The sequence below is a fragment of the Aethalodelphis obliquidens genome, unplaced genomic scaffold (genome assembly GCF_003676395.1).
Source record: "Aethalodelphis obliquidens isolate GAN/ISIS:26980383/991018 unplaced genomic scaffold, ASM367639v1 scaffold21, whole genome shotgun sequence".
Lineage (NCBI taxonomy): Eukaryota > Metazoa > Chordata > Mammalia > Artiodactyla > Delphinidae > Aethalodelphis > Aethalodelphis obliquidens.
Genome location: NW_020837965.1, coordinates 831698 through 1101171, shown reverse-complemented (window position 1 = coordinate 1101171; position 269474 = coordinate 831698). Strand labels below are relative to the sequence as shown.

The window sequence follows — 269474 nt, the reverse complement described above, 5'->3', positions numbered from 1 at the left end:
TCCACTGAGGGCCTGAATAGAACAAAACAGTGAAGGAGGGGAAAATCCACTCTCTCTGCCTGACTGAGCTGGGACGCTGATCGGAGACTTATGCCCAGTGTTCCTGGTTCTCAGGCCTTCAGACTCAGACTGGAGCTAGGCCAGGCTTTTCTAGGTCTACAGCTTGCAGACATCAGATCAGCAGCTCATGGGACGTCTCAGCCTCCATAATTGCACGAGTCATTTTCTTACGGTAAGCAACCTATCACCTATCTATCTATCTATCTATCTATCTGTTTATCCAACCTATTGGTTCTGTTTTTCTGGAGAGTCCTAATACTCTATAATATATAGATCGTATACAGTATTTGTGTGTGTGTGTAGTTTAAAAATATAAATATAGGGACTTCCCTGGTGGTTAAGAGTCCACCTTCCAATGCAGGGGACCCAGGTTCGATTCCTGGTTGGGGAACTAAGATCCCACATGCTGTGGGGCGACTAAGCCCGCGTGCCACAGCTACTGAGCCCACACACTCTGGAGCCCACATGCTGCAACGAAGAGCCCTCAAGCTCTGGAGCCTGCACGCCACAACTAGAGAGAAGCCCGTGCGCCACAAAGAAGAGCCTGCATGCCGCGACTAAGACCCCACGTAACCAAAAAATAAAATAAATAAATAAAAAATAAATATTAAAAATATAGGACTTTCCTGGTGGCGCAGTGGTTAAGAACCCGCCCGCCAATGCTGGGGACATGGATTCAATCCCTGTTCCAGGAGGATCCCACATGCCGCGGAGCAACTAAGCCCATGCGCCACAACTACCGAGCCTGCGCTCTAGAGCCCGTGAGCCACAACTACTGAGCCCGTGCGCCACAGCTACTGAAGCCTGTGCACCTACAGCCCATGCTCCGCAACAAGAGAAGCCACCGCAATGAGAAGCCCGCGCACTACCACAAAGAGTAGCCCCCGCTTGCCGCAACTAGAGAAAGCCCATGTGCAGCAACGAAGACGCAACGCAGCCAAAAATTTTTTTAAAAATTACAAAAAATAAATACATAAATCAAAAATATATATAAATATAAATGGCATCATATGGCAGGTAGCTCTTAGGAACTGACTGTTTTTACTCAACAATATGTTTTTCAGATCTTGCATGTTCGTACACAGAGATTTAGTTCTGTTTCATTCCTTTAAAATGCTGAATAATAATAATAACTCAATATATGAATATACCACATTTTATTAATTCATTTCTACATTGATATTTCACAAGATACTAAATTTGGAATTTTTTCCAATTTTTTAATATTGCAGGCAATGCTGCAGTGAATATCCATGTATATCCTTACGTATCTTAGCAAGTGTTTTTTTTTTTTTTAGATTAAATGTCTAGAAGTGGAATTGATAGGTCATAGATTATGTGTATTTCCATTTTAAATGGAAATATAAATCACCCTCCAAATATACTAATTCCCATATCCCTCCCCACCAGGAATATTTAAAAGGTGATTTCTACCTGAAGATCGTGCTGATATTCTTCGATACTTTCTTCTAAAATTTTGAGGTTGTTCTCTTTTTTTTAATTTAGAATTTTAAACTTGAATTTAATTTTGTATAAGGTATGAGGAAGAGATCAATTTTTTTTCCTTAAGTCAATTGTCCCGACACCTCTCATGAAGAATTCATCCTTAGCCCACTGGTTCGAAATGCCTTCTTTATCCTAAGTCAAATCCCCTAGATACATGAATTTTTTTTTTGGACTCCAGTCTATTCTTATCTATTTATGTGTACCCACGTCACCTCTTTTAAAAATTGCAGCTTTATAATAACTCTTTAGATCTGGTAAGGCAAGATCCTAACCCCCACCATTTGTTTTTTTCCAAGGGGCTGGGCTATTGTTGCACATTTCCATATACTGTGTAAAATCGTCATGAGATATTATGTATCTGTATGTCTGTGTCTTTACTACTGTTTTTCTCCATTAGAAAAAGAGCTCCAGGAAGGCGTTTTTGTTTTGTTTTATTTACCACCATCTCCTTACTATCTAGAACAGGGTTAGGCCCATAGTAGGCCCTCCATAAGTTTTTGTTAAGGGAATGAATAAACATATGGATTTTAGAAGCATCCCGTCAAGTACTACAGAGTGTTTTTAGTATTTTGATTGAGATTGCATTGAAGTTTTAAATTATTTCGGAGAGAATCAACATCTTTACGACGATAGTCATTCCCTTATTGAACACAGCACGTCTCTCCATTTTTTGTGACTTTCAATTTTATTATTTCCTCCATGAAGGTCTTATATACTTCTGATTAGTTTATTCATAAGCATTTCATAGTTTTTGTTACTGTGATGAATGGGATTTTAAAGTTATTATTACATTTTCAAATTGTTATTGTTGATATATAGAAAAGTTCTCTTGATTTGTAAATATTGAACCGTTCTAACTCACTAATTGTTGCTCTGGGTTTTCTAGGTGAGTAATCACATTATCACAAATAATGGCAATTTGGTCTCTCCCTTTCCAATCTTTAAACCTCTTCTTTTTTTTGTTTTGGCTTGTTTGTTTGTTTACATCTTTATTGGAGTATAATTGCTTTACAATGTTGTGTTAGTTTCTGCTGTACAACAAAGTTAATCAGCTATATGTATACATATATCCCCATATCCCCTCCCTCCCACCCTCCCTATCCCACCCCTCTAGGTGGTCACAAAGGACCAAGCTGATCTCCCTGTGCTATGCAGCAGCTTCCCACTAGCTACTAGCTATTTTACATTTGGTAGTGTATATATGTCATTGCTACTCTCTCACTACCTCCCAGCTTCCCCTTCCCCCCCTCACCCCGTGTCCCCAAGTCAGTTCTCTTCATCTGCGTCTTTATTCTCTTCTTTGTTTTTAATTTCTTATCGTGTTAGTTGTAACTTCCAGTATATTGTTGACGAGTAGAGATCTTGGCTCATTTCTGACTGCACTGGGGTATCATTCAAGATAGGTCAAGGTTTGCTGCAGTAACAAACAGTCCCAAAATCTAGTGGCTCAACACAATCAAAATTTATTTCTCATTTACACCTCATATTCAACACAAGTCATGGGTCAGGGAGGGGTTCCTTATTGTTATTTCTCAGAGACTCAGGCTGATGGAGGCTAAGCACGTGGACGTGTGCTTCCACAATCACTATGGCAGGAGGAATTATGTACTGGCTTTTGAAGCTTCCACCCTGAAGTAACTGCTGTTCGGTCCACTGACATTTCAAAGCAAGTCGCATGGCCAAGCCTAACTTCCAAAGGGGTAGGGAAGTGTGATCCTTCCATATGCCAGAAGAACAGCTGGACCGTGGGAATGCTTCTCATGCTCCACCGTTACACATGGTGTTTGCTCTAAGTTTCTGGTAGATAACCCTTTATCAAGTTAAGAAGTAAGTGCACGAGTTTGTTTAGAACTTGTTAAATAAAGAGTTTGTCCTTATCATGAATGAGTGTTAAATTTTATCAACTGTTTTTATGTCATCTGTTTGATGTGTAAATGTTATTTTTCTCCCTTAATTTGTTAAGGCATTTATATATGCTGTTTCTTTACCCAGAACATTCTCCTCCGCTGTCCTCTTCAAACAGTTTTCCTGGTTAATTCTCATTCTTTAGAGCTCATTCACTCATCCAGCCAATATTGATTGAGCAATGCTATGTGCCAGATGTTGTTCTAGGCACCTGGGATACATCTGGGATACATCTGGGATACAGAGCAGATAAAGGTCTTGCCCATGTGGATCTTACACTGGGGGGAGGAAAGAAAAGAAACGTATAAAATAAATAAGTAAATTAGATAGCATGCCAATAGTCTTGAGTACAACAGAGAAGAAGCAGAGCAGAGCAAGGGAGAAATGGAGATGTTGGGAGGGTATAGTCAGAGTAGGTTTCTCATGATATCAGGGCAACGACTCAAAGCAGGGGCAGAGTTTACTAGGTAGGTATCCAAAAGCAGACTGTTCCAGGCAGAGGGTAGCAGTGGGGCAAAGGCCCTGGGGTGGGAATTGCCATGTGGGTTCTAGAAGCAGTGAGGAAGTTCCGGGATTGAAGCTGAGTGAGTGAGCCTGGCAAGGGATGAAGCTGGAGAAATAGTAGAGGAGGGTGACTGTGAGGGCCTTAGAGGTCATAGCAGAGCCTTTGAGTTTTTCTTGGACTAAGATGGGAGCCCTTGCAGACTTTTGAACAGAAGGACAGAATCTGACTGAGCTTTGAAAGGATCCCCCTGATGCAGTGGTGAGAACCACCTTTAGGGTGGCAAGGGTAGAAACAGGAAGACAGGAGGAATCGCCTACGATAACTCAGGTGTGAGATGAAGATGCTCCTACGAGAGTCATAGCAGTGGAGGTGGTGAGAAGTGCTGAGATTCTGGATACATTCTGAAGGAAAAACCATGATGATATTCTAATGGATTAGATGTGGAGTGTGAGAAAATAAGAGAAACCAGGATGGCTTTATGGCTTTAATGGAGCTGGAAGAGTGGAAGAGGCTTTAGGTGGAGAAGGTTTCAGGTGGGGGAGGATCAAGGGTTCAGGTTTTTTTTTTTCTTTTTCATTATGATAATTATTTTATTGAGATAAAATTCACATATCATAAAATTCACCTCTTTAAAATGTGACTTCGATGGTTCTTAGAATATTCATGAGTTGTGCAACCATCACACTATCTAATTCCAGAACATTTGTTGACCCCCCCAAAAGGAACCCATACCCATTATCCACTCTCCTTCCCCCCCCAGACATCTACTTTCTGTCTCTATGTATCTGCTTATTTTGGAAATGATATATAGATGGAATCATACAGTATGTAGCCTTTTGTGTCTGACTTCTTTCATTCAGCATAATTTTTCCAAGGTTCTGGACTCTTTGAATTTGAGGTGTTTTATTAGACTATTAAATATTTAAGTCTGGTAGAGAGGTGAGGGCTAAAGGATACAGAAAATATAAGATATCTGTAAATATATATACAGAATCATCAATATATGGAAGAATACTACTTAAAATCATGAGACTAGGTGCAATCCCTCATCAAGTGAGTAAGGACAGAGAGAAGGAAGATGCCCAAAACTGGCACACTCGAACATCTGGAAGAGAAGAAGCCATCACAGGGGACAGAGAAGGGGCTGCTGGTGAGAGGGAGGCAATAGAGAGTATGGATCCTGGAAGCCTGGGGAGAAAGTGCATGGACAGAAGGCTGTGATCACCTGGGTCAGATGCTCCTAAGAGGTCAAGTAAGATGAGGACTGAGAAATGACCATTGGGTTTAGCACCCAGGAGGTCATGGAGCTCCTGGTTGACCAAGAGCTATTTCAGAGGGATGTCAGGGAAGAAAACCTCATCAGAGCGGGTTCAAGAATGAGTGGGAGAAGAGAAACTGGAGACAGGAGAGACATCTCTTTTGAGGAGTTTTGCTGCAAACCTGGGGTGGTAGATAGGAGAGAAGTGAGGCCAAGAGTGTTTTTTGTTTTGTTTTCAAGATGGGAGAATCAGCATGATGTTTGTTTCAGACAGGAATGAACGATGCAGTGGGAGCCAAAAATTAATGATGTAGGAGAGAAAGGGGAGAATTGCCGGACAGGGTTCCTTGAGGAGGTGACGGGACAAGATTGATCCCAAGGGGAAGGTTGGCCTTTGATGGGGCTCGGACAGGTCATCTGTCGAAAGAGATGGGGAGACAGTATGTGGGTGCAGACCTGGCCAGAAGGCAGATAGCAGGCAGGGTAGGAGTCTGTGTTCCTAAATTTTCAAGGGATGGAAGAAGCACGGTCTTTGGCTGAGTGAGGGGGTGGAGGTGTTGGGAATTAGAAGGGAATGGCGTGAAAAGGTATCTAGAAGAGAGCAAGTGCACTAGGGAAGAATAGTGTGAGTCCAGGCAGCATTAGGGTGCAGGTGAGGTCTGTGTGCCCAGTTCAGATATCACCCCCTCCCGAAAGTCTTCTCACCCCCAGACTAGGTCACTCCCCTTGCTGCCTCAGGGCCCCTGTGGTGCTTCTCTCTCGCAACTCTGATCACAACTGGAATGAAATATCAACTGTATTCTTTAATTCTTTAATCCCTGTAACCCTCCCTAGACTGTAAACCCCATGAAGACATGAGCAGAGGCTGTCCCCTCCGTCGCGGTATCTTGGCATCTAGCTCCTCCCACACAGTAGTCTCTCAATACATAATATTTAAATAGTTGAATAAATGAATGAAGTAATGGATGAGAAAAGTCCTGGAAGCTGCATGTGTGCTTTTAGTCGGCCTAGATTTCTGAAGCAACTCCTTCCGCATCCCTGTGAGATTCTGGACCTCCTCTCTTCGCAGTTTTTACCCCCACCCCAATCCCTTCCCCGCTCCCCCTCCCCCTCCCCCTCCCCCTCCCCCAGCGCTCCGTTTTGCGGGCGCTTCTGCTTTAAGGGCCCCGCAGAAGTCGAGCCGGGCGCTGATTGGTGGTTTATTCTAACGGATAGAGGATGAGCTCATCTGCAACCAATGACCGAGCTGCATCCGGCCAGACCCCTGCACCTGGGTGGAGGGCTGAAAGCAGCCGCCCACGGTGCAAGGTCCCCCGCGGGGGCGAAGGGGCAGTGGCGGCCGGGCTGGGTCTGGCCACGCGGACCGAGCTCCTGGCTCGGGCAGGTACGGTGTTTGCCCGGCTCCTCCTCCATCCCCCTCCCCTAGGAGAGGATGCCCCCTCTTCTCACTCCCCCAGCCCGCCTTCCTCGGCGACCCCCGAGGGGCGGTGCACCTTGCGTACCGGGGACTCGCGGGTTGGACGCGACGCTTTCTGGGTCCAGGCGCGGCTATGCGGTTCTGCCCGGAGGGACCCGGCCCAGCGGGTGGTCCCGGAAACCGGGCCCTGACACAGAGCAGCCCGCCCTGTCGGCCTTGGTGCCTCTGAGCACGGGACTCAGCGCGGCATGTCCCTGGTGACTAGGCCGAGTGGAGAGGGTGCGGCTTCCCTTCCCCCCTCCCTCCACCTCCTGGCCGCATCCTGGCCAGGGTTCAGCTCCCCGCTGGCTTCACGATGTGGGTTTTCCTCCCCGCCCCACTCCCCATCCTGTTCTCTCCTCCCTCTCTCCACAGAGGCAGAAATGACCTGGAGTTGGCAATTTGGGCCCTGCTCCTTCCCAGTGGGGCCTGAGGGAGCGAAGGTGCAGAGGCTGCAGTGAGGGGCAAAGGCAGCTCTGCTGGCCTCTCTCTGAGCCCTTTCCTTTCCTGAAGACACTGCGCTTATCCCTTTGGCCACTTGTATCGCACACTGCTCAGGGAGGAGCTGCTGTTCGGTCCTTGGAGGCCACGTGGCCTCCTGACCTTCTCAGAGACAGAGCCAGGAGGCCAGAGGCATCCCCTCCCTAGGGCTGCTTGGGCTCTGACCTCATTCCTCTAACTCCACCCAGAGTGGCACTGAATCTGCCACTCAGTCATCTCATTTGCCCACAGACTTTAAGGCCAAGCCCTGTGCCCGGCTCTCTGCCTGGCTTCTTGGGGGTCCTCACTCCCTGGCCACACTGACCTCAGGACCTAGGGAAATGAACTAAAGTAGGGGCAATCCATTCTGTTCGAGGAGGTACCATGGAGCCGAACCTTGAAGGATAAATGAGATTCCCATGGGAGGACCAGGACGGGGAGAACAGGCAGGATGGAGGGAACAGTATAAGGAATGGCCTTTGGGCCCCGCGCCCTGGCTTCAGCCTCAGAGTGTGTGACCTCCATGTTTAATGTGTATAGAGGCCCTTTGCAGGCATATCCTCAGCTCTCTCCAGTGCTCAACACATAGTAAGTGCTCAAGAAATACTTGATGAACTGAAATTGAATTGAAAACAAAAAACCCAGAGCCCAAAGCATGTTATTATTCTGTTATTACCACCACTTAGGAAAGGTCTGGCTCAGTGAGGGATGTTACCCACATTAGCTCTGATCCCTCCAGCCCTTGGACCTGAGCATTAGTCTTCCCAATACTCAGTGGAGGAAACCAGGGTGCAGATGGGGTTTTACTCCCAGCAGGATTCTCCCTAATGCCTCTGCTCATTCCAGGTCCCTGCTCCAGGGCAGCCATGAGCCTGGTGGCCCGTGAGTGTCCCCCTGGCCCTGGCCTGGACCCCGAGCCCTGCTCATGAGTGCGGTCCCAGGCCCTAGTGTACCGGGAGCAGATTTGCAAGCGGGTCACTCCAGGGGCATCTGACATGACCAAGCGCGACTACCTTGTGGATGCAGCCACACAGATCCGGCTGGCCCTGGAGCGTGATGTCAGTGAGGAGTATGAGGCAGCCTTCAGCCACTACCAGAATGGTGTGGACGTTCTGCTCCGAGGCGTAAACGGTGAGGCTGGGGCTGGGCATGGACGGAGGCCGGTGGTGAAGGGCTCATCCCGCCATCTGTCCATCTGAGCTGGGCGAGCAGGGCTCTCTGTGTGGGCCCTGCAGGGCCTCTGCAAAGGACAGTAATAACAGTTCTCATTTATCGAACGGTTCCTATACACCAGGCGCTGGTCTAAGGGCTTTACTTGTATCAACTCATTTCCCATTCACAGTAATACAAACCACTGTATATGTTCTTGCATGTACTTCCAAATATGTAAGAATGATTTTTATTCCTGTTTTCCAGATGAGGAAACTGAGGCACAGGGCAGTTAACTAGCTTGCTTGAGACCCCACAGCTGTCAAGTGGCAAAGCTGGGGTTTGAACAGTGTGGGCTCCAGAGGCTGTGCGCTTAGCTCACTCAGCTTGCCCGCCCCTGGAGCTGGGCTGGGGTCCTGCCCTCGGGAGGCTTGCATTCTAATGGGGGGAGATTGATGAGTTGATGATGGACTATTATAGTCCCAGGTGGCAAGAACAATGAGGAGGAACTGAAGGGAGGGAAGAGGGAAACTGAGGCCAGATTAGGCTGGCATAGGGCGTTTTCTAGAAGTCAGAACCCTAATCTGAGTACTGAAGAATGGTGGGCATGTTGTCCAGCTGAAGGGCTCGGTGGGGCTCCAGAGGGAGAACCGCACAGGCCTGGAGGTGAGAGGGGAGGCCTGTTCAGGGAAAAGGAAGGCATTTCCAAGTAGGGGGAGAGGCTGGCCCTGAGGCCACTTGGAGACCCCTGAGGGCCTTGGTGGCCAGGCTGGGGGTAGGAGTCAGGCCCCAATTCACGCTTCCTACCCTCCCTCCGATGAGACTTCTCAACACCTGGGCTTCGTGCCTGTCCAGTGACTTCCTTTACCCTCCATCCTGATCCCCATTCTGGCCTCTTTCACACTGGGCATCAGAGATAGATAGAACGTGTGCTCTCTGGGGACTTCTGTCTCCTACTCTGTAAAACGGACATGGAAATCCACACTGTGTCCCTTCCCAGGGTGTGATGGTGGCCAGCGAGGTAGTAGGTGCCAACTGTAAAGTGCTGTAGGCTGAGTGGCGACTGTGGTTCCCAACCTCTCCTGCCACCATCCCTCCTCCTCCTCCCCTGCTGGTCTCCCATCCAGAGGAGGACCCAAGGACAGAGGTGGGGTCAGAATCCACTGAGCAGCATCAGAAATAGGCACTACCTCCTCTGGAGGGCAGAGGGCGGGCAGTGGGAGCCCAAACCCCAGCGCCCTCCCAAGGACAGGACCCCTCCTCCCCACAGTCGACCCCAACAAGGAGAGATGTGAGGCTGTAAAGCTGAAAATTACCAAGTACCTGCGGCGGGCGGAGGAGATCTTTAATTGCCACCTGCAGAGGACGCTGGGCAGTGGAGCCAGCCCTGGCACGGTAAGGAGACCCCAAAGGCCTGAGGGCTCTGAGGGGAGAGAGCTGAGGCCCTCACCCCACAGGCCAAGGAGCTGTCGCCCGCCATCGGGGCGGCAGGCAGACGGTGGAGAGCACAGTTCGGCTGGTGTGTGTGCCAGGGCTGCCCTCCTCCCTGCTCCTGGCTTCCTCTCTATCCCACACTCTCCATAATTCATTCATTTGCAAACGCTTAGTGAATCATCTCCAGTCCAGTCTTACACCCCCACAGAGTACACACACACACACACACACCTCCCTACCCTCACGCATGGCCCGTACACGTGCTCACCTGTGCGCACACTCAGGCTCCCAGATCTCTCTGTGTTTGGCTGGGCTGCAGTGAGTATTCGGAGCAGACACAAATACCCACGTGCGTATACACACACTTGAATATGTGCATATATAAATGTGCAGAAGTCCTCTCCCCATACGGCTTTTCTTGACCCAGTGGGCACTCAGACAGGGTTGAAGATGCACGCACACTTCTCAAGCCCACAGGTGTGCACGTACACACCCCTTCTAGGCTTGCTGCACCTTGTAAGCTGCTTCCCCCAGAGCAGGTGCCTGGGCCACATGCCTTGGTTTTCGAGGCGTGTTCCCCGAGATGCACATGTTCCCAGGTTACTTCCCCCCTCCCTGGGCGTATCTGCCTCCTGTGGATGAGGCTTCTGAGAGGGGGTTTCTGAAGCCCTGAGAACTCCCTGTGTCTGGGAGGAGGGCTAGGTGGGGGGACCGAGCTGAGAGGGTGGCCTGGCCACCCTGGACCAAGGCCAGCTTCTCTGCTCAGTCTGTCCCTGTGAGGTGGGCCCTGCCTGTACCCTGGTCCTGCCCTCTGTGGCCACTGCTCTCCTGGCAGCCGGGGCCCTGCCCACTGCCTGCTGAGAAGGCCGTGGCTGAGTAGGACTCACCCTGAGGCCGCTACGTGGCTCTCTCCTGCCTCTGCAGGGTTTCAGCAGCCTGAGGCTGCGGCCCATCCGCACACTGAGCTCTGCCCTAGAGCAGCTGAGGGGCTGCAAGGTGGTTGCCGTCCTCGAGAAGGTGAGTGAGCACCGCCCGAGGTGTGGGAGGAGGTGTTGCGTATAATTGGGAGGGGCAGGTGTTGGAAAGGGGTCAGAGGGTCCAAGGGGAGGAGATGGCTGTGGCGGTCCCGCACCCTTCCTCCACCCCAGCCCACACCAGTCAGCTCTGGAAAGGAAAATGTGAGGAAAAAGCAGAGGCGCGCAGCTCCTCTCCACAGCCCGCCAGCTCAGACGCAGAAAGCCACTCCCTCCGGGACCCCCAGCCAGCCCGCGCTGCCCTGCCTGCCTGCCCCAATTCCACTTCGCCAGGGCTGCAGCCAGGAGTCTCCCCACCTAGCACAGCCCAGAGGTTCCTGTGGTGGGAGTGCGCTTATCTCCAGAAACCCGTTCTGCAGATGGTCGAAGTGGGCTGGTGCCTTGTCCAGGGCCTTGGCAGCTCTGCCCTTTCTCTCCTGGCTCCTCCGGCCACCCCCCCATCCTGACCCCATCTGGGATCTTTTCCCTTAATTCAGGGCAGACAGGAAGATAGGAGCTGACAGCCAAACCTGAACCTGGGACACTCTTCAGAAGGACAGACAAGTTGGGTCAAATGAGATTTGAGCCAATATTGGATCGCTCTCCGCCCCAGCCCAGGGATACCTGAATATTTGCTAAAGCGTTTTTTTTCTCAAACTGGCTGTTTATCAGAATCCCCTCGGGGAGCTTCCTAAAAATACAGATGCCCGGGCCCCATCCCAAACCCACTGAGTCAGAATTTCTAGGGTTGAGCCCAGGCACCTGTAATTTAAAACACTCATGGGGGATTTGGACGGGTCTGGGAGCCCGCAGAGAAAAGGGGACCGGTGTGTGCTCCCCGACATGCCGAGGGTGAAGTGCTGGCCGGGCTGGCACCGCGTGGCCACAGACGAGCTCCTTTCCCTGTCTGGGCGCTGGTTTCCTCATCTGGAAGTGGAGGTAAGGATCCTCCCACCCACCCCCGCCCCACCCAGCGTGATGTGGGAACTAAAGTGAAATGATTCGGGGGAAAGGCCTAGCACACGCTAAAGCATTTGATACAAGTTTGGTGGCCGTGAAGGCGAATGACGAGAGTGTGTGGCGAGCAGACTTCCCATCCCAGCCTTGCTCCAGCTGCTGCTCCCAGGTCCCTGGAACAGGCCCCAGTCTGTCAGCCAAGGCCCAGCAGCTTCCATCTGCCCAGCCCTTCCCTCCCATTGCGCGAGTCCACGTGGCTTGGCCGCTTCCCCGGGCAGGCGGAGGAGGTGACAGCCACCACTGTTTCCCCGTGTGGGATCCCACCGAACCAGTGGTGTTTTGGAGAGAGGGGTTCTGGGTCAAATAAGTTTTGGAAACAGTGAGTTAAAGTTACATTACTTCAGTTTTTTAAGTATAGGAAGTTTCAAGCTTTTAGGATGCAGATGTACACAGTGAATCTCCAAGAGGGAGGTCTGTGACAGTATTCCCCGAATTTGAATTTAACCCCGGACACACATGTGCAAAGCATTTTTGGAATCCCATATACTGAGGCCTGTGCATATGGGCATTAGAAATTCAGGCCAAGCCCAGCCATTCTGTCTTGAGAGTGCCCTCTTTTCTTTCTTTTTATATACTTTCTTGGGCACTCAATTTACTTACTCCACCTCCCTCCTAAAATCCTGCTTCCGTTTTCTGAGTCATTCCCAAGCCAGGAATACCAATCTCCTCAAATTAGGAGAGGTGTTGGGGCCACTGGGCCCAGGTCCCTGCAGCCAGGCCTGGATGAGTATCACCACATTCCATACCACAGCTCTGCCCAGGCAGATCTGGGCAGGCAGGTGGGAGGGCAGTACCAGCCTGCAGCAGCTCGCAGACTCAGGGGGAGCAGAGGGCCTGGCTCAGGAAGCCTTGAGTGCCCCCAGAAACACCCCATTGTGAGGGTTAAAGGGGCTGGGGAGCGGGGGGTCCCTTGGGACCGAAGAGATACTGGCAGGGGTAGGGGGTGGCAGGGAAGAGCAAGGAGGGTGGATCAAGGACTAGGCAGGCAGCAGGCCAGGAGAGCCAGGGTCTGCTCTTGGGGAGCCTGGGGGGCTTGGGACACAATGCTGCCTATTTGCTGAGCTTTGTCCTGGAGCCAGGCCCTGAGTCAGGGAGGGGAAGAAAGAGAAGACCAGCCAAGTCACTTCCGTGTTTTTGGCTCAAACACAGGGGTGTTTTTTGAATTATTGTTAGTTATCAGCATTTAAAAATTGGCAGGTTTCGTAGAGAAGTCCAGATTTCCTACTTATCCTGAGAAATCAGAAGCTCTGGAAATGCTGCCTCACATTCATGTCAGCCGGAGCAGAGGACGGGCTGCCCGATTTAATGGGGCACCTGCCCTCCGTCGGCCCCTTTCTCATCCTGCCCATTGGCTCACATGCCCAGCCCCTGTGGACCTTAGTGCTTGAGAACCTGCTTGAAACTTCTGGATTTGTTTGCTCCAGGAGGAGTCCTCCTGGCCTTGGTACTGTGGACATTTTAAAAGAAAGTGTTAATGTGTTTCACCAAAGCTTTCATTGTCCCTGAATCCCGAGAACTCAGTGGGTTTCATTTTTAAAAAAGAGATTTCCCTTTTTATTTTTTATTATTTATTTATGGCTGCATTTGGTCTTTGTTGCTGTGCACGGGCTTCTCATTGCGGTGGCTTCTCGTGTTGCTGAGCACAGGCTCTAGGTGCGCGGGCTTCAGTAGCTGTGGCTTGAAGGCTCTAGAGCTCAGGCTCAGTAGTTGTGGCTCACAGGCTTAGTTGCTCCGCGGCATGTGGGATCTTCCCGGACCAGGGCTCAAACCCGTGTCCGTTGCGTTGGCAGGCGGATTCTTAACCACTGCGCCACCAGGGAAGCCCGAGATTTCCCATTTTAAAAAGATGAAGGCAGGCACCCTTCACCAGAACTGCCTTCCACCTTCCCGATAGCAATACTCACCTGACATTCGTAAGGCCCATTCTAGTTTGCCAAGCTGTCGCATTAAACCCTCTCGGTCACCCTGGGGAGGAAAAGGGTTATAAACCTGTGCAGTCCGCTACAGTAGTCCCCAGCCACATAAGACTATTTTAATTCATTAAAATTAATCAAAATTAAATATTCTATTTCTCAGTGGCACCAGCCACCTTTCAAGGGCTTGATAGCCACATGTGGCTAATGGCTTCTAATGGACAGTGCAGATATATAATATTTCCATCATGGCAGAAAGTCCTACTGGACAGTGCTGCATTTTTTTAAAGGTATTTATGTATTTATTTATTTTGGCTGTGCCAGGTCTTAGTTGCGGCATGTGGACTTCTTAGTTGTGGCATGTGCGACCTTGTAGTTGTGGCATGCATGCGGGATCTAGTTCCCCAGCCAGGGATCGAACCCAGGCCCCCTGCATTGGGAGTGCCGAGTCTTTCTTACTCACTGGACCACCAGGGAAGTCCCTGGACAGTGCTGCATTTTAATCATTGTCTTACAGAGAATGTAACTGAGGTTCATAGAGGTCAAGGGACAAACTAGTGCTCTATAGCACAGAGCAAAAGAGGAAGGGGATTTTTTTTATTTGCTTGGTTTAATGGGAAAATGCCCCCTTTTGAAATACCATGAAAGAGAAAGGAGTTTAGAACAGAAAAGAAAAAAAAAATTCCCCACCATCCTATCTAATTCCAAGATAATCACTGTTAATGGTTTGGTCTAATTCTTTCTTGATAGATGTGTGTGTATATATACATTTTTTCTTCTCTTTTTTAACACACTTGTTTCAATGTACTGATCAAGTTTTATTTCTGGCCTCCACGACCTTCACTGCTGTTTTTTTGTAAACGAGAAGACTTGCCCAAGACAAGACAAGGTGGAGGGGAATCCCACTTGGCAAGTGGCAGTAGGGAATTATCCGGGGTGTCAGCACTTGTGGGAAACTGTATTATCCTAAATGACCCCAGAGTTCTCTTTCTTTCTTTTTCAAGCTTTGCGTAAATTTGGCCAAAGAGTGGGGACTAGGCTGGACTCCATCTCTGGCTGTTGGAGGAGAGACCTCTAGTGGTCAGAAGGGATGCCTCACGCCTGCTGCCCCTGTGCTCAGAGTCCACCACCTTCATCTCACTGACGATGGGGAAACTGAGGCCCAGAGGGGAAGGCATGCACCAGGTCACCTGGTTGTGCCCCTATTTGCAGTTATGTCTCCAGGGCTCCGGGATCAGCCTGTCTGGAGTCACATCTTGGCTCTACTACTTTTTAGCAGGGGGACCGTAGGCAACGTAACCTCTCTGAACCTCAATTTCTTCATCAGTAAAATGAGTCACTAGTAATGCTCACCTGGTAGGGCTGGCGAATGAAACTAAATGACCTCGATAAAGCCCTTAGCGCAGAGTAAATGCTGATTAGGCAGTGTGGGGTTTCCCTGTGATGATATTAATAATCGTCACTATAGACTATCGAGAGCATGTTATGTGGCAGGCACAGGCTGCTGCTGTACTTGAGTTGCTCGCGTTAATAGAATCCTCCTAATGGCCTTCTGAAGGAGGTACTGCTATGACCCATTTTGCAGTGAAGAAGGCCAAGGTTCACAGAGGCCATGTGACTTGGCAAATGTAACTGACATTCCCACCGCCTTTACATTCTCCAAGGGCCTTCCCATTGGTGGCCTCAACAAACCAGTGATAAGGGAGGGTGGGCATTTGTAATTCCTGTTTGGTAGATGAGAAAATCAATTCACTCACCCAAGATCTGAACCCCAATCCTAGGCTGCAGCCTTCGTCACTGTCCAGTGGCCTGGCCTCAGGGCCTGGTTCCCATGTGCCACTACGGGGAACGTGTGCAGGGCAGGCTGACGGCTAAGAAGTCACAACACCAGGGTGCTGGCCTTGCCCCCCACATGCCCCTCATCTGGGCCGAATCTTCCGCTTTCCTCCCCTGACGTGTCCTCTCCTATGGCTGGGGTCCACCCCTGCCCACCATGGAGATGAGTCTAGGGCCCAACTCCAAACAAGGCTCTGCCCAGCAATTGGCAGGCCACTGCCTCCAAGCAAAACCAACAGGAGAAGGAATGGACTGCCCTCCAAAGATAGCCTCCAGAAAGAAAGACCATTTAAGAGAAGGGGCTAGGGGCAGGGGACGAGACCTGAAGGAGCACGGCAAGACCACAAGGTCTCGGGCACCACTGGGGCCACATTCTCAGAGCCTTGGCTTCTTCACCTGTAACATAAGAGATCAGAGAAGGTGACTGGCTCTGAGGTCCCTTCCAGCCATGACACCCTCGGACCGTACAGGATGGACCACTCAGCATGCATGCGGGAAGCACCGACTACCTCCCTGTCCTATGCAGGTCTCTGGGAGTACAGAGCTGGCCATGTGGTCCCTGCCCTCTCGGAGCTCACAGCCCAGCGGGGAGACAGGAAATTAGGCACAGTGTGATAGGGTGAGCCCAGAGAGCACTGGAGACAGAGTAGGAGCCCCAGCCTAACGTGAGGGTTGGGAAGGCTTCCTGGAGGAGGTGGTACCTGAGCTAAGACCTGCAGATCTAACAAGGGTGGATGAGCAGGACAGGTTCGATGTCAGTTTGGCGGTGGGGGGTACACTCTGCACTACCAAAGCCTGGCCTCCCAGCCCAGCCTTGGTGGAGGACCCTGGGAGGCTGGGGCTGGGGCCATGGAGTCCCAGGAACTAGCATGTGACTTGACTAGTGCCACCTGGACCTCGGCAGGTGCAGCTGGTCCAGGACCCAGCGACTGGAGGGACCTTCGTGGTGAAGGCAGGTGCCGCCCAACCCCCTGCCGTTCTGCATTCCCCTTTGGACTTTCTCAGAGCTCTTGGAAACCCCTACCCCCTGGGGAACCTCTACCCAGAAGCCGTATGGGAAACCCACACTCCCTCCAATTCAACAGCTGTTTGTTCTGCCCCCAGCATGCACCCCGCCTCCCAGAAATGTGCACGTGTGCACACGCACACACACATTGCCTCATCCTTGGACCAGAGATGGGAGGGCCTGCCTTCCAGGGTGTAAAGAGGGTTGAGGGTCAGGTTAGGAACTGGGGGCAGGCAGCTGCTCTCCAGGGTGGCTCCCACCCTTCGTCTGGTTGCCCCTGAAGAGCAGAGCAGCCTCTGGCCAGTCCCCAGCTGATCTGCCTGCTCTGCTCCCTCCCCAGAGCCTGTCCAGGTGCCACGCGGTGAGCCGGGAGCGGCTGACCATCATCCCACACGGCGTCCCCTACATGACCAAGCTGCTGCGGTATTTTGTGAGCGAGGACTCCATCTTCCTGCACCTGGAGCATGTGCAAGGTGAGGGGGCCCTGTCAGCTCCTCAGGCCTTTGGGATGTCGTCCTGTCTCATCCTCTTAAACTGCCGAGCCCAGATGCCCAGCACAGACCAGGGGACCCAGCCTTCCTGGAGGATGATGGCTGCTGGGGGCTTCTGTGTGGTGCCAGGGGGGCAGGGGACGTCCTGGGAGGATGTTCACATCTTGGGCGGGTGAGAGGGCATTTATGCAGATGTCCCCTTTGTCACCCTCTCCTCCAGTCTTGGCTCTTTTCACTTTCCTAGTCTGTGCCCACCCCTCAGAGTGGCCCCGTGGGGTGATGGTGCTGAAGCTGTAAGGACAGGAACTGGGTCACGTAGCAGATATTTATTGATCAGCTATGACTTTTTTTTAAATGAGGTACACCTCTCTGGGTCATGATATACAGTCGTCGCAGGTCCGTGCCTGGCCTTGTTTTTATTTTACTTACTTAAGCTTCATTACACTTTTCTCCCTTAAAAAAAATTATAATACATTGAACACTGGCGAACCCACCACCTAGACCAAGGACATTAAGAATAATTTACATCTCCTTAGGGGTTAAGCACCTATTTTGTGCCAGGTTGTGAGGCTGGGGCCACTTTAGGTGGGTGGAGAGGAGGGGAGAGGGCATCCTAGGCTGAGGGAGGGGAGGGAGCAGAGGTGAGGACCTGGAAGGCAAAGGGTCCGTGCCCAAGACGGGGGGTGGGGGGTGGCGGGAGTGGGAGAGGGACCTGGGCCCCACGCTCTTTTACTCCTGTCCCCATGCTTGCTGCACCCTCTGCACGGCCCAGGAGGCACTCTGTGGTCCCACCTGCTCTCCCAGCCGTGCCTCCAACAGTCTGGGACTAGGTCTGGCTCCAGCCTGGAGAGGATGAAGGCTCAGCTCGACTCCCGACTCAGCCTCCAGACCCCAGCTCGCTTCCCACCTGGCCACACCTGCCTGCAGGACGGAATCCCCCTGGAGCCTCCCCGGACTTCTCAGAGCCTTACCCCGGCCGGGGGGGCTGCAGCCATCAGACCCCAGAGAGAGGCTGAAGGTGAACTCTCAGCCGGGACCGGCCCTTCCTGCTCCTGGGACCTTCCAAAGGCCCCAGGTGGCCACCTGCACCACCAAGCCAGGCGGGGGCCTGGCCAGAGCTCTGATCCGGGGCCCCCTTGCGGGCTCCCTTGGGTTCGTGCAGGGGCCGGCCGGGTGCTGGGGGGCTGTGGCCGAGGCAGAGGTCGGAGCCGCCCCTCAACCGGTGGAGCCGCCTGGAGTGTGAGGGAGGAGCAGGTGAGGCAGTGGGCAGCCGAGATGCTGGTGGCCCTGGAGGCGCTGCACGAGCAGGGGGTGCTGTGCCGGGACCTCAATCCCCGGAACCTGCTCCTGGACCAGGCAGGTAGGAGCCCTGGGCCCAGGGGGAGAAGAGTGGGCCCTCACCCTACCCCACCCCTCCTGCGGGAGGCCCCCGAAGCCTCAAGACAGAGAAGGAAATTTCCCCAAAGTCAAGCGGATGCAGAGGTTATCTGCTTCTTCCCTTGCCTCCCCTCCCCGGCCTTTTCAGGAAGGACTCTGCTGAGCCTGGTTGGTCAGGGTTGAGCTTGGGAAACAAACCCTTTCCCTCGATGAGCTCAGGGCAAGGCTCCTGTGAAGACCAGGTTGTTTCGGGGCCTCGGCGTTGCGGGGGGGCGGGCCCTTAGGGAGCTTCTGCCCAGCGCAGCCGCTGGCCCCTGCCTTGTGGCTGTTGGGAGAAGCGCTGGAGTCCCCTGCGTCACGCCTGCAGCTCCAAGATGACTAATAGCAATTTTTGTCCCCTTTTATTCCTCCCTGCATGCACTGCATGACAAGGCCACATCCGGCTCACGTATTTCGGCCAGTGGTCAGAGGTGGAGCCCCAGTGCTGCAGGGAGGCTTTGGACAAACTCTACAGCGCCCCAGGCAAGAAGGGAAGGGGTAGGGGGTAGCCCTTGGGTGTCTTTATGTGGGTTGAGCCAGGGGACTGAGGATGATGGAGGGACCTGGGGCACCTGGGTAGGGTGAGTGGAGGGGAGACACGCCTCTTTGGGCAGGCGAGACTGAGACACGTATGTTCTTGTTCCCACAGAGGTGGGTGGAATTTCTGAGCTGACCGAAGCCTGCGACTGGTGGAGCTTTGGGTCTCTGCTGTATGAACTGCTGACGGGAACGGTGAGCGGTGTGTGGGCAGGGTGTAGGGCCTCGTGGGTGTCACTGAATGTAGGAGGGGCTGGGGTTAGTCCAGCCAGTCGGTGTTGGGGCAGAGCCTGTCTGGTTCCCGGAGACCTGGCCGTTGGGCCCAGTGTTCTGCCAGCACAGCTCCCGCCTCCACCGCCAAGACCATGAGAGACCGTGGAAGCCACTCCCACCCAGGCCATGGCCACACTTCGCACCGCTGCCAGATGAGTGGCTATAGCTAGGGAGACTGTCAACTCAGTGAGAGTGGAGTCGGGATGATCAGGGAAGGTTTCTGGAAGAGAGCGTCCGGGCCTGGATCTGGAGGGAGGGTGGAGTTTGACACAGCCCTTTTACTTAGAAGGCCACCGGATCATCCCCCAAGCCTCCTCTCCCTGCTGCTCACTCCCCACATCCACACCCTTCAGAGCTATAACCCCCAGACTTTGGCTGGACGACCAGAGAGAGGGCCTCCTTCATCCCAGGCTGGCAGCTGCCCTGTCCGGCCTGGGTCAACCCAGAGCTTAAAGTTCCCCTGGCAAGTACCCTTGCTCAGGATGATGACCTCCGCCCTCCATCCTCCCTCGTGAGCTCAACGCCACACCTGGGGCTGGTTAGGTCGGGCAGCAGGGAGAGGCCAAACTGCATTTGAGAAGGAAATGCCCCAAGTGGATGCAGTGTGACCGGAAGTCCAGATCTGACTGGTCCCTCCTGGCTCCCTCCTGGTTTGGTCCTGTAGCCAGGGCCTTTGAGAGCCCTGGTTGCACACAGCCCCACAGAGTGGCTCTCTCCTCTTGGCCTCCCACCACGTCTCCAGATCAGGGCTTCTGGCCTTCCTCCTGGTCGCTTCTTGCCTCTCTTCCTGACCTCCAGACAGACCTCTCTGCTCCCTGCAGCTGCACCCTTCTGGAGCACAGAGAGGTCCTACCTTCTTCCCTCGCCACAGCCCTGCCTTGGCCCTGGCAGTAGGACGCCATGTCAAATGAGTCGCCCATGGAAATTTTTTTTCTGTAAGGAGACAAGTTTCAGTGCTATTCCTGATAGAGTGCCTGCCCTGACTGCAACCCAAGACCGATGTTTCTAGCAAGCTTGGAGCCAGAGGGACCTGGGTTCAAACCCTGAACTCAGCACAAATCCCTTGGCCTCTCTGAGCCTGCTTCTTGTCTTTAAAATGGGGGTAATAATACTTACTCTGAAGGTTGTTGTGGAAATTACGGATAATGGGTCTCAGGCATCTTCCGCAGCCTGACATGCAGTAGATCCAAAGCAAGATGCAACAAGCAGCAGCATCATCATCCCCATGAGATGTGACACAGGGGGAACAAGATAAAACCTGGCCGCCATTGGAGTGTACAGACCCTCCTGGGGTCGCCCCCGTGTGTCTTCCCAGGCGCTGTCCCAGAGCCACCCCTCAGGAATCCAACCCCACACCCAGCTCCAGCTGCCCGAGTGGCTCAGTCGCCCTGCAGCCTCCCTGCTGACTGAGGTGAGGTGTGGCCGGCCCGGAGCAGGCAGCTTCTTTGGCCTAGGGTGGACAGAAGGGAGGACAGAGCCCTGTGTGTGAACAAGCTGCCCAGCCTATTAGGTGTCTGATGTGGGTGCAGGAGGTTAATGGGGACAACAAATTTCTGTATGTTGGTGGCCAAACACCAATGTCTCCCAGGGTAACACTGGGGGTTCTGTGGGCCGGGCTGGCTGGGAGCAACGGGGCTGGGAAGGCCTGCCCAGTGCTGACTGGGCCTTTCTCCACAGCTGCTGAAGTTTGAGCCCGCCGGGCGCCTGGGCGCTGGAGGAGGCGGTGTCAACAAACTCAAGTCCCACCCCTTTTTCAGCACCATCCAGTGGAGCAAACTGGTGGGGTAACCGGAGGGGGTGGAGTAGGCAGTGGAAGCAGCTGGACTGGTCTGGATCTCCTCTCTTCTCTTTGCCTGCCACCCAGAGCTGGCCATTCTAATCAGCGGCCCTCGGGCAAAGAATGAAAGGCAGCTTGCCTTTCCTGGTCGGGCCCCTCCCTTGGGCCTCAGAAGTCTCTTCACTGACCAGGAAGGGCCTACGGAGTCCCCCAGCCACGTCCTGGAGAAACCCTTCCTAGATGGTGCTGAGCGGGAGGGAGAGAGAGATCTCAGCCTGTTAGGCAGCTTGAACCCCTCCACCCATCAGTCAACAGTCACCTGCTGAGTGCACACCCTGGACTTGAACTTGGACCTACCATGTTAAAAGGTGCCTTCCTTTGCATTAGCTCTGAGCTACTGACCACCTGCTGAGCCGTGAAATTTTGTGACTCATTATCTGCCATGTGCCCCACTCGGGATGTCTCTGGAGACTCACCTCAGGATACTAGTCCACCGGCTTAGTGGTCCCAAACCAGGGCTGCCCTGGCTGGTCATCTTAACCATGCAACTAGTGGGCCTCTTCCACCAGAGGCTACTTTTGCAGGGGGTCGGGAGGCTGGGGAAGCAGGGAAGAAGTCTGTAGTGGGCATGGGGTGGGGTGAGGGAATGGGACAGGACAACTCATTCCCCCCTCCTGACCATGCCCCTTATCTTGTGATTACAGACTTTGGAGAGCAAAAGGAAAGGAGGGGAGGAAAATAAGGATAAAGAGGAATGGGGGGAGAGAGGAAGGCACAGCTCTGCCACTTAGAGAAATTTTGGAAACAAAGAGCTCCCTTCCCCGGCTAGCCCACCCATGTGGAGAGAAAGGAAAACCTGCCCCACGGGTCTGAGGGGAGACCGCCATTCAGTCTCCAGGCTGAAGCCACTTGAAGAAAAGTTGTACCCACTAGGACTCCCTTCTCGGACGTTCGTCCTGTTTACCATTTTGCATTTTAGTCTTGAGGGTCCACTCAATCCACTGCCCACTGTGACTTCATATCCTTTTGAAATGAAACCACAAAACACATGGAATGATTGCCCAAGCTTTTAGCCAGAAGCAAAATGTTTCTGGTCTCGGAAGAACTGGGGTAAGTAGTTATCCCCAAAGACAACTCCCTCCCCAGATTCGGGGGCCTTCTTCCTCTCAGGACTCACCCTGTCACTGGGGTGTGGCATCTAAGACAAACTTCCACAGATCTCCACCAACTCCTCCCCGCCTGCGTCTCCGGCACCACCAGGTGGCGCCTCTGACACCACCCTCCAGTCTGGCTGTGAAGGCCCAGCTCTAAATCTGGGGCTGGGGACCTGTTATGGGCATGGCGCGAAGCTCCTCAGGCCCTCTGGACGCGTCTGGGGGACGTGAGAGGTGCAGCCTTTGGAAGGTCCTGGCTCTCCCTGGGGCTTGCCCACGGCCCTCCACCCCGACTCCAATAAAGCCTGCTGTTGCCTCTGGTGTCCTTGCCTCATTAACGCAATGAGAGGGGATGGGGAGATGGGAGGGTTCCTCCAGAGCAAGCTCCACGATAACCAAGAGTGTGCTTGGATCCTGCTAGGAAGGAGGAGGCAGGGCTGGTAGTGAACAGCACACCAGCCTGTACCCAGCAGAGCAGTCGTGAGCCCCCCAGAAAGTGGCAGCACTGGGCTCCGTGGGAAGTAAAACAGGAAAAGACATCTTTGAAGAGGGTCATGGTGCCTGGGGGTGGTGCAGGGGAGTGGACCTAACCCTCACGGTGACCTCTTCAACAGATGGTGGCTCCTGAGAAAACTGGAATTCAAAGAGGGAATGACAGGACCCGGCCAGAGCCTGGTGGAACCCACTCCAAGTCTGTTCCTTCCGCTACACTCCCTCAGTCAGGTCAGAGCACCTCCAACTACTGTACAAAGTGCAAGTTGCTTCTGGAACTTCTGGGCCTCATTCATGCAATGAACACTGCACATCCGGCACTTTGCTAGGCCCTGAGTTTAGAATACTGTGGTCCCAGCCCTTAAGGGGCATACAGTCTATTTCCATTTGATAAAAATGGGGCTAAATGTACCTCCTTTGTAGGTTTACTAAAGAAATTAAAGCTTCTAGCTCCATGCCCCAAACCTGACCTAAAATTCTTCCTTTCACTGAACCCAAGCTTTTTCTACTAGCTCTAGTTCTACCCTCTAGGAGCCACTCTGTTCCCGTGACAGACCTTCACGTGAAGATGGTATCACCGCAAGCGAGATCAGCAGGCAGGGACTGCGTGTGGAAAAGCCAGGCTGAGTTTAAGCCTGGACACCATCAAGCCTATCACACGTAGTCAGCGCAGATTATCTCTCAACCCCGTCCACTCGCCGTCACACACCACTTGCTCCTAGGAGGTGATCTACCCTCATTTGTTCAAATCAACCTTGAGCATCTGGGTACCCACGTGGCAATCAAGTGCAAAATGCGAAACTATGTTGCTCCACCACTCCCCCATCCATCCCAGAAATAACGCGAGGCAACGCCACCAAAATCTAAATGTCTGTTGGTGTCTGAAGGGGCTTCACGCAGGTGAGAACCAGTTTCTCTTCAACAGTGTGGCTTGCCGGGCTCACCAGGTTCGAGGAAGGAAGTGCCCTGGAAGGAAGCCAGGGCACTTTTCTGGATGAGAGGGACATTACGTGGCTTTCAGTGCTAATGACAGTTACAGTGCTGGAGACTTGCACAACCTCAGTAACCAAAAGAAGTACAGAAGCAGGAACCCTGTCTGCGAACATTTGCCCTTTAATTTGCATTTAAAATCAGTTTCTTTAAATATTTTAGTTACAAGTTCTGAATAGTGAAGACATAGGAGATGCTGCAGGCACTCAGTACTGGCTCCCACCCCTTCCCCCTACCCCAACCCCCAGGCCTTGCTTCTTCACTCAAAATACAAATGGGCACCCTGCACTAAATGAATGGCTCCCTGTGTCAAGTGTCAGCAGCCTCAGGCCTGGATGCAGTTGGATACGAAGCAATGAAGCCCAGTAGCTTTCATGACAAGACATGTGCATTTAACCATCCTCCGAAGAATTCCAATGACTGTGTCCAGACCCAAGGCAGTACCTCGTAGGTGACATCGGCCATTTCCCCACTGTGCACTAGCATCTTGGGCTGGTTTCCACCACAATCCATTCTCTCCCAGACCTGTGTTCTGTGGAGGAAGAGCTAAGGCTCCGCTCCCTAAGGGCCACGATACAGGAAGGAACAGAACTGCCTCTTCAGCCCACAGGCTTAAACCAATGGAATTTAAAAGCTCAAGACAATGTGAGCCAGTCCACAGGAAGCCTCCTCACTCCGATCTCTGCCAGGCGCCATCCAGCCCTTGGCTGTGACACGCTGTCTCCCTGCCGTGCGCTAGAATCTGCTCTAGATGAGAATCATGTGGTAGAATGGTCCCAGTGGTCTGGAAAGGGCAGCACAACCACAGCTGGGCATGCTTGTGCCAAAATGGGTCTTCCTGGTACAAAGCTATGACGGAGAGTGTGAGGGCAGGCCTGGGCTCTGCTCCAGCCTCATTTATAACCTCTGACCTCAGAAGCTGTCCTCCCCCTCAACACTGCCTACCCATACCCTGCCCCTCCAGATCCCCCAGCCTGTGCTTCCTGGAAGAGGTAGAAGAGGCAGCTTGAAGTCAGTGACGGCTGAGAATGAAGATGCCATTTAAGAAGCAAAGCAGCACCTCCTGGCCTGTGGTCAATACCTCCACACGGGTGGAACCGAGTAAGGACGTGCACAGCCAGGACAGAGGTTGCTCCGAGCTTGGGAGGCACAGCACCCTCCTAGGCATCTCTGGAGAACAGACTTTCAAGAGATAGAAACTTAATCACATGGTCCCCGGCAGTTTCCCTATGGTATACTGGACGGGGGAGAAGCAAAATCATCTCAGCGGAGGGCTAATGGAGAAAGGCAGGAATATTAATGAGCATCCATTAAGGCTCTCTCTCTCCCTCAAGCCTAAGGAAATCAGATATTCGAGGGTAAGAGAACGGCGCAGAGAGGGAGAGAGCCTGGCAGGAACACCAAGAGACCTGTGACTGCTGGTTACATGGTGCCCTGGTTTCCTTGCTTGAGAACAACAGCATATGCCTGTCTGTCACCAGGCTAACCCGGGGCCCGTGAGGGGACAGGGAGAAGACTGGTTTTCAGTTCCTGCATGGTTGATGTGTAGGGCGCATGGCTTCCTCCTACAGGTCCAATAGGAGGACTCTGGGATCCTCTACCGCTGCCTTGATTTTCCGGAGGAAAGTCACGGCCTCTCTGCCATCGATCAGCCGGTGATCATATGTCAGGGCCACGTACATCATGGGCCGCACCTCCACCTACAGAGAAGAGAGGTCGACAGGTTTGTCTGTCCTGTTGTCTACAGCGGGGCAGAGAAAGCCCAGATGAAAGGGGAGATGACACAGCACAGCCCATAGTTAAGTTCCCAGTTGCAGAGCCTTTCCTGCTTTGCTTTGCTGCTTCTGGATACGTACAGTATGTTCAAAGACCAAGCCCTACCCTGAGTGCAAAGCTCCCACACTCAAAGCTTAAACCAAGAAAACAGGAGTCTCCTTACAACTGCCTTTAAAAACACAAAACAAAAGAAAACAAAACACCATGCTCTGGCCTCTCACTTGTCTGCTGTCTACAGGGAAGTTCCTCTTCAGTTCTGGCTGCCTGCAGTTGCTTCTTTGGGGTTATAGTAACAACAAAAAAATTTTTTTTTATCCTGGGGTCCACAAATTCTCTGAAACTCTATGCAAAGTTGGGTGTATGAGCATTTTCAGGGAAGATCTATGATTTTTAGATTGAAAAAGGAGTTAGTGACCCAAAAAGGTTCTAAACATAGGAGTCCCAGGAAACATTTTCCTACCAACATATCTTCTAGGGCCAGCTCCAGACCCTTTGCCCTCATTCCGTGAACTCCCAGAAAACCTCTAAGCCTCATCATTACAACTTGGCAGCTTGTAGATGGCTCTGCCCTGCTGTCCTCTGTTCCCCAGGAGCAAGGACCATGTCTTCAACTGTATCCCCACACTCTCTACAGCACCTAGAGAATGAAGCCTGTTGACTAGTCCCAGATGAAGGAGCAAGCTTTCTCAGCTCAAAGGTTCTCAAACTTTAACGTGCATCAGAATCATCTGTACTTTCTGCTTCACTAGGTCTCGGAAGGGGTCCAAGAATTTGCATTTCCAACAAGTTCCCAGGTGCTGCTACTCCACACACAATTTAAGAACCAGTGCCTCAGCTAGTAATTAGAAACTAGGAGATGCAACTTATGCCTGAAATTATAGTAAATCTTTTATAATGAGCATCTAGTTAGACTTACCTCTCCTTATCGCCTAGCTGCTAGGACATTAATGGTGACGTTCCCTACCTTGCCTCCCACGACCACTGGCCTATCAAAGATGGCATGCATGCCCAGGATGGCAGACTGAGGGGGGTTGATGATGGGCGTTCCAAAGAGCGAGCCAAAAACGCCTCCGTTGCTGATGGTGAAAGTACCACCATCCATATCTTCAATGGCAAGTTCATTCTTCCGGGCCTAAAAACAGATTTTATAATTGAAAGGTAAGGTCAACCCAGCTTTCTTCACCTAAAGGAAGTCCAGAAGGCTCATATCTAAGATCAACAATCCAAGGTCTAGCTTTAACGCGAAAGCATTCAGCTAAGATGCCTATGACTAGTGCTCCACCAGGGGAAAGGACTTCAGAATCTTTTCTTTTCTGAGGTTTCCTCTGACGAGCTCTTCAGTCGTAAGAGCACGATAAGCTCCACCAGGAAGCTGTACTTCAGCTCTCTCTTGTGACTGCTGTTCACAGGGGCCACGCACTCCTTTCAGAAGAAAGTGAGGCTCCAGCTCCCTGAGCACCGCTCACTGGCCCAGCCTTCCCCAGGCTCTCTTCCCTGACCTGCCCAGCAGCTCATACCATCCTTTCTCTTTTACCTTCTCTCCCAGTTCACTGATGGTTCGCTCAATATCGGCATAATTCATAGTTTCCACATTCCTGATGACGGGAACCACCAGACCCTGATGAGAGTGAAAAGTTCTTTTCAGTTGCAAATTAATAGTACCCTTTATAGTTATAACTCTCTTGATTCAAGCCTATGGTCTCCCCTCCCCCAGAATATCCCCCAGACTCGTGATTAACAGAGTCTAAAATATTTAGGCTTGCCAGAGATAGAAGAACGTGGTATGGTCAAAAACAGGTTACTCTTCTAGTAACTCCCTTCTAAAAAGACAGAACTACAGGAAAGATCTCTCCCAGGGGTCTGCTTCTTCACACAGGTAAGGAGAGAGTCAAAGATCAGAGCTCCCCACTTCTTGCCCCAACATACCCGAGGCGTGGCCACTGCAACGCTGATGTCAATATAATCCCTATACACCACCTCTTTGGTTGTATCGTCAATCACTATGAGAGAGAAAACACACATTACATACAACTCCCCAGGCCTAGGCTAGTGAGGAAAAATTTGCATTCATAGAGGAAAAATCCACGATGCTTGGTACAGTGTGGGGTGACCAACTAGCACAAAACCCACCGCGTTACAAGTGGCAGCTGACACTCCTCTTACTCCCATGCCAGCCAACTGTAACTTCTCCCAAGTGCCCTGACTAAGCATGAGCACAGGGGCATCCGTTTCCTTGGCAGCCCTCAGAGGGATCAATACACAGGCTAACACAGGATAAGTATGTGCCAAAGTTCTTGTTAGCTAGCTCTACTCCAGCCCTCCCTTAGCTAACGGCAGGTTTAAAAAGTGTTCCCAAAAAGGGCAAATTAGTAAAGGAAGTGGGGGGATGGGGATGCTGCCCATTCTGCTGCCCACTCTCAACAAGGCGGCAAGCCTCTTTCTAGGAGACTCGGTAGGAAGCAGGGTGGTCTGAGAGAGCAAACCAGCAGCTAAAAATTTAGGTCTGGTGCTCATGAGAAAATACAGGCTTGGGAATCTTTTTCATAGAAAGTCTGCATTGTATTACAGATAAGACACCCCGGGAAAAGCATGTAAAGTGAGAAAGAGGTCAGGGGAACTCTGAGAAATGCCTACATGTATGTGTAGGCAGAAGCGATGGAGAGAGTCATCAGGAAGCATAAGAAGAACGGAAGAAATAAAGAGATACACATCGGGGTGAAACAAAGCCCTTCCACCCACCTAAGGGCACACCACTTGGCGGAAGGGACTAGGACTTCTATTTCCAGACCTTTAGGGACCCTGCACTGCTGAGGGTTGCAGAAGTGCCACTGTCCTCTCTAATCTTCCAGGGAACAGAGAATTGTCTAAATGGGAAAGAGAACTGCTTGTTAGGTCAACATTCCAATGATGTAGGTGAGCAAAAAGTAAGGAAAATGGGCACCAAGTCCAGGAAAGAGGGACCAGGCCCAAGGCCTCCCAATGAGGTCCACTGGCCAGAAATCAAAGGTCACCCTGGAGCTATGCCAGGTGTAAGAGTCAGGTCCCAAGATAATAGGGCTTGTGGGAGGGTGGGCATCAGCCAGAACACAAGTCTCCACACTGACACGAGAAGCCTGGATGGCTGACCTGGCTCAGAACTGCCTGTCACCACAGCAGCTGCCAGGCTATGCACTGTGAAGAGAACCTGTTCTGTCCAGCTGGGGGGGAGGAAGTAATCATGACGTCCATTTGGGAAGGTGAGTCAAGAAATCCCCAGGGAAGGTACTCAAGTTTTCACATGTATGAAATAAGAAGTCTTAGTCTGTCGACCGCCATCTTTGTGTCTGTGTGTGGGAGCAGGTGTGTGTTTACACGCACACCTCCCAGGACCTCTGTGATTCTAGCCACCACAAACTCACCTGCATTTACAACAGGCTGCTCCTGCAAGGCAAAGGCTGAGGCCTTCACGAATGCCGACATGAAGCCTAGTTTGAGGTTATGTTTCTTCAGAAAAGCATCTCTGTGCCGAGACCTCATCTCCTGGATGTTACTGCAAAGACACATTAACATTACAAAACAAACTGACCACAAAAGAAGCCTCAATTCTGACTTTCATACTGGTTTCTAACTCTGTGTACACAGCTGCGTAAGCTTTATTCCCTTACTGTGGACCATCTACCTAAGTTCAAGTTTTGAAATAGTCCACCAGAGGTCAACACAATAACTTTATTCCTTTACAAAACCTGGACCCAAAGGAACCGGATCCAATCTGTCTTTAAGGCAGATTGAGCCCTTTACAGGGCTCCTTTGTGTTCCAGAAGTCAAAGATTTCAGTTACAGACAATATGAACAAGAGCTCAGACAGCACAGCAACATCCTCACCCTGGACAAGAAAGTGACTTCCAGCTACACTACAATCATGAGCCATCCACACCGAAAAAAGCTTTTTTTTAAGCATAAACAAAGTCTGCAAAATAAGCACCATTCTTTTTATCTCATTTGATTTATTTTCAAAATACCACCAAACCTGATTATGACTTCCTTGTGACATTCCTCCTGTCTCCTAACTAGTGAAGATGAAATAAACCCCAAAGCCCCACAGGTTCATGGGCTTCATGGGAGCAAAAGCAGTCACGACTATCTGTGGATGGGTATAATCCAGTGTTGTTTTAGGCTCACGAGAAAGTCAGTAGATTCATTCATCTCCCCAGAGTTAGCAGTTCCATCCGCTTGTTCCTTCTACCGTTTTTTTTTTTTTTTTGCGGTACGCGGGCCTCTCACTGCTGTGGCCTCTCCCGTTGCGGAGCACAGGCTCCAGACGCGCAGGCTCAGCGGCCATAGCTCACGGGCCCAGCCGCTCCGCGGCATGTGGGATCTTCCCAGACCGGGGCACGAACCCGTGTCCCCTGCATCGGCAGGTGGACTCTCAACCACTGCGCCACCACGGAAGCCCCCGCTTGTTCCTTCAAACAGGTACTAACACCCACCACACGTGGGGGTCAATGCAGGGCACCAAGATATAAAGATAATAAAAGACACAGTTCCTGCTGTTAAGATTAGTTTGATGGACGTGGTTTCCCTGGTATTTAGAAAAGTGACCATGTGCGGACCTAAGCTTTTTAAAGTACAAGCAGCAAGGCCCCTGAGAAGCCTTTGCAAGGTGACCAGTCTTTGTTCCTTCGGGGCTGGTTTTTCACATACATACAACACATGTGCAACAGAGTTAGTGGGAAATGGCTTTCCCATCATTTTGCTGCAGAAACCTCTGTATTTATGGGAATACAGTTCCGTGATAGAAATCGAATTTAACTTTATCTTAGGCCCAAATGCTCAGTTCTCCCTTTCTCTCTATAATGGCCTAATTTGACATTAGCACGAAAGATAAGATGATATAACTTTAACTCCCCCTTTAGACCTTTTGTTTTTTAAAAGGGAAGTTTTCCTAGGGAGACTGATTGGTTTTAAAATGTTTTGTTTTCCTGAGTCTAACCTCATTTAGTGCTAGGATTACCACCCTAAAGACATTACTGGTTCCCAAGACACAAGAGCTGCAGAAGAGGGAAAGAGGAGTGATAAACATCTCTGCTCTCAAAACTGCCCAAATGCTATTGTCTGGTCATTAAGTAGTTTCTATTTCAGAGCTCTGCCCTTGCAGGCAGAGGCTGGGACAACAGGGGAGAGGAGAAGGTCTCAGAAAGGCCCCTTATGGGTTAGCTGATCAGTGCAAGACCCAAAGGGCACTCAATCTAAACCAGATTACTGACTGCAGTAAGACCCCAGGCCATCATTAAGTGACACTTCGATTAGCTGCTGAAAGGAGATCCAGCTATTGTACTTACCTTCAATCAAAGCTGTTGGGCCAACTGCATCTTTCAAGGCCACAAATATTTACATGTTTTGTCTTAAGGAATTGGGTAGAATTTCAAAGCCCAATTCGATTTGTGTACAATTTGGCCCTAATGCACTGAAACATAAGCTGCAGCCCTTGTGATTCATTAGTCAAGGTCCTTCCCTACATCCTATGGATAGGAGAGAAATCTTTGGCTTGAATGACATCCAGTCTTTTGGGAAGCTTCACAATAGAATGTATGACATCTAGTGAAATGGGCCACAGAGTCCTACTCTGTGAGTGCCATAGCACACTCCCCTCTCTACGCTTCTCAGACTCCTTCCAAAGGAGACCAATTTCCTTAATGAAATGTAGATTCACAGACTAAACACTTGGGACAAAAATAAAAAACAAAGAGATGACCTGAAGACTTGATGATTTTACCTCCTGTATTAACTATGAACTCTTACCCTGGCACTTAAAACATTCTGAAGTATGGACCCAACTTTCTTTACCATTCTTTCTTACACATATTTCTCACAGCGATTGTTTCTCAAATGTGTCATGTACTTTCCTGTCTGTGCCAGGTCCATATTGTTAACATCTTCTGGAATGACCTTCCTCCACTATGTCAAAGTGCTAGTCGTTCTTTAAGGTCTATTAAAAATCTCTTTCCTCCAGGAAGCCTTTCCTGATCCCTACCTCCACCCTGTCACCTCATAAACAAATGATCTCATTCTCTTCTCCACTTCATACGTTTTGTATCCTCCTGATACTGATACTAGAGATTTTACTTTCTATTTATCTAAGCAAGATGGTAGCTCTATGAAGGTAAGGGCTCTTTTTCACTCATCTTTGCATCCCCCTCAAATATAGTGTAATATACTGTGCACAGTAAGCACTCAAAAACTGTTTGTTGACTTTAACTACATTCTCTTCCCTACAGTCCTGACACCTATAAACATCAAAGTCTTGAAGAAGATAAGTGAGTCAACGATTAGCTCACTACAGAAATGGGTATACTGAATTAGCCCCTTTGGTTAATTCTGAAGTTCTTCTTTAAAAGCACAACTTGCTTCCCATTTCATTATCAAAGCTGGGAAAGGTGAAAGATACGACAAGCCTATGCCTTTCCACCCACTCAATTCTGAGTGGCTTAGGAACACACATAAGGAGCAGTCCCAGTGAGAAGGAAGCAGGGTATGGCGCCTGACTCTGGACACGCTGTCAAGTGATTCTGTATCCCTAGGGGAGCCTTGTCAGCCTGGATGCCCTATCTCTCTACTTGTCAGCTCGACAGTAGTCATTAGATTTTAAGACTATTCCCAGCCTCGTTTATCAGAAATCACAAGATTCAGGTATAAAAGTAAAAGGCTAAGTTTTTTAGGTCACAGAGGAGGCAGGCACAGTATTAGGAAAGTCGATTAGAGAGTGAAATCAGTGGGTCACTCTGTATAAGTCAACAAGCACTGCAAAGAAGTACTTCTTTCCTGTTAAGTTAGTTTTAGAATCAGCACTAGGTAGGGACTTGGGCAAGTTCAAGTGTTCTCCAAGAAAATGGGCACAGGGAGGAAGAGGACTAGAGCTCTCACCTCATGTCAATCTCATTGAAAGTGGTAAGCATTGCGCAGGTATTCTGAGCCTCCTTCAGACGCTGAGCAATGCGCTGCCGCATCCTATTCATTTTCTCCTGAAAGGGAAAGTGGGACAAGTATTGACCACCTGGTCTCTCTGGAACTAACCCTTCGCACTTAGTCTGAGGGAGCATTGGGCTTGCTAGGAGTGGATAAGGACAGACTGTAGTATCTAAATACAGGGAGAGATCCAGGCTTCCTCTTTCCTGTGGTGGCCTTGCTCCTCTGTGCAAGAACAAGGAAACACAAACTACCCACTCAGATGTGCCTGAAGTTTGACCAAGAATAGAGGCCTACAACAAACACATGAAAAGATGCTCAACATCACTAATCATTAGAGAAATGCAAATCAAAACTACAATGAGGTTATCACCTCACACTAGTCAGAATGGCCATTATCAAAAAATCTACAAACAATAAATGCTGGAGAGGGTGTGGAGAAAAGGGAACCCTCTTACACTGTTGGTGGGAATGTAAATTGATAAGCCACTATGGAGAACAGTATGGAAGTTCCTTAAAAAACTAAAAATAGAACTACGATATGACCCAGCAATCCCACTACTGGGCATATACCCTGAGAAAACCATAATTCAAAAAGAGTCATGTACCACAATGTTCACTGCAGCACTATTTACAATAGCCAAGACATGGAAGCAACCTAAGAGTCCATCGACAGATGAATGGATAAGGAAGATGTGGCACGTATATACAATGGAATATTATTCAGCTATAAAAAGAAATGAAATTGAGTTATTTGTAGTGAGGTGGATGGACCTAGAGTCTGTCATACAGAGTGGAGTCAGAAAGAGAAAAACAAATACCGTGTGCTAACACATATATATGGAATCTAAAAAAAAAAATGGTTCTGATGACCCTAGGGGCAGGACAGGAATAAAGACACAGACGTAGAGAATGGACTTGAGGACACGGGGAGGGGGAAGGGTAAGCTGGGAAGAAGTGAGAGAGCGGCATGGACATATATACACTTCCAAATGTAAAACAGATAGCTAGTGGGAAGCAGCCGCACAGCACAGGGAGATCAGCTCGGTGCTTTGTGACCACCTAGAGGGGTGGGATGAGGGTGGGAGACGCAAGAGGGAGGGGATATGGGGATATACGTATGCATATAGCTGATTCACTTTGTTATACAGCAGAAACTAACACAACATTGTAAAGCAGTTATACTCCAATAAAGATGTTTCTATTAAAAAAAAAAAAAGAATAGAGGCCTCGGATATGGTTTGATTTAAAAACCAAAACCAATTTATGGAAGAGTGTGGGGTAGGGCTAGCCAGCCCAGGAGTCATTGCACAAAGGGAAATTTCTGGTAATAAAGACTTGCACGAGAATAGCTACTGGTGGAATGGAAACTCAGAGGCAACAAACTTTTGAGGCTATAGTATTTTTAGGAGGTATTCTCAGGCAGAGGAACCCACCCTCTTGACCATACTTCCTTGAGGTCTTATGTCTGCTCCTGACTGCCACTGGGTAGCCCTCAGCTAAGTATCCCGGAAGTATAGGAATAGAGCTCACTAAACCACCTCTCTGAAGTATGCGTTATCGTGGGAAGGAAGGGATGCGTCACTAGGCTACCATCCCCTGCGTATATCTTACTCACCCACAGCATTTCGCTGCTGGCATAACAAAGTGGGAAAAACCAATGGACAAGTGTTCAGAAGACCTCTGGTTCTAGTCCTGTCATTTGACAGTCATGTCACTGAACAAGTCGCATCCTAAACTCAATTTCCTTGTCAAGGCCAAGGGAATCAGCTGCCAGCCATTCAAACGTAGGCAGAGCATACCCACTCCATTAATCTCAGCACTGCCCCTCGGCTTCTTTCTTGGAAGTGGTCCTCAGAGACTTACCCGATGTTCTGAACGCAGACCTGTGCCAGCTCCTGGCTCAGCTACTGGAGGGGCAGCAGTGGGTTTTACGGCAGACACTGAAAATGAAGAAAGGGTACACTGCATCAGAAAATGAGAAACATTTACTTGAGTACATGCCAGTGCTTTCATACTGTACTGTCACTTAATCTTCAAGATATGCTGAGGTGAATTACTATCATTCCTACTTCACGAACGAACAATCTGCTCAGAGAAGTTAAATAACTAGCCTAAAGTCACACAGCTATACACTCAGCTAAAAAGCTGAGATGCAAACCCTTTGTTTCAGGTCTTCTGATACAAAGTCTAGAATTCTTTCTACAAAGCAGACAGTGGAGCCTGTTCAGAGCCGTAATTAGTCTTAGACTGTGAGGGAACATGACATAAGATGAGATGTTGTTCTCCCACATAAAGACACGTGGGAGCCAGAGGCTTACCTGGTTTGCTAGTGAGAGGTTGTGAGGGCGAGGGCACTGGTGGCATCTGAGTGGGTATAGATGCTGCAGGGGGAGGAGGAACTGCCGATGCTGCAGGTTCTGCTTTTGGGGCTGCGGCAGCAGGAGCTTCGGCTGGCCTGGCCTTAGCAGGAACAGCTGAAAAACAGGAAAAATAGATGCCATTGGCACTATCTAGAATGGAAAGCAACCAAATTGCAGATACTAAGTAGAATTTAGCAGCAAAAGCTCTATCTCCAATCAATTAACAAATGCTTCCTGAGTATTTGCTATACATGTAAAGCTTTGAGATACACAGAATGATTTAAGGCACTATGCTTCTATTCCCCAGGGCTCCTAGATGTCCTACATTAGATAACTGACTTAATTCAGCTGCCTTCCTGATTTCACAAATATCTACTGATCATCAAATTCAGCCAGTACTTTCAAAGCACCTACTGAAGTCCATGGTAATGTAAACTTCAAAGCAAAAGAAACCCAGGTAATTTAAGATGTTAAAATACACACATAAGAGCAACACCTTTCTAGTTATGGTAATACTGATCGTCTCCTCTTCTATTTTAACATCCCATGTGGGAGAATACTCTTAACTATTAAAACTTAAAAGTTTAAATAATCAAGGGCACATTTAGACTGAAGACTTCAAAGCATTTTATCTAGGGTAACTTTATAAACCAATGAGGTGGTCAAGCAATATAAATTCACAACTTTAAATATTTTTGATTTTACCAATTTGGACATCACATCTGGGTTTACATTTAAATTAGAAGAACATTCTCTTAAGGAATGATCAGAAGATGAAATTCTCCAACTAGAAGAATCAATCTTATCCCCTAGCCTTCTACTGTATGTTGTTTCCATTCTGGGCTTCTGGTCTTGCCCTGATCAATCATAACGATGCAATCTACCATCTTGCTGCTTAACTATCTTAACAATGAAAAAAATACTTTAGTAGTTACAGCATTTAATTAAGAATCAGAAAGTTCTTTTCTAATCTCTAATACTGGCTGTGAGATCCAGTACAAATTCATTTCCTTATTTCTCATTTCTTCCCAAGAGAAATCCAACTCTCCCTAAAAAATGTTATGAGAGAATAGATATGAAAAAACGACACCAAATTCTCTATAACAGACAGGATGAAATACTACTTCTCGTTTTAGAAGAGTGGCTCCCAGCCCTAGCTGTGTATCAGAATCACTTGGAGAGCATTAAAAACAACAACAACAACAATGAAAACTATGATAAGATAACCAGGATCTGAAAACCCCAGATTTAATATATCAGAATCCCTGGGACTCAGAATCTAGGCATTTGTATTATTTTTAAAGCCTCCATGTGACTCTGACGCCGGGGTTGGGGTGGGGGGAAATCACTGTCTTTAGAATCTTCTTCATTCCTATTTAAGAAAAGGTCCAGCACAATAAAGAACAGAGTATTATGAGCTTTATTTTTTTAATACCCTTTTCTTCTAAAACTTGACATTTAAAGTTCACAATATAAATAGCTCCCCTCTTACTGCCTCAAAAAGGGCAGAGGGAATGCCAAATGGTCTTTGAGGTATCAAGGAATTAGTATATTATGCTCAGCCCCAGTTCCAAGGGGGAACACTGGAGACCTTGACAACCAGGAGAACTTCTTTACCGCCAGTTTTCCTGAGTGTGAAAAGAGGAGTGCCTCCTTCTACTTTTCCCCCATCAGGTACCAAAAGAGCTTCAATCATGCCATTTGCTGGTGATGGAACCTGCACAGATGTCTTGAAAAGAAGACAGATGGAGAAAGAGTCCAAATTTTTACTCAGCATTAGAAAATTAATTGTATAGAATCTCAAATGAGTCACAAGAGTTGCAACACAGATACACAAGACCCTGTATATAGAAACACCAAGGCCACACTTTCAGAGTAAGAGTAATCAATGCTACTGTGAAGATTCACCCTTTCTGTCCTTTCTCAGAACACTAAAGCAAGATTCAGTTAATGTGTTTCCAAGTGATACATAAAAACAACTGGAAACAGCTCATGCACACACACACAAAAGCTATAAAACTAAAGCTATTAAAGTACATAGTACATACACCTAGAACAATCTAAAATTAAACTTTTAATGTTTTCTTTTTAATGAGCTATTCCAACAATTTTACAACTGAGGCAGTTAAAAATTATCTATAACCGACAGTTAAGTCCCTGTTCCTTTCATTAGGTTAAGAAACCAAGGGGAGACCATGAAAAGTTGGTACTAATAGGACAAGCCTACCTTGTCAGTTTCAATCTCACAAACCACTTCATCTTCTGCAACTGTGTCTCCAACAGCTGAAAAGATAGTCAAAGGCTACCTCTTAGGGTGCAGGGGGGAACCCTCCAGTAGCCACAAAATCCCCATTGGCAGGTGTGTTACAAGACCCCTTTCCTAAAGCCAGGGGAAAGTACACTGCAGGTAAAGAAAAGGGTGGAGCCACTGATTATCGTGGGGGTAAAGGGGACTTTTCAAAAGTATTTAAACTTAAAAAGTGAGAAGGCACTAAATCTTACCTTTCTCCCACCTGACATCCCCTTCTGTGACAGATTCTGCAAATGCTGGGGTATTGACTGTAATCACATCATCCTCTAGTAAAAGAGGGGGAAAAAAAATCACATAGTCCACATTTCTCCTTTTTAATTTTTTTCTTTAATTAAATTCAGTCAATTGTTGTTCTTCCCATTAAAACTCCATTCCCAATAAGGTAGGGAGCTGAAGGTACTTACTGCACACAGCTGTAGTTCTGAAAAAGCGAACACTGAAGACACTACCGCTGTTAATGCTAGAAAACAAACATAAAAGTAAACTCCTTTAACAGGTGATTCACTCACATTTTAGTCTAGATAAGGCATCACGGGTCACCTTCCCTTTTTTATTTTCATTTTTTAAATTTTTATTGGAGTATAGTTGATTTACAATGTTGTGTTAGTTTCTGCTGTCAGCAAAGTGAATCAGTTATACATATATCCACTCTTTTTTAGATTCTTTCACCTTCCCTTTATTTTTTATTATTATTATTTTTTTTTTTTTGCGGTACGCGGGCCTCTCACTGTTGTGGCCTCTCCCGTTGCGGAGCACAGTCTCCGGGCACGCAGGCTCAGCGGCCATGGCTCACGGGCCCAGCCGCTCCGCGGCATGTGGGATCCTCCCGGACCGGGGCGCGAACCTGCGTCCCCTGCATCGGCAGGTGGACTCTCAACCACTGCACCACCACGGAAGCCCCACCTTCCCTTTAAATCAGTGATTCTTGACTAGGAGTGCCCATCAGTGTTACCTGGGAGAACTTTTTCAAAGCATACATGTCTAGGCCCCATTCCCAGAGATTCTGACTCAGCATGTCTAGAGCAAAGCCTGGATGACTTGGGTGCCTTAAACAGTGAGTCCCTTGGGTGAGTGAAATGTGCTGCAGTGAAATGCCAGCTCTCCCAGAACAGATCTAGTTTGGGTCTTTGAAGAAAAAGATAGCATCTTGGCCCTTTGCATACCCACCAAAAGGACTCAGCTTCCTGATGACGTTTTTTTCTTAACTAAATGCAAGTAAGATAAATTGTGTGTCCTCAGGGTACATGCCACTGTGCCACATACAACAGAATTTCTGTCCACACGATTATAGATTTATATAGGACAGCAAGATGAGACAGTTAACAAGTAAAACAAGGTGTTATATGCAAAACAAACAAACAAACAAAACACCAAAAAACTGATACAGTATCTCCTAATCTGTTCTCTTGCCAGGAGGCAGCATATCAGTCCATTCTGGACTCATTCAAGAGGAACTTCAAAAGAGCAAGGTAGGGCTTCCCTGGTGGCGCAGTGGTTGAGAATCTGCCTGCCAATGCAGGGGACACGGGTTCGTGCCCTGGTCTGGGAAGATCCCACATGCTGTGAAGCGGCTGGGCCCAGTGAGCCATGGCCGCTGAGCCTGCGCATCCAGAGCCTGTGCTCCACAATGGGAGAGGCCACAACAGTGAGAGGCCCGCGTACCACAAAAAATATATATATATATTACCTTGTATGCACAAAATCATTAATAGTGGTTACCACTGGAGAGTGGGAAACGTAGATATATATGGTATCTATGGTTATCTGTTACATACACACACATTTTGGAAGAGTGATTTGGACTGATGGGGACTTTCACTTTCTACACTTCAGGACTGTTTGAATATTCTACCATAAGCATCTTTATAACAGAAAAGTATAACAGATTTAAGTTGCCTTTTGATATTTTTATTTTTATAATTTCAAAATAACTATAAGGTCTATGTAAAATCAAGGGGAAAATGTATGTTATTAAAAAAATACAGAACACAAAGTGTTCTGCCAACAGTTTACAACCATGTATAGGTACATGTTCGTAGGCAAGAACTAACAGGTAATGTATAAATGCAGAGACTGCTCTCTGAGGACACCCGAGAACATGGAGCACTGGCTGCCTCTGGGAAGAGAAACTTGGTGGCACCGGAGAACAGGAAAAAATCTTCTCATGGACACTCATTTTACTTCTGAACCATGTAAATTTATAAGCTATTAAATAAAAACATAAAACCAAAAATAGTTTTACAATAAAAGATTTTTAAGTAAAATGGGTACCTTATTCATGAAAAAAGACAATATACAACACAAAAACAGTTATTAGAGTAATACCCTAATGTGTGATCCTTATCCCTCAAAGTTTAGGGTATTTTAAAATAATTTACTTTTGAATAGTTATTTATTGCATTTATTGCATAGGACTTGTGGCTGCTCCACTTTTCATTTAAACTGCAGATGAGTAACACATTTTGAATCTCCCTAAATAACTTTTAAATTACAAAAGTATTAGATGTTAACAGTAGAATACTTAGAAACAGCAAAAAGAACATTTACAATGGGATTATGCTTGTAATGCACAGTGAAGAAGGAGCCAATCTGCTCACCCTTCATTTTGAAGATCCTACCTGTAGAGAAAATAGCTTGACAGCTGCTCAACAGGTAACTAAAGAGCATCCTCTTACCACCACCCTGAAAATACTTGGAATGCAAAGTAGCATTAAGCAACATTCATAAGCAGAAGTTAATCTGAAACACACATGGGTGGCCTTTCCCCAAACTTTGCATTATGCAATAATAGCATTCCCTCTGAACTAGGCAAAGTCCCATGACTCAACTGACTAGTCTTCTGCTTTTACTGTTTCTAAAATGAGTAACCATGCAACCAAACAGATGCTCTTAATCTCCACAATAAATGTAACCTCCAGTCCCTCAGCTTCACTTGTATCCAACCAGAATATTTAGGAGCACCTTTCTATATCTATTCCCATAAAAAGAGGATTCCAGCTTCACTTTCATTATAATCTAAACACCTCAGGACAGACACACTCCTGGTCCAGCACTTAACATGGGGCTGAAGCTCAAGCACATGTCATAAATTAACATCAAGATTAGGTAGAGGGACTCAACATAACCAGCTTGATTACTAGGCTTGAAAGACAGTTAAGACAGCAGATGGTTCAACTGGTGTCTTAAATACCCCATGTCCACATATCTGTGCTTCCCAGTGATACTTACACAGTCTTCCTGCTGTCAGGGTAACCTGGTCCCTGACATAAGGAGATCCCTGCAAGAAACAAAACAACTCTTAACCAACAACTCTTTATCTTATACAGGATACCTGCTGGGAATGGAAAAGAAGTCTGTTCACCCCCTAACTCTGAGGTAGAACAGGATCAACAGCAGGCAACAACATAATCTTTATCACACAGAGTCCTGCTTCTTAAACTTTTCCACCATAGCAATAGTAATGGCAGAGAACAACAGGCATGTGGGACTTTGGGTGGGAATGGCTTTGAGGAAGAAAGGGGAGAATTCTATAATCTTATTTATCTTAAAACTCATAAACTTTCATTATCCCTTTATGTTTTCATAATAAAATGCTCTACTCCCCAAGACTTCAAATACAATTGAAGCTTGAAAAAGACACATGATGGCTTATCCTGTGACTACATATAGCCTAATCAGAGAAGCAGTGGGAATGTTTGATCTGAGTTTGTTTCCCTGGTTACTTAAAATGCACTGAGCAGGAAGTCTTGTTGCCTGAACCCCAGTAGCAAAGACTAGGCTACTTCAGGCCTAAGGTCTCCAGCTTGCTCTAGGACCGAGCAAATCATTGTCCCTCCTTTCAGTTTATTGTCTTCCTACACTCTTCCCGAGGCCTTCCACTCTGGTCATACTCAACAAGGTGGGAGCTCCTTTCTGCCCCACCAATTGTCCTTATCACAGATAACTGCACTTCTTCAACTGACAACTAATTACTATATCTGCTTCACCTGACTATATTCTTTCATGTGTCTTATTTTTTCAGATCTATTAACAACTCTTTCTGAACCACGGGCACGGTAAACACCAAATGGGAGACAATTCTCTCTTGTGCCCTCCTCCTTACAAACACCCCCAGGGTTTCAGAGGCAAGTTAAGTCACCTCTATATCCAGTAACCAATGATGCTGCAGTACAAATCCCAAACACAGCATATATTTGAGCTAGAACAGTCAGCAGCCCTTACTGATTTTTGGAACCCTAACTCCAATTTAGAGTTCATCCTATAGCAAGTTTCATTTGTACAGCGTTTAAGAGTTTATAAAAAGCTTTCACGTAATGACCTCATTTTGATTTTTGTGTCTCACAACTCCCTGAAGTGGAACGACCATCTGCCATTACTCCCGTTTCATATATAAGCAGGGCTTCTGGAGGTTAAGTGACTAGCCCAAGGAGAAGCCCTGAACCACAACGCAAACCCCAAATACAAGGCTCTTCCCATTGTCCTGCCAATCTATGAAGTGGAGAAAATGTTTACTGACATTTTTCAAAATTCCAAGTTAAAAAGTTTATTACTGAGAGTCCACTATTAGCGAACACTGTGCTAGGTGCCTATGATCTCATGACTCTAAGGATAAAGTCCAAAAACTTTCCATATTCCTGTCTAGCCCTCCCAGACAGGCTTCCTTTCCATTTCTATGACCGGTCAAGTCTCTTCCTGCCTGAAAACCTATGCACAAGCAATCCCCTTTGTTTAGAATATCGTTCTCCTGGCCAACTCCTATGTATTCTTCAAGACTTAGCTTAAATGTCATTTCTTTGGGGAAGCCTTTACTGACGTTGCCACCACACCCTCCACCCTCCCAAGCCTGGCTACATTATCCCATCCTCTCATTACACTCCACTTCTCCTTTATAGTAATCACAATGTAATTATGTCCTTAAGTATGCATAAATATATATTTGTTTTCTCTCCAAGTAGCCCCTAAGATCCTAGAGGGTAGAGACCACCTCTATCCCTGTCACGTAGCACACTGCCTGGCATGTAGTAAGAATTCAATAATCTGTTGATTATATGAGTAAATGATAACATGGTGGGTTAGGAGTTCGGGCTGAGGAATAGGCAGACCTGGCTTGACCAATAGTTGGCTGCATCACCTTGGTCAAGGCACTTAACCTCTCTTAAGTCTTGAGTTATACATTTGTAAAATAGAGAAAACACCTCTTTTACTCTTTCTTGATGATTAACTGAAAAAATGCACAGAAAGCACTCAGAACAATGCCTGGCACACAGAATGCCCACAATAAGATCAACTCATTCAACAAATACTTATGCCACGCATATAAAGAACTGTTGAGATAAAACCTAAATTCTCGCTAGTCTCTATGCCATCTTCTATCTCATGCCACTCTCTCCCTCAACTAAAATGCTCTGGCCAAACCACCCTTTTTCCAGTTCCAAAATACTGCCAAGCTTTTCCCTCCTCAGGGACTTTGTACATGCTATTCTCTTTCTTTCTCCTGCTTTTCATCCGGCTGGCCTGTCACATCCTCTGGGTCACAGCTTTAGTGTCCAGCTTCGTATGTTTCCTTCTCAGCATTTAACCAAGATTCACAATAGTTCACTTGTTTAGCAATTTACATTTTGTCTTTCCCACTAGACTGTAAGCTCCAGGAGGGCGAGAACCCATCACTGCTGGATCCCTTGTGAGGGCCTAGCATGGTGCCTGACACTCAGCAGATACTGAGTAGCTAAGTGCTAAATGAATAAATGATAGCTGTTATTAAACAACACCTGTTTCACTTCTATCTATCTGAACACAATGCGAAGAAACACAGGCACCCCGATTTCCTCGCATACTGCTCTGCCCAGGAGGAGAGCATTTTAGGTGACGGCAAGGGCAGAACTTACCAGGCAGGGAACGTCTCCCTAGAGGGCAGTTCCCCTGTTGAGAAAGAAGACATTATCGACGTCACCCAAGACGAAAGGGGAGAATAAACAGCTTTCTCTTTCAAGCACAGACTCAAAGCTGCCCAGGTACCGGTGACAGGCGAATCTCATGACTCCAAAAGGTGAAGGCAACAGCCTGGGCGGGCTCTCAGTCCGTCAGCACACGGGGCCTGCCAAACTATCTCAACTTCCCAACCGGATTGATATCCACCAACTTAAACAGAAAGGAAACGGGCCCCCGAATCCCGTCGGGGCTTCCGCGGCACCTCCTCCCGAACTCTGAGTCTCGTGCGGGGGCGGGCTCTAAGGCGGCTCCTCCGCCGGGGCGGAGGGTGGGGTCCAGCAGGGGACGGGGCGCCGGCTGTCTCGGGAAGGCGACGGGCCGGTGAGCTCCGCAAGACGGCCCCGAGGGCAACAGCGGCTCTGGGCCGCCCAGCCCGCGGCCTCCGAGTCCCGGTGCCCTTGGTGCCCGGCCTGGCCGGGGCGCCACGCCCCTGTCCCCAAGCCGCCCGTCCGCCGCCGGCGAGTTTCTCACCCGCCGGGGCCCCGGCCCGGCCGTACCATACCTTCTGGAAGGCGGAGAGCGAACGGCTGAACGCCCGGGACAGGAAGCGGTACCGGGACAGCATCGCGCCGGCGGTGGCGGAGGCGGCGGAGCGGAGGGCAGGCGGCCACCGGATATAGGGCCCGGCAACAACCGGAAGCGGGGCGGGCCGCGGCACCCGCCGCTCGGGGAGGGGTGTTCGGAGCGAACCACTGGCGGGCGGGGGGAACCGACGGGCAGCGCGGAGCTGCCACCGCCTCAAGCCAGCTGTCCGCGCTGGTGAGGCTGCCGCGCTGCCAGCCGGCCGGGGCCGGTGCTCCCGAAGGTGCCCCTCTGTCCTGGCACCCAGGGGCACCGCGCCGTTCCTCCTCTGCACTACCGGAAAAGAGCCGAAGGCGGCATGGGCTTCGGACTCGGACCTTGGCAGACTTGCCTGCCTTATCTTACACTTGTGTGGCCTTGGGCAGGTGACATTGCCTTCCTAAGCCTCAGGTTCCTCAAATATTGAAAAAAGCAATAATCACTTGCCTCGCTCCCTAACACCGGAACAAAGAAACAGAACCCCAAGGAACCTCTAAAGGGCTCCCACTGCCCTTTAACCGAGCTGAAGATCTTCACCAAGTAGGCTTACCTCTGCATCCACATCTCCTGATCTGCCATAGTGCCAACTCAAACTGTCTCCAGCTGAGCTAATTGTTCCCCATACATCCTGTACATTTTGAAGGCCATTCATTTGTCACTCTACCCCCAGAATATAAAATCCATAAGATTAGGGACCTTGTCCGGTTCACTGATGTATCCCCAGCAATTTTTTAAAATTACAGTTTTGTTGCGATATAATTGACATGTAGCACTGTGTAAGTTTAAGATATACAGCATAATGATTTATGTGTATCATGAAGTGATTATAACAGAAAGTTTAATGAACATCCGTTGTCTCATATAGGTACAAAATTAGAGAAATTAAAAAAAAATTTTTCTTGTGATGAGAACTCATGACTTACGCTCTTAAAAACTTTCATATATAACATACAGCAGTGTTAATCTATCATGTTGTGCGTTACCTCCCTAGTACTTATTTATCTTATAACTGGAAGTTTATACCTTCATCCAATTCCCCCACCTCCCTCACCTCTGGTAACCAAAAATAAGATTTCTTTCTCTATGAGTCTGTTTGCTTGTTTTTGAAGTATAATGTATCCCCAGCACTTAGAACAGAGACGGTCACAGTTTAGGTGTGCAATAAATATTTGTGGGCTGAATTTGGGCCTCCCAGCTTTGGGCAGATCATGCTTTAAAGTGAAAGCAGGTAGCACTCCCTCTACTCTTTAGTTTATCCTCCCCTTAAAGCCCCAGGCCCCTGAGTATCCACTTTTATAGTTTGCCTTCCTAATAGAAAAGGTGTTCTATAAGCTTCAGTTTGAATTAAGAATGAATGAGCCGCTTGGTGCCTACTCATGTTGGTTTCTTTAGCTGAGTCTTCTTGCCTGGTCCTTAGGAGCTTTACGATGCCTTCACTCACCCAAACCCTGAAAGCACTTCCACTGCAATTCTGGAGGGATGAGCAGAAGCCCTAACTTTAAATAGAGAAAACACCCTTGTCCTGCAGCTGCCTCTGATCAAGTCCTCAGCATCCTTCACCTGGATTGTTTAAAAAACTTCCTGGGGACTTCCCTGGTGGTGCAGTGGTTAAGAATCCCCCTGCCAATCCAGGGGACATAGGTTCGAGCCCTGGTCCGGGAAGATCCCACATGCCACGGAGCAACTAAGCCCATGCACCACATCTACTGGGCCTGCGCTCTAGAGTCCGCGAGCCACAACTACTAAGGCCACACGCCGCAACTACTGAAGCCCGGGCGCCTAGAGCCCATGCTCCACAACAAGAGAAGCCACCGCAGTGAGAAGCCCGAGCACCGCAACGAAGAGTAGCCCTCACTCACCGCAACTAGAGAAAGCCCACACGCAGCCAAAAATAAATAAATAAATAAATTTATAAAAAATTTAAAAAGCTTCCTGAAAGGATCTGGGCCTCCACTCTCACTTTCTCTAACACATCCTCCACACCTGTGTCAAAGATGTCTTTGAAATGCAAACCTAATCCTGTCACTCCCCTGCTTAAAGTCCTTCGGTTGCTTCTCTGTCAGTAGGGTAAAGTCCAAACTCTTCAACTTGACCAGGCACCTGATAACCTGGCCTCTGGCTATATTGCGATCCTCTCCCTAACCTTCCCCACCCGCATTCTCCCAGGTGCTGAACTTTAGTGCTATTTCACTCCTTCACATCTTTGCCGGGGCTGCTCCCAACTCCTATTTACCTAGGGACTCCTAATCATCCTCTAAAAGTCTTTTGAATCCCTTCCTAATCCCCTTTAGCAGAGTTAACAGATATCTCTTCTGTTTTTCCGAAGCATTGTGTCTGTATCTCTACCTTGATTGTAATGTCATTTTTACCTGTGTGTCTCCTCTATTCGGCACAACAGCAGAAGGAAAGAGATGACTCTATTTTCCTAAATCCCCTGCACAGGACACAATGGCTGGTACTCTGTAGGTACTCAATAAATACAACTGGAATGATTAAATACTGCCATGCTGACAGCACTGCTGGATGCAGCTAAAGAGTCCAGAAACAGTCATCAGGACTTGTGGCAATCCTTTGCAGGGGTTGCTGTTAATATTTCTTAGAAAACTACTTAATTTTTTCAGTTTTAAATAATTAATTTTTGAGATTCTGATTGAGAGTTTAGAAGCTCAGGCCTGGATAATGTGGCAAAGCATTTCTCCTGGAGTTTCAGTGATTGCCCAAGTTAATTAGATGTTATAGTCAGACACTACACACGTAGGAGTGCACACACACACACAGTTGCGTGCAAAATTTCTCTCACAGGATAAAGGTTAAAACTGATTTCCTTGAGAGTCACATATGAGCTTCCTGGAGCCCAGGGTCCAACTCAATAAGCTCACACCTTCTTCTGTATCTAAAGCCTTTCAGGACACAGCATCACCTATTGGGACAGGAGTTGATAAATACAAGTTCATAAACTTGTGTTTATGGCAGGGTTCAAAAGAAGATTTTTATGGCAAAATATATATTCAAAAGGGTGTATAAATATATGTGTATGATTTAAAGAAAAGTAACAAAAAGAATACCCACACTCGCCATGCAGCTTAAGAAATGACAAAGCCCTATGTGACCCTCCTTGCTGGTCGTCCCAGTTAACCACTGCTATACTGAATTATATATTAACCATCCCCAGGCTTTCATTGCAGCTTCAATATGCATGTGTCCTAAACTGTACACATGTTTTTGTTTATTCTTTAAATTGAGGAAAAGATGTATTTAGTTTCAAATTATATAAGAAAAAGAAATGTGTTTCTAGGAAGAATAAATGGCTCAGTTAATTTATAAAAACACCACAGAGAGGGCAGCTCAGCTTCAATAATACACACAGCATTCTTTTTCTTTAACTGAAATTCCCCAGTATTCATAAGTGTGGCCTGAACCATACACTCACATCCTTACTTATATTTTTTCTAATATTATTGACTAGATGATAGATGGAGCTAGAGCCTGGGGTCCATAAAATAGAGACTATACCCTATATTCACTTTAAATTACTCATGATACCTAGATTCCATCTATCTCTTCATTCAGTTTAATTAAAAATAACGGATAGATGAGTACTCAGCGAAAATCTAGACATTTTGGCCTTTTTTTTTTTTTGCGGTACGCAGGCCTCTCACTGTGGTGGCCCCTCCCGCTGCGGAGCACAGGCTCCGGACGCGCAGGCCCAGCGGCCGTGGCTCACGCGCCCAGCCGCTCCGTGGCATGTGGGATCCTCCCGGACCGGGGCACGAACCCGCGTCCCCTGCATCGGCAGGTGGACTCTCAACCACTGCGCCACCAGGGAAGCCCCTTGGCCTATTTTTAAACGTAATATAAATGGAATACCTGTGTCATTCTGTAATATAAATGGAATACCTGTGTCATTCTGTGATTTGCATCTTTCACTCAACATTACATTTTGAGGCTTTATCCATGTTGAATTGAGCTTTAGTGCATCGATTTTCATTGCTGTATTTCACAACATTCACTCCACTTCCCAAAATGAAGGAGGAGAAGTTGCTAAAATTCTAGTGATGTTGGGGGGAAATGATTTGGCCAGTGAGTTCTCCCCAGCTCTGCCAAAGAAGGGGGCTTTTGGCCCAGCAAACAGCCTCCCCAAAAGTGTTCAGACCTCTGCTGGAGGGAGAAGCTGCATAGCCTTCCTGCAGAGCTGAGATGCCATATTTTTGGCGCTGGCCTGGTTTCCATATCCTCAGGATGCGTGAGGGGTAAGGAGAAAGATGTTCACTTTGGAGCTGACTCTCTGGAGAATCTGGAAGCCGAGGTCAGGAGCTCCCTGCTGGAGGCCAGTGTAATGGGCGAAGCTGGGTAACTCAGTCTCAAAATATCAAGGGGCTCCGTGGATCCTTAGGCAAGGACAGAAGAGATGGCATTTCAAGAAGGTCCTCTCTGAGCTGGCTTTTCTGGACATCTGAGATGGGGTGGGAGTGGGAGATGGCAGGGGGGCAGCCAACCAGCTCTGGCCTCTATCTGCATATTCATAACCCCCCCACACTGGTTGGCTGCGATAGGCAGCCCTCACTGTCCCCAGTGCCAGCGGCTGCAGCAGGGCTGGGTCTGTCAGATGGTGCCTTGCACTGAGAAGAGGTGGGAGGCTTCCCTTACCCAGCCACAGGCACCAGGCCTGCCTGGGGAGGAAGCAGGGAAACCAAAATCACTTCATGACTGTGGCTGTGTTGCTGCTCCAGTTCCTGGGGTGGCGAGCCCCACCTGGCTGAAGAGCCCAGGACCGGACCTCCCTGAGGGCATCTTCTCTGTGAGTAACACCATCCCTTCCATTTACCTTTCCAGAGCACTTTTTATGATGATGGAATGTTCATTTTAAAAAATTTCAAGTATGCAGAAAAGTGGAGAGACTAGAGTAACAACACCCATCTATAAACCCATCACCTAGATTTAACCATTGTTCATATGTTGCCATATTTGCTTCATCTATTTTTGTTGGCAGAAATACTTTCAAGTAGATCACAGACAGTGAGACTTTTCACTCCTAATACCTCACTCTCTAATACCCTGGTATGCATCTCCGAGCAGTTTCGAAGCTCATCTTTCATTAGGTTCTCAGACAGTCTTAGTGAGGGGGTGATTATCATCCCCATTTTAGAAAAACAGATAAGGCATAAAGTGTGGCTTGAGGGCAAATGGCTGGGAGTAGAGCCCAGACCTACTAACTCTCAGCTTGGAGCACCTGTCTCAGCCACATGAAAGGAACTCTTTATGTCCAGGGGTGTTGTCCTAGATAACAGTGAGACATGGCAGCCGCTGTGTGACCTTGGGCATGTCACTTCTACCTCTCTGGGCTTCAGCTGCCTCATCCATAAAGCACAGGCATGGTTTGACAATCAGAGGTTCCTGAACACTGGTCTGTGATGTTTTCCTGATTTTCAGAAAAGACAATATAAAGAGGTTTTTTTACAAAGCTAAATTTATTTGGATATTATGCCCTTCCTGTTTTTTTTTTTAAACAGGGTGGTTAAGATTCTTTTTTTATGAAATAAAAATGATAGTAGGTTGCAGTCTTTTATACTTATTTTTGTGCCCTTAACCGCAAATAAAGTGTCAGCAACTCTCAAGCTGATCCTTTTTTTTTTTTCATTTTATTAATGATTGAAATCTAAAAGCCTGGAAACCACCCACTGTACCAGGTGATCCCTAAGCCCATTCCAGTGCTAAAGTTCCATGGCTATGGGGCCTTCCAAATCTGCCCTACGGGGAAAGGAAGCTGCAATTTAAGGAGTACCTATTATCAGTGCTGGAGAGTGCAAGCACTGGACATGTGTTAACACCTGTGATCCTCACCGAACCCCTAGTAAATGGCATTGTTATCAACCCCATTTTACAGACAGAGAAACTGAGGGAGGGAAGAGGCAAAGTTAACTTGTATGAGATCACCTAAGAGCTGGTGAGTCTGACCCAGATCCAACACCAGTAGATGATTCTATAATTCATGGGCACTAGTCACGCAGACCACCAGGGCTTCCGACTTGGTTGTATCTATGTCTGTCGATGGTCAGGGCTGTGCACATTGGGCCGTCAGTCTGACCTCCTCTCACCATTTCCATCATCAGCCAGTGCAGCGGGGAGAGCTACTCAGGGCTGGACCAGAGATGAATGGGTGCCCCCGCTCCCACCCACAGCCATGTGGGGATGGACGATGCAGGGGACCCTCAGAAAATGAAGCAGAGGTGAGGTCGTATATGAAAACACCTTAGTAAAGCACGGAAATGCTGTATGTCCTTGAGATGTGCCACCTTGAACAAGTCTTAGGTGGCAGCTAAAGTTTGCTGAGCCTGCTAAGAACGAGGATGGGAGGCTGTTCAAAAATACTATGGATCAGGCAAAAATGTATTCGTATATAAATGTGTGGTTAAGTGATCGTTATTATGAATCACCCGAGGTGGGCCCTTAGATCCCATGACATCTGTACAGAAGAGGCTGTTTCAGGATGAGGCATTTTCCTCCGTATTTCTCCAACCATATTGGAGTGGTGATCTACTAGGCTGGTCCGATCGGAATCCAGCTGAGTCTAGGAAGTGAATGAACAAAATCCTGCAAAGATAAACACTAAAATTTCCCAACAAAAACCTTGCAGGAACATTATCAAGGAAGTAACAATAAACCTCATATAAATCTGGTCTGAGCATCAGTCATAGGGATGAGAATGACCTAGCATCTCTTGGGCTTCACATGGTGCCTCTTATCTAAGGACTCCTCATAAGCCCACCTTGTTTTATTGATTGGTTCTTAGTGGCCCTGCTGGAGTTTGTCAGAAGTGTTTGCCGTTCCCTAAATGTGGACACACCACAGAAGGGGAAACACGGCCTGTGAGCTGCTAGTCTCACCCCAGCTGGCCCTGTGGGCAGCTCTTCCCCTTTGCCCTCTTGGGCAGAGCTTTTGGGAGATTTCAAGGGAGATCCCATGGAAGGGCACAGACTCGCAGGGAGAAAGGCTCTCATGTCAGGAGGTGATCTGTGCAGTTGAGCTGTCCTTTCAGCTCGTACCCATGGTTTCAAATACTTCAGCTGAAAAGAGATGACACACAGCTTCTTTCTTATGTCTATTATTTACTTGAAATTCAACCTCGCCCTCATTTTACACTTTCTAGCTATAAAATCCTACATACCTTTGGCGTTAACTTATAAGCCCTGTGTTCTGTGCTTGTGTTTGTAGCTGAATTTTCTTCTCCAGTGAGGTTCCTTCTGTCTGGTGCCCAGAAATGTATGTCTGGGAAAGAGTCAATAAGAGAAAAATGCCAGTTTTGTTTGTTTGTTTTAATAGACTTTATTTTTTAGAACAGTTTTCGGTTCATGGCAAAATTAAGCAGAAAGTACAGAGATTTCCCATATATGTTCTGACCCCAAACATGCGTAGGCTACCCTATAAATGCAAGTTTTATTAAATTATCCAAGGCAAGGGATGCCTTTTTTTTTTTTTTAATTACGAGAGTGAGAACATACCCACTATGGGAAATACAGAAAAGTAAAAAGAAGAAATAGAGAAAAAAATTACCTATGGTTCTATCACCCATGAAGAACTATTGCTAACATTTTAATGTATTTCTTTCTCATCCTTTTCTTCTTTGTATTTTTAATATGTGATTTTTCTCTCCCCTCTACTTACTATAAAATAATGTTTGACAAACTCTTCTCAAACATGATTTTTTTAAATGGCTCCATAGTATAGCATCACATAGATGATATCATACTTTATAATTTGTTTAACCACTCTCTAGTCTTATAAATAATATTAAGATAATCATTCTTGATATAAATCTGTGGGTATCAGATCATTTTTAAATTTTTTTAAAATTTTTATTTTTAAAAATTTAAAAATTTATTTTTGGCTGCATTGGGTCTTTGTTGCTGTGCGCAGGCTTTCTCTAGTTGCAGCTAGCGGAGTCTACTCTTCGCTGCGGTGCACAGGCTTCTCATTGCGGTGGCTTCTCCCGTTGCGAAACATGGGTTCCAGGCACACGGGCTTCAGTAGCTGTGTCTCGCGGGCTCTAGAGCACAGGCTCAGCAATTGTGGCGCATGGGCTTAGTTGCTCCGTGGCATATGGGATCTTCCCGGACCAGGGCTCGAAACCGTGTCCCCTGCATTGGCAGGCGGATTCTTAACCACTGCACCACCAGAGAAGCCCTCATTTTCTTTTTTTAATGTTTAAAAATGTATTTTATTTTATTTTATTTATTTATTTTTTTTGCTGTATGCGGGCCTCTCACTGTTGTGGCCTCCCCCACTGTGGAGCACAGGCTCCGGACGCGCAGGCTCAGCGGCCATGGCTCACGGGCCCAGCCGCTCCGCGGCATGTGGGATCCTCCCGGACCGGGGCACGAACCCGTGTCCCCTGCATCGGCAGGCGGACTCTCAACCACTGCGCCACCAGGGAAGCCCAAAAACAATGTATTTTATTTTTTAATAGCATCTTGATTTTACTTCGTAGATGTAGAGTCATTGACTCAAATGATATAAACATGTTTAAGTTTTGTAATATACACAACATAACTATTTCTCCCAAAATATATGAAAAATGAGCAAGAAATACAAATGATGAGATAACATTTTCACCCATCATATTGGCAAAGATTTAGCAGACTGACTCTGACAAAAGACTGACATGCTCAGTGTTGCTGAGGATGAGACGATATGTGTTCTTTTAAAGATATGTTGGTAAGAGAGCAAACTGGCTATTTAAAAGTGTATATACAAGTAATGCATGAGTACTTTCTTATGAAAATTCAATTAATGCAGAAATATACAGTCAAAATTGAAAATTCTCCTTCAGACCCTCATCTTTACTCCTGATCAGTTGGATGTAAACTGGAGGGCAGCTGTGTGACAAGTATGAAAGTTTAACATATGCCTAGTTTTGGACCCAGAATTTCCACTTCTAGAAATGTAACATAAGAAAATAATAGGATAAGTTGCCAAGGATATAGATAGGAGTGTTCAACCCAATACTACTCATAATAACAATAGCTAACACATCAGCAGTTTACTATGTGCCAGGAGCTGCTCTAAAAATGTGACATATGTTAACTCATTGGATCCTCACAACACCCCTATGATAACAGTAGGTACTATGGTTATTCCCATTTTTTTGACGGGAAGGCTCAGTACAGAGAGGTCACAAAGCTAGTAAGTGGCTCTAGGGATTCAAATCTAGGCAGTCAGGGGCTTTCCTCGTGGCGCAGTGGTTAAGAATACACCTGCCAATGCGGGGGACCTGGGTTCAAGCCCTATTTCAGGAAGATCCCACGTGCCGCGGAGCAACTAAGCCCGTGCGCCACAACTACTGAGCCTTTGCTCTAGAGCCCGCAAGCCACAACTACTGAGCCCACGTGCCTAGAGCCCGTGCTCCACGACAAGAGAAGCCACTGCAATGAGAAGCCTGCACACCATAACGAAGAGTAGCCCCTGCTCGACAAACTAGAGAAAAGCTCACGGGCAGCAACGAAGACCCAATGCAGCCAAAAATTAATTAAATAATTTTTTAAAAAAATCTAGGCAGTCAGACTCCAAGGTCCATGCTACGGCTATAATGGTGAAAACATAAGAATGAACTAACTGTCCCTAGAAAGGGAATTTATTAAATAAGTTATGGTACATCCATACAGTGGACTAACTGGCTTTCACAGTGCTGCTGTAGATTAATATTCATCGACACGAAAGAGGCAAAAAAATTGGAAGCTGTAGAACTATGCATTTATGATTCCATTGTTGGTTTTTTAATGAAAATAATTATGGAAATTTATCTGTACACAGAGAAAAACATTGGAAAAAATGATGAACACCAAAATGTTAGCTGTGATTTTTTTTCTAGGAGGAAGTGTCTTTCTTCTCCTATTAATACATTTCTATATTTGGGGTAAAATGATTCTGTATTACTTTCATAATCTAAGAAAGGCAGTAAACCTGTTTTTAAAGGGTTGTGACAATGGCTACTTCGATCAGTGAATGTGAGAGTGCTGCTAGTTAATTTTCAGACAGAAAGCGTTGTTGCTTCAGGCCACGCCCAGATCAAGGGCTCCGGGCAGCAGGCTGGCCCCAGCACAGAGGTTTCCTGTTTCTCAGCTGCCCAGATGCAGAGTTTCCATGATTGTCCTACAGAGACGGGCGTGAACGTCTCTGGGCACCCAACCACAGCAGAGTCTGGCTGGACTTCCAGTTTCTGACCTCAAGGCATTCTTGCTGATTTTTGCTTCACTGAACACACTGAGTCCTGTCTTTTACTCTAGCAGTTGTGCCTTCCGGGGCACAAAGACTACACGGAACACTGGCAACAATACCTTCAATAACCCACAAGGGAGATTTGGCAGTTGGTGGTTCTATGCTCTTCTGTCTATCTGTCTGTCTGTCTGTCTCTCGGTCTGTCTGTGTTGATTTTGTTTCATGCACAAGGCTCTGTGCTAGGGGCTAGAGAGATCTGAAATAATGTGCCTCTAATGAGGAGACAAAAGTCAGTCTAAAGCGCTGAGAGAATAATTTATTTAACTGAGTCACCACAAACCTGGTGACAACTCATGGTCAGGCACTACTTGGGGACACAAGGCGGGAGCTCAGAGTCTGAAGGGGAGATGCACTGATAGCTTCAGAAAGGAGCTCATATTTCAGTTGGATTTTGAAAGAGGAGTAGAGGTTTCTCAGGTGGAAAAGCAGGAGAAGGGCCTTCCAGGTGGAGGGAAGAGTAGGTGCAAAGACCCAGAGGCATGAAGGGGTTTGGTGAGCTCAGGAAACACAACCCAGGACAGTGCAATGCAGGTAACTGTTTTGTGTTTTCTTTTTTTTACACATTAGTATTGTTTGTTTATTTATTTATTTATTTGTGGCTGCATTGGGTCTTCGTTGCTGCGTGCGGGCTTTCTCTAGTTGTGGCGAGCGGGGGCTACTCTTCGTTGCGGCACGTGGGCTTCTCATTGTGGTGGCTTCTCTTGTTGAGGAGCACGGGTTCTAGGCGCCTGGGCTTCAGTAGTTGTGGCATGCGGGCTCCATAGTTGTGGCTCGTGGGCTCTAGAGCGCAGGCTCAGTAGTTGTGGCACACGGGCTTAGTTGCTCCGCGGCATGTGGGTTCTTCCTGGACCAGAGATCAAACCCGCATCCCCTGCATTGGCAGGCAGATTCTTAACCACTCAATGCAGGTAACTGTTGAGGGTAGTGGCTCCAGAGGAGTTAGAATAAGACCATGTTATGAGGAGCTGAAACATCTGAACCTTATGGTTGATAGGAAGTTAGCAAAGGCTTTGATTCCATGGATGGGCATAAGCAGACCTACAGTTCAGAAAATTCATGCCAATGACAATGTTGCTGAGAAAACTGAAATAATCAAAAGGGACTTCCTCCAGCTCCCATCACCGCATCTACCCACATGCCAGCACCTGCCCACATACCTGCCTTTCTACTGCCACCACCGATAAACTGAGGGTTCTCCTCTCTAAAATCAGCCCTCCTCGTGTGCACCACATCACACCCCCTCCTTCCTACCCAAAGACAAGGCTCCAGAAATTCTCCCCCTCTTGCCTATATTAACAAATACTATCTTTCTACAACATCATTGCTATTAGCCTGCAAATATCCTGTTATTCCTCCTGTCTTGAGAAATCCTCTCTCTCTCTTTTTTTTTTTTTTTGCGGTACACAGGCCTCTCACTGCTGTGACCTCTCCCGTTGCGGAGCACAGGCTCCGGACGCGCAGGCTCAGCGGCCACGGCTCACGGGCCCAGCCGCTCCGTGGCACGTGGGATCTTCCTGCACCGGGGCACGAACCCGTGTCCCCTGCATCGGCAGGCGGACTCTCAACCACTGTGCCACCAGGGAAGCCCTCTCTTTTTTTTAAATTTATTTTTTATTGACGTATAGTTGATTTACAATGTTGTATTAGTTTCGGGTGTACAGTTATACATATATACTCTTTTTCAGGTTCTTTTCCATTATAAGATATTGAATATAGTTCCCTGTGCTATACAGGAAGTCCTTTGTTTATCTGTTATCTGTCTCATATATAGTAGTGTGTATATGTTAATTCCAAACTCCTAATTTATCCCTCCCCCCCATCTCCCCTTTGGTAATCATAAATTTGTTTTCCATGTCTGTGGGTCTACTTCTGTTTTGTAAATAAGTTCATTTGTATCACTTTTTTTAGAGTCCGCATATAAGTGATATCATATAATATTCGTCTCTGTCTGACTTACTTCACTTAGTATGATCATCTCTAGGTCCATCCATGTTGCTGAAAATGGCATTATTTCATTTTTTTTATGGCTGATTAGTAGTCCACTGTCTCTATATACCACATCTTCTTTATCCATTCATCTGTTGATGGACATTCGGGTTGCTTCCACGTCTTGGCTATTGTAAATAGTACTGCTATGAACACTGGGGTGCACGTATCTATTTTTTTATTCTTTTCCACCCGGCATGCGGGATCTTAGTTCCCTGACCAGGGATCGAACCCATGCCCCCTGCAGTGGAAACACGGAGGCCTAACCACTAGACGGCCAGGGAATTCCCAACATGTATCTTTTTGAATTAGAGTTTTCTCCTGACATATGTGCAGGAGTGGGATTCCTGGATCATACGGTAGCTCTATTTTTAGTTTTTTAGGAACCTCCATTCTGTTCTCCACATTGGCTGCACTGGTTTGCATTCCCACCAAAAGTGTGGGAGGGTTCCTTTGAGAAACCCTCTCTTGACCCACTTCTCCTTCCAGCTACTGTCCCATTTCTCTCTTCTTTACAAGACACCTTGAAAAAGTTGTCATGGTTAATGTCACCAATTCCCCTTCTTGTCCTCTCCCTAAAATTCAATCCAACCAGGCTTTCCCCCTCTCCACTCCACCGAAACTGCTCTGATCAAGATCCCAAATGACTCTGATTAACATCTGGAATTACTAACTTGAACGGTCAATTCACAATCCTTATGTGACTTGACCTCTCCCGACTCCTAGAAACACTTTCTTCACTTGGCTCCCAGGACCTCACACACTCCTAGACTAGACTAGATTTCTTCCTAGGACTGATTGGTCCTTGTGTTTCCTGTTTGGGTCCCCTCTGGCCCCAGCCTCTTCATGCTGTTAAGTCCTAGGACTCAGACCTCAGCCCCCTCTCTATCTACATTGACTCCTTGATGAGTTCACCCATTTACACACCAGCAACTCTCAATTTTATATTTCTAGCCCAGATCTCCCCACTGAACCTGAGGCTTAGTTATCCGACTGCTTTCTCAACACCCTCATTTAGATGTCTAATAATTACCTCAAATTTATCATGTCCAAAACTGGGTTCCTGGTATTCCTCCCCAAGCCCGCTCCTTCTGCAGCCCTCCCCAGCTCAGTTCATGCAACTCCATCCTTCCAGGCCAGACACTTCAGAGTCATCATCAGTAATACTTCTTTTTCTCTTGAGCCTCACATCTCATCTGCTAGTAAATCCCCTTGGCTCCAACTTCAACATATATCCAAGATCTGACACAAGTTCCCACTTCCATTACTGCCACCCTGGTCCAAGCCATCTCATCGGGGTTATTATCATCTAGATTATCGCAAGAGCCTCCTAAGTAGTCTCCCTGTTTCAACCCTTGCTCCCCACCCCCTAGTTTATTCCCCACCCAGTAGAGAATGAGCCTTTTAAAACTAAGTCAGGTCACATTGCTCATAACCTTCCAATGGGTCTTCGTTTGTCTCAGAGTAAAGCCCAACGTTTTTACAAATGACCAACAAGGCCCTATATAATGGCCTTCCATTACTTAGTATGTTTTTACATCTGCCTCCCTTTGCATGGATGTTAGCTTCACATGGGCAGAGGATTTTGTCTGTTGTCAGCACTCAATCCATGTTTGTTGAATGAATAAATGAATGAATGTAGAAGAAGGACCAGAGTAAGGAGAGGCTAGAGGATGGGGACCAGTCATGAGGTACTGGAATTGTCCAGGTGAAAAGTTATGAGACGTGGAATCGGGAAAACATAATGGGAAAAGCATGGCGGAATGTAGTTCAGAGACATTTTTGCCCAAAAATTTACCAGCCATGGTGACCAAATCAATGTTGAGGATAAGGAGGTGGGCAGGGGTCAAAGAGACTCTCCAGCTTCTGGCTTGAACAATAAGATAGGTAGCAGAGAGGTAAGGCAGAGGGGCAGCTCTAGAGTTTGGGTTTGAAAATGTTGAGTTTAGGAAATATTCACTAAGTAGTTAGAATAACTATAACCAAACCCCTCTTCTTTTTGGAAGCTACTTAACTGAAAATATACATGGTTTATACTATTGTTGTATAGTTCCTCTTGGTTAAAATAGCAATTCTTCCCGTGTAGTGATCATTATTAGTTAGAAAGCAGCTAAGGCATGCTCAATGACCCAGTTATGCTTATTAGATGATATGATTTAAAAATAATTTTTTCATATGATACAAATAATATATATTCATTGCCAAATGGTCACAGGAAGTTAAATGTTTCTCTCTCCAAGAGGTGGTAAACCATCCAAACTGTTGGTAAAACTTGGTGATAACAAATTCTTTAATTTATATTAATTTGGTGAGTCACATTTTTTTTTTAGTAATTTACAAATGTATTCCTTACTCAAAGCCAGAATCTTCTAATTACTCTGAGCTGAGAACCTAGCCTTCTTTCAGTGGCGCTTCCCCCATGACGGCACGGCAGATGCCACCACCTCCCACCCTCTGCCCTGGCACTTGGTATGACGTTGCTCATAGAAAGCTTGTGTTGTGCGGCTGCCAGTCACCTGCCGGCTCCAGGTGGAGGCTGTGGTCAAGTCTACTGACTAGAACCCACTGGATGCAGAAGAGCTGAGATTTCCTGGAGCAGAGAATTCCAAGTAAGCTTCAGGATGAAAGTGGGAAGAAGAAAGCAAGCTCTCTCCCGCCATCATTTGGACTAGAGCAGCAATCGACGGTGAAACTTTGTAGAGAAAAAAGAAATTCACTTACCTTTTCTAGGAAAGGATGAAACTTTTTAACAGGCAGAGAAGTCGGTCTCTTATGCAGGTCTTTTCATCTTCAGGGAGGGAGCTGAAGTGTGGCTGCATCAGAAGACTTGGAATCTCGTAACTGAGAGCCACTCAGCCTCACTGAGCCTCAGTTTCCTCATCTATAAAATGGGAGAATTACACTGACTCTCAAGGTTGGTGTGAGATGCAATGACGTTACATGAACGAATGTTTCGTAAACTCAAAGTGCCTTATACCTGCTACCGGAAGCCTCCTGGTTCAAGTGCAGGGTACTTTGGTACTCATGGGAATAAAACAGCTTTACTCAGTCTTTTCTAACATAGCTCTCTCCTTCTCCCCATACCTTCATCCCAATTTCCAGTCCCTTATTGTGCTTTTTCTTCATAGCAGTTAGCACGACCTGAAAATGTACTTATTTATTCTCTCTTCCCGTTACACGCCCAGCTCTGTGAGAGCAAGACTCTGCTGTCTTGTTCACCACCGACTCTCCAAGTGCCCAGAAGGCCTGATGTATAGTAGATGCTTAAAAAGTAGCTGTGAAACGTGGAAAGGTAGATGCATAACCTGACACTTCCAGGAGCAAGATAGCATAGCGGTCAAACAGCGGCTTCTCAAAATTTAGTTTGCTTGTTTTAAAGGCAGGTGCCCTGCCCCAGCACCAAGAGATTCTGATTAATTAGGACTGGCAGGCCTACTGAATTTGCTTGTTTTAACAAGCGCCCAGGGTGATTCTGTTGCAGATAGTCACTCTGAATCAAGACAAATATTGTTCTGACTCCAGCCTGACACTTACTAGCTGTATGACCTTAGGGAGGTAACTTCTTAACTCCTCTGAGCCTGTTTCCTTATCTGTAAAATAGGACTGACAACATTCCCACAGAGCTGTTATGAGAAATAAATTAGGTAATGGATGTAAAGTTCTTGGCCCAGTGTCAGTTATGCAGTTAGCTGCCATTATCATTATCATTACAGATTACTTTATTGTTATGCCCTGGCAGGAGAAGAACCTTCTTGGAGAATTGCTCTTCAGAATCTCCTCAAAGTGTGGTCTGGACCAACAGCATCACCTGGGAGCTGGTTAGGGATGCAGAATCTCTGCCCCACTCCAGACCTGCAGACTCAGAATCTGCATTTTAACAAGATTCCAAGGTGATTTGTTTGCAAGTACAAGTTTGAAAAGCACCGCTCAAAGTCACACGTACTGTTTTCTCCTGTCTCTAATTTCAGAGTCTGACCAGGAGGTGGGTAAGCCCCGGCATCGTAGAGTCTGAATCCTTCCTCTTAGTGAAGAGAAGCTCCCACCCAGCTCACTGTAGGTGCACCTCCAGCTGAGGACCTGAGGGGGAGGAATTCTCTCACAGAACCCTGACTAACAGCCTCTGTGGAGCCAAGGGATGAATCCAAACTTCAGCTTGCTTTCTCAACCATCCCGGGACTGCTCATACCTGGCAGAACCTCGTACCAAAGATGGAAGAAGCCCGTCCCCCAGAGAACAGGGCAGAGACTCCCCATTTCCCTGGAGCCAGGTCCCCAGCTCCAGCCTCGCTGACCCTGACTGGTTTTGGGATGAGCACATCCAGGCAAAGAGAGCCAGAGTAGAGACCATCGTCCGAGGCATGTGCCTCTCCCCTAACCCTCCGGTGCCAGGCAATGCCCCAGCCAGGGACAGCCCGTGCTGCCCAGAGAAGGCCCGGGAGCGGAAGAGGAAGCAGAATCTTCCCGTGCAGCAAGGCCCCCTGAAGCCAGGCCCTGCCGGGGACCGGGGAAGCAGGAAGGGGGGCCCTCGGGTGAGAGAACAGCTTCACCTGCTGAAGCAACAGCTAAAACACCTGCAGGAGCACATCCTGCAGGCTGCCGAGCCCAAGGCCCCAGCTCAGGGCCCGGGAGGCTCAGAGACAGGGAAGGCCCCTCTGAGTGTAAAGCAGAGGGATGGCTCTGGGTCTAGGTCCTGGGCTGTGCACAGTGACCACCGCCAGGGTTCCAGAGGGGACCTCTCCAGGGTGGAGAAGCACAGAGTGCCTGAGGTCAAACACCAGTCTGAGGAACCCAGGCTCCTTCCTTCTGGAGCGCGAGCTTTGCTGGAGATTCTGAAGAAAGAATTGACGGGGGCCATATCCCAGGCTGTGGACTCAGTATTACAGAAGGTGCTATTGGATCCATCAGGCCACCTGACTCACCTGGGCAGAAACTTCCCGGGACTGGTGCCAGACGGTAGAAGCGAGCCCTCGCCTCCTGAGGGAGGTGGCTGTAAAGATCCCCTTCCTCTGGCTGCCTTGCCCAGGAGGGCCCAGCCACAGACAGGGGCTCCACTGGGAAACTTATCTCTGGCCAAGTCTCTAGATTCTCCCGGGTACCCTGTCTCTCCGAGAATGATCCCCAAACCCTGTCAGGGTCCCCCAGCAAACTGTCCCTTGACTGTGCCTGCCCACATCCAGGAAGATCAGATTCTCAGCCAGCTACTGGGCCATAGGCCCAGTGGCCACTGGAGGGGCAATCTTCCGCAGGACTCTTCTCCCCAGAGCCACCCCTCCTCAGAGGCGGCCCTGCAACCTTGGCAAGCTGCCAAACTGCGACCACTGGCTTTGAGCCAGCAACAGTGCCCCTGGCTCTTCAAGTCCACCTGTTTGGAAAGACTGCCCCTCGTTCCCTCAGTGAAAATGGAGCAAGGTGGCCTGCAGGCCGTCACGGACGCACTTCCTTTCTCTTCAGCCCTTTACATATCCTTTACTAGTAATCGAAGTTCTCGTTGTCACAGCCCAGAGAGACAGGAAGTCTGGACGATGAGGGGAGGGGGGGACAAATAAGTACCCAGCGCAGGGAACGGCTCTTCTTTCCCGGTGGTCTTCTTAACGTTGCTTCTGGGCCTCCCTCCCCTGTGGCTCGTATTTGCTAGGCTCCTGAGAAAGTGGTGACCACAGCCTGGGATTTAAGGATGCTTGGAGGGGTCTGTCACCTTCCTCTGTGACACATCAGATTCTACCACTACTGACTGAGTCCTTTGGGTCTGAAAGGGTTTTGTCTGTTTTTAAACCCAAATTGGCTCCCAAAATACCCTGTGGAAGGAAAAAACCCCATCATTTGGTTGTCAGCTGCCCATAGACCTTGGCACAGCGGGTCAAAGGAATGGCCTCACTTGAGGCATGGCTCCTGGAGCCTCTTGGCTTTACAGGCAAAAGGCGTGCTCTGACCAGATAATTCACGGGGAAGAGACGAGGGACCAGAAACTTCTGGAGCAGATGGGAAAGGGGAAGTTTTCTGCAGGGACTAGACCTGAGGGGTGAGCTGAAAGAGGTAAGAAGATTTCAGTTTAAGGACTAGCTTCTAAGCTGCAGCTGAGGAGAGAGCATAGGGCTGCACACATGTGGAGGAAGAGGAGGCCCCCATGGGGAAGCCTGCGGGGCCCAGGCTGGTCTGAGAGGGTCCGAATCTTTTTTTTTTTTAATTTTTATTTATTTATGTATTTTTGGCTGCGTTGGGTCTTTGTTGCTGTGCGCGGGCTTTCTCTAGTTGCGGTGAGTGAGGGCTACTCTTCGTTGTGGTGCGCGAGCTTCTCATTGCGGTGGCTTCTCTTGTTGCGGAGCACGGGCTCTAGGTGCGTGGGCTTCAGTAGTTGTGGCACTCAGGCTCAGTAGTTGTGGCTCGCAGGCTCTAGAGCGCCGGCTCAGTAGTTGTGGCACACAGGCTTAGTTGCTCCGCAGCATGTGGGATCGTCCCGGACCAGGGCTCGAACCCGTGTCCCCTCATTGGCAGGCGGATTCTCAACCACTGCACCACCAGAGAAATCCCAAGGGTCTGAATCTTATTGCATCATCTTTGCAACCCTTAGGCAGACCCCACTCTTAAACAGTTTTTTCTTCAGAGTAACTCTCCCTCAGGATGTTAACAGTTGTTGAAGTAGGAGAAAAAGTAGCTTGGGTAAATAAACACTGGGTTAGTTCCATTACTGCGGGACTTCTCAGAGCCATGCTTAAGTCCAATGAAAAGCTCTAAGAGGAGAATGCATGCAGCCCCAAACTCATATGACCAAAGGACCCTTTTCCAACAGGCCTCTGTAGGACTCAAGTTCCTGAGAACATATTTTGGATGTTGCTTTTTTAGGGAGCCAAGCTCACGCTGCTGCTTCTCAGGGACAGCCTTACGTCGAATCTCCTTGTGCCTGTGGAGTCACACAAGCAGGTGTGAACAGTCGTGCCCTCTACCTGGCAAGCAGTGGTGAGGACGCAGGATGGGATGGGGCCAGCTCACTACCACGCCAGGCCCGCCCTTGTGTCCTAAATGCTATGAGCACCCCCTGCTGGTCACAGGTGTTAGAAACACTCCCAAAGCTCTGGCCCCGCTGGCTGCTTTCCTGGCAGGCAGTGAGCAGCTACAAAACCAACGCTGAGAGCACCTCACCAGCCACCAGTAGGCATAGAGATATCAACATAGGCAGAATTTCTCGTCAGGTGATAGCCCTCTGTGAGGAAAGCTATCTGTCGGGCCTTTGATAAGAGGCTACTGGTTAAGACTCTCTGTCAAAGTCAGGTGGTGGAAGAACCTCAAGGGCTCAGTCCCCAGAGATTCTCTGCTGTCCTTCCCCTGTGAGGGGCACCTGGCCCTGAGAAATACACACACAGGGGTGTGCCTGGCCCTGCCTCGACGTGAGGATTGGGCTCCAAGAGCTTCAGGAGGTTTCGGGGGGCACCCGGGTCAGGTACTTGGCTACCTTTGGAATGGTTGGGGGCCCCCAGGCAGCATCCTGGCCCCAATTATTCCCTCATTCCAGCATTAGAGATTTATTCCTCTGGGCCATGAAAGCCACCTAAGAGCAAGTTCTTCACGTGGCACGTGGAATACAATGTTGAATGGATAAGGTTCTTGCTCTCAAGGACCTGCACATTCACATGATACCCCTGTGAAACAGGTAGAGCAGGTATGACGATGAGACAATGATGATTTACTGCACACCTTCTCTGCGGCGGGCACTGCGACTCGCAGTTTCCCTGCTCACCCCCTTAGCCACAATTCTGAGACACAAAACGCTCTGAAAATCTCTATTTCTTTCCCCTAAGGTTGATGGGAACTCACTTGGTTGCAGAACCTGACCTGCACTGATAGGAGGCTATTTATAGACTATCTCACTTAGCATAATTAGTCATTGATTTTGCTGTGGGAATATTAAATGGATTAGACTCCTGCCACAGACCCTGCTGTGGGTGTTAACTAACACATCGTACATGCACCGTATTACCTTTATAAAATAACAGGGATTCTGAAGTCTGGCCTCCATTTGGCCCAGAGTTTCAGATAACGGATTGTGGGCCTGTGTTATCTTACCCTCCTCAATCATCCACTCTAGATCAGTATCAGGGAGGCAGAGACAGAGAAGCAAAATAACTTGCCCAAAGTCAAAGACAGACACATGCAGAGACAGGATTCAAACCCAAAATCTGACTGCTAAGCACAAGCTTCAACCACTACACTCCACAGTTTAGAAATGAGGCCCAGAGAACATAAGTGGCTTGCCCAAGGTCACACAGGGTCTTGGTGGCAAAATCTGTATCTGAAACTGGGTCTTTGGACTCAATCCAGGATTCTGTCCACAGCATTTATGAAGGATAAGAAGTAGGGCCAATGAGGCAGGGAGCAGGGGCCTCCTGGACAGCAGCCTGGGTGACTGGCCAGCTATAATTATAATCAGTTGCTTGGTTTCCTTCGGGTAAACTGACATATCCTACTGAGAAGTCTTTATTGTCCTAAGGCTACAGCTCAGGCCTGAGCTCCAGGGTAACTCTGTATGCTTGCACTCAGCCCTAGGATTGTTCCTGGGAATGCTAAGTGTTCTTGTGTAAGAGTCTTTTATTTCCCTCTCACCCTGGTGCTAGTTTTCACACCACAGCCCCCTACTCTTATTAAAGGGGAAGGAATCTGTTCCCAGAGTGAGGAATGAGTTGGAATAGAATTGCCATATTTGTGTATGGATTAAAGTTGACCATTTAATCACTCCCTCATTCCTTCATCCAACAAACATTTATTGAGCACCTACTATGTTCCTAGCACCGGGCTAGGCACGTGGAATACAAAGATGAAAGGATAAGGTCTCTGCTCTCAAGGAGCTAACAGTCTAAATGGGGAGACAAACATGCAATAAAATTCCAATAGTGTCATTGTTACAAAAAAAGGTTTACACAAAGAGTGTTGGTAGCCCAGGGTAAGGAAGGCCTAATTTGGCAAGAAAAGGTTTCACAGCAGAGGGAACATCTGATTTGAGATGGGAAGGATGAGGGAAAATTCTGCCAGGCAAATGGAGAGCAGTTGCAGCCCAGCAATTCAAGCTTCTTGAGCCAAAGTTAACTGAGATCTGGTACTCAGTCTGGTTAGATGCTCGTTGGCGTCAACACTGCAAAGGCAATGATGAGAGCCAGAATGGGGACCATCTAGTCGACTCCTCTCATTTTACAGATGAGGAAACTGAGGCAGAGAGAAGTAAATCTCTACCTGAGGTTTTGAAATGGTTTATCTGGGAGAGAGTTGCCATCTCTTCCCATCGTATTGTGAAAGCACACACACAGTACAACAAACTGTATTTGATATCGCATGTGCCATAGAACTTCTACACATCAAAATGCTTTATAAATTCTGCAACTTTACTGTACATATATGGTATTCAGCATCTGGAAAGAAAAAGCTTATCTGATCATACTTGCTAGAGGCAGAAAAACAGAGCAAATCCATCATTCAACCAGAAAAAAATAAAATAGAAACCATAAGGAACAGGGCAATTTACTATTTGGATAATTTGACAAAATTATTTGATAAACTGGTATTAGTTTTCCTTGACCCTGGGATAAATCCAGGAGGGCCTCAACCCTGGTCACTTGAAGAAGGCCAAACTAATGTTTTTCTTCACCCGCTATCCCAGTTCCAACCTCCTGAAGGCTTATTTTCCTGATGTTCAGGTAAACTCCTTCAACTCAGTTTCAGCCTCTGCAAAACTCCCAAGTGGCAGCGGGTTTTTCCCATGTGCGGCAAGTCCTAGGTCATCATATGTGCACTTTAGCTCCCCTTCATGTTGTGGATGGAACTGGTGGCATTTTTGGTCTGGGCTGAGAAACTGCCTGAATCATCAGGGGTAACTTTGAGGGTAGGAAAGTTGGGTGTCTGAATCTAAGCTTTTGAACTGTAGGTATACCCAGAAACATACGGGGAGAGAGGCAGGGTTAGAAAGAACACTAGGAAATGGCGTCTTTGGCCTAGTGTTCTGTCTTTGCTGGGGACGCTATGAAAAAAAGAGTGAGTGTATCAAGAGTTGGACACTGTCCCTGTCAACTTTACATTCAAACTGCTGTGTTTCAAAATCGACTGAAGGTGCATACAGATCAATGTGACAATAAGAAAAATCAAGGTCTGGTGGTTGGAACCAGGCCTTGCCTGTTTCCATAAAGTCTCTGAGGGCCTCCTTTACCCTGGGTATTGGGTTAGGGGCTGTTAATACTTTGTATCTATATCATCCCTTTGCTGTTTTTGAGCTCTTGCCCTCATATCCAATTGCTCGGTTGATCCCCGCACCAAGCTCTCATTCTGATTCATTCCGCAACTCTGAGTTGCCAGTAAATGGCTCTCTGATCTACACCTTTACCCCTTCCTTGGCTCTTTACCTGGCAGAGGGCTCTGGGGCTGCCATGCAGTCTACCTGGGTGCAGCAGAAGCTGGGACTACACTAGTCTTGACCCTGGACCCTCCCAAAGTCACACTTCAAGAGTGAAAAACCTTTATAAATCTAGGGTATAAAATACATTTTCTAATGGGCATTATGGCCTAATTCAGATTTTTCTGTGTATAACTGTATAGGCTTAGAAAACAGCTGCGGCTTCTTTTTTAAAGAAAGCCCTTTTAAGTGTTGCTTGAAGCCATTCTTGTTAACCCTTGTGTTGAACTGGAAGCTGACAGTTCTGACCGAGCACCTCATGGCAAACGTCTGAGTTCATGGACCCTGTTGTTTGTACAGTTCAACCGCTGCATTACCTCCCAGATGATCAAGTGGTTCAGCAACTTCCGTGAGTTTTATTATATCCAGATGGAGAAATTTGCCCGGCAAGCAATTTCAGATGGTGTCACAAATCCCAAAATGCTGGTGGTTCTCCGCAACTCGGAGCTTTTTCGAGCTCTCAATATGCACTATAACAAGGGAAACGACTTTGAGGTAAGATCATGTGCTTGGGTCCCAGGAGGACTGATGAGTGCCTTCCCTTTGTGATTGGAGTTTTAGAAAAGATCCCCTTCCGTGTCTGTCCTTACATCACTGAGAGCAGGGCAGCCTGGGGCCAATCTCTGTACCATCCACAAAGATTACAGCCTGCACATCTTCTCTTAGGCAACTGATGGATGCTGCAAACTGAATGTACAGCCAGTCTTTATTCATAAACTTGGCCAGAGGTCAGCTGTTATGCCATTTTAGACAATACTCTGTAATGACCGAGTTACACAGCCTGTCGACCTTCTCACCTTAGCGCCAGGAGGCCCAGGACTGAATGCAGGGCTCAGCTGCAGCGCCTAGTCTTGGCCTAGGTTTTCTTTACAACAGTCTCTGTTCTTTCAATCATTTGGTTCTTATCTTCATTCTCCCTTGAACAGTTTTATCTGTGGGTCTCCCATGGCAAGTCACCTCAAATCCTTTCTGGAAATAATAAACAATCCTCAAGCTTCTCAGTCCTTTGGGGATCTCTGTGAAGGCACGCTGGTGGCACCGTAGAGGTAAAGCGTCAGTAAAGGGTGAGCAGGTGGCCTAAGTGTCGCTGGTGAGAACTCGTAATCTTCCTTGTGTGTGGCTGACAGCTCGGTTAGGCTGGCATCTTGTTCTGCAGGTGCTGGGTGTGTCTGGTCACTGACTACACTTCCCTCTTCTCGCATTTCTCACTTGACTGTGATCACAAAGCAGTGTAATGACACCTCCAAAAAAGAGAAGCACTGCTGGCATCCACTGGTTAGATGCTCCATCAGAATATGTTCGGAAACCTAAGCCTACCTGTGGGGAAAATGGACCACGCCTCCTTTGTGAGGCTCGTGGGGGTCAAGGCATGTGGATGGGAGGCGGCGCTGCCACGTCTTTCCACGTGCGGGCGTCATCTGGCACGCAGTGGTGGCAAGCCCCAGGCCAGGCTGGATCTGGAGGCCCTGTAGGATGTCCCATCATTAATGGTGCCAGTCTGGGTGAGGTCCTGGAACATCTTCTTGAGGCCCCCCACACCCCTGCAAGCCTCCTGGTTGGCTTTGGGAGCAGGAATGATTCCAAGTCCTTCGAACCCAGTCCCAAAAGATGGCAGAATGAGGTACGACAGTCGTAAGCTTGGGGGCAGTTCTTTCCACATGAGGCACTAAGGAAAAGAATACGAAAAACCTCTTCTGAACCACAGATTTAACTTCAATCAGAGTCAGTTTCCCACTTACTAAAAACGCCACTCATTAGTGGAATCAGCTACTCCTGCAAAGGAAGTGTCCCTAATACGCTTTCTCCCAGGGCTGTCTCATCAGTACCATCATTTTAAGGTATGTATTTGATGAGGGAGGAAGAGATTCCACAAGTCAGGGGCCAGTAGAGCAGGGATGCTCTGATCAGCCCACAACCCTAGGAACAGGCAGCATCAGGCAGTGAGGTCTGTATGGTGCCAGTGCTTCACAGCCTCACGTCTTTTCTTCCTTGTGGGTCTCTTTGGGAGTGCAGGTCCCAGATTGCTTCTTGGAAATCGCCAGCTTGACATTACAGGAGTTCTTCAGGGCTGTCTCCGCAGGCAAAGACTCAGATCCTTCCTGGAAGAAACCCATTTACAAAATTATTTCGAAACTGGACAGTGACATCCCAGAGATATTCAAATCTTCCAGCTATCCCCAGGAGCTGTTTCGGAATTAAGGTCCCACAAAGTGAGGGGCGACTGGCCTGGGTTTCCTGGGTTTATCTTAAATGGCAGTCAGTACAGCTGTAGTCATATAAAAAGAGCATAAGGAGAAACCCCTCAAATAGGTACCATTACCATTTTTGATCATTTATTTCCTTTTCCAGAATTACCAGAGGTTTAACATTAACTATAAAATATTGTAAAAGGAACACAACAGTTTGGAACCAGAAGTATCTCCACGCCACTGTTTCCAGGTATCATGACCCTGGGAACTTGCAGGTGTCTCTGCATCTGTAACATGAGGTTGTATGGATAAAAAGACATGTCCTAAAGTGCTCTGTGAAATGTTTCTCACTACACAAATGTTATTTTTTTTCTCCTTCATCTTTCAGATAAGGCTATCTTATTTGGGGTTTTTATAAATTGCTGTTTCGAGTTACCTATTTATCAAGCTCCACTTATTTGAAAGACACTTTCAAATACATTACCTTTAAGCTTTTTACCCTGAAACATTTTTAAAACAACCAAACAGAAGTTTTAGAACTGTAAGATAACTCGCCAAAGGCTATGAGGCTAGGGCATTTGGGTTGGTAGGGGCAGTCAGGAGTGTGGAGGAACCCATGGCCTTCTGATGCCAGGCTGCATGTGGACCACCTCATGCTGCCGCCCATGCTCTCACACAGGCCACCATCCCCGGTGAGCATCCAGCACTGATGCGGCACTAGCTTCTGACAACCCCTGCCTGGCACTTAGGAGTGCTTCATCACCCGGATGTCCACCGATCGTTCCAGCAAAGCCGACACAAACTTTCTGCAGGACCTGAGTGTTGCTGTACATTCACATTTATCTGCTGGAAGAGTTTATCAGCTGAATAACCCACACAGTCTCTAGGTGACCAATGCAATTAATGCCCCAACTTCCCATGTGCAGAAGAAACTGAACTTCAGACCACGAAAGCTAGAAGGGCCTTAGGGGCTCATCTGGCCTACCCTGCTTAAAAGAGGAAGGAGGAATGAAGCCCAGATGCGAGGCTTTGCACAGACCGTGGATGGCTTAAGTGGGACAAATACAGCATCACACAGCAATGGAAATTCTCCTGCTCCATAAGGACATTACAGCCCATGGTCAATCTTTCACAGATAAAGGAATTCATGAAATCAACATTCCTTTCACCTACTGCTCCAACACAAATTGTGACTTGCTCTGAGCATATAGGCAAGACATCTGCAAAGCTGAGTAACTGTATCTAGCTTCCCAGCTAGTCAGGGTCAAGTCTTTGAAAGGATGCCAAAGGTGCGCAGGCCAGGATAGGCGTCACAGAGCTTGAGCTCTGTGCTCTGATTAAGGGGTGTCTGTGACTTCGTTAGTTTACTTCTTTTCCCTCTGTGCAAAACAAGTTTCCACATTTAACTACTCCACTTCCTTGACTTTTCAGGTCAGCTGGATCAGATAAGATGAAATCCCTAAATTATTGCTAGATGTATCAACATAAAAAGGTAGGAAAGACGACTTTCTTTTGAATTTTCTCTTACTCCAAATAGCTAAGAGGAAAAACAAAACAAACATACTCAGCCCAAGCCAGTCTTTTTGGGCTGCTTTAAGGCTATTTGTAAGTGTCCTTCATCACATCCAGCTGCACTCAGATGATCTTTGCCCTATTTTCTCCCACAATGTTCTCTTCACAAAAATGAAGGACTCCGCCAAACCTCAGTTTTAAAAGCAAGCAGGCACTGAGTATCCTGAGCAAGGGCAATCAGGCATCTGTGTTTGGGGACAGAAGAACCTGCTGTCCAGAGTGACATTACATAGTTATTTAAGACATTCATGGGAAACAATTCCAAGTTCACATGATTGTCCAATATGAACAGCCACTTTCTGTCCCAAACCTGAAATTCATTAGTTTTAAACACTGAGCCAAGCCACCTCCAGGGCAGTGAACCTTGTCCCAGGGACCAATTAGATGAAATGTACAACTCAAATTGAAAACATTTGGGTACTGCAGTCTTTCCAGGAAGTGTTCTCTAACCACTGAGCTAAACACACAAGAATGCATAAATATATATGCTCTGCCAACAGAAGAATTCTAGTTTACTATATTTTTCTGTCTCTACCAAGTATGGTGGGAACACATTCGAGCATAAGCTGAGATGGTTATTGTGTTCTTTTAGCAGTCATAATATTGCCAAAGGTCTGCTTATTCTTTCCATCAAGGTGTTATGTGGATATACCCAAATTAGACATGCTCAGTGTCTGGTCAAATACTGCATAATTGTCCAATCCTTCTTTGTTGGACAGCAGGGGCTGGACTGTGGTTTAAGATGATGGCACTATTGAGGACTTAATATCCAATGATCAATTGAAAGCAGGCAGTTAACTGGCATTCCATGCAGAAAAATGTTCATTAGGACCCTTTATTTCAAACATGGTTGTATACAGTATACACAGCTCCAGACCGGATTCATACGGTGAAGAGGCGAAAGGCATCTCCTAGGTATATAAGGGGCTACCCTAGCCATTTTCTTTCCATCAGAGGAAGGGCATACCTGGCAGCGATAGCACAGCACTCTTTAATAAAGTTCTGCACCCCAGACCCAGGGAGGTACACAGGTCCACTTTTAAAAATTGTCTTTGTTTTCAATGACGTAATATAGAATCCTCAGAAAGAATAATTTAAAATAAGGCTTCCATAACATAATTTTACATGTGCCTTTAAGAAAATATTTCTTTTAAAATCTTTATAAAATTGGCTGAAATTTTGGTAACCAGTTTCCTGGATGAAGTATATATTCTAAATGTTCATATTTATTTATTTATTTATTTTTTTGGCGGTACACGGACCTCTCACTGTTGTGGCCTCTCCAGTTGCGGAGCACAGGCTCCGGACGCGCAGGCTCAGCGGCCATGGCTCACGGTCCCAGCCGCTCCGCGACATGTGGGATCCTCCCAGACCGGGGCACGAACCCGCGTCCCCTGCATCGGCAGGCAGACCCTCAACCAACTGTGCCACCAGGGAAGCCCTTTTTTTTTTTTTTTAAGTGAAGTACAGTTGATGTTGTGGTAGTTTTTGGTGTACAGCAAAGTGTAAATGTTCGTAATACTGGATTCTATCGTTTTTCTTTTATAGTTTTGAACCTTTGCTCTGTAAAGCAGATCAAACATAGTTTGATGATGCATGCATTCAAAACAAAACAGAACGTTTAAAAATCCATTGATTTTTTACACAAACTCTATTAGGTAATTTGTTATTTCACATAATACATGTGTATTTGTATTTCACACAATGTAAGATCATTTTCTCAGGACTGAGAAAATCAGAAAAGATAATGAGATAAAGTGATGAGGGGGAGAGCTGAAGTTATAGTTCTGTCAGGCTGATGCTTGTGACAATATGGCAAATGCAATACTTCTCATGAAAGTATATTCTTGGTCAGATTTAAGTATATACAACACACACTGTAAAGACTGAGCTCTGGTTACATATTTGAGAGCATTACTAATGCATGCTGTATCTCTGAGGTAGATCATGGTACCTACACTTAAAACTGTGTACTAAGTGCTCACCCATGGAAAAAGATAATTCTTGAAAAGGGTATTTTTCAGGGGTAGACAATTTCTATAGACCAGAAGAAGCTCTTTCAGACTATATAAACCTAAAGAGTATAACCAAGTGTCCAGGAGTTGAATGCTCAATCATATTCTTTTAGAAAACCAGATGCTAGGCCTCAGAGGAAGAAGGGAATGTCTGATGAAACGTTGAGGGCAGGTACAGACAACGAAAACAGTATAGGAACACCCACTCCAAACCCCACCAGTTTCACATGTCCATCTACTCACACTGAGGAGTCTGCCTGCTCTTTCACCAAGGGTCTCTCGGGGTTATTTGTTTCTAACAATCTTACCCTTCACACTGACAAACTCTTGTTTTGCCATTTCCCAATTCTCCAGCATCACCCCTCAAACAAACGTCAGGTCCTAGAGTCTTCCCTTAGAAAACCCTTTTTCTCCCCATATTTACTGATTTCTGTGGCTCAGACTCCTTATCTCCTTGACAACTGCTTCTCCTTAACTAAGTCTGAAAAGTAAGCAAGCACTGAGTACCTCAAGCAAGAATGTCGTCTCTCCCCTTCCCTTTCCCCCACTTTATCCTCAGCTATCTGATCTGCTGCCCACCCCCCACCTTCACTCTCCCCCTCAACCAATACCTTTCCTAAGTAGAGTTCTGTGGTTAGGTGCATGAGTTCTGGAGTGCCTTGTCATTCTGGCTCAAGTACCTACCAGCTCTGATCTCTGCAAGTTACTTATTCCCTTGGCCTCAGCTTTTCCATTTGTAAAACAGAGATAATAAAATAGTACCTACCTCATAGTACTGATGTAAGTTTTAGGTAAAATCATACATGAAATTCTCAGCACACTCCTAGCGTACAGTAGGTGCTCAGTAAATATTATTAGCTACATTATTACTCAGCGGTCATAAACTGTTAGCAAAATCATGAACTTGTACTCCTAACAGTGAAGGAGAATTATTTCTTAAGAACAGCACTGATGTGTGTGACATTACTGATATAAAACATATTCTGAATTTCATTTTTACTATAACCATGTAGTAACATGTACTAGTATCTGTAAAGATAGCAAAAAACTTAGCTTTAAAGTGGTATGTTAACGTTTTCTGAGAGGTAAACAAAACCCAGCCTAAAAAAAAAGCCATGTGCCATAAACTCTATATGCTTCCCTCACTCTTTATAACAATCCTATGTTGATGTGCTGTTTACCTGACACATGACATAGCTATTATTGCTATTTGCTAGTTGGTTGCTAAGACATCAACCTGCTTTTCTGTAGGCCAATACATTGCCTTTTTGACACCCTTTTAATTATAAGCTTTGTGACTGATGTAGTATTTCTAAAATTATTCAACTTGCTGTCTTCAGCAACTGCTTTTTGAGGCTGTAGCAGTATCCATTGGATAGACTGTTTCTGGCTTGAGTATTTTCTGAATTAACTTCTGCCATTTATTCAAAACATCTTTGTAGTTGTTCCACTTGTTAAAGAGGCTGTTTCATTGTTTTCTTGATTGGGTGGGTGGGTGGGTAGGGGGAGCATGTACTGACACAACCCTGATTTTCCTCTCTTAACCTTTAAAATCCATTTACATTTCCACAAAGAAAAGCTTGCTTTCTTATTGAAAATAACCTGACCTCTTCTCTGGTTCTTTTTCATTTAATAGTCATTAAAGTTGATTATTTTCTTCCTCTGTTCTTTCATGAATATGGGTCCGTGATTACCATTTTCAGAATATTTAAGACTCTAAATGTTTTTTTGGCTACTGTTTCTAAATAAACTGACTTTTTCAAATCAAGATTTATGAGACAATAGGATTATCAATTTGATGCTTTGCTGAATTCTCACTCTATGAATCCCTAACAAAAAAATACACAATTACATTTGGTAGAATATATTCTTTATAAATACCCCAAAGCTGCTTTTATTCAAGATTACTATCTTGGTGTTTAGATACTTTATTCCTCATCGTATATCCCCTTACTTCATCAGGGCTGAGCTTACTGACTCTGGACCAACCAGAACAAACTCCAGAACTCCTCTCCTATGGAACTCTTGCCAAAAATAGTGTCAGAAATAAGAGTTTCTAGAGAAGAGAATGGGGTGCAGGTATTAGAACAGAACACACATATGAACAGTTTTTGCTAGACTGTAGATTTGTCAGCAAATCCTGGGAACAGAAAGCTTAAAATCACTGGACTTACATTCCTAAACACCTTAGTTTTGCTATACTAGATGCAAAGATAATTAAAATCCTCATACCATGTGAATGGTAGTTATGATAATGTATCCTTTCTCTCTTGAGTGAGGCAGAGTTTAATATGTTGACAATGCTGAGAATATGCTATTAAGTGACAGTTTTCACTTCTTTACTATAGAATCATGGCTATTCACTTCAAATGTATCAGGGCATTTCTCTGGCAGATGGACAGTCTTCTCACTGTTTCAGGAACTAGAAAGATGCACTATTTATTGAGCAAATCTCAAATGTTCCAAAACTTGGCAGAAAAAGAACTCCCAAGCATTGAGTCCATTGCTGTTGTACCAGAACTGGTGAATTTGCCCCCAAAATGAAGATCAATAACAGATTTTTCAGCTTTGGGGTATATACTTAACAGTTCACTTCCTTTAAATAAAGTGACCACAATTTACCTTTTCAAAGCATAGTTACTGAGAAACACACTTGTATTGATGATCCCATGAAAAAAAGACCAAAAGCCACTTGAGGTTGCAAAAGCTATGTGGCACCTCCCAGCAATACAAAGTCCTGAACTCAAGTTGGGGATGGGACTACGAGCAAAGTGACTCATTCCATATCTTTTAACAGTTCTTCAAAATCCCATGTGAAGTACTGTATCATGATTATGGTAGTGGTTACGCAAAGCCACACATGATAAAACGGCATAGAATTACACACACATACACACTTGAGTGCTTGTAAAACTGGTGAAATCTGAACAAGCTCTGTGGAGTATACCAATGCTAATTTCTTGGTTCTTATGTACGATGCTAACATAGGGGAGGCTGGGAGAAGGATGCATGAGGACTTCCCTGTACATTTTTTTAAAAAACTTCCCATGAATCTATAATTATTTCAAAATAAAAAGTTAAAGAAAAAAACATAACCCACATAGAATCAGAATCTTTAAGAAAGGGTTCTATTGAAGGAGAGATGTACTCTAAGGAAGAAGCATATAAAGGCCCACACCAGCACAGACTGGAGTGCTTCTATAAGGACACAATTTTCATTCTGTTAGGGTCTGTTTGGTCTTGTTCTGTTCTGAGTACACAGATAATCGAACTATCAGCTAGTTCTGCTCTTTGGGATCAGAAAGAAGTCATGGAAAAACAACCTGTCCTGCGTGCTCACCACACTCCTCATCTGTCTACAACCTCCCCACAAATCACATTTCCCCTCTAAACTTCCAAGTTGAAGTAACATTGTACAGCAATTCATTTCTTTGTACTGTTAGGAATCTTCACAACTGTGAATGTCTTGGCTTGTTTTCAGGCCCAGGGGCACATATGTGTTTTAGATTAAAAGACGTTTTAAATCTTGGCTTTATTTGCTCCCAATAAGCCAGATTCTTCCTGTGCCTAAGCTGTTCCTTGGCTATCAAGGACCTTTGGAAACTAACACTAACTCTTTCAGGCTAGGTGGATTTTATTTTTCACTTTAGGAGTTTCCTATTAACAAATAGCCTTCCTACACCTCCAATTTCTTCCACACTTGCGAAGTTACTGACAGACCAGGGCCTTTGGAAAGTGTGATCAATGAACCTACCTTCAGACGGAGATAAAATAAAATTTAAAACCTCCTTTAGCCTCTACCAGTTCTCAAACTTGGCTACACATTGGAACTACCCAGTGGACTTTAAAAATTACCAGTGTCTGAGTCCCACCTCTAGATTCTGATTTAATTGCTATGAGGTGTAGCCTGAACTTTGGGAGTTTTAACAGATCCCTAGATAATTCTTATATGCAAAGTTTGATAACTACTGCTTTCACACACAACTCTTCACATGGAACACTTTTCATATTTCATCACTCTTCCAAACATGCATAAAGAAAAGAGTAATCATATGCTTTAGTGCTCATGAAATACTAAGCAATTATTCAACTTGAAACATATCAATTCTTGGATTAGGGCCTCCACTGTCAATACCCTTCCCTGACCATAAAACTTTGGGAATGCCTTGTAGAGGCCCTACTGACACGCTCAGGTTCATATCTAATGAAAGCGGAAGGCTCATATGAAAAACAGGAGATCCTCTCTTTTCCTCTCTCTCCCCCTCCCTCTCTGTCTCTGTCCTTCTATATATATATTTTTAAAAACACACTTTATTTTTTAGAGCCATTTTGGGTTCACAGCAAAATGGAGCAGAAGGTACAGAGATTTCCCATATATACTCCCTGCCTCCATTTAAGCACAGCCTTCTCCATTATCAACATCCCCACCAGAGTGGTACATTACAAATGATGGATCTACATTGATATATCGGCATCACGCAAAGTCCATAGTCTTCATTAGAGTTCTCTCGGTGTTGTACATCCTATGGGTTTGAACAAGCGTATAATGATATGTATCCACCATTACTGTATCATACAAAATAGTTTCACTGCCCTAAAAGTCCCTCCTTTTCCATTAACCCCTAGCAATCACACTAATCTTTACTGTCTCCATAGTTTTGCCTTTTCCAGAATGTCATATAGTTGGACTCATGTAGCATTTTAGACTGGCTTCTTTCATTTAGTAATATGCATTTAAGTTTCCTCCATGTCTTTGATGGCTTGATAGTTCAATTCTTTTTAGCGCTGAATAATATTCTATTGTCTGGATGTACCACAGTTTATTTATCCCCTCACCTACTGAAGGATATCTTGGTTGCTTCCAAATTTTGACAATTATAGAATAGAGCTGCTGTAAACATCCATGTGCAGGTTATCGTGTGCCCATAGTTTTCAGCTCCTTTGGGTAAACACCAAGGAGTGTGACTGCTAGACTGTATGATAAGAACACGTCTACTTTTGTAAGAAACTGCCAAACTGTCTTCCAAAGTAGCTGCACCATTTTGTGTTACTACCAGCAATGAATGAGAGTTCCTGTTGCTCCACATCCTCAGCAACATTTGACACCGTCCACGTTCTCGATTTTGGCCATTATAACAGGTGTGTAGTTGTACCTCATTGTTTTAATTTGCATTTCCCTAAAGACATATGATGTGAAGCAACTTTTCATATGCTTATCATCTGTATACCTTCTTTGGTGAGGTGTCAAGGTCTATGGCCCATTTTTAAATTGGGTTGTTTTCTTATTGTTGAGCTTTAAGACTTCTTTTTGATTTTGGATAATAGTCCTTTATCAGATATGTGGTTTGCAAATATTTTCTCCCAGCCTGTGGCCTGTATTTTTATTCTCTTGAATGTGTCTTTAGCAGAGCAGAAATTTGAATTTGAATGAAGCCCAACTTATCAATTCTTGCTTTCCTGGGTTATGCCAAGATCATCTAGATTTTCTCCTATGTTCCCTTCTAGGAGTTTTATGGTTTTGTGTTTTACATTTAGGTCTGTGATCCACTTGGAGTTAATTTTTGTGAAGGGTGTAAGTCTGCATCTAGATTCACTTATTTGCATGTCAATGTCCAGTTGTTCCAGCACCATCTGTTGAAAATACTATCTTTGCTCCATTATATTGCCTTTGATCCTTTGTCAAAGATCAGTTGATTATATTCATGTGCATCTATTTTGGGCTCTCAATTCTATTCCATTTAATTATTTTTGTCTGTTCTTTCACAAATACCACACTGTCTTGATTACTATAGTTGTGTAGTAAGTCTTGAAGTCCAAATTCAAGTAAGTAGTACCGGTCCTTCAATCCTGTTCTTCAATATTGTGTTAGCTATTCCAGGTCTTTTGCCTCTCCATATAAACTTTAGAATCAGTTTGTTGACACCCACAAAAAATTTTGCTGAATTTTGATTGGGATTACATTGAATCTATAGATCAATTTGGGAAGAACTGACATCTTGACGATATTGAGTCTTCCTATCCATGAACATGGAATATCTGTATTTAATTTCTTGCATCAGAGTTTTGTACTTTTTCCTCATATAGATCTTATCTTGTACATGCCTTGTTAGATTTATATGTAAGTACTTGATTTTGGGGGGTGATAATGTAAATGGTATTGTTTTAAATTTCAAATTCCACTTGTTTATTGCTGGTACATAGGAAAGCAACTGACTTTTATCAATTAATCTTGTGTATCATGCAACCTTGCTATAATTACTCCTTAGTTCCAGGAGTTTGTTGATTCTTTCAGATTTTCTACATAGACAACCACATCTTCTGCGAACAGCTTTATTTCTTCCTTCCCAATCCATATAATTTTGTTTCCTTTGTCTTACTGCATTAACTAGGACATCTGATACAATGTTGAAAAGCACTGGTCTGAGGGGACATCCTTGCCTTGTTCCTGATCTTAGGGGGAAAGCTTCAAGTCTCTCACCATTAAGTATGATGAAGTATGTTAGCTGTAGGGTTTTCATAGATATTCTATATCAAGTTAAGGAAGTTCCCCTATATCCCTAGTTAACTGAGAGTTTTACCATGAATAGGTTGGATTCTGTTAAACACTTCTTCTACATCTATTGATATGATGTGGTTTTTCTTCTTTGGTCTGCTGATATGATGGATCATATTAACAGATTTTTGAATGTTGAACCAGCCTTGCATACCTGGTATATTTCCCACTTGGTCGTGATATATAATTCTTTTTCTACATAACTGGATTTTTTTTTTTTTTTTGCAGTACACGGGCCTCTCACCGTTGTGGCCTCTCCTGTTGCAGAGCACAGGCTCCGTACGCGCAGGCTCAGCGGCCATGGCTTACGGGCCCAGCCGCGCCACGGTATGTGGGATCCTCCCAGACCGGGGCACGAACCCACATCCCCTGCATCGGCAGGCAGACTCTCAACCACTGCGCCACCAGGGAAGCCCTGATTTGCTAATATTTTGTTGATTTCTGCATTTCATGAGAGAAATCTGTAGTCTGTAGTTTTCTTGTAATGTCGCTGGTTTTGATATTAAGATAATGCTGGCGTCATAGTATGTTAGGAAGTATTTCCTCTGTTTCTATCTTCTGGAAGAGATCATAAGGAGTCGGTATAATTTCTTTCTTAAGTGTTTGATAGACTTCCCAGTGAACCCATCTGGGCCTGGTGTTTCCTGCTTTGAAAGGTTAATAATTATTGATTTATTTAATAGAAATAGGCCTATTTAAATTGTCTATTTCTTCTTGTGTGAGTTTTGGCTGATTGTACCTTTCAAGTAATTGGTCTGTTTCATCTAGGTTATCCAATTCGTGGTCAAAGAGTTGTTCATAGTATTCCTTTGTTATCCTTTTAATTTCCATGGAATCTGTAGTGACATCTTCTTTCATTTTCAACATTAGTCATTTGTGTAAGGAATATTCTTTTTTTTTTTTTTTTTTTTTTTTGCGGTACCCGGTCCTCTAACTGTTGTGGCCTCTCCCGTTGCGGAGCACAGGCTCCGGACGCGCAGGCTCAGCGGCCATGGCTCACGGGCCCAGCCGCTCCGCGGCATGTGGGATCTTCCCGGACCGGGGCACGAACCCGTGTCCCCTGCATCGGCAGGCGGACTCTCAACCACTGCGCCACCAGGGAAGCCCAGGAATATTCTTTTAATAAAAGTTTTAATACCTAAATAAATGAACTAGATTCTCTTAAGAAAACTGACCTTCACTAAAACAATATATATATATACTTTTTCCTGAAAAGGACACAGTATCAAAACCTACACTTTCCAGGATTATTCAAACTAGTATTTTAAAAAATGTGTGATGTGAGAAAATATTTTCATGGTTCCTGTGGATTCAGCTGTTATAATTCCAAAGGGAGCAGAGAAAGACTTGGAAAAAAGAACTTCATGATTAAGGGAGACTATCTTCTCAACTGAAAATTTAATTTCCCCACCACTGTAACACATCATCCAAAAACATTAATTTTGAACCATGGCTAGAACTCAGAACCTATTTTGCTTACCCATATCAATTCCAAATTAACTGAAAAGGCAGAATTCAAATGACAGCAGCATAGAAAACTAGAATTCTAAAATACCAGAAAAAAGCATTTCTTTTGAAACCCTGGACATTAAGTTCGGACTCTCTCTAAAACACATGGATAGGTAATTATTAGGAGGACATAAAAAATTGTTTCCCTGTGGCCCAGTAATTTAGTTCTGTATTTTCCCTGGAAGATTTGAAGATATACCCCAAAAGGGGCATTTACAAGGATGTTCAATGCAACATTGTTATGACAGTGAAAAATTATCACAAATAAGGGAATATAATCTATGTTATATACCTATAATAGAATATACACATACACCTATGTATATGTGTACATGTATATGACACAGTGGGCCTGCAAAACAACGTGTAAAGAATATCACTCATGGAAAAAAACAATAAAACTATATCCTTATAGATACATGTATATGTATACAAACGCGCAGAAAATGGTTTGGAAAGCCACACTCCAAAATGATAACAGTAACTACCTCTAAGACTTTAAGGTGTTTGTTGCTCAATGGGGGGTTTTAGTATTATATGTCATATGTTTTTTTAAATAATGAGTTCATATTTTATGGCTGAAATGAATTTGAAAAAGATAATGCCCCAAAACATACTTTAAGAAATCAAACATATCAAAAGTATACCCACCTTGACACTGATAGGTGCCAACAAAGAAGCCGAATGACACGCATCCTCTTCCCCCAGAGGAAATAGTAGAAAGCAATGGAGAGTTAAGAGAACACTCTGGTCAAATTTGCATCCAGGTATGGCTGCTTAGCTGTTCCACTTAACCAAAGGGAATTCTTGCTGTCTTCTTTCTGTGGGGCAGGTGTGTGCCCACTATTTAATTGTGCACACATAAGGTGCTTACCTGCATCTTGATAAATGGAAGCACTGGAAGGATGTTAGCCAAGGAGGGGGGCAATACACATGCTTCCATGTCAAAGCAAGCAATGGACAAAAATCAACCCACTGCAAATTCAGCATCAGTACATTATGTATGTATTACCATCTGGCTCAATGAAAACAGAATTGCTCACTCCAAGACATCAGTTAAAAGGTGCTGGTCAAAATATTTTTATACCATCTATGTGATATAACCTGATGTTTCCTTTCCTATAGAATCTCTTCTCTGCAGTAACTGTCTTTCAAGATTCACCATCCCTTATGGTATATGTCAGAAGTCCCCAAATGATGGCTGAAATATGTGACTTTCATATGTGATTTGTTTTCTCTCTACTGTATTGTCCCCATGGTATTTCTGAGAAGACTATTTCAAACAAAAATCCAGATTTCTACTTTATCTTCATCTGGTAACACTGGGTCTACCTTGCTTCATGGCAACCACTGGCTGGAGAAGAACTGTCTCACTGAGATAGGGCAAGCACTCTGCAACATCCCAGTCCCCACCATGCCTTACTGCCTCCCCAGTACTGAGGCTGAGAGTCAGTTGCCAATATCATTCTGTTTCCACTGCTGTTTTTCTCACAGGAGAGTTAGGAATAAAATTAATACCTGTACTTACATTTCTACCAAAAGTGGAAAAGCTAAAGATACAGAGTGTCAGATGTTTTAAGAAAAATGGAAAAGAGGATATTTTTCTATGAGAATGAAGAATATTTCTACATGTCCAATTGCAAAAAAGTATGTTTCTGCTGAAATAATATAACTTAACATGCCATTGTGAAACTACTGGCCAATTCTCTCACTTATGATATCTTCCTGTCCATATTAGGCATTTGAATTTCTAATGCCTGATTTATATAACATTTATGGGTATGCCACCAACCAAAAGATACAGAGGCAGTGAAGAAGCAAACAAAAATTGGAGTTCTGTAAATTACATACATTTTTACCTACGTGAATTAACTTCACATTTAAATATACCATGCCATCAATTCTAAATATGCTTGTTGAAAAAAACCACAAAAAAGGAAAGCATAAATAAATAAATAAATATGCTTGCTGAGCGCCAACTATACGTAACAGGTACTGCATATTCAGTATTACAAGGATGAAGATGAACAAAACAGTTCTTACTCTCTAGGAGCTTGCATTTGGGAGTGGGAAGGGATGGGGAAGAAGGAATAGAGAGGTATATAAGTTACTCTCTTAGAAAGGCAAATTAAGATAGTTACAATTTCTAAAGGATAAGATAAAAAGGAGGCAGTAAACCAAGAAATTTTAGGGAGTGTTGCGGGAACAGTAAGTCACACAGCGTACCTGCAGTATCGTGTACATATGGTAAGAAAGGTAGAAGAGAAAGCTGTAGTAGTTGGGATCATGTTATTGACAGACTTCACTGCTAAGTTGATGCGTTTGTCTTTAATAAAGTGGGTATTAGGGAAGTTCCAAGTGAAGTAGGAATAACACTTGTCATTGGAGCCAAAGCAAATAGGCTGGTTACACTGCATAAGAAATAATAAATTACAGAAAACAAAATTACTCCTATAAGCTATCTGAGCTTATAGCTCAGATATAAGCTTCTACATAAGGTAGATAAGCTAGCTACTTCTATAAGCATAGATACATGAGTGGTTTTCTAGAGAAAACCCCACTGCTCTTGTACAATAATCGATTCAATACTCTTGTCATTTTTTTTTTTTTTTTTTGTGATACGCGGGCCTCTCACTGTTTTGGCCTCTCCCATTGCGGAGCACAGGCTCAGTGGCCATGGCTCACGGGCCTAGCCGCTCCGCGGCATGTGGGATCTTCCCGGACCGGGGCACAAACCCCTGTCCCCTGCATCGGCAGGCGGACTCTCAACCACTGTGCCACCAGGGAAGCCCTCTTGTCAAATTTTTAAGCTTCTGTGATTAAACAGAAATGTCAACCAATCTAATTAGTAATAAATGAGAGCCCATGTGTATAGCTACTCTTTGCTTCTTGAGAGGTCAAGATAGTTTCAGAGGTGATCAAATGAGTCACATTGTTCCAGGACCACAGAATTTAGTAAACACACACCTGTGTACATGCACACACAACATACTCAATACCGGAGGATATGCCATCCTAGAACTTATGAGGCCTCATAAAGGGGGTGTTGTAGTTAAGGCAAAAGAAAGTGCCAGGTTACAGACTTGGAAAACCAAGGTTTAGCCTTGTTCTGCCATCAGGTAAGTGAGCAAGTCATTTCTCTTCTTTCAGCCTCAGAAACTTCACCTGTGAAATGAAGGGACTCAACAGGAATGAGCTCTATGGTCTCTTCAACCTCTTGCCTAATATCAAGAATTTCAATTCGCAGCCTTCAAGTGTGAAATGACAGGCAGCCTGTGTGCGCTGACGCATTCACAAAAAGACCAAACAAACCGAACAAAAAAGTTCCTGGTGCTGAAATATTGAAGATCTCACATAAAAATCGAGTTTTCTCACTTCTCTTGAAACCCCAGAAAATCTGGCAACACAAGATCCAAATCCCCAGATGGCCACAGTCTGCTGTGGTTGAGCAGGTGCCACCTCCCCTTTAACAGGACCTACCTTGTTTTCCAGTTTGCCACAGTCTCCACCCTCTGCCTCACACATGTGTCACCTGTCCGACTCTGAGTGACCACTGCCATACACATAGGAGGCATCCCCTCTATTTATTCACTCTACAGATATATGAGCCATGCACTGAGCTAGATGCTGTAAAAGAAAAAAAAAATTAGACATGCCTAGTCAAGAAATAGGAACTCACTATCAGAAACAATAGATCTGAGAGTGGGATTTCAAGTCATGGTGGAAGAAATTATTTTAATTCTTCAAATATCAAAGAAAAGGGATCTATAATCTAGATCAATATTGTCAAAAACAAGAATATGAATATTTGGTAAAAAATTCAAGCTTCTTAAGTAGAAGATTCAAAGTCAAGTTTTTCTCTACATAATAAACCATTAAGTCTACAGGTTCTTCGTAGGATCACAAATGCAGATTCCTGCTAGCAGGCCGAGGGCTGTCCATAACTGCAGAAGCTCAGCCTCAGTCACGAGGATGCTCCTTGACTACAGTCTGATGTGAAAGCAATAGAGCCTGAGATCAGATGAGTCACTGAGGTGCAAAAGCATAAATACCTAGGTACAGAGGAGGACAGTGGACTAAGGTCTTAACTCTTAGTCACATGTGGACCATGAACCATCAGTCTGGCCACTCTAGCTCTCTAAGACACACCACGGTTCTTTACTCTGTCAGAATTCTATCATGCAGGATTTTCCAGGAAACAAGATTTGCCTTTTTCATTTCATTTGTCATCTCCCTTGACAGTTCACCGCTGTGATGTGTTGTGCTGGCTCTTAAGCACCTGTCACCCTCTGAGGATGTCTATGTAAAGGATGCCATTAGTAGTGTTCCTTCATTGCTAGAAATTAGGCAAGGATAGAAGTGGCAGAATGATGACAATACATGCAAGTCACAATTTATAACAGCAAAAGACAGCCTAAATACCCATCAACAGAGACCTGGTAAGTTAAATTATGGTAAAGACATAAAATAAAACATTCTACAGCTATAAAAGAGGATGGGATGGAATGCTATTGAGGAATAAAAAGGGAACAAACTATTGATACACATACCAAATTGGATAAATGTCAAGGGAATGACATCAAGTGAAAAAAGCCAAAACACCAGTCCCCAAAGGTTACATATTATATGACTTCATTTATATAACATTCTTTAAATGATAAAATTACAGAGATGGAGAACAGATTAGTGGTTGCCTAGGGTTAGAGATGGGGCGGTGGGAGGGGGAGGAAGATGGGGGTGGATACGCAAACCTACACACGTGATAAAACTGTACAGAAACAGACTCACACAGTATATATTCCATGCCATCAAAAGAACAGAAATACAGATCAATTTCTAAAAATTATCAGTAAAGCTTCTTACGATAAGAAGGTACCTTTGGAAAACTAAAGAGGAGGAAAGAGAAGCGGGGGAGAAGAGGGAGAGGGGAGTAGGGGTGGGGGGATGAGAATGGGAATGTTCTATATGACCAGAATGACCTCTAAGACATACTACAAAGCAAAAAACAAAAAACACCATAGTAGTGTGTGTAGCACTCTACCATTTGGGTAAACTGAAACAAAAATGTTAATGCTTATCCACAGAATTTTTCTGAAAGGACACAAAAGAAACAGTCAACACTGGTTGCCTCTACAGATGGGATAGTAGGAGGCTGAGGACTTGGATGGAAGGGAGATGTTACTATACATACTCTTGAACCTTCTGAATTTCATACCATATGAATGTATTACTTATTCATAAAAATTACTATTTTCTTTTTGAATATATGACAAGGCCAATCAATGCTTCAGTGCCTTTGTTCATACATGTGGTCTGGCAATAGCTTTCCATTACTACTCATCCCCTCCTGGGTACTTATTAATGAGCCTTTGTACCTAAGTGATTCTCTTAAGCCTCCATACTAGTTCTGAAGATCAGTTTCACTGGTTACCTGAAAATGCTTCTAAATTACTACTCTTTCAACCTACACTCACTGCACTATTTCATATGGCCTAGCTCAGTTATAGTAGCTGACTATAAAAGGTGACAATTATCTTCAAGCCAAGTGAAAATTTTTAATTTTAAAAGCTTATATGAGAACAAGTCAAAAAATAATGATGATGCCAGCTACCAATTTTTGAGCTTGATACTGTGCCAAGCAGCTTTACAAGCATTATCTCAATTTACTCCTCACAGAAACCTTTAATACCTGAGTTTTGTTATTTTTATTTTATAGATGAGGAAACTGGAGCTCAGATAGGGTAAATAATTTGATTAACGTCACATAGGTTCTAAGAAAGGAATCTGAACCTGTATTAGGGTCTGTCAATACTAGAAATGAGGAATCATTCTTCTATAGCCTAGTAAAATGCATCTCAGTTTTGGTAACTCTGAACTCTAAAATCCATCTGAAACAGCTGTGTGGTCTCTTTGTAGCTGACAACCTGCTGCTTTTACAGTGCTAGCAGTAAGCTGGCTCTAGACGTCTATTATTACCAAAATACCTGCACCTTGTGTAGTTAGGACGATAAAACACTAAACAAAAAGCTGAGGTGCCTCCAAAGTAATAAATTTTTAGACAATCCAATTCAGAATTTAATAGTTGGTCTCCAGATGAGATGGTACTTACTCTGATCTGTACAATCAACAATCAAATTCTTTCACAAGACATGAATCCAACCAGAAAATTTAAGATTTTATCTTTATCCAGAAAAACTTCTGAATTAACTATTGATATCTTAATCAAATTTGAACTTCTGGAAAATTATGTGAATCAAATAAGTGTCAACAAGCAGACTACCGTGTATTGTTAATGGCTTTTGATCTCTGTATCAGTCACAACATATTTTGAATATGCCAGCTTAACCCTAAATAAATTGATTCCCAAATAGAAAAATTTCTGCATCTCATCTACCACATTACTTGCACGGGAGTTTATAAGTAGAGTTGAATTGCTGAAGTGAGAAGTTTTACATTTAGTTTAAAAGATCTGAAACATTAAAGATAACTGGAACTTTCCCCAATATTGGACTATTTTGTATTAAGACACAGATACCACAAAAGATTTTAAACTTAATTATGTTTAAAATAAAAATTAAAAAACACGTACCAAGCAGCTTTCTGAGATAAGGAAAACAATGTTAATAAATAACAGTAAAATGCTACCAAATAAATGCAACCCAAGTTTGGTCCTCTGTATTCCAAGGACATCTCTTAATAAACTTAAAAGTATTTGTGTTATCAAGGCAATTTCTAACCACACCAAATTTCTCCAAGATATTCCTGATCTTTTTCTTCTATTCTGCTTCTAGCAATAATGTAAATTTAAGAATTTCTTAACAGCAAAGTCAAATATCAACTATTACTTTCTTTTTGGTGCCTGATCTTTTTTTCATTAATCTCCTTTCATCGAGGTTATGTGTTATACCAAGTAGGCAACATTCTATGTTCATCGCCTAAGGTCATGTTAATCTGTATCTTCTAAAAATCAGCAGAGGCTATTTCTGACCCTGTTCATTTTTCCCTCCCCCCTCTTGGCATAAGATCGCAGACACAAAGCCATGGCTGCAAGGCAAAAGCATGACAGAGTTAAAGGCATTCGTGGGGGATCAACACTTCTCATTTCATTGGCATTCTGAATACTGTCAGTCAGAACATAAAAAGGTTAAGAAAACTGAAGTAAAACACTCTCTCTAAGAACATATATACCTCCTGAACTAAAGAACACATTCTGGAAATTTTGTTTTTGATGAGAACGGACATTTGGTAGATTCAGTAATTAGTAAGTTGGTCTTTGTATAAATGATAATTCTATTGACTATCTTGTGATGTACCTTAATTCAACATAGGAGAGGCGGCTGAGAAAGATCACTACATAGAAATGTCTTGTCGGCCAATAAGCAATCAAAGTAGCTTGTTAAACACTACAATCACCAGAAGTTACTTAATGTAGCAAATTATACATTCAGGATTGACTTGTTAATAACAAAGCCTCTTACATGTAAACATTCAGAATTGCAGCACAGATAAAAAAAGTACAGAGTCATCAGAATTTCCCGTTAGTCTTCAGCACTATAATTTCAAGCTCTTGAACCCAAAAATGATACTATTTGAATGGTAATAAATATTATAATAAATAATAAATATTATCTCTATTCACACAGTATTTAATGTAGGTCATAAAACTAAAAGGTTTTTATTTGTAGCCCAAAAGTAAACGTTTCAAAATATTCAAGCCTTTTGTAAACAAATTTACAGCTTACTGAGTTAAATTACATAGTGGGAATGATGTCTGAGAAAGAAGTCTCTTCTCTGTCTTCTCTCATGCTGGAAATAACTTTTTTTTTCTTTGCAGAATGAAAAAGGGAAAAGAGCTCCTTTTCTGTTTTTAAACAGGAACGATATTTGGGTTTTAGCTCTGTATGTTTCTAGGCTCCACCTGGTACCATTCACAAGAGAGGAAATTCTATGCAGAAGGCCATGCTTCCCAATCATGAACAATCTGGTAAGAACCTGAAAACTTGACAGGCTTAAAGGCTGCCTACCAGAGCACCCTGCATCGCCATACTCCTGCCCTGCAATCTTGACTTAAAAAATCAACAATTCAAGGTTAGCAGTGAGGCAACAAGCTCCCAAGCTTCATGGAGTACATCAGTTTTGTCTACCAGGAGTCAAAGCCAGATCAGGGAAAAATCAAAACATAACAGAACGTGAAGGGAGAAAGTAAGAAGAGGAAGGAAAGAAAAGAGGGAGGAGCAGAGAAAGGATCCAAAAAATAAAGAAAACAATAAAGCATCATGATACAGAACAGATGTGCTCCAGGGAACTGAGGAATATTTGAAATTGTCTCTACTAGTCTTCAAGACACCAAGATAGAGAAAGAAATCAGCTATAAAACAAAGGTAAGTGTTGTGAACATCACTGAGCCTTGTGTTTACAACATGATTTATGGAATCATTGAGCTACATAATATTGAATGGAAAAGAGGTTTTGGGATGTTCAATTAGCATGTAATTAGAACACACCATATTAAAAAAGCAATAAAAATAAAATTAAGAAAACAAGAGAAAGGGGCTCATGCTGTACAGCCCATGAATCTCATTGGCTTTATCATGAAAGTTTATTTTTTTAAATCCTAGTACAATCAACTACCAGTTACATACAGTAAAAAAACAAAAACAGCCACAAAGCAATGATGATAGAGATAGTCTGCGACACTGTACAGTGGAGGAAACGTTGTCTGTTGGAGTCCTCCGGCAGATCTCCACCTGGCTTCGGCAGTTAAGCTATCAATCCCTCCCTCCCCAAAGTAGTTAAAAAGAAAAATTAATGTCTTGCTTGGGTAGAGCAAGATCCTAATACCTCTTGGGGACACTGGAGAACTTTAAAAAACTAAAGCAGTAGAAACAAAACAAAAACTGAAATGTGGAAGCAAGGTGACACACAACGAAGCTCCATGAGGCGTTGGCTTCAGACCACCTCAAAGCGAACCACCTGGAAAGAAAAGAAAAGGCTGTCACAGCAGGAAGGAACAGACAGAAAATTCAGCAGACCTTAGTCTCTCTCATCACTCCACTCCTTACCAAATCTACAGAATCCAAGCTTTTCTTGTCTTATATTTTTATAAGTAAGCCAGGTTGCAGAAAATTGCTTCCTTTTCTAATACCCTGTATTGCAAATGCTGGCAACTAGCACATACTTACTCTTTTAGAACCAGAAAACAATACAAGAAGAGAAGCATTTTTAGCAAAGCATGCTGTCTTCTTTATCTCAAACTCTTCAAAACAACAAACAGTAGGCTATTTATATGACTGTGTACCCTTACCTTAGAGGAGTAATGACTCCATTCAAAAACTAAGTCTCATATATATTTGGTTCGATTGAGGGCTTTTTCAGCCAGGTGACCACTTTCATCTGTGATCTTCTCCCAATCAGTCTGTCCGACCACAAAACCTATGGCCCTTTTCCTATCTGCATCCTTCTTTTCTTCCAGGTCTGCCCATCTCACCTAAAAAGAACACAGCATTAGGCTGGGCTTTAGAAAAAATAAGTACGCAAAGAGCCTCTTAGCTTTCTGAATAGTCTAATGGGTAGGATAACTAATTTAAAGCCAGGAGGTTAAAAACTTAGAAGTTAACTGTGGAGGACTGAAGAAAGCCATATACCTTAAGTTACAGAAAGAAAACTCTCTAGTCAATCACCAAGTCCTAACCACTCCAGCTCCTGAACAGTTCAGCCCTCAGTTCAGTCCTATCCCCTTCCCCCTCCTGTCACTCCTTTTCAGTTCACTGGCCTCATTTTTTACCTAAGGAAAAGCACTAACCTCTACCTAGTCTTCCTATCTTCATTCGCGCTCCCTCCGATCCACTCTGCCAGAGGAATCGTCCTAAAATACACACAGCTTTAAATCTGTGCCCTACCTACAGAATAAAATCCAAGCACACAGGTCCCTCTGGATCTGGCCCTGTCTATTCTCCTGCAGCATCTCTGGGCAGTACCTACGGCACTTTATACAGCAACACAAAATTACTTCCAGCTCTCAGAGCACACTGGGCCATTTCTCATCTCCGTAAGGCTGCACAAACTAGTCTCTCTTCCTGAAACGTCTTTGTTCTAACCTGGTCCACCCGGCATGAGTCTAGTCATCAACCCTTGCTTTAACCCTCTTGTCCTTTGCCAATCAAATAATTAATCGTTGCTTCCCTGGAGTTACTTCTGGATTTTGACATGTCTAGTTTTGAACTTCCATACTATATTGCAATTATCCACTTACAGATCTCTCTTCCCTAACAGACCATATACACCCTAGATCAAAGACTGAGTTGTTGTTTTTTTCTTTTTTTAAAAACTTATTTATTTTTGGCTGCATTGGGTCTTCGTTGCTACGCGCGGGCTTTCTCTAGTTGTGGCGAGCGGGGGCTACTCTTCGTTGCAGCGCGTGGGCTTCTCATTACAGTGGCTTCTCTTGTTGCGGAGCATGGGCTCTAGGCACCCGGGCTTCAGTCGTCTCAGCGCCTGGGCTCAGTAGTTGTGGCTCACAGGCTTAGTTGCTCCGGCATGTGGGATCTTCCCAGACCAGGGATCGAAACCATGTCCCCTGCATTGGCAGGCGGATTCTTAACCACTGCACCACCAGGGAAGTCCCAAAAGACTAAGTTTTATTTATCTCCACATAATAAATTTTTTTGAGATTTATCCTTAGAAAACAGGGAGCTGGTATGATTACTTCATTTATGAGATGAAGAGACCAAGAGACAGACTCAGTTGATACCATTTATGGCAAGATTATAACTACAAATATATAGATCAGGGATATTTTCTATTGGTATTCTGATATTTTAAAAATATGGATTCTTACATGTTATAGTAGTAATTTAAAAAATATAAGCAGATATATCCTCTAAAACATGAAATACTTAAAAGAGACTATGAAACTGTGGTTTGCAATACCTAGTACCAAAGTCTGCAGAGATTGTATTTTAAATATGGCTTGTGATTTATTGTGATTGTGATCTGTGACAAGGAAAGGGAACCGGAGCATGCTCAACCATGCTGCACCTGGAAATGTGTAATTGCTCTTAGAGGTACACTGACCCTCCCTATTATCATTTATAGGAATGGTAATCAAATGACTAGGCTTCTTCTCCTCCACCACCACCACTGTTTTTAGCAACCAGTTAGCCAAAGATAAGATACACAGTAACAGCTGTGGGGGAAAACTGATAACACCTGACTCTTTTTAAAGTAGATTTTTTGTGGGTAGAAAACCTATGACTCAATTTCTTTCATGGGCCTCAGTAAAAAGCTATTTTAATAAACAATGTGGGCTTCTGTGTACCAAGATCTCTGGGCCTTCTGCCCATTAATGCTGATGTATTTATTTTGACAGATTCATGCATCCCTCTCCCAGCTCTCCCTGGGATCAAGGGTATACATTTTAGCAAAAGATGACTATGGTTAAGGGGAATGAAGAATGGATAGATGGATGGACAGATGGATTGTGGCCACTGAACAAAGAAATGGTAACCAGTCCACAGTACTTCCTTAGCACAGAGTTAAACACACTAATCAATCTTGCCCTGAGTAAACTAACAGCTAATTTTTAAATCTGTAGTTTAAATTCTAAGTCTTTAAAACTGATGCTATATCAACATTATTTATTTACATGTCAGGCTCCTCCAGTGGAGGTCCACTCCTTAAGTGGCCTCCAATTGCACAGACCTGACACACAGACATACAACGCTGTAGAAGGAATGAATAATTACCAAAAACACTAAAAATATATGGAGCAAAATAATGACTTTCAACTAGAAATAGCTTCTTAAATGTCAGTGTCCCTCCTAATCTTCCTAGAGGTACTTTTACTGAGATTTACAATCTCAATTTTTTGCCATTTATCTTAACTGTAAAAAGAAAAAAAAGTTATAATAAAGAAAACTCTTGACCAATACGCAAAAGTTTCAGATACATATATTTTATCCGTTGTCACCAAAAATATTTCTGAAATGTATGAGTTCAGCAAACAAGAGAAATGTTCACTTTTCCACAGTTATCAAAGAAACACAAATTAAAGTCCATTTTATACCCAACTAAGCAAGTGGAAATTTAAAAAAATAAATTATATTTTAAAACCTAGCCATTTTGGTAAAATTCTAATATCAACTCTACAGAACTACCTTTGTGTTACAGTGTAAATTAATCCCAGAAACCTGCCCAATATTTATAAAAAGCTGAATTCTAGAAATCAAGAGACCCCAGGAGGGCTTCACTGGTGGTGCAGTGGTTGAGAGTCCACCTGCCAATGCAGGGGACACGGGTTCGTGCCCCGGTCCAGGAGGATCCCACATGCCGCGGAGCGGCTGGGCCCGTGAGCCATGGCCACTGAGCCTGCGCGTCCGGAGCCTGTGCTCCGCAACGTGAGAGGCCACAACAGTGAGAGACCCGCATACCGCAAAAAAAAAAAAAAAAAAAAAAAAAAAAGAGAGACCCCAGGAAAGGAATGAGTAATGAGTCCTGCATTCCTGGCTACCTGTAGGATTTCCTTGTGCTCTGATGTTGATTTTGGTAAGTGGTTTGAGTGTTAAAAACTATTTGAAGCTGATTCACTTTGATATAAAGTAGAAACTAACACACCATTGTAAAGCAATTATACTCCAATAAAAATGTTAAAAAAATTACTATCTCCTCAAGAAAAAAAAAGCTATTTGAAATGAGGGTGGGAGGCAAGGAGGAGAGTGAAAAGAGGAGCCACAAGAATTAGGATGTGAACCGCTCATGCTCTTTGTCCACCCAGCTTACAAAGTAAATTACATGGGATCACATACTCCTGACTGAAGAGAGTAACAGTTACCTGACTAAAAATGAACTAGAGAAAAATATTTCTCATTTGGAATTATTCACTGTTACACCAAATTATTATGCCCAAGGAAGAGCTGTTTCTACTTTTCTGTTGCCCCAACCTTAAAACTGGAATAAGAGGTATCAAGACAAGTAGTCCCTGCGTGGAGCTGGGCACATACAGAAGGCCACTAACCAGGTCTCAAGACACAGACAAGGGCAGGTCTAGGGACTGTCTGCAGTATTTGAAAGAGCTTTGAAACCTGGAGTCCTTTGTAATGGTATCCACTGTAATGAAGTTTTACTGGCATTTTTATTCTCTTAATAAATATCCTTTTAATATTGAATTACTAAGGGAATTCATAAAAAAGAAATGATGTGTAATGATGATGAAATTATTATTAACTTCATTCTTACTTAGAGAAATGAAAAATGAGATACCTTTTTTTTTTCACCGATTAGATTGTCAAAAGTTAAAAAGTTCAATAACAGCACTGTTGGTGCAAGTGTGGAAAAACAGGCATTTCCTTACATGTGGGTGTATAAATAGGTGCAATCTTTTTGGAAAACAATCTCACAATATCTGTCAGAATGATAAATCATATTCTATGAGCTTGCAGCTTTAAGACTAAAAATATTCCCTAGAGATATACTGTCAGAAAGATGCCAAGATGTATGCATATGACTTTCACCAGAGTATTATATTAGCAATAAAATGAAAACAGCATAAGCATCCACTGATAAGGGACTGGATAAATAACTGATTATTCAGCCAAACAATGGCACACTAGGCAGGCATTTAAAAAGAACGGTAGGGAATTCCCTGGCAGTCCAGTAGTTAGGACTCTGTGCTTTCACTGCCGAGGACCGGGGTTCAATCCCTGGTCAGGAAACTAAGATCTTGTAAGCTGCGTGGCACAGACAAAAAAAAATAAAAAGAACTGTAGGTTTGTATATACTCAAATAGAAAGATCAAGACAGACTAGCTGGAAAAGGTTTATGCAAATCATATGTAATATGATCCCTCTTACTTTATTTTGTTTTAAAGGATATATACAATTATCACTTTTATTGAATCTGACATCTACGTGGAAGACTTATCCAACATCCTGGCTTCATTACTCTGTTCCCTATCATAGCAAAGCTTCTTCAAAAAGTTATCTACATTTGCTGTTCTGCACTTCCTCATTTCCTATTCTTCTACCATCTGCTCCAAACTGGCTTCTGTCCTTCAACTCTCTAAGAAAGCTTGACTTTTTTTTGATCAAACATCAACGATCTCCATGTTGCCAAATCCAATGGCTATTTCTCTTTTCTCAATTTACTTGTCTTCCCTGTATCATTTAACAATGGAGTATTTTTTACTTCTTAAAACATTTACCTCTATCTGAACTTCTAAATTTTGGAGACCTGAGTCCTATTATCACTTAACTTAACTGGTACCTCCCTGAACTTCTGATTTTTCACTCCCAAGCTTCCATCTCCCCTACTTTTCACTAACTCAGTAAATGGCACCACATACATGGAATGCTTATGGCCAGAACCCTGAAGAGTCACCTTTGATTTCATCCATCCTGGACCCTCTACATCTAATCCATTAAGAAGTCCCATAGATTCTCTTTAATACTCTACTTTGCACCTGGCTCTTTTGCCCCATGACAAAATGGCACAAGCAGCCATTCCAAACTCCTTGAAGTGGACAACAGGCTAGCCACGTGAGGTTCTGTTCTCCATTTTTTAAGTTACTTGTACATTTTGATCTGATCATTTGTAAGGACTTTTTTTTTAATGTGTAATATGATACAGTATAAACCAAACCACTCTAAAAAAACAGCATTCATATGATTATCTGACTACAACTTTCTAAAACCAGATGCCTAAACGGGCCCTTTATCTGTTGGTAGTTATTGACAGTCTCTTACCCTCTTCTTCCCAGGCTCAGAAGCACGAGTGTCATAATCATCAGGGAGCTGAAGATAATCCTCCATTCTGCTGGCAATAGCCTCCCAGTCACGTTTCCTTTTAGTACCAGTTCTCAAGCCATCCAACTTGTCTGAGGGACAAACACAGAGCCGCAGCATTAAGGAAGAGTGTGAGCTGGCACACGACACAAAAACAAGGGAAAAGAAGGCTGGAACACTGTCAGAGGGCACATCCGCATTTGTGAGAGCAGCATCACTTGTAGATCCAAACTATCTTCTTGGCTGAGATAATATCGAGTTCTGTGCAATTTCCATTGTTTATCTGGTGTTCATACTGGCAGCCTTTACATTACTATGTTGGTTTAAGTAACAAATATGGGCAGAACAAGAGAAGGCACTTGTTTCCTGGCCTCCTTATCCTCCCACCCCACCTCAAATCACAACACTTCAGCTCTCATGTTCTGATGAAAATGCAACATTGGGTTTTTCTAAGAGCAATTTCTTCCATTCTTTCTTTTCTTTAACACAATATTAACACCACCCATTAGATGTGCAGTCATGTGTGTATCGTATTATATGAAAAGCAGGTAGTACAAGAACTTAATGAGCCAAGCTAACGTTCAGAAAGGTTTTAGATTAACAGTTTCTTGGGATTTTGACCACTGTGAGACGATTCGTCATGAGAATGTTTATGAGTAAGTTGATTATACAAATCACCACTTTCTTTGGTTATACTGTGAAGTGCTGTTGACCATCCTGAGGCTAAGGGCTAGTCAGCCAAAGTGGCTGGATCTGAATTTTCTTTCTGAATCCTCAATCTGAGAGGCTTTCCAAAAGCCCCAAACTGTAATCAATTAAATGAACAGGGATTGCTGATTCAGAAATTATTAGATATGAGTTTAGGTGTCTTCAAGAACACACGATGAAAATGTGTGGGGTTTTTTATTGGTTATTAATTCTGATTTTGAATTCTACATGTGAAATATTATGAGTTATACATATACATATATTATATATATATATATTATATATATATATATGCACTACACTGAAGCACTAAATTTTTGGATCATGTGTAGTTATAAACACACTATTATTAAGTAGGTCAATAAAGGAAAACCTAAACACTTCAGAAACACACAATAACCACATTTCATTTAAGTCCATAAAGGGTGCAGAGTGTATATATAATAGAAACCTTTCAGGCATCAAGGTGGAGAGAACTTGACATGAAAAGAAAAGTACAATGGAAGCAGGAGGGAAGGTGAGTTTATGCTTCAAATGTAAAAGTTATACACACAACTAACTGTGCGTACCATACAGGCCTCAAAAACCAGGAAGATTTTGCATACTTGGTAAAGCTTTTATTTCCTACGTTCCTCCCCCATAAAAGCAATATTATTGAAATATCAGCAAGGCAAACTACAACACTTTACAAAACCCAAGAAATTTTTATCACATCACTTCTGAAAATTTTTAACACGGATTGAGTTCAACAGGAACAGTCTTCTAATCTCCTCTGTAAATCACATGCTGTACCAAATGGCTCTAACCTACATGTATATGACAGGCCATATTATACAAGATCTTAAAGAAGTGACACCTTGATTGCACAGGGACATAGAATATGGTATTAGAAAACCAACAAAGTCCCACAAACAGTAAAACTGTTCTTAGTTCAACAGTGTACAGTATTAGCAGAAGAGTAAGCAGCTCCAATACACTTATTGAATAAACCTCAAAGGATTTCCAAACTTAATAAGATCAACTTCCACATTAACATACTTCAAAGGAAAATTTCATATTTCAACTCTAAGAATAGAACATGGCCAGGCAGCAATACAGAAGGGCAGTGAGAAAACTGCAAGAACTTTTCCTCATACACTGGGTGTATGACAGGAGTTACACACCAGGAGTCCCATATTTGCAACATGGAAGTTCAGAAGAGCATGTATTTCTAGTCTGAACACCCTTGTTTGTAATGTTTAATTTGAAATTTTATTGTGCACAACATGTTTAAAGTTTCCTTCTTGGGGCTGAAGAAAGGTTCATACCTCTTCCACATGGCATCCTGGAAACCCAAACACACAGATGTATGGCATAAGGTGAAGGAAGAGGAATCTGGGGTATTTGTTAGTTACAGAAGACGACTGGTGTCCAACACACTCATACTAATGATTTTCAGAGGTTTGAATTTCAAAAGGTGAAGTTTTAAGATGAAGATGAAAGTATAAATATCCAACTTGGCAGGTCACAGAATTTTACCACATCTTCAAAACAGTATATATTATTATTACAGCACAACAGAAAAAAAATTTTAGATATATCTATATATTTTCTAAACATAAATGATATTTCTGAAAATTTGATCACAGTGAACACACAAGGGTTACGTGCCTATACAAATAATAATTGCATTCCAACTGTGAAGAGATGAAACCGCCTGACATGTAGAAGGCCAGTACACAATAACTCATAAGCAGAGACAAATGACACTGAGATGAGAAAAGCAAAAGTACTCGATATGAAGAAGCCTAAATTAGGATGACAACAGTCTCAAATATTCTTTTGGTTTTTCAGTTTGAGAAACCAAAATCATGTCAGTGGAATTTAAGTAGCTTGAATGTTGAATCCCAGCATTTGATGTGGCATGTAACACCCACCCTCCTTGCATTAGGGTGCCTGTGTCCCAGCTGGAAAGGAGCCATTCAGGTGCTACTGAAGGTGGGCCACAGGCAGTCTTCAACAACTCCATGACACCCATGCCAGATGCAGCTCAGGCCAGTTCTGAATTTTTCTAAAATTACACCACTTCCAATTTAACACTCACACATAGGCTGAACTGTATACTGTACTTAATGGACACAGATCAAGACTCTACAATGAGATTTAACGGCTCTTTGAAAGATTATAGGTAAGTATTTTCTCACTGGCAGACTCATTTGTAAATCAAAACTCCTCAGTTACAGATTCAGCTTGTCTAGCTCAATGTATGACACTGCTAAAGCTCAGTATGTTTCCACCCAGCATAATCATGTTACCAAGAGTAATTTAAGAAATGTTGGTAAAATACTCAGAAAAATAAATTGTACCTGCTAATCAAATCTACTGAATTTGCTATGATAAGGAAGGCAACATAAACAGGCTAATTCTCAAATGAAGAGCCTCATGTTTCAGGCTCTTCTTCTTTTTCTCAATTGGCTCCATGGGCCAATCTCAAAGAAGCAAGCACTTTCAGGAATGCTCACACTCCATCTGCCTTTCTCTAAAGATGATATAGCTCTCAAGATAACACAGTGGTGCAAGAGGCAAGTCATTATACGAAACATCACTGTCACAAACAAAAACCCAACTGCAAACATGTAAGAATTTATTTCCTAGATTCATTACTAGATCTTCAGTGCCTTTAATTGAAATGGTTTATTTAACAGTTCTATTTCTGGATCACTGTCTAACATTCTGCCTTTAAAATGGACTAAATTTATATAAAATGTATTTTCTGAGAAGCAAATAGTAGATAGGCCAGAATTTTTTCCAGAATTGATACCAAGATTAATGTCATATTATCTTGAATAATCATCATAACTAAATTCCATTTTCCTTTCTCTTTAGAAATTAGAAAGGAAAATAGAAAGTGGACTAGCTCAGGTTAAAAAAAAAGCATTATCCTACATAATATATTACATAAGGCCTCTAAAGATTATATGCTCAGCTAAAATATTTTACAATCCCCATGTCTCTTTAATTACCATTTCTCTTGGCCTCAAAAGATAATCACTACTTAGAGAACCAGAAAATAGGGAAATGATCTTATAGTCTTATAGGTTATTCTATAAGTACAGAACTTCAGATTTAATCTAATCTTAAAATAAACATATCTAAAGCATTATTATTAAAAAAGTAACTTGTGATTGTTATTTTCCTACATATTTAATTGCATTTAAACACTTATGAATACTTTAAAAGTTTAGGGAAGGAGATGGTTTATTATTAAGATTTCCCACAGAGGGAGGACGAATGCAAGAATATGTCAGAAACCACATTATCATTTTCACATGCCATACACTAGAAAAAAATCCTAGACTTTGCAACAAAGCACCTATCGCAACAATATGGTAATACTACAGTTTACGGAATTATCTTTTCACATAGGACCTGGTCGTCATCAATGGCTCACATGATCAGCTGGGCAAAATAAAAAGCATAGACTATGCAATTGTGTGTAAAGTGCATCCCTCTGATGTCAGAAACACAGATAATATGCCCCAAACAGTGAAGTAGCTAAATGACTCAAATTCGTTCTATAAATTTAAGATATATTTCTATGGTTACGTCAGCTTTGGAGCTCCAGTATAATTCCAGGAGGAGAAATGCAGAGACCAACAGTCATACTTCATATATTAGTAAGGTCCATCTTTTCAAAAAATCTTATACCATTATCTTAAATTATTTACTAATACATCTTAATCAACATGTTAAATGGTTCTCTTTAGGTGAGGTAAAAAAAAAATTGTTCTGCAATATTACCATGAAATATTGGGGTAAAATCCATTGGATATGTATGATTTTCTGCTTGACAAAGAACCCCATGTTAAGCAACTCCAATTTTTGATTTAGACAATAATTTTCACCAGTCTACCTTGTAATCTGGCACTAAAGGCAAGCTGGAGGAAAATTTAAACGGAATCTTACAAAGCGGGCTCCTCAAAGACCTGAATTATATATCTACCTCCCCAACTCAGAAACTCTAATTTATTATACAAGGAAAATAACTGCCTTTTAATTAATTTTTAAACTTCAATATTTATTATTATTACTACCACTATTACCCAAAGTATTCATAATCAGGTTCAACTTTGGACTGCAGTTAAATATTTTTTTAAAAAAGTAGAAACCTCACCTACACCAACATTTCTGATTAATATAAATGAATGGATTTTAGAAGTGACAGTGTTTTATTACTAAATTTATCACATATTTCCATTTACTTTAAAAACTTTAAGTGGTACCGAAGGTAGTTCTTTTAAAATACTCTTCTTTCACTCTGTCACAAGACATAAATGAAAGCCAACAAAATAGACTGAGGATGTAAGGTAGGCCAAAAATCTTCATTTAAGCAGAAACTTTGGGAAATTTGTTCTTCTTATAGCAGAAAGATCTATGACCATTACCATCAGGTATCACATATAAAAACAGGAAAAAGGAAATACCCACCTAGCTTTGCCTCAGATGTGTCCATCTCCCATTTGCTTTTCGGAATGTAACCCTAAATCGTACACAGAGAGAAGCTCGAAGGGTTAGAAAGAGACACATACATGCACATCACTTTTGAATTGGAAAAGCATTAAAACTGGGAATGGATTCAGTTTCCACTCACTATTTATAAATATATCCTGAGGGAAAACACAGTCTCATTATCTTTGAAGAAACTGAATTACCAAATTCACCAAACTTCACTGCCCAGATTTCAGAATAGTCACTTTAGAGTGGTATCATGAAGGCACTTGGCGGCAACTACAGTTCAGGACACACAACTGTAGTCTGAACAACAGCTATATAGCCAATGCGGTAAGAATGTATGGTAGTTACTGTGCTCAATTAATATCATTCAGAGTAGCAGAGAATTTATAATACTAGCTAGGTTATTTCCTAAATACAACTGCTATTATCAAGTGATAGTAGCCATGAGGTCCAAAGAGTGTTCTTCAAGACAGTTACTTTATATTCCAGTGTACTTTTAGATACTCAAAAGAAGGGAGAAAACTTGGTATCACTGAACACAATTATGAAGTTCAACTTTATTTTAAAATGACTCAATCCATTTACCAGTTAGATCTTACAAAGACTAATTTTACTGAATCAATTTCAGAGCATTACTTTTTCATCAGTTGGAAACTAGATTATTATTTCTGATGTCTTTTAAAAAACTACATCTTTCTATTATATGAAAACCCAGAAATCTCCACAGGCAATTTATATCTTATTTAATAAAATAACTGGGTGGTTTATTTCAAACGAAGTCCTACATAAGATTTTCAAATTTCACAATGTACCTATTTAGCTATGTAGTAAGCCTTTCAGTTTATTCACCTAGCAAGTGTATGCTTTTTCCACATAATTCACTGATTCCCCCTTTCCTTCATTTGGACTCTGTTCTCTATTAGGTCTTAACATACAGAACTTTAATATTAGGTTAGGACTTATTATATAGGACAGGTTCATCAAAGGTGTCAGCATCTTCTTTTAAGAATCCATATATCTTTCTACTATTGGGAATGTTCAAGTTCATAGAATAGACTGACACACGGGTGAAGTTGGAAAGTATGTTGAACACTTCATGACAATAGCTTCTGTGTAAGAGTGTACTAGAGTATCATCATTCTTCCAGGAAATCTACACGTTTTATACATTTCTAGTCTTTAAGCCAGACTAATAATTCAATTTCAACTAATTAGGCAGTATTTCAGATTATAAATTATACCATCCTTTCCAAATACACGTTTAGAACAAACCAAGACAAAGGCTGAAATGATGGTGCTAAAAGTTTAGTACTGATGGAATTTGTACAGTTGTATCTCAAAAACTCATCTGAAAACCTTAAACATCACTAGAATAATATATTTATAAATTCTGAGTCAGATCTATGAGGTTCACTGAAGCACTAAAGAAGACAAAATATCATACCAATGATCCCCCCAAAGGAGTCTCTTAACCAAGAAAAGTTTGGATTTCACCCAGCTATAGTAATCAGTACAGAGTAGAAAATGTAAAGTTCAGTGAAAATTCCATTAAAATGGTCTGAATGACACAAGACTTGCTCTTAACCCTTTCCAAGGGTCAATTCTCCAAGAATCTTTTACTCTTGGAATAGAACCCAACAGTAGAAGATCTCGATTCTGCATTTTGAAAAAAGGTTAAGAGAAGGTTTATAACATAAAGATAAGCAAAATGAGTACATTAATTTCCCCCTGCTGGAACCATCTTTTTCTTCCTTAAAACTTAAAATCATTTTCTCACTGTTTGAAATATTAGGCTACTTGGAAATAAAAGAGATAGTTCAGCAGGGTAGAGTTCTAAGGCTTCATTGCCATGTTTCTGATGAAAAAATATAGTATTACAGTGCGTTTCACTTTTAAAAATAATAGTACATTCAATTAAAAGTTCCAAGTTTTGACCTACACCTAAGCAAGTCAGATGTTATGAACCATATGCTGAACTGAAATCTCCACAAAAGGAAGACAGAGCTTCAGAAAGCTAACATTAGAGACTTCTCACATGATCGACTGCTAGTACACACGCTGCAAGTAGCTAAACTGGTCATTAGCCATATTCCAGGACAGCGTGGACCTTTAAGTGAATTTCCTGCCTACGTCTTAGATCATGTATGTCAAAATACAACCTAATTAATAAAAATACTTCGTTTAAAGAAAAAAAAACATAGGAGACTCAAATGCCATTAACTTTAAAGCTTATTTTTTAATCCACATATGAAATCTAGGAATGTAGAGATTGACACCATCTCTATGCAAACACACAGTTTCTATTCAGAGTCCTCTATAACACACATGGGTTGATGGGACCACTCCTTAGAGAGAATGTATTCTCTAGGGGTTAGGAATCAGGGTTCTCGCTTTGCACATTTTCAGAAGAATATGAAAAGCAGCTTTAGCAAGGGCTGAAGTATTAAATAAAACAAATAATATTTTGAATTTAAAAAGCAACACTATTCCAAGGCACTGCTAATCTCTGTACCCCATTAGCAAACACTGAAAATAACGTAAGTCTATAGGTCGCATATTCTTGAATGACAGGGTAAAGGCAGACATCACTACAGAGGTGTGATCAAAAGCATTTACAGTAGGTACACGGGATCTTTGAATTCGCACTACGTAAGCCTTTAATCAGCCTAAGCAAAATGCATTGCCTACACAGTCAAATCATTTTCCCCATCACTTAATAGGATAAAATGCGGAAGAACAAATCCAGCAGTCAGTGGCAACCCTCTGCCTCCTCATTCAATAAGTTCTTCTGCCTCAGTTTATAGAAAATCAATTTTGAGCTCTTATAGCGAAGAAGAGACAATTATGCATACATTGGGTAGGCTGTACCACGTATCTGCTGGAATGTAAGAATACCCTTTCAAATGTAATCAATTTTCTTAAAAAGTGTATTCCCCTAGAGCCACCCACAAATAGATGAGTGAGTACAAGGGTAAGTTTCTTAGCATTCTAAAAATTTTCTTGTAACAACACAGTAGAGGGTTCTTTTCCTTTGGTCAGGGGAAAAACAAAAAGTATCCAAAAGTCTCCTTGAAGATGATTATGGGAACTTTTACCATTAAGGTGCAATATCAACAATAGTCATCTGATCACAGAGCTGAATTTAAACCCTTAAGAATTTTAATAAAGAGACACTTTGTTCAAAGTGGTTGTTCTGTCTCCTACCAGTTCGCTTTCCTCTTCCTCTGCATCTTTCTTTTCATCCTTCTGTTCTTCAATATTTGCATCAAAATCTTCCATCTCCACCTATAATACCGCAATAATCACACACAAAAAGACTGAGTTAACATCTAGGAAAATGTTGAGTCCCTCACTGAGATATGAAATGAGCACAGTTGCCCAGTGCAAGACACACAGACTTGCTGTTACATGCTAAGTAATTTCTACCCTAAACTTTGAAACAGAACTGACAGACAAGATGATATTCCTGCTTTTCATTTTCCTGGGATATCCATCTTTGTAATTCTCTATGAAGTTGAGTACAATGATCTAAATTGATGGTTATCTGTTTTGAATGACAATGGATTACTAGGATTTCTTTTTAAAACCTTTAGCAAGTATTTTTTCAATCAAGTAAAACAGGTATGATTCAAATTTCAAAATGTAAGAAAGGGTACAGTGAAAAGTCAGATGATAATAGCTTGGCCCAGAATAGTAGCAATACAAATAGAGAGTAGATAAATCAGAGAAGTATTTATAAGGTAAAACTGACAAAACTTGTAGACTGACTACATGGTGGAGGGGTAGAATCAAACACTGGTACAAGGGGAAAGTAAAGAGTCAAAGATAATGGAGAGTAGAGAGTCAGGGTTTCAGCAACCAAGTGGACTGATGGATCTAATTACTAAAATAGAGAATGTGAGAAGAGGAACAGGTTTGGATGAATTACATATTGAATAGGTTGAGTCTGAGGTGTACTAAGATAATACATATTTTTTGGTAAAGAATTTGGAAAATAATGGTAGAATTATAAAAATCACCCACAACCCCTCCACACAGATATAATTACTGTTGAGATATTGATGAAATTCATTCCAGCCTTTACAATTTAATATTAAGGGCATAGAAGTGGCAATCCAAGGTACCAAAAAGCCTGATTATCGATACAGAATGTGCAGATTGAATATAGAGCCTAGGATAGAGCCCTAAAGAACTCCAGCGTTTAAGGACTGGGTAGCAAGAGAAGCCAGCAAAGGAGACTGAAAAGGGATGGCCAGAGATGCAAGAGGAAAACCAGGAGAAGGTAGACTCACAGAAGCCAAGAGAAAAATGGTTTCAAGAAGGTGGACATCGTCAACCATGTCGTATGTGGCTGCAACATTAAGCAAGAGAAGTGAGAATTGTCCATTGCCATGGAAATCTTTGGTGAGAGAGTCTCTAGAGAATGGCTGGGGCAGAAGTCAGAGGAAATGGGATGAGGAGTGGCATGGGAGGTAAAAACACATAAAAATACAGTGACAACACTGAGTACAGATAACTCTCATTCACAGGAAGAGGTCAAATGAAACAGAAGTATATAACTGATTAAAAGAGAAAAATCTCCCCTTTTCCATAATAAAGATTTATTTATTTCAAACTAGTAATTGACTTAGACAAGAATTCGCAATCTGTGAAAATCTGTCGGGGAACAGGATATTAACAGTATCAAAGTATCTCCCTACAGATTACTTATTAGGAAGAGAAAAATGCAGAAAAATTTGATGGATATCACCTGAACCAAGTGATCAACACTTAAATCACCAATAATGAAATAAGATGACATCATATGACCCCTGATATGATGCAGTGAGAACACAATGTCCCTTATGTAGAATTCCTGCTAATGTTTAACGTAAAGCTACTCATGACAAACCCAAATTGAGGGGCATCCTACAAAACAGCTAAGTGGCCTCTACTCTTCAAAAATTTTTTGTCTTTCATGACAATGACATAGCTGAGAAACCATTTTTTGTATTAAAGGACTGGATCCTGGATTTTAAGAAATTCTTATAAAGCACAGTATGGGAACAACTGGTGAAATATGAATATGGACTGTATATGAAAGAATTCAGGAAATTTATATTACCTAATATAGTATCTTATCAATGTTAAATTTCTTATATTTGATAATTGAGTCTTCTAGTTTTGTAAGAGAATGCCCTTGTTCTTGGGAGATATCTACTGAAATATTTAGGGCTAAAGGGTTTATGAGGTCTGCATTTTAACTCTCAAATGGTTCCACAGTGAGAGGAATAGTAGTAGTACTAGTAGCAGTAGCAGTAGCAGTAGTAACAAGAAGAGGAAGAAGAAATCTAAATAGAGAAAAATGAGACAAAATATTAACAACTGGTGAATCTCAACGAAAGTCATGCAGGTGTTCTTATATTGGGTTGCCCAAAACGTTTGTTACGGTTTTCCATTATGGAAAAACCCAAACGAACATTCTGGCCAACGCAATACTACACGTGCCATTTTCTGTCATTTAAATTTTTTTCAAAATAAAAAAAGGCGTCGCTCTTGCACTGCTTTCGAGCCAAAGGACGCTCACCTCTTCAATAGCAGCATCTTGCAGCAAAGAACGAATGTCCAGACGCATCATATGACGAGGCGCCGTTTCCCAGTGATCGGCCATCTAATTGAGAGATTCAGGAGGTCACGTTATCTCTGGAAACCACTCAAAGAAAGACCAAGAGAATAGCCAAGACAAATTTAACTAATACTGTGAAGTCTAACAGGCTAGTTCCAGGAAGAGCTAGGACACCTCGTACCCTTAGATACAAAGGGTAAGAAACATTTACTAAAGCAGGTAGAAAATATATTTTGAAAGTAAAGGGGATAAATAAGAATTTCCAGGCAACAGTGATGAAACAGGCAAAATGAAGTTTAGAATATTACACCCTCTGTGCTTCAAAAAAATCACCTTATTTATTTCTTTAAGCTTTCTTCCATGAATATTCCTCTTGCTACAAGTCTGGTTATCTGCACTCATTTCAGCCAAATACACCTAAGGAAGAATGAATAATGATTAGGCAAACAAATGCAGCACTTACATGATAACATAAAGGACTCTCAAGTTCTTTTAAATCTATACCTCAAATCCCTTGGTTTTTGCTGCACTCCAAAACTGGTCAAAATGTCTAACTCTGTCATTGATGGCGTCCAGGATGATGAAAGGGAAAAAGCCATCATCCAGAGTCTTTTTGAAAGTTTTGAACATGCTGGTGCGGTAGGTTTCCTCCATCTCAGCTTCATATTCATATTCCATTACCTAAGATCCCCCCAAAGAGATATGGAGTTAGCAAAAGCAAAGAATCATCTTAAATCTCCTCCCTCGTTAGCATTTGGATACAGACAACTTTCTAGTCTTTCCTTCATACCTGAGTACTAAAGTTTGTGTTCAAAAAACCCACATTTCTCTCTGAACATGTTTTCCTTTCAATGCTATTTATGAATCAGGATGTAATCTGAGAGGAATATACCATACCTTTTTTTTCACTTTCTTTCCAGAATCTGGATCTTTTTCTTCTTTTTCCACTTCAGCGATGAAGTAATCATCCAGGCTTAGAACTCTGGGTGCAGGTCCTCCAAATTCTACCTCCTTATCCTGAGCATCATATATTCAAGAAAGTTAAAGAGAATTTATGGAATAAGTTAATAAATGTGCACAAAGTTTTTCCTGTGGCTAAATACCACGCAATCTTCTTGTAGTTTCAAATCAAGCAGGGGCAAAGTATCTGCCTAAGCAGATCAATATTTATGATATAGCATCTACCAGATGGGCCAACTAGAATGGATCAAATGGGAAACATCTGTATCAATATCATATACCTTGCTAAGAAGACAAGTGGCTAACAAAAGCAACTGATTCTTCCACTTTCCCATACTCACTCGAATAAGTTTCGCAACATGTGTCTTTCCACTGCCAGGCAATCCTCTCATTATAACAACAATCTGAAACACAACGAAAAAAAAAATCACCCAGGGAAGATTTTATTTCACAGTGAGATCTTAGAGTTAACAATGACCTATCATTCTCCAGGACAGACCATATGATAGGCCATGAAACAAACCTTAATACATTTGAGAGCATAGGAATAATACAAAGCATGTCTCTGACCACAATGGAGTAAAATTAAAAATTTGGGAAATTCACAAGTATGTAGAAAGTAAACACCATACTCCTAAATAACCAGTGGGTCAAAGAAGAAGTCAAAAGAAAAATCAGAAAATACTTTGAGATAAACAAAAATGAAGACACAACATAAGACAGTGGAAGAACAAACTAAACCGAAAGCAAGCAGAAGGAAGGCAATAGTAATATTAGACCAGAAGTTAATAAAATAGAGAACCGAAAAACAAAGAAAAATCAATGGAACCAAAAGCTAGCTCTTTGAAAAGAGCAACAAAATTGACAAACCTTTAGCTAGACTAAGAAAAAAGAGAGAAAATTCAAATTACTAGAATCAGAAAAAAAGGGGGGACATGACTGCCAACGTTACAGAAATTTTAAAAGGGTTATAAAGGAATACTATGAACAACTGTATACCAACAAATTAGATAAATGAAATGGACAAATTCCTAGAAAGACACAGCCTACTGAAACTGACTCAAGAAGAAATAGATAACCTGAATAGACCTACGACAAGTGAAGAGATTTAATTAGTAGTCAAAAAACTGCCAAAAAAGAAAAGCCCAGGCCCAGATGGCTTCTTCACCGAATCCTAACAAACCTTCAAAGAAGAATACCAACTCTTCACAAACTCTTCCAAAAAACAGAAGAGGAAGGAACAATTCCCAACTTATTTTATGAGGCCAGCATTTCAAAGCAAGCATATAATCTGATACCAAAACCAGACAAAGACATCACAAGAAAATTACAGATATCTCTTAGGATTATGGATACAAAAATTTTCAACAAAATACTACCATATTGAATCTAGCAACATATAAAAAGAAGTACACAACATGACCAAGTAGGGTTTATCCCAGAGATTCTAATTAATATCTGAAAATCAGTTAATGTAATACATTGTATCAATACAATAAAAAACAAAAAAATCTCAATGCAGAAAAAGCATTTAACAAAATCAAACATCCTTTCATGATAAAAACATTCAACAGGGGCTTCCCTGGTGGCGCAGTGGTTGAGAGTCCGCCTGCCGATGCAGGGGACGTGAGTTCGTGCCCTGGTCCGGGAGGATCCCACATGCTGTGGAGCGGCTAGGCCCGTGAGCCATGGCCGCTGAGCCTGCGCGTCCAGAGCCTGTGCTCCGCAACGGGAGAGGCCACAATGGTGAGAGGCCCACATACCGCAGAAAAAAAAAAAAACATTCAACAAACTAGGAATGGAAGGGAACCTCCTGAACTTGATAAAGGACATCTAATGCAAACCCACAACTAACATAGTACTTAATGGTGAAAGACTGAAAGTTTTCTTTCTAAGATCAGGAATAAAACAAGGATGTCCACTCTCACCACATCTATTCAACACTGTACTGGAGGTCTAGCCAGAGCAATGAGGCAAGAAAAAGAAAAAAGGCATACACATTGTAAAGTCAGAAGTAAAACCATCTCCATCTGCAGATTACATGATCTTATAGATAGGAAAAACCCTAAGGAATCCACGAAAAATCTATTAGAACCAATAAATGAGTTCAGCAATGTTGAAGGATATACAATCAATACGAAAAAATCAATTGTATTTCAATACAACTGAACAATCCAAGAATGGAATTAAGCCATCTATATCTTCCTTTTTTTTTTTTTTTTGGCAGCACCGTGTGGCTTCCGGGATCTCAGTTCCCCGACCAGGGATTGAACTCGGGCCACAGCAGTCAAAGCACAGAATCCCAACCACTAGACCACCAGGGAACTTAAGCCATCTATATCAATAATAACATTACACATGAATGGATTTAAACAATCCAATTAAAAAGCAAAAATTATCAGACCGCATAAAAAAACATGATCCAACTATATGCTGTCTATAGGAAACATACTTTATTTGTGTCACTGAAAGACACAAATAGATTGAAATTAAAAGGATGGAAAATGATATATCAACAGCCACAGGAAAGCTGGAGTAACTATACTAATAATAGATGAAACAGACTTTAAAACAGTGACATACATACATATACAGAGTCAAACTTCTGATGGAAATCTCCCGTTTTATTTAAACGGAACCATTTTATTTAAATGGAATCTAATTATTTTGCAATATAAGATAAATTTAAGAATGTATACATATGGAGGAAAATAGGTCTAAACTAATCAAGTCTCCTAATTCTCCCTCTTTTAGTTCCACATACCATAAAACCAAATCCTCTTTTCCCTTCTTCAAATTGCAATTAATTGAGTTCTTATGAATTATTTTCTACAATTTTCAACATTTTTTTCTGCCAAGCAATTAAGCTCTAATTTCTTAGATTCTATAGGGTAGGCAGTTTATGAGATTTTATGATGATTTGGAGATGCCTTTAATCTGATATTAATACTATGTCACACATGGAAACAACCTAAATGTCCATCAACAGATGAATGGATAAAGAAGATGTGGTACATATACACAATGGAATACTACTCAGCCATAAAAAGAATGAAATAATGCCATTTGCAGCAACATGGATGGACCTAGAGATTATCACACTAAGTGAAGTAAGTCAGAAAGAGAAAGACAAATACCGTGATATCACTTATATGTGGAATCTAAAATATGGCACAAATGAACTTAACTACGACACAGAAACAGACTCACAGACACAGAGAACAGATTTGTGGTTGCCAAGGGGGAGGGTGGGGGGGGATGGACTGGGAGTTTGGGATTAGCACATGCAAATTATTATATACAGAATGGATAAACAACAAGGTCCTACTGTATAGCACAGGGAACTATATATATTCAATATCCTGTGATTAAACCAAAATGAAAAAGAATGTATATATCTGTGTAGCTGAATCACTTTGCTATATAGTAGAAATTAACACAACATTGCAAATTAACTATACTTTAATAAAATAAAATTTTCTTAAAAATTAAAAAAAAATACTATGTCACTGAAAAGTACAGAAATTCTGTTCAGGATACTAAAAAGATTTCTTATCAGCTTCTAATTTGCAAGAAAGCTAGTCATTTACATAGGACTTACTCTCTCAGGTCTGCTCTCTCGGCCAGGTGGTTTCAAAATATCATCCACATTCTTAGATTCAGGTTTCTTCTCAACCCGCGGAGCTGGAGGTGGCTGGTGGCTCAGTGAAGGAGCTGGTAGGGGCATTCGCTCCTCTGGGTAAGTTCTTCGTTCTCCTAGGATTCCAGCAGTTGAACAAATTGCTATTTATACAGTAATTATTTAAAATTTTAACTCTCTCCACTCCTCCTAAGGTAATATAACTTATGGTGATTCGGGGGCTACTTTTATCCTTAATTAGAGATAGTTTAAGATAATGTAAATCTATTGAAATCAAGAAAATGAAAAGATTTAGGTATGATTTCAGGCAAAAAGAATGTTCTGAAAAATACTGAATTCATCCTTGTTTGTATTAAACTTAGGAAAAAGTTAACAGAACACAGAAGAGTAACATGTACTCCTGAATAGTCCTGAGTGTGATTTATAGTCCGTCTGTATGTAACTTCTGCTTTACAATATTGAGAACAAGTCATCAGCTTAGGAAAGCTTGTTTGTATAAGTAGGTGTGAATTTCTAGTTTAAGTGTAATTTGTAACAGTGAAAAACTAAAAGCAACCTAAATGTCCAAAAATAAGAGTCATATATCTCATCCACTTGATGGACTATCATAGAGCCATTAATATAATAGGTTTATGTATGGAAAAATGTATATAGTACACAATATCAATGGGAACAAGCACAACAAAGAAACTGTATTTATACTTTGATTACAACTTCATTAATATGTGTGTGAAGAGAGAATGACAGGAAATATACAAAATTACAATAGTTGTAGTATGGTAGGTGGTGGGATTATAAGCGATTTTGTTTCTAGCTTCCAAAGTTTCTTTAAAAATGTAAAAAAAGCAATTTACATTTTATTTCATCAATTACATGGCTACTTTTGGTGATAACGTTGTCACCTCTGAGAAATCTGTGAGTGCATTTTACTCTGAACGTTTAAATCCATAACCACAATGGAAAGCATCTCAGGTTGCTTTCAGTTCTCAGCATCTTTATAGTTAACAAGGCACTAACCTACCTCCAAACATGGACGGTCCTTCATAGGCTGGTCGGTCAGACTTCCGATCATAGGATGGCCTATCAAATCCCCCTCTTCTGGATGAGGGATGGTCTTTTTTGTCTCGATATGACTGAGTCCTAGAAGGTTTAACAGGAAGTGCTTTGGTAAATGAAAAACATATGGAGGTCTCTTATAATGCAACACCATTATCTGCCCAATTTTTTCTATGGGTACTTATTATACATAGTCAATACTTATATTTTCATTTTGCTTTCCCATTTAGATCTGCTGTGCATACACACATCCACAGAACTCACAAATTGCAAAAATAAATTGTTTGCCTATTAATTAAGCAATGACTACAACTTTGTCAACAATACTCTTTCCTTTCCTTTCTGGCTATCTCCAGCTCCCATTTAACTCTCTGGAATTCAAGCTCACAAAACTCAACCACCTAGTTTCCTGAAAACTGGTACTCTTCCCTCTCCAGATTACACACACATGCATGAGAAAAATACATCATTTACTAAAGTTCCTTTAACTACACTGACATTTGCTGAACTTAAGTATATGGTAATTTGCACACCTGGCAAAGATATTTCTCATAGCATACCTATCATCTCGAGGTCGGCGTTCTCTGTCAAATCGATCCCGGTCATAGTCAATAACACCACGATCCCGGTCTCGATCTCTATGTGTCTCCCGATCCCTTTTGAAATCTCGATGATCTGCCATGACATTACTTTGACGATCAAAATAAGGCTCACGATCTCTGTCTCTATCATAACGATCTCGTTGGCCTACATGCTCTATAAAAACAATATAAAATAAGAACTATATCCCTTTTTTCTGAAATAAAAGCAGAAATGTACAAATCTAAATTTAGAACTAGCATAAACTGTTGCCCTAAATTCAACTTATAAATAAATCTTTTAGCTATATTAAAGGGAGGCCCGCATTCTAAGAGGACTTCTGTGAGCTGGCCCCTGCCTAACCCTAGTTCCCTCTCTGATCTCACCTCCTACTACCTTCCCCATCTCTTTGTGATGCAACCACACTTTCCCGTTCCTGAGACCTACCACCCGCTGTTCCCTCTGACTGGGACCGTCAGTTTGCAGATGCTTCATGGTTGACTCCTTGTCATTCAGCTCTCAGCTTCACTGTCATAGGGGCCTCCTCTGACCACTCTGTCTAAATTAACCACCTTCACTATCCATCACATCAAATGTTTCATTGTCTTTATAATACATTCAAAGGTCTGAAACGATCTTGTTCATTTATTCTTTTTGTTTGTTTTCCCATTAGAATGTAATTTCACAAGCACAGAAACTTTTATTTTTCTCTTGCTGAATTCCCAGTGTCTAGAACAGGGATTAGCAAACTTTTTCTGTAAAGGGACAGACGGTAAATGTTTTATAGGACATACAGTCTTTGTCGCAACTACCCCAGCTCTGGTTTGTTAGCATAAAAGCAGCTGTAAACAATAGCTAATGGGAGTGTGTCTATGTTCCATTAAAACTTTATTTCTGGGAATTCCCTGGTGGCACAGTGGTTAAGAATCTCCCCACCAATGCAGGGGACACGGGTTCGAGCCCTGGTCCAGGATGATCCCACATGCTGCACAGCAACTAAGCCTGTGCACCACAACTACTGAGCCTGTGCTCTAGAGCTCATGAGCTACAACTACTGAGCCTGTGTGCCACAGCTACTGAAGCCCATGTGACTAGAGCCTGTGCTCTGCAACAAGAGAAGCCAATGCAATAAGAAGCCTGCACACCACAACGAAGAGTAGCCCCTGCTCGCCACAACTAGAGAAAGCCCACACACAGCAATGAAGACCCAATGCAGCCAAAAATAAATATATAAATTTAAAAAAAAACACACACAAAACTTTATTTCTGAACACTGAAAAAAAAAAAAAAAAAAGGGAGGCCCAGATAACCTTACCAAAAGGGAAATCATGAGATAATTGGGTCCTAAAAGGTTTAAAAATACTGATCTCTCTGGGACTCCTACCTGTTTCAAAAGTTGATCTTTCAGGTAGTGGATCTGGACGCAGAGTTATTCTTTCTCCATAGGGTATCTGCTCAACTTTATTAGTGGATATGTCTGGTAAACAAAATCAGGGATAAAAACACTGTAAGAGTGAAGCTTAAGGAAGCCAAAGCTGAAGCTAACAATTCCTTTAGAATCCCAAATACAAATTTGCCACTTTCACTCACCTCGGCCATGGCCATAATCGACAGTCTGCTGCACTGGTGGTGGTTTGGACATTGGTGGCATACCCATAGGCACCGGGCCAGGAGGAGGGATGGAAGGGTGAACAGGTGGGGGTGGTAACACTGGAGCAGATGGAATCGTTGCAGCTTCAGGTTTAAATTCCGAATTCAGTCCTTGTTCATCATTTGTATCCCAGAGGCCATAGAAAGAATCTTCATCCCAGCGTTCTTGTTCCATAGCTGAAGTCTGTGGCTTTATCACTGGAGGAGGAGGTGGTGGCGGAGGAGGAGGGGGTGGCGGTGGCGGTATTGGGATAGGTGGCCTGGTCACAGGAACAGATGATCTTGCTGGTGGAGCAGAGGGTCTTACAATTGAACCTGGTGGTTTACCCATAGGAGGGGGTGGTCTATAGGACCCTGGAGGCTGGAGAACAGAGTAAATGGCTTAACGAATGAGCATACCATCATGTTTTCACATATCAGTAGAAATTAAAATCTGGTTCCCAATCCATAGAAGAAAAATTTGATATATTGAACTTACTCAAAATTCAAAACTTTTTGTACTTTAAAATACACCATTAGGGAGAAAATATGTGCATATCACCTATCTGATAATGGACTTGTATTCAGAATATAAAAATCTCTTATAAGACAAATAGTCAAAAAAAATGGGCAAAAGATTTGCATATATTTTTCCGAAGAAGATATATGAATAGCCAATAAGCCCATGAAAATATACTCGACATCATTAGTCATGAGGGAAATGAAAATTAAAACCACAATGAGGTACCATTTCATACCCAGTAGAATGGCTATAATTGATAAAATAGACAATAACAAATGATGGCAAGGATGTAGAGAAACACAAAGACTCTTAGACTGCTAGTAAGAATGTAAAATTTCCACTTTGGGAAATGGTCTAACAATTTGTCAAAAAGTTAAACCTCAATTTACCAAATAATTCAGCAGTTCCATTCCTAGGTCTCTAACCAAGAAAAACATGGCCCCCCAAAGACCTGCAAACAAATATTTGCAACAGCATTATTCGATAACCCAAGTGTCCATCAACTGGTGAATGGACAAACAAAATATGGTATAGCCATACAATAGATTGTTACTTGGCAATAAAAAGAAATGAAGTACTGATTCATGCTATAACATGGATGAACCTTGAAAACATTATGCTAAGTGAAAGAAGTCAGACACAAAAGACCACATATTGTATGAGTCCACTTAAATTAAATGCCCAAAAAGGCAAATCTATAGGGACAGAAAGTAGATTAGCTGTTGCCTGGGACTTGGGTAGGAATGAGGATTAACTGCAAATTGGCACAAGGGATCTTACTGGGGTGATGAAAATGTTCTACAACTGGATTATGGTGATGGTTGGACAACTCAGTAAATTTACTAAAAATCACTGAATTACAAACTGAAAATGGGCAAATCAGATTATGTAAATTATACCTCAATTAGGTTGGTTTAAAAAAGGAAAAAAAAAAAATGCCCTCAATACTATGACCTCCTCCCTTCCCTGCAATGAATCACCCTCTTTTTCTTCTCCTTCCAGAAAAATTAGGGTGCTAGCCAATTTGATACAAGTATCCCAGGCCCACCTCAAACCTACTGAATTTCTGTGAGTGAGGTTCTAGCATTAGTTTAAAATAAACAAAACTTCTGTAATTCTGATGTTCACCACCTGGTTAAGAATCTCTGCTATAAACTATCTCCCCACTATGGTAACCTATCTCTTCCACAAAAATAGTGAATTTCCAGTGAGAGAAACAAACTCTAGCTAGCTCCCTCACTTCTACCTAATTGTCTGACTGACAATAGTAGTTTGTGGCAAGGCTGGTACCAACACACAACATCAGAACTGGGAAACAACAAAACAAAGAAACCAAATGGGACATTTAGTAATCTCTCTGACAGCCACCAAATGCCAACAGGAATGTATATTAAGGAAACAGTAGAATCTCTTGGCAGATAGGTTCTATTTACTTAATACTGAAACCCAATCGTTAAATTTTATTTTAATCTTTGCAATCAGAGATAATTTTAATCTCTGATTCGAACACTCTTTACCCATTTCTCTTAGTTCTATGTTTCTGGTTTGTTCTATTGACAAACAAATTGACAGCTGCTTTAGACCTTGGAAAGCCAACAATACACATTACTTATATATTTATTCATACACAGGCTGCGTGTTAAACTTTTTGAGTAACAAAATTACCTTGTGGCTAATACGTAAGAAATATTATTTAACAAGAGGCCACTATAGGCTGGAGTTAAAGACAAATGACTATTAGGTAAATGATGTAAGGTAAACTGTAGGTTACGGCACTTTAAACTTTATTAAGGGAATGCCCATACATGACAAAGCTACTGCATCTGGAGCACAGCTACCCAGACATGCTTTAAATATCCTAAGAATTCTGGACTGTGTCTACAAATAAAAAGTGTTTTCTTCATATTACATAGTGAAAGCAATATATACATTTGTGAAAAACAGAACACCTCCTACAGTATTTACATGAGAAAGGATTAATATCTGTACCATACTAAGGATAACATAAATTAGTAAGAAAAACCTTAAGAGTCAAATAGATAAAATAGAATTTTTATAAGAAATGTAATTAACAATTATCAGAAAATATTCATGTTCACTAATTATCAAAACTACCAAACATTTTATTATTTTTTAAAATATTTGGCTGCACCGGGTCTTAGGTGCGGCACGCAGGATCTTCGTTGCCGCACTCGGGATCTTCGTTGCTGTGTGCGGGATCTTTAGTTGCAGCATGAGGGATCTAGTTCCCTAACCAAGGATCAAACCTAGGCCCCCTGCATTGGGGATGCAGAGTCTTAACCACTGGACCACCAGGGAAGCCCCACTACCAAACATTTTAAAACATTTAATTAAAATATTATATCTTCCAAAAATATTAAGTAGCTGATGCTTGCAAGGCTATAGTATAGTTGTTATATAACTATTTTAGAGAGCTGTTGGCTATATTATAGGAATCATTAAAAAGTCCTCGTTCTTTAACTAAAGTATACCACTGTAGGACTTTAAAAGTACTTTTAAGAAGTTATCTAAAACAAGTATTTGAAGCATAATGGGTAGTGGTTTGTAGAAAATAAAGAACGCAGATGTAAGCTTTTATCTATAGAATGGGTAAACAACAAGGTCCTACTATATAGCACAAAGAACTGCATTCAATATCCTGGGATAAACCACAATGGAAAAGAATATTAAAAATGTGTATATATGTATAACTGAATCACTTTGCTGTACAGCAGAAATTAACACAACATTGTAAATCAACTATACTTCAATAAAAAATATTAAAACTAAAAAAAAATAAGAATTTGATACAAAGACATTTATTAACATTGTATTAATAAAAGATTAGAAACAGAGGTTTAACTTTGTTAAATGGAATAGTTTTAATAAATTGTGCATCAAAAATATAAAGCTTGTAGCAATATGTTAAAATGTTTATGATTGATTTATCAAGTGAATAAAGCAGAAATGTGGATCTATAATCTACAGCTTCTACTATTTGCTAAGAGAGTCAAAGATAAAAGATGTAGTTCCTATCCTTATGAAGGACAGGCAAGATAAGAGAGAAGGCAAGACAAGACAGAAGGCAAGACAGACAAGAAGACAGACAATCCAAATACAGTATAAGGGTTCTGACAGAGGCTCATAAGATGTTACAGGCGTACATGCAAGGGCAATTGTCTTACACAAGTGGAAGAGAAGATACAGAGATGAGTTCTAAAAAATAAACAATTAACTAGTTGGAGGAGAGGATAGGAAGAGAAAAAAAAAGAAACTCTAGGTTTAGAGAACAACATCCATATGCAAAGGCATGAAGTAAGAGCCAGTCACACTCATAGAATTGTCAGAAGCTCCATGTGGAGGGAAAGTAAAGAGAGGGAGTAGCAAGTAATGGTAAGCAGAGCTTGGGCCAGCTCAGGAAGAACATAAAAGGCCAGGCAAAAGAATCTAGATTTTATCCTGAAAGGAACACAAGAATACTGAAGCGTTCTAAAGCCAAGGTACAACATGGTGTGATTTATATTTTAAAATGTCCATTTTGGAGACTTCCCTGGTGGTGCAGTGGTTAAAAATCCACCTGCCAATGCAGGGGACGTGGGTTCAACCCCTGGTCTGGGAAGATCCCACATGCCACAGAGCAACTAAGTCCATGAGCCACAACTACTGAGCCTGTGCCCTAGGGCCCATGTGCCCTAGGTCCCGACGCCACAGCTACTGAGCCCACATGCCACAACTACTGAAGCCCACGTACCGCAACTACTGAGCCCACATGCTGCAACTACTGAAGCCTACATGACTACAGCCTGTGTTCCGCAACAGGAGAAGCCACCGCAGTGAGAAGCCCGTGCACCACAACGAAGAGTAGCCCCCACTCGCCACAACTAGAAAAAGCCCGTGCACAGCAACGAAGACCCAATGCAGGCAAAAAAAAAAAAAAAAAAGACAAAGACATAAAATGTCTATTTTGGCCAGCAGTCACATCAGTGCTGCCTAAAGTAGAGTGTAGGGTAGTCCTAACTACAAAGTGGCATGAGAGAACTTTTGGGGGCAGTGGAAATTTTTTTTATCTTTTGGTATACATTTGTCGAAACTCAAACTGTGGGCTTAAAACATATGTAAATTATAACTCAAAATCTGATTCAAAAAATATTTTAAAAATAATCACTCTGGAAGCAGAATGAAGAATGGATCAGAGGCGAATGAGATGGAGAGAGATGAATTAGGATGTTTCTGAAATAATCTAGGCAAGAACTGACAAAGGCTAGAACTGAAGTTGTAGGGAAGTGGAGGATAGAATACTTGAACAATATTAAAAAGATAGTAAAATTAATCAACAGAATGACTGAACACAGAAGGTTAGAACAGAGAAAAGAGTTAGGGCTGGCTTCAGGTTTCAAGTTCGGGTGACTAGGTGATAATGAGGAGAAAGAACAAGTTTTCATGGAGGATGGTAATGAGCTCCATTTTAAATATGTTGAGTTTGGCAGGAGACACACCCAGAGAGAAACCCTGTAGGCAGATGGATGCATACACAGGCCAAGAGATATGATTTGGGGAGTCAACATCATGGTGGTTGCCGACATCAACAATTACATCCGAGTGTTGTGTGTTAGATTAGGATGGAAGGGAACATTGAGAAATGAAGAGTTAATCTGATGAAATGGTTCAGCAGTGTTTTTTTCTCTCTCTCACTTATATTTGCATGATAACATTTTTAAAGCCCATCACTGGCTTAAAGGTAAAACGAAAACAGCAACAACAAGGGGAGAGTTTAATCACACAAGTCTTTAACGTAGCTTCACTGCCTGAACTGGGGCATGATGTTCAACCCCTTCCCTAGCTAAAGGCTAGTAGCCTGAAGAGGCAGGGAGACTACGAAGCTCACATGAGCAGGGCTCACAGGGAGTCCCTACACTGTCCAAATGGAAAACAGGACTATTTGAACAAAAAGGATTACCAGGAAAATTCTACAATTTTGTGAACACAAAGCCATATATATAGTTCAGGTGTACTTGGTGTACTTATCAAACCCTGGGGGAAAAAGCATTTCTGTCACACTTTCGACCATACTCATAATATTTTCAAAGGTCCATTACCATTAGCTTTTTACTTTTCCAAAATTTACATTTTTTATAGAGGAAATTTATACTTATTGTAATACAAAAAAAAAATCAAATGACATACAAACATACAAAGTAAGAACCATTTCATTTTCTGGGCACATATTTTCCCATACCGGATACATTCCAGGTCTTGAAGATGTATTCTGCAATCTCGAATCCTGGGGTGGTAGATGGTCAGGCATCTGTGGCTCAGACCCATAGTCTTTCATCTTTTGAAGCTGTTCTTTCTGTTCTCTGTAAACAAATAAAATTGCCATTGTACATAAGGCATGTGTTCTCCATTCCTAAATAACTATAATTAATATTGAAGAACAAAAAAGGAAACTAAAACCTTTTTTCAAACCCTCTGCAGTGCCCATAAAACATCTCCAGGGTAATACTCTCTTGCCTTTATGAGCTAACTGATCAGTCATCTACGACCTATAAAATAATGATAAATTATTGAAGATCTTCAAGGACCGATTCTAGAACCTGCCTCTTTAGTTTATTTTAATATCTCACCTACTTGTCATGTTTTTCTTTCATCCAACAAAAATCTCTCTTGCTATTTTTTTTTGTTCAATAGTCTTTAGATAAGAGGTTGCAAAATGGTGGCACATGGGCCAAATATCAATGTATTTGGATATATATGAATATATAAAAAGGTTTTTTAAAATTTAGCTTCCATATTAGTTTTAAAATCTGAGCTAGCTGCCATTACTTACAAAGCAAAATAATATATTTTTCCATATAAATTCAAATTTTAAAGAGATCTGCAGACACTGGGCCTACATTCCCACATGCCAACAATCGGCTCAGTGGAGTAGTGGCTGCCCGCTTTAGATGAAGCAGTTTGCCACAGTCCTCGCCAAACCCAGTAGAGTTACACTGGCCCGCTTTCACTCATTTTAGTTACCTGTCTGGTTCTTGTGGGCATTTTAGTTTACAGCCCCTGCTGCATACAGTGAGAACAGTTGTCAGTCTAAACCTTTAAAAACAACACTTCATACTCCTGAAGAGTAATTATGTTAACTCTTCCAGTTTTTCTTTAAATCGCTGGTCAAATTCCCTTCACTTTTCCTTACAATGCCCACAGTAAACACATACAACATCTACCACAACCTCTTCAGACCTTTTCCAATTTTCTCCCTACCATTTTGTAAAGTATAATGACCCAAATGGACACAAAGTAAGGGTCAAGTATAAAAAAAGATTATTTTCTGCCTCATGTAAATCATACTATGACTTTCCCAATACAACGTGACTGACTTGTATTCAACTATGACCACTCTTACCCATCACTTCATATATTTTGTTTTATTATGTGGCCTAGAAAGAGCTTTAAAAAAAGGATGATGAGGCACCTTGTATCCAGCATTTCTATACAAAGCAATAACGGGTGAAAAGGAGATTTCAAAAAGGAAAGGAAAGAAACCTTGGCAGCTTAGTAACACCAATCAGCTTGGTGTTCTCCATAAACAACATAGATTTTAGAGACTGGGTTCAAATTCTAGGTTTACCAATTCCGGTAGCCAAGTGGTACTCTCTGAGCCTTAGTGTCTTTGGTGAAGTGGGAATACTACTGCTTATCTTTGCAGGCCTTTGAGATAGGGATTTGAGATAGGAGGATTGAGATAATACATGCTAAATTATCAGCACAGTGCCAGCACACAGTAGGTGTTAAATTAAAGGTGTCCATAATTTAAAAGTGAACAGAGAATAGCTAAATGTTCTATAGCATACTTTCCACATTTACTACTTTCTTCAGGAGTAATCTGGAAAAGTCAAATCTCTTAAGAGTGTATCTTCTATAGACCACAGAAATCTGTTTTGTTTCCTGAGGCACCTGATCTTTCATCTTTACTTACAGGTATTATTCCTCATTATACTTTTTTAGTCATAAAGCTTCAGTTATAATTTCAATCAGCATAATCCACAAATGTAGACCAGAATTGAAAAATGAAAAAAAAACAATACATTGGAATATATCAAAAACTAACCATTAATTTATTTTCACAAAACACTGCTAATTCCTAAGAAATTACTCAAAAAGTAATTTCGCATTGCAATCTGTCAGTGACTCCTAAATTCTCATCTCAGGATATAGTTGGTATAAGGATTACATGAATTAATACATACAAAGCACTTAGTACAGTTCCTGGTACATAGTAAGTGTGCAATAAATGTTAGCTTTTATTATTACTGCCACTAATGGGAAGCATTATGTAGATACCTATAGATAGTTGGGTGATTGTAAATCAACAAATCCAAATTCTATTCTCCATCTCACAAAGAAAATATTTGATTATGTAGAAACAAGTAACATCCTCAAGTAGAGATACCTGCTTCTAGTTATAATGAAAGATAAAACATCCCAAAAAGAAAGAATCAATAGTTAGATAAATCTGAGGCTGCTTCCAGGTAAACCATTCTTAGCTTCAACAGAGAAAAATATAAATCCTTCCAGCACTTTCCAAAGTTATACCAAAGATTAGTGAATATGAAGTCTATCAGATCTAATACGAAAGAGCAAACTGCCTCAGGGGAAAAAGGGGATTTTACGTATGAGCTCTGTGAAATCCAGAGCACTGGAAAGTTGAGGTTTGAACTTGAAACAATCACAGGCATGGCACGTCGGCAACATAGCTACAAAAGCCAAGAATGGCTATCAAATTTTCATATTTCAGGACATAAGTTTATAATTAATACAGTTCCTAAATATCCATCCTACCCTAAACAGCACTCAGTGACTAGAAATTAAAATCATGTGGTAATAAGAACTTGAAAAAAAATGATTCCATTCAAATAACACATCATTTTAAAAAGAGCAGTCTGAATGCGGTTTTGACTAAAAGAAATGATCTTAAGTAGTTAACTTACCGAAGCATTTTCAGTTCTTGTGCAGCTTTCAAAATGATTTCATGCTGCCTCTGACTGAGAACCATTACCCCTCCAAGGCCTTGGTCAGAGTCTAAGTTTGCATCCGACCCCATCATTTCAGAAGAATGATGTGAGGAGGGCATATGTTCCGCCATGGGGGAATGTCTATCCACATCAGATGGGTACCATCTGTCTGACAATCGTTCTCTTTCCCAGTCCATTCTGTCAGGAATATAATCTCGCTTTTCCCGCCACGTATCTCCTCTTTCTGGGTACTCTCGGATCCTCAACTCACCCCTATCACGGAAATCTCGATCATACCCATGGTCTCGATTTCTTTCTTCTCTCCATCTATCATCCCGATATCTATCCACAGGTGGAAGAGGTGGGAGGGGTGGTAAAGGTGGAAGAGATGGAATATCTCGTTCACGGAACTGTGATTCTTGTTCATCCAGTGGTCTCCCATAATCTCTGTCCCACTCATTATCCAAATTTCTATCATACATATCCATAGGTCTTCCAATCCGATCCACATCCCTGTCCAAGTCCCTGTCCATCTCCCTGTTGTAGTCCTCATCCATATCCTGATCTCTCTCCCAGTCATCCCACCAAGGGCCTCGTCTATCTCCATCGTGAGATCGAGATGGTGCCGGAAACCTGTCCTCTCTGTTATAGGAATCTAGTGTATCATCTTGATAGTCATGTTCACATTCTCTCCAGTATCTGTCTCTATCCCAATCATCAAGTCTTTCTCGTTCCACTGGAGCATTTCTACCATCTAATGGGAACTCTTCATGCCCTCTCTCTTCTCCATGGTTCCACGTTGCCCTAGGAGGCTCATCTCGGTGATACGAATACATTTTTTCCCCACCATCTCCTGGTTCTGGTCTAAATGGACCTCTGTCACGACCAAACTCTGGTCTTCCCAGACCCCTTTCCCGACTGCCAGGCCCTCGAGGTGGTCCCGTCTCCCTGCTCCCGGCTCTTCGGGGTGGTACTCTCTCTCTACTCCCAGGTCTTCGAGGGGGTCCTCTCTCCTGACTGCCAGCCCTCCGAGGTGGTCCCCTTTCTCGGCTGCCAGCTCTACCCCTCTCCTGGCTGCCTTGCAGACCACCTGGCATTTTCTCCCGACTGCTTCCTGGCCTCACCAACCCTCTGTCCCGGCTGCCTTCTCCTCTACTCATCTTCTCTCGACTGTCTTCTCTTCTACCCATCATTTTATCACGAAAGTCTTCTTGCTTGACCAGCCCTGGGCCACGGCTGATTGCCTGGCCTCGACCTCTATTTACTAGTCCTTTATCCCGTGTGTCTTCCATTCTGCTTTGCCCAGGACCTCTGTAAGATGAGCTGCTGCCTCGATTGCCTTCTAACCTATTATCTCTGTTATCTGGCCGAGGCAGCCCTTTATCTTGGTTGTTTTCTGAATGGGGAAGACCAATACCCAAAGGTTTAAAATCATTATCGGCAGTTAGTGATGATGATGTTGCTACTGCTGTTCCTCCCTCCATCCCCCCTGTTTTTGAGGGAAAAGTAGATTGAGAGGGTACAGGTTTATTTGCAAGGGGTACAGGCTGAGTAACAGCTTGGGCTTTGTCCATTTGAGTCTCCATACTTTGAGAATTCTGGTCCCAATTAGAAGGCTCTATGGGCCCTTCCGAGACTTCGCTTTTAGGTGGCTCTTGTTGAGAGTCGCTTAGATTCTCATTTGACTGAGCCGCCTTGGCATCCTTTACATCTGCAGCAATGGAAAATGCAGCTGATTGCATTTTAAAATTCTTCTGCTGGTTACTACTGGTGTCTGCTAATGGTTCTTTGTTTCCTGGTTCTGCTTGTGACTTAGGTTGCTGCTGATGTTGCTGTCCAAAAGCTGGTTTGGGGCCTTTCCACTGTGGTCCACTCTGTCGAGGACTGAGGGATGTATTGGGGGTAATATAGAACTGAGATGCTGGCCCCCGGGGAATCATTCCCCATTTGCTTTTAGCGCCCTCTGTTGGGTGACCTTCATATCTGGGTCTTGGCCCATCGGGGCGATTTCCTTCAAAACGAGGCCCTTTGGGTCTCGGTCCTTCACACCTTGACCCTAAATCCTCAAATCTTCGAGGACCATCAAATCTACAAGTAAAACAAAAGATATTACTCAAGACAGTAAAGCAGAAAAAAAAAATTCTCCATGTAAAAATATTTAAGGCAATCTTGCCTTAGTATCTGTTTACAAAAATGACTCTTAGTCATTAAACAAACCCTGAGATATCTATATCTTAGAACCAGTATGTTAAGGTGGCAGAGCTCAGGTCTCAGGACAAATCTCCTGCAGCAAGTCACTGATATACTGAATTGTTCAAAAGCAATTATAAATATTGTGCCTTAGTAGACAGAAAAGGCCACTCATTTCAAACAGAAAAAAAAGTCCCGTAGCTAATTCTGAAAGTACTTTTAGAGTTAAATTATAACTAAAAACTAAATATGAAACAATTAACAAGATAATATAGGATGATTACAGATATTGTTGGAGCTAACATTATCATCTTGACTAATTGACAAGAAGTTGAAAAAACAGCAGCCAGCTATGTCTTAAGAGCATGCCCTGACATTTAAAAATCCGGACAGAGATATTTTTGCTACGGACCCACTTGCATATTTGGTAAATATTTAGTCTATATCCTCTGTCAGGCACTATGCTACATCCAAGCGATATATGAATAAAATGTCTTCTTTACCCTCAAAGGGTTTACAATGGAAAAGAAAGAATCTAAGTGTAAATAACTGCCAAAAGGTACAATGACTAAAGTCTATCTGCATATAGTAAGGGCAACAGAGGAGAGAATGGTTAGTTCTACCAGGGTGAAGGTGGTGCTCTCCAATAAAGGCTTTATATCATAGAAGATGCTTAAGTTAACTCTTGAAAAACAAATTCTCAGAGATCAGGTTAACAGAGAGTATTGGAGATGATGGCAGTGGGTGGCAAGGACATCTCAGGCTAAGGAAGCATTTTGAGAAAAGGCAGAAAAACACATACCAGCATAGCATGTTTGGCAAACAGTTTAGAATGGCTGAAAGAAAGAGGAAACAAAATCTAGGACACCTAGGAAAGGAGAAGGAGTGGAAAAGCAGCACACTAAGAGATAAGGAAAGAGGCAGGCAAGGGTCAATCTCCAGAAGACCTCGTATACCTCGGTGGCATGGACTACTGGTACACCTCCAATATTCATTCCCCCTTTTTCTACAGTAATTGAGCCTCTCCATTATTAGCTAGACATAAGGATAGCCAGACTAAAAACTCCTTTTCCCAAACTCTCTTGCAGCTGGAACGTTTAGCCATGTTCTGGCCAATGAGCTGAGAGTGAAAATGATTTACACATCCTTCCAGGTTGTAAACTTAAAGGGAAGAACACATCCTTCTCTTCACCATTTTCTTTTTCATGCTGGCTCTGACATGGTGGTGAGGCATCCTGAACCACGTAGATAAGGCCAACATACTAAGAGATGGTAAAGTAACAAATCAGAAGGAACCTGGATTCTTAACACTGTAGAGCCACCATATAAGTCCCGAGAGAGAATAAACTTCTAACTTGTTAAAGCCATGTGACTTTGGATCTCTGTTACAACAGGTGAATTAATTCAGCTGGGTAAGGAGTTGGAAATTACCTTAAGCACGTAGAGCCACTAAATATGACGTGATTTTTAAAAGATTTCTCTAGCAGAAAAGTAGTAAATGGATAAGTGGGAAAAGCTAATTGTAGATTGTCTCTACAATTTGAGTAAGTGAAGGTGAAGTCTGTTCTAAGGCAGTGATTGATATGAGGATGTAAAGGAGGAGATAAAGAGAGATGTGAAGGAAAGTAAAGCTGATAAATTTTCTAACAGGTGGGATTAAAATAATGGAAAAGGAAGAATTTAGGATGGTTCCAAGGTTTTTGGCTTCGATGATAGTGATGCCTTTCATGCCTCTAATGAGAAATAGAAGGGTTTTTCTTTCATTTGTTAGGGAAATAAATGAGAGTAATAAATTCGGTTTCAGCAAAATATTAACTTCCCATCCCTGTGACATCAGTCTTTGGTGATCTAGAAGTCTTAGTTTCAAAGGGAGAATGCTTCTATCAGGGGACACAACAATGATTCTATTAAACTCCAGTTCAGACTGCCATCTGGCCACTTTGGGTTCTGAATCAACAAGCAAAAAAGGGAGTTACTGTACTGGCTGGGGGGGATTAATTCTGTCATTCAAGGGGAAATTGGGTTATTTCTACACAGTGAGGGTGAGGAATATGTCTGGAATGGAGGAGATCCTCTAGGACATCCCTTAGTACTTCCATGTCCTGTGATTAAAGTCAACAGAAAACTAAAATAACTCAATTCAGGCAGGGTTGAGAATAGCTCAGACCTTTCAAAAATGAAGGTTTGGGTCACTCCACCAGACAAGGAACCAAGACCAGCTGCGGTGCTCACTGAGACTAAAGGGAATATGGATTAAGTAGAGGAAGAAGGCAAGTTATAAATACCAACTGTAATTACATGACCAGTTGCTGAAATACGGGCTGTGATAGTTATATTTCTTCCTTAACGTTTGATATTAAATGTTTAAGTATATATTTATTAGTCAAACGTTTTTGATTGATTTTTCTTCCTTATCATCTAACGTAAGATGTATTAGTACTAGATAGCTTTATATCTCAGAATTTAAGTTACAGAATATCAAAGAGGGGATGTAAACCAGCTAGAGAATGACGATTTCCCCAAAGACAGAAAAGGGGCTTTATAATCTTTTCTGGGGAAAGGGTTAGAAAATTTCAGGTTGACCAGGGATAAATGTTTCATGTTAGACACAAAAATCTCCCGTGACCCACCCTAATAAGAAACATAGAAGAAAGAAAGAAACACGGCTGGAAAATGTACTTCAGCCCAGCCAAGTTGACACTATATAGTCATCGCAAGAAATTAAAAAATACATAAACTCATGCCGTGGAGCGACTAGGCCCGTGCGCCACAACTACTGAGCCTGCGCTCTAGAGCCCAAGAGCCACAACTACTGAAGCCTGCGTGCCTAGAGCCGGTGCTCCGCAACAAGAGAAGCCACCGCAATAAGAAGCCTGCGCACTGCAACGAAGAGTAGCCCCCGCTCGCGACAACTAGAGAAAGCCCACGCGCAGCAACGAAGACCCAATGCAGAAATAAATAAATAAATAACATTTAAAAAATAAATAAATAAAAATACATAAACTCACTATAAACAGAGAGAAGGGGCTACCAGTAGATGAGGATTTTGTTTTTAAATTCTGGAAGACAAAGAACAAACATGAGTGGTAACATATGGAACAGGAAGAAGCCGCAGTTTAGAGTGCTGGTAGCAGAGAAGGTTACAATCAAAATGGGGCTGGCCTGCCCACAGAAACCCAGAGAGGGTCAGGATTCTCAGAATCCAGGGATGCTGGGGAAAGACAAGTAAGACTTGGGGCTAAAATTATGTAAATTAAAATCTATATTCAGAACCACTGATCAGCCTTTCTCTGGTCTTGAATGTCTCTAAATGCCTGAATTTAAGGGTCCCGTAGCGTTAGCAGTTTTTTGCCCTATCACTTAAAGCAAAGTCTGACAATTGGTTAGCCCCCCACATATACACAGAGCTCCCAATCAGCTTCAGTGTCTCCCACTCTTAAACATAAATGGACAACCAGAGATCACAATATATTTCAGAAATGTCTCCAAAATGAAAAGAAGAGTGGGAGCCCCATTGGCAATGATTTTTTGATTCTGACATCAAAAGCAAAGCAACAGGGACTTCCCTGGTGGTGTAGTGGTTAAGAATCTGCCTGCCAATGTAGGGAACACAGGTTTGAGCCCTGGTCTGGGAAGATCCCACATGCCGCGGAGCAACTAAGCCCACGCGTCACAACTACTCAGCCTGCAAGCCATAACTACTGAGCCCGTGTGCCACAACTACTGAAGCCCAAGCACCTAGAGCCCGTGCTATGCAACAAGCCACCACAATGAGAAGCCCGCACAACTCAACGAACAGTAGCCCCCGGTCGCCACAACTAGAGAAAAGCCTGAGTGCAGCAGTGAAGACCCAATGCAGCCAAAAATAAATAAAGTAAATAAAAGCTTTTAAAAAAGCTTACTTAAAAAAAAAAAAGCAAAACAACAAAAGCAAAAACAAAGTGGGACTACATCAAACTAAAAAGCTTCTGCACAGCAAAGCAAACCATCAATAAAATGAAAAGGCAGCCTACTGAATGGGAGAAAATATTTGCAAATCATGTATCTGATAAGGGGCTAATTCCAAAATATATAAAGAACTCATATAACTCAACAGCAAAAAAAGAAACAATATGATTTTAAAATGAGCAAAAGATCATAGATACTTTTCCAACAGACAAATGACATTTTTCCAAAGAAGATACAGAGATGTCTCTCCAAAGAAGACATCGTGAAAAGATGCCCTACATCACTAATCATCAGGGAAATGCAAATCAAAACCACAATGAGATAGTACTTTACATTTGTTAGAAAGGCTATTATCAAAAAGACTAGAAATAACAAGTGTTGGCAAGGATACAGAGAAAAGGGAACCCTTGTGCACCACTGGTGGGAATGTAAACTGGTGAAGCCCACTATGGAAAACAGTATGAAGGCTCTTCAAAATATTAAACATAGAACTATCATATGACCCAACAATTCCACTTCTATTTATTGGAAGAAAATGAAAAAACTAACTCAAAAAGATATATGCACCTCCCCCCCACCCCGTGTTCACTGCAGCATTATTTACAATAGCCAAGGTATGGAAACAACCTATGTTGTTGATGGATGAATGGATAACGAAGATGTGGTATATACATTCAATGGAATATTATTCAGCCACAAAAAAGAATGAAATCTTTTCGTTTGCAACAATATAAATGGACCTGCAGAGCATTATGCTAAGTGAAATAAGTCAGAGGAAGACATACTATATGATCTCTCTTATATTTGGAATCTTAAAAAAATTTTAATTAATTAAAAAACCAAGCTCATAGATATGGAGAACAGACTGATGGTTGCCAGAGGCAGGGTGTGGAGGTGGGAAAAATGGGTAAACTTTTTGTTTTCTTTTGTTTTTTAGTTTACATAAATTATAATAAAAATATATTCAACCTCAAATTATATATCCAAATTACTAATCAAGTATGAGGTTAGATTAAAATATTTTCAGGCATGCAAGGGCTCAGGAAACTCCAACCCACAATTTCTTAGTTGAGCATGCACTCCAGGAAAAGGAGGCACTAAACCACAAACTGGAAGCCATGAGATTCAGTAAACAGTGAATCCAATCTAGAAGGAGAGTCAAGGGAAATGCTGGAGTAACAGCCATATGACAGATCTTGAAAGCAGCAAACCAGCCAACCAGCCCAGGCAAAAGCAAGAGAATGCATGAATCTGGGGGAGAGATCTCAAGAGAAAAAGAGATGTTGCTTTTGAGTCTGGAGTTGGAGGATTATTTTAAAGATGTTGCAAGAAGAGGGACTTACCTGGTGGTCCAGGGGTTAAGCTCACGTGCCACAACTACGGAGCCCACGCATCACAACTAGAGAGCCCGCATGCCACAGCTAGAGAGAAGTCTGTGTGCCACAACTAGAGAAGCCTGTGTGCCACAGCTAAGAGCCCATGCACTGCAACAAAAAGAGCCCACATGCCACAACTAAGACCCAATGCAGCCGAATAAATAAATATTTTTTTTAAAAAGATGTTGCAAGAAGAAAGGCAACTAGAAAGTCTAAAAAAGTTATTATGCTAAAGGAAATGTAATCACAATACACTGTTTACCTCTATGAACATTATTTACTGAATGAAATAAATATATTGGGCAGATGGAGTTAGAGAACAGTATAAGAACTAAACCTTTATCTATCAGAATAGGAAGTAAACATGTAGTATCTAATGTGTAAGTATACATGTGTAAGTCAAGAAAGTAGCAACACATTATTTAGTGATATGAAGGTAACTACCAAAAGAAACAGCTAAAGAATTAAAAGATGTCATTAGGAAATATGTCTAGGGTGGTTTGGGGCAGTGGGTGGTTGTTTCTCTTGATTTTTAAAAAACCAAGTGTGTGTATCACTTTGATAAAAATGTAAAATGTATTTCTTTAAAAGACACACAGAGAGTGTTAGCCCTAACCAGGAAAAGGGCTTCTTCTGAGAGTACAAGAAAGATTAGGATGGCAACTTAAGTAATGGTAAGGCCGGGAAGTGAGTTTCATTGGGCCTGAAAGCCTTGATTATCTCTGTGAAGCAGGAAGCTAAATGAAAGATACAAAGAGAAATAATGATGTTTGCTAAGACAGAGAAAGCAACATTAGCACAGATGGTCTATGCAGAATAGTCAAGGCTTGACACAGCTATTGTTGGACAAAGAGGAAAGGAGCTGACCAGGTGCTTGTCAAAACCATGTCACAGGGAACTCCCGGTTAGGACTCCGAGCTTCCACTTCGATCCCTGTTCAGGGAACTAAGATCCCACAAGCTGCGTGATGCAGCCCCCCCAAAAAAAGGTACGTTGCAATGCTAAAGATAAAGACCACACATTTATGAAGGTAAGGAAGTATGCCATTTCAGGTTTTGTGATGATTTGGTTCCTTTTCTTGAAGTTACATTTATTAATTCAAAGTGTCTGAAATAACACCTTAGGTCATTAAAGATATGTAAAGTCATCTGTTTTGTACTGAATTCAGCAATTATTAGTTCATATAAGTGATAAGAGAAGACTACATATAATACACAAGTCAGTATAAGAACACTTTTCAACATGTTAGCTAGTGTTATAATCAAATTCTGAATATGAATGAACTGCTTTTTAACTAAACTGTGAACGCCTTGAGAATTTTACCCGTAACTAAGACATTCTGGCGTAAGCAACATTTATTGAACACCTACTAATTGTCGTGTACTGTGTTAGTGCTGGAAATAAACTGATACCTAACCTCAAGGAGTTCACAGTCCATAAGAAGAATGAAACAAGTAAATCAACAGTTAGAACAGAATTTGATAAATATGGGGCATGTTGGTCTTGCTCACTTAAGTATCCCCAATGTCTGACTCACTGAAAGATCTCGACACATAATTACAGAAGTGCCATCCCCAGGGCAGGAAAAGTAGGGATTGATAAAGCAAAAAATGACAGAAAGGGGATTGCAAACAAGGAAAAGAGCATAGGCAAAGGCCAGAGGAAAGGATAAAGGAAGCAGAAGGCACTAAAAGATGTAAAGATATAGAAGAAGTGAACATGGCGGAAAAGTTGTAAAACGTAATGAACTCACTTCTGTAAGCCTCATGCCTGCATATATAATATGCAGTGTTTATGAAAAGGTAGGGTGCTTTGCTTTTAGATTTAATTGTTGACCAGGAGCCAAGGGTCATCATTTTATTTTTATTTGGGGAGTCAGAATATGTTAAACCAATTGAAATATACTTTCAACACTACATATAAATGGAAATTAGTTATCAATACTGCACTTCAAATTTTTCAAAGTTCAAGGATGTTAAAAATGTCAGACTATCAAAACCTTTTTGATTTATAAAAGTAAAGAGCTTTTAGGCCTTTGGAATAAATATATTAAGAGATACTCATATTAAACATATGTACGAAAATAAGCCATCTTTACATCAACACAATGAACTACTATGACCTTTTTAACGTATAAAAACATACTGGAAATAAAGTACAAACGTAGTATACATCCACTAAATACAATCACACAAAAACACATGCATTGTACATTGGTTAGATGAAAAGAAAAAAAGACAAACATCTGGTGTTTAAATATTTTGAAAATTTTTGCTTGTACAGTTAGGTATTTCATAAACTTCTAAAAAATAAAACCCCTAAAACTAGGTATGAAACCATTAGAACTAGGTATAAAAATTTCAAAACTTGATACAAAAAATATACTCCAAATTGGGTACAAAAACTTAAGAGGGATGCAGAAATACAAATACCCTTAAACAAGATAATGTCTGATTATCACAATATATAAACACATTCACATCAGTAGACCACGGTAATTACAAGATTTTAAATTCTGGAATCAAATTCCTGCCCTTTTAGTTTTCATGTGAAATAATGCCATTTTCTAATATGTATAACCAAGATCCTAAAATCAAAATTCCAAAGAGAAATAATCACTATAAACAGGAAAAGCCATGGCAAATGGAAGCATTAAGAAAAATTATGGTGTTCATAGTCCCTTGTTAAACCTAGTAAGACAGCTACAGAATGGAAGAGGTCACAATTCCAATCCTAAAACTAATCAAAAATAGGTATAACTGATCAGAAGCCTTGATATTATTAAAATGTCAGTTCTTCCTCAACATGGTCAATAGAGTCTATGCAATGTTCAGCAAAATTCCAGCGTATTTTTGAAAACTGACAAGCTGCCTCTAAGCATTATATGGGAAACAGAAAGGACCAAGAATGGTCAAGACAATCTAGATCAGGGGTCAGCAAACTACGGCCCAGGGCCAAACCCAGTTAAGACTGATTTTTAAAATATTTTTATAGGTTAAAAAAAGAAAGAAAGAAAAAGGAAGAAAGAAAAATATTTGACAGAAACCAAACATGGCCCACAAAGCCTAAAAATATTTACAATTCAGCCTTCACAGAAAATCCCTGATCTAGAAACACAGAATTGGAGGACTTACACTAAGAGATACCAAGATTTATTATGAAGCTACAGTAATTAAAACTATTTGACAGGCTTCCCTGGTGGCGCAGTGGTTGAGAATCTGCCTGCTAATGCAGGGGACACGGGTTCGAGTCCTGGTCTGGGAGGATCCCACATGCCGCGGAGCAACTAGGCCCATGAGCCACAACTACTGAGCCTGTGCATCTGGAGCCTGTGCTCCGCAACAAGAGAGGCCCGCGCACCAAGATGAAGAGTGGCCCCTACTTGCCACAACTAGAGAAAGCCCTCGCACAGAAACGAAGACCCAACACGGCAAAAATAAATAAAATTAATTAATTAAAAAAAAAAAGAAAAAAAAACTATTTGACACTGGTGCAAGGATAGACAAATAAACCAAAGTAACAGAATCCACAGACAAATCCACATATATAGTCACTTGAGTTATGATGGAGACACTGTAAAGTAGTAAGAAAAGGATGACTTTTTCAATAAATGGTACTGGGGTCAACGTGATAGCCATATGGAAAACAATGAACTTTACCCTACCTCATACTATACATTAACAAAAAAATCAATTCTATATGGATTGTTGATTTTAAAATAGAAAGGTAAAACAATAAAAGAAAACAAATACAATAATGTATTTATGGGCTTGGAGTAAGCAAAGATTTCTTAAACAGGACATGAAAAGGCACTAACCATAAAGAAAAGATCAATAAATTAGACTACTAAATTAGAAAAATCAAGAATTTCTATTAATCAAAAGATACCATTGGGCTTCCCTGGTGGCGCAGTGGTTTAGAGTCCGCCTGCAAATGCAGGGGACATGGGTTCATGACCCGGTCCAGGAGGATCCCACATGCCGCGGAGCGGCTGGGTCCATGAGACATGGCTGCTGAGCCTGCGCGTCCGGAGCCTGTGCTCCGCAACGGGAGGCCACAACCGTGAGAGGCCCGCGTACTGCCAAAAAAAAAAAAGATACCATTAACCCTTGGGGTTCACTTGGGTTCACTGGATTCAATTATAGTTTTTGAGTTTTTTAAAAACAGTTCTATTTGTAAGGATTGATATTTCATGACTTTTTTTTTTCCTACAGGCTTTCCTAAGAACAAAGAGAAAATTTACTTTTTGAAAAAGAGAATGAAGTTTACATTATCTTGCAATTACCATACAGGTCCACTGAATTCTTTCATAAACCTAAGATACATTACGGAATCTTCTTTCTATATACTGAAACATTTTGTGATCTTCTTATCCTAGAATTCATTATTACTCATCATTCCTTATCAATTATTCCCAACTATGCTAAAGATCAAAATACGAAGACAACAAAAGAATGATGGAATTGTAAAATAAGCTGTCACCCCTCCTTGCATTGCCCAAAATACTGCAGCTTGCTTTTAGGGTTCATTGAGCACAAGTGAGAATTCAGAAATTTTCATTTCCTGACAAAGAAAAGTGACACAGAAAGTTGTGTCAAAATTATTAGATGGGCCTTCCCTGGTGGCGCAGTGGTTAAGAATCCACCCACCAAGGCAGGGAACACAGGTTCAAGCCCTGGTCCGGGAAGATCCCACATGCCGCAGAGCAACTAAACCCGTGCGCCACAACTACTGAGCCCACACTCTAGAGCCCACGAGCCACAACTACTGAAGCCCGCATGCCTAAAGCCCATGCTCCATAACAAGAGAAGCCACCACAATAAGCCCGCGCACTGCAATGAAGAGTAGCCCCCACTCTCCACGACTAGAGAAAGCCTGCACACAGCAACGAAGACCCAACACAGCCAAAAATAAAATAAATGAAATAAATTTATTAAAAAAAAATTATTAGGGCTTCCCTGGTGGCGCAGTGGTTGAGACTCTGCCTGCCAATGCAGGGGACACGGGTTCGTGCCCCGGTCCCGGAAGATCCCACGTGCCGTGGAGCGGCTGGGCCCGTGAGCCATGGGCACTGAGCCTGTGCATCCGGAGCCTGTGCTCCGCAACGGGAGGGGCCACAACAGTGAGAGGCCCGCATACCGCAAAAGAAAAAAAAAATTATTAAATGAATCAAAAGATAAATGCAGAGACAGCTACGCTCTAGGTCCTAATAATGATGTGAAATTAATCATACAAGCAAAATCTCTATGAGTCCTCGGATGACAATATCCTAGATGAATACTCTCAAACTCAAGACAGGATGAGTGAACAATATATTTCTAAGGACAGAAAGGAAATGTGGTATCGTCATCCAGTTAGTTATTAAACAGGGAAGACTTCATCACATATTTTTGGCAAGAACCTGGACCATTCTGCTTTGCTAAAAGAATATGTGACAGAATTATTTCATCTTCTATAATGTTTGTGTGTCAAAATTTACTTGATGCAAAGAGTTTTATTCTTTTAAAATTTTTTTTTTTTTTGCGGTATGCAGGCCTCTCACTGTTGTGGCCTCTCTCGCCGCGGAGCACAGGCTCCGGACGCGCAGGCTCAGCGGCCATGGATCACGGGCCCAGCCACTCCGCGGCATGTGGTATCTTCCCAGACCGGGGCACGAACCTGGGTCTCCTGGATCGGCAGGCGGACTCTCAACCACTGCGCCACCACGGAAGCCCTCTTTTAAAATTTTTAGGGGCTTCCCTGGTGGCGCAGTGGTTAAGAATCCTCCTGCCAATGCAGGGGACATGGGTTTGAGCCCTGGTCCAGGAAGATCCCACATGCCGCAGAGCAACTAAGCCCGTGTGTCACAACTACTGAGCCTGCGCTCTACAGCCCACAAGCCACAACTACTGAGCACGCGTGCCACAACTACTGAAGCCCACACACCTAGAGCCCATGCTCCTCAACAAGAGAAGCCACTGCAATGAGAAGCCCGCGCAACTCAACGAAGAGTAGCCCCCACTCGCCACAACTAGAGAAAGCCTGCGCGCAGCAACAAAGACCCAACGCAGACAAAATTAAATTAATTAATTAAAAAAATTTAATTAAAATTTCTAGTAAGTTGTTTTTATTATGCCTTTATTCTTAATTCTGTAAATTACTTGTAAAATTACTTTTAAATTAAAAAAATAAAAAGGTTCCAGGATTTCCCTGGTGGTCCAGTGGGTAAGACTCCACGTTCCCAATGCAAGGGGCCTGGGTTCAATCCTGAGTTGGGAAACTAGATCCCGCATGCATGCCGCAATTAAGAGTTCGCATGCCGTAACTAAGAGTCCACAACTGCAACTAAGAAGCCTGCATGCCGCAACTAACAGTCAGCATGCTGCAACTAAAGATTGTGCATGCTGCAAGTAAAACCCGGCGCAGCCAAAATGTAAATAAATAAATAAATATATAGATTTGTCTTTTTTTGTTTTTTTGCGGTACATGGGCCTCTCACTGCTGTGGCCTCTCCCGTTGCGGAGCACAGGCTCCGGACGCGCAGGCTCAGCGGCCATGGCTCACGGGCCCAGCCGCTCCGCGGCATGTGGGATCCTCCCAGACCGGGTCACGAACCCATGTCCCCTACATCGGCAGGTGGCCTCTCAACCGCTGCCCCACCAGGGAAGCCCCTAAATAAATATTTTTTAGAAAGGTTCCAATGCACCATCTAGATGGTAAAGTGAAGACTACTTTTTTAGTATACTGAAGGATAAGAATGCAAAAAGTGCTGCAGAGTGAGAAACAGTCAAGACAATCTAGACATATGAACTGATATCTAGTATATATAAAGGACTCCTACAAACCAATAAGAAAAAAACATAACCCAACAGTAAAACAGGGAAAAGACTTGAATCAGCATTTCATAAAAGAGGAAATCCAACTGAATGAAAATCAAATGGAATGGAAGTCAATCTCATTCGTCATCAGGGAAATATAAATTAAAGCCATATTACAATACCACTAGACATACACCAAGATTGCTAAAATTTTAAAGTTTAATAACACCAAGTACTAATGAGGATACAAAAAAAATGGAATACAGAAGCACTGGTGGTGAGAGTGTAAACTGACACAACCACTTTGGAAAACTGTTTGACAATATCTATCAAAGCAGAACATATTCGTACTCTTATGACCAAGCAATTCCCATCCTTGGCATATATCTAAACAAAATTAAATACAAACACACACACACACACACACACACACACACACACCCCTAAAGGGACATATATAGCACCAAAGACACAAAGCGGTGTTTTTCATAATAACCACCAAAAACTTAAATGACCATCAATATTAGAATGGATAAACAGATTGTGGTATATTCATACAATAAAATACTGTAAAGAAATGAGAATGAAACAAACTACAGCTACACACAACATGGCTGAATCTCACAATAATATAATGTTAGGTGAAAGAAGCCAGACTCAAGAGTACATACAGCATGAGTCCATTTATATAAAGTTCAAAAATAGGCAAAACTAATCTCTTGTGTAAAAAGTTGGAATAGTGGCTATCTTTGGGATGAGGAAAAATGGGAAGGGGCATGAGTGGCACTTCTCAGACACTGTTAATTTCTGTTTCTTAATCTGAGTCGCGATAACACAGGTGTATCTGTGAAAATTTACTAAGCTGTACACTTATGATTGTGCACATCTCTGTATGTTCCTCTTCAATAAGTAAGTTTTATTATTGAAAATAAAAGATTCTTGGAAACCAACATCTACTAACATGACAGTTTACTGGAGCTGTGGTAGTCTTCTACAAGACTTGATGAATCCAATGACACATACACATATAAACAGTTTCAAAAAGCTGCCCCAGATGCTCAACAATGTGGTGTGCTACTCACATATGATGCATTTATGTCACTTGATTTTTTGAAAACCTTCAGTTTTTAGAAAGCAGCCTAAATCTGGATTTTTCAAAAAACTCAAAGTAATTTCCAGTACTTTATTTAACAGTGCGTAATTGGTAAATCAGTTAACTGTATTCTCAGTTCTTGTTTTTCTACCCAGCTTTAAGAAACCACACACACACACACACACACACACACACACACACACACACACACACACACACACACACACAGAGTGGCTTACCGTATGTTATATATATAGCAAACGCTGAATTCAACTAATAAAGGAAATTCACAAGTTTTCTTAATAGTGTGGATTATTCTTACCTCAGTCTCTTTTACTCACTGACCGGCTTCCCACTGATCTCTTTTTCTCCCACGTAACAAAGGTTAAAAAAAAAACAAAAAAAACCATGCCTGGGCAACAGTCACAAACTATACTTTACATGGGCTAAGTGAACAAAAGAAGTAGAAGGGTAATAGAAATGGCAATGACACAGCTAGATCAGGGAAAGGTTTTTAAAACAAGGTAGGAAAAAAAAAAACAAGGTAGAAATGTGAGCAGGATACAATTCAAGGACAAAATATGCCATCCTTATCAAAGCTGCAGGTGGAAAAAGCCAGGAAGGGATATCTCATATCTAAAAACAGTGTAATCTCCATTCGTGAAGATTCAGCAGACTAGAATGCAGGCCCAAACCTAACTAGACGAAATGTAAAGTCTTAGGAAAAAAAAAAGAACACAAGACAAAAAACTGTACAAGTTCAGGGTGACAGAGAACTGGCTTAATAACAGTAAGGTGAAAAAGACCTGGCTGGCCAAATTGATGTTAAGCTCAACATGAGTCAACACTGTGAGAGTACTGACCCCCCCACCCAAAAAAAAGCAATTTGTTCAGCTATATAAGTACATTTTTATAACAAAGTTAGTAATAGGCCTATGGTCTTTCTCCATCTGAAGTAAGTGTTCATTCTGAAGGAGACTGATAAACCAAAGGCCCTTCAAAGGACAGTGAACAGGGACTTCCCTGGTGGTCCAGCAGTTAAAACTCCATGCTCCCAATGCAGGGGACCCAGGTTCGATCCCTGGTCAGAGAGCTAGATTCCACATGCCACAACTAAAAAGATCCTGCACGCCACAACGAAGATCCTGAGTGCTGCAACTAAGACCCAGTGCAGCCAAATAATCAATCAATAAATTTTTTTTAAAAAAAAGGACAGTGAACAATACAGCAGGACAAAGCTAGCACTGATGTTAATATGAAGAGAACTTCAGTTTATGTGATGGCACAGCAGAATGGTTAAGGTGGGTTGAGCGAGACAAGAGGATGGTCTTTAGACAACGGCAGGATACACTGTAGAAGAGGGACAGGGTAAATCACTATGTGTTGCACCACACAGGCAGATCTAGAATCAACAGGCAGAAGTCAAGGCAACACATTTATGTTCAACGTAAGAAATACAATTTCTGTAAAACTGTCAGCACCTCGTGGGGCAGTGTTCCTTATCACAGTGCCAATGCTCAAGCAGAGCCCATCAGCTGCTTGTCACAGGAAGCACAGTGGACTTAAGAGTGGGTCAGAAGGCCCTGGATTCTAACCCCACCTCAACCATTTATTTGCCGTGTCATCCGGGGCAATTTATTTATAACTTCTCCAAATCTCAGCTCCCTTTATCCATTTACTTCATGAGATCACTGAGAGGAATAAATGAGCTAATATGTGCAAGACCTAGGATGACAAAATGCAACACAAAGGTGAGTTGCTATATAGAGGGCAAGTTGCACTAGGTAACTGCTAAGATCCTCCTAGCGCTGAAATTATTAACTGTACCCTGAGGCAAAAGAAAAAAAGTTAAAGTAGGTCCTAAATTTACAAAGTCAAGATTTGGTAGGCAAAAGAGAGAAAACATTATTATGACAGAAAAAAGGAAGCAGGAAATCTATGTTTTATGAGGTTATAAGAACGTACTTCTCATATAGCAAATCAGTTACCGTATCTAAAAGGTAATGCTCAATCCAGGAGATAAGTAGGAATTCAAATCAAGATGAAACACATGCCAAATAAATCAGGACTACAAATGCACTTGTCATCACTGACAGGATGAACATCACTGAATCACGGCATTAAACACAGTGCTTAACTAGTGCTCTTGCTCTGGGGACCCTCTGGACTCAGCTCCCACTATGTGGACTTAGGCTCTACCCTCCCACCTACATGATCCTGAGCAAGTTATCCAATCCTCTCAGCCCCAGTTTGTAAAGGGTAAATGTAGGATATGAAACTGCCAAGTTCACAGGTTGTCGAGAAGACTCCATGGGATAATGTAGGTAAAGCTTCTGACAAGGCTTCTGGTACTCAGCGGAATTCACGTTAATTGCCTTTAATTAGCTTTCATTTTTGGATGGAGTTCTGTTTTCTGAATATAAACTTGGAGAACAAATAAAAAATATATTTTGTTTTCAAATATTGAAATTAGGTTAAAATTTAAAATGATGATGTAGATCCATCAACACTGAGATGGAAAACTAACCAATGCTGACAAGTGGAAAAACCAAGTTACAAAATAATACACTTAGTATGCTTCCATTTTCTTTTTTTTTTTTGCGGTACGCAGGCCTCTCACTGTTGTGGCCTCTCCCGTTGCGGAGCACAGGCTCCGGACGCGAAGACTCAGCGGCCATGGCTCACGGGCCCAGCCGCTCCACGGCATGTGAGATCCTCCCGGACCGGGGCACAAACCCGTGTCCCCTGCATCGGCAGGCGGACTATCAACCACTGCACCACCAGGGAAGCCCTGCTTCAATTTTTTATGACATATGTTTTAAAAATTATTACCTCCAGATAGTAGAATTAGGTGACTTTTACATTTTTTCAATACTTTCCTGTCCTGTCTAAATTTTGTATAAGGAGTATTTCCAGTACGATTTCCAATTGGAAAAAAATCTGATTGAAAATGTTTTTCTATAAGAAAATTATCATTTAGGCCAACTTGGGGAAAAAATATTTTTACGAACTTGGAAAAATAAATTTAACACCTTTTAAAAGGTAAAAGAAAAAATTTAGAAACTACTAGTAAATGTTTTGTGTGCTTTTCTAAAAAATGTGGTTCAAACAAAAAAAAAAACATCTCCTAAACTGAGGAAAATATAAAGGATAAAAGTTCCATGGGGGCAGGGATTGTGTCTGTTATGTTACATTCACTGCTGGAGGCACAAATATTAATAAATATTTGCTGAACAAATGGATAAAATAAAAGTCCTATTTACCCTTACACTAAATTCCATTACCTTATTTCACTAGATGCTTATTCATTTTTATCTCCAACAGCTGGCATATCATGTCACAGAAAGTTACCAATCCAGTTATTTGTTACATAAACAAAAAGCAAAAAAGATCAATAAATTTAATAAAAATTGCTTCTGAAGCTAAGGAATTGATAAGCATTACTCTAAACCACTACATTCATCCTGGACTAAAATCGCTACATACAGGATAAAAGCAATGACATCAAAGAAAGGGGGGCATGTTGCCATTTCTAGATTTCATTATGTCATGTCTAATAAGTGAACAACACTAACATTATTAACTGTAAACCAGGAATGTATATAAAAGTACAAAGAGAACATAAAAGCCTACTCAGCCTGTATCAGCAAAGCAGCAAAACCACCACACCCCCACTCCCCACCCGCTCCCAAAAAAAAGGCAGACCTACCTTGGGCCTCTTGGACCTTCCAAGTAACTGCTTCTAGGAGGATCTGGAAGCAATCCACCTGACCTCCCTGGCATGTCCTTGACTGCAGTGATTGGCTGAGATGGAGCAGCTGAAGACTCCCCAAGTCCTTGCTCAGATGAGAATGAACTGTACGGCAGAGCAGACTTGCTCAGTGGAGCTTTAGAATTCACTTGTTCAGATGGGCCAATGGCTGATTGCAATGGAGGATGGTAAGTTGAGGGTGGGGCTGAACCAAAAGACACAGGAGTGGGAAGCAGTGCTGGTCTAGGTTTCTCTGGAACTTGTGAGTTCTGAGAACTGGAGGCTGGTGGAACTGGGGCTGTTGTTAACTGAGGAGGTATCCCTTGTGGAACTCCAGGGGGAGGTATTCCTGGAGGAGGTGTGGCTGAAGATAATGGTGGGAGGGGCATAACAGGTGGAGGCGCTGTTGAAGAGAGAGACGGTGGGGGAAGAACTGGTGGCGGCCCTGCAGAAGAGAGGGAAGGCGGGGGTAGAACTGGTGGTGGCCCTGCAGAAGAGAGAGATGGAGGCATCACAGGTGGGGGCACAGACGTTGGTAGAGAAGGTGGCATCACAGGTGGGGGCATGCCAGGTGGTGGCACTGAAGTAGGCAGGGCAGGGGGCATCACTGGTGGTGGCAATGATGGAGGCAATACCGGAGGAGGCATTGTTGGTAGAGGTGGAGGCATCTGAGAATATGGGACAAAAGGTGGCGGCATGGACATGTTCCCCATATACTGGTTCTTCATGTTCTGAAATGAAGTGACTTTCTCCTGGAGATAGGTCTGAGTGGCTTTCATATGTCCCTGCCATGTTTTCCATTGCTTCTCATACTCCTGAAGCTGATCTTTGTGAGGATAGGAATGAAGCTGTTCCTCCCACAGCTGGAACTCTCGCTCCCATTCTTGGTAGAGATGTTGAAACTGCTGCTGCTGCATCTCATAATGCCGCATCTGCATATCTACAGACATGGTCTACAAATAAAGGGATAAAAATTATTTCAAGACATTCATATAAGAAAATTAATCATAAGTTAAAATATTAATGAACCAAGGGCATTTGCAGCCTTAGGAAATTAGAACACAAGACTTTGGGAGGCTAAGGATAAGCTTGTTAAATCCTTTCCATGATGATCATTCGCCTTTCTCCCTTTGACTTATTTATATGTTATCACTGAGTTGGAAAAAATCTACCAAACACTAAAGCAAATAGCTGTCTCAGCAATAAGTATTTTTCAAGTTTTTATTACTACTATGGGTCATTTTAAATATTACTATTGAAAATGATCTGTTATAGACATATAGACATAAGTTTATACCTCACAGATACAAGACAAACAAGTATCTAAGTCACTTCATCTTTTGTGGTGCATTTGCTTAGGTTTTTTGTGGTGGTTGCTTTGATCTTGCTGGTGGATTTCTGCTTGTTACTGCAGTGCTTTTCAGGCAAAAACACAGGTTACCTTGAAGTGACATAAGAAGCCCTGGTTCTTCTTCTTTTTTTTTTTGACCACTCTGCGCGGCTTACAGGACCTTAGTTCCCCGACCAGGGATTGAACCCCGCGCCCTCAGCAGTGAAAGCACAGAGTCCTAACCACTGGACCACCAGGGAATTCCTTTTTTTTTTTTTTTAAATTGAAGTATAGTTGATTTACAATATTGTGTTAGTTTCACGTGTACAGCAAAAAAAAACACAAAAAAACCATATATATATATGTGTGTGTGTGTGTGTATGTATATATATATATATACATACACACACACACACATTCTTTTTCAGATTCTTTTCCATTATAGGTTATTATAAGAGAGTGAATATAGCTCCCTGTGCTATACAGTTAAGTCCTTGTTGTTTATCTATTTTATATATAGTAGTGTGTATCTGTTAACCCCAACTCCTAATTTATCCCTCCCCCTGCTTTCCCCTTTGATAACCATAAGTTTGTTTCTATGTCTGTGAGTCTGTAAGAAGCCCTGGTTCTTAAATCTCTTAGCAACAGTACTCTAACATCTGCCTGGGTTAACATGATCAGAAGATTCCACTATACCCGCCCTTCCCCAAGAGCATTTTCACAATACCACATTTCCAAGCCCCCAGTAATGTGACAAATAACTACTTGGGCACTCCAGACGAAACATCTGATATCTTTCCTTCTTCATACTTAAATCTCTTTCATGAGAAACAAATCCCTTTAACATCCTGGGGCAATTTCCCATGTGGCAACTGAGGAAGCACTCACCTGTATATGTGGTGGATGCTGTATAATCTGCTGGTACTGTTGTAGGATCTGCTGTAACTGAGTGTGCTTCTGCATTATTCCCTGATACTGGAAGCCAACTCGATGCTGCTGGTGCTGCTGCCAGTGTGCTGCTGCAGCCTGCAACTGTTTTAACCTGGCATCTTCTTCTGGGTCCTCAGACTAAAGATAAAAGAGAGGGTACAGTTTTTTTCTTTTTCTAAGTCATAAACAGCAACCAAATTAATAAGAAACCTGAATATTTTATAAAGTATTATGTTGTAATAGTATTGTGTTATAAAGTACAGAATCCCTGCAACTGTGAGAAAAGCTATTCTATCCTTAGATAAAATACCTAGTTCTATCTATACTGTGATCATGGATACTAATACAAAGGAATTTATAAATCCCACAGTCTTTACGAGAGTAATCACCTCACTGTTCCTAAATAGGATAACCATTTCCCCAGCAGAAAGTCAATCCACAGTTACTATCCTTTTCACTATATGAGAAATTTCTTTTTTCACCTTAGTCACTTTTCACCAGCTGCCTACAGTGTAATCATCATGTTTCATTAATGTTTCCATATAAGGCTCTTGGGAGAACAATGACCTTTGGACCAACGTGAGAACTTTCCATGTGCCAGTCAGTATGCTAAGCAACAAGGATTATCACATTTAATGCTTTAATAGCTCAATAAGAAAGCTACTATTTGAATATGCCCATTTTGTAGATGAGGAAATTGAAGCATAGAATGGTTAACTAACTTGCTCAGAGTCACCACCAGCAAGTAGCAATGCCTGGACTACAGCCCGGGCAGTTTGACAATAAAAGCTCAATCTCTTAATTATTGCCCTGTGCTGCCAATATGAAAACACCCACACTTGCATCCCTTTAGTGCTTAGAGACACTCAATTCAGAAGAGTGTCTAATTCTTCACTCTCACTTAAACGATGAAAAAATGCCTTTTCTAAACCCGATATGGCACACATCTGACTATTCCACAAATGAAATTTTACATGCACTTAAAAAAAAAAATGAAAATATATATCCATTTATATATAACAAAGGTACATATATATATGAAGCAGAAAAAAACGGAACAACTTAATAAATACCAAGTAATTAACTTCATGGTTACCTGGGGTTCCTCAGGTGGGAGAGGAGGTGGTACGTCCTCGTTAGGGGGTGGTAATGGGGGCTCCTCTGATGGAGGGGGTTCTGGTACTTGGCTGGTGGCAGGTACAGTAACTTCTTCCTTTACTGGCTCAGCTGCATCCTTTGCTACAACAGGACCTTTTTTGTGTCCCGGCAAATGCACTTTTGTCCTCTGCTGCAAACTAAGCAGGTGCTGTCGATACCAGTACTGCTGCTGTTCCTACAACAGAAACCATTTTTAAGTCAGAAAGAGAAAAACAAATATCGTATATTAACGCATATATGTGGAACCTAGAAAAATGGTACAGATGAACCGGTTTGCAGGGCAGAAACAGAGACACAGATGTAGAGAACAAACGTATGGACACCAAGGGGGGAAAGTGGCGGGGATGGTGGTGGTGGTGTGATGAATTGGGAGATTGGGATTGACATGTATACACTGATGTATATAAAATGGATGACTAATAAGAACCTGCAGTATAAAAAAATAAATTAAATTAAATTTAAAAATTAAAAAAAAAAGAATTTTAATTGACAATCCTGTATATCTGCAACTTGGTTTTGACAGGGAGCTACACTTGTGTCTGTGTTCATGTATTTATATATAATAAAAGGCAAACCTGAACTGAGAAAGGCAAATAAATAAACATGATCTTTCAATTCCTGCCCCAAATTTATATATTTAAATTAAACCATACATGTTAATTCAACATACTTCTCTATTCTCATTAAAAAAACATGCTTTTGGAGGTGAGAGTAGTCTTTCTGATAAAAGATCAGAGTAAATCTTTTCAGTATTCATAGCTATTGTTTTTAACTTGCCTTTAGTTGGTTCAGTTTTATCCACAGGGGTCTCGTGATTAATGAATATAATAAACAGTCCTACCTCTTCTCTCTGTCTTCTCTTCCCTCTTTTAAACACCTGCTGTATCATTAATCTTGCCATACCCAGGTATAGATACATAAATGAAAATACACTGTGTTTTAGAATGCTTTCTATTTATTTTAAAAGTTTCACTTTGTCTTCCAAGTTATACTGTAATTTGATTTTCTGGAAGCTTATTTTGTGCTTCCACTTTCTAAAAATTACCACAGTAATAAGTTTAATGTGGAAAAAAATTAGAAGATACAGTCTATCCTGATTATTCATGGATTCTGTATTTGTGAATTTGCCAACTTGCTAAAATTTATTTCTAACTCCAAAATCAACACTCAGGGAACTTTCACAGTGATTTGTGGACACGCGTAGATGGGCAAAAAATTAGTTATCTGACTTGCACGTTCCTGTCTGAGGCAGAACACGGCCATGCTCTGCCTTTTTGTTTAGCTCTTATATTGTAAATAAGTGTTCTTTTCAAGGTCTATTTAGGGCCACATTTTTCACATTTCTGTACTTTTTGGTTGAAGATTTTGCTGTTTAAAATGGCCCCAAGCATTGTGCTGAAGTGCTGTCTAGTATTCCTAAGTGCGAGAACGCTATGATGTGCCTTAAGAAGAAAATACTTGTGTTGGATAAGCTTCTTTCAGGCATGTGTTATAGTGCTGTTGGCTGTGAGTTCAATGTTAATGAATCAACAATATACATTAAATAATTTGTTTTTAAACAGAAACACATATAAAACAAGGTTATGTATTGATTGGTTGAAGAAAATGTGACCGAAGGCCCACAGGAACCTAACCCTGCACTTCCCCCAGGAGCAATCGTTCAGTATTCACTAATTCACTGTACTTGACAACTTTATAAAATATAAATACCTCAAATAAAGAGACTCGACTACAAATAAGCAATAATTAAAATCAATTTTTAAAAAATCTCACCACTCAGAAGTAACTACAGGATCTTCATTATCCCAGTGTTCACTATATAATTCCCCATGGTTACAAGGTGGCATAAGGAAAAAAAAGTTGTCATAACACTAAAATATTCACTAATGAACTGCCCTATATACTTCTATAATTTACAACAGCATATAAACAAAAAGAAAAACAATAGCATACACTTCTACTACAATTATAAAGATGCAGGATCTAGCAGAAGTACTACCAGTTAACAACCAAAAATAATTTTTATAATAGGAACTGCAAAAGAGAATGACATGAATATCAAATGTTGAAAAACAGCCCTTGGAAAAATGTATAAATCCCTAAAATATTTTTTCAACATATTCAAAAATGAAATAAATGATGATAATATAGTGTTGTCACACAATTTTGTCACAAAAATTATAGTACAGAAACCTAATCTACACTTTATTCTTTATAAACGCTAAGACTCAGCTGTTCTTTATGATTTTTGAGCTTTATTTTTCAAGATTGTGTCCCAAATTAAATTTTTTACTTTTTACAATAAACTTTTGGTCCTTGTGTTAAATGGATTCATTTTACTTGCATTCACTGAGATTCATTGTCTCTGGATAACCAGGATTTCCTATACTGTTACTATTTTACTGTATATCCTCTCCAATTTTCCACATGCAAATATACATGATACTCTTTTCTCATGAAACATACTGTCTTGTTATTTGTTTTCTCATTTGCAGAAAGTAACTGTCTTGGGAGAGAGGTGTTTCATGCTTTTCTCATATCCTGTCTGGTGCTTAAGCATAGTGCTGGAACACACAGTAGAGTGTCAATAAATAGTTGCTGATCAGCTAAAGACTTCCCTTCTAGGCTACTAATTTCTATGACCTGAAACTTGCTACATCTCTTTGGAAGAGTAAATTCCATCTCACTAACTCCATCCTGAAGTTTGGGTCATGACTGGGTTTTTCTCTTCTTTATTATCATACACATAATCATCAGTTCCTGAAATATAATTACTTTTACTATTCAACATGAAAAAGAAAGAAAAAAAACCAACACACTGTTCATGATAGTCAACAATTATGTGGTATTAGAACACAACTTTCTTCCATTATTGTATGAAAATACTGAAAACAGCAACAGGCTTGTTTTTTAGCTTTAAAAAATGAATAAACTCTTTCAAGTAGAAGTTAAAAGTTTCCTTTTTTTTTAAGTTACTTTGAAAGCATCACCAAAATGTACAAAGATGCAAACTATCTTTCATAAACTAGAAGCCAGTGGCTATAGATAGGAAGATTATTCAGGTCTAGATTCCTTATCAATTTATACCCACCTTATTCTTGTGCTTTCTATCTTTGTCTTAGACCTAGTCTAAGGTTAAGAACTTTGTTAGGAGCTCAGGTACTTGTTGATTTACTAACAGTATGCACTGCAGATCAATTTCTATTTAATATGAACCCAATAAGCAGAAACCAGATCTAATTCAATCCTAGGACGAGGCTTTGGCACATTTTTAAAGCTCTGCAAATGAATAATGATGAAATCATTCAGAAATGTCCTCAGTGACCCCAGAGAAGGCTGCTTTATCTCTATTTTAAAAAGGAATAAAACCTGCCTGGACTTGCTAATGAAGCTGAAATAGTAGCCAGTTCTTCTGAATGTCCCGTTATATCAGACAACTCCATCTCATATGGGATGTTAGTTCATAGGTAGAGGAAAATCACAGTAAATGTCACATTCAAAAAGAGATTGAATAGGGCTTCCCTGGTGGCACAGTGGTTGAGAGTCCGCCTGCCAATGCAGGAGACACGGGTTCGTGCCCCGGTCCGGGAGGATCCCACATGCCGCGGAGCGGCTGGGCCCGTGAGCCATGGCCGCTGAGCCTGCACGTCCGGAGCCTGTGCTCCGCAACGGGAGAGGCCACAACAGTGAGAGGCCCGTGTACCACAAAAAAAAAAAAAAAAAAAAAAAGAGAGATTGAATAGAGTTAAAAAGTAAGGATGTATCTGTCATAAATACCAAAAAAGATGCTAATTAATTCAGCAAGTATTTACTAACCACTTGCTACCAGTACAGTAAGGAACTAGGTACTAAAAGATTCTCCAAGTAGGGAAATATAAAGAAGGAGGGACAGGGAGAGAGAGAGAGAGGATGGATGAATGAATGAATGGATGAATGAATGAATGAACACATGCGTCTATGTGTGTGATGCTTTAAAGATTAATTTTGAAAGGTTGCCTTTCCTGTCCAGGTTGATTAGGATAAATGCCTGTAACATTAAATGTTCAATGTCATAGCCTAAAGCAAGTGGGATGGGGAGGGGGGACTTGGTAAAATAATGAAATGGATTTCCATTTTTTAAATTTATTTAAAATATATTTATTTTCAACATTTTTGAAGTTCACACTCTATTCCAGGAATTAAGGTCCCATCTTAAAAAAAAAACTCCTTTACTGTGCCTCTTCCTCCAGCTCCTGCCCACATACTCTCTCTCTCTCTCCTTCAGTCAAACTTCTTAAAAGAGTTGTCTATACTCACCATCCCCATTTCCTCACCTTCCATCACTCCTCAAATCAATGCAATATGGCTTCAGTCACTATGAAACTGCTCCTGCCAAGGTCAACAATAATCTACATGTCAGTAAATGCAAAAGATAACTCACAGTCCTCATCTTGCTTGACCTCTCAGCAGTAACACAGCTGACTACACCCTCCTCCTAGGAACAGTCTTCCCTTCACTTCTGTGGCACTGCACTGTCCTGATTTTCCATCTACCTATTTGGCCTTTCTTCCCATTGGTTCCCTTAGGTACTGTGGTTCTGCAGGGCTAGGCTCAATGTCCTTTAAACTTTATTCTTACTCTACACACACTCCTCAGGAGACCTCATCTATTTCTGTGCCTTCAAATACCATTTTTATGCCGATGACTCACAAGTCTATGTCTCCCAGATCTCACTTCTAGACTCCAGACCTGTATCTAACTTCTAACTGGACATCTCCATTTAGAATCTTATGTCTCAAGGATCTTAAACTCAGTAAGTCTAAAACTTAACTCATCATTTTCCCTTCCTCCCCAGACCTGTTCTTCCCCCTCCTGTAGGTTATTAGTATATGGAACCACCATCCACCCAGTTTCCTATCCCAGAAACCCAGGAATTGTCCTTGATGCCTCCCTCTCCACTACTACTCAATCTCCAACTGGATTCTAGCACCAAAATATTTCTCCAGTCTTTCCACTTCTCTCCATCTCCTCCATCACCATCCAAGTCCAAGCCACTACTAACTCTTGCCTGGATCACTCTATTCACTATTCTCTCTAAATCACTCTTGCTCCTTTCGATTCCACTCTCCCCAAAGCAGTGTGAACTTTCAAACAAGCCAATCTGTCACATTTGCCTATATAAAATCCTTCAATGGCTTCCTACTGCCCTTAGGATAAAGTCTTCATAGGTCCTCCCTGGCCTGGTTTGTACCTTCAGTAAGCCCTACTGAACTTAATTCTTTGAACTCGTATCTGGTTATTTCCTACCCATTCTTCAGGTTTCATTGAAATATTACTTGCAAAGGGAGGTCTCTTCAATTAGGTTAGAGCTCCCAGCTATATTCAATCATTTGAAAAATATTTATTCTTCACCTACTATGTGCTAGACCCTGAGCAAGGCCCTTAAAAAAGCTCACCTTTTCCTAATCCTTATGGAATGGTCTAGTGATATTTTCTATTTTATAATTCCACAGCACCTTACACGTCTTCAATTACTTTTTAAATGTCTTTTCCCCGCATTGGAACAAGTGAATGAGGGCAGGTACCTTGTCTATTTTGTTCACCATTTCATCTCCAGTACTAAGCACAGTTCTTGGCACACAGTTGTTACTCAATATATATTTAAGTATTAGATAGTGACTAAAAACTCTAATCAAAGTCAACAGCTTTACCTAAATAAGTTTTAAGAATAAAAGAATAAATCACAGTTCATTAAAAAAAAGACCAGTATGCATTTTAACTAGCCAGTCCTTTAAAACACACAGAAGAGTTAATTCTTCAAAAATGACACATTCCATTATATCACCACTTTACTCTGAAAACTAGAAATTAAATGGAAGAATATCAAGCACTTATCCTGTCTTTTCTATGCTAACTGTATGTCCAATCAAACAGCCCTAGTTCATGAGTGAAAGTTTTTCTTTACAGAATTCCTTATGGTAAATATAGAAGAAACAGCAGAAAAAAAAATCACCATATTGCAACCTCTAACAAAGAAATAATTTACTCAAGCAAAGACCATCAACGGATGAACCACTAGATGAAATATTAGATTGAAGATTGATGGGAAGCTTTACAGCAGAGAAACCAGTCACCCCCAGCTTGATCAATCTTGGCACCACTAACTATGGGACAGCCAGGCATTGAGTGACTCCTGATGGGATGCAAATGAAGTACACAGCACTTCCTAGGTTACGAAGTACACTTGCCAAAAGAAAGGTGAACTTAAATCTAAGAAGGTTGCACAGTTAATGCCTACTTTACAAAAAGAAACATGGGAGAGAGAGGAACAAGTCAAATGATACCAACGAGACAGCAGACAAATCCAGGACGTGGGACATTCTACAGGATAACTAACACAGATTTTTCAACAAGCTCAATGGCAAGGGTAGAGAAACAGAATAGGAGAGACTGACCTAAATCAGGGATTCTCAAGTGAGAGTGATTTTGCCCCACAGGGGATATTTGGCAATATCTGGAAACATTTTTGGTAGTCACAACTGGGGGCTGCTACTGGTATCTAGCAGGTAGAGGCCAGAGTTGCTGCTAAACATCCTACAATGCACAAGACAGCCGCACAACAGAATTATTCTGCCCCAAAATGTTTATATTGAATCCCAATTTGAACAAACCATCAAAACTTTATTAAGTCCATGGGGGAATTTTAACATGGATAATATCAAGGAATTATTTTTATTAGTATGATGAGACAATAGGGGAAATCTGAACAGATCTGGTATTAGATGATAGAAACCTGTTAATTTTGTTAGGTGTTATAACGTGTTTACCTTAGAAAAAGTCCTTTAAAAAAAATGTCTAAGAATGTAGGAAGGAAATGATGTGAGATCTAAGATTCATTTAAAAATATTTCAGCAAGAACAACAGTAAAGGGGCTTCCCTGGTGGCGCAATGGTTGAGAGTCCGCCTGCCGATGCAGGGGACACGGGTTCGTGCCCCGGTCCGGGAAGATCCCACATGCCGTGGAGCAGCTGGGCCCGTGAGCCATGGCCGCTGAGCCTGCGTGTCCGGAGCCTGTGCTGCGCAACGGTAGAGGCCACAACAGTGAGAGGCCCGCATACCACAAAAAACAAAACAAAACAAAACAAACAAACAAACAAAAAGAACAACAGTAAAGGCCTAGGTGAAGCATACATGGCAAAATCTTGATAGCTGTTGAATCTGAGTGATGGGTATATGGGGAGAATCATACCATTTTCTCTACTTTTGTGCATGTTTAAAATCTTTCACCATAAAAAAATTTTTAATGAAATATTCCAAAAATAAAATATGAATCAACAAAGAAGGGTTAATTGTCAGAGACTGGTACTGGCATGAAGAAAATGTTTACCACCTAATACACCAAAGTATCCTAAGTCTAGAACACGACAACGCTTGTATCTTATTCAACAAAACTTTGTGGAGAGCTGACAAATTGGCAAGACACTGGCCTAGGTGCTACAGGGGATAAAAAGGTAAGTGAGGCAGTCCCCGTCTGCAAGGGACTTAAGATTTGAAGAACAGAACCAAACCACACAGGTAAGCTGAAGCACGGCTTCATAGAGACCCTGATATTTGAGATGTGCCTCGAAAGCAATACAACTGTAAGGGGGGAGAGAGGGTTGAGGAAGTTGGGATGAATTCTAGAGAGAGGTAAAAAAAACCTAAAGAGGCTTAGCAAGGGCCTTCTTGATCTGGCCCATTCCCACCTCTCAAATCTCATCTTCCACCACTTTCTTTACGGCTCTCATCAAAGAATTTGAGGCACTGAATAGTCAAAGCACTAAAAGAAGTTCACTATAGACAAGGGTACAAAGGCAGAAAAACAAAAACAGCGTTCGTGCTAAATATTCATATTAAGGAGCGGTCTGACTCCCGCCCCCCATCCCCCACTACCAAAAAACAATTCATTTGTCTAAGAGGCCAGAAAAAGTCCAGTAGAGATGAGGATATAAACGTCATATTTTGGCTTGGACTAACTCTGAGAGTGCTGGACAACAAAAGCACTGGAAATCTCAGAGTGCGGTGGTAAAGGGGGCAAAAATTCCATCTCTATTATAATGGAGGAATCTGGAGAAATAACCTGATGGGATAGTACTAATTTGGTGTAAGCTAACAGAATCTCTCATTCTACTGTTTTACCCCAGCAGCTCAAGTGTTTTCTCCTGATGATGCGCCAAGCACCACATCTTGCTTACTTAAAACAACCTGTTTTCAGCTTGGTGCTTTGTGACCACCTAGAGGAGTGGGATAGGGAGGGTGGGAGGGAGGGAGACGCAAGAGGGAAGAGATATGGGAACATATGTATATGTATAACTGATTCACTTTGTTATAAAGCAGAAACTAGCACACCATTGTAAAGCAATTATACTCCAATAAAGATGCAAAAAAAACAAAAAAAAACCAACCTGTTTCTCTTCTTAATTTCTAATGCCAAACCACTGTAAAATTAGAATAATATCTTTTGGAAATCTTTATATGTAAATCTGAGCTTGTAGATTAAAAGATTCTCTTTTTTCATGAGGGAATCTAGGTAGATTACTAATTGCTAAAAGTGTCTATTTTAAGAAACCAAAACACATTATTTCTTCCACTTTAATTTTATCTTCTTTCTGAAGACAGGAATTCATTTATTACTGCTACCCTATCAATCTTTGACAGGGAAGCATCACTTGAAAGAGAAGTTTAGAAGATTGGCTCTCTCATGAATGAAGAGATGTCACCACCATTTTTTTAAAACTTGGCCGAATTCCAAGGCTGTTACTGTGGAGTAAGTGGTAACAACAATGCAATGCAGCAAATTGGTCATGTCTCAAAACTATCTTTAAGTGATGTGAGAACAGGATGTATGGGTCAGTTCCTTAAATGACCAACAGATTCCCAAAAAGGTCAAATATGTAGACTTCCCTAGGTATTGCATATACATCTATAAACATAATTAGGATGTTCCTGATTAGAACAAGATTTCCACCCTTCATTTGCTGAGACTTCTTAATTCAGGAAGCTGACAGCTATCAGTGGCCCTTAATTTTCTTTTAAAGAAACTAACTGGTCATAAGATTCATATGCATTTCAGGTGTCAGCCCTTTGAGAAGCTTCTTTTTTATGCTGCCTCTAAAATAGAATTTTAGTTTAAGTTACAATTAAACAACAAAAAAGCCCTTTGCAACAGCAATAAAACCTAGAAGCATGATCAAAGGAAACCAAGGAATATATCTGAGAAGTAACTCTTGAACCACCCCATCACTCTGGTGTCTAGAAATATCTTCAAACACTGTTCTTTTAATAATCCACATTTAGCTAATTGAAAAGCTGGGATGTCAGACCTTTGACTTTTATGGAATACTCTGGAGTGTAAATTAGCCAGTTATCGTGTGTTGGAATTAGGCTAAGCACTGGGTAAAGCCCCCAGGCCTGCTCACTTAGGGCCCTCTAGGTGAGAGGCGCAGCTTGGGCAGATGTTTTCTTACCTGTGGAGTCATCGTAGAGGGATCTGGCTCAGGGGCAGCTTGCTGCTGTTCAGCACTCTTGTTCTTGGACCCGCTCTCCAAAGGCTCTTGCTGGACAGTTGTCTTATTCCCAGAAGGGGCGGACGGCGGTGGCGGAGCTAGCAGCTGGGATTTAGAATGGCCTTGGGAGGGGCGGGAAGGAGATGCCTGAGAAGAGGGCAAGTAGGACTGGGAATGGCTCAAATAGGACTGCGAGGAAGAGGAAGAGGAAGAATAAGATGGGGTGGGCGCCAGGTAGGACTGGGAAGGTGGGGACTGAGAAGGGGACGGCTGAGCGGGAGGCAGGTAGGGCTGAGACGAGGCCGGGGGGTAGTACGAGGGTGGTGGCTGAGGTGGAGGCATGTAAGATTGAGACGGGGGCATGTAAGACCCTGGCGGTACTGGGGGAGATTCAGGGGGAGAATCCAGCTCCATGGGAACCAAACCAGGAGGCCCGTCTCGTTGGTGGTGGAGCATCTGGTGTTTGTACTGCTGCTGCTTCTGATAGCTGAGAGCCGGCCCAGGTGGCGGGGGCATCGGCGGCGGCGGTGGCTGCCAGTCCCCGTAGCCGCCCCCCGGCATCACCGGCGGGGGCGGCAGGGGGGGCGGAGGAAGGTGATGGGGCTGGAGCACGCACTGCATTTGCTTCTGGTGCATCTGCTGCAGCTGCTGGAGCTGCGCCAGGTGCTGCTCGCGGAAGCTCATGAAGCCAGAAGAGGAGGGGGCCGCGGGAGTCGTCGAGCTCGAGTACCCGGGCCCCGGCGAGGCCTCAGGAAGCGCCACCGGCGGTGGCGGCGGGACCGGCGGCGGCGGATAGTGGCTGCTCCCGCCATACCGGCCCCAATTCGGGTACATATCGGAGAAGAAGGCGCAGCGCTCGTCCCGGCGTCGTTACGCGTCGCAACCGACCTCCAGGAGCTGCGGCGGCGACGGCGACAGCCGGAACTCGCGGCGCCTACAGGCCCCGGAGCGTGTAAACGGAGCGCGCCAGTGCGCCGGCGCTACCGAGCTGCGCCCGCGACCGGGAAGGTGGGGACGGTACCGGGGCGATTACGCCTGCGCAGTAGCCACCGAGAGGAGAACAAAGGCAAGATAGAGCGGCCCTTTGCTTGGCGACTCTCGGTTGCCACCTTCCTTCCGGTTCGGATAATGTTGGGGCGAGCTGAATGTTCCTATATAGCCAAGGAACCATAGAGTCTCACAGCTGAGAGCGGTGGTAGAGATCCTATCGCTCTACGGGTTCGCTTTTGAATGGAAAAAAAAAAAAAGGTTCCATTCACAATAGCAACAACAACAAAAAACCATGAAGCAGGTAGGAATAACACTAATAAGAAATATGCAGAATCTATATAAAGGAAACTACAGAACTATACAGACTCATATCCGAGTGGAATAAGATTAGACTTGAAATAATGGAGAGGTTTACCATGGTTCTGAATGAAAAGAGGAAAAATTATGAAGATGTCAGTTCTTCTCAAATTAAGTGAATAGACTTAATTCAATTCTAACAGAAAGTCCAATTAGGAACAAATCTGTGAAGATGTATTCTGAAGACAGAATGTAAGAGTACATCAATTCCTGCAGGTATTGTAAAAGGGAAGAAAGGGAATTCTTTAGAATAATTCAATGCAGAAGACTTTATGTTGGAGAATATCAGTCAAAGGAAAGATAGCAAAAGCCAGATAACAAGATTGTCTAGAGAGGACCAGATTGGATTTAGAAAATAATCCAATCTCATGTAATACTAAACATGAACCCATTTGGCTTGAGAGAATCACTGAAAAACAAAGCTGATACACACTGAATTCTGAAAACAAAACAAAACAAAAACCTACCTAACTCTGAGACTATTAAGTGTGTCAATGTGTCAGTTGTGCACCACTTACAGGTTTGACCTTGCTTCCATCTTAATAACCCAGATCTTCACCTCTCATAGGAGGTGGATGTGAGCGGAAAGTGGGGCAGCTAAGTTTCCTTTGGAAGAAAAAGCTTTTCATTCTCAAATAGGAATTTAGCTGTGTTTCTTTTAGCTTTTATTGAAATATAAAGTATATACATAAAATTAGAAATCATAGTGGACAGCTTAGTGAATTTTCACAAACCAATCACACTTGTGTACAGATCAAGAAACAGAACATTACCCAACTCAGAAATCCCACTTGTAATTTTAATATTTTCAATTGAAATTCTCTTTGAAAATTATAAAAATAAATGTAATTTACTATAGAACAGACAAGGAGAAAATCAGATGATCATCTCATTAGATGCAGAAAAAGAATGTTTTCTTTCATTTCATAAATTTCAATATCCATTTATGATTTTTAAAAAGATTTGCAAGCCAGAAATAAAAGGAAACTTCCTTAATCTTATACAGAGTATTTACTAAGAAAACTACAGCAAACATCACAGTTAATGCTGAAAAGTTGAAAGTTTTCCCACTGAGATCAAGAAGAGATGTCCACTGCTATCATGTCTGTTACGGGTTGAACTGTGTCCCCCCTACACCCCCCCAAAAAAGATGTTTAAATCCTAACCCCCAGCACCTCAGAATGTGACCTTATTTGGAAATAGTGTTGTCCCAGGTGTAATTAATTAAGATGAAGTCATACTGGAGTAGGATGGGCCCAAGTGGTCTCCTTATAAGATGGCCATTTGAAGACAGCACACAGAGAGAATGCCATGTGATGGTGAAGGCAGAAATGGAGTTATGCAGCTGCAAGCCAAAGAATGGAATAAATGGAATTCTCATATGCTGCTGGTGGGAGTGCAAATTGGGATGACTACTCTGAAATACTATTTGGCACTATCTACTAAAGCTGAACAGCCCCAGGGCCTATGACCCAGGAATCCCACTCCTAAACATATAACCAACAGAAATGCATATATATGTTCACCAGAAGGCATGTACAAGAATGTTCACAGCAACATTATTTGTAATGGCTGAAAACTGGAAAACAACACAAATGTCTACCTACACTAGAATAGATCACCAAATGGTGGTATATTTGTACAATGGAATACAAAACACCCAAGAGAATGAATGATCTATAACTACATGAAACCACTCAGATGAATCTCACAATGTTGAGCAAAAGAAGCTAGACAGAAAAGAATATATACTATATGTTTTCACATATATAAGTTCAAAAATAGACAGAATTTATATATAGTGTTAGAATTCAGGACAGTGGAGGGATAGTGACTGAAAGGGAGCTGCTAATGCTGTTTCTCCATCTGGGTGCTTGTTACATAGGTATGGTCAGTTTATGAGAAGTTCATCAAGCTGAACCACTTTTGATTTGTGCACTTTTCTGTTTGTATAATTCAATACTAATGTACCTCCAAGAAAATTGTGAAAGATGGAAGTTCAAAAGAATAGTTACTGTAAAATTGACTTTACATATAGCTCAAAAATAGACAAAACTAAATCATAATGTTAAAAGTGAAGGTAAGGACTACCCTGGCTGTCCAGTGGTTAGAGCTCTGCACTCCCATTGTAGGGGGCATGGGTTCAATCCCCGGTTGGGGAACTAAGATCCCACATGCCAAAAAAAAAAAAAAAAAAAGGAAGGTAGTGGTTGCCTTTGGGGAGAAGGAAAAGTGTAGTGACCAAGAGGGGTCACAAGTAGGGTTTTAGGTGCTAACAATGTTCTGTTTCTTGAACCAAGTGGTAATTACATAAATATTTGCTTTGTTAAAACTTACTGAGCTGTAAATTTATCCTTGTGGTTTCCTGTTTGTGTTTTGTACCTCACAATTTTTTTTAAAGTTTTTAAGAGTGGGAAGGAGAAGAAAAGTGATGGTAGTGGAAGACAAAGAAAGATGAGATTAGGTTGAGGAAGGCAGGAAGCTTTCTCTTTGCCTTTTCCTTTCCTACCTGGCATGGTAGGTTCTAGCTGTCAGGCCCCAGGCCCTGTATCCAGAAACCCTCCCTCAGCAAGGCACCTAATAGGGAAACAGCAACGCTGTTTAAAACAGGCCCTTCCACGTTCCCCTCATTGTTTCAAGATAGATATCAGCATTGTTCTAGATCCTATAGGAAATCCTATCTGCTACATTCTTTTTTTTAAAAAATAAATTTATTTATTTATTTATTTAAGTTTTGGCTGCGTTGGGTCTTTGTTGCCGTGCGGGCTTTCTTTAGTTGTGGCAAGCAGGGCCTTCTCATTGCAGTGGCTTCTCTTGTTGTGGAGCACCGGCTCTAGGCGCGCCGGCTTCAGTAGTTGTGGCATGCGGGCTCAGTAGCTGTGGCTCGCGGGCTCTAGAGCACAGGCTCAGTAGTTGTGGCACACGGGCTTAGTTGCTCCGCAGTATGTGGGATCTTCCCAGACCAGAGCTCGAACCTGTGTCCCCTGCATTGGCAGGCGGATTCTTAACCACTGCATCACCAGGGAAGCCTCTATCTGCTACATTCTTACACTTAAGGAACTAACATATAGTTGGCCATTCAAATTTTGTAGCCTGCACAATTAATTTTCAAAAGTCACAGCCATCTTCGTTATACAGAACCCATCTCCAGAAAATTATTTAAAAGAAAACTCATTGTTTGTGTAATACTCTCCTCATGACATTTTAGTAATATTAATTTCAAGTTATATGATCAACCCCAAGCCCATTTTTTAGAGACTAATTTTACTAATCTAGAATGTAAAAAGTAAAGTTACAATGAAAACGTAAAGTGCTCTTATTCAAAATGAAATAAGGGATGAATTAAATCACACGGAAGGTTTTGTGTGGGAAACTCTGGGGGGGTCAGCTGTTAATTGTCAATACTGTCAAAATCAACTCAGCATGAGCCTTCTCTGGGTTAGGTTTATAATCCAGCTGCCCGGGACTTTCCTGGTGGTCCAGTGGATAAGACTCTGTGCTCCCAGTGCAGGGGGGGCCAGGGTTCGACCCATGGTCAGGGAACTAGATTCCACATGCCACAACTTAAAGGGTTCGCATACTGCAACTAAGACCCGGTGCAGCCAAATAAATATATAAATATTAAAAAAAAAATCTAGCTGCCCTTCTTTCCTTATGTTTCATTCTTGCTGTTACTAGGGAGACTTGGGTGAGGGCGGGGACAAGGGGGTGACATTTGATTGGTTAGTGGTTTGAAGCCATATTCTGATTGGCTGGTGGCTTGCGTATTATTTTGTGGAATAAAATCCCTGCTGCCTCTTGCAGTTTGTACCATTCTAAACAACAGGATCTAGAGGCAGATTATCTGCTATTGGACCCCTTAAGATTTGGGATGGATAGTGTCTAGGCTCAGGGTAACCTGGTCATATATAACCTTGGCAGTGTGAGTACTTCTTTCCCTTCTTATCACCATGGAGTTACGCTTTCATTTTATCCTAAAAATAAACTCCATAGGTGTTAATAAGTAATCTCAATTGCATGTGGTCAGTCCTTCATTCCCAGTGGATCTGCACAGTTTAGGAGAGCCTGTAACTTGAGAGTAGTTGATCCCTTACAGTTCTTTGGATGTTATCCATAGCAGCAGCTAAAACTTTAAAAGAAATATATTTGGAAAGATATTATGGAAGTCACAAAACAGACAAGAAGGCCATATAACTAGGTCTAGGAGCAGGAAAAAGCCAATCCAGGAGCTATTCTACTATCAAAGCTCTGGATGCTGTATGAAACAAAGTTAAACTCTTTTTTTTTTTTTTCCTTTAGCCACTCAATGCCTTCTCCGATATAGGGGGTGGTGAGAGTGTTGCAGGAAGGGGAACCTGTCCCAGGGCTAAGACTGGGCTCTTGTCTAACATTCGGAAATGAATTGTCTGAGGAGACACACGTGCTGACAAAACAAGACTTTATTGGGAAGCGGCACTCAGGTGGAGAGCAGGAGGGTAAGGGAACCTGGGAGGACTCTCTGCCACGTGGCTTGCAGTCTTGGGTTTTATGGGAATGGGGTTAGTTTTCGGGTTGTCTCTGGCCAATCTTTCTGACTCAGGCTCCCTCCTGGTGGCTCGCGCAGTGCCAGGCCAAAATGGGTTCCAGCAAGGATTCTGGGAGGTTGGAAGGACATATGGATTGGCATCTCCTCTCTCCTTTTGACCTTTCCCGAATTCTTCCGGTTGGTGGTTGCTTACCAGGACCTCCTGTTTAAGATAACTCATGCAAGTGGTTACTATGTTGCCTGGCCAGGGCTGGCAGTTTCAGTCAGTGTTTCCCCTAACAAGAGGAAGGATTCTCCAGTTCTCCCCTTCAACATCTATAGTGAAAAGGCTGGGCACTCTGATCTAAATCCTAATACAACTGCATATAATTTGAGTGTAACATGCCAAGAAAAAAGTCTGGGTACGGTTAGAAAGGAGGAGAGGATGTGAGCAAACAAAAGCAACAAATACCCACTCCCCTGGGGGAAGGGCCTCCATTTTCAGGCAAATGTATTCAAAGACCTGGGCATAAAAAGGAGATTAGCATTATCAATCAAATGCAAAAAGAATACCACCACAAAGATTTTGAAAGAGAATAAACAGAGGCTTTCTGAGCAAGGAAAAATTGGGAATGATTTTAAAATCAAAGAATAAATGTATTAATTAGGAAGTAGTCCAAGCTGCTATAGCAATGAGACACTGCAGTACAGTGGATTAAGCAAAACAAAAGTTCATTTTCACTCATAGAACAATTCAGAGGTAAGCAGTCCAAAGTCGTCATCTTCAACCTAAAGCTTCCATCTCTGGGTTAAAGGTGGCTGCTCTGGCTCCTGCCATCAAATCTGCATCTAGTCAGTAGGGAGGTAGAATGGGTTAGGGGAGCATACCTTTAAAAAAAATTTTTTTTAAATTAATTAATTTATTTTTGGCCATGTCAGGTCTTAGTTGCGATGCACAGGATCTTCGTTATGGTGCACAGTCTCTGTAGTTGTGGTGTGCGTGCTCAGCAGTTGCGGCATGCGGACTTAGTTGCCCCCCAGCATGTGCGATCTTAGTTCCCTGTCCAGGGGTCGAAGGCCCCCTGCAGTGCAAGCACGGAGTCTTAACCACTGGAAGGCCAGGGAAGTCCCAAGGAGCATGCCTTTTAAGGTCATAACCCAGAAGAGATACTTATCATTTTCAATTACACCCTGTTCTCTACAACTTAAATGGTAGGCCATGCCTAACTGCAAGGAAGTCTGGGAAATAAAATTTCTACTTGGGCAACCCAAATAAAACTCATAAGACCTATTATTAAAGGAAGAAGGGAAGAGTGAATGCTGGGACAACTGGCAATATCTGTTACACTGACAATGACAAGTTCTAATATGGCTGTGGAGCAACAGAAACTCCCACACTGTTTATGGGAGTACGAATGTGTACAGTACTTAAAGAATAATTTGAGAATATATTATCTTCAATAATTTGAAGACATACAATGCCTTATGACACAATTTCACTTCTAAGTATATTATCTTGGATTACAAATACTTTTTTACATATATACAAGGAGGCATGTAAAAGAATAAAGCTCTGTTTCTAATATTAAAAACTGCAAAAACTGAAATGATCATCTATACGAGCATGAATAAACAAATTGTTTAATATTCACACAGTGAAATATCATATGGCAATTAAGGTGAGTGAACTAAAGCTAAAACTAACATGGATGAATCTCACAAACATAACTCAGAAAAAAAGAGAAAGTTGCAAAAAACTATATACTGGATATATACTCCAAAGAATTGAAAGCAGAAACTTGAACAGGTATTTGTACACCCATATTCATAGCAGTATTAGTCACAATGGCCAAAAGGTGGAAGCAACCCAAGTGCCCCATCCACTGATGAATGGATAAACAAAATGTGGCTTATACATACAATGGAATATTATTCAACCTTAAAAGGAAGGAAATTCTGATACATGTTACAACATGAATGAATCTTGAACATTATGCTAAGTGAAATAAGCCAGTCACAGAAGGACAAATACTATATGATTCCAATTATATGAGGTAACTAGAGTAGTCGAATTCATGAAGACAAAAAATAGAATCAGGATTGATAGGAGTTGGGGGAAGGGAAGAATTGGAAGTTTTTGTTTAATGGGTACAGAGTTTCAGTTTTAGAAAACAAAAAAATTTGGAGTTGGACGGTGGTGATGGTTGCACAACAGTGTGAATGTACTTAATGCCACTGAACTGTACACTTGAAAATGGTTAGCATGGTGAATTATATGTTATGTATATTCTACCACAAAAATTACTATATACAGCATGTTTTCATTTATAGGCAACTCAAAAGCATACACATTACAAACATATTGTTAAGGTATTCAAGTAATGGGTAAAACTATAAAATAAACCAAAAGGATGACAATTACAAAATCCAGGAGAGTGGTTACCTAAGAGGTGGGGTGGAGGTGAGAGAAGGAGGGAATGTAATCAGAGAGGATTATATAGAAAGTGTCAAAGTTATGGGTAATATTCTTTTTCTTAAATTAGGTTATATGTACAAGGGTGTTCATTTTAGTAATATTCTTTATCCCTTAAATATACTCTATGTATGTAATATTTTATAGTATCTATATATGTTATACAGTATTTCATACAAAGGTATACATTTAAACACATATCATATATACTTAATATAAATGTATGCTTTTGAATGTATGAAGTATTACATATTTTTACGTGGGAAAATTAAAGGAGAATTAAGAAACATTAAAGTGGGTTACTTGAGGAAAACTTCAAAAAACTGATGTTCAGAAACTCTCTCTAGGCTGAAACAGTTCCAACTTGTATAGTTCCACCTCAAACAACAGGTTTGTTTGAGAATGAGGTGTAGTGAATACTATTGTCTGCCTTCAGGACATCCATTTCCTTCTTTCTTCCTTCTTGATAAAATCCTAGTTTTGTTCAGGAGTCCACATCTCCCCTTACATATCCCATGTCACTGAGAAAAAGATGACTATCTTCAGCTCCAAGAGTAGGTCGCTGCAGTTAAAGTCAGTCATGTCCATATCATCCCCTTGCCTTTTATTGGTTCAGAGATTCTGGCTTAACCTAATCAGCCGGTGGCATTTCTTTTTTATTTTGTTTTGTTTTGGCTTGGTTTTTTGGCCCTGCTGCGCAGCTTGTGGGATTTTAGTTCCCCGACCAGGGATTGAACCCTGGGCCCTCAGCTATGAGAGTGCAGAGTCCTAACCACTGGACCGCCAGGGAATTCCTTGCATGTGGCATTTCTTAGGCCATTCAAAGATTGGCATCTGTCCAAAGTTGGCACAATCATGCTGACGAGCAGGATTTTTATTACATGGTTTGGGGAAGAAACCCTATTTCTTTCTAACCCGTACACTAACACTAACCCGTACCCTAACACGTACCCTAACCCTAACCTGTTGTCGTAACCTAACCTGTACCCTAAATCGTACCCGTTCCCTAACCCTAACCCTAACGCGTACCCTAACCCTAACCCGTACACTAACACTAACCCGTACCCTAACACGTACCCTAACCCTAACCCGTTGTCGTACCCTAACCTGTATATGAACAAGGAACATGTTGTTCCAACTGCTGTTTACAGCCAACTGGGGGGGAAGGTCAGAACTGAGAGATACGGAGCTTCAGCCCTGATAGTGCTGTTTATAGAGCTCACTACCTTTGAAACTCCTGTTATTTGAGATGTATTTCCTTACAGTTTAAGGTAGACTGAGTTAGGATTCCCGCTACTTGAACTGGAACAACCCTAACTGAAACCTGGAGGTACATTTTAAGAATACATAGAGAAACAGGAACCTCAGACACACAGTTGGGCCCCATGGAAGTTCAGGAACCCTAGTTGTCACTACAAGAAGGGCTGAATATGTAGGTCTCACAGAGAGTGGAACGTAGCTCAGAAACTGGGTGGCCCTTAGGACCCAGTGTAGACCTGGCTGTCACTCCCTCAGCATTAGTAAGTTTTTGATCAGTTCTTATCCCAGGACTCTGCCATCTTGGTACTCTTGTTTCAGGTGCACCCCTGCTTTTCTTTATGTATGATTTCTTTTTTTTTTTTTTTTTTTTTGCGGTACGCGGGCCTCTCACTGTTGTGGCCTCTCCCGTTGAGAAGCACAGGCTCCGGACGCGTCAGGCTCAGCGGCCGTGGCTCACAGGCCCAGCCGCTCCGCGGCATGTGGGATCTTCCCGGACCGGGGCACGAACCCGTGTCCCCTGCATTGGCAGGCGGACTCTCAACCACTGCGCCACCAGGGAAGCCCGTATGTATGATTTCTAATCTTGCTATAGCTGTTCAACTCTTCATGTCTTGAGATCTAAATTCCCCAAAGAGAGGATCGATTTCCTTAAGACAGTCCATCTCATGAACCCCCTGCCAATCTATAGATAAGATGTTTGTGGGTAAGATGCCCTACCCTTGACTCAATTAACAGTAGTCGAGGGACTTCCCTGGTGGCACAGTGGTTAAGAATCCGCCTGCCAGAACACTCTATGACATAAATCACAGCAGGATCCTTTTTGACCCACCTCCTAGAGAAATGGAAATAAAAACAAAAATAAACAAATGGGGCCTAATGAAACTTCAAAGCTTTTGAACAGCAAAGGAAACCATAAACAAGACCAAAAGACAACCCTCAGAATGGGAGAAAATATTTGCAAATGAAGCAACTGACAAAGGATTAATCTCCAAAATTTATAAGCATCTCATGCAGCTCAATAACAAACAACCCAATCCAAAATTGGGCAGAAGACCTAAATAGACATTTCTCCAAAGAAGATATACAGACTGCCAACAAACACATGAAAGAATGCTCAACATCATTAATCATTAGAGAAATGAAAATCAAAACTACAATGAGATATCATCTCACACCAGTCAGAATGGCCACCATTAAAAAATCTAGAAACAATAAATGCTGGAGAGGGTGTGGAGAAAAGGGAACACTCTTGCACTGCTGGTGGGAATGTGAATTGGTACAGCCACTATGGAGAACAGTATGGAGGTTCCTTATAAAACTAAAAATAGAACTACCATACGACCCAGCAATCCCACTACTGGGCATATACCCTGAGAAAACCATAATTCAAAAAGAGTCCTGTACCAAAATGTTCATTGCAGCTCTACTTACAATAGCCCAGAGATGGAAACAACCTAAGTGTCCATCATCGGATGAATGGATAAAGAAGATGTGGCACATATATACAATGGAATATTACTCAGCCATAAAAAGAAACGAAATTGAGCTATTTGTAATGAGGTGGATGGACCCAGAGTCTGTCATACAGAGTGAAGTAAGTCAGAAAGAGAAGGACAAATACCATATGCTAACACATATATATGGAATTTAAGAAAAAATGTCATGAAGAACCTAGGGGTAAGACAGGAATAACGACACAGACCTACTAGAGAATGGACTTGAGGATATGGGGAGGGGGAAGGGTAAGCTGTGACAAAGCGAGAGAGTGGCATGGACATATATACACTACCAAACGTAAAATAGATAGCTAGTGGGAAGCAGCCGCATAGCACAGGGAGATCAGCTCGGTGCTTTGTGACCACCTAGAGGGGTGGGATAGGGAGGGTGGGGGGGAGGGAGACGCAAGAGGGAAGAGATATGGGAACATGTATATGTATATGTATATGTATACATAAATGTATATGTATAACTGATTCACTTTGTTATAAAGCAGAAACTAACACACCATTCTAAAGTAATTATACTCCAATAAAGATGTAAAAAAGAAAAATCCACTTGTAAAGGATTATTGAGATAGGCCTTCTCACACCCTGGTGGTAAAAGTATAAATTAATATAATTTATCTAGAATGCAACTTATTAACCTATGTCTGAGTTTTAAAAATATGTATTGTGACTTCAGGAACTTGAGCCTGTAAATATACTGTAAAATATAAACAAACACGAAAATAGATGTATAGTTCACTGTTATTTCTAGAAAAAATAGGAAATAATCTAAAATCTAACAATAGAAGAAATAGAAGAGTCTACAATAATTAAGAGTTTCCATTTATTGAGTTTTCATAACAAGTCCAATTTTGTCAAGGGCTTTGCAGATGTGATCTTATTTTGTCTTTATAATGACACAGGGAAGTAGGGACTCTTCACATTTTATATTTGAGAGATTTCTATCAGAGAGAGTAGGGACATAGTGGACATTACCAAACTCACACGTGGTAAGGTTTGTATTCATGTGATTAAAAAGTGAATGTTCTTCAATATTACATACTTCTTTCCTCTATAGTAATACTATGCATCCTTTTAAATGAGCTGTTCATTTTGTTGAATCACCACTGAATTGATCTAGAAATAATGCTGGTGAAGCGTAAATGTTATTTCATTAAAGTTTGGTCATTGATATCGAAAAAAAAAAAAAGAATCTGCCTGCCAATGCAGAGTGCATGGGTTCAATCCCTGGTCAGGGAAACTGCAAGTTGCAGGATGCAGCCAAAAGAAAAATAAGTAAATAAACACCCTATACACTTCATTTAGGCATACCATTTGTTGATGTTTTGCTACATTCTCTCTCTCCCTCCCTATTCTATCTATCTATCTATCTATCTATCTATCTATCTGTTTTTCCCCAATCCATTAAACAGTTACTTGAAGCTATTGTGACCCTTCACACCTAAACATTCAGCGGGTATTTCCTAGGAACAAAGCTATCCTTACATGCAAGTACTATATACTATTCACTCTAAGGAAACTTAACATAAATACAATTACAATCGGCCCATTATTTAAATTTCCTCAATTGTCCCAATAATATCCTTTACAGTTTCTTATTTTTGGTGTGTGTGTACACATTTAGTTTTATTGTAACAAAGTAACTTGTACACTTTTAACGTTTAAAACTGAACATCATCTTTCCTTTCCAGTGAAACAAAAAGAAAAATTTAAAAATAAACAGGAACAAAATTACAATAGAGAATGTCAATTGCAAATAAGATCCTACAGGTTCTGCAGATTCTCCCATCGAGTGGTAGGGCTCAAGTCATCATTAGGAGAGAATTGTATTTTAAAAGTGTCATCTTAAATTGCAAAGATGTCCGTTAAACGTCACAATTAAACATGCCAGAGGAGAAGCCATGTTGTCAAAATGCCCACTTAACCCACCCAAACATCTCAAACCCACCCTTTGCTGACCTTCTATAACCCCATTTTTTAAAGTTTTTTTTTGTGTGTGTGGTTTTAAAGTTTTTTTTTTCTTTTTTTAAACAAGAGAAAGTAGACAGATACATGTTGGTAAACACTAACTGTCCATACTCACATAGAGACACAGTGTAATCTCTGAGCCCAATATACAGAGAAGGGAGGAAAAAAGCTAGAATTCTATGCACTACTACACAGGGGCCTAGCACCCTCCAGCTTCCAGCAGAGCTAAGGGAGCAGAAGGTTTTTCTTTTTTCCCACAGAGAATGGTGGTGTTGATTCCATAAAGTTTTTGTTGAGACAGGAAAGGATAAAAATGAATTTGGAACAGAAAGGGGTAGAGATTCTTTTCCCACTGAATTCTGCTCAAGGTATTTTCCCCCAAAATAAGTTGTGAGCCATGGTATAAAGGAGAAAAGAGACCTCAAAAACAGGGCGACTGAGCACAAGAGGAGGAGAAAAAAAAGACTGCAACTTGCTCCCAGAGACTGGACAAAATTAAAAAAGGAAGGTTGGAATCCATCAGTGTTCCATTAGTCATCTTCTCCTTCATCTTTCTCTCCTCCCTCCCCCTCATCATCATCTCCATCTTCTTCACCTTCATCCGCATCCCCTTCTTCATCAGTATCTTCCAATCCTTCTTCCTCTTCATCATCATCTTCTTCTCCTTCCCCTTCCTCATCATCCACGTCCAGAACCAAGTAGTACTGTAATGGATTTGGCCAAATATCATCTTTGATGACCTCTCCTAACTCATCTGCACCTGCATCAGAAGGATCAGTAAACCAGGTGAAGCAGCTTTCTGGTTCCTCATGCTGTCTCTTCCTGCTGGCTTTATTCTGCGTTTGATTTGAATGTTTTATCAAATCCTTTCTGGATTTCCATTTGAGTGGACTTTGAAGATGGATCACCACTCTCATTCAGATGAAGTTCTTTGGAGAGAACTTTATTTTCGAAGTCAGGGTTTTCATCACAATAAAAATCTATTCTGTAACCTGAGTTAGTATCTTCAAATTCTGTCACTTCACTCTTGTCAAATAATGCAGTGCCTCTTCATCCTCCTCCCCAAGCAGTGCAGACACTTGTGGATGGTTAACAAATGTTACCCCCAAATTTGGGATTTTGGCCATCAATTCCGACCTCTTCTGAAAAAATGGTTGGCGGAGTTTGTTATATTTCTGTTCTACTTTCAAAATCTCCTCACTGGCTTGTTCGTTAAGTCTGTCTGTTTCATTTTGTACTTCATCAATATGTTCAATTGCTTCTTGCTGTTCTTTTTCTTCGTTGGTCAAGTTCGGAGAAGCAGACGTTTCCTCTGGCCTGGAGGCAGGAGTCAGTCTCGGTTTCTTTGGTTTCTTTGCTTGGGGTGGAAGTGAAGACTGGTGTTTGGGGGCCATGCTGGGAGAAAAGCCAAGAATCCACCCAAGGGAAGACGCTCATACCAGGAGCTCTGAGAACTCTACAGTTTCTTATTTTTTTAATTCAGGGTACAATCAAGGATCACACATTGCATTTAGTTTTCATGCCTAGTCTCCTTTAATATAAAAACAGGTCTGTAGCCTTTTTTTTTCTTTCATGACTGACATTTTTTAAGACTCCAAACAGATTGTTTTGCAGAATGTCCCTAATCTTTGGATTTCAGTTTCCTCATGATTAGATTTAGTTTTTCTTTTTTAATTTGGGGGGGCAAAAATACTACATAATTAATGTATCCTTATATACCCCACACCACGATGTACATTATGTCAGTTTGTCCCATCAGTAGTGACATCAAGTTTGATCATTTGGGCAAGGCAGTGTTTGCCAAATTTCTCTATTGTAAAGGTATGTATAGTAATCTATGGGATAATACTTTGAGGTTCTGAAAGTATCTTGTTCCCTACAGCTTTTTACCAATGGTTCTGACATCCACTGATGATTCTTGCCCCAATCAGTTATTACAATGGTGATTGTAAATGATTTCATATTTCTATCCTTCCTTCTACATTTATTAGTTGTAATATTCCTATACAAAAAAGCTCCCCCATCTCTCCCATTTTCTTTGTTTACTCTTAATATCTTACGGACACATGGATTCTTTATTAAAAATGAACATGTTGTACACCTTACATTTATACAATGTTATACATCAAATATATATCAATAAAAATTAAAAATAATCATGTGATAATCCACTACCGTCATTACTAATTTTGATCCTTAAATTGTCTCAAATTTGACCAACATGAGACTTTTCAAGCTGGTTCCTGTTTCTTTTGGCAAGTCCCCATCAATTTTTGAGCACTTCCTTGCATTTTTCTATAAGTAAAAAATTTCCTTATTATGAAGAGGGACCAAGATGGTGACATAGAAGGCTCATGAACTTCCTTCCTCCCATGGACACACAGAATGTACAGCCACGTACAGAGCAATTCCTCTGGGAGAAATCCAGAAACTAGCTTAGCGACTTCTACACATCGAGTAGATGAGAAAATACTCACCTCAAAATGGGTAGGAAAGGCTGAGACACACTCTCACCATGAACCTCACCCTCAGTACAGGGCCATACAATTGGGCGGGGAACCCCCAATTCCCACCTTCTCCCTGAGGAGTGAAAGGTTTGGACCCACATCTTGTGCCCCAACTTTTAAGGTTCTCACATCAGGGATGGGTCCCTAAAACACCTAGCTCTGAAAGCCAACAGGGCTTGTGTCCATGAGTCCCACAGGACTACAGCAAACAGAGGAGCAATTCTTAATGGGTCTGTGACTTCCTTTGATCATTAAACTTTCATTTCTCACTGTGCCATCGCTTGGATCTTGTAATATGTTTTTTTAATTGTAGTAAAACACACATCACATTACACTTGCCATCTTTATCATTTTTAAGTGGATATTTGGGTTTCTTCCACCTCTTGGTTATTGTGAATAACGCTGCAATGAACATGGGTGTGCACATATCTCTTTCAGACTCTGCTTTGAATTCTATTGTATATATAACCAGAAGTAAGATTGCCAGATCATATGGTAATTCTATAATTTTTTTGAGGAAACACTTCAAAAACTACTATTTTCCATATCAGCTGTACCATTTTACATTCCTACCTATAGTGCACAAGTGTTCCAATTAATAGGATGTTGGTCACATCCTCACCAACCCTTGTTCATTTACTGTTCTTTTGATAGTGGCTACCCTAATGGGAGAGATGTAATACTTCATTGTGGTTTTGATTTGCCTTTCTCATATTAGTGATGTCGAGCTTTTTCATGTGCTTGTTGGCTATTTGTATATCTTCTTCAGAGAACTGTCTGTTCAAGTCTTTTGCCCGTTTTTAAAATCAGACATTTTTGTTGAGTTGAAGTTCCTTATAAATTCTGGATATTAATCCCTAATCAGATATATGATTTCCAAATATTTTCTCCAATTCCATAGATTGCCTTCCACTCTCTTGATTGTTTCTTTTGATACACAAAAGGTTTTAAGTTTGATGTAGTCCCATTTGTCTAGTTTTGCTTTTGCTGTCAACGCTTTTGGTGTCACACCCAATAAATCATTGTGAAATCCAAAGTCCTAAAGTTTCCTCCTAGTTTTATAGTTTAGGTCATGTGTGTAGGTCTTTAATCCACCTTGAGTTAACTTTTGTATATGGTGTAAGAGTCTGACTTCATTCTTTTCCATGTGGATATCCAGTTTTCTGAGAACCATTTATTGAAGAGACTGTCCTTTTCCTATGTGTGGTCTTGTACCCTTGTAGAGAATCATTTGGCAATACGGTCAGCCCAACATATCCGAAGGTATTGCACCGGTGGATTCAAGCAGCTGGGGATAGAAAATATTTGGGGGGAAAAGTTCCAGAAAATTCCAAAAAGCAAAATTTGAATTTGCTGTGCACTGGTAACTATTTACATTGCATTAGGTATTATAAGTAATCTGGAGATGGTTTAAAGTATATGGGAGGATGTGCATAGGTTATACGCAAATACTTCACCATTTTATATAAGGGACTTGAGCATCCACAGATTTTGGCATCTGTGAGGGTCCTGGAACCAAGCCCCTGCTAATATAAAGGAACGGCTGTATGTGTATGGGTTTCTTTCTGGGCTCTCTATCGTTGCATTTGGTCTATATATCTGTCTTTATGTCAGTACAACACTGTCTTGATTACCACTCTGCTTTGTAGTATGTTTTGAAATCAGGAAGCATGAGGCCTCCAACTTTGTTCTTCCTTTCCAAGATTGTTTTGGCTATTCGGGATCCCTTGAGATTCCATACCAGTATTGGCTTTTTTTCCTTTCCATTTCTACAAACGTTATTGGTATTTTGATAAGAGATTGTATTGAATCCATAGATCACTTTGGGTAGTATGGACATTTTATTGCTATTGAGTCTTCCAATCCACGAGCACAGAATGTCTTCCCATTCTCTTGTATCTTCTCTGATTACTTTTAGCAACATTTTGTAATTTAGTGTACAAGTCTTTCACCTCCTTAGTTAGGTTTACTCCTAGGTATTTTATTCTTTTTGATGCTATAGCAAATTGGATTGTTTCCTTAGTTTCTTTTTTGATTGGTCACTGTTAGCGTACTGAAATGCAACTGATTTTTCCATGTTGATTTTGTATCCTGAAACTTTGTTGAAATCATTAATTAGTTGTAACAGATCTTACAAATGGATTCTTTAGGATTTTCTACGTAAGATCATGTCATGTGTGAACAGAGATAATTTTACTTCTTCTTTTCCAATTTGGATACCTTTTCTTTTTCTTGTCCAACTGCTCTAACCCAGACTTTTCAACATGTGCTTTATCAGTCGGTATAGGCTAAGTTATGCTCTTGTAAAAAACAAACAAACAAAAAAACCAACCCAAATCTCAGTGGCTAAAACAAAAAATGTCTATTTTTCATTTACCCTAGTGTTGGGATGTTCTGTGGGATCCAGGCAAAGCAAGGTTCCATCTCTATGTTTTCATGATTTGAAAGGCAGGCCAAAGGGAGCATAGTTCATCACATAATGACTTTTAAAACTTCTGCCTAGAAATGATATATGTCATCTTCACTCACATTGCCACACCTCACTTCAAAGGTGGTGGAAAAGAGCCATCCTACCCTGGGTCCATAAACAAGAGAGCCAGAAATATTTGGTAAACAGCACCAACAACTGCTACACTCTACCCTTCTAGTTACCAAACGTTGATTTCACTTTCTCTACCACAGGCCACGTATACACTACACAACCCCCTCCTCCACACAGACATTCTCCAAGTCCTGTCCAATCATGACATCATGCTCAAAGTCCAAGAGATCTAGGTGGAGCACAGCTGTCTCTACAGCAAGGGGTATATGTAGTAGTATCAGTATCAGGAGGTGTGGCTTTTTTTGATCTAGAGACCTATGCCCCAAGAGGGCAAATTATCTGCCCTTATAACACCAAATATACAATTGGTGGAATAGGAACAGGACAACTACAGTGAACACTCCTATTCAGAAAAGGAAACAAAACAAAACACATAGAAGTGACTAGTCTCTAGCAATTCTGTCTACAAGATGAACTGTGCAAGGGCACCTTACTTTGGGGGTAAGGAATTCAGAAAAGCTAAAAATAAAAGGACAGGCAAAAGTAGATAAGGCAAATGCATTACAGAAAAGAAAAAGAAAGCAAAGATCCTGTTCTTAATATAAGAAAAAGTAGAATTCAGGCTAAAGAGCATTAAATGAGACAAAAAGAATACACTATAATGCTAAAGGCTACAGTTCACAAAAAAAAATATCAGTTATGAGTATCCATGCACAAAACAACACAGTAGCAACTTTCGTCAAGTGGAAACTCTAAGAAATGCAAGGAGAAATAGACAAAGTATACTAAGATTAGAAAACTCTATTTCTCTCAGTGTGAGACAGATCAAAGAGTCAAAAATAAATGTAAGGATACAGAATACCTAAACAATCAGGTAGATCTTATGCATAAATATCAAACCTTTTATCTTGATAATACCAGATAATACAGAATGTACCTCCTTTTCAGGTGTACATGGAACTTTCATGAAATTGACCATGTTAGGCTACAAAGAAAACCTCAATATTTTCCATATTGCATATTCAAACAGCATATTATTTCTGCATGCCTTTTCCCATCTTTTAACTTACTGAGGTGTAATTTACAAATAATAAAATGTACCCATCTTGTGCACATTTCAATGCTTTTTGACAAATCAATATATCCAAGTAGCCATCACAGCAATCAAAATACAGAAAATTTCCATCATCCCCCCAAACTCCCTTGTACCTCTACAAGAGCCAACCTTCTCTCTCCACATCAGGCAATCAATTTACTGTCCATCACTATAGATTGGGTTTGTGCTTGCTGGAGTTTCATATGTACGGAATCATACGGTATACATTCTTTTGTGTCTGGCTTCTTTTGCTCAGCTTAACAGTTTTAAGATTAAGATTCATCTATGTTATTGTATTAGTAGTTCATTCTTTTTTTTTTTTTTTGGCAGTACGCGGGCCTCTCACTGTTGTGGCCTCTCCTGTTGCGGAGCAACAGGCTCCAGACGCGCAGGCTCAGTGGCCACGGCTCACAGGCCCAGCCGCTCCGCGGCATGTGGGATCTTCCCGGCCTGGTCACGAACCTGCGTCCCCTGCATCGGCAGGCGGACTCTCAACCACTGCGCCACCAGGGAAGCCCAGTAGTTCATTCTTTTTATTGCCAAACAGTATTCCATTGTATGAATGCACAGTTTGTTTATCCATTTACTTGTTGATGGATACTTTGGTTGTTTCCAGTTCCTATCTATTATGAATAAAGATAATATGAACATTGAGGTACAAGTCTCTGTGTAGACATGTTTTCATTTCTCTTGGTTAGATTTCCTAGGAGTGGAGTGACTGGGTTGTGTGGAAAGTGTATTTTCCCATTATTTCCAACAGTTTTGTGTCATCCCGATTTAGGCACATCTTGTAAATACCATATAGCTACAAGATTTTAAAAATAGCCAATCTGAGCATTTGTCTTTTAATAAGGGAACTTAACCTAGTCACATTCATTCATCCTGACTACTGTGTTTGGACTTCTCCCTACCCAACTTAGTTTTCTATTTTCCATTATTTCTTCTTCCCTCCCCTCTTCTGCATTTCTTTTTCCTCTTTTCTTTTAGAATTTACATATAGTGAAGTATACGGATCTCCAGTGGTGTATTCTGCTTTTTTATTTTTAATTTTTTTTGTTAATTGAGCTTCCCTTTTCCACTTTATTTCTGTTGGTTTAGGAGACGTACATCTTACATTAGTTAGGATTAGGTTTGGCTATACAATTAAAGTAAAACCCAGGTAGCCTTTTCTAATGTATTGGCACACCTGGTCACTCAATTCCAAAGCCAACACTATCTAACAGTTCTCCTGCAGAAGAAGAACAACTCTCCAGTAAGAGCTCTGATTAAGACTATTTGGCTTGACCCTGATCACCCATGTTTGAAATAATCACAATGGCAAAGGGAATAAGGAGGTTCTAATTGGTCCAGTTTGACTCTAGGTACCTCATATAAGTGGAATTACAGTGTTTGTCTTTTCGTGACTGGCTTATTTCACTTAGCATAATGACGTCAAGGTTCATCCATATTGTAGTATGTGTCAGAATAGTATAAACGCATACTATTCCATTGCATGTATATACCACATTTTGGTTATTCATTCATCTGTTTGGACACACTTGTGTTGCTCCCACCTCTTGGCTATTGTGAATAGTGATGCTAATGAACATGGGTGTACAAATATCTCTTCAAGATCCTGCTTTCAATTCTTTTGTATATATTCCCAGAAGTGGAATTGCTGGATCATATAGTAGTTCTATTTAAAAATTTTTGAGGAACCGTCATACTATTTTCCATAGCAGCTGTACCATTTTACATTTCCACCAGCAGTACACAGCAGTCCCAACTTCTCCACATCCTCGTCAACACTTGTTGTTTATTTATTCTTAACAGCAGCCATCCTAATAGGTATAAGGTGGTATCTCATTGTGATTTCAATTTGCACAATGATTCAATTTCCCTAATGATTAGTGATGTTGAACATCTTTTCATGGGCTTTTTGGCCATCTATATGTCTTCTTCAGAGAACTGTCTGTTCAAGTCCTTTGCCTATTTTTAAGTCTACTTCATTGTTTTTAAATGCTCATGACATTCCATAGTATAGGCATAACATAGTTAAAACTTTCTGATGGATATTTACATTCTTTTCAATTTTTCTCTATTATAAATAGTGGTGCAGTAAACATCCTTCTATATACACTTCCTTGTACACGTGTGAATTTTTTTTACACATTTATCATGCATTTACATCACACTGATCATGTGATGCAAATGCACTGATCATTTTAAAGGAAATCACCTATATGATACCTGTAAATAACCAAAAAATAGAATTGGGCTCACACGATATCTGCAATTTTTATTTTAGTGGATCCTGCCCAACTGCTGTCTGAAATGGTTATACTTATCTGCATTCTTGTCAGCACTACATGACTATCCATTTCCTCATACCCTTGTTATATATATTGGAAAATCTTCTGGTCAGTTATTTGTCTTAATTTTGGGGGAAGCTGTTTTGCAGAGAAATCTAATTTTAATGTATCCACACTTAGCAATCTTTTCTTTTATGGCTTTTATGTTCTTCATCTTCTTTTAAGAATTCTACTCAGAGCCTATACACACTTTTCTTGTTTTTTTCCTAGTAATTTCATAGCTTAAAAAATATTTAGACTTTGATCCAGTTGAAACATTTTCTCGTGAAGGATATGAGGTAGAAATCTAATTTTTTTTTCAAATGGATAGCCAACTTGTCATTATAATACAATAATCACTGACATTTATTGAACAACACTTACTTGTAACAGGTACTGTTCAATTCAACCCCATCTTATTGGGGTTGTTTTGAGGATTAAACAAAACATTTAAAAAGGGAAGCAAAGAAGGCATCAAATGGCTATGTGGTTTGCCCAATTCATACAGATATTAACTGGTGAAATCAGGATTCTAACCCTAATGGAATGACTCCACAATATTTGGCTTTTAATGTAATTTCCTTTTCATATAGATTTGAAATACCAGCTTTATAACATACCAAATTGCCATAAATATATAGGTCTACTTATGGACTTTCTAGTCTGTTTCAATGATCTATTTGTCCATTCTTAGCTATGTTGTGATCATGTAAAACATCTAATCTGATTATGTTATCCACCCTAATTAAAGTTTTAATAACTCCCCATTGACCTTAGGATTAAGTCCAAACCCTTTAGCATGTCATATAAAGCCCCCTCCCTCCCACCTCCTACCTCTGGAGTCTCAGATGTGGGTACAGACACCTTCCCTTTCTAATTCTTTTTAAAGATTAACTCAAACATAACTGCTTCTGGTCTTTCTCCCCTCCCCATTCCAACCAAGCAGAAAGAAATCATTCTTTCCACCTGTATGTCTACTCCCTCATACTTTTATCTTAGCACCATTATTTTACTGTATTTACTCATCTACATGTTTCTCTTTTCCATCATAAGTGAGTATCTTGAGGATAAGACCATATCTTATTAAATACCTAGTATCACCTTAATAAATATTCGTTGAGTAAATCAATATAAAATGACCATCAAATTATGTGAGCAATTATCTGATTTATAAAAAGATGCAACAAATTTTAAAATGACACAAAATATAATTTTCAAAACAACATTAAAGGGGCTTCCCTGGTGGCGCAGTGGTTGAGAGTCCGCCTGCCGATGCAGGGGACACGGGTTCGTGCCCCAGTCCGGGAAGATCCCACATGCCGCGGAGCAGCTGGGCCTGTGAGCCGTGGCCACTGAGCCTGCGCGTCCGGAGCCTGTGCTCCGCAACGGGAGAGGCCACAACAGGGAGAGGCCCGCGTACCGCAAAAACAAAACAAAACAAAACAAAAAAAACCCAACAACAACAAAAATATTAAAAAGTGAGTGTATTTAACCATACTGAGCTCATTACAGAGCAAATGGGTGAGTGGAATAATAATTCATGCTATAGCATGTTTAATGAACTGGCAAAAGAGAAAGTTGGTTGAAGGAAGGCAGAGGAAATTTGTCTTTTAAGAATTAGAACCGAGGGGCTCCATAATCATCTGGCATCCGCTCAATGTTGTACCTGATCAGAACAAAAAATTAACACTGGTAAGAAATGTGGGTCCAGAACCCACCTTAAAAACCCATCCTTTACTGATTACATCACTCTCACCTCCTGTTGTGAATCCTTTTTGTCAGTGGGAACTAAATTTTAAAGGCCTATCATAATGAATGATTTACAGCAAAATGCTGACTATATTATCTTTATTCTTCAAAGTGAGAAAGTTAAGTTGGGGAGGCAGGCTCTGAGTCCAGGTAAGTCCAAGGCCCTCACCCATATTCTTCCCATTCTGTTGTGTTTGTCCCAGGATAAAAGCTGGCCAATAATATCTGAGGACTGACATAGGAATATCCAAGAAGGATAAAAAGCAGCTTTTGTTTGTTTGTTTGTTTTGGCTTAAAATAGTGGTCATTTATTTATTATTTAGTACAACTGTGAGGGCTGATTAGGTGGTTTTGTTGCTGGCCTCCCTGGACTCACAGACCTGCCAACAGCTGGGGGCCCAGCTGGCACTGGGCGTCCACAGCTTTTGTTTTTTTAATAAACTTTTAGTTTCCCAGATGAGGTGCTAATCACATGCACTAGGTTTCAAAAAAATATTTCTAGCCAAAAAGATTAGCTTGATTTTAATTACTGCTTTGTATTTAAGGCTACACATCTCCCTATTTCTTCTAGTGATCTTACTGTCACAATGTGAATGTCTGCCTCATTCCTAAATCCTAGCCCTATCTTTTGCCTTTGTTCTTGTTACTTTGCCTCATTTCTTCAAATAGAACTATGTAAACATTTGATACATCAATCTCTTTCAAATTCTTCTATAACTTGACCTCATTTTTAATTGATATCAATTATATACTTTTAATCACTTCCCTAAGAGAAAGTTCTCACCTATGGTTAGAAATGTACATGATGGGAACTCCAGGGATCTTCCGGATTCTTCGTTTAAGGTCCCGGTCAACTGTGGCCACAATGTAACACTTGTGCTGGAAGAGACCCATTGGGTGTTCACATAGAGCTCATTCAGTGATACTGGATACAACCACTGGCTAGTCTGAAGAACTATTCATTTTCACAGTAAATAGGAAAGGAAAGGCTAAACCAATTTGTTGAGTAGCTACTATGATCTAGGAGCTCAAATTTATAAGCTGCCTGGGCTGAATGTAGTTCTAAGAATCTTGAGGGGGAGAAGATAGAAAAACTATTTAAAAGCTGCAAATTGGTTTTTGTCTTATAAGTGGAGAGGATTTTCGTATCTGTGACAGACAATTCCTTGGTTTTGGGAAAACGCCCTTAGAGACTCTACACAAAGGTAGAGTAAGTGCCTTAGATCCGAGGGCACAACTTTTGCGGTCTGTGGCATCTCCGGGGCTGACTTACTCTGAGGCCTCCTAGCAGTGGGGGTAGGCTGCCTCCTTGGCCCTAAAGCCAGAATAGGATGATCTCCAGGACAAGTCTGAATCAAACAGCTCTAAAAGCACTAACATTTAGCTACAGTTTGGAACTAATCTGTATTGTACTTTACTTCCATCCTACCCAAATCTCTCACTGAGTTTTATAAAGAGTTGCAGATTGGTGTCAGCCATGCTGTGGGAAATTAAGGGAAATGCTGGCCCCACTCATGGGATGAAGTGGCTAAAAGGACGGCAGTGTGGTCACCAGAGGAAGATGATTATCCTCAGCAGAGAGAGGCTCTTTAAGTGCAATCAGTAGCAAAAGTTCTTGTAGTATTTGACAAGGAAGCCAGAACACAAGAATCAAAAACCTACTTATTCTAGGGTATGTGTGAAACAGCATCCTGGGAGACTTAGACATAACAAAATTCCTACACAGGGAGTAAATGGAACCTCACTTTAGATTCACAGGGAGGTGGAATCTGATACATTATTATGTCTATACTCACTCACTTAAACCATCTTACAGAGAAGATTTGTGGAATAAAGCATCAGTAAATGCTCCAAATTACACACCCAATAAATGCAAGTGCTAAGATTTGAAATCCTCCCTCAGCCAGTGATCTTTCCATTATGGTTATAGTATACACTTCCAATCCATTTTCTCAAGTAAATGAGGACACCTACACTTCACATGAAGGGATTCTATATAATTTTTTTTTATCATTTATATTCCTAGATACTTTACATGAACATTCAGGAAATACGTTTATCTTTTTTTTTTTTAAATAGCACAAAGTACATATTAAAAATGATGATACCTGAGTTACTCTTTGTACTAAGCAGTCATCTGCATAGGTTCCTTTGTGTGTGCATGGTAGTCGTTCAAATCTCGGATCCTTGGCAATCCTATACGGTTAGAGGAGTGGATTAATGAAAACATGCAAGCCATTGAATAACTTCATGACTCTCAATCAGTGAAATAAGAGTAATGTGATCTATCTGGAGCTTTTAAGACACCCCTCTCCTCCTGAAGCTTATCTTCTAATTGAAATACAAGTTAGAGAGAAGGGAATTACTGACTGACAGCTGCTGTGCCTTACATCATGTACTTGTCACAAAACTGAATTATTATATTTCCATTTTACAGATAAAGAAGCAGAGAGATTGATTCATTTGTTCAAAGCTACACAGCTGGGAAAAGCCAGGATTCAAAACCAAATCAATTTTAACCTAACCATTTTACTTTTAGAAAGTTGTCTTACACACATGTACAAGAATATAGGCACAAGGATGTCACTACTACACAGTTTAGAAGAGTGGAAAATTGGAGATAATCTGATTATCCACCAGCAAGGTAAAAGTTAAATACATTTTGGTACCCCTATCCTATTTTAAAACATGAGGTAGAGTTGTATGTACCAATGTGGAAGGACAAAAAAAAAAAATCATATTCATTAATGCCTTCACTGGTCTCAACAGAAAGGTCTTTAGTATTGGGAATGTGATAAGCTTATGATTTTCCAAAACTCTAGTTTTTCACTTGAAAGCTCAATTTTTATCATTGGTAACTAACAGAGTAAGTTGTTTTCCTTGAAGTGACAGGTTCATTGCATTGATTTTTGAGAAAATACCTCCTAAATACCAAAGTCTGAAAAATCAGTGTTTGCCAGTTGTTCTTCACATAAAAATGATATTTCATGAAAAAGAAGCTGGTTCAGCTTACAACTCAAGCACAAAAATGCTTTTCATAGAGACAACGTTCATCCTTTGGTATGTTTTTCTTCTTCTTCCAGTTTTATTGAGATATAATTGACATACAGCACTGTGTAAGTTTAAAGGTATACAGCATTATGATTTAACTTACATACATCATGAAATGATTACCACAGAAAGGTTACTGAGCATCCATCAGGAGAAATGCTTTATGTGTACTTCACATTTCACCACACAGAATACTGATGTGTACTGCAGGGTTGAGATTTAACGAAGTTAATGAATTTTACTGCTCTGTTAAGCATATTAAGTGACTGGCATTTTTTTTCAACTGCCAGTGGGTGGGAGTGAAGAATACAGAAACTACTAGCATTATTTGGGCCCACTGCCTTGATTTGTACTAAGGCACTGGCATTTTTTGCATTCAGTGCAAATGTCAGCACAGTGACAAAGGCAACATCTTGGAATTATTATGAAAACAGTTTTGCAAACTCCCTGCAACGGTCTCTAGGACCCCTGGGGTGGGGGAGGGTTCCATGAGCCACACTTTGGGAACCACTGCTGTAAACTCAAGGGCACTTTCCAGATAAACTCAAAACTTCTTTAGGTAAACTCAAAATGCTTTACATGTGAAATTCTGAAGAAGATAACTAGATAACAAACTAACAGAAAAACACTTTCTAATTGAAAATCTAGAGGAACTTAAATGGAGGCCCATGAAACCAATATGACTAAGTAACTTAGTTCAAAAAGCTTCAGCTTGAAAACCTCTAACCTTCCAATGTTTGCTTTCTTCATTATAAATAGTTAACTAATTTTGTATGATTTTTATTTAAACTAATCAGACAAGAAATCTTCAGATAGCAAACAGTTGAAGGAGGGTCAAAACAATCTTCATTACACCAAGCTAGAACAAATCTGGACCAGGTCCTTCCTACCTTAGAGCCACTCGATACTTCTGCCCCAATTTCTCAATTTCAGCCATTACGCAGTCAGTTATACAAGGGATACCTGTTAGGAAAAAAAAATTAGTAACAGAACTTGTAAAGGAACTGATTTAACTCTCTCTGAATTATATCCGGTTGAGAGTATGCACGCATGTATGTATGTATGTATGTATATGTATTTACTGTTTGCCGTGCCACACGGCTTGAGGGATCTTAGTTCCCTGACCAGGGATCAAACCAAGGCCCCCAACAGTGGAAGCGCAGAGTCCTAACCATTGGACCACCAGGGAATTCCCCTGTTAAGAATCTTTGAAATGACAGCAAAATAAGCACAGTACAGTGAACAATAAGAACTAGAGAAGAATAAAATCCTTATCTATAAAGAAACTAGGGAACTGTTCCAACCCCACATCACATTCCATAAAGTATCTGTCATAAACATAACTGGGGAAAAAAACTGAGCTGGATCCTTGTCATTGTTTATATATTAAAATAAATTCTAGATGGAAAAAAATTTAAATGTGAATCAAAATATTTAAATGTGAACCAAAAGAAACCGTGAAATTAACCAGAGAATATGAATTTGATCACATAAAAATATAAAACTTCTGTTTGACAACTATCAAACAAAAAGTCATACTGAAGTAAAATAAAAATAAACTGGAAAAAACATTTTTACACATTTGTCAAAGGGTAAATTTTCTTAATGTACAAAGAGCTCTATAATAATAGCTTGGAAGCACTGAAATTAAAGCTGTGATTAAAAAATCTTCCAACGAATTAAAGCCCAGGACCAGATGGCTTCACAGGCGAATTCTATCAAACATTTAGAAAAGAGCTAACACTTATCCTTCTCAAACTCTTCCAAAATATAGCAGAGGGAGGAATGCTCTCAAACTCATTCTATGAGGCCACCATCACCCTGACACCAAAACCAGACAAAGATGTCACAAAAAAAGAAAACTACAGGCCAGTATCACTGATGAACATAGACGCAAAAATCCTCAACAAGATACTAGCAAACAGAATCCAACAGCACATTAAAAGGATCATATACTACGATCAAGTGGGGTTTATCCCAGGAATGCAAGAACTCTTCAATATATGTAAATCAATCAATGCGATACACCATATTAACAAATTGAAGAATAAAAACCATACGATAAGCTCATTAGATGCAGAAAAAGCTTTCAACAAAATTCAACACCCATTTATGATAAAATCTCTCCAGAAAGTAGGCATAGAGGGAAGCTTCCTCAACATAATAAAGGCCATATTATGACAAACCCACAGCCAACATCGTTCTCAATGGTGAAAAACTGAAACCATTTCCTCTAAGATCAGGAACAAGACAAGGTTGCCCACTCTCACCACTATTATTCAACATAGTTTTGGAAGTTTTAGCCACAGCAATCAAAGAAGAAAACAAAATAAAAGGAGTCCAAACTGGAAAAGAAGAAGTAAAACTGTCATTGTTTGCAGATGACATGACACTATACATAGAGAATCCTAAAGATGCTACCAGAAAACTACTAGAGCTAATCAATGAATTTGGTGAAGTAGCAGGATACAAAATTAACGCACAGAAATCTCTGGCATTCCTATACACTAATGATGAAAAATCTGAAAGAGAAATTAAGGAAACACTCCCATTTACCATTGCAGCAAAAAGAATAAAATACCTAGGAATAAACCTAAGAGACAAAAGACCTGTATGCAGAAACCTATTAGACACTGATGAAAGAAATTAAAGATGATACAAATAGATGGAGAGATATACCATGTCCTTGGATTGGAAGAATCAACATTGTGAAAATGACTCTACTACCCAAAGCAATCTACAGATTCAATGCAATCCCTATCAAACTACCACTGGCATTTTTCACAGAACTAGAACAAAAAATGTCACAATTTGTATGGAAACACAAAAGACTCCGAATAGCCAAAGCAATGTTGAGAACGAAAAATGGAGCTGGAGGAATCAGGCTGCCTGACTTCAGAGGGGTGGGATATGGAGGGTGGGAGGGAGGGAGATGCAAGTGGGAAGAGATATGGGAACATATGTATATGTATAACTGATTCACTTTGTTATAAAGCAGAAACTAACACACCATTGTAAAGCAATTATACTCCAATAAAGATGTTGAAAAAAAAAAAAAGGAAGGTGGGAGGTAGATCTAAGAGGGAGGAGATATGGGGATATATGTATATGTATAGCTGATTCACCTTGTTATACAGCAGAAACTATCACAACATTTTAAAGCAATTACATTCCAATAAAGATGTTAAAAAAATAATAGCTTGGAATTATGTGTTATTTGCCAGACACTGTGCTAAGCACAAGGATTATCTCGTTTAATCTTAAGAACAATTCCTATCAGGTAGCATTGTTATTATTATTCCCATTTTATAGATGAGGAACCTGAATACAATGAAGTAACTAGACAGCAAAAGGTGAAGCCAAGGTTTGAACTGAGACTGTCAGGCTTCAGAGTGGGTTCTTAACCACCAGGCTACATTTCAGTTCATAGCAGAAGACATACAAATGGTCAATCAACATAAAAATGCTCAATTTCACTCCTAGTTAAAGAGATATACATTGAGACAAGATTATACTTTCTACCTATTAGGATGGCAAAAATTAAACAGATGAAAACACCCAATATTTGAAGAAATAGGTATCCTCACATTGTAAGTAGGTGTATAAATTTGTATAACTATTTGAGGGCAATTTTGCAATACCTATTAAAATTAAAAAATATATACTCCCTTAATATTGCAATATGGCTTCTAGAAAATGTATTCAAAAGAAATATTCCACCCTAACACAGAGACACATTCACAAAGATATTCACTACAGCTTTGTTTATAATAGGGTAAAAACTGGAAATAATCCAAATGTCTAGTCTTTAAAAACGACATATTTAAACAACAGAATACTTGTAGTGGGGTGGGGGAGGAATGGACTGGGAGTTTGGGGTTAGTAGATGCAAACTATCACATAGAGAATGGATAAACAACAAGGTCCTACTGTATAGCACAGGGAACTATATTCAATATCCTGGGATAAACCATAATGGAAAAGAATATAAAAAAGAATGTATATATGTGTACAACTGAGTCACTCTGCTGTACAGCAGAAATCAACACAACGTTGTAAATCAACTATACTTCAACAAAAAAAATAAAGAATACTATAAGTGAAAAAAAGAATAAGGCCCATCTATATATATTGGCACAGAAAAATGTTCAAGATGTATTTGTTCAATGTAAAAAGCAAGGAGAAATAGATAACTAAGACGTGATCTATCCATACAATGCCATACAATGGAATATTATTTGGTAGCAAAAAGAAGCGATATACTGATACATGCTTTAACATGAATGACCCTTGAGAACATTACACTAAAATGAAAGAGGACCAAAAATATGTGACCCCATTTTAACGAAATGTCCAAAATAGGCAAATCTATATATAGAGAAAGCAAATTAATGGTTGCCTATGTGCAGCAGGGTGGGGCGGGGGGTTGGGGGGAATAGGGGGGGTTGGGGGATGATGGCTAAGGAGCTCAGTTTCTTTTCACATAATGAAAATGTTCTAAAATTGACTATGAATACACTAAAAGCCACTGAATCATATATTTTATTTATTTATTTTTCTGTGGGATTTTAGTTCCCCGACCAGGGATTGAACCTGGGCCCTCGGCAGTGAGAGTGCAGAGCCCTAACCACTGGACCACCAGGGAATTCCCTAACTCATATATCTTAAATGAGTGACTTATATGGTATGTGAACTAGATCTTAAAGCTGTTTTTTTTTTAAAAAAGCATGAAGATAAAAAAGTAAATAATGCATCATCTATTCTCATTAATAAACAAAAGTAACCTCTACCCCACAGAAATTGTATATGAATTTTTAAAAGCTGCCCCTTTCTGAGGAAAAGCTTTATAGGGAACTTTCATTTTCTTTATGCTAGATTTTCTTTTTACAAATACATTAACACTCTTGAAAGCAAACAAAGTTAAAAAATCTTAAACTAAAATACAATGCCCAGAAGAAAAAGCAGTTGTAAAATGGAGGAAAGAAGTCAGGAAGAGCAGACAGTCATGGAATCAGAGGGCAATACACGTCTTAAAAGGATCAATTTCAGAGCCATGTAGCACTGAAGCAAGGGCTTGCATCAGGAGCAGGGAAGCAGGCTCAGGAAGATCACTACAAAGAGGACTCATGGGCAGAAAAGAAAGCTCATGGGTAGCTAACCATGCTCCTTTGTTAGAATATCAAATGCAAGGGACCAGGAGCTATGAAAAGGTCAAAGGGGCCTCTCCAAGGCAAGAGGAAGATAAAGGCATTCTTTTATAAATAAAGGCAAGTGAAGAAAAATTAAATAAGCAGAGCTTAAAACAGTTAAGGAATCTCCTACGTAACTGAATTTGTACTGTAGTAGAATGTTTCTTCAGACTTTACTTTGAGGTATTATGTTACACAGAAAGTGGTATTTTCCTTAATAAGCTGTTTTTGGAAAAGGCACCATGAGAACATTTAGCTGTATGCATTATAGCTATACTCTATGGTATCCATATCTGCAGAAAAACCTAACTATAGGACTAAAGCTATCCTAAACAATCATCTGTTTTTTGTTTTTTTTTTTTTTTGGCCACACTACGCGCTTGTGGGATCTTGGTTCCCTGACCAAGGACTGAACCTGCGCCCTCAGCAGTAGAGTGAAAGTGCCGAGTCCTAACCATTGGACAGCCAGAGAATTCCCCTAAACAATAACCATTTAGATAATAGTGGCAGAGCTATATAGTCAGGGAAGCAATTCACCTCCAAGGGGCCATGCTTGAATCCTCCATCTATTTCATTTATAAATAGGTCACAGCATTCCTGGAGGAGCAGGAACGCCATAGGAATACAAGAAGTCTACCAAGATTAGTGTCTTCCCTCATACAGGCCACCCTAGTACACTTTTACAGGCATGGTAGTGCGTCAACTTCAGACTACTCTTTATGATTTCTAAGAGGCTTTTTTAAAAAATTAAAGTATTAGATATGGGCTTCCCTGGTGGCGCAGTGGTTGAGAGTCCGCCTGCCGATGCAGGGGACACGGGTTCATGCCCCGGTCCGGGAAGATCCCACATGCCGCGGAGCGGCTGGGCCTGTGAGCCATGGCCGCTGAGCCCGTGCGTCCGGAGCCTGTGCTCTGCAACGGGAGAGGCCACAACAGTGAGAGGCCCGCGTACGGTTAAAAAAATAAATAAATAAAATAAAATAAAGTATTAGATGTACATAGCTTAAAAAAAATACGAAAAGGACTATATGAAAAAGTAACCATCCCCTGATCTTTTCCCACTCCACCAACTCTGATCCACAGAGATGACTATTTTAATTCATTGGCTGTTTTTCTCACTTGGTGGTTACCTTTATAACTTGGTTAATAATAAACTTATGCAGTTACTTTTTTTTTAGGAAGATAATCAAAGATATTTATTGCAACATTGGTTATGTTAATATATTTTCTAGATTTTTTTCATCTTAGTGCATCCAAGTTTTGAAATGCCTGAAGCTGTACAAAGGTCTTCGTAGCATGTATTAACATGGAAAGGTGTTCATGATACATTACTCAGTGAAAAAAAAACAGGTGGCCAAAAAGCATGCATAGTATAATTCCAATTATGTTTAAATCTATATTTTTATTAATTGTAAAAGGTTGGAAGGTAATACCCAAACTATTAACAGTGATTATTTCTGGGAAGTAAAATCACGGCCTGATGCGGGGGAGAACTTTTGCCTATTCTTTTTATGTTCTGTATTGCTTAGTTTTTCGCTTTTTTGTTTTTTAAATATGTATTTATTTATTTATCTAGTTGCATTGTCTTAGTTGCAATAGGCGGGCTCCTTAGTTGCAGCTCACTGGCTCCTTAATTGTGTCACGTGGACTTCTTAGTTGCTGCAGGCAGGCTCCTTAGTTGCGGCACATGGGATCCTTAGTTGAGCATGCAAACTCTTAGTTGTGGCATGCATGTTGGATCTAGTTCCCTGACCAGGGATCAAACCCAGGCCTCCTGCATTGTGAGCATGGGGTCTTAACCACTGTGCCACCAGGGAAGTCCCTGTATTGTTTAGTTTTAATGTACATGTTACTATTATAATTTACATAATTTAAACACATGTTAAATGATTTTTGACTCACCACTTCCTGTAAAACAAAGTCTAAACTCCTTAGCTTTTTACTTAAAGCACTCAACAATTTGTCTCCAAACCACTTCTGCCAATCTTTAAGAAATGTTTGTGGATAGAATTGAGTTTCACCTTCACTCTCCCACTTATACTCACTTGACCCCAACTATTCTCACCAAATTTGCTCTCATGTTTTCAACCTTTGGGAGTGTCCTTTCCTTTGCCTGGAATGCTCTCTCTCTCTATTCACTAAAATCCAACCAAGCTATGAAGCTCAGATCAAGTAGCACTCACCCTCTCTTGAATTCCTATATTATATAATATCTGATACTCAAGAAGTGATCATTATCGAATGAAGAAATGAATCTTCAAGTTTCTGTTTAGTTTTCTCATTTGTAAAATGGGGACATACTACTCATCATATTGTGAGGATTATGATAATTATGAAAAGCACTGAACACAACACCAGAACATAGTAATTCATAGTTCCAAACAGCTGGCATTATGATTATCTTTTTTTCATCTACTGACATCTCCTCTCTCCATCTAGATGGTCAAATCCTGGATGACAGGAACAGCACACCATATATTCTAGCACCCTTCTTTAAACTCTGTGTAGTAGAGCCACTTCATATTTATTGTTAATGGTGACAATGAAGATTATGAAAGAAATATACCACTAACTTTCAAAGAAATAACAAATCACTTAGTTTGGAAAATACTATTACTTCATGGTACCAAGAATAACATATTAACATGGAATTATAATAGTAAAACATTACTGAGATGAAATATACAAATAAAACAATATGTTCTTTCTTCAGTGAAATCACAGAAAATAGGATAGGTCATTCCTAGAATTCTATTTTCACAAACGTAGTCAATACTTACTAGATGCCAGACAATAGTAGGGAATTATTTACGGAAAACACCAGATGAATTTGGTTTAATATCTTGTTGGCAGATGATAACACATCATGCTTCTATAGAAGCTCCATGTGTTCCAGAATTTTGATGTAATAGGATTTTACATACTGTCATAAAAATAGAATGCTCTACTGCAAAGACATAGCAGGAGTGACCAAGTCTTGTTATGTTTAGTTCCTCACATTGTTCCTGTCCAAAATCACTGCTACATTACAGCCTTCAAGTTTCAGTCAATTTACTGGCAGCTTGATTGGATCAGTTTCTGTTCCCACTTAATCCCACCTGACAGATATGATCTGGGTGGCACGGCACAGTGCCACTGAAACAACTGGAGTCCCTGATACAGTACATTACCCTAGAACAATAAAGTCAGATTGTTATTTTATCTTTGGAGGCCTAAAAATTATTTTTCTGAGCATGGCTTCTCGTTTGGTTTGTGTGTCTGCTCAGTACTTTACAGTTAAACCAACTTTGTCCCTCATCAGTGTGTAACTCTGTGTCCAGTATTTCAAGAAGTCAAAGTGTGAATCATTTAAATAAGATACATAGATGTCTTATTTTTTTTGTTTTGTTTTTGTTTGTTTTGTTTTAGCATTATTTACTTATTTATTTATTTATTTTTGGCTGTGTTGGGTCTTCGTTGCTGTGCATGGACTTTCTCTAGTTGCGGTGAGCGGGGGCTACTATTCATTTTGGTGCACGGGCTTCTCAGTGCAGTGGCTTCTCTTATTACGGCTTCTCTTGCTGTGGAGCATGGGCTCTAGGAGCACAGGCTTCAGTAGTTGTACTCGCGGGCTCTAGAGCGCAGGTTCAGTAGTTGTGACGCATGGGCTTAGCTGCTCCGCGGCATGTGGGATCTTCCCGGACCAGGGCTCGAACCTGTGTCCCTGCATTGGCAGGCAGATTCTTAACCACTGCGCCACCAGGGAAGTCCCTTAAATATTTTATTTAAACTTAAAACTTGGGGGGGAGGGATAAATTGGGAGATTGGGATTGACATATACACTCTACTGTATATAAAATAGATAATAAGGACCTACCGTGTAGCACAGGGAACTCAATACTCCATAATGGCCTATATGGGAAAAGAATCTAAATAAGAGTGGATATATGTACATGTATAACTGATTCACTCTGCTGTACACCTGAAACCAACACAACACTATAAACCAACCACACCCCAACAAAAATTCTAAAAAAACCTTAAAACTTATACGCGTAACTAGCATCTTTTTTTTTTAACATCTTTATTGGAGTATAATTGCTCTACAATGGTGTGCTAGTTTCTGCTTTATAACAAAGTGAATCAGTTATACATATACACATATCCCCATATCTCCTCCCTCTTGCGTCTCCCTCCCACCCTCCCTATCCCACCCCTCTAGGTGGACACAGAGCACCGAGCTGATCTCCCTGTGCTATGTGGCTGCTTCCCACTAGCTATCTATTTTACATTTGGCAGTGTACATATGTCCAAGCCACTCTCTCACTTAATCCCAGTTTACCCTTCCCCCTCCCCGTGTCCTCAAGTCCATTCTCTACATCTGCGTCTTTATTTCTGTCCTGCCCCTAGGTTCTTCAGAACCATTTAATTTTTTTTAGATTCCATATATATGTGTTAGCATATGGTATTTGTTTTTCTCTTTCTGACTTACTTCACTCTGTATGACAGACTCTAGGTCCATCCACCCCACTACAAATAACTCAATTTCATTTCTTTTTATGGCTGAGTAATATTCCATTGTATATCTGTGCCACATCTTCTTTATCCATTCATCTGTTGATGGACACTTAGGTTGCTTCCATGTCCTGGCTATTGTAAATAGTGCTGCAATGAACACTGTGGTACATGACTCTTTTTGAATTATGGTTTTCTCAGGGTATATGCCCAGTAGTGGGATTGCTGGGTCATATGGTAGTTCTATTTTTAGTTTTATAAGGAACCTCCATACTGTTCTCCATAGTGGCTGTATCAATTTACATTCCCACCAACAGTGCAAGAGGGTTCCCTTTTCTCCACACCCTCTCCAGTGTTTATTGTTTCTAGATTTTTTGATGATGGCCATTCTGACTGGTGTGAGGTGATACCTCATTGTAGTTTTGATTTGCATTTCTCTAGTGATTCGTGATGTTGAGCATCCTTTCATGTGTTTGTTGGCAATCTGTATATCTTCTTTGGAGAAATGTCTACTTAGGTCTACTGCCCATTTTTGGACTGGGTTGTTTGTTTTTTTGATATTGAGCTGCATGAGCTGCTTGTATATTTTGGAGATTAATCTTTTGTCAGTTGCTTCATTTGCAAATATTTTCTCCCATTCTGAGGGCTGTCTTTTTGTCTTGTTTATGTTTTCCTTTGCTGTGCAAAAGCTTTTAAGTTTCATTAGGTCCCATTTGTTTATTTTTATTTCCATTTCTCTAGGAGGTGGGTCAAAAAGGATCTTGCTGTGATTTATGTCGTAGTGTGTTCTGCCTATGTTTTCCTCTAAGAGTTTTACAGTGTGCAGTTACTTTTTATATTTATTAATTTTAGGCATTTAAATTATTTACCTCTCTTACTCATCACACATGCCTTATCCCATCTTCCCAATTTTATTTTTTTTAATTTTTTAAATATTTAAATATTTATTTATTAATGGCTGCATTGGGTCTTTGTTGCTGCACCCGGGCTTTCTCTAGTTGTGGCGAGCGGGGGCTACTCTCCATTGCAGTGCGCAGGTTTCTCATTGTGGTGGCTTCTCTTGCTGTGGAGCGCTGGCTCTAGGTGCATAGGCTTCAGTATCTGTGGCACTCAGGCTCAGTAGTTGTGGCTTGCGGGCTCTAGAGTGCAGGCTCAGTAGTTGTGGCACATGGGCTTAGTTGCTCTGCGGCATGTGGGATCTTTCCGGACCAGGGCTCAAACCCATGTCCCCTGCATTGGCAGGCGGATTCTCAGCCACTGCACCACCAAGGAAGGTCCCCCGATCTTGCTAATTTTAATAAATCAATAAACAACATTCACATTACTTTCATTCTGTAAATGTTCATTATATAGTATCTTTTCTTTTCTTTTTTTTTTTTTTTTTTTGCGGTACGCGGGCCTCTCACTGTTGTGGTCTCTCCCGTTGCGGAGCATAGGCTCCGGACACGCAGGCTCAGTGGCCATGGCTCATGGGCACAGCCGCTCCGCGGCATGTGGGATCTTCCAGGACCGGGGCACGAACCCGTGTCCCCTGCATCGGCGGCAGGTGGACTCTCAACCACTGCGCCACCAGGGAAGCCCCTAGTATCTTTTAAATATTAAAGACGGAGGTGCGCATTTTTTCCTTTGATTCCAATAATTTATTCTTTACAGCCAAGTTAAAGTCTAATTTTCATTTGTACCTTCAACTAGATGACTGGAAAATATATGACTATAAAGCCACCACAATACGCAACAGATCTATTAGGAAGTTATTCCCTTGTCCTTGGCCTAAATTTTTTTTTTTCCTTCTCATGGTAGGAAGAGAAGATCATTTGAAGGAAGAGACACCCAAACACACAAGGGAAATCTATTAATGGTAAGTTGCATACCTACGTGTAAATAAACTACCTTAGATCCTTTGTGGTACAAATAAACATCACACTGAATAAACTTAAGAATAGTTGACCATCATCATTTCTGGTTCTCTGATTGTAAATGGCAAAATGTCTTATTTAGCTTTTCCACATTGGAGTGGAATGGAGGATGTTTCCTACTTAATGTAAATAAATAAATAAATAAATAAATAGTGAGAAGTGAAATAAATTTTCATTTATCCAAAATTTTAAAATCTGTTTTAAAATCCTAAAACAGAAAATTCCCCACCTATTTTTTTTCTAAATTGATGTCTATAATGATGGTCAAAGCATGCTAAGTGTTTTATGAATTGTGAAAGTTTAATTATTCCCAGTCAAGTTTGCATCATATTTCTGTGGGTTTTTTTGTTTGTTTTTGCGGTATGCAGACCTCTCACTGCTGTGGCCGTGCAGGCTCAGCGGCCATGGCTCATGGGCCCAGCCGCTCCACGGCACGTGGGATCTTCCCAGACTGGGGCACGAACCCATGTCCCCTGCATCGGCAGGCGGACGCTCAACCACTGCACCGCTAGGGAAGCCCGTATATTTCTGTTTTTTCATAAATGTCTTTTTTTTTTTTTTTAACATTTTTTGGCATATTTCTTTTCAGTCCTTTTTTTCTTAAAATTTATTTATTTATTTGGCTGTGTTGGGTCTTAGTTACAGCACGTGGGGTCTTTGTTGTGGCCTGTGGGATCTTTAGTTGAGGCATGTAGTATCTTTTAGTTGCGGCATGTGGACTCTTTAGTTGCGGCACACAGGCTCTTAGTTGCAGCATGCGAGAACTAGTTTCCTGACCAGGGATCAAACCTAGGCCCCCTGCATTGGGAGGGCGCAGAGTCTTAACCACTGGACCACCAGGGAAGTCCCTGCATTATATTTCAATTCACTGAAAATGGTCATTGCTATGGTGAGCAAATTAAACAGCCAGCAATTCAGTTAAACTAGAACCCCATTCCCCTCTTTTCATGTATTTGGATAAGTATGATTATTCTGTACAAATGTCACAGAAATGGAAAGGTCTGATACTCACACTTGGCATACAGACAGTCCATCATTGACTGCACTAAGTCCAGTTTGGCTTTAATGGAAAAGTTGATAAAGTTGGTATCGACCAGGATGTAGTAAGGTGGGCCCAGCTGTGTGTTATATTGGAAGAATAAGCAGGAAGGGTGTTGGGGGCTGAAGGAAAAAGAAACAAAACACAAAGTAATGTCTACACTGATATTTGGTAAAAACAAAAAAAAGAAGTCTCTGCTTGGAACAGTTTGTTCCTTTTTCCTTTCTTTGGAAATAAATCCTAATAAACCCTGTGATGATATATCCATCACCAATCTAGAGCAAATAAGAAAAATAAGAAAAATGTGATGAGGTTTCATAAAGTTAAGTGTATTTATTTAAAAGGAATGACCTTTATCCTGAAAATATGCCCTTACTACTTTTTGGTGACACATTCTCTCTTTTATGAAATGCTGGTATGTTAAAACAATGGCACTTATTTCTTTTGAAAGATGCTTGGCAAAGAAAAACAAATGATCCTAGATTTAATCCCCAGGATTTTAGGGAAAATTTTACTGCTCTATGAAGTCCAAAAACCTTCAAACCATTAGAATTGGTATATACTCATCAATAACACTTTCATTTGCATAGCTTCATTTGTATAGTTGTGCCAGACTGACAAATGACTGAGCAAATCAGTTCAGGGAAAGCCTGAATTTCTATGAGGTCTACAGTTTTAGAATCTTTCTTCTAGTTTTAAAGGAAAACTTGAAATTTTTGATTACTCACACTTCTCTTTCCTTGAGTGCACTGGGATCTTTCTTTTCTTTCTTTTTCGGTTTTAATCTATCCTTTTCTTTACTAGGAAAAAAAACAAGTAAATTCAATGTAGGGGAGAAGAAAAAACCATAGCAGTTAGAACCTCGTGAAAATTAAAAGTTTCTTCTTTTTTTTTGTCTACAAAGGAAATTCTACTTTGTGATTTCATTATATTAATATCAGCATACACTTTTTGAGCACGAATAACTATGTGGGAAATAGCCTGGAATTAATCAGTAAAACATAATTAAATTTTAAAACCATTAGCTAATAATCCATAAAAATTGTTAATGGATAAATAAATGTTGGTTAGATTATTATTTTGTTCTTAGTCAGAAGCTCTCATATCAAGGATCAAAATCCACTTCCAAGCAGTGGGTAAACAGGCTGACATTTATCTTCTAAAGACTGAGATGCTTCAACAGCAGGAGGAAAAGGGTTCCCCTACATGTCTCTTAAAAAGCGCTAAAATGTGACAATATATATACAAAATTTGACTTTAACTAGAAACAGAATATTATTAGTGGGGCAAATTTCCTTAAAATTACATAATAAATACATACTAAAGGCCAAGAATACAATTTAATAACAAATGAAGGCTCTAACAACCACTCACTCCTTTGTTCTAAGGCTCAGAAACAGTGAAGTCTAGTCCTTATTTAATAACTCAGTCCATTGTTCACTGAAGCAGGCAAGCTGTTTAGTTCCTCCTTATAATAGGGAATATCATTCTACTCTCTTCTTCCACAGTCATAAATCTTCTTATAAGATTTATAAAGTGGAGACATCTATGTATTTTCCCATTTTTTCTTTCAAAAATATTTGAGTTGTCAGGTGCTGGTACAGCCATGGTCTCTGACCTCACTGCCTTTCAAAAATTACAACAAACCTTTTTTTCCCGGGGAATGTGCAGTGTAATGGCAAGAACACAGAGATAATCCTACCTACCTCACAGAACTGTTAGGAGGCTTAAATGTGATATGGCAGATACAGTATATAAAAACGGTGGTACAAATTGAACACTTAAGCGATGATGAATTCCCATCCCATTCACCAGTGTACTTGCTCATCAGCTAAGTGACTGTTATACTTTATTACCCTATGCTATATAAATCCAAGACACAATAATATCAAAACTAAACACAAAACAACAACAAAAACTTTTACTACTTATCCCCTCGTGACTTCTATATCTCCGGGCAGTCTATGAACCCAGTTGATTCCAGACACTCACAGCCTCTGATCTCTGAGACTAAGCATTCGCTTCATGGTCGCATACTTCCGTGTTTTCTTTTGTTTCCCCTTAAAACAAAAATTTTAGAGTTAAAAGAGTTGAAAGTACGTTGCATCTTCTTGAGTTCCTTTTCTTTTGTCCACACCCCTCTTCCCTCAAATACCCAACTCTTCTTATTCTAGCTGCCTCAACCCAGCGCTCTCCCCACTCGCTAGAGCATAACAGGCACCACTCCAAGCAGCTTAAAAGCTAAGATCAGAATGAAAATAAGCAAGGGTAATATTGTGGAAATTTGGCCAATGGCTACTCCCTCAATCTCTGTCCCAAACGTGGTCTGACAATGCCCCTTCTCGAACCCCCGTCTCTCACCATGTTCACGCCGCACTGTTGTTTCTTCCGGAATCACCAGCAGCGCGACACTTTTGCGTCAGCCGTATAGCGCTTCCGGCAAAGGCTAGCCCGGAAGCGGAAGCCGTTTTGGGCAACAGAAAAGCCCAAGCCGGTTCCCGACCCTGGCAGTGTTCTGTGCTGGGTTTTCTTGGGGAGGGTCCAGGGACGGTTTTCTGCTGGTGCTGCAGCCGCCTCCCAGGGTAGCAGAGCTGGGACTTCGCCGTGCTGCATCCCCTGCTCGGGTAATGTTTCTCTATTGCATCTCTCCAGCACGGGGCAGAGCCCAGAGGACCTGCCTGCACTAGAGTTCCAGAGAGAGGTAGCGCAAGGGTAGGGGGGACGAAATTCTGGGTTGCCCAGTAGCTTGGGGAAACACATTCTCCTCATCCTTCAGCGCTGGGGCATCAGGTGTTTATCGTGCTACTCGGAGGCTCTGGTTCCTACTTGGTTCTCCCAGCCGGCATTGTGCCTGGTGTAGCCAGGTGGACGATCCTCATGATTCTCCCCCGAGTGATTACCGTGTATTCATCTCGGTGAAGCGAGGAATGGAGCAGCGTTTGAGGGCCTTCTTTAGATTGTCTCTAGAAAATTGAGGCATAAGCTTGCATACGTTACTAGTTACCAAGCCAGGAAAATGTTGGGAAATAATTAACATGTATTGTGAAGGCTTGATGTGTCATCTCTAATGGAAAAGGTAGAGTTTTTGAGAACAAAAAGGGAAAGATAGCTTCCATTTTTTGAGTACCTCCTAGGTACTCTGGTGGTTCTTAACCTTTCGGAGATCCACGGACTATTCTTTAACAAATGGGTACACATACAACATTTGTCATACAATTATGAAACTCTTGGACTCTGAAGCCCATCCGTGAACCCTCTAGGTGTCTGCGCTTTAAGTTAAGAACCTCGATCTTACATACTGTATTTGGCACTTTAATTATATTACCTTCTTTTACCTTCACAATAACTTCAGTACCCTCTTTTTACATATGGGGAAGCTGAGGCTCAGACTTTGTTCAGGGGTTTGTTTGGGTCTGTTTGATTCCAAAGTCTGTACTTAACTTACTGCACAAAGCTGTCCTAGTGTTTGAAATCCAAAAAGGTTATGAGGTTAAAAAAAAAAAAAAGCTGACCATTGCAGCATAAGCCTTACTATGAAATATAGTATATTAACATGAAATTTGGAGCCTAACTGGTGGAACTAAAAATCCCTGTTCTGCCTCTTACTAGTTGTTTGTAATTGGGTGATTTTATCTGTGCTTCAGATTCTTTACCTGTAAAATGAATAGTATCTGTCTTACAGGGATGTAATCAAGACTAAATTAGTTGAAGTATGAAGTTCCTAGCACGACTAAACCCTATTAAAGTGTTTTCTGTTATTGTTGTGTGTCTTCTGTCAGAATATGCCAATTGTGTATTTTAATATAGTTGCTCAATTTGGAACTTGAATGTGTTGATAACCTCAAAAACTTTATTACGTTTTCAGTTCTTGAAAAGCTCAATTGCAGGGTGATTTCTTGTGTTGATTTGAGTAGACAGTTTTCTTCCTACTTCTGCTTCCCCTTTTAGGCATGCGTGCATTTAGATGGCTTTGTAGGGCACATATCTGACTTTGTAGGCTCTGAATTTTTGTTATGGAAATAATTTTATTATGGGAGCATCTACAGATACTGTATGTGCCTCTTGCTTTACCCCATTTGTGGTTACTAGAAGTTCCTAATCTTTAGGGAACAGCCTTTCTGCCAAGCTGTCATGGTGATATGATAGCCACCACTTTTTCGATGCATTAGAACCTCTTGATGATTAGGCAATTAGCTTCTTAAGTAAACATGATTGGTGTGTTTGTTTTAAACATTTGGAGACTGATTAGTGTTATATATAGGTTCAGAGGGAAAATTGCATATAATTAAATAGTCATTTGCATTTAAATTCAGGCATTGACAGAAAAACACTCCCTTGGTAATGTGTACCCTGAATTTTGGAATCCACGAACAATAATACATTAAAAAAAAAAGCAGTTTGTAATATCTATTCTGAGACTTTTCTGATTTCCTTGATTGTTAAAACTTGATAGGGAGCTAAATTAATGTAGGAACACCATGGGGGATGAGACCATACTTAGAAAAATGTGTTTTGTTGAATTGTAATCTTGTTGCAATCTGAGATTCTTATGGTCTAAGATTAAAATACTTGGATATTCTATAGCATATTTTGACGGTGATGGGAGGGGGAGATGGTGTTTTGTGTTGGGTGGGAGCAGAAAGTAATTGCTTTTGATTACATACTTGTGAGAAAAAGAAATAATTTTAGTCCTTCTCAGCAGTCAAGAGGTTGTTTTGTACTTTTCTGCAGTCTTGAAGAGAAAGAATTGTTCAAGGCAGTCGACCCACAGTTTGAACACATAATTGGGCTTGGACTTCATTCCATTCACTAATTGGTCTAACTTACTAATGTTAAGTTGTTAACAAATTTCTATATAAAATTTTGGATGATGAAGGATTCCAACATCTTGTATTTCAATGTTAGAAAGTTAGAGGTCGATTCACTTTTGTGGCCATTAAGAGAAAAAAAAATTCACAGATATTTTCTTCCTTTTCAAGTTACAGTTTTTACACTTACTTTTATGTCTCATGTGATATGAGTTTTTCTCCCAACAAATGTTAGTTGCTGTTAGTTATTTTTCAGTTAGCTTGACTGCCTCTAAATATGGTAGCATATGTGTATAGCATTCCCTACTCCTAAGGTATCGATATTGAATTGGTTCGTAAGGATACCTCAGAAGTACATTACCGCTGCATGTTCATTCATTCAGAAGGCATTTATTGGGGGCCCATTCTGCTCCAGGCAATGTGCTGGTTACTCTTAAAAAGTTCAGGCCTGTATTGGAGAAAGACTTGTGTACAGATAAATTATGGTAGGTGGTTGAACAGATATGCAAATTGAAATATTTTAGAGGAATTATTCTACTTGTTCATCTTTCTGGTAGTGGTTCAGGTCAGAGTAGTGTTGTGTGATATTTATTTAACACTGTAACATACCATATAACAGATCAAATTTTATGACCTTAATGGATCAGTTTACCTTTTAAATGACTTTAGTCATTAAATAGCTTAAGTGTAGATTTTAGTTATCTTTCTTTGGTTTCTTTGCCTTTTGAAGGGTTTATGAATGCTTAGCCTTCACTAATATTCTTTTGTATAGCAGTTTCCAAAGTTTTGAGGTTGTTTAACCTTATTGCAGTGTGTGGGTATGTGTGAGCATGCCTGAGACTTGATATGGTGTTATGTCACCATGACATTTTCCTGAAGGGACTCTTGAAGTCTGTACTACAAATTATGGTTTAATAGAAAGAGGTGATATCGTTTAGATATTAGAAACCAAACAGTTATGGTAGCTATATGTCTTTTCATTTAGCCTGAATTGGAAACAGCACCATATGATTTTAATATGAATTTTTGTTACTTTGAATAGTTGAGGAATTGGTTATCATGTTTCTCAGAGCTTTTACCTGAAGCATTCATTTCAGTGCAGTTTGCCTGTTGGTGTTGAGATGCTAATTATTAACATCTGTTCATTGTATTTTTAAAAATTAATTAATTTACTTTTGGCTGCGTTGGGTCTTCGTTGCTGCGCATGGACTTTCTCTAGTTGCCGCGAGTGGGGGCTGCTCTTCATTGCGGTGCGCAGCCTTCTCATTGCGGTGGCTTCTCTTGTTGCGGAGCATGGGCTGTAGGCACGCGGGCTTCAGTAGTTGTGGCATGTGGACTCAGTAGTTGTGGCTCACAGGCTGTAAAGCACAGGCTCAGTAGTTGTGGCACATGGGCTTAGTTGCTCCGCGGCATGTGGGATCTTCCCGCACCAGGGCTTGAACCTGTGTCCTCTGCATTGGCAGGTGAATTCTTAACCACTGTGCCACCAGGGAAGTCCTGTTCATTGTATTTTTAAAAATACTAACACAATAAATTTTTTTAAATTATTTGTTTGTTTATTTATTTGGCTGTGCTGGGTCTTTAGTTGCGGCACACAGGATCTTTTGATTGTGGCATGCGAACTCAGTTGCGGCATGTGGGATCTAGTTCCCTGACCAGGGATCTAACCCGGGTCCCCACATTGGGAGCATGGAGTCTTAGCCACTGGACTACCAGGGAAGTCCCACAATAAATTTTATTAAAAGATTGAATGGTTTAGTAATGATTTTGAGATCCCTTCCTGCTTAGGTACTCTAAGATCTTATACAATATCCCTGTGTAGTTTCTACTTTCTCTTCCCAAGGCATATCCCTCTTTTTTTTTTTTTTTTTTTTTTTGTGGTACGCGGGCCTCCCACTGTTGTGGCCTCTCCCGTTGCGGAGCACAGGCTCCGGATGCGCAGGCTCAGCGGCCATGGCTCACAGGCCCAGCTGCTCCACGGCATGTGGGATCTTCCCGGATCGGGGCACGAACCCGTGTCCCCTGCATTGGCAGGCAGACTCTCAACCACTGCACCACCAGGGAAGCCCATATCAATCTATTTTTATCCTTTAACAAATGCTAGTTCCTTTTGGACTAGCCTTAAAGACAAAGTGAAATAAAACACTTTAAAAAGCATTTAAAATACATTTCTGTTTTGAAAAATTGGGATTGGCTTAAGTAGATGACCTGTCTTTATGCTTCTGTATGTCTGCAAGGCCATCTGATTCCACTAGAACCATACAAGGAACATGAATTTGGTACCCCCACATAACCCACCCAACAGACACTAAGCCCACTACTCATAGAAACCTACTAGCCATACTTACTTCTCTGTCTTTTTTTGGCACTTGTATAAGCTCCCATGTCCACCCCAAGAACTTTGACAAAGCAAGAGAAAACACAAGTGCTAGTAAAAGTAATTGCATAGTAAAAGTTGCTTTTACATTTTAAAGTTCCTTAAATGCTGGCATACTGTGGATATAAAAGTGCAGAGGATTCTTTTGGTTGATCTCCACACCTTCCTACCCCTAGCATCCATTTCCTCCTTCCTCCTAACAGACTTTTTTCCGTGTATTCTCTTTCCTCCCTTGCAGCCACGTGCTTCAGGGAAAGCCAACCACCTCTTAACGCCAAAGGATGGGGCTGGTTGGCTAAGAATAATTCCATCCGTCTTTACCAGTCTCTAATTTAGGAAAGAAAATGTAATTCAATCTTGGTCAATGACGTGAGAGATTAAGTTTGCTGTAGGCTTCTGGAAAAGTCCTTCCTATGCTTTCACTGTATTTTCTATTCATTATTCTTTTTGATCAGAGATCAGGTAAAGATATTCTAAGAATATACAAAATACATTTCTGTTGTGTCCCTTTGTTTTTATCCATAGATCCAGCCCAGGTTATTTTAAACCCCTGTCTTGTCCACTTAGGGAAGTTTAACTCCAAGGATACTCCTTGGTGTATGTGGTGAAACTGTTAGGAAAACAGTTAAAACCTCCCAAGTGTGATCTAGTTTTTCATATCTTGGTGAAGAAGGAAACCCAACTGGGCTGCATAAATGGTTTATATCCATAGAAAAGGATCGAAAATGTTTTGAAACAACGTTTTAACCAAGCATTACCTAAACTGGGGCAGTGACTAGGGAGGCATGATCAGAATCCTAAGGGGGAGTGAGAATGTAAAGTGTGGAACCATATGTACGTTTTTTAAAACCAGATTTTACGTTGGAAAAATTTTAAGTTCATAGAAAAGATGCAAAATAGTGCAGCAAGTTCCTGTATACCTTTCACTCAGATCTCTCCCTGATGTTAATGTCTTACATAATCGCGGTACATTTTGTCACATCTAAGAAATTAACATTGGTATGACATTGGACTACAGACTTTATTTAGATTTCATAAAATTTTCCACTAATACCCTTTTTCTGTTCCAGGATACCACACTGCATTTAGATCATGTGTAATTTTGATAAATTAGGGTTTCCAGTGAGCTTTTTCTGTGCCATGTATGTGGTCCAATAATCCCCTCTGACCAGTGCTGAGGAGGGAAAGTCATTGACCATGAGAATAAACAATACCACATAGGTAGTGTTTTGTAGCCTTTGATTCCCAGAGCACTGTTAATTCAGTGGGAGAGTTGGCTTTGCTCCCAGGAGAGTGGTGTGAAGTTTCCTGAGAAGCTTAAGAGCTGATCCTGATTGAGGGTCCCTTCCCAGCCTCCACTAACACTGTGTGTTCACCTCATAGATTTTTTTTAAATAGTGTTTATTTATTTTTACTTGTTGACAGTTTGCTTTATTTATGGCTGTGTTGGGTCTTCATTTCTGTGCGAGGGCTTTCTCTAGTTGTGGCAAGAGGGGGCCACTCTTCATCGCGGTGCACGGGCCTCTCACTATCGCGGCCTCTCTTGTTGCGGAGCACAGGCTCCAGACGCACAGGCTCAGTAGTTGTGGCTCACGGGCCCAGTTGCTCCGCGGCATGTGGGATCCTCCCAGACCAGGGCTCGAACCCGTGTCCCTTGCATTGTCAGGCAGACTCTCAACCACTGCACCACCAGGGAAGCCCCACCTCATAGATTTTACTATATGGAACTATCACCAATTATTTACTTGTCTGTCTTCTTTACTAGTTTGTTTCTAAGGGGTCAGGGACTATCTTATTTTGGAATCCTAAGCATCCAACATATTGCTTGGCATGTAATAGGTTCTTTTTTAAAAATTTTATTTATTTTTGGCTGTGTTGGGTCTTCGTTGCTGTGTGCGGGCTTTCTCTAGTCGCGGTGAGCGGGGGCTACTCTTCGTTGCGGTGCATGGGCTTCTCATTGCTGTGGTTTCTCTTGTTGCAGAGCATGGGCTCTAGGCGCATGGGCTTCAGTGGTTGTGGCTCACGGGCTCTAGATTGCAAGCTCAGTCAGTAGTTGTAGCGCATGGGCTTAGTTGCTCCGTGGCATGTGGGATCTTCCCGCACCAGGGCTCGAACCCGTATCCCCTGCATTGGCAGGGGGATTCTTAACCACTGTGCCACCAGGGAGGCCCCATGTAATAGGTTCTTAATACACATTTGAAGAAATTAATAAACCCTTGTTTGGTAACATTGATTATTAGGTCAACAGAAGTTTTGTTTTGAATACCATAAGTGTTGAGTTTCTCCTTCAGTTTGAGCCATCTTAAGTTGTCATTTCTGTGGCTAGTTGAGTTTTTCTTCCCAGAATCTTAAACAAGGAACTATAAAGTATTCATTTAAGGTTTCTCTTTCTTCTGATTATATAAATAATTTATTTTCCTTAAAAAATAAGAGTAGAACTGAAAGTAATAGATGGTAGTAGAGTTAGAAATTGTGTTAGCTTTTGAGTATATGTGTGACAATTCCAGTTTCACCCCACTGGGCTGTAGATCTGGCTGTTTGCCTGCCACTTCATGCACAGTTAATGAAATAAAAACTTCCTAGACTTATTGAGGGAGACGGCTTGTCAGATTCAGAGAATTAGTTTAAAATTTTTCCCATTACAGCCAAGATTCGGTGGCCCAGGATCACCTAAGCATAAAAGCTGCCATGGTATGGGAACACAGGGGCCTGTTCTAAATCTGTGGATTGGGCACAGTAGAGTCAGCTTGGTAAACAGAAAAAACATCAGGGTCGGAGGGAGTTGTAAATAATGCTGCTATTTTCTTGATCTAGAGTAAAGACTGTGATAGGGACAGAGATGAGCCAGTCTTCTACTTTGTTTTTCTCCAGGCATCCCATGAAGTTACAAAATGAGCAATGATAATTTCTTGTTTCATTTCTCCCTGTTTTACTAACATTAGCTTTACATACCTTTCTCCTACTTTCTTTGAACTATTCTCTATTCCAGGGGGCATAGAATAGTTTTATATATACTATTCATTTAATTTTGAGTCTGAAGAACTCTGGATTATTTGAAAGAGACTGATGTAATGGAATCCACATTGAATTAAGAAATGTAGAATTACTTTTAAAAACAAGCATCAGGGGTCCAGAAATTTTATGTCATTTGAGGAGAACTGAGGGACTAAGATCTTGCCTACATTTAGAAATGCCGTTTATTAAATTGAAGAAGTGGAACATCTGTTAAAAGATAAAAATCTTTCCAATTCTGAAACAGACTATAACTTAAATAGTGGTTCTTAATGTGGGAAGTTGATTTTGAAAGAAACAAAGGGATAATAAAACTGTGTGACTAATGATGAGATAAATGGAATGCAGGTGTTTCTTAAAAAATCTTGCTAAAAACTTTGACAGTGGATTTCCCTGGTGGCACAGTGGTTAAGAATCCGCCTGCCAATCCAGGGGACACGGGCTCGAGCCCTGGTCTGGGAAGATCCCACATGTCGCGGAGCACCTAAGCCCGTGTGCCACAACTACTGAGCCTGCGCTCTAGAGCCCGCGTGCCGCAACTACTGAAGCCCGCGCGCCTAGAGCCTGTGCTCCGCAACAAAGAGTAGCCCCCACTTGCCCCAGCTAGAGGAAACCTGCGTGCAGCAACAAAGACCCAATGCAGCCATAAATAAACAAACAAACAAATAAATAAATAAAAATTTAAAGAAAACTTTGACAAGAGATTTTCTTATGCAAAACTTTTAGGTAAAACTTATAGAAGAAAATCTTTGTGACGTTGAGTTAGGCAAAGATTTTTTTTAAAGAAATAAGACATGAAAAAGCACAAACTATAAAAGGAAGAAAAAGATTAATAAGTTGGATTTCATCAAGTTAGGAAAATTAGAAACTGTTACTCTTTAAACAACACTGTTAAGAAAATGAAAAAGCAAGCCACAGAAAATATTTGCCGAATGTATATCTAATAAAGGACTTGTATTCAGAATTTATAAAGAACTCTTACAACTCAGTAGTAAGAAGACAGCTCAGTTTTTTAAAATGGCAGAAGATTTGGATACCAAAGAAGCTTTATAAATAGCCAACAGGCCCATGAAAAGATATTCAATATTGTTAGTCCTTAGGGAAATTAAAACCACAGTGAGATACCACTTCACACCTATTAGAATGGGTAAAATTTAAAAGATTGATAATACCAAGCATAAGTGGGTATAGTAACGGGACCTCCCATACATTGCTGGTGGAAGTGCAAGGTGGTACAGCCGCTTTGGAAAACAGTTTGGCGGTTTCTTGTAGATTAAATATATACTAACCACACGACCTGGCAATCCCACTCTTAGCTGTTTACCCAAGAGAAATGAAAACGTGTGTCCACATTACACTTGTACTTGAATGTATACCCATAATAGCCCCAGCCTGGATAGAATGTCCTGTACTGGTGAATGGATAAACAAATTGTTGTACGTCCACATAATGGACGACTACTACCAGCAGTAAAGGGGAATGTACAACTGATACAAGTAATGGCATGTATGGAGCTCAAAAGTGTTATGTCACACACAAAAGACTACATTTTCTATGTGATGTCATTTCTGTGGCATTCTGTAAAAGGCAAAATTATAGCAAAAGAAAGTACATCAGTGGTTGTGCAGGAGGGTGGAGGAGGGGGCTGACTGCAAAGGATCATGAGGGAACTTTTGGGGATGATGAAGTGTTCTGTATCATGATTGTATTTTATATCATAACCTTATACAGTTGTCAAAACTCTTAATTGTATGCTCTAAATTGGTGACTTACTAGATATAAATTATACTTCAGTGAAACTGATTTTGACAAGAGATTTGACAAGAGATTTTTTTTAACCAGTCATTTATATAGGATTAGAGAATGGATTTAAATTAGTTTGGATCTGAATTTGTTATAGGCATTAAAATAATTTTGAAATAATATCACTGAACTGAGTTGCAAAGAGCTTACTAGTTATCAGTGTTGGGTCAAGTTGAGGTTAATATTATTAATGAAAACAGATGGAAATAAAATACAAATTTTATTTGAAGAAGTTGCTAGATCAGAGAATGAGAGTTCTAAATAACTAAGGAAAAAAAACTTGAGGGCTGATTTTGAATTCCCCCTCTGGCCTAAATCTTTACTCGGTCTAATACAGTTGACCATCAATTTCTAGAAATAGTCACTTCCTTTTGCCTCCAATAAATTACTTTTATTGGGTGGACCAAAAAGTACCTTCAGTTTTTTAAGTAGAAATAAAAGACACAGTTTTCATTTTCACCACGAACTTTATTGAACAACATTTTCACCCTTTTGTTCCACTACCTTCTGCCATTTTTCAGGCCATTTCATAATTCCATCTTCCCAAAACTTTTTATCTTTTTTGAGCAAAGAACTGTTCCAGGTGCCTTTTACAGTCTTTCAGGGAATTGAAATTTTTTCCATTAAGAGAATTTTGTAAAGACCGAAATAAATGGAAATCGGAAGGTGCAATGTCTGGTGAATACAGCGGATGAATCAGAACTTCCCAGCCAAGCTCTAACAGTTTTTGCCTGGTCATCAAAGAGACATGCGGTCTTGCGTTATCCTGATGGAAGATTATGCATTTTCTGTTGACTAATTCTGTATGCTTTTTGTCGAGTGCTACTTTCAGTTGGTCTAGTTGTGAGCAGTACTTGTTGGAATTAATCATTTGGTTTTCCGGAAGGAGCTTATAATAGAGGACTCCCTTCTAGTCCCACCATGTACACAATGTCACTTTCTTTGGATGAACTGGCCTTTCGTATGGTTGGTGGTGGTTCATTTCGCTTGCCCCACCATCTCTTCCATTCCACTTTGTTGTACAGTATCCACTTTTCATCGCCTATCACAATTCGTTTTAAAAATGGAACGTTTTCATTACGTTTCAGTAGAGAATTGCACGCAGAAATATGATCAAGAAGCTTTTTTTCTCTTAACTTACGTGGAACCCAAATATCAAAGTGATTCACATAACCAAACTGGTGCAAATGATTTTCAATTCTTGATTTGGATATTTTGAGTATGTCGGTTATCTCCCGCGTGATATAACGTTGATTGTTCTCAATTATTGTTTCAATTTGATTGCTATCAACTTAAATTGGTCTACCCAACAGTGGAGCATTGTCCAGCAATAAATCTCCAGCACGAAACTTTGCAAACTACTTTTGACACATTTGATTAGTCACAGCACCTTCTCCATACACTGCACAAATCTTTTTGTGCATTTCAGTTGCATTTTTATCTTTCTTGAAATAATAAAGCGTAATATGCCAAAAATGTTGCTTTTTTTCTTCTGTCTTCAATGTTAAAATGGCTACACAAAAAATCACCAATTTTGATAAGTCTTTTTTTAAATGCACACTGATATGACAGCTGTCACATACAATCTAACAAAATTGTTTCAAATGAAGTTAAAGACAGCTAAGTGCTACTAGAGCCATCTTACGGAAAAAAACAAATGAACCTTTTGGACAACCCAATACAATTTTTCTCCTCTGAGTTTCTTCTCATTTTGATTTGCTAGCTCTTTTTGGGGGGCAAGGGCAGGGTATATTTAACGTTGATCCCCTCAGGCTTCTATGATTAGTCTTTTTCTTGGTCTGCCTCCTTTCTCTGGCAGTCTTTTCCCATTCTCCATGTCTTTTAACTGCCCTCAGGATCCTGGTATCTATAGCTTCAGATGCTGATTTCCACTCATCTTGTGGATATACTCAACTGGATATCCTATAGACACTTTAAACTTAACATGTTCAGTTCTGCACTCATTACTTTCCTTACATATTTGCTCTGCCTCCTTAATTCGCTACCATTATTCATCCAGGCTCCCAAGCATAGAAAATCCTGATTTGTCCTTGGCTTCTTGCTCTCCTTGATCTTTTCAGCCTTGCAGATCACCAATCTGTTGCTTCTAACAGAAATAAAGCATATGCTAGTCTTCCCTCTCTACATCACAGCCAGTGCCTAGTAGCTCCCTTGGACCAGTATCCTCTTGTCTCTCAGCCATTGATCTGTCTTTCTCTTCAGAGTCTCTTTCACATTGCCCCCAGAGTTACTTCTTTTTAAATGTGTGATCCTCTTACTCCCTTAGTTAAAAAACATCTCTTGGGGCTTCCCTCGTGCCGCAGTGGTTGAGAGTCTGCCTGCCGATGCAGGGCACACGGGTTCGTGCCCCGGTCCGGGAAGATCCCACATGCTGTGGAGAGGCTGGGCCCGTGAGCCATGGCCGCTGAGCCTGCGCGTCCGGAGCCTGTGCCCCGCAAGGGGAGAGGCCACAACAGTGAGAGGCCCGCGTACCGCAAAAAAAAAAAATCTCTTGTGGTTTTGTTGTCATTGTTGCTTAGAGTCTAATAAAATGAAGTCATATTCCTTTAAAATTACAAATTAAATATTTCTGAGCTCTCATTCTTTCTATCCCAAGGATGTCTTTCCCTCCCGCCCCTTTTTGGAGGTTCTTCTTGATGCATCAGTATTCCTGGGTAAGAGGGTAGGCTCTGGAATCACACTGCCTGGTTCCTTCAGTTGTCAGCTTAGTGACTACAGACAAGTTATTTGAGCTCTCTGTACCTCTGTTTCCTAATCTCTAAAATATGCATAATAATGTGGTTACCTTATATGGTTGCTGTGAGAGTTAAATGAGATAATATATGAAACACTTCAAACAGTGCTGGCACATAGTAAGTTCTCAGTGCAGGTGGATTCTTCTTTTTATCATTATACTTGAAAAAGAAATCCAGAAGCTTATTATTTTGGATTGTTGCTGTGGTTGTTTCCAAATGAGATTTCTCTGGATCTCTCATCTTTCCTGATGAGGAATGAATATAAATGAAAACTGTATAACTTGGCTGAACCAAGTTCCCTCAGGTACACTCTGTGCCATCTTCCTCATTTATTTGGGTTGGGCTGCTTGGGCATAAATCACCATCATAACCTGGCAACCCCACAGCTGTTTGCACATAAAGCCGTATCCCCCAGGGCTCTCGTGTGGTCCCAAGTCACCTGGGTCTAGTTGCCAGTCTCAACTGGTCCTCCCTTCCCTTATATTCCAAGTCTTGCTTCCCAAGCGCAGCTGAATTCCTTTCTTTTCTCAGTGCATCTCCATTTTATATCTGCGGCAACTGAAGATAAGCTAAGTAGCTTGTCCAGGATTGCTTCGTTGTGAGATTCATGCTCTTGACCACTGCACTGTACTGTACTTAGAATCAGTCACCCTGTATGGCCCAGGTGGTTTTCTAAACACTTTGCTTTTGTAATGCTTAACTTTTTATCACTCTCTCTCTACTCAGTACTTTTACTTATGCTGCTGCTTCTACCTAGGATAGTGGTACTTTTTTTTTTCTTTCTGCCTGGCACATGCTTACTCATTCTTAAGTAATAGCCCCTTTGCCACTCATGTGAACACTTCCCCATTCAGGCAAAGTTACTTCTCTCCTTCCTTTGCCCTCCACATATTGTTTTTTCCTCTTTTGTGGTACTTGCTACGTTGTATTGTCCAACTCCCACATTGGACAGGGTTCGTGGAGGTTAATTTATTTATTTATTTATCTTATTTATTCTTGTGACCTTAGCTTTTAGCACACAGTCTGGCATGCCACAGATGCTCAACAAGTATGAAATGAATGAAGAATGAATGATACAGAAGAACCTAAAGATGTTGGTGGTGAATTATAGTGAATTTGCTAAAACACGAAGTTTTAGCAAATAATTTTTTTTTTATAATTGTATGCAATGTTTCACAGAACTAACCCCTGAGGGTTTTTTTTTTTTTTTAATAATTCTACAGCATTTCTATTGACTGATTGATTGGCTGTGTTGGGTCTTCGTTTCTGTGCGAGGGCTTTCTCCAGTTGCAGCAAGTGGGGGCCACTCTTCATCGCGGTGCGCGGGCCTTTCACTATCGCGGCCTCTCTTGTTGCGGAGCACAGGCTCCAGACGCGCAGGCTCAGTAGTTGTGGCTCACAGGCCCGGTTGCTCCGCGGCATGTGGGATCTTCCCAGACCAGGGCTCAAACCCATGCCCCCTGCACCGGCAGGCAGACTCTCAACCACTGCGCCACCAGGGAAGCCCAGCAAATAATTTTAAGCTAAGAGAAAATATAGATATCTAGGGATAGAGGAACATAGCAGAAAAAATAAAATGTGAGTATATGAAATGGGTGGTAACGGGATAGTATATCAACAATTGAGGGGGGGTTGCAGTGCTTTTCCAAATTTTCGGCTCAGGTACCTCTAATGGTAGAGGATAGCGGGCATGTAACCCTTTGGGGGCTGGGAACAGAGCCCCAAGGAGCCTTTCTGCCTCAACTACAAAATATATATGAACGTTTTGAACCTACCCATGTTTTATCTTTAGGAATTCTTGCATATTTTGCATTCTATTTTATTATTTATGAGTTTGTTTTAACATGAGAATATTTTTTCTCCCCACTACCTCATCCTCTAATAACTAGACGCAGTGGGAATGTGTCCATTTATCCTCTGTCTTCTAGCACATTCTGGCATGCCCCAATGCCCACATCTGGGGAGCATGGAATGGGGTTATAGTCTAATACAGCAGCATTCTAGCTTTCTGTTTTGGGGGATAGTCTAGTCAGGAGTATTATGTCACGGAACCGAGGAGGGTGAGCTCATCTTGTTCTGACTAACGAGGCTGTTCCTGGAAGGCTGCAGTCAGTTGGAGGCACCTCATTACCAGATCGCTGGGGACCAGCTGGAGAGAGTTCACAGAAGACCCACAGGAATGATTAAGAGACTGGAGGGGCTGACGGATGAGGAACGGATAGAAATGAAAATTGCATAACTTGGCTGAACCAAGGTAGCAGGAATACACAACTGTATAAATATCTCAAGAGTATAAACTTGATGGGGGAAGGCAATCTTTTATGGTGGGATTTTGGGGTGGGGAGAATAAACCAAGGGTGAAATTAAGCAAAGGAAAATATAAACTAATAATCTAAAGTGTCTGTTGGTACACTTTGTTTCTTGGAACCTCCTTAGTTGGACCACTCTAACTTGTGGGCCTTTTTTTGATTGAATGATTTGTTTTTTTTAGTTTGACTTCCGTGGACTTGCGGCTGGTGCTTCTCTGTGTAGAGAACGCTGGAGACTACATCTTAAAAAAGCGAACGTCTTTCTTTTGTCCTGTCTTGTTTTGTGGGACTCAGTGGTTGATATTTGGAACTCCTATGTGCTGCCACTATCTCTTTATGCACCAGAATTCTGAAGTGGACTTTCACATAGTTTTCTTTTTTTAATTAATTTTTTATTGGAGTATAGTTGATTTACAATGTTGTTAGTTTCTACTGTACAGCAAAGTGAATCAGTTATACATATACATATATCCACTCTTTTTGAGATTCTTTTCCCATATAGGTCATTACAGAGTACTGAGTAGAGTTCTCTGTGCTATACAGTAGGTCACAGTTTTTTAGAATAGCACTGTAAAAGTAGAAACTCAGTATGTATTGTAGTAATTTTAGAAACCCAGATACAGTATTTGGTCCCTGAGGTACTGGTTGGTTTCAGGAAATTATAGCCTTGATGAAATCCAAGCATGATTATATGAAACACGTACTTGGGAAATGATTGTATGAAATTCCCATTTGGAGTATGGAAGGCATAAAACTTTTAAATAACAGTTGAAATTAGCCAGGAGAAACATTTGCATAATGTTGCCAGTTTTGTAGCCCTTTTCCTAAGAAGGGGTAGTAGAACTGGAAGAAAGTGATTTTTATGCTTTTTTGATATATAAAAATGAGTTCATTTATACAACACATTTATGTACTTTTAAGACTAAGTCATCTATACCAGAGATTGGTAAACGTTTTTTTGTAGACGGTCAGATAGGAAAGCTTTGTAGGCCATACATCTCTGCTGCAACTGCTCAACTCTGTGTTGTAGTTCAAAGGCAGTCAAAGGCAAAATGTAAACGAATAAACTTGGCTGTGTTTATTCTTCTTTTACAAAACTTTTTTTTTTTTAAACAAAAACCAGTAGCTGTCTGGATTTGGCCTGCAGGCTGTAGTTTGCCAACTCCTCCTGCAATAGACCCTTGCTCCTGAAAGCATGGTCTGCAGACCAGCAGCATCAACATTACCTATGAACCTGTTAGAGATGCAGAATATTGGGTCCCTTCTCAGCTGACTGCTCTAGAGTCTAGACCATGTTTCCTGAACTTTAACATGCATAGGAATCACCTGGGGAGCTTGTAAAAGTATGGACTCTGAGGACTTCCCTGGTGGCGCAGTGGTTAAGAATCCGCCTGCCAATGCAGGGACATGGGTTCAATCCCTGGTCTGGAAGATCCCACATGCCACAGAGCAACTAAGCCCATGCACCACAACTACTGAGCCTGCACTCTAGAGCCGAGAGCCACAACTACTGAGCCCGTATGACACAACTACTGAAGCCCTCGCGCCTGGGCCTGTGCTCTGCAGCAAGAGAAGCCTCCACAATGAGAAGCCTGCGCACCGCAACGAAGAGTAGCCCCCGCTCGCCTCAACTAGAGAAAGCCCGCGTGCAGCAACGAAGACCCAGCGCAGCCTAAGTAAATAAATAAACAAACAAACAAAAATATTGTTTCCTTATTTGAAAAAAAGGGTAACTTGCCTTTTTAGGGAGAAAAAAAAGAGTATTTAGAAACTTTTTGTGTGTTCCCGCATCATTAAGAATTTGGGGGACTTCCCTGGCCGTCCAGTGGTTAAGACTCTGTGCTTCAGGCTTCCCTGGTGGCACAGTGGTTAAGAATCCGCCTGCCAATGCAGGAGACACAGGTTCGAGCCTTGGTCCAGGAAGATCCCACGTGCTGTGGAGCAACTAAGCCCATCCGCCACAGCTACTGAGCCTGCGCGCCTAGAGCTTGTGCTCCGCGAAGCCACCGCAATGAGAAGCCTGTGCACCGCAACGAAGAGTAGCCCCCGCTCTCTGCAACTAGAGAAAGCCCATGTGCACAGCAACAAAGACCCAACACAGCCAAAAATACATAAATAAATAGATTAATTAAAAAAAAAGACTCCGTGCTTCCACTTTAGGGGGCACAGGTTTGATCCATCCTGTATGCCGTGTGGCACAGCCAGAAAAAAGAATTTGGAAAATACTAAAAGGTACAGGTAGAAAATAAAAACGTCTATAATTCAAAACACCTAGAGATGACCACATTTTTATGTTGCTCCTTCCAGTCTTCTGTATGTAATATAATATTTTAAAAATTGGGCTCATGATATGTAAATAAGTTTGTGCTTGCTTTTTCATTTAACATTTTATTTGTGAGTGATTCACTGTGATATTCCTTTAAAGTGTAATTTTTTTAATGCTTATATAGCATTCTAATGGATCTCTTATAGTTTATGCAGTTCTTCTCTTGTTTGTGGCTCCTTTAAACTGGTTCCAATTGCTAGTTGACCCAGGTTTTGGCTGATGTACTTGGCAAGTCTATCACCATATTTTAAAATAATTACACATACTTATTTATTTTTAATTATAAAAGTTTGACAACTTGTTTGATCTGGTGGCTTTCACCCATTCTGTTCTTCTGGTCTTGTTAGCATTTTGTGTTTTCTTTTTTGGTCTCCCATGATAGAGAAGCAGTAGAGTGGTCATCAGAAGCATGGAGTCTGAGTCCAGGTTGTCTGGGTTTGACTCAACTCTACTATGTACTGTGCGTAATCTTGAGAAAGTACCTTGAGAAAATGCCTCAGTTTCCTCATCTGTAGAATAGGGATAATTGTATCTGTGTCTTAGGGTTGTGAGTTAATACACATGAAGCACTGAGAACAGTTCCTGCCACGTGGAAAGGGACTGTCTCTTTTCATTTACTGATCAGTAGTTTCTTCTCACGTGTTCTATGGCGGCTATTCTTGCCAGAAACCCCTTTCTGCTACATTTAGTTCATGAATATCTTTGAGTTACAGACTGACTTTACTGAACTTTGTTACTCAGTGACTTTATCTTGAATGTTCACAAAAATTTTCCCCTTACTCACAGTAGCAAATTTTACTGTTTTAAAGATAAAGTCAGTATTGTTTAACCGTGTCTTGGAAATGCATACATGGGTACAAAGGGAGCAGACTGCATAGGCTGATTGATTGGGTTTTAAAGCTCTTTGGTGGTTTCCTCTTTCCAGCTGAGTATTACCTGATTCCTTATCAGGGCATACAAGGCCCTCTGCAGCCAAGCCCTGCCTGTGCTCTCCTTTCATTTCTCTTCACCTTGTTCCCAGCCCCATTAAAGTGAAACTGGGTGTGTGGTTGTGACGAGGCTCACTCTAAATCTGTGCTCTACTCTGCATCTGCTGAAGGGTTGGAATCCACTGAAGTGCTGGAGCTCTCTTCTGGGGAGTGACACAGCTAAGCCCGTGAGATTGCCACTTGGCTTTTCTTGCGGACTTTTAATTGGGAAAACTTGGTCAGAGATTACCTGCCCTTGGTTATTTTTAGTGCCACAGGGTTTCCATTGTCTATTCTATACCTCCTCTTTGTTGTTTTCTGGGGGTTCTCTTTGAGAGATAAAAATCTATTCCACTGACTCTTTTTTTCTTTGTAGCGTAGGATCCCGAGACAGCAGAACAGATGCACCCTTTGGCAGCCAATTGCACCCTGCACTAGAGAGAAGTCCAGGGATGTTATATTTTGGGATTATATTTCTCCACCGTGGAATTCATGCAGTTCATTCCAGAAACATTGACCCTCTGCTTCTGTGACACACCCTCGCTGAAGGTCTGATGGACAGACACTTTCTCTTGACCTTGCAGCTGTTTTCTTTCACGTGGAAGTTGGAAGACAAGGTGAAAGTGGCCAAAAGTTACCTGCTTTGGTGGATAGGTGTGCTCCCCTTGGTTCTCAGAACATGGGCCCTCGTTTAAAGGTAAGGTGACAGACTAGTTAAGACTTACTTATTATTGGGATGTAGAACATGGACTCAGTGACCAGTTTCTAAGCCCTCTCAGCAGGGGATAGCATTGACGTGCACAGCTGCAGTTGGAATTGACTTTGCTCCCAGCAGAGCAAATTTGAGTATGAAGAAATCAATTCTCCATTTCTGGGAATAGACTTTTTCACAACCAATCTTCAATGTTAGGGCTAAAATTTATTTGATATTGTAATTATAAATCTTTTACTAAAAAAAAAGGCAAAGAGTTTTAGAATATGTATATCAATCAACTTTCTAACATTCCCTTGAGACATTTCCCCTTTCCTTTTTTGTAGGTAATTGTGAGCCAAAGTTCTGTAGTATTGAGCAACTTGCCCAGGATCTTTTAGTAAGCAAGTGATATTTTTGCATTAGATAATTGGTACTGCATTCCATTTTCCTTTGTAATGTTTTATTTTTATTTCAAAAGATTTAAAAAGGGGCCATAAGCATTTGTCTTTCTAATTTTATCCTCGGTAAGATTGGGTAATGCTTTTCACACTTTCTTTTACCAGTTTCTTAAATCTTTTCTCTTCCCAAATACTTCACTATCCCTATGACTCCACTCTTTTTCATGATTCACTGTTATATGAGGTTAAGAACACTGGGCTTCAGAGTTAGACAGGCTTGAGTCACTTAACCTGCTGGAAGATGTTCAGCAAGTCAACTTTTCTAAGCCTAGGGTTTTTCTTTTTTCAAGTCTCTAAAATAAGAATAATAATGCTTATTTACCAAGTTGTATTGGTGACAATTACTTGGGCTAACATGTAAAACACCTAGTACATTGTTTGGCCTGTGGTAAGTGGCTCAATAAGGGGGTTGTAAGTTATGGTGGGGTGGGAGCAGAGACAGGGCAGAGAGGGCACGACAGGTACAGTAAGAGGACAGAAAATGCCTACAGAAGAGGTGAATCTGGAATAAAAGTGATTTGAGGGGTCACCCTAAAAGGAAACCCTGTACTCAAAGACAAAGGCATGGAAGCTTTGTGATAGCATCCAGAAAGGAGGAAAATGCAGAAGGAAGGCAAGTTTAGAATGTGACCATGGGTAAAATTGAGAGATGGGTAAGTATTGTTGGGGAGTTTTTTTGAGAGGTATTGTAGAGAAGTGGGACAGTTTATAAAGATCACATCAATGAGTGATGAATTGACAGAGCTAACTCCCTGATCACAAGGAGGCTTCACAGAGAAGAGAGGAGAGTTTGGAAAAAAGTAATAATTGGTATGCTGAGTTTTAAATAATAAAGGGAATTGGAGTAGAAATGTAGAATTGACCTTTTGGAAAAAGTCTAGGTGATCTAGATCAGTGGTGATGATTTGGTTGAGTGACAAGTGAATGGGGAAAAAATGGACAAGGACTTAACAAGGTCAAGTTCATTATTATCAGCCACGAGGACCAAGAAAGACTATGGCTGTTCCACACCGTTCCCCCAGTATCTGGCATATCAAGTAGGTACTCAGTATTTGTTGGATGAGTTATTTTAGTATTAATTGTTTAAATCTTCATTATAAAAATTTTCAGACATTAAATTAGAAAAGTTTAAAGAACTCCCACATAGGCAGAGATTTTAAGTATGGTAAGAGAAGCCTTGCCTTTTGTAGTTCTGATGCATTTCTCATTGAATGAAGTGTGGACCAATAGAGAGGTTCCCTCAGTTTCTTACTGGCTCTGACACAAAGGAGTAGTGATGCTGCTACTACTATTGATAATAATTATAATAATAATTAAAACTGAGAACTCACTGTGTGCCAGGCACCATTCTAGGCTGTTTACATGTGTTAACTCTTTTCATCCTTACAACACCCCAGTGAGGTACACACAGATATTAGCCCCATTTGATGGATAGGGAAACTGGCAGATTATAGAGAGATTAAATAAGTTGTCCGTGGTTACCCTGTGAGTGGCAGAGAACGGATTTGAACCCAGGTGGTCTAGCTGTAGTCTAGTCATGCCCTCATCCTCTATATTATTCTCTTTGCTCTACTGTTTGATTTGACAGTCTTGATGGCTGTGGAGAGTTATAGTGAAGTCCTGTCACACTAAAGGAGATGGTGTCATAGAAATTATTAAACTTCATCTCTTTTTACGGCAATGAGAATTCTGAAGCTTAGACAGGTCACACAGTTGCAGCCCTGGAACTGGTCTCCAGGCTCTGACTTACTGCTTGTCAGCTGCCTCTCACAGAAAAGGTTGTTGTGGTTGTCAGAGACAGTACATAGGAATTTTCCCAGCCCTCATGATGTGTGCCATAAATTTAGCATTGCTCTATCCCTCTAAGGAGTAAGAGACTTAAGACCACAAGTCTGTAACATCACCTACATATACTTCATTTTCTACTGAGTGCTGTAACTTTACTGAGGGCTAAATGTTCATGTCCAGGATCAGATTGAATGACGTCCAACTGAGGGAGTATTTAAGACAATTAAACTGCTGGTTTCGGTCCCACCAAGTCACCTAGTATATCCTATAAGGCACAGAGAGTTGCTTTTTGGGAGATGATAGCAGCTTTTCAGCATAAGGTCCCAGGAGATGAGATTCTTGTTTGGGAAGGAGGCTCACTAGTTGTGATCTCAAATATTGAGTTAGTATATTGTCCTCTGGAGAGCAACTTAATTCATGTGTATTGACAGTGCAAATGTTCCCTGTGTGGCTTTCTTTTCTGGTAGGACTTTGGACACCAGTCTAAATAGGGATTTCTATGAAACTTGACATGGTCATTCCTCAAATTACCTACTCCCTATGGATTCCATTGGATATATTGTTATCAAAGGATCTAATGGCCATTTTTGGTCACTCTTTCTCTTAAATTTTCCCAGCATAATCAGACATAAAAGCACACTTGGTTGGGGGAAAAAAAAAAAAAAAAGTTGTTTTGGTCCCTCCCAAATGTGAGCATAGAAATTTTCAGCTGTCTTGTCTCTAAGTTATATATTAGTGCTGATAAAAGGTGCTGGGTTGAGATAACATTGATAACCTTAATATATATTGACTTGAAAAGAAAGAATGAATTTAGTGCATTGTGGATTGGAGAGCATGTACAGTCTACGCTAAGGTGAAAACTCAGTGATAAGATAGGAATGTCAGTGGGCATTGCATTTTTCCTTGGCAGTACCGTGGGTGGTTCAAATGAGTAATAAGATTGAAGTCTTATTCTGGAGATAAGTCTAAAAACAGTGTAAGTTTCCCCTCAGACTCTGGCCCCTATTTGAATTGTTTTGACTTTGGCAGGCATCACTTAGGATGAGAAGTACAGTCTCCTCCTTTGCTTCCTTCCTCTCCTTGGCCTCTCTGCTGAGCTCATCTTCCACAGGCCCTGTTAGTTTGTCTGATTGGTAACAGCAAAAGAAAATGGTTTCTCTTACATGCCCATTGCTTATTATTGGGATGACCCAGAGTTCATTTTAATTACATAATACCAACAAGATGATAATAATCCTTTTAAACATTTTATATAACTATTTCTACTTAGATGAATTACTTCCAGAAGGCAAACATAAGGGGAAAGTGACTCCATTATCTTCCTTGACTGTGTTAATTAGTACCACTTTGCATGGGGGAGGTAAACTGTCCTGGGGCCCTGGATCCAAGAAGATGAAAGCCATGCTACTACATTTTGTAACTAGAAGTGGCTGTTTGTGGTATTCCTAGGGTGGTCGGTAGATTGGAAGTCTTTAGGAGGGGGAATGATGGTCTCTCTTTCTCTGAAATGTTGTAGGGCACCTGTCAAGCTAGAGAGAGAGCAGGGATAGTAAGGCTGGAGATGGTAGGCTCAAGCCACATGCTCTGCTTTGTCTCTCTCTCAGACAGCTGTAAGGAAGAGTTAGAGGAAAAACTAAACAAGTTTTCTTCTGCAGCTGCAGCTGTGATCCTCGGCTCTCTGTTGGCATTGAAGGGACCTGATGTTTTACGTCATTGGTACGTTATAGAAAGAGTTCTCTATTATTTCTTTGTTAGGGTTGCTTATATCATTTTTTGCCTCCTTACCTCCCCCTTTCTCCTTGAAAATAGACTTAGAAATATTTCCAGGCATGCCAGAATGTACCTTCACAGAGTTGGCAGTGTTATTCATTCATTTGGGAAATATTTATTGAGTAATTATGGCCAGTGCCAGATGCTGTTTCCTGTTGAGTCAAAGTCGAATAAGGCAAAAATCTGCGTCCATGGAATTCATAACATGAAGGGGGAGAAAAGTTATAATAGATGAATGCATGCACGGGAGTTTGAGGGAGCCCAGAAGAAGGAACCCCTAACTGTGGCAGGGACTGGGGAGGGCTTTTGCCAAGTGACCAAGGAAGGGGAAGGCTTCCAAATGGAGAGAGTAGAGTGCACATTCTTTTTACTATGTTAGGACCCAGTACATGACGGGAGGTTGGGGGTATGCATCGTATGTGGACCATGGTGTAGAACAAGGGTTGGTAATCTTTTTCTGTAAAGGGCCAAAGAGTAAATATTTTCAGCTTCCCAGGCCATACAGTCTCTGTCACAACTACTGAACTCTGCGGCTTTAGGGCAAAGGCAGCCCTAGACAACAGTAAATAAGTGGGTGGGGGTGTGTTTCAGTAGAATTTTATTTACAAAAACAGGCAATGGGTGGGATTTGGTGCGAGGACCCTGGTATGGAAGTTCCTCTCCTCACCCACAGAGGTAGTGACCCAGTGGAGGGTGTCTTTGGAATTCTTGCTTGCTCCACAGTGAGAAGCTGTAATGTGTAACTGGCGGGTGGTGTGTGTGTTCTCTCTTTTACATAGGTGGCATCACAGTGTCTGTGGTTGCATTCTTCTTCACAATTAAGTTCCTCTTCGAGCTTGCCGCACGTGTAGTCAGCTTCCTCCAGAATGAGGACCGAGAACGCCGAGGGGACCGGACTATATATGACTACGTGCGGGGAAATTACCTGGATCCCCGGTCATGCAAAGTCTCCTGGGATTGGAAGGACCCCTATGAGGTGGGCCACAGCATGGCCTTCCGAGTGCATGTAAGGGAATGTTTCTGTCTCCGTACCCACTGGGGTTTCTGAGTCAGTTGCCTTCCAGAATCCAGTTCAGTCTGTTGGTGGTGCTGGCCTGAAACGTTCATGTTCTCCAACACCTCCCCACCCCCACCCCCCAGGAACTTGGGAATTGTTGACATCTGAAGAGTCATACATTTCTCTATCATTTTGGTTTAATAGGTGCTTAGCTTGGAAGAAGTATAAAGCTTAATGTTACATTTTCAAAGTGAGAAAAATATTACTGAAAAGAGTAGGTGCTACAGATTAGGGGTTGGCAAACCATGGCCCAAGGGCCAAATCAGGCCCACTTCCTGCTTCTATAAATACAGACTTACTGGAACACAGCCACACCCATTCATCTTCCTGTACTGCCTATGTATGCTTTCACGTTTGAGGAGTTCACCACAGTTGAGTAACTGTGTATGACCCGCAAACCAACAGCATTACTCTCTGGCCCTCTGCAGAAAGTTTGCTGCCCCCTGCAATGACTTCTCCACTGAAGCCTTGTGCTTAGCTCCATAGTCTGAACCCCACTAGCCCTGCCTAGTGCTTTTGTTCACTCAGTGCCAGTGGTACCCACTGATTTACCTTTACGTTTGGGTTAGCAGTGATAATATAAGAAAAAAGGGCAAGTAAGACAGGGTAGGCAGCATCTGTGGTTCAGAAGTGTCAAGCTGAAATGGACTCAATGGTGTATTTTCCCCTCTCCTCAGAATACATTAAGAATTTGTTCGTGACTTAATGGTTTTCTTTGAAGCATTGAGAGAATTTGTTCCCTCATGTGTGAGCACGACTGTAGGAGTGGGTGGATACAGAGATTTACCAGTCACCTCCTCCCTCCTCACACTCTCTCAAGTAACACAGGAAATGATTTTCTCCCCCTGCTCAATAATGGGTGTCCCTCTTCTCCCCACCGCAGTTATTCTATAAGAACGGGCAGCCCTTTCCTGCACATCGGCCTGTAGGACTAAGAGTTCACATCTCTCATGTTGAGCTAGCAGTGGAAATTCCAGTGACCCAGGAAGTCCTCCAGGAGCCCAGTTCCAACGTGGTCAAGGTGGCCTTCACTGTGCGCAGGGCTGGGCGGTACGAAATCTCAGTGAAGCTTGGTGGATTAAACGTGGCCTATAGTCCCTACTACAAGATTTTTCAGCCTGGTAGGTTGTTTTTTCTTTCTTTCTCTCCCTCCATTCCTTCCTTCCTTCCTTTTTCTTTTCCTTTCTTCTTCTTCTTTTCTTAAACAGTGCCTTTGTTGAGATTTAATTCACATGCTATATAATTCATACATTTAAAATACACAATTTAGTGGTTTTAAAACTTTGTAGACTTGTATAACCATCACCACAGTCAATTTTGGAGCATTTTCATCACCCCATCACCCTGTACCCAGGTCACTCCATATTTTCCCCAAATCCCTTAGCCCTAGGTAACCGCTGATCTGCCTCTGTGGATTTGCATACTCTGGGTACTACTCTGCCATTTACATTGCATAAAAGCGTGATCATAACATATGTGGCCGTTTGTGACTGGCTCCTTGCACTTAGCATAATGCTTTTGAGGTTTGTCCATGCTATAGCATGAATCAGTACCTCATTTCTTTTATTGCTAAATAATATTACATTATATGGATAGACCACATTTTATTTATCCATTCATCAGTTGATGGACATTTGGGTCGTTTTCGCTTTTGACTACCATGAATAATGCTGATGTGAACATTTGTGTACAGTTTTTGTGTGCACATATCTTTTCATTTCTCTAGGAGTGGAACTGCTGTGTCATCAGCCGGGTAAGTTCTTAAGGGGTGAGGGTGCCAGAATAGACCAAAGGTAAAGTCTTCTGATTTTTGAAACCTTTTCAAGTAAAATCACCCTAATCCTGCCCTTGCTGCCAGTATGTGTTTTACTTCTTACTGAAGAGTGTCTGCCCAAGCTTCCAGCATCTTAAGAATTGAGGCCTCTATCTCAACTTTTTTTACCCCCTTGTGTCCTTTGTGCCAGATAATAGATGTTCATGTGCTTTAAAGCCTAAAAGTATAATCTCTAACTCCTGGTTCTGCAACATACCGTTTAGTGTGCTGAGACCCTGGCTGCCCTGTTTGCCCTGCCTTGGCTTCCTTTTGACGGTGTCATTAGATACTAGCCAGGTTGGTGTCCACTTTGGGAGTCAAACCATAACAAGAGGGGTCTTGAGAAGATTTGCATATGTTTGCATGAAAGGTCCTCAGTTTTCTTTCCCTTATAACAGAGGAAGCCTCTGGACAAGGTGGCTCCCAAGCCTTCTCCCTCTCCAGGTATTTCCTCCTTTGCTTCAGTGACTCACTCACAGACTCCTTTCCACACGAAAAGGAGTTGCCTCACCTTGCCGCCAGTGGAGAACAGTTCATATCCTTATAATGTGTACCAGCCCTTTTCTTTTTAAACTAAAACTGAACTATTTATTTTGACATGATTTTAGATTTTCCTACAGTTGTAAGAGATAATACAGAGAGATGCTGTGTACCTTGACCCACTTTTCCCAGTGGTGACATCTTACAGAACTAAAGTACAGTATCACAGCCAGGTTATTGACATGGATACAGTCAAGACACAGAACATTTCCATCACCACAGAGATCCTTCATGTTGCCTTTTGACAGCCACACCCATTTTCCCTCCCTCACCCACCTGTTTTTTAACTCCTGGCAGCCCACTAATCTGTTCTTCACTTCTGTAATTTTGCCATTTCAAGAATATTATATAAATGGGATTATAACAGTATGTAACCTTTTGGTTAACATACCTTTTTTGCACTCAGCATATTTCTCTGGAGATCCATCCAGGTTGAGTATATCAGTAGTTGGTTCCTTTTTATAGCTGGGTAGTATTGCTTGGTGTGAATGTACCATACCTTGTTTAACCATTCACCAGTTGAAGAACATCTGGGTTGTTTTCAGTTTGGGGCCATTATAAATGGTGGTTTTAATTTGCATATCCCTAGTGGTTAACAATGTTGAACATCTTTTTATATGCTTATTTGCCTTCTGTGTGCCCTTTTTTGATGAAATGTCTTTTCATGTATTTCATCCATTTTCTAAATGTATTTTTTGTTTTTTACTATTGAGTTTTGAGAGTTCTTTAAGTCCTTTGTTAGAAATGTGGTTTGCAAATATTTTCTCTCAAGCTTTAACTTTCCTTTTCATCCCCTTAACAGGGTGTTTCACAGAGCAAGACTTTTTAATTTTGCCGAAGTCAATTTATTGTTTTCCTTTTATGGATCATGCTTTTGGTATCTGAGAACTCTTTGACTAGTCCTAGATTCCAAGGATATTCTCCTATGTTTTTTTTCCTAAAAGTTTCCTAGTTTTACATTTAATATTTAAGGTCATGATCCATTTTTAGTTAACTTTTGTATATTAGGCCAAGATTTTTTTTTTCTTATAGATGTCCAGTTGCTCCAGCATCTTTTGTTGAAAAGGCTAGCTTTCCCCTATTACATTGCTTCTGCACCTTTGTCAGGGATCAGTTGGGCATATTTGTGGGGATCTATTTGTGGGTTCTTTGTTCTATACCATTGATCTGTGTGTCTGTCCCTCCACCAATACCGGAATCTTAATTACACAGCTATGTAATAAGTCTTGAAATTGAATAAACTGACTCTTTCCACTTTACTCTTCTTTTTTATAATTGTTTTAGCTATTCTAGATCCTTTGCCTTTCCATATAAATTTTAGAATAATACTGTCTAAATCTACCAAAAAATCTTGCTGAGATTTTGATAAGAATTGTGTTAAAATTATATATCATTAGGGAAGAATTGACATCTTTGCTATGTTGAGTCTTCGAATTCATAAACATGGTATGCCTCTGAATTTCTTTTTTTTTTTAATTAATTAATTTTATTTATTTATTTTTGGCTGCATAGGGTCTTCGTTGCCGCACGTGGGCTTTCTCAAGCTGTGGCGAGCGAGGGCTACTCTTCATTGCAGTGCGTGGGCTTCTCAGTGAGGTGGCTTCTCTTGTTGCGGAGCACGGGCTCTAGGCATGCGAGCTTCAGTAGTTGTGGCACGTGGGCTTAGTAGTTGTGGCGAACAGACTTAGTTGCTCCACGGCATGTGGAATCTTCCCGGACCAGGGCTTGAACCCATATTCCCTGCATTGGCAGGCGAGTTCTTAACCACTGCGCCACCAGGGAAGTCCTGAATTTATTTCTTTAATCAGCGTTTTGTAGTTTTCAACATACAAATCTTATACGTGTTTTGCTAGATTTGCACCTAAATATTTCGAGTTTGTTTGTTTATTTTGCAATTATTCACTTATTTTTAAGGCCTGCTTCACTTGTAGGTTCCCGGGGGGGTTCTTGGTACTATATCTATAACTCTCAGTTCTGTTTTCTCCAGGTTTTTCTGTCATTTTGTTTAGTGCTTGCAGTGGTTAGGAATTTGTAAAAATGAGTTCCCAGAAGTTCATTTGAATTAATCTCTTTGTTTTCTTTCTCTTTCTCTGCCTCATAATGGTATTGTTTATCCCTAGGAACTGGGCTGGCACCCAGCTTTCCAGGACTCACTGACTGAGTAGATCTTTGTGCCCTAAAAATCACCTCTCTGACGTTATGTTCCATTGTGTTTGTTCCAGGAATGGTGGTTCCTTCCAAGACCAAAATTGTGTGCCATTTTTCTACTCTCGTGTTGACCTGTGGGCAGCCACACACTCTTCAAATAGTGCCCCGAGATGAGTATGACAACCCTACCAACAATTCCACGTCCTTGAGAGATGAGCACAATTACAGTCTGTCCATTCATGAGGTAAGAGGCTCCCATCTTGCCCTGCGTGCTCCCACCTGTCACTCTCACCCTCTCTAGTTCACTTCCATCCATCTCCTTCTCCCTGACTGTTGTGCCTGCCTTCCTTCATCTGACAATACCTATCTCATTAGTAACTGTGAGACTTCGATTAGCTCGTAGATAGGAAAATTCTTTGTAGGAGTAAATTACTGTGCAAACAGGGAAAATTATGTATGGTTCATGTTGCTTTGTTTTCCTCCTGTAGCTCGGTCCTCCGGAAGAAGAGAGCACTGGTGTCTCATTTGAGAAGTCAGTGACGTCCAACCGGCAGACCTGCCAGGTGTTCTTGCGGCTCACCCTGCATTCTCGAGGCTGCTTCCATGCCTGCATTTCATACCAAAACCAGCCAATCAATAATGGCGAATTTGACATTATTGTCCTAAGTGGTGAGTTGAGAGAAGAGCTGTGATTTAGTCCTCTTCTCAGGCCACTTGTTCTTTGCACGTCTGCATTCTTCTGACCAACCCCACAAATATTAGATATTTGAGCCAAACTTGGTTTAGAGCTCTGTGGACTAAAGGTCTAGTGATAGGTAACTTTCTCCCCTGTCTTGCACTTTAAACCTTATTCCTTGTTATACTTCAGAGAATGAGAGGAATATTGTCGAACGCAATGTGTCCACCTCAGGAGTGAGCATTTACTTTGAAGCTTATCTGTATAATGCTGCCAACTGCACCAGCACGCCGTGGCACCTCCCGCCCATGCACACAAGCTCTGCCCAGCGCCGGCCCTCCACGGCTCTGGAGGAGGAAGATGAAGACTCACCCTCTGAGTGTCACACCCCTGAGAAGGTGAAGAAACCTAAGAAGGTGTACTGCTACGTGTCACCAAAGGTTGGAACTCTCATTCTTGCCCCCCCACCCCACCGAGCCTGCTTGTAATTGGTATTTGGTTACAAAATCCACAAAGCAACAGTCTGAGAATCAGAGCGAGATCATTGCCGTGTTGGGGTTCAGGGATACTGAGGAGGCTGCTTCAAGTTGAGCAGAAGGCCGTGCCTCCTCTTCTGTTGCCCATGTCTGGTTTGGCTGGATTACGTCTCTGTCTAGAGGGTCTGTGCCTTGGGACTTTAGAGCACCTGTAACTTTCTGCTGTTTGATTGCTTCTGGGAAGACTTTTCAAGGCATGGCTCTCAGAGTTTTAAAGAAAGCTACTTTTAACCATTAACAATTTCTCACTAGTGTAAAAATTACTGTTGGACGTTATGTTCCATTGTCTTTGACTATGAGGGTTGTACTATTTCAGAATAATTTGATCTTTCATTCAGTGATTTGTGAAACCACCACAGATGTCATGATCCATGTACAGGATTGGAATAGAGAAATTTTGGCAGAGACAAGGAGGTGAACTTCCCAAGGCCCCTGAGCTAAGAGGCGCTTTGTCTTAGGGGTTTTCTTTTTTAGTGTTTGTCTTTTGCTTATTCATACAGACCTCAGAAAAATGAGACTCTTGAAACATCCCATTACATTCCTTTAATTGCATAACCAAACCTGAGTTCTAACTCTGTTCTACTTTAGAACACTTTGCTATGCACTATTCATCATTTAAAAATCTAGCCTTAATTTGGCCTGGGGGAATGGCAAAGAGGGAAATGGTCAGGTAGAGATAGAACAAGATTGGCTGTGACCTGATAATTGTTGAAGCTGGTGATGACTTCATTGTACTGTTTTCTCTTCTTTAGTATGTGTTTGAAATTTTCTTTAATGAAGAGTTCTTTAAAAATCAAGAAAAAAAATCTGACCTACTACATGTTCAGATAACAGGGTTTTAAATTTTTTATTTATTTATTTTTCAATATTTATTTTATTTATTTATTTTTGGCTGTTTTGGGTCTTCGTTGCCGCACAGGGGCTTTCTCTAGTTGTGGCGAGCGGGGGCTACTCTCTTTGTTGCGGAGCACAGGCTCTAGGCGTACAGGCTTCAGTAGTGTGGCACGCGGGCTTAGTAGTTGTGGCTTGCAGGCTCTATAGCACAGGCTCAGTAGTTGTGGCACACGGGCTTAGTTGCTCCGCAGCATGTGGGATCTTCCCGGACCAGGGCTTGAACCCGCGTCCCCTGCGTTGGCAGGCAGATTGTTAACCACTGCCCCACCAGGGAAGCCCCACAGGGTTTTTTAAATTTTTATTTACTTATTTATTTATTTTTTGTGGTACGCGGGCCTCTCACTGTTGTGGCCTCTCCCGCTGCGGAGCACAGGCTCCAGACGCGCAGGCCCAGCGGCCATGGCTCACAGGCCCAGCCGCTCCGCAGCATGTGGGATCCTCCTGGACCGGGGCACGAACCCGTGTCCCCTGCATCGGCAGGTGGACTCTCAACCACTGTGCCACCAGGGAAGCCCAGGGGGTTTTTTTAGATTAAAAAGTTGTTGCATTGTCTTTTCTTTTATTGTAAATGGCAACAGACCTCTTTTTATTCTGACATAAAGGATTTTTATGAACTTTTTTGTATGAGACTCCTCCCATCCCCAACCCCCTCTTCCCCAGCAAATCCTTGGTGCCATTCAAATAGAGATAAAGCAGTGGGCGTGGGCCACTGGTGTTCCCTGTCCACTGACTTGGAAGAAGTCTCTCTGAGCAGCATCTGGCTAAGCAGAAGGAGATTTTGATTGTTTCTAGGTGAAATGTTATCTACTTATAAAGTGAAAACCTGATCTCAGATATTTGGAAATGGTAGTAAGACTTGAGTATTAAGATTATGAAATATCTGTGTGAAATTGCATGGTGAGCGTAATACTTTAAATTTGCCTGTTTTAAGATAGAGTTGATGTTTTCTATTTGATTTCAGTCCTAAATTATCTTCTTTGTTCAGAGGGGAAAAGGGTTATCATGAGAAATGTAGATGGGGACTGATATTTGAATTACTATGCTCAAATAGAACCTCTTTATTTATCATTCACTTCATTTTCTATATGTTGGTCCTCCAGCAATTCTCAGTGAAGGAGTTCTACCTGAAAATCATTCCCTGGCGCCTTTATACCTTCCGAGTGTGCCCAGGAACAAAAGTAAGTCGAACCTTACATCCGGTTCATGTAGAGCAGGCTTCAGCCTCCAACATCTCAACCTTTTCTTATTTTCCTTGAAGGACTTTTGTTGTTTCTGGAAGTTCTCATTGTGCACACAGGATTTATTGCCAAATAAAGAAAGAGTTGTTACCTCCTCATGAAGGATGTAGTTCTAGGAGGACACGTGCCTACAGAAACAGCAATTGGTAGCAAGTCAGAATACTTCAACAGTTATCTTTTTGTCCCTAAGACTAAGTTAATGGAAAGGGTGCTGGTAACTCTGACCTGAGTTTGGCTTCCCAGCGTGCCAGAGGTAGCCCTTTTAGCACCAGTAGTCTCATCTATTAAAAAAATTTTTTTTAAATTTAAAAAGTGGGTTTTTTTTTTTTAAACTCTTCTGAGCTTTTGGAATCTAAAGGCAAATCACTTTCCTCCAGCCAGTTTGCCCAACCTATTCAGGTGCTCATTTGCTATTTCACATATCCTTCCTGCTTTTACCCTTCTTATATTTTATGTTGGAAAGTCTGTAGTGTTGCCTGTGATCCTTACTAAAGGTGGTCTCTGTGACTCGAGTAATTTAAAATAAAATCTGAATCATAGAGCCCTGAGGTGAAAAACGAGGAGATGTACTCCTGATAGGTACTTACTTGGGGAAAACAGGCTTAACTTGTTTCTATGGTTGGTCAGAAGGGTAGGGGTGTGAAGGTTTTTTGCTGGATGTGAGGGCTTTATAGATGAACTCCTTTTCTTTTTTTTGTTTTCCTTTTGTTAGTTTTCATACCTTGGCCCTGACCCTGTCCATAAGCTGCTCACACTGGTGGTGGATGACGGCATTCAGCCTCCTGTGGAGCTCAGCTGTAAGGAGAGGAACATCCTAGCGGCCACGTTCATCCGCTCACTCCATAAAAACCTAGGTGAGTTTGGACAGGGATTCTGCTGGGGTAGGCATTGACCCCAGATATCTGGGTGCCTGCACAGGTGTCTTATAATGAGGCTTAATCATGATGGATCTTGCTGCTCCTTAGGAGGCTCTGAGACCTTTCAGGACAAGGTGAACTTTTTCCAGAGAGAGCTTCGGCAGGTACATATGAAAAGACCACATTCCAAAGTCACCCTGAAGGTCAGCAGACATGCCTTGTTGGAATCGGTGCGTAAAGTTTCATCCCTGTCAAAAGTTTCCAACTAGAAACCTCTGTGATATTTGGTTATATTCTGCAGGTTATCTTTTTTATGAAACCCACATCTCTCTCTTCTTTAAACGTATTAAAGATGGTGTTCTATGCATTTGATTGTACTGCATTTGGGGCAGATTTGTTGGAGGTATGTTATCGAAAGGAGAGACTAGTTGACACATTGGCTTTAAGATCAGACTGAACTACCTCCTGAACAATTTCATGGAACTCTTACTAGTCTGAACTAATCAGATTGCTTCCCTCCTCTTTGCCTTCATTATGTCATCTGTAAAATAAGAAAAGATGCAGACAGATGACTATTTAACTTAAAAGCATTAAGGGCAGGTGTTAAGTTGTTGTTATAGAAGAAAGTTCCTGTTATTGAATCCCAGGAATAGAAGAGCTCTTGTGGGATTAAAAGGAAATGATTTTTGTTGTCACTCTGGCCTGACGGAAAAGGAACGCCTGATGCGTGTCTGACTCCACTACATAGACACTGGCATAGTTCTTACGTTCCTGGAGAATGAGGAGGCCTTGGTCCCTGTCCAGAAAGTGTTTGTGATATTTAGCTCTGGTAGGTGCTGCTGGAAACCCCTTTTCTCAGCCACATTCTCCTTGTGGCATGGCTTCCTGTTCTGAACCTAGCCTTGTGGCTAAAAATGTCTAGTGAATAGACTGTACTTTACTGAAAACCAAGACTCCTTGGTTCTCTTGCTGACAGCTTACTGATCTGAGCCATTGTTACTTCTTTATTTAAGAGTTTTCTCATTAATAAAATGAGGATTATTAAAAAAAAGAAGTTTCAACTTTCCAGTAAGGCAATGGTATAAATATGAATTAGATTATTTTTTTAATTTTAGATTTCTTCTGGAGATATTTACATTTTAAATATAAGATGGTGGGCTTCCCTGGTGGCGCAGTGGTTGAGAGTCCGCCTGCCGATGCAGGGGACACGGGTTCGTGCCCCAGTCCGGGAAGATCCCACATGCCGCGGAGCGGCTGGGCCCGTGAGCCATGGCCGCTGAGCCTGCGCATCCGGAGCCTGTGCTCCGCAACGGGAGAGGCCACAACTGTGAGAGGCCCACGTACTGCAAAAAATAAAAAATAAAAAAATAAATATAAGATGGTAGTATTAAAGCTTATTTATGAGTAATGTATTGCCTCCAGGTACTTGTGGTTATTACACGGACAATGGCAACGTTCTTGTGTTTTCGTCTTTAACACCCAAGAGAGACTGGCCAGTGTTCTGACAGTTTCCTTTCTTTTTCTTTCACTGCTTTTCAGTCTCTGAAAGCCACTCGGAATTTCTCCATCTCAGATTGGAGCAAGAACTTTGAAGTGGTTTTTCAGGATGAAGAAGGTCAGTTTTGAAATTTCATATTCATCTTTTTTAACTCTCCTTCCCACTCCTCCTTGTCTCCTTACCCCGCATCCACAAAAACAAAAACAACCCCCCTACACATACTCGCCACCCCTGCCCCAGCTTCTTTTTCCCTGGGAAAAAGAAGTCATGAGTCAAGACAAAAAGGGTGGCGTTTAATGGCTAATAGCATGGTAGACCTTGTGAAGCACATACATACAGGGACTTGGAGGGAGAGTTTGAAGCAGAAGGGTAAAGTAACCTTTGTAGAGAAATGTCAGTTTCCTAGGCTCTCTGATCTGTATCCCCCCACCAGGAGGCATTAGCTTAGTGATCAGAATACCTTTAATCCTACAGAAAGAGGGGATTTCAATAAAAGTCCATAGCTGAGGTGGGATGGAATGGGGGACACCAGGGTGGTGGAATGCAGGAAGTAAGGATCGGAGAGTATAAAATGATGAATAAATGAACAAAAGTGATAAGAGGTGGTAGGCCAGAGTCACTTTTTCTTTTTTTTATACTTTCAGCTCTGGACTGGGGAGGGCCTCGCCGGGAATGGTTTGAGCTAATCTGCAAAGCACTATTTGACACCACCAATCAGCTCTTCACCCGATTCAGTGACACCAACCAAGCATTAGTGAGTCTGTGACTTCCGCGTGGGTGGGAGGAAAATATGGATTGTGTTATAATGAAGAGACTAATAAGAGTTTGAACTAATCAGATTGCCTCCCTCCTCTTTGCCTTCATTATTTCATCTGAAAAATAAGAGAAAATGCAGACAGATGAATATATAACTTAAAAGCATTATAATACAGTGGCTATTCTACTCCTTAGTGTTTTAATAATTAAGCCACTTTTCTCAAAACATACCTGAGGGCTTCCCTGGTGGTGCAGCGGTTGAGAGTCCGCCTGCTGATGCAGGGGACATGGGTTCATGCCCCGGTCTGGGAAGATCCCACATGCTGTGGAGCGGCTGGGCCTGTGAGCCATGGCCGCTGAGCCTGCGCGTCCGGAGCCTGTGCTCCGCAATGGGAGAGGCCACAACAGTGAGAGGCCCGCGTACCACAAAAAAAAAAAAAAAAAAACATACCTGAAGCAATTGAACTCTGTACAAGATCTCTCTCTTTTTTTAAAATTTATTTATTTATTTATTTTTGGCTGTGTTGGGTCTTCGTTGCTGTGCACGGGCTTTTCTGTAGTTGTGGAGAGCGGGGGCTACTCTTCGTTGTGGTGCACGGGCTTCTCATTGCGGTGGCTTCTCTTGTTGCGGAGCACGGGCTCTGGGAGTGCGGGCTTCAGTAGTTGTGGCTCACAGGCTCTACAATCGTTGTGGTGCATGGGCTTAGTTGCTTCACGGCATGTGGGATCTTCCTGGACCAGGTCTTGAGCCATGTCTCCTGCATTGGCAGGTGGATTCTTAACCACTGTGCCACCAGGGAAGCCCCTGTACGAGATCTTTGACTAGGTGGAGTAGAGAAGTAGACTTTGGCTGAAAGAATTTCTGGTTTAGGGAAAAGGCATTATATCATCCAGTGATTAACTTCCGTTTGCAGCCAGGGACCATGAAATAAATATAAGATTCTTCAATTTAACCTAAGTCTATCTTTGCCCTTTATCCTCCAATCACTATTTTTAAAAAAAATAAATTTATTTATTTATTTATTTTTGGCTGTGCTGGGTCTTCATTGCTGCGCGCGGGCTTTCTCTAGTTGCGGTGAGTGGGGGCTACTCTTTGTTGTGGTGCGCAAGCTTCTCATTGCAGTGGCTTCTCTTGTTGTGGAGCATGGGCTCTAGGCATGCGGGCTTCAGTAGTTGTGGCACACATGCTTAGTAGTTGTGGCTCGCAGGCTCTAGAGTGCAGACTCAGTAGTTGTGACGCACGGGCTCAGGTGCTCCGCGGCATGTGGGATCTTCCCAGACTAGGGCTCGAACCCATGTCCCCTGCATTGGCAGGCGGATTCCCAACCACTGTGCCACCAGGGAAGCCCCATCCAATCACTTTGAATTACTCAGTGGTGGCTACCAAACAACTAATGCCATTTGGATGGGCTCTTTGATCTTAACACTGAAATTTTTGCTCCCTTGGGATAGAGTTGGGGAGGGAGGATCTTCACAGAACTAGGCTTGAAGAAAAATGGCCCAGGGCCTTTTAATCTTTCTCTTTGACAGGTGCATCCCAACCCTAATCGCCCCGCTCATCTGCGCCTAAAGATGTATGAGTTTGCAGGGCGCCTGGTGGGCAAGTGTCTCTATGAGTCCTCTCTAGGAGGAGCCTACAAGCAGTTGGTCCGAGCTCGCTTCACCCGTTCTTTCTTGGCCCAAATCATAGGACTGCGTATGCATTACAAGGTAACTCTTAGGTGTGCATTTTCTACTAAGGCCCCTGGCCATTAACTCTGGAATCTCTCCACCCTCAGCTTATTATTCTTAAGTTTGAATGGGTAAGTGGTTCCAGGCAGTTACAAATTTCGTTTCTGGGTAAGAGTAGTCATGTTCTGTTCTGTGTCTTTCTGTCTCCTCAGTACTTTGAAACAGATGACCCAGAATTCTACAAATCTAAAGTTTGTTTCATCCTCAACAATGACATGAGTGAGATGGAGCTGGTCTTTGCAGAAGAGAAATATAACAAATCAGGTCAATTGGATAAGGTGAGAGAGAACTGAAGCCTGTGGGTCCCATTTCCCACCCTTCTGTAGAGCAGGGCTCTCTAGTATAACTTTCTGCAATGATGGAAGTGTTCTCTGTTTGTGCTTTTGAGCACCCAGAATGTGGCTGGTATGACCAAATAACTGAATTTCTAAATAACCACATGTGACTAGTGACAACCATATTGGAGAGCATAGCTTTGGGGCACTGCATCCCACACTGTATGGTCTTGGCCTATTTAAGTGGAGCCAAAGGCACGTATACCCATCCATGCCACCCATTCCTACTTTCCAGTAGAGAAAGAACTAAGAGATAGTGAAGTGTCACTGCACAAGCAGCTTTGGAAGGGATGACAGTGTCTTTCTTAACATTAGGGGCAGGGAGGTAGATGACTCCTTTTTTTTTTTTTTTTTTTTTTTAGATGACTCCTATTTTAACACTGTGCGTATATATTTTTAAACTTTTTACTAGAAAATTAATGGCCGAAAGTATTTGTGATGCAAGTGTGGTTTTGTTTACATCCTGGGGTTAAATAATATCAAATGGTAACGATGAAGCTAAAGTTGCAGTTATAAATAATTGAAAGCAAAATAGCGATGACTGAAAATTTGTGATCACTGGTAGCACTGAACTGATAATCAGATACCTTTGGGAGCACTGTGGGGATCCCAGCTGATGGCCTTTGCACGTGCGTGGGCGGAGCCTGTCTTCCTGACCCAGCACTGCAAGATGTCTAGAGTCATTGGAGTACTGAATTAGGGTCCACAGGCCTAGGGGAGTACTGATTTTAAATGGATTTAATATGAATACTAAATCTTAGTAATTTACTACTTAAGCTACTAGTTAGAAATGCTTACACACATAAAATAAAAATATCCAGAATCGTGCACAGTAACAGAAAAAAAGTCTTACACGTTTAGATCCATTGAGAATCCTTGCTCTGGAGCAAAGTTCCGTCCCTACCGTGCTGTCGTCAGGACCTTAAAATCTGATCTTGTAACTAAATGGAGGCCTTTACTGCTCACCTATGAAGACAACCATGGTCATTGTACACAGGTTTTTCTGGGGTTGTGGCATTAAACTGTGCTTCAGGGCTTCCTCAAAGCTCCCTTAGGAGTTATTTATTGGAAGGAGTGTGCCAATTCTATTTGAGAATCATGCAGTTCAGCTTTTTCTTTGCAGATAGAAAAATCGGGAGCCCAAATACCTAAGTGACTGAAATCCTGTAGCAAGTTAGTCTCCAAGTATCAAGCCATGGCTTTTTCCATTGACTCACATTGGAAGTAGAAGAATGTAGGGAACATCTATGCCCATCTTAGAATTTTTGAGACCTGAGAAGACTTCTTCACTACTTACATAGTTTTATTTATTCTCAATTGGCTCAGGGGGTTAAGAGAAGAGGTCAGTAATGGTTCAATTTTGGATCGTAGAAATGTTAAAATGTTGCTAACAAGGAACCATAATATCTTCCTGTTGCATCACCACTGTTTGACCAGGTCAGAGGAGACTTACTGAGAGACCCACTTCAGAAACAGTAGCGAGGAGAATATATAGCAATAGCGGTAGGAAACCTTAAGCTTAGTAACTAAATAAAACCAAGTGCGTTGAAAACCTGAACGCACAGTAGGAACTTGTGACCATGGTGGAGTTCAATAATGCTGTGTTTGTGGGACATACTGGGCAGATGTCATCTTATAAACTCCAATCTACATCCTCTCCCTGTCTTTTGCCTCTTCTTTCAGGTCATAGAACTTATGACAGGTGGAGCTCAAACCCCAGTCACCAACGCGAATAAAATCTTCTATTTAAATTTGCTGGCCCAGTATCGGCTGGCCAGTCAAGTGAAAGAGGAAGTGGAACATTTCCTAAAAGGTGGGATCCTGTCTACTCTTGGCTTTGAGGTGAAAATACTCGTATCCATGGTGTGGATATGGCTTTAACTTGGCTACTTTGTTTCAGGCCTGAATGAGTTGGTCCCTGAGAACCTTTTGGCTATTTTTGATGAGAATGAGCTTGAGGTAAGTGCTTACAATTGACACCCCCTATTCTTGGCTTGCTTTTTATTATGCCCACAGGAACTGGATTACTGCACCTTCTGTTATGAGATGCAGCAGGAAAGCCCTTTAAGTGTTGGTTTTACTTTTGTCACTCTTCCATGCATGGACCCTTTCTCCAGCTTTAAAAAAATTTGAATGTGAAAATTAGGAATCAGCAAATTACTAATTATGAATAGTAATAGTTAATATTTATTCATCAAATATTACTGATAATGGTCAAGTAGTAAAGAATGTTGGTATCCTATACAGTCTTTGTAAATTCTGTGACCTTTAAAGTTGATTTAAGGGAATAATAGAATTTATTTGTTCAGACTGTTTATTGAATGTCTTCTATATGCCATGTGCTTTTGAAGAACTGGGGAGCTAGGAATGAATAAGACCAAGTCCCTGTCCTCATAGAGCTACATTCTAGTGAAGGAAACAAACCGAAAGATGTGATGCATTTCACAGCTTTGTGTTACAACACTACATAGTTAACATATTCTTATTTTAGATCCTGTAACACCCAAAATGTGGCTATAAGATGGTAAATACCTTGCTATAATTAGCAAAATTGAAGTTCCATGAACTTCAGGTATAGACAAAAACTAAAACCAGTTTGCTTTCACCTGCTGCTCACAGGTGATGCACACATGCGGGCTACTAGCTTTAGCTTTAACTTCCCGCAGCCTTTATGAGGGGCATGTTTCTGTAAAGCATTTCCTGTAGGGAAGAAGTTCTTCTTTAAAAATGGGGAAACAAAAAGCAGTTTCAAGTAGTCTTGCACAGTTTTTATCCTTATTAATTGAATTGGCTTCGAAACAAGAATCAAAGTCTCATGCAATTTTCCACATGTTTTGTACCTTTAGATATGAAATCTGAATAATGAACTCTCCATCTCTCAGCCTGAAGTTTCTGACAGACCTGTCACCTCTTGCTGTCATTTTCTGGGCTGAGGAACAGCTTCCGGTGTAATTTGTTTTATCCTGAAGCAAAGCATTTGTAACAATTCATAAAGTGCATGGGAGGGAGGACACAGTCTCTTAACGGTTGTTCCCCATCCTGCTCTTAGTTACTCATTAGCTTAGCAAGTTCTTTTTGAAGGAGCCAAGCTTCTCAGGCTTAATTTGGGCTTTTCTTTTCTTTGATTAGGTTGTTTCATTCTTTATAGCTATTGGATGAATACTTAAGAGTCTGCTAAGTAACTTGCTGAACTTGAACCAAATTAGAACATCAACAAGATGTTTAGGGTTCTGATGTCATTAATGTTCTCATGTTTTGGCATTCTTTTTCATTTATCTGACCAAGTAGAGGCAGGGCTGAAGGGACGGTAGTAGAAGTTCAATCCAGAAAAGAAGGATGGATCCTGGGAAAAAGGAAAGGCCATCTAACAAATTCATAAATGCGGCTGGGGGTCTTCATGAAAGGGGAAGGGCCTGCTTTTTCCCCTGGTATTCCCAGGCCACATGCAGAGTGGACAGTCAGTAAATACTTGGTTCCCTTTCTGTCCTCTGTTTCAATTCAAAATAATATATAGCAGCAGTTCTTAATTAGGGGTGCGCATCAGAAGCCCTTGGGAAACTTTTTCAAAATACACAAGCTTGTAACCTGTCCCTAGAGATTCTGATTCAGTAGGTCTGGGTTAAGGCCATAGGCATCTGTCTATCTATCTTTTTTTTTTTTTTTTTAAGCTGTGTGATTTTTACCACACTGGTTAGGAACCATTGGCCTATTATAATGGATTTTCCTGAAGCATTCTGGCATTCTGACCTCACCTTATGTCTCTTTCTTGGTGTTTTCCGTATTCCACATTTTGCATGTTAACATACTTTGACCTTATGGTGGGACTTTGCCCCTCTGACTAGCCTCGTAACACCTGACTATTCTGCAGCTGCTGATGTGTGGGACTGGGGACATCAGTGTGTCCGACTTCAAAGCCCATGCGGTGGTCGTTGGTGGCTCATGGCATTTCAGAGAAAAGGTAAGTGGGCCAAATTTCTTTTAGTCGAATTTGTGCTGTCTTGTAAGGAAATAGTTTCAGAAGGAAAAAGTCAAGTAGTCGGAGAAGCAGACATATCAACTGGGATATATGTGGGAAAGTGATATATGTGGGAAAGGCAGGTGGTCATCCAGGCAGACGGGAACCCTGGTCCCTAAGGGCTGTCACGCTGCTGCCACAGAGGCAGTACGTTGGAAAGGCAGAGAAATAGAACCAAGTAATCAGCGACTACCCTCCTGACCGTGTAACAATATCAATTCCTTTTAAAGAGGTTGTCGACTCTAGCCGTTCCTACCTGCATGCGGTAACTGGGGCCCACCCCCACTTCAGGATATCCTGTTCCTTCCCCAGGGGTCAAATCCTACGCTGCACATAGGTGTGACCCCAGCCCTGTGCTCTCCCTGCCAGGTCATGAGGTGGTTTTGGACCGTGGTTTCCAGTTTGACGCAGGAGGAGTTGGCTCGGCTGCTTCAGTTCACAACAGGCTCGTCTCAGCTACCACCTGGAGGCTTTGCCGCCCTCTGTCCCTCATTCCAGATTATTGCCACTCCGACCCATAGCACGCTACCAACTGCACACACGTGGTGGGTATCTGACTGCCTGGTGTGTGCTGTCACGGGGGATTACCTTTCCAGCCCTTGCCAGTGTTTCTGGTGGTGTGAGTTAATCACTTCTCTCCCCTTGGCCTTCCAGTTTCAACCAGCTGTGCCTCCCTACGTATGACTCCTATGAAGAGGTGCACAGGATGCTGCAGCTGGCCATCAGTGAGGGCTGCGAGGGCTTTGGCATGCTCTGACCACTCTTGCCATCCACTTGGCTCCCGTGCTTTCTGGAGCATCCGGGTGCACATAACAGACACAACCACTGACCCTAACGTACACAAAACCATCAGCCAGAAGCTGCTGCGTGCTCTCCGTGTCTGGAGTATTCAGTCACCTGCAAGCCTTGTCCTTCCCTCGCCCCTCCTTTCCCATCCCCCCCCCCGCAAGCCACTTTGGCAGGTACATAATCTGAGCAACTCACTCAGTCACGCGAGGAGGGCCATGCTGCTATGCTTGCACTTGGTTCTTAGAAAGCTCTCAGTAGCGGGAGTGGCACTGGACTACCTCTCATGGTGACTGATAGCACAAAAGGATCTTTTCTGTGGTGTCAGAACTGGAAAAGGAGCTTTCCTTGCAAGCGTTTCTGGTAATGATCATTAATCCACAAAGAAGAACTCCCTAATAAGCTTTTTCTTGAGTATAAGCATGTGAGATAGACAGACCTAAGAATGTGAAAGATAGCTGGGCTGTTGCCTCCAGTGCTGAATGTGATTCTCCCTTAGGGTTATGGGGCATGTCTAGGCACGTGGCTGGCTTGAAGACTACTGATGCTTGTCCCTGAGTTTGTTCTTTACACTGAGGTGTGGCTGGGCTCGGCCACTCACCTCCAGCTCATGCGGTCTGCTAAGAGCTGGGGTTTCTTTAGATTTCTATTGAAGAAACTTTTGGAGCAAGAGATTGGGACAGTATGATAGCATGCCACCGATCCCTGGTTCTCTCTTTGCTCGGTGTTCCCTGGCAGCACTAAGGCAAGGGAAAAGGAATCAGTAATTTAATTGCTCCTCACAGGTCCTTAGGGTCAGGACACAGGGAACACACATAGAGGAGATACATCAGATGATAAAGAAACACCTAGCTGTCCCAGTTACTTCCTGTCACTCCATCAGTTACCAACAAGGGCAGCTAAAGAGGGAGGAAGATAAATTAGGTTCACTGTTATGTGATGATTGAAGAGAACCTGCAGCTGTTTCTTGGAAGATGCCAACCACCTTTTTCATTACGATTTGAATGAAGACGTTTTCAAGACTCAAAATCTCATTGAATTCCCAAATTTCTGTTTCTAAGAAGGCTTTGCTGCAAGCTACCATTCCCAATGGGGCGTTCGACTCTGAAAATATTTACAAGCCATCTTTATTGCCAAAACCAGCAAGTACAAAGAGTCCAGAGATGAGGCGGGACTTGCAGCAATGCCTTGGCCTCCTGGAAGCACGCCTGAGCCCTCCTGTTCCCAGAGATCACGAGGAACAAGCCTTCCTGAGCTGCTACAATTCCTGCCTGACCTCACTCCTTCGCAGTTGTCATTTGTCCTTCTTGGCATGGGTGCTGACCTCACTCATCCTTGGGGTCTAGGATCAAGCATCAGGGCCTCTGTACCCCAGGGTCCTCCATGCCACACGGTCACTGCTGTCCTCAGGGACCAGGACAAGGTGCTGCTGCCTGCCCCGGTGTTTTCCTATGGGATATGTACAGGCAAGTTTCATCATCCCCCGGGAAACGATGCTGCCCCTCGGGCCCAGAGAGGGTTTCCAGCTGGGGGGCACGTGGGTTGGTTCTGCTGTCTTTGGCTGTTGTTTCTCTTCTGGATTCTGCATTCTCCTCTCCAGAGACTCATGCTGGAGCTCAAGTTGATTTTCTTGGTTAGATCTGTCCTTTTAAGCTCTAGTCATAGCACTTTTCAGAGCATCCTGGGTACCATTGCAGCCCAGCTGCATCCTGCAGTGGTCCTTAGCCCCAAGGTCTTTGTTTAACAAAACCCTTTGGTACTGTTGTGGTTTTCTGTTCTTCCCGTTTACCCTCTCTCTCCTAACTATTCAAAAGTATCTTTGCTCTTTAGGCCTTTCCTTTGACCTTTTTTTCTAATCCTGCTTTGGAACTAGCCAGTGTGGGGAGAGGTACACCATGTCGGAGAGAAGGAAGAGTGTCTGTTACTTCTTGAGCAGTTTTCTATTCACGTTTCTTATTTTGGCCAGCTTGTTTTATTTATGCCCTTGTGACCCAGATGCTTGGGGAGCCAGCTAACCTCCTGGCCTTTAGTCTCTCCAAAGGAGACCAGGCACCAAGTGAACACCAAGGAAGATGTCGGCATGTTTCTAGAACTTCAGCAGAAACCAAGCCCTGCTGCTGCAAATTTGTCAGGCCAGACAAAAGGGCCAGACAGTTGCAGCAATAGTGTGAATATTTTGTACAGTAAATAAATGAATGTTTAAAAGGACTAAGGAGCAAGTGACTGCTTTACGTGATGATTCAGGGCTTAAATTGGAGGTGGGGAAGGAACAGAAAAATTTAGAAATGTTTTTGCATTTCCCCAGTAATGCCTCAGAAGCAGTCAGCTTGGGGTTGAATGTACTCCCGGAGCCCTGGCCTGGCCCAGACTTTCTTGCCCTTTCACCCTTCCCTGATTGCTGTCCATGGTGCCAGGCAGGGCCACAGTGCTTGCTTGCACAGAGAGCCAATGGCTGGGACAAGCAAGTGCTTGTGCTCAGCTCCAGAAGGAGAAACCAGTTTGGCAAAAGTAGAGGATGTCTGTTCTCATCAGTCTTTTAAACATTAATTAGTTGTTGTTTTACAACATAAGAAACTCAGTGTAGAAAATTTGGAAATTAAAAAAAAAGTACAAGAAAAAAAGTTACTTGCCATCCAGAGGGAATAACACTTTGGGGATGGCCTTCTTATTTGCATATAATCACACATGTATTTCTCAATGTGCCCTTGACCCTCCCACAAAAGTTTGCATATGGCAAACAAAAACCCTGTTCCACAAAAGTTTTTGGGTGGCAGGCGGGACCAATTCTTTTCTAACCACAGATAAGCTTGGCAGAAAGACAAGATCAGACCTCTGATTTGAGCCTTGTAGGAAAAGTGTTAGGGACCCTGACTTTCTTGGGGAAGTAATCATGGTGTCTTTGTGCATTGGTTCCCATTCTGGAAAATCAAAACAAAATCCCCTTTATAATTGTTTTTCTTTTTGTTTTGTTTTTTGTCATTTTTTGTTAGTTTTTGTTTGTTTTGTTTGGCCATGGTGTATGCCTTGCGGGATCTTAGTTCCCTGAGCAGGGATTGAACCCTGGCCTGGCAGTGAAAGTGCCGAGTCTTAACCACTGGACCTTCAGGGAATTTCTCTGTAATAGTTTTTAAAATACAGATTATTTTTTCTCCCCACCCCCACCTCCCAGACCCAGTGGATTGGAATCTTAACTTGAAAATTACTCCTTTAGAGTGCATTCAAGGTACTCCCACCTCATCAAGCCCCCTTGAATGGTATGAGATGTCTTAAACACACAAAACAAAATCCTATCCCTCCAACTTTACACTTATAGGTTATTTAACAGTCCTACATCATTTACACATGCTGCTCTTGTGGCTTTGAACGGGTCACTATGAACATTTGTCACTGAGTGATTTCATCCCATCATGCAGTTATTCATAAGACTCAAGAGGCTGGTAGAATTGTTCTTAAATTAACACAGTAAAATACTGCCTTCAGCTTCTCATGCACTGTTACCTTCCAGCCACTGCAGCTCAAGCTCTGAGACCTCTGCCCAGCTACACTTCTCTTAGGACACAGTAGAGGTTCTCCAGCAGGTGGCTTGACCAGCAGGCTCCTTACCTCTGCTTTGGCTTCGCTTAGGCCCTCAAGCATAATAGACCAGCTCCAGGTACCCTGTTATTCTTTCTTTTAAAAATGAATAATTCCTTTTTTCTTTTATTTTGAGATGAACATATTAAAAAAAAAAGGCATACAAGCATGTACATTTTAACAAATAATTATAAGGGAAGAGCACATGTAACCACTATCCAGGAGAGAAAGAAAACATTACAGCACTGCAGAGCAAGTCTCCTCCCACCCTTCTAGAGGTAACTTTTCCTGACTTTTAGAATAATTGTTTTACCAGTTCCCTGTTCAAACAGCCTGCCCTAAAAAATCACAGTGGGGAGGGGGGAAAAAAGAGCCCATGTGATCTTTTATTTATTTATTTATGGCCGTGTTGGGTCTTCGTTGCTGTGCACAGGCTTTCTCTAGTTGTGGTGAGCAGGGGCTACTGTTGCAGTGTGCGGGCTTCTCATTGCAGTGGCTTCTCTTGTTGCGGAGCACAGGCTCTAGGTGTGTGGGCTTCAGTAGTTGTGGTATGCAGGCTCAGTAGTTGTGGCGCACGGGCTTAGTTGCTCTGTGGCATGTGGGATCTTCCCGGACCAGGGCTCAAACCCGTGTCACCTGCATTGGCAGGCGGATCCTTATCCACTGCACCACCAGGGAAGTCCCCCCATGTGATCTCTTGATAAGATGCTAACCAAAGTCAATTTCTCCATAGTAATTCCTATACCTCACAATTAGTTTTAAAAGTCTTCTGAAACCATTGTTGCCCCGTGAGAATCTAGTTCCCGTTCCTGATGCTGAATCTGAGGAATCTGGCAAAGACCACCAAGTCTCTCTGCAGAGGTTTTTCCCCAGATATCCTAAATTGGATACTCCTTTGCTTTTATACCCTGAAGAGGTTTTATGGATTGATCTAATGTGATCATGATTCTCTTTGGTGGTCAGCAGCAGGTTCTTGAGTGTAGTAGTATTGAAAATGACTTGGTACTAAATTGTCCCCCAAATTGTGGGATGGGCTAGTATTTCTGATTCAGAGTACTGAATCTGTGCACCTTCTAACAGAAAGCCATCCCAAAGTGCTTGGAGAGCTTAGGCTTTTGCTTGGAGTACAAAGGGAGGGCATTTAGAAATCTGCAGAGGCTGTGGTGATGATCTTGGTCTGTATGTGATAGAGGGGTGCTGCTAGTTGGGATATGCCTTGCTACAGATACCTTCCTTACCAGATCAGTTCACTTTAACGTTGCTTGTGTATGAATACTTTGTGGTAGCCACAGCAGGGACGTGGTTCGCTCTGGTGAACTCAGGTGTGGTCTCTACAAGATGCTCAGTGAATTCCTGGTGAGGAGATGTAGAGGACACAGTCTCTTTCGAGAAGTTAGAGGAGTGTTAGCTATAGTTCTTTTTTCTTTTTCGGTACGTGGGCCTCTCACTGTTGTGGCCTCTCCCGTTGCGGAGCACAGGCTCCGGACGCGCAGGCTCAGCGGCCATGGCTCACGGGCCCAACCGCTCCGCAGCATGTGGGAACTTCCCGGACTGGGGCACGAACCCGTGTCCCCTGCATTGGCAGGCGGACTCTCAACCACTGCGCTGCCAGGGAAGCCCGCTATAGTTCTTTTGATATGGCATCAGAGGTGGCTTTAGCAAAGTTGTCCAGGTTGTCAGTAGGGTCCTGGCTTGTTAATACCAGCCAGCAGCCACAGCTTCTTAAACACAAGGTGGAAATAATGTTGATACGTCTAGGGGCAGGGATCAAACACACTAGCACAGAACCAGAGCATCTAGTCACCTTGTAAGAACAGTAAGAGACTCCCCTTGTAGTCTTTCTTCAGGGAGATGATGGATAATTTATCCAGGATGAAGCCTGTGGATATGGTTGCTACTTCCTTGCAGTCCCCAATTAGCAGGCCAGCAGGGCCTTTGTAGTCTTTGATGGCCATGAATGCCTTAAACCATGCTTGGCCGGCCAGCCAGGCAACTTTCCGAGTGAGCAAGGTCTTAGAACTTCATCTCTTAGGGGTGACTCTAGGAAGAAGTCAGTCGAGCTAGGTGAGGATATAAATTTCTTTTACAAACTTCATTGTGTCCTAGACCAGGTGGCTCCTCCTGATGACAGGAACCTACCTGTATCCTGTGTTTCTGACTCCAGAGGCCCTGGGCCTCCAGCCTCCCCTGCGGGACGGTCATCTCCTGTCATTTGGCCTTTTCTAAAAGAAGATGCCCCTGAATGCTTTTGCATCCAGTGTGCAGAATGGAACCCTCAAAGGGTAGAGAGCCATGAATTGATGAGCTTGAACTTTCATATTTTATTTTTAACTCCCACGGTTCAACCTTGGGCAAGACAATCTTGTAGTATTAGTTTCCTGACCTGCAAAATGATGTTGTTAACTAAAGAAAATTGACTAATAACTTGGAGCCCTTGGAAAAGTTTTCCTATATATAATATGTGTGACACCATATTGATTATGGCTTAGGGCCCTGGTAACTTCCACAGCAGGAGACTGTATGGGTCTGGGGGCAGTAGGGGATGCTAGAGTGGATGACTGGTATGCGGTGGGCCTCTGGCTCCACCTTGCCATGTCCAGGCAGGCCAGAGAGAATGGGTATTCAGGACCCCTAGTCCAAACACCTGTGAAGAAGAGCCCAGGTCAGAAGAGACCACCTCTCTCTTCTTCATGTGACACTCCAAAGGCCAGAGGAAGGATTTGAAGGGACTGCCTCTCAAGCCATGTCATGTGGTAGGCAACCTAATACCCTTGACTTGCCTTAACTCACCTGATTACTGAATCATAATAATAGCTACCGATTTTTGAGCTCTTCCCTTATGCTAGGAGCTTTAATATATATTGTCTCATGTTGACAATGACCCTGCAAGGTAAGTCTTGTTTTCTCCATTCCGCACGACACAGTTGAGACTCAGAAAGGATAAGTAGCTCCAAGGTTCCTTAGCTAGTAAGTGGCAGAGCATTCTTTGAACATGGGTCTGTTTTATGTCAAAGCCCAAACTCTTTCCACATTGCTGGTTTGTCTCTAGCAGGTTAGCTTAGACTAAGAAACAACCCAGGCACTGGGCCACCTATGTTCACTGACTCTGTCTCACATTCACTTGGTGACACTGTGTGACAGAAGAATACTTTACCTTTGTTTACCTGTCAGTCATTTGAGGCTTTGGGACTTATGAGGAGAGGGCCCTATTGATTCAGCATAGAGAGCTTCTAAGAGATAGAGCTATTGGCAGTAGCTCTAAAATTTTTTTGTGTAGAAAGTTCCAAAGAAAACCAGCTAATGACTTGAGTGAAGTGACTTCCAAGTTTAAATGAATCCTGCATAAAGTGTACAAGACACCGTTGAGGATATAACTGAGGAAGAATATCCTGAAATTTTAATATCCCAACTTTGGTGGAAAATCCATAGGTTGCAAGCAAATGAAATACTAGAATGAGGTCCGACATGCTACCCAATACCCTGATGTTTATCTCTGGTAACTAAGTCTGCAGAAAAAGCCTCATTTAAATAAATCTTTTGTCTCTAAACTCTCCTGACATGAAACGCAGCACCGTTTGGCATAGGCCAAATCCCTGGTGGTTATCTTGCTGAGGAAGTAAACATTTTCAAGAATGCCAGAGTTAAAGGGAGACACACACCTCAAACAAGACTGACTCTATTGGAACTATAAACATAGTGTCTTCTGCAGGGTGAGGGGTCCTGTGCCTCTCTAGGGGGAGGTCACTGTTTCTGTGGATTTGCACATGGAGGAGTCTTTCTGAATCTTCCCATCTTTTGATGGGCCAACAGTGTTCCCTCTCTACGCAGAACTCCCACTCGAAGGAGTTGCCAAGACAGTCTTCTGTTTGCCCATTAGCAGAGTCAGGGATATCAGTATTTGCAAGCCAGCTGGAGAGCCTTTGATGGTGTTTATGTTATGTTGAAAACAAAATGTTGTGTTATTATGTAAGAGGAAGATTATGTGTGTGTCATCATTTTGTGCTAGTTCTCATAAATCCTGGGTCTAATCCTACTCTCAAGTTGTCATTTCATTTCCTATAAGTGTACCCCTTGCCCCCACTACCAAAAAAAAAAAATCTGATGTTTCTGTTCCATCACTGGGTTGATGGCCTCCCTTTTCCCTTTAGTTCTTTGCATCTCTGCATTTCAGCAAACATCTGTGGATCAGGCACTATGCAGGGAGCTGGGGACACAAGATATAGAATGTGATCCCTGCTTCTGAACAGCTCACAGTCTCATGGGGGGAGACAGACACATAAACAATGCATTTTCCTTAGAGTTTCCTTCCCCCAAGGCTTGAGCACCCAAAGCCATCACCACCTACCCCCATAGTTTCTCTCATTCCTGTTTAATCTGGTGGGGGAGGGGCATTTCTGTTTATGCATTTAGAAATTTTCCAAAGGATAGAGTAACAGCTGCAAGTGAAATCTGTTGAGCTCCTTACACATATACAAAGGGAGAGAAGTTAGTCTCCCTGTTGATCTTCAGAGAAGCAAGAACCCTTGCAAGGATGGATTCCAAACCAAGACCCCAAGGAGCAAGCCCCTAACTGTGCCCTAAGTGCCATCACGCCTGAGCCGTCCCCAGAAAAGGGAAGTCGGTCATCTTAGGACCCCACTCCCCCTTTAACCGTCTCTCCCAGACAAAGCAGACCTGAGGTGTTGACTTTGGCAGCAGGGGACTGGCTAGTAGCCTGCAGATCAGTGAATGAAAGTAAAATCTTGAGTGAATGGGGAGAGGGACGTATCTCCAACACTAACAGCAATCAGAGGGTTCCTACTATGGTCAGAATAACTAGGGGGTGGCAGAGGAAAGACAATGTTATTTCCCAGGAACCAAGAGGCATGAAGAAGCAAATCAATTTCATGAGTAGCCATGCAGTTGGTTGTGGCCACTATAGGTGGAAACACAGCTTCGCTCCAGTTTCCCCTGAAGTTTCTCAAACCCAGGAAATTGGAGTCCTTGGTCATGTCTTTGTAGTGTGCTGCAGCTGATGCTTAGTCCTCTGTGGTTTGGGCAGATCTTAAAGGTGATCCCCCTAGCTTCTGGGCTGGCTCGCAGCTGGATGGGCCATTGCCTTGAGGATAACTTTGAGGCTTCTTTTCCCAGAGTGATTTCTCTGATACCTTGTCATGGTCATGCCAGGCTGCATCTCCTCAACAAGTCAGAGCAGCGGAATTACACTTGGGTGTTCTCCCATAATCTGACATTTGCTATCCCAGTAGGGGTAGACAGACGTGTTGTCGGATCCTGGCAGGCTCACGTGTGGCGCTCTGGAGAGGTCTGGAGGTGGGTGTGGGTACCAGAGCGATGCATCTGCCTGCTCCTTAAGGGTCTGGTTTCAACAATTCTGACTGAGATCCCGCTACACCTTGAAAGTTCTATTGTTTTGGCATCCAAGCTGTGTATTCCAGACAGCCTCTCATACTCGGAAGCAGCACGAAACTCTTTTGTCAGATCATATCTTGAGTTTTGGCTCCAAAAATATCATTGGGGATTAACTATGGGAGGATTAAAAAAATAAAGCAAAACTCCAGTCCTGACTTTTAGGGGTCAGGCTGGGCTTAGGGGCTTGGCATGGTGGGGAAAGGGGGCCAAGACAGTGGTTGGCACAAGGATATGGAGAACTTCGGAAGCAGAGCCAGAGACTCTGAGGACTGAGGCCCAGGAAAGCCTGGCATGAGTAAACGCTGGGTATTTAACCAGGAACAGTCGCTGTTTTTCTCAGCCTTGGCAGTAAGTCAGGGCAACAAGCAGTTCTAGCAGGGTCCACATCCTTCCTGTTGTCTCCACCCCAGCCTCAGTCCTCATCCCAAACATCTGCTTCAGATTTGGGCCCTTTCCTTCTCCCCGATTCCTGTACCAAACCACGGGTGGCAAGGGTGAGGGGTCTGCAGGTGTGGGACAAGGAAGAAGAGGAGGAAAACTCTGGGAAAAGCTTCTGAAACAGAAAGGTTCTGTTTCAGGTGCTGCAGAAGGGTCTGACCTTTTTTTTTAATGTGCCTATATATCACCAGAATCTTACCAGTAAGTTGTTTCCCTCTCGGGGTAGAGGGAGCAACCAAGGGAGGGAATTGGGACCAGCTGGGGAAATCTCCGGGCATCACATGGCCTGCTTTTCAAAGGCAGCTCAGGGTCACTGCAGAGGGAGCAATAGATTAGTTCCCACCATGAGCAGTCGAGTGGTGGGGAGGTGCTAACGAGCTATTAAACACCTCTTCTCTGGCGAGCAGCTGCGATGACAGCCTGTGAGCCAGAGCAGCAGAACTAGCCTAGGACTGGAGGCGGCAGGAGAGAAGAAACAAGCCAGTGCTAGCCGTCAGTCACAGAAGCCTCAGAAGTCTCACTAGAAGGGATCTAAGTTTCTCTGGTACTTGCCCTGAAATCCCAATCCATTTTAAGTGACAGGGACACCCCAAGAGAGAACGCTGGGACATCTAAGGGAGTAATCTCAAAATTCTTGTAAAAATAACAATAGCCAGGGCTTCCCTGGTGGCGCAGTGGTTGAGAGTCCGCCTGCCGATGCAGGGGACACGGGTTCGTGCCCCGGTCCGGGAAGATCCCACATGCCGCGGAGCGGCTGGGCCCGTGAGCCATGGCCGCTGAGCCTGCGCATCCGGAGCCTGTGCTCCGCAACGGGAGAGGCCACAACAGTGAGAGGCCCACGTACCGCAAAAAAAAAAAAATTAATAAAAATAACAATAGCCAGCATCTGACACTGTGCCTTGCCCTGTTCTAAGCACCACCTATATTAACTCATTTCATCTTCACACTGGTCTACAAGGTAAAGACAATTACTATTCCCATTTTACAGAAGAGGAAAATGAGGCACAGAGAAGCAGCTCGCCAAGGTTACATGTCCAGTGATGTGTCTAGGTGTCAAGCGGGCCCTAACGCCTTGTATCACACAAGGTCAAAGGAAGTGGAGTTTGGGGGCAGGACAGTCAAATCCAGAGTGTGTTCGTCCTCCAAACCAGAGACAGATTGTGTGGGCTCTGATTTCTGGGACCACAGGGAGCCCGTCTGGCAGGCACTCCTCCATCCAGTCCCACTGTTCTGTGCCTCCTCAGCCTTCTGCTGCCCTTTGAGCCTTTGCTTTCTACCTCCGCCTGCAGGGCAAGTGGCACCCCTCCATCTCCAGACCGAAATCAGCTGGAGGAGGTTCCTCAGGAAGTTGCCTGGGCTCCTGGCCCCTAGCGGGGAGTGGAAGAGGCGCTAAAGTGCAGGAGCTGGCCAAGGTCTGCAGACCAGGAGTCCCATTAAACTTCAAAGCTGTGGGGTAGGAGCCAAGCCCATCATTTGGCCTCACTGACATCCAGCTCACCCTGGCAGGCCTCTGTCTTGTATAGTGACAGGCTGCAGGCCTCTTCCAGCTGCTGCTGCCAGGACTATGCCAGAGCCCACTTTCCACTTTATGTGGTTGCAGCCCCTTTCCACCAAGAGGGAAGAGTGCGCTGGTCCTAGGAGGCCCACCTGACTGGCTGGGGGCCCGAGGACAGCGGTTCTGCAGTCATGGTGAATGTGGTCAGACCAGGCCCAGCTCATCCTGCCTTCCAGCCTTTGCTTATATTGTGGCTCCTTGAGGACTGCTGCCCTTCTCATTCCATCCAGTGTCCCCGTCCTTCAAACCTAGCTCGTGTCAGAGAATGTGAGGATTCATGAAAATGCGTGAAAGCGCTAGCAGAGCCTGACACGTATCAAGCCTTAAGAAAAAACAGAGATGTATCATCATCATCATTAACAATGGTAAACCGATATCCATAGCTATCTTTGGCTTTATTGTGGATTTGAAGTTGGAAGATCTGGGTTCAAATCCTGACCTTGCCACTTCTTGGTTGAATACTCTTTGGATAAATTGCTCAATCTCTCTTAACTAGAAAAGATGGATTCTAACACCCACACAGTGTACCCCACAGAGGGAGTAGGAAGCTCAGATAAGATAAAAGATGTGAACAATATTTTGTAAATCACAGAACCTGCTGCAAATGCTGGCATTGCCTTTCTTACCTCCACTGGCTCACAGGGACCTCTGGCGCTTGTGAACCTCCTGCCCGCACCATGCCTGTCCCTTGGGATGATCTCATCCCTGCTACTGGCCTAGCCTGTGGGTGGCTAAATCCATTTGTCCTTCTAGCCAACAAAAACAAGCGTGGAATTTTTTCAGAAGAAACTTTGGTTTCAAAATTAAGGAGGTAGGGACTTCCCTGGTGGTGCAGTGGTTAAGAATCCGCCTGCCAATGCAGGGGACACAGGTTCGAGCCCTAGCCCGGGAAGATCCCACATGCCGCGGAGCAACTAAGCCTGTGTGCCACAACTACTGAGCCTGCGCTCTAGAGCCCGTGAGCCACAACTACTGAGCCCGTGTGCCTAGAGCCCGTGCTCCGCAACAAGAGAAACCACTGCAATGAGAAGCCCGCGCACCGCAATGAAGAGTAGCCCCTGCTCGCTGCAACTAGAGAAAGCCCGCACGCAGCAACGAAGACCCAACACAACCAAAAATAAATAAATAAATAAATAATTTTTTGTTTTAATTAAGAAAGTAAATGAAACCAAGAAAATGCAAAAGAAGAGGAGCAAGTGGACTTACAAATACTGATGTCTCCTGCTATGAAGTCCAACCTCAGGGGCCAAATTCATTGTGAGCCCTGACCACAGGCCTCAGCCTTGCCTGGTGGGTTTGGGGTTGAAAAGCACCAAAGGAAAAGAGAGCCCAGAACAACAGTGAACCACGCTACACACACACACACACACACACACACACACACACACACACACACACACGGTGGGGATAAAACACACAGACCTTACAATGTTATGTGTCTGAGCCTCAAGTGAGTCTGGCCACCGAAGGCAGAAGTCCTTACAATGTTATGTGTCTGAGCCTCAAGTGAGTCTGGCCACCGAAGGCAGAAGTCCTGAGAAGCTAACGAGGTACACAAGCCCTTTCCAAGTTTATGTATTTTTTCAAGTCATAGATTTTATAATACTTGCTAAAGTTAAGATTTTTTAACTGTAGTAGGTTTAGAACACTGTCTCCACCCCAGTTTCTCCTCTGTCACGCCTCCCTTTGTGTCAGTGAGGGGAGGTGGCTGTAGCATTTGGAGGTATGACTAAGGGAATTTGAGTTGGCGATATATTCAGTTGGGTTTACTGTCATATATTCATTGGTTATTTTGGGAAAACATCCATTTGGGTCATGTGTGATACATTTATGTCTTGTAATATATTTACTGCTAGCCAACCTGGTTAGAAATGGCTTTCTGGAATATTCCCACCGCCCATTCTGGGGGTATTCTTACCTGATGCTGTGACAGGTGCAGAGCCAGAGCCTTATCACATCTGGCACCAGAAGTCTGCAGGCGAGAGAAGAGAAACAAGGGTTGAGATGGATGGAGCAGAAGCCAGTCTGTGAGAAATTCTTCCACTCCTCAGATGGTCAAAGCATATTGAGGTTTTCTGTTGCCTGAAGCTTATAAAATTTGGGGAGCCTGCTTTAAGAAAAAATACAAAATTAGGTATGAATGAGAATATTTACTTAGAATAAGAAAAAGAATCACAAGTTACAAAATTTTAAAAAGCTAGTAAATACCACAAACATCACGAAGTCCAGAAAAATAATCCAGACCAGCGTCTGGATCTGCCCCTGCCAGTGCCGTGTGTAGATCTGCCATTTCTCCTCTGATGGGATGTGGGCAGAGGGACAATAAAGACAACTTCAGCTTACCCATTTAGGGTTCCCAGGAACGGAGAAAGGTGGCAATAATTAAATATGAATTTTATGCCATCTTTTGGCACCCTGTGCAGGCCCCTGGAGGGAGGACACAAACACTCCTGAAGCCAGTGGCTCAGACAGTTTCCCGAATTGAGGGCTGAGAGTTACAGGCCAGCTTCCCACATCACTGGCCTTTGCCATGTTCAGATGCAGAGAGCAGAGATTTCCTCCGAGTTAGAAGGCTACTGTGACTGATTCCTTAGGAACTTGGGAGGACCTGCCTAGGCCAGAGGGTGGCTCTGCAGGAAGACTGGGTCACACAGCTTAGGGGACAACTCCTAATGTTTACTGGGCATTTCCCTGTGTCTTAAATCGTGTCCCTCAAAAGCAGACCCTGCAACAAGGATTTGTGTGAAAGTGAAATTCTTAGGAGTCTTCCCAGGAGTGGGGGAGGGAGACTGAGAAGAGAGAGAGGCCAAGCGAGGATGTGATGTCAAGCAAGAGGTCACGGGGGTGGGGAGGGGGGGAGTGGTTCAGTGTGCAGGGAGCTTGGGAGATGGAGGTGTTTATACCCCTACTCAGAGCCGTTGTCGGGTAAGGGCTGCCTGGGGCCCGAGGGAAGCAACTTCCCACGCACTTCCCTGACCTCCATGCAGGCTGCCAAAGCAGGTTCCAGCAGCTGCGGGCAGGTGCTGGCAGCGGGGGATGGGGGTGGGGCGGGTCCTGCAGTGATACGGGGACCTGAGGACACGTGGGCAGAGCACCGACAGCATATGCTATGCCCATGCCCTGTCTGCTGCTACTAACCACTTTAGCTGCCTGGTCCTTATCTGTGGTTTGTTACCACTACCAGTTACCATACATTGATCTCAGTGACTCCTCAGAACAGCCCCATTATCGCCCCCACTTCATGGGTGAAGCAACTGAAGTCAGAGACAGCAGCTGTGACCTGCTCCAGGCCCTTCCTGGCTGCCACCCCATGTCTTACCACCCCGTTTGCTTTCTTCAGGAGCTAAGGCACCCTGTCTGGTTTGTGCACCACTCCTACGCACTGCCTAGTGTAGCATCGGCACGAAATAGGTGCTCAATGCATAAAGGATTCCAGAACAAAGGGCTCAGCCGGGGACCGTGTCTCATGATACAGCACTGTGGTGATGCCCCCTTGGTGCCAGCCCTGTGCCAGGGACTACAGGGTGCCCCTGGGGCCTGGAGCAAATGCCTCAGGGCAAAGGCAGCCCTGAGCACAGGCTTGGAGAGTGCCAGGCCGACGAGCCCCAGCTGTATTCTGATAGCACCCTCATTCGCATCTGCAGCAGCATTTGTGAAATTGCCCTCTAAATGATTCCAGTCTCCTGGGAACGACAGCAGCCTATTTGGGGATGGTTTTCAGTGTGTCCCTCGAGTTTCCCCAAAAAGTTGTGTCACATTCTCAGCCTGTACATGAGTTTAACGTTAGCGTGTGGGACGATTAGTGGTCTCTGGAACGTGCCACAAGTGGTCCCAAGATCCTGCCTGAGAGCTCAGAGGGCTGTGGACAGCCTCATAAGGGAAAATAAGGCAACTGGAGGTGGAGCCCATATCAACTGGATAAAGTATTTAGACTGTACACAAGCCAACGAAAAAGCACATTTGCCTTTGGAGGCTGTCTGAGGCCCTGCAGGGGTTGAAAGGAAAGAGCAGTGAGGAATATAAAATACCCCATTCTGTCCTGCTTGCAGTGACCATGGTGCCCGGCTGTGCTGCCTCTCCCTGCTGCTGGAGTGGATAGGGTCTGGGCCAGGAGGGAGAGAGAAATGTTACACTGAAGGGAACCTCAATCTGGGAAGGGGCTGCAGCCGAGCTGCTCTTGCAGGCTCGGGAGCTCCAGGCTGGTTGCCACCTGCCCTCCCCAACTCAGACTAAATATCCAGCCCTGTGGGTAAGTGAGAAATTCTTGGCCTCGGCCTGCCCGGGCCTCCCTGGCTTAAAATCGCTTTCCTTCATGGAACAGGGGCTGCCGTCTGCCCTTGGCCTGTTCTTCCTATTCCTCACTCTGCGGGCTCAAGCTGATTGGCAGACTTATCCAAGCATGGAGGGTAGAGGCACTGCTCTTGGGAAGCAGCCAGGAAGAGTGAGGGAGTGAGATCCAGAGACCAAGCACAGACATGGGGTCAGAGACTGAGACAAGAGACAGGGTAAGACAGGCAGTGACATGAAGACAAAGAGATGGAGTGAGAGAAACAGAGAGAGACTGCAAGACAGAAAGAGACACAGAAGCAGAGAGGGGCAGAGGAGAGGTGGGGAAATAGACATATCGCATAGGACTGCCAGAGAAAGAGAAATGCAAATGAAGAAGAAAACAGGGGGCAACAGCTGAGCAGACTAACTGGGCCCTGAGCTGGGGCTCCCACATCTGAGCGCAGCCTTGCCCATCAGCCTTCCGCAGGGACAGGAGTGAGTTCTCCAAGGTGGGCCTTAGTGGATGGAGCGGGGACTTCCCACATCCCCACATCTGCTTCCCATCTGCATCCCACTCATGGTGGATTTGCATCCCCAGGCTTTTTCTCCAGAGCCACGATCCATTCAAAACAAACCTCGGCTTTTCATTTGTAGCTGCAAATCCATGCAGAAGTCTGTGGCTCTCTTGAGTTGTAGGGGGCCCCGCAGGCTCTGGCAGTGCCAGTGCAGAACCAGGGAAGGGGAGGAGAGGCTGGAGGAGTGGAAGAGAGAGAGATACTGGCCCCCTGGCTCTGACCTGGAGAGGACTTGGAGTCCATGCTGAAAGGCTTTTGGGAGGCGCCCAAGACCACCAGACCTCCCAGGCCCCTCCCCAGAGGCTGTACCTGCTGTGCTGGTGACACGGCCAGCTGTCCTTTCCACATCTAGGGGAGAGATACACCAGAGCAGAGCCCTCAGACATCAAGACTGGCCACATCAAAGCAAGATGCACAAAGTTCTTGATGAATGACACTTATATTAAAAAAAAAAAAAGTTTTAAAAGCTAATAAATGGGCTCTGTAAAGGAGCCCGGGCCCAAGCCCCAGCATCTGTCTCCTTCATGTCATTCTGCCATGGTAGCTACCTATCCTCTCCTGTCTCCTTTCTCTGCTCCTCCCTTCTCTGGGCCCACCCCCTCTAGGGCTTTTTGATCCTTCTCTCATGTCACTCCAGTCCTACTACTGTCTCTCCTTAGTCCATTCATTTAGTCATTCACTCACTCATGTCAACCATTCATTCAATAATTCACATATTCAACCACTGATTTCTTCATTCAGTGTTCCCTGAGCACTGCCCTAGGCTTACAGTCCCGTTGCTGTGGATTGAATATTTGTGTCCCTCAAGAATTCATATGTAGGAGCCCTAATCCCCAGTGTGATGGTACTTAGAGGTGGGTTTGAGAGGTAGTTAGGTTTAGAAAAGGTCACAAAAGTAGAGGTCCCATGATGGAATTAGTGTCCGTATAAGAAGAAGAAGAGACCAGAGCTGACTCACCCTCTCTCTCTGCCGTGTGAGGACACAGCAAGAAGATGGCCGTCTGCAAACCAGGAAGAGGGCTCTCACCAGACCCTGAACCTGCTGGCTCTTTGATCTTGGACTTCCCAACCTCCAGACTGTGAGAAATCAATTTCCATCGTTTGAGCCGGCCAGTCTGTGGTATTTTGTTATGGCAGCCTGAGCTGACCAAGACACCAGTCAGTCAAAGAGGCAAATCATATACTGAGTGAAAGTTAAGAGGAGAGGGGTTAGAGGACAGCACAAGAAATGTCATAAGTCAAGGTATGATGATGAAGTAGTTTAGACAGCAAGTTCTCTAGAATTTTGGAGAAGGGAGATGAAAATTTTGTCCAAGGAAGTGGAAGTTTCGGTTCCCCTGGTCTCCCTTAGGATATGGCTTCTACCAGGACATGGAGGGGGAGAGCTCCAACATCCTCAAGTCAGCCCTGAAGCTGCCCAGGCCTAGAGTTACAGGAAGACCCCAGGGACAGATTAGGTAATGAAGTGGGGCCTCCTAAGGTGTGAGTCTCAGCGTGACTCCTGCGGTTGCCCGCGGCACTCTCCCGCTGACCATCGGGGACTGTGCAGGGCTCCCTCAGTCCTGCTGGAGAGGCGGGGCAGGGCCACAAGAGGCAAGACTGAAGGCTGGGAATTCAGCCAGACTTGCCTCCAAGGAGCGGCTTGGGCAGAAGAGTTTGTGGGGTGGGAGGGTCTAGGTGAGCAGGGGGGAGAGACTCCAGCTCTGGAGGATGGGGGAGGGGAGGCTGATTACTGTCCTGGGGCAGGGCTTTCCTGGGGAGGAAGCAGGGGTGGGTGGGCCAGGGGTGGGAAGCGGGATGGAGTGGAGATGTGTGTGTGGGGGGGGGGGGGGGGGGGGGGGGTGGTTTACACTTGGGGACAAGGCAGGAGATGAAGAAGTGCTCGGATTGGGAGAAGGAGCTCAGAACAGCGCCCAGCTTCCTGCTTAGGCATCAGCTTTCTTGGGGATTGAAGTAAGCTCAGGACTTCCTCAGTAATGAGTAGTAAAAGAGAATGTATTGGGCTTCCCTGGTGGCGCAGTGGTTGAGAGTCCGCCTGCCGATGTAGGGGACACGGGTTCGTGCCCCGGTCCGGGAAGATCCCACATGCCGCGGAGCGGCTGGGCCTGTGAGCCATGGCCGCTGAGCCTGCGCGTCCGGAGCCTGTGCTCCGCAACAGGAGAGGCCACAACAGTGAGAGGCCCACGTACAGCAAAAAAAAAAAAAGGGAATGTATTTGCTGTGTACCTGAAAAGTGCAGATTAGGACAGACTTCAAGCCCATTCTCGACATCATCAGGACTTGGTTTCCCTCCACTCTTGGCTCCACCCTATGGCAGTGGCTTATTCTCAGGCCAAGTCCCCTGCCCGCCGGCTCTTTGCTCACAGGTTCTAACCGTTAGCAGCCCCAGTGCAAAAGTCTCTCTGGTGCTGACTGGGTGTGTCCTTGCCTCAACCAATCCCTGTGGCTAAGACAATACAATGCTTTGATTGGTTAAGACCTCCATCCCATGATACCTTGGGGAAAATTACTTTCACCAGAAAAGTGTGAATGGTTTTGAGACACAATTGTCCCCATCCCCTCACTACTGTCTTAAAAAAGTATTGCAATCTCTTGTAGTGTTGGATTATTTTTATTCCAGGAGAATGTAAGCTCCATAAGAACAGACTTTGTCACTTTTGTTCAGTGTTGGAAACCCAGCACAACAGTGCATGCTACAATGCTCAATAAATAACTGCTGAATGAATTCACAAGGCTGAGTTAATTGCTGTGAACACCAGACTCCTAGCTAGTGATTATTCAATGTTTAGTGTACCATAGACTGTTCTAAGCAGTTTAAACATTTAAACTTATTTAGCTATTACACAATTCCATGACAAGTACTGTTATTATCACCTGCATGTTACTGATGGGGAAATAGAGGCACAGGGAAGTTATGCAGCAAGTGGCAGACCTAGACTTCAGACCCAGGCATGTGGTTCCAGCACATGTGTTCGTAAGCACTACCTCATCTGCTCAGTAGATGTGGCAAGTCCACGAGTTGGATTTTTAGGGCATTCAAATCTCCCAGACTATAATTTCTACAGATACTGTCTCTTTTCTCTTCAGGTTAAAAGTTCCTTCAGCTTTCCTTGACCCTCATAGGGCAGTGGAAGTGAGTGAGTCAGTGGGACTTGGGAACAGTACCTGTTCCTCCTCCCAGCTGAAAATTGAGTTGGATACAGCTTCCTAGTTGGGGAATCACAGAGGGGCTGAGTTTCTATACATGCACCTTCTTTTTCATTCTATCATTCAGTCATTCAAAAAGATTTACTGAATCAAATGAGACTGGAACATCTTGTGGTGCTAGAAAATAAGGAAGTGTTTGGAAAAGGATGGGGCATGGCAGAAGGACAAGAAACCAACTTGTGGGAGTTTCCAGTGGGCGGAGCAATTTGAACAACACAATAAAATAATAGTAAGACTGGATTATAACCCATAGAATAAAATAAATAGCCATGAATCCCTACTGAAGTTAAAAAAAATTGAAAAAAAATGAGGAAGAAGGAACAGCTCTTCTTTACAGAAGAATTCCAATTAATAAATATAGAAGTAATGAGGGAAATACAAAATCATCATTAGGCAAACACAATAGTAAAAATCATAGGCAAGATTCGCCAGTGATGGGTGCTAAAATCAGTGGGGAAATGTTTGAGGAGAATCAGGATATTTGCATAGCTTCAAAAAATCTCCCCCTACCGAGATACTTACTAATTACAAAGGGAAGGAGAGTAGTGATTTTTACAGTAGAGAAAGAGTTGAGAAACCCGGCAGACACAAGCTTAACCAAGTGATCAAGTTTAACATCATCAGTAATAGACATGTCCTCATGTCCTCATGTCCTGATGAGGAGGGTCCAGCATCACTTCCGTGGTATTCTTACCCAAAATGAATAACCTCAGTATAATCACAAGAAAACATCAGATATACTCAAGCTGAGAGACAGACTTAAAAAATAACTGAGGAGCACTCATTAGAAGAGTTAAGGTTGGGACTTCCCTGGTGGCACAGTGATTAAGAATCCACCTGACAATGCAGGGAACACGGGTTCAAGCCCTGGTCCGGGAAGATCCCACACACCACGGAGCAACTAAGCCCATGTGCCACAACTACTGAGCCTGCGCTCTAGAGCCTGCAAGCCACAGCTACTGAGCCCGTGTGCCACAACTACTGAAGCCCACACACCTAGAACCCATGGTCCGCAACAAGAGAAGCCTGTGTGTCACAACTACTGAGCCTGCGCTCTAGAGCCCGCAAGCCACAACTACTGAGCCCACGTGCCACAACTACTAAAGCCCATGTGCCTAGAGCCCATGATCCACAAGAGAAGCCAATGCAATGAGAAGCCCGCACACTGCAACAGAGTGGCCCCCGCTCGCCGCAACTAGAGAAAGCCCGTGTGCAGCAATGAAGACCCAATGCAGCCAAAAATAAATTAATTAAATAAATAAAATAAAAGAGTTAATTTCATGAAAAACAAGAACAGACTAAAAAACTGTCACAGATTAGAGGAGACTGAAGAGACTCAACAACTAAATGCCACAAAGGGTTCTGGAACAGAAGAAGGACATTAGGGGACAAACAGATGAATTCGAAAAGGGCCTGTGGTTCCGTTAATAGTCTCATAACGGTTAGTTTACCCATGTTCATTTGGTCGTTGTGCTATGGCTACATAAACTGTGACCATTAGGGGGAGCTGGTGAGGTATGTGCGAACACTGTACTATCTTTGCAACTTTTCTCTAAGTCTAAAATCGTTTCAAAGTAAAAAGCTAAAACATATATTTATCAAGCACCTACTTACTGCCAAGCACCTGGGATACAAAAGCTTACTTGTACAAAGATAACTCTGCGGGGGACAACTCCTGCTTCCACGTAGCAGTGCTTCTCAAACTTCAGTGTGCATTCAAATCCCTGGGGATCTTGTTAATAAACAGATTCTGATCCGATGTGTCTGTGATGAGATGCTACATTTCTAACGAGCTCTCAGGTGATGCTGTTGCCGCTGTTCCATGGACCACACTCTGAGTGACAATGACTTGAAGTATAATAGGAGAGCAAAACGTGCACACACATGGCCACGATGAAAGCTGGAGAGTACGCTGTGTGATGATGGCTGGAGGGCACGTGGGACAAGAGCCACAGGCTTCTCACATGGGTTCCTGCACAGAGAAGGATCCTCCAGGCTATTCGCTCCTTCTGACCTCAGCCTGCTTCTCAGAAGTATTGGCCACTTCTTTCCAGGCTGCCTCTGGTTGCAGCCTTTCTGGGCCAGGCCAGGCTGGAGCTAAGTGAGAAGGGACAGGTGCAGAGCTACTGACGCACTCAGAAATTCCGTCAACGCCATGAGAGCCGGGCCTGGGCCTGCGGTTGCACACACGTTCCCAGTTCATCTGCTAGCCAGCACCAGCGTCCCTTTCCCAGGAGCTGTCCCTCTGGTCAGCCCCTAGGCAAGGAAGTGCTGTGTGACACATTGGATTAAACTCCACCCCAGCCCCATCATTTTTATAGCTTAAGTGAAGTTCGAGCTTCTCCCTAAAATTTCTGTGAACTCCTACAGACTTGCAGACACACAGGTCCTTCTGCATTCATACTTGCTGGGGCAACCCTACCACAGTCATAGCAAAACAAAAGAGCTTCCTCAAAGCAAACCGGTGGTCAGTGTGGAGATGACGGAGCAGGGGTTGGTCAATCTGACTCTGGCCAACCCTCTGCCAGGGCCTCCCAAGGGGTCTGTTGCCATCATTTCTCTCCATTCAGATGCTGGACTCTCTAAGCAGACCTCACAAGTTCTGGTTCATGCTCTGAATCCTTTCTTGGACAGCCAAGTTGGCCAAATGACACTACATCAGAGGGGAAGCAATCCCTTGTGTTCTAAGGATGGGGGACATCCTGAGGTTGCATTTTTGAGTCCTATGAGACTTCAGGGATCATCATTCAGCTTAAAACATCTTTCTCTTTTTTTAAAATTGAAGTATAGTTAATTAACAATGTTGTGTTAGTTTCTGGTGTACAGCAAAGTGATTCAGTTATATATATATATAATATATAAATATATTCTTTTTCATACTATTTTCTATTATAGTTTATCACAGGATATTGAATATAGTTCCCTGTGCTATACAGTAGGACCTGTTGTTTATCTATTTTACATGTAGTAGTGTGTATCTGCTAATCCCAAACTCCTAATTTATCCCCCATCCCTTTCCCCTTTGGTAACCATAAGTTTGTTTTCTAAAACATGTCTCTCTTTTGCTTTACCCATTTGGTCCTTCCTTCAGGATCCTGTAGGGCCCACGGCCTCCAGAAAGCTTGTTTTGACTACCCCAGCACACAACATCTTCCTTCTGTCCCCTGTAATGTAATTGTATTGTCAGATGCATCATCAGAGGTGTAGAGTGTAGAGCGTTCTAGGGCAGGTTTTGGATTGAGCTGTCTGGGTTCAGATCTCAGCCCTGCCATTTGGGAGTTGTGTGACCTTGTTACTTAGTATTTCCAGGCCTTGGTTTCATCATCTGTAAAAGGGAAACAAAAACAATTCCTATCTCATCGAATTGTTATGAAGATTAAAAGAGGTAATGTATGTAAGCTACTCAGACTAAAACCTGGCATGCAGTAACTGCTCAGTAAATATTACTCATTAATAGCTATTGGTATCAACTATTCAATCAGCACCTAATTTTATATTGTTTTGTATCAAGGAAATCAGGGGTAACTTGGTGATGTGATCACAAGAAGAGTTCTCTTAATAATAATAATCACTGGACTTCCCTGGAGGCACAGTGGTTAAGAATCCACCTGCCAATGCAGGGGACACGGGTTCGAGCCCTGGTCCAGGAATATCCCACATGCCACAGCGCAGCTAAGCCCGTGCACCACGACTACTGAGCCTGCGCTGTAGAGCCCACAAGCCACAACTACTGAGCCCACATACCACAACTACTGAAGCCTGTACGCCTAGAGCCCACGCTCTGCAACAAGAGGAGCCACCACAATGAGAAGCCCGCGCACCGCAATGAAGAGTAGCCCCACTCCTGCAACTAGAGAAAGCCTGCGTGCAGCAAAAAAGACCCAACACAGCCATAAATAAATAAATTAATTAATTAATTAAAAAAAATAAAGCTTCACTCACATTATCTCCCAACCTCAGGAACCATTGGTCCAATGATTAACCAGTGAAATACTGTGGAAAACATAACGTGTCATGAGGGTAATTTGAAATAAAGGACAAGTGCAAATACAAAGGTTTTAATGTTTTCGCTTGTTTTTGTTCCGCTTTGTGTTGTTTTGGTCAGCATAAGTTGGAACAGAGAACTGAAAGGTACGGATTTGCCAAAGTTTTTCCATCCTTCTCCAGGAGGAAAAGTGTTATGATTCTTTCCTGAGGAAGAGCTGCAAATCTATCAGATGGTGCAGAGGGGCCAACCTGAAACCCTTCAGTGTAGATTCTGGGTAGCTTCATCAAATCCCTCCATCAGACCTAAATGAGGCCCGGAAGACAGAGGCCCGTCTGCTGGGAGAGTTGTGCTTACCATGCACATTCTCTACGATTAGGTGGTTAAAAGAAAAGGCTAGTTTGGCTCCCAGCTCCACTGTTTATAAGCTGTGTGACATGGACAAGTTGCTTAACCTCTCTGAGCATCTGTTTCCTTATTTGTGAAATGAGGTTAATAATATTTGTCTCATCGGTTACCCTTGAGGATAAAACGAAATACCATATATCAAGAGTATAGTGTCTGATACTTGGCATAACCAAAAGCTATCCTTACTTTCCTTATCTTAGAACATGAAAACTGCTTTATAAACTCCTCTCTTCCCAGATTCTTGGCTTTTTATATTTTAATTTTGTTCTGTTTTCTTCTAAGTTTTCTAGATAAGCTCCTTTTGAAAAATTCTGACCATGCCTTGACTGGCCTTTGGGAAAATGAACACGTCTACCCCTAGAACCGTGAGGGCTGCCCTTTGAGCGGTCACCATGGTGGCAGCTGGAAACCTGTGGAAACTGAGGCAGGTGGTGATGGGAAACTAAGAAGTGGGCTACTTGGGATGGCAGGGAACATTTCAGATTCTGTTCTCTTCTCTCATGGGGATATGAACCTGTAGTCTTGCCTCCCCAACAGATGATAAGCCCCTTGGTTAAAATTCTTACTTACCCCGTGCCTCAGTTTCTCCATCTGTAAAATAGGAATAATAATGATGTCAACTACGTAGGGTTGTTATGGGGATTAAATGAGATAATACACGTAAGTGCTTAGAGCCTGGCAAATAGAGTGTGCTCAAAAATATTCACTTTTCCTCTTTTACGGCGTGGTGATGCTGAGCAGTGCTGGGCATACAGCGAGGTCCCTGAGTCCTGGCTTCCACTCCCAGGGGTCGGTGCTGTCTGCCCTAAGTTCAGTCCCACCTTGTTGATCCAATTGGGAAACGATGTTGAAAGCAGGTGACGCTCTCTGTTTGAGGACTCTGAATTGTTTCTGGACCTTGTGTCAGCAGTGTTAAAGGGAGCCAGGTTACAGCCATACTTAACGAGGAAAACAGAAGCTGAGTGCCTGCCAGAGGGCAATGGAGCGTAGAACACCAGCCCTTCCTCCAGAGGAGACGCTGTCTGCCTGGGCTCTTGGCTGAGGTGTGTCGTGAGGTCTGACTTCCCTCTTTCTGTTTTCTTTTTAAAACAGAATAACTTTCCCTAACCTCAGGCCCTCACCACCCACCCTCCAGCCCAGCCTCTAGCTTGGAAATGGGGTTTAAAACCATGGCTGGGGCTTCCCTGGTGGCGCAGTGGTTGAGAGTCCGCCTGCCGATGCAGGGGACACGGGTTCGTGCCCTGGTCCAGGAGGATTCCACATGCCGTGGAGCGGCTGGGCCCGTGAGCCATGGCCGCTGAGCCTGCGCGTCCGGAGCCTGTGCTCCGCAACGGGAGAGGCCACAACAGTGAGAGGCCCGCGTACCACAAAAAAAACAAACAAACAAACAAAAAAAACCATGGTTAACTAAATGATAGCTAACTAAGACCGTTCTTTCGTTTCATCATTCAATCCTTTCTATGGTTCTACGCGGTAGGTCTTATTATTATTATTATTATTATTATTTTAAACTCTGCCTACTGGACACCACCTCTTGGATGTCCCATTAGCATGTCATAGTCTAGAAGTATTCATCCCATTTTTACAGAAGAGGAAGTGGAGTCTCAGAGAAGTAAGTTGTGATCTTCACTGAAGAGCACACAGCTAAAGCGGGGAGCAGCTAGGGCTTGAAGTCAGGCCTCTGACCCCTGCACCCTCGCTCCCCTGTACCTGCCTTCCTCTGGAGGAGGATGGCAGGTGCCCGATGCTCACAGAGCAGGAGGGAAAAGTGGGAAGGAAGGAGGCTGATGTGGCACAGCTCTGCCTCAGGCCAGCCTTGGCTGATGTAACAGCCTTCAGGCCCCAAGGGACTTCTTGCCCTACGGCGCCTCCTTGTCTGGCCTGGGTGTGACTGCCTCTGCCTCCTCCTCCATCTACGCAGCCTTCTCACAGGCCTGACTTGCTTGGGCTTTGGGCCCTTGCAGGGCTGCAGAGGGCTCGGCCGTGCCTGTGCTGCCTGGTCCTGCTGGGGGGGGCTCTTGGTCCAGCTGCCGTCTCCAGACTGGCGGCCGCCTTTGGCTTCTGCCCCAGGAGCTGCGGAGGCCAGCAAGGGTCACCAGAGAGGCCAGACTCCGGGGTTAATTAGATGAGAACTGGCTGGCTTGGGGCAGGAAAATCCCCACCTCAGCCCAGATCCCTGCCATGCGCCCCTTTTCCCATCACCAGCTTCTACTTCTACTTCCTTTCGGGCCCCTCGTCCCCGAAGCCCTCCCCGAACCCCTCTTGGTGCAGCTCTGCAGCAAGAGCCAGCTGAATGCTCCCCTATCCAGCCTGTCTTCCCTGGTAGATGCCCTTCTAGGCCGGGGCAGTAGCTGTACATGTCAGGAGGCGCCTCTGTTCTCCAGGGCGTGGGAAAATACCCCACATCTGACCCTGACCCCCGGGTGGAGAGGAATGTTGAGGCCGGAGCTTGAGTGGGATGTGCTGTCCTGGCAGGCGGCCTTTCCCTGCCTCGGGTTGAGTGATGGGGAAGGGCCCAGGGGGTCAGGGACTCTGGCAGCACGGGGGGATAGTTTGAGAGCCCCAGGGGCAGGCAAGGGACAAAATCCCATCCTTGGGGCCCATCCCCCCTGCCAGACGCTGGACTGGCTCTTGAGGCTCCTTCTTGAAACATTAAGATGTGCAGTGTTCTTGGAGCCTGTCCCTAGATCACACCCGGCCAGTCTTCTCTCCAGGGAGGCTGGGATAGGTGCCCAGAGTTAACAGAGAGGACCCTGGGGGTGGATGACCATCAAGTCTCACTCTTAGCATCTGAAAATGGCAAGTAGGGCTGGATTAGCGGTTTCCAAGCCACGTTCTGATAAGCTGTGTGGTTCGTCTGAGATGCCTCAGAGGCCACAAGTCAAGGGCATGAGTGTGTGTTGCGGGGTGAGGAGGCAGGGCTGGGCCCCTTTTCAGCCAGAGCAGCTCCCCAGTTTCATTTTCATCCTTGAGCCGGCCCATGAGGCCCTGTGGTCCGGTCCCTGCATCCCTCTGTCTTCATCCGAGCTACCCTGCCTGCCTGGCTTCACCACAGCCATCTGCAGTTTCCTCCAATACAAGGGCTTTCTTGCCTCTGGAATTTCTCTTGTAATATGTCTTGTCTGGACCACCTTTCCTCTACCTCTTTGCTTATTTCCTATGCACCCTTCAGATCTCAACTCAAAAGTCATTTCTTTGGGGATGCCTTCCCCAACGTCTCTCAAGGCTATGTTAGGCCCCCTAGCTGCATACATCTTTTTCATAGCTCTACTCCAATTGTAGCTCATTATTGAGTTACAATTATTTGTTCAACGTCTGCCTCTCCCACCAGACTGTAAACTCACGAGGCCAGGAATCAGGTCTGTGCTGCTGCTGCTGTGCCCCCTAGCGCAGCGCCTGGTACACAGTAGCCACTCAGTAAATATTTGTTGAATGCTGAAATACTGCACAAATGTTCTTGCAATCTTTGAAAAAGTTTGGGAAGCGCTGACCTACAGTCTCCTTAGCCTTGTCCAGTTTTGCATTTACATTTTGAAAACTTGGATGCAGTGACTTTCACCACCAAAATATTTAATGGGTCCCCCCCCCATTAAAACCTTATCTGGCCTTTTCTTAACTTCCAGGGTGCCCAGAAGGGAGTGATGTGGACTGTAACAGAAAGAAAAATAAAGGAATCCCAAGAAAGGCAGGGCAAGAGCCCCTCCCCGCGCCAACACTGGAGAAGCAGGTTGGGGTGGGGAGGACAGCCATGCGCAGGACCCAGGATTGAGTCCCAGGGCACACCTGTCCCATATGCATCAAGCTGCCTTGTGGGGGAGGGGTGGGCAGCCCCTCAGGCCACAGTGACCACAGCTCTCAGGCCAGCTGTTTGCTTGCCTTTGAATCAGTGGCTGACCCCATGCTGTCCCCAGCCTGTTCCAAGCAGCTGGGGAGACTTCCAAGCATGTCTTTTGCAAGCCAGATGTGTGTCCACTGGCTGTGAATTCTTGCATGGAGAACAGGTGGGTGGTAATTATTCTAGCAGGAGCCTAGCGTGACTGGAAGCTAAGTAGACAATTCTGCCGAGCTCTGAAGAACAGAAAAACAGCATTCTTTCTCTGAGCTTGCTTTTATAGGGAGAGAGGAAGATGGAATCTAGGGCTGGAGCAAGAGCCTTGGTCCCCATGGCAGATTCTGGAGTGTCCTGCAATTTCCTATACCCACCCCTTTCATCTCCCTCCTCTGTAAATAGACATGCCGCGTGTAGTGAACATCTGTTGCGTGCATATGCCCAGCACTCCTTCTCCTTCCTTAGATAACGGAAACTCAACATTCCTTTGGGGAACTCTGCCTTGCCAATTCCGGGCATTCCTGGTGGGGCTGTCAGCCATGAGGACCCTCCCACCCATCCACCCCAAAGGGTGGGCACAGGACCCCAGGTACGTCCATCAAACTCTCTCCTAGGGAATTTGAATCTGGGATGGAGTCGCTACTGATTACAGAAGGCAGTTGGCTTAGAATCATCCAAAGCCCTCCAGCCCATGGGTTCCTGCCACACGGGTTCCCATAGCTGCCCTTGTCTCTGGCTTCCCAGACCTGGCTGTTGTTCACCTCCTTCAGGACCCTGTATCTTTCCAATAAATTCGTTTTCCCCAGTTAAGTTTACTAGAGTCGGCTTCTAGAACTTGCAGTCAAAGCTGATGTGTAGCCCATATTCTTGTACCTCCCTGATTTTCTAGCCCCTCCCCTTCCTCTCAACCCACCTGCAGACCCGTTTTCACTTTCCACGCCCTGAAAAACCTGATGCCCCCAACCATTTTCTCCTATCCAGGTCTGCTCTCAGGAAATGGTCCACACCCATCATTACACTTCAGAGTGAATGAAAACTTTGTCTTGTTCTTCTAAGAGAAGATGGATTTCCAGCCCTGTGTGTAAGTGTTCGCTGAGTGCCTTTGTCTCTTGTTTCAGGAATGAGAGGTATTCATGAAGAGGTGGAAGAGATATTTGGGGGACAGAGTGAGCCTTCCCCCAAACACCCTGAAATGGGTCCTGACCACTTCTCGCTGGCACTCATCACTTGCAGGCAGTGGGAACTGCCTTCTCCAGTAACTGCTTATATCTGCCCTCCACAAGTATCATGTTAAGTTTTGCCCCCACTGGAGTTACCTGCTTCAAGCGGTAAGATCTTGATTCAGTGCAAATGAGCACCTAAGGTGTGCAAGACCCTCAACCATTTGTATCCAGGATACAAATGTGCTTAGTTGTTGATGGTAGTCTTGTTGATCAAACAGACTCCACCCCACCATGTCTCCTACATGAGTGGAATGTTGTTGGAGAGCTGAGCTAATGGCCCTGGGACCACAAAGGAGGGAGGACGGTAGAGAGGAGGGGCCCACCATCTAAGCCACGGGCTTCTCTCTTGGTTTGTGTATAAATTAGGATTCTTCGCTTGCAAGCAACAAAAAGCACTCTAATTTGTACATTAAAAAAAAAAAGAAGAATTGGGTTACCAGAAGGATTTTAGGAGCAAACAGAATAGATCTAAGAACTGAACAGATAAGCATCAAGAAGGTCCAGGAATCTAGGCAGGGATGGGGTTTTCAGGCCCAGAAACTCCTTGGAGTATGTCTGTTTTGGGAGCTGCCATTGGGTATTCCAATTATAAACCGTGTGTCTCTGGGTCAAATCATGAGAGAAAATCTGATTGGCCAGTTTGGGTCATGTGCCCCCTGGCAGGTATTGTAATTGGCTGCCCCATCAGAATGATCTAGAAAATGGAAGCACAGTTACCATTTAAATGAAAAGGAATGTTGATAGCAGAATAAGAGAGAGGAAGAATGCTGGGCAGATGAAATGCCAAAGCTCTCCTTAGTCACAGGCTGGAGGATGATACCCCTGTCTGCTGGATCCACCTTTGACTTGGGCTGTACCCACGGCAACCACAGCTGAGCAAAAGGCTGTAAGCAATGAAAATCATGTTGTATAGAGCAGACTCAGTCTGCTCATGTTGCAGGTGGATAAACTAGAGACAGGAGGTGACTTGTCACAGCCTCGGTTCTAACAGGCAGCCAGTGCTGAACGAGGAGCACACAGAAAGTCAGGCTGGACACACAGGCTTCTGCCTCTGGTAGAAATTTTCCACGCCAGCGATGGAGTAGGGGTGAGGGTCCCTGTAGACACCATTGGGAGGGGGTCCTAGGACCCTGCACGGGAAAGGTTAATGTGGGTGCTCCATAAATATGTGTCCAGCTGCCCTGGTCCCACCCTGGTGCTGGAGGGCAAAGTGGGCTCCCCCCACCCCCACTTCTAGTGCCATGCCCAGGATCCAAACAGACACGCCAGCACCGAGTCCCCAGATCCTGGGCCCCTGCAGGAGTGACTGTGTCTGCGGCTGTGTCCAGACCCTGACTCTGGTGGGGCTTTCTGAGCTGGCCTTGGGGCTCCCGAAGCGACCCTTCGTCCAGGGCCTCGGGACGGTCCACTGCAGAGAATGCCAGGCTCAGGCCTCTGTCTTGGTCCTGCCCCTCCCTGCTCAGCCTCGCCAGGTCCCTGCAGACCCAGACAAGGCCCGTCCCTCTTGGTGTTTACAGTCTGTGAATGCTTGTGGCCATTTCTGCCGCCCCGGCAGGGCTGGGAGGACTCATCCATCCTGCCTGCCCTTATTAAGTCAGTCAACCGTCAGATTTGCCTCTTTTTGGCTACAGCTGACGACTGCCCTGGGGCCTTTTCCCTCCCCAGCGTTGGCAGGGTGCCTCAGCAGCCCCTTGGCTCTCTTTCCCCCTATGCCACCGACGCTTGGCATCTTTCTAATCCCCTTTCCCCTAGGAGGTCTCATTTCAGCCTTAGCCGATCTGCCCTTACCTCCCAAGTCCCCTCTCTTGGAAGTTCCTGCCTCCAGCTTGAGAATTCAGGGTGTGGAGAGGGGATGGACCCTGTTCCCACCCGTTTGGTCCTCTCCTGTCCAGCTGGCATGGGGAGGCCCTTCCCTTTGCTGACCTTCACATGCTGGGCCATTTCCGCCTGCTTCTAGCTCATTAGCGCAGGTACGCTGGGAGCCAGACCTGTCTCCTGCCTAACACTGAGCTCACAGCCCTGCTCCTTCCTGGACGGCCCCTCCCTGCTTCCCTGTCCCTGTACCCTGCGTTTCCCACCCAGTCTGGAGCGCTTGGCACGTGGTGTGCCACCCTCCTCCCCTCCCCCACCCCCACAGGTCCTCTCTCTCTCTCTCTCTCTCTGGTTTTCCCTGGCCTGGCTCTCTTTCCAGCGTCTGGAAATGGGGAAACCTTTCTGCTTGGGGATCCTACGGATCTAGCCCAGCCTTCCTCAGCCAGTATGGAACCAGTGCAAAAGTCCACGGGCAGGTTTTGTGGGGTGAACTTAAGAGGTCATGACTCCTAGCGCTGGATGGGACCGCCTCAAGCCATCTAGCCCTTTCCCTGTCTTCTGGAAAAAACGTTAAAACCATCCTGCTTCCTTGGCACTTTGGGGCAGTTCTCCTTGTACCTCAAAATGAACAGACTGCGGGCTCTATGAGGGGGCCTGGCACGTACAAGATGCCCCACAAATATTTTCTGGACGAATGAATTGTAAGTGTCTGTTTTGGTGAACAGGTAGCACCACAGCTTGTCAGATCCACTCTAGGGGCTGTTAAGAAGGAGCCCTTCCCCTTCACAATGGAATCAGAGTTCATGCTGGAGCAATGCCAGCAGCTACAGTCATGACCATAGGCGACCGGGGCCATGCAGAAGCTCCACACAGCTTTCCAAGTCCTTGAAAATAAGGCTCTTCCAACTTCTAGATGCTGGTTTTTATTTCTACACCATGGTGGCCATTCCTGGTGGGTCACAAAGACAGGGCATCAAATAAACGAAGCCCCTATTAAGAAATCTGCATTCAATTCTTCTTGAACTCACTCACATGATGGGTCCCCATCTCCCTTCTGCCCCTCAGGAGATGTGCAGATATATTTGTGTTTCATCTCCTCCTCTCCTTCCTCCCTCAGGAACCCTCCACGCGTTTACCATGAACTTCATCTTGCATCCTCTCCCTCGCATATCTTACCTCTGGGGGGTGTTGGATGAGTGTGCGTCAGAGACACAAAGGCAGCACTGGTCCTCTCATAGCATCTCTCGGGCAGTTCAGCCTACTTCCTCCGGTCCCCCAGGATTACTCAGTTCTCTGCACTGACTTTGGTGAAACCTGCTGTTGTCTGACCACTGACCCGAAGCTAGCTCATGGCTCAAGGGAACTCTCAGTGGCTGAAGGACTCCTGGACCACAGCAGTGGGGTCCCTGGGGGTTCAGGAGGCAGAGCCACTCTGCCTTCCCAAAGGTCAACTCTCAATGTCTGAGATGAGGAGCCCAAGGCCAAGAGTGGAGAGGAGGCCTTGGGCAAAGAGAGGTAATGAAATCTTAGGAAAACCCTGGGCCTTTCATATACTGAGAGGCTCCTTAGAGGTCTTCCTCCCGTGTAGAAATCCTTTCTAAATGCCCATCCAGCCTCTCTCTGAGCACTTCAGAGAGTGCATCGCTCAGCAATGGAATCTGTCCTGTTGTTGGCCGGCTCTAGAAGTTGCATTTACTGTAAGTGGAAATCTGTGTTCACAGGTTTCTTCTTGTTCCTGACTCTGGATCTGGAACCACACTGTGAACCCTACTGTGACAGAGACAAGAAAATTAGCCTTCCATTTTATGTGACATGTCGGTAGCTTTGACTACAGCTGGCCATGCTTTCCTTCTTTACATCTTCTCTTTCCTTGGATTCTGTGCCACTTCCTCCTTCCACTTGGAATCATCCTTTACTATATCCCTTGTAGGATTATTCTGTTTCCCCCAACCTCAAAATACGAAACCCTTAACTCTTGAAAAATAACATTATTGACACACACACATATATATATATATATATATATTTTTTTTTTTTTTTTTTTTTTTTTTTTTTTTTTTTTTTTT

The 269474-nt window shown here is 42.6% G+C and overlaps 6 protein-coding genes, 1 non-coding gene and 1 pseudogene across 27 annotated transcripts; 3 read left to right on the top strand and 5 right to left on the bottom strand.

Annotated features, from left to right (window-relative positions):
• The first annotated feature begins 6416 nt into the window (after window positions 1-6416).
• RPS6KL1 (ribosomal protein S6 kinase like 1) lies at window positions 6417-22506 on the top strand. Of its 4 annotated transcripts, none has more exons than XM_027120041.1 (12): window positions 6417-6618; window positions 7066-7133; window positions 8017-8301; window positions 9590-9714; window positions 10678-10770; window positions 16437-16484; window positions 16879-17011; window positions 17802-18389; window positions 18839-18928; window positions 19095-19177; window positions 20571-20666; window positions 20933-22506. In XM_027120041.1, exons 3-12 carry the CDS (start codon window positions 8166-8168, stop codon window positions 21041-21043), a joined length of 1503 nt encoding a protein of 500 aa, XP_026975842.1. In that variant the 5' UTR covers window positions 6417-6618; window positions 7066-7133; window positions 8017-8165; the 3' UTR covers window positions 21044-22506. The 4 variants fall into 4 exon arrangements, with proteins under 4 accessions (XP_026975842.1, XP_026975840.1, XP_026975839.1 ...); XM_027120039.1 differs by having other exon boundaries at window positions 7066-7549; XM_027120038.1 differs by having other exon boundaries at window positions 7066-7758.
• A 1267-nt stretch (window positions 22507-23773) lies between these two features.
• Window positions 23774-43686, bottom strand: DLST (dihydrolipoamide S-succinyltransferase). 2 transcript variants are annotated; one of them, XM_027120042.1, is made up of 15 exons: window positions 43551-43686; window positions 42946-42979; window positions 40289-40337; window positions 37465-37520; window positions 37252-37326; window positions 36977-37032; window positions 36367-36478; window positions 34708-34863; window positions 34253-34329; window positions 32345-32442; window positions 28843-28973; window positions 27371-27444; window positions 26979-27062; window positions 26409-26576; window positions 23774-25368 (listed from the first exon to the last, which is right to left on the bottom strand). In XM_027120042.1, the coding sequence occupies exons 1-15, from the start codon at window positions 43611-43613 to the stop codon at window positions 25234-25236; spliced, it is 1368 nt and encodes a 455-aa protein (XP_026975843.1). In that variant the 5' UTR covers window positions 43614-43686; the 3' UTR covers window positions 23774-25233. The 2 variants fall into 2 exon arrangements, with proteins under 2 accessions (XP_026975843.1, XP_026975844.1); XM_027120043.1 differs by lacking the exon at window positions 40289-40337 and having other exon boundaries at window positions 37252-37324; window positions 43551-43669.
• A 16316-nt stretch (window positions 43687-60002) lies between these two features.
• PROX2 (prospero homeobox 2) lies at window positions 60003-68494 on the top strand. Its single transcript, XM_027120037.1, has 4 exons — window positions 60003-61320; window positions 65437-65546; window positions 66596-66790; window positions 68309-68494. Exons 1-4 carry the CDS (start codon window positions 60003-60005, stop codon window positions 68492-68494), a joined length of 1809 nt encoding a protein of 602 aa, XP_026975838.1.
• Window positions 68495-88687: 20193 nt separating this feature from the next.
• On the bottom strand, window positions 88688-155170 carry YLPM1 (YLP motif containing 1). Of its 6 annotated transcripts, none has more exons than XM_027120031.1 (21): window positions 154168-155164; window positions 144621-144857; window positions 143483-143662; window positions 141223-142217; window positions 122086-124197; window positions 119340-119460; window positions 113542-113962; window positions 113336-113428; window positions 111933-112128; window positions 111338-111456; window positions 110278-110432; window positions 107018-107080; window positions 106614-106733; window positions 106221-106397; window positions 106050-106133; window positions 105678-105761; window positions 103316-103396; window positions 100086-100137; window positions 94872-95002; window positions 89438-89620; window positions 88688-89106 (listed from the first exon to the last, which is right to left on the bottom strand). In XM_027120031.1, the coding sequence occupies exons 1-20, from the start codon at window positions 155038-155040 to the stop codon at window positions 89474-89476; spliced, it is 6441 nt and encodes a 2146-aa protein (XP_026975832.1). In that variant the 5' UTR covers window positions 155041-155164; the 3' UTR covers window positions 88688-89106; window positions 89438-89473. The 6 variants fall into 6 exon arrangements, with proteins under 6 accessions (XP_026975832.1, XP_026975833.1, XP_026975837.1 ...); XM_027120032.1 differs by having other exon boundaries at window positions 88691-89106; window positions 111933-112047; XM_027120036.1 differs by lacking the exon at window positions 154168-155164 and adding an exon at window positions 148979-149041 and having other exon boundaries at window positions 88786-89106.
• Window positions 155171-159974: 4804 nt separating this feature from the next.
• On the bottom strand, window positions 159975-195599 carry FCF1 (FCF1 rRNA-processing protein). 3 transcript variants are annotated; one of them, XM_027120028.1, is made up of 8 exons: window positions 195538-195599; window positions 195169-195236; window positions 193905-193976; window positions 193150-193298; window positions 181429-181501; window positions 179596-179683; window positions 178272-178366; window positions 159975-160906 (listed from the first exon to the last, which is right to left on the bottom strand). In XM_027120028.1, the coding sequence occupies exons 1-8, from the start codon at window positions 195538-195540 to the stop codon at window positions 160867-160869; spliced, it is 588 nt and encodes a 195-aa protein (XP_026975829.1). In that variant the 5' UTR covers window positions 195541-195599; the 3' UTR covers window positions 159975-160866. The 3 variants fall into 3 exon arrangements, with proteins under 3 accessions (XP_026975829.1, XP_026975828.1, XP_026975830.1); XM_027120027.1 differs by lacking the exon at window positions 159975-160906 and adding an exon at window positions 177206-177404 and having other exon boundaries at window positions 195538-195593; XM_027120029.1 differs by lacking the exons at window positions 159975-160906; window positions 195538-195599 and adding an exon at window positions 177206-177404 and having other exon boundaries at window positions 195169-195464.
• LOC113627467 (protein SET-like) lies at window positions 166905-171402 on the bottom strand (annotated as a pseudogene).
• On the bottom strand, window positions 185111-185183 carry TRNAE-CUC (transfer RNA glutamic acid (anticodon CUC)). Its single transcript has one exon. It is a non-coding gene; the product is annotated as a tRNA-Glu (tRNA).
• A 78-nt stretch (window positions 195600-195677) lies between the features above and the next one.
• On the top strand, window positions 195678-239333 carry AREL1 (apoptosis resistant E3 ubiquitin protein ligase 1). Of its 10 annotated transcripts, none has more exons than XM_027120019.1 (20): window positions 195690-195800; window positions 213917-214232; window positions 218131-218191; window positions 219025-219251; window positions 220186-220423; window positions 223878-224047; window positions 224292-224472; window positions 224672-224919; window positions 227010-227087; window positions 227860-228001; window positions 228113-228234; window positions 229544-229619; window positions 230147-230256; window positions 231789-231968; window positions 232142-232267; window positions 234008-234137; window positions 234225-234283; window positions 236193-236282; window positions 236709-236884; window positions 236994-239333. In XM_027120019.1, the coding sequence occupies exons 3-20, from the start codon at window positions 218176-218178 to the stop codon at window positions 237094-237096; spliced, it is 2472 nt and encodes an 823-aa protein (XP_026975820.1). In that variant the 5' UTR covers window positions 195690-195800; window positions 213917-214232; window positions 218131-218175; the 3' UTR covers window positions 237097-239333. The 10 variants fall into 10 exon arrangements, with proteins under 10 accessions (XP_026975823.1, XP_026975820.1, XP_026975818.1 ...); XM_027120017.1 differs by having other exon boundaries at window positions 213912-214232; XM_027120018.1 differs by having other exon boundaries at window positions 195709-195877.
• The last annotated feature ends 30141 nt before the right edge of the window (window positions 239334-269474 follow it).

Bases quoted from the DNA above. Each gene is read 5' to 3' on its own strand.
- FCF1 (XM_027120027.1), bottom strand. The intron at 193,977-195,168 runs GTGAGTGTCTGG...TTTTTTTCCTAG, and splicing joins AGTCTCAGAGATCAGAGGCT to TAAAGAAAAGGATAGATTAA. The intron at 178,367-179,595 runs GTATCATCATTT...GGTCTCTTCCAG, and splicing joins TAGTACAAAGAGTAACTCAG to CACAAGTGTTACATTGTGGC.
- AREL1 (XM_027120022.1), top strand. The intron at 224,920-227,009 runs GTTGGAACTCTC...TTGGTCCTCCAG, and splicing joins ACTGCTACGTGTCACCAAAG to CAATTCTCAGTGAAGGAGTT. The intron at 231,969-232,141 runs GTAACTCTTAGG...CTGTCTCCTCAG, and splicing joins GACTGCGTATGCATTACAAG to TACTTTGAAACAGATGACCC.
- PROX2 (XM_027120037.1), top strand. From the start codon at position 60,003: ATGAATCCAAACTTCAGCTTGCTTTCTCAACCATCCCGGGACTGCTCA. The intron at 61,321-65,436 runs TTTACATATCCT...TGACCCTGGGAT, and splicing joins ACTTCCTTTCTCTTCAGCCC to AAATCCAGGAGGGCCTCAAC. The intron at 65,547-66,595 runs GTAAACTCCTTC...TTGTTTGTACAG, and splicing joins CTTATTTTCCTGATGTTCAG to TTCAACCGCTGCATTACCTC.
- DLST (XM_027120042.1), bottom strand. From the start codon at position 43,613: ATGCTGTCCCGGTACCGCTTCCTGTCCCGGGCGTTCAGCCGTTCGCTC. The intron at 28,974-32,344 runs GTGAGAGCTCTA...GTGTCTTTGCAG, and splicing joins TTCAATGAGATTGACATGAG to TAACATCCAGGAGATGAGGT. The intron at 27,063-27,370 runs GTATGTTGGGGC...CACTCTCATCAG, and splicing joins TTGCAGTGGCCACGCCTCGG to GGTCTGGTGGTTCCCGTCAT.
- YLPM1 (XM_027120031.1), bottom strand. From the start codon at position 155,040: ATGTACCCGAATTGGGGCCGGTATGGCGGGAGCAGCCACTATCCGCCG. The intron at 142,218-143,482 runs GTGAGTGCTTCC...CTTTATTTGTAG, and splicing joins AGCATCCACCACATATACAG to ACCATGTCTGTAGATATGCA. The intron at 89,621-94,871 runs GTAAGAGACTGT...TGTTCTTTTTAG, and splicing joins CTGAGCCTGGGAAGAAGAGG to GTGAGATGGGCAGACCTGGA.
- RPS6KL1 (XM_027120040.1), top strand. From the start codon at position 8,166: ATGACCAAGCGCGACTACCTTGTGGATGCAGCCACACAGATCCGGCTG. The intron at 16,485-16,878 runs GCAGGTGCCGCC...CTCCCTCCCCAG, and splicing joins GAGGGACCTTCGTGGTGAAG to AGCCTGTCCAGGTGCCACGC. The intron at 19,178-20,570 runs GTGAGCGGTGTG...GTGTCTTCCCAG, and splicing joins ATGAACTGCTGACGGGAACG to GCGCTGTCCCAGAGCCACCC.